The 273,043-nt window shown below is 43.6% G+C and overlaps 2 protein-coding genes across 9 annotated transcripts; both read left to right on the top strand.

Moving 5' to 3' along the window:
• Positions 1 to 15,674: 15,674 nt before the first annotated feature.
• On the top strand, positions 15,675 to 52,692 carry LEPR (leptin receptor). Its single transcript, XM_065842019.2, has 19 exons — positions 15,675 to 15,757; positions 21,055 to 21,113; positions 23,621 to 23,929; positions 25,495 to 25,612; positions 31,139 to 31,344; positions 32,805 to 32,950; positions 33,548 to 33,692; positions 35,182 to 35,478; positions 35,655 to 35,772; positions 38,653 to 38,852; positions 39,918 to 40,066; positions 40,305 to 40,464; positions 40,554 to 40,636; positions 42,191 to 42,407; positions 43,533 to 43,715; positions 44,215 to 44,310; positions 44,835 to 44,937; positions 45,594 to 45,669; positions 47,923 to 52,692. Exons 1-19 carry the CDS (start codon positions 15,744 to 15,746, stop codon positions 48,727 to 48,729), a joined length of 3,486 nt encoding a protein of 1,161 aa, XP_065698091.2. The 5' UTR covers positions 15,675 to 15,743; the 3' UTR covers positions 48,730 to 52,692.
• Positions 52,693 to 65,784: 13,092 nt separating this feature from the next.
• Positions 65,785 to 266,216, top strand: PDE4B (phosphodiesterase 4B). 8 transcript variants are annotated; one of them, XM_065841890.2, is made up of 17 exons: positions 65,785 to 65,953; positions 89,511 to 89,622; positions 91,850 to 92,085; positions 208,611 to 208,805; positions 210,484 to 210,520; positions 210,621 to 210,691; positions 214,411 to 214,460; positions 239,951 to 240,063; positions 254,858 to 254,951; positions 257,444 to 257,622; positions 258,155 to 258,253; positions 258,392 to 258,556; positions 258,946 to 259,045; positions 259,745 to 259,899; positions 259,996 to 260,118; positions 261,134 to 261,316; positions 264,117 to 266,216. In XM_065841890.2, exons 2-17 carry the CDS (start codon positions 89,581 to 89,583, stop codon positions 264,480 to 264,482), a joined length of 2,208 nt encoding a protein of 735 aa, XP_065697962.1. In that variant the 5' UTR covers positions 65,785 to 65,953; positions 89,511 to 89,580; the 3' UTR covers positions 264,483 to 266,216. The 8 variants fall into 8 exon arrangements, with proteins under 8 accessions (XP_065697962.1, XP_065697963.2, XP_071666166.1 ...); XM_065841891.2 differs by lacking the exons at positions 65,785 to 65,953; positions 89,511 to 89,622; positions 91,850 to 92,085 and adding an exon at positions 108,847 to 109,517; XM_065841892.2 differs by lacking the exons at positions 65,785 to 65,953; positions 89,511 to 89,622; positions 91,850 to 92,085 and adding an exon at positions 180,094 to 180,823.
• Positions 266,217 to 273,043: the final 6,827 nt, after the last annotated feature.

The raw sequence follows: 273,043 nt of genomic DNA, 5'->3' as shown, positions 1-273,043 counted from the left end.
CATCTTTTTCTCTGGAGATACATAGTGCTTGTGGTTCTTGGCCCTGCAGAGCCATTGGTACTTGGCTTCTTCGTCATCGGGAAGGTCGGTCAGTGCTGATGAGATCAGAACACGGGAATGAATTGCAGAAGCCCTGGCCTAACTGCAGTAGGTGGAATGACTGTTCTGTCATGCATTATTGTAGAGGTCATGTTCAGATACGCAAGGTGAGTTATCAGCACTTATCTCTTACGTATATGGTAAATCTGTGAGCTTTTTAAAGGTGTTCAGAAAAAGATGGCGTGGAAGATAATACTTGACCTCTTCCACCTTCCTTGCTTCAAAAGAGTCCAGAGTGAGACACGTCTGCTCTGTCAGCACTGATGGAGCTGGGATGCAGAAGGTCAGTACTCCTGTAGTTAAGTTGGTGAATATATTAAGCGGGTGACTTTGATCCCACCAGTGCTTGTGATAAATGAAGCCTGTTCAGTTATAATATTTTAATCCATTTGTGAAAGCACCCACCAGCAGAAGGCAGCTATAGCATCTGTGTTCCGAACAGCTGATGCTTTCTGTTTACAGCAATTATTTGAGCAACTAAGCTTTGGAGAAGGTGAGTATATTCGTGCTTTGAATCAGTTACCTCCTGGCTTTGTCCTGGTTTGCAAAATGAATGTTCAGGCCTGCTATTGTGTACTGTCCAGCCCAACTCGTGCTTTGCGTCTGGAGTAACTTCAGGCTCTAGGCTTGATTCCTGAGCTCCCTTATTTAACCCAGTTCTGGATTTGCTAGGATTATCTGTATGGTATAACTTCTATTTCCTATCCCTCCCACCCTTGTTCTTGTAGCTGCTTGTTTTTGTGGTTAACAGAGCTGTTTCCTGTCAACTTATACTTAGCTGAAAGAAAAAAAAATAAAATATGCATGAAGGGGTTAGGAGCAGGGGGCACTGGTCGCCGTCTTGCACTGGTTTTGTAGTCTGTCCAGTCCTTAGGAAAACTGGTGACCTTCCTAACTGGTTATGACCTCGGGTAACTTAAACTTAAAACACTTCAATCCTATAAAATGAATGTAAACGCATTAATACTCGGGAGTTAATAAAACAAACTTGTCCTAGTAAGCCACATGTAGATTTTTATTGTCAAACAGAAAATTATATAAAGCTCTAAAATGATCTCTATAACCCAAATCTCAATAGTTAACACAGCGTGACTTTTAAGGGACTGCATGATTTGCTCTGCGGGGATTGTTTCTGATCTGGGATAATGGATGAAAAGACTTTCATTAAGCTGCATGCACACCAGGTACTAATGACTAATTGATTTAAGTGGCCCCAGCAAATACATGACCAGTCTGTACTGGGGGCTTTACAAGGAAGTGTCTCTTGATAAAACATGTAAGGAAGCATTGACCGGTGAATTGTGATGAAAGATCAGCTGGACACCTGTGGGGAAACATTTCTTCCAATGGCCTGTTCCTATGTTTATCTCTTGTTTTATTGGTTTACTTTTGCTCTTTATGTTGAGGTTTATTTCAGCTGTGTCTCTGGGTTATTTTCAAAAATTGGTTACAGTTGTTTATGCCCCATGAAATACCCTCCTTCTGAAGTGCCAGTCACTTTTTTTTTTTTTTTTATTTGGAAGTGCAACTTGCCATAGACTAGTTCTAGATTTTTTTAACAAATATTCTTCTTTCTAGTGGCTCATTTTGAATGGACTGGTTGGTTGTTCTCTGCTTTCTCTCCTGTGAGGAAGGTGATTATCCCTTGTGTGCCTGTGCAGATGGTTTTCTTCCTGCTGGCACAGGGGTTATAAAAACATACTGTTGCCCCCGGAAAATCCTTAGATGACAGGAAGATGATGGTTTTCAAAATGAGACTAAACCTAGGGCTTTGTTTAATAAAGAAGTTTATGTATCATGAACATAATTGTGCAAAATTGCACGTAATATAGTCTTGCTTTGCATATAGGAAACATTTCTTCCTGTGAAATGTGCTTATAACATTGCTGTCTATTAAAATGGAGAATGCCAGGTAGGTATTGTAGCTGTACTAGTCCTCCCAGCTGTTGTGATCTGAAAACCTGAGATTTTCTTTGTTACCTGTTTGTTTACTGGCAGCTGAACTGGTGTTCTGTGGTGGAATTTGCTTGTGTTATATTTTATCTTTAATTGCATGTTTTCCTGGGGAATGCTTTTAAAATTAATTGTTTGCTTTTGTGGAGTTGAAAAGAAAGAAACCTCACACAAATAAACCCCCAAATCATATTCAAGTTGTATATCGCTCATTCAAACTCCTGAAGCGGAGAAGAGAGTGCTGAGGTTATCAAAGTCTGTGAATTTTGGTTTTATCACCTGCTTGAGCTTCATTTTCCAGTATACTGGCTAAGTTGCTTGAATTTTCTTGAATGAAATACATGACAGATGCTACTTGGATGTTTTTGTTTGCTTAAGGATTTGAGGAGAAGTTAAATGGTATTTATCATGCTTTACAAAGTGTATGCTCAGAATAAGAGGATTGATGGTGACATTTATATGTTTTGCTTACCTTTGTTGTGACTGTTTGATCTGGGCTTGTGATTTTTGTTATTCATTTAATTCCTGCCTAAGACTGGTGTTTCACAATATAATGGGAGCCTTTGTTACCAGTCTTCTGTCTTAAAAGAAAAAAAAAAATAAGGTGCCTTTACACAACATAAAAAACAAGCGCTGCAATAGTTGTAACTTCCAGGCTGCTGATCAAGTTCCCCCTTTTTGAAGCTGGTGGGAATCTGCTGTTGGTGTTGATGCTGTGGGGAAGGAGAAAGGAAAGAGATGGAATTCTATTAGATGCTGAATCCTGAACATCTGGGGCAATCTGAGCGTAACACACTGTCCGTCTGGTCCAAGGGTCTTGTTTCTTCTGGCTGCACTACCCAGGATATGGGGTGATATGTTGGCTACAAAAATCCATATGTCTGTATTTCAACAGAGAGCACTTTACTCCAGGAGAGGATTCAACAGCTTGTCCTTGTTTGTAGTGACATGGCTCAGTGTCACCTTGCATGGCCAATCTTGTGGTGGTATTCTGTGGTTTTCTAACTACATAATAAATGCTAATGATTGCAGTGAGAGGTGGGGATGTTCTAAAGCAACTCCACGATGATACAACAATTTCCCATAAAATAAGTCTTGACTGCTTTCAGTTAAATTTTAAAATATTAAAAAATGCAGAATATTTACCATGTGCATATATAAAGTAAACTTTACCTTTTGAATCAGATAATGAAAAATATACCTTAGTCTGTCCAGAGTGCTATCTCTTCATTCCTTCAGAGAAAATTGCATTGTTAACAAATATTTTGCTGTTTAATTAAAATCTACACCAGAAACACATTAGTTTACAAAGTTTTATTCATAGGTAGACAGGTACTCATTAGAAACAATTTCAAAATGCACAGTCTTTCTGGCAGTCTCATAAGCAACCCTCCCCCAGTGCTGGCAGCGCCAGGTTTTCCAGAATAAGTGAATTTTACACTCCCTCAGTTAGTAATTTGAACCTGTCCTGGCTTCCCTGCCCCGACGGGACTGAGCCTTTGTCAGCTCTGGGTGTCACAAGAACCTAAGCCAAAAGCAAGTCACACTTTCCAAACAACATACACTGATTGATGGATGGGAACAAGATGGAAAGAGGGGCAATTTGGAGCAATGTCATAAAATACTGATTGGCTCTGACTTCCAATTTCTAATTATTTAAAACTTGTGTTTGGCAGAAAGAGACTAAAAATACTCAGTGCTCTTGTGTAAGGACTGACTTTCCCAGATGCACCAGGAGCCCATTCTGAGATGACAGTTCCTTTAACCAGAGGGAAACAGCTTGGGCAAGTATAATTCCTCCTGTGGAGGGCTACTGTCTTCATTGTCCCTGCCTGATTTTCCCTCATTTGCCTTTTGGTGTCTTAAAAGCTTTGTTAATAATTTTTAAAGAGTTTTAAGAGAGGAACTTTTTTGCTAGCTCTGATTTGGCATATTTGGAATTTTTAATACAAATACAAATTCTTACTCATGTCCTAAGCTGCGTACAGAATGGCAGAATTCTTATTAAATATAAAAACCTAATGTCTGTTTTGTAATTCCTGAAGTGTATGCTGTGATGGTGTTTGACTTACTACGTTTCACTATGTGAAGTTTGCTCAAAAATGGTTTCTTAAACTGTGGGCTGTGAGGTATATTTAGAATCTATAACTCCTTGATTTAGTATGAAAAATGGCCCAATTAACTTAGTTTTAGCTTCATCTTCTGTTTATGAAGTTAATGCTTCTGACAAGTGATGGAAGTCATAGTTAATGACAGCACCAATAGCTATGCATACTCCTTGCTCTTTAGTGACAAGAATAATTACACTGATAGACAGAAATAAACATAAAGTCAATTTTGGTGGATCACTTACAAATAGATCCTGAATGTTCTCTTCCTTGTGTAAGTAAATCAAAAGGTAAAACCATTATTCCTCCATCTTTTTGTCTGACATTTAAGTGCCTGTTTTTATTGTGTACAACTCTTCTGAGTTGTGGTGTAAGGCATTAAAAGTTACTGAAGCTAATTGTATTCACTAAATCTCTTCTGTAATGTGCAGGTAATGAGGAGGTCTGCAGGTAAACTCGTTATGAGGATCAGTCAATACATGTTTTCCTGTAGCACTTTTAGTAATCACGTTAACTTGATAGCATTTCCCTGGCTGTCTGAAAACTTGGAAATTGCAGCAATAGACCATTTGTTATTACTGTATTTTTATTTGGAGACCAAGTGTGGGGGCAGGATTGAGGCTATTTTGTTTTCATTTAAACGTCAAACCTTCCTACCCTGAATGAAACCTTTTGAAGTTAGTTTCATTAATCATGCTCAATAGTCAATTTTCTCTCTCTTTAACCCATATACAAAGAAACTGGAGTGGTGGAAATGACAAGTGCCGAGGTGGAGGGAAAGGTAACCGTGCTTGGCTGGGGTTACCAGTGGGTGCTGCAGTATGAGCAGCCGTTCAGATGTCCTGCAGTCAGACACATGATGGGATAATGCTGCATTAAAAATGACCTTTCTGAAGGGAAAACCTGTCTGAACTGAATAATCCAATTGGATTTGTGTTTGACACATCAAGTGGAGACCTTTTGGCTAAAATACCTAATCAATAAGGGAGAATCTTGATGTTTGGAGACGCAGAGTACATCTAAATGTGCAAAACAAAGGATTTTAAAGAGGATGCAAGTGGAAGTTCAGAGTGTGTTCTGGATCTGAATCATCTTGTCTGCTCTAATATAGTCTTGTACAAACAGCCCTGGTCTGCAGATAGCACAGCATTTTGGTGTGTGAAAGGACTGAAATTCATGTCTGCTTTTCTTGTGATCTGGATTCCAAGGTTCACCAGTGCCTGGGTTTACTCCTTCCTGCACATTCTTCTTGTCTTCTCCAGCATGGGCCGTGGCTTCGCCTCTACCTCCTCATGCAGAAGCAAGAGCGCTTGGCAAAGGGAGGTAATGCTGTCTGAGGGAACATTTCTGACCTGGGGTACTTGTGGGAATGAAACATGCCCCACAGATCAACTGTCTTCACACATCAGCATGCTCTGAGCTTAGTCCACAAGGCACTGAAACTGAGGTGGTTACAGCAGGAACCAGCTGTCCCAGTCTGTGCTGGTTGGCTCGGTGCCCATGCTGGACTGCTCCAATTTTTGCTGCCAAGCATAGAGGGCAAAAATATCAAAATCCAGTGTCACGGAAGTGCTCTCAGCAGCCCCTAAATATGAGGACATAATGGAGCAGAGATGCTTCCTGCTGGCAGCACAAGCCCCTTTGCAGTGACTTCACCCCATGATTTTGTTGGGGCTGTGCCTTCCCACTGACCCTTTTCCCATGGTCTTCCCTTCAGTCGCACCTCTTCTGTGTCAGGGCTATCTCTACACATCATTTCCACCCCAATGGGGTTTATCTTTATGTTGTTCTTGCTGCTTTCCATATCTGGTCCTTCTTAGCCCATTTTTTTCCTGTCTTCCCAGCACGCAATCTTTCTCTGCCCTTGTTTTTTATTCACATGCTTTTTTTGCCGTGCTGTGCCTTCTTCTCACCTGTTATTACTTGTCTAGAAAACAAGTCATGCAGAATATCAACATAGTGTAGAAAGAGGTCCACCCATTTCCCACTTTTTTTTTTCCACTCCATTTTTCTGATCTCCTTCCAAAACTATTTGCCATGTACATTGGAATATTCCCTGATGTTTTGAAACGGTCAGATCTGGCTCTTGAAAGTTACTGAGACAGAAATGTCTTCACTGCTGCACATAATGTCTCAGCAACCTAGTACACCTGGTTTCGAGATGCATGTATGATGTGTTTTCCTAATAGGTTTTGGTCACGGTGCATCTTAATATGGATGAAAAACTGCCAGATTTTGGAGGATGAGGTCCAGGTCCTCAATGGTAGGTGCCAAACGCTCCCATTGAAAAAATAGTAGTTAGGCCTTTGCTGAATATTTAGGTAAGATAATCCGATTTTTAGATTTTTCTTCATTGTTGTAGCTACTTTGGGGCAAGCTCCACAATTCTCTAGAAGCTAGAAGAAAAGCATATTCTCTGTAGACATTGGATCGTGAAACACATCCAAACATGATACACTGAGGAACGTTCTAAGGCTGAGATAGGGTTTTTTGGCAGCAGCCCTTTGCTGAGCTGTGAAATTAATAGCTGCTCAACAAACCACTTAAAATAGCAATTGTTGCTGAACTGGAGCAGCAGACATGGGATAGTGCTTTTAAGATACCTGGTATCCTCAGCGAGCTGAATTCCTGTGGAAATGGAGCTGTACGCAACAATGGGAACACGGTATTTTGGGTGGCAGAATACATGCTGACTGGTGCCTTCAAGGTGAGTTCTTCCTACTCCAAAAATACATTCATCTTGGCTTTATAAAATGCTCTGCAGCTATTCCTAGGATTTTAACCACACTTCAGAGTTGGTTATGATAAGGAGGTATTACTGACGCATCATAAATGCATGCAGTGTTTTTACCAGTGGTTCATATATTGCAATGATCCCCATTTAGTTTTGCCCCTGACACTCAGCAGCAGTGCATCCATTCTTAATGGAGAGCAATGAAATATTTTCCATGTATCATGTTTTCTAGTCATGTAGGTAAACAAGCTTACAGTTTAATAATTTTGCATAATGCATTTACATGGTTTTGACTCAATATTGTACAAGTCACGTAAACCAGATGGATTCCACCTGGGGGAAACTCGGCTCCATTTACACTTGTTAAAGAACATTGTTGAGTTTGCCTCTTTTCTGGCTGCCTTTTCTGTCCTCCTGTAAAAAAGCCTCCTAAGCTATAGTGGATGGACATATAATCCTTTCCTTTTTGAAAGAAGAATAATGCACCTGAAAAGAGCTATGGCAGACATGTGATGTTCTCTCATTTAGAATTTTTTTCCCTTTTGGGATGGTGGGACAAGGTGGGTGAGGATACTTGTACCCACTCTCAAACTTTTCCTGCTTTCATGGAAAAATTAGGGCATTTTCGTTGATTGTGGGCATGAAGGAGATGAGGTTTCTATTTTGTGTTGGATGAAGCTCATCACTGATAGGTAAACATTTGAAGTAAAATCCTGTTTCCATAGCCAAAACCTCAAAAGTGCCCTCAGTTTGTATTATACCACCATTTCATTTGGCTTTTTTTTTTTTTTTTTACTCTGTATTATTGAGTGCATGAATGTCACACTGGGCAACAGGCTAAACTTCTGTTAGGTTTAGAAATATCTAAGTTGCTAAAATACTTAGACTTTTTTAAATGAAGGTATTTCTTCAAAATATCTTCTCATTTTCTAAACTACTTATCTCTCTTGCCAGCTATATTCTGTGAATTCGTATCCTCTGTGCTGGATGACACACTTGAGAAGCTCAGATTGGTGCCAGGTTTTATAAAGCGCTTCTGGAGATAAGATTTCCACCACCACCCCCTTAGGGAAAAGTAGTGTTTTTTCTTTTCACTGAAATGTAGTTGAGTAGTGTTCTCATCCTGGCAAGGATCATGGGCATCATAGACTAAACAATGCTTCTGAATGCAAATCGTAGGTTTTTTTCCATGCTTATGACATCAGTGAAGAGGAACTTGACATGACTGGCAGTTTTGGCTGTGATACAGTCCAGTTTTCACTGGTCTGAATTGAGTGTATATACATCAGGAAGAAAAACAGAAGGCAAAAACAAGTCAAACCATTGCAGAGGTGTCTGCTGGCTTAAGTTACCTTCGATCTTTCTGTTATCCTCTGCTCTCTGTATTTTCTAGCTGCCAGTTCCTGTTAGGCAAATGCATGATCAAGAAGTGTGTTTACTGGAATCAAGAACCCTGGCTAAAGCATCAATGATCTTTCACTCTGTCAAGCTGCATATTTTAAAATTCCTTTTTTTTTTTTTTTTGTGCACTCCCCTTCCCCAACATGTTTTGCTAGTGTTTAAGCACATTTTTACCCTAACCCTTTAAAGGTGTCTTCCAACCCAAACTATTCTATACAATTCAAGGCCAGGCTGGACAGGGCTCTGAGCAACCTGATTGGGTTGAAGACATCCCTGCTCATGGAAGGGGTTGGAGTAATGACCTTTAAATGGCCCTCCCAACCCAAACTATTCTAAAATTCCATGGAGGATCCCATTCTGCTGTTGTCAGTTGGAAACATTAAATTGCACACAGTCCATAAAGTGACTTGTAGGTAAATGCTGTAAGATGAAGAGTTCAGGGAGGGAAATCAACACCTAAGAACACACAGAGAGCTTGTTTCCATTTTCCCCACCATGGGGCCTCATGAGAGGAGACTTTCAATAGTTAGTTTTATTATAACTTGATTGTGCCTTTGGAATCTCAGTCGTTATTCCTACCCTTAATTATATGAACTATGGAAAGGCGCAGCTATAGTCCCTTGTTCTTTATGTCCTTGGTTCATTTCCTCCTCATCTCCCAAAGAGGGTCATGTTTTGCTATCTAAATATCTTGGTTTTGTAGAGTTATAACAGAGTTTAACCATGCCAGCTTGCAGCAGCAAGACCTCATGGTCAGCACAAGTCTTCCTAAGCTGGCTGAGCAACATTGTCTGTTCTGTTTTGTGATTACTATTAATAAAGTAAACTGATGCAGGGGTGAAAATATAGCAGATACAGAAGTGTTTGAAAGTGATAACAAATAAACTGATAAGAAACTGGGAAGATAGTGGAAAGGACAGTCAAGGCAGAGCTCAGAATGGGCCGTGCTGCTTGGCTGGTCTAACAGGCTCACATAAAAGCTACTGGGGAGAAGACTATTTGTCTAAAGAAATAATAATCTGTCATTTAACCATGATTCCTACAAGAGGAAACTAAATTACAGAAGGACTAGAAAAGCAAGATTTGTCTTGTTTCCCCATACTGAAGTTTTCTATCTTACATTCTCCTTGTTCTCCCTGGAACCAGGTTTTGAGTTCCCACACATGGGGCTTAGTCATTTAAAAGAAAATTAGATAAAAGGCATTTTAATTTATAATCTGAGAAATAAAATAAAGAAAAGGGCAATTTATCAGAAACCAGGTTTGCCGATTAAAATAGTGCAGAAGCGAAGTACAAAGGTTCACATACCAGATTGGTTTTCTGTATCTCAGAGGCAGCGCAAGTACAACCTGTGATGTAAATGTTACTATAGTAACTAGTGTTTTTATTTAAAAGCCCAGTAAATAGACATGTCAAACCCATATAACTTGTCAAAATGTAAGTTAAACTGCAGAGCATGTTAGTTGAAGGAACACTCTAACACTGGTATTTTTGCTGCTGCAATTTTTCCCAAATGGACTTAGTATTTTCTTCTGTCCAAATGGCCATTTGGCATTAGGGCTACACTAATGGTGGCAGCACTAATTACCTGGTACCTCTCATGCAGCCACGTGAAGGCTTAAAAAAGGTTGATGATTCCTTCTAAGTGAATTTTCTGTAATACGTTCCCTTCTGCCTCCCCTGAAAGCTTATTCCTCACAGCTAGAGCTATCTAACTATAAAAAGAATTAAGAATATGTTATGAAATATTATGTATTCCTCCCTCCTATTCCACTGATTCAACTGACATGTTTTTTTCCTGCAAAAACTGCCATTTGTAAGGATTTTTAGTATTGCTTGTATAGATGTTTCAGACAGACTTATTTGGTAAACTCTGTGATGGTTAATGGAAGTAACACGGATGCTTAAAAGCACAAGGAAACATAAAAATCTAGAAACCTGATGTGTCTATTGACTTGAATTATTAATGTGTGGAAAAAAAGCATGATGCGAAAGTGGGCAATTTGTTGCATATGAATCAAACTTTTTACACTTCTCTCATGAATAATTTTCCAAGTCTCTATTATCCACAGAGACTTATCAGCTTTGTGTAATTTCTATCTATATGACTCACTGAATTACTTCATCCTCTGTAATGATTTTCTTGCCTCACAAACATCCATTTAAGATGGCTATAGCAGTATATACCACAATCTACATATACTTAGGTTTCTCTCAATTTTTTTCTCTCTATATTAGGAATGGAATATTTGAATGTACACATTTCTGAGCATCTAGAATACTAGATTTGGTATGGACTGTCCCATCCATCTTAGGACAAAAATCCTTCAGCCCAGGTAGAAATACTCATGCTAGGGGGAATTATAGCTAAAAACCAAACAGTTCTAAATCAAAACTTTGTTCAATATTATCCTATTATTTCCTAAGGTTTTCATCTGTCTCTTGTTATGCTCCTGGCTTTTCCTGCATGCTTTTTGGGACACGGAGCATCCTCTTGCTCGAATTGGCACAATATCTAAAGCATGGAGTTCTTTGGAGAAAAGGTTTAATGTCAATACAATTCTGCAGTGAGGCAGGTTTTTCATTAATATTAAATTTAATCCCAAAGACAGACCCTGTTAACTATTTGTCAGTAATGTCACCTGGGTTTGTTTCTCACAGGAGAAGGACCTCTTGGGTACTTGTCCAGTATGTCAGGGAGAGAGACAGATTTTATTTTTTCAGAAGAAGCCAGGGATTTGGAATCTGTTTTTCCCTTGCTAGCAGGTTACCTGCTCTGCAGACAGGACAGCTCAGCTGTTCCACTTTTTACAGACAAACTGGCCTTATCCTGCCATTGTGAGAGACAAAGATATGAGTTTGTGGGTGTTTTTCTCTTTAAAAAAGATCTAGGCATACTACACTCATTCAAAAGTTTCTCTTGCTGATGACATAAACATCTGAGAGTGAGTCAACGTTTTAGGATCCCTATTTTGCTGTATCTCTGCTGTTACAGCTGTGATTCAGTCCTGTGTGCCTCCAAGGTGAATTGCTGCTGCTGAGGTTTAGACACCTAATAATGAATAATTCTGTCCTGGAAGGGAAATGTCTGTGCTCCCAGAGCTGCAATTTTCACTCTAGTCTAAAAGCAACACTTTTGTCCTGTAACCAAAAGAATCAACAGGGGACTTCTGAATAATAGAGAGGAATTATAATCCCATAGCATATTATCTGCAGTGATGTTTTTGATTTTTGCCTCATGTGACTTTCTCTGAAGCAAGCTAGGGAAGTCTAATCTATATTAAATGACTGGGCAGTCTTCAGTTGGATGGAAAGGAACTTTCTGGAAAAAAAAAAAAAAAACCAAAATGAGCAGTCGACAAGTCAGAGATTGGAAGACTGTATGTGGGGTAGTTGTTCCGGGGTGCACCCGAAGTCTAAAACTATTTGATATTTTTTGTTGAAAAGTGCATGTTATATGAAATCTTTGGATAACAGAATGTTAGCAACAGTTGCAAACACCTTAGAGAACAATCTTAGGATTCAAAGCAATCTTGACAAGTTGCTGAAGTGGTCTGAAATAAATAGGCTGTAATTCAATAAGTACAAGTGCAAGGTGCTTAACTGAGAAATAATCAAGTGCACAAACCAAAGTTCCACAGGAGGGACCTGAGGATTCTGGAGATGGGCAAAGCGATCCTGAGGCAATGCAGACACACCGTTGGGAGGAAAAAAAGCCAATGTCCTCAGGGGATGGGTCAACATTGTTGTGTGATGTGAAAAATGAGACATTTCTTCCCTCTAAATAGCCCTACCAAGGCCTCAGTTGGGGTACTTCAGGCATTGCTCTTCAGAAAAGAGAAGGAAAACGAGGAAAAAAGTCTGAATGAGATCAGTAAAACTTTGCAGGTCTCCAGAAAAGATGATCAATAAAGACTGGAAGAACTGGAGTTTTCGCTTACACAAAGGAGGACCAGTATGAGACAAAAATGTAACACGTGTCAGAGGATTTCTGAAAGGTGGTCTTGCCTGTCTTCTATCTTTCTGAAGTACATGAGAAAGTAAGAGGACTAAACTTCATGAAGGTTTAGTTTATATGTTAAATGAGAAAAAAAAAAACCCACAACTTTGAAAAGAAATAAATATGTACTGGTGTAGGTTACATAAGGGTGTGGTGGTGCGTTTTTTTTTAACTGGTTCACTAGACACCAGTGCTACATGGGGAAGTGAAAGCAAACTTACTCTGTCAAACATTTGTCTCAAGATGTTCTAACAGAAATAGAAAATGATTTTTCTAGTGGTCCCTCTGTATCTCACCCAGCAGGGACATGGCAGACGAGGCAGCTGCTCACAGCTTGTGCTTGTGCTGTGAAAGTCTGGGGTACAAAAACTTGAACAGCTTTGTTACGTCAGACACAGATCGTGTCAGATTTCCCCAAACTGTTGGATTATAGAATACAGAAATATTTTTAAAATAGAATTTATCAATTAGAGATGGTGGTTATTTTAATAAGGAGTGAAATGGGCTGATGCTACTTTGAGGAAATGGATCATGAATTACGGAAAGTCAATAAATAAATTAAAGCTAATCAGTAGGTTTGTTTATACAGCCACAGTAGAGCTATTTACACAACACAAAAGATGGTTATGATATCACCTTCAAGTCTGTTTATGGAGAAGAGCTTGCAGTAAGTAAACAAAAATATTTTTCTTCGTAACTTACCAAGCAGAGATACTGGGTTTTCATTTATTTTACAATAATATTGCTGAAAAGGAAAAGAACATTGTGGAAAAACCTCACTTGTGCATATTTGGGATTTATTAGTCTCCAGGACATTGGTTCTGAACTTTTGCTGCCTCCTCCAAGGAAAAGGAAGATTAAAGGTACATCTTTTCTAGCAGAGCTCAGTCCTCACTTTAAGTTCCTTGGCATAATTTCTGGGTTTTGTCTTTTAATTGGAAGTTACTGTTAAATATGTGGCATTCCTTTACACATGCTCTTTTCTCAAAGAGCTCGCTATTTATGAGAACAAACACCGAAGTGCAAAAAGGTCAAAATGTGATTTACTCCACCACTTGTGAAATAAAGCGTAGCTTTGTGTCAAGCAGCAGTGTCACAAAAAGTATATTCAAACAGAGAGCAAGACTGTCAGGTAATATAAGAATTTCAATCTGTGTATGTGGAAAGGGGAGTGATACCGGGTGGTCTGAAATGTGGTGAAATGAGTTGTAACTCAAGGAGCTCTCAGTGGTAGCAAAGAAACATGAGGCTGGGACACTGACTAGATTATTTTGTTAAGTTTTCTTTTCATTAGAGACACAAACCTGTATAATAGTTATTTTCACAAACTTATTAAACCTTCACTTGAACGATTTCTTTTTGTCCTGTTAATGCCATGAGAAGATTGTTCCAGAAATGAGTCTTTTGTTGGCCAAGACTCAGATTTTAGTAACAGGCCTAAATGTTTCTGTGGCAGGTTTAAACCCATCTGACTTAGTGCCAGTATTGTCCTTTGCTTTAGACAGTTCATAATTCCTTCTCCTTGGGGTTTACTCCCCAACTGTTCATGTTTAGAAATCAAATATGGTCCCACCCAGTTTTGTTTTTGTGGGTTTTGTTTTCTTAGCTCTTATTGTGTTACTGCTTAACAGATTTCATTAAAATACCAGTGCCTGGGTCGTGCAATTTCATCTAATTTTTCATAACTCTCTTTTAAGCTCCATGTTCTCCCTACTGTGGCTATAGTAATTTTAGTTTCCTTGCCCCCTTGTTATCCTTCCTACTGCTATGGTCAACATTGTTATCTTTATGGCAAACTGAGCAAATTCTGTATCTAATGTGGGGTTAAAGCAAATCTGTAATCTCTATTTTTGCTGTTTGTTTCAAGAGGTTATCTCTAATCTGTAACTTAATCTCTGTGTTTGCCATTTGGTTTATTTTTTCCAAGTCTCAGGTGCATAATGGACCCATAGCTATGGGTTAGGAGAAAGAACGAATGTACAAGAAAGTGGCATTTTTTAATCTTAGTAACTGGATTTTTGTCTTCTATGTGAAGGTAGCTTCTAAGATATGTATGGTGTAGGTTTTTGGAGAAGTACAGATCTCTCTGGTGTGCTTGTTTGTTCATTTTGGGACATTTTGGGCATTTTCGCTTGTCCAACTTCAGACCTGGTCTTCATGAATTCAATACTTGACAAACTCATTTGAACAATTCAAGGTCAGCATTTAAATTTAGTTCTAGTTATTAATTTTCACTGTCAATTTCTTTGGTATGGCTCCAGATTTTTAAGTGAAACAAAATCTTTGTGATAACAATCTATATATAGTTGGTATTAAAACACCATCGGCTGTAAGAGAGTAGTATAGTAGAGATGAAAATAGTCTCTCTGAACCCAGGTTGTTCACAGAAATGTGCAGTTTCTGAAATAATGCAAAATAATTGTCTGTGTCAACAAGGCGTCAAAACCAAATAGCATAGTGCTGCGTAATCTGCCATTTACAAGAAGCGTATCTGAATCAGGTTATTGTTTTTAAACTCTAATCTCTGTCCTTCTACTGACAAGTAGGCATGTTTGTGTTATGAGTAATAATTTACAACATTTGTTTATTATTCTGTGAAATTTCAGAGATTCTTGGGAAATTCAATGAATAGGTTTAATGGCCAGAAGGCATTTTCTTATACTTCTGGTCTATGTTGCCTTTTACATTAATAATTGTCTGTTTTGTACAGCCTTCACTCTGAAAACCACTAACCGCAGGTGAATATCAATTAAATTCTTAACAAATGTTTGCATGGATCCAAACAGCATTGAAGGTTCTGTTTAGGTAAAACACTCATTCTGCACTAAATAAAATAAAATAAAAATCTGTAATTCGATTTCCACAAGTGTTAAACTACTAGAAGAGGAAAACTTGGCATATTCACTCTCTGTTCTCCCTGGAGTTGCCCTGGACAAACTCCTGTATCACCCCACATGCAAAGCAGCAATGTCACCACAACTGGGCAGGAAACCAGCGCAATGTTTAACTTGGAAGGATGCGTGGAAATTTTTCTGTGAAAGCACTTTTATTTGTACACTTTACAGAAGAGAGAAGTGATGCCAGGTGGCTTAAGTTATGATACTTTTGGGGGCAAAGCCCTACAGCTTCACCGCGCTGCGGGGCTGCCCAGGGCCTGAGAGGACAAGAGGTGAGGGGGAGCGTGCACGGCCCGTGTTCCCGCCTCGCTCGGTATCAGTTCTTTGAAGGTTCAAATATGTTTTTCTTCAGCAACCTGCAGTTTGTAAGACATGAAAGTACGGAGGGTGAAACTCCATCGTGTTCCCCGGCATTTTGTGTGTGGGGAGCCCCCAGGGGAAGCGGCCTCTCCCCCTGAGGCGGGGCGGGTTGACGAGGCGGGGCCGCGGGCTGGGCCGGGGCCCGTCCTGCTCCCCGGCGGAGCAGCGGGCTGGCGGCTCACACCGCGGGAATGGAGAGAAGTAGGTGGGTGAATTTACTTTCTTTTTCTGCTTGCGTCTTTAATTTAGGTTTCTTGGGGCCGCTGCCCGCGGGGGTGAAGCCTCCTCCACCCGGCTCCCTCTCGTGGGGTGGCCGAGACGGGGGGGGGGCGACTCGGAAATGTTAAAAACCAGGTGTTTTTTGCCAAAATACACGTTTGGAACGGAGCTCGGTTGCCTGTTCCTTTAGAAAGCTGATGTGTGGGTGAGTGTTGGTCTTTTCCCTCACACATCAGCTCTCGAAAGGACCGCGCAACTTTGGGGGGTTGGCATGGTGAACCCAAATCAGGCTGGTTTTTTTCCTCCTTTTCCTCCGTTGCTTTTTTTCCTCTTCCTCGCCCTTTTTTTTCCTCCTTTTTTTTTTTTCCCTCCTTTTTTTTTTTTTTCCCCCTTTCTTTCTCTTTTTCTCTTGAAGTTTAGTGTCTTAGCAAAAGGGAAAAGGAAACGTCCATGAATGTGTCACTGATGCTGCAGAAGCCATTATGGTCCGCTCTGATAGTAAAGCCCTTTGAAAGTTTAATGCTAATTATTGACACTGCATTTCTAAAGAGAGTTTTAAATGAAAACGCTGAGAACCCTTAGTGTGGTTATAATATGAACCAGCTTTAAGTGCCGGGTAATGACCGGAGCTCTGCTTACAGCCGCAGGTAAGGAAAAAAAATGTATGTTCATCAGTGAAAAACAACGGGAGAGAATATTTATTAAAAACGCTTTATCACTGGCTTTAAATCAGGAATATTTATGAAACTTGTCTCAAATTGAGCGTGCACAAACTTCAGTACCGTGTTCCGTGCGGTGGTGGTGGAGAGAGATGCAGGAAAAATGAGGGGGTAGTTTCAGTGCCACCAAAATACACGGTACGATCTGGGGTGACTCTCCGGAGTGTGGGACGTTTTGCTGATGGGTTTCAGAAGAGGCTGTTTTTGTAGCTCTGCTGTGAGACCAGGGTAGTTCTGCTGCTGATATTACTGGACTCAGTGTATGGGGGGACATGGAAGATGGGTTGCCTTGCTTAAGGTCGTGGTGGGATTAGAAAGCAAAGTTATCTAAGGCAAGTCATTTGCACTGCAATTTTGTATGTTCCATTTACTCTGAACTCTTTATTAATAATGTTTACTAGTATAGTAAATGACAAACAAATGCAATGAAATTCTATGCCTGGGGGGCTGACTGGGAACCCCTGGTCTTGCCAAAACCCACAGGACTGGAAATCCTCCGGCACTCTTGAAGAGCTGGCCAGAAGGCACTCTACATAGGCATTATTGCTAAAGTATTTTTCTGCTTTACGGAGATCTTTTAAATATTTAAAAACAGCTGTAGCTTGCAAAAGTCAGGGACAGTCTGTGTGCTTGCAGTGTTATGTTCCTGTTTCCCATTAACTAGCAGCTGTTGTTTTTTGGGAGGGTGGGAATAAGAAAGAGAAAAGAGGAACTCTGAACTCTGTATACATAGGGGAAAAAAACAGGAGATCCTGGCAACTGGATTTCTGTCTGTAGGCTTTGAAATTGCTCATTGGAAGCCACTAATATGCAACATTTGCTCGTCTAGTCCCCGTGTCCCTGTTAAGTCGGTGAGAACTTTACAGTTGAGTTTCGTGGTATCAGGGTTGTGCTGTGTCCAGGACGGGTTGTAGAGACTCATCACTCTTAGTCACCAGTGCCACCCTCTGTTCACTGCTGTTCAAACCGGACAGGTAGAACTGCCTCGTGTTGCCATCCTCTTTTCATATTAACCCCCTTTTCTTTTGTAGTTCAGAAAGGAGACATACAGAAATGTTTTCAAAGCAAGAAACTGAAAAAAAAAGGCAGCTCCAGAGGGAAAAGCAAAAGTCTTTGTATGTTTTCCTTGCTCAGTGAGCAGGTGTTTGTGGATTACCAGCCGTGCTTGTTTCAGGCCGTGCCAAAAATGGTTCCCATGCTGATATGCCAGTGGATTGTACAACTTCTCAGCCAGCCTGTAAAGAAAAATGATCTTACTTTCATTGTTGTCCTCCCTGCTTATCCTATCCGCTGCTTTTTGTTTTAAATTGGGTGTTTTCATTACGAGAGGGACTGTCCTCAGTAAAGGTCTTTGTACACTGGTTAACATGGAGAGGAACATGCTATTTACATATGAAATTGGAGAATTTCTGGTAAACAGCAGCAGCAAAGTTGGTGGATCCAGAATGCAATATCTTAAGATAGATGCATTAAATTGGGCCCCAGTTCCTTCAATTTGTGTGGATACTTCCCCAGCCACACGTGAAACCATTTGTCCTTCCTGGGTTAACTCACTCTCTCTGGGATAGAGCTATAGTTACAAGTGTTAATAATTCTCCTGTATTTAACTTCACGTTCCTTGTAACTCTTGTAAAACTTATATTCTTTCTTACAATGAAGTTAGAAATTCTGGTAAGTTCAGTATTCTCACCAAAAAATATACTGGGTAGCCCTGTGTCTGGTCCAGTGGTACATTCATCTAGTTCTGTAGGTGTCTCTTTTACCCAATTCCTGTGCAAAGTTTACTGAAGTGATACTGAACTTTGAACAGAAAAGGAGCTAATGCTGGTGACATGCAACTTACATTGGTTTTTTATTATCTACAGCACTATTTTTTGTTTATGAATGTTGAACCAGGACTGAAAAATAAAACCTTTGTAAAAATCAGCCTAGGTCGATGCAATAGTTGTAGGAAGAGCAGATGTCTTGAGCCGGTCTGAGCTGTGTTTTTGCTTTCGGGTCCAAATATTGTTAATTATGGTTCAATTATTGCTGATAGCAGAATCTGATTGCTCTATCTGGTCATTTTTAGGGCATGAGGAAGTGAAAATGCCTTTATCCTCAGTGGACTATGTAATTCTAACTTTCCTTCTTTGAGGTGCGTGTGGTTCTGGGGATCTGTGGTTGCTTTTTTTTCCAGTCCACAGTAGGTATTACATGGCTGTAAATAACACAGCAGCTGCATTAACACAATTAACTATTTGTCTTCTTACTTACAGGAACAAATGAGGGTGTTTCATGTTATGCTTTGAAATAGTAAAATATGTGTAGTTACCAGAATAGTCATTCTTTCCTTCAAACATCTCGGAGCAAGAGGGCCAAGATACCTGGGTGACAGCTTTTGCTTCTTTCAGTGCCTATGATGGGAAAGCAAGTGATGGGCCATAGCTTTATGGATTATTTCTTGATGCTGGACATTTTTCTACCTGTTTTGAAAGAGAGAGCCTTAAAGCATTTGCAATGCTATCTGTGACATATTGGTAATTTATGAGCTTTTGAAATGCATCTTATTTTCTTGTACAACATATGAAAGTGATCTCTGCCAGTTTTTTACTGAGAAGTGGTCAGGCTATGAACAGAAAATTTTTGTCGTACCTTTAGAAAAGGAACATGGACTATTTTTCATTAAACCATACATTTAATAGTAGGAATAGAATACACTTATGTCAAGTAAATTATTTTAAAATATATTTTTTCTTTCAGTCAGAAACTTGGAAAAAAAAATAGATAACTTCTCTCTTTTGGAAATTACCCCAAATTATCTTTGTGAAATTACAGACTTAATAGAAGGTTGTAGCTGGGTAATTCCTCTGGCCTTCATGTGTCTCCTATTAGAAACAGACTAATGGCAGAGGTGCAGGTAGGCTCAGCCTGACAGCTGTGCTGAGAGGCACATTTTCCTCTGGAGTAGGAGTTGTGAAGCTCTGCCTTTGAAATGTTGAGCTTTCCTCTTCAATTGCTCAAGATGTAGCTTAAAATTTACTCTGATTATAACCTGGGCAAATGGAGAGGAAAGTGGATGGGACTGATTCATCTTGCAGACCAGAATAAAGATGGGCTGTGCTGAAGAAATTACTTGGCTCCCACTCCGGCCCCAGCTAAATCTGCGACAGCTTTTTTTGCGGGAGAGCTTGGAGGAAGACAAGAGCATGGAGGTATTTGAACTTCACTACTCAGTTGTCTGAGGTAGAGAGCTCTGCCTGTTGAATCACCTCTGCTTTAATCCATGGTCAAGGCTTAAAGCAATGTCAGGATCACTGGGTGAGGTCGAAGTCTGGTGAGGGCAAAGAGGAGGGATCACCATCCCTGGAGGGGTTTAAATGGCACATAGACAAGGTTCATAGGGACATGGGTTAGTGCCAGAGTTAGGTTATGGTTGGACTCGATGATCTTGAGGGTCTCTTCCAACTGAAATGATTGTGCGATGGACAGCTCTGAGCAGAGGCTGCCACTCCTTATCACAACCAAATTCTTTGGTTTTATCAGCAGCCTCCAGTTCCTCTGTGGGGCTGACACTCCATTCTGTGGGGGCTTGTTGAGGAGATGAGACAAAGGGCATGTACTCGGAGTGTGCACTGACAGTGGTGGCAAAAAATACAAAGAAAACACCCTTTTTCTTTTCTTTTGGTCTTTTCTGTCCATCTATACTTTCCTTCCAGGCTGCAGAGCCCGCTGCTATGTAGCCAGTATGGAGTAATCTATATGTATCACACAGTGTGTATGTATATAGATGTATATACTATTAATATATATTAATAGTACAGTACATGCACCCCCAAACTGAAAGGCCAGTGGATTACTGCATGTTGGCACCACTTCTTTTGGCACCACAGGTGTTGTCAAGGAAATTGTTCTCAGAAATATTCAAGGAATGAGAATACTTTGGAGGGACTCCCCAGATTTCTTGCCCCAGCATTCTCTGTCTGACTTGAGCTGTAAATTTTACTAAACTTTCGGTTCTGGTTAACTACAAAGGCAACCAAACTCTCTCTATTTTATTCTGATATCCACTACTGAGCTTTATTTAAAATACAAAAATGCTTATATTTGGATTTTAACAGAATTTGTGTAACTATGGGATGAAAATTAAAAAGAACAAAGTACCTGAAATCAAAGAACAGTATTGAAATATTACTGTAAGGTTTAGTGATATTTTCACTGTTAAAATGGGTGCCCAAGGGCTTTTGTGTATCCTGCACTTGGAAAATTGAATATCTCTTGAGTATTTTGATTGTTTGGATTTGTAGGGCCTTTCAGACGAGCAAACACAGAAGCTGAACGATGACGAGCAAAAGCCTGGATAAAGGAGGTGCTGTACAGCTCTAATGATAAGGAAGAGCTATGTTGACAATTAATTGATATTCTAAGCACTGGTTTTTTTTCTCAGATTACATTGGGTTTGTTCTTCCTTTCTGCATACAAAGGTGTGGGTATTAAATTAACTGACGTGCGCCAAAATGCAACCCAAATTAAATAATAGACAGATAATTATCAGCTCTCAGTTACTTTTCTATATGTTTTTCAGATCAGCTCTACAAAACAAGATGTATCAGCAAATCATTCTGGCCACGTTTGTCCTATTGGGTAAGTTACTACAAAAATAAGTCTGGTAATTATGTAGGATGGAGAGTAATCACCATTTCTGTTTTACAGTGGTGTTTCAAGTCGTGCTACTGGATTAGTGTTTTATCACAACATGCAACTAGAATATACAAAGGAGCTGATGTTACCACTGTGCAGAATTGAAATGTTGACACTCTCAGGGTTGTGCCCATGTGTCTTGTCCCAAAAAACAGCGCAACTCACTTTTAAGACCAGGAAACGCCAGTAGGAAGTATGTGGTGAGTCAAGACCCAATCAGATAAATGTCCCAGTCCAAATTTGGTAAGATAGGTCATGGACAATTTGTTTTGTTACCTTAATAGGGCCAAAAGTGGAAGACAAAATCTGGGTTCTGTCAGAACTGCAAAGTTTCTGTTAATTCAGTGTAACCATGGTGTGACTTTGAGTTTGAGCTCTGCTTTCTTAGGTAGTTGATGTTCCACTTTCATATGACAGTGTTGTCAATGGGTGCTCAATTACCTGCAAACATTGGGTATAATAAACTGGGTTTCTAATTGGAAAACATCTGTGGCAGTATTGGTGTATGCTGTTCAGGAACAGCTGGTATTTGCCTTTCATTTTTTTTTATTAAAATAAGAACTATTCAAAGACTTTTGGTGATGATGCTTAGGGAGAGAGCAGATACTGTAATCCGATTAAGTAGGTTTCAAAATTTGTGTTGTCTTGTGTCTTTACAATATTGTCTTGTTGACTTAAGCTAAACAAATTTCCTATGTTTCAGTTAGAAAACCTGGCTGCCCCAGGGAGTTTTCATTGGGCTTCAGAGCAGTTTGTCACTACCTTATGGCCCATAATGACCAGAAGTGTATCTGTTGAGTGGCCACCTTGGGCTGTTTCCAGATAAACTAAAAGCCATGGCTGGCATCTTGGTAGCCATGTTAGCCCAGACATGAGGGACAGAACTGTAAGTGCTGGCCTCCTGTGCATCTGTGTCATAGGCAAACAGAACATCTGTAGCAGGAAAATATTTTGAATGTATGCTGCAGTTTATTAATGGCTGTTTAAGAGCTATGGCAATCCTACACTAAATGTTCTGTATTGTAATGCATTCTCATTTTTTAACACTTCTGCAGAAGTGGTAAGTAGCTGCACACATTTTGATTGCATAGGATTTAACTAATCCTGTGAGATTATCTGATGTGTAAGAGGGGAGTCTGTTTTTTAGAAAAATAGATGTCTGGCAGGAACCACTTCCCACCCTGCAGTTGCCTCTGTGAATTGCTTGATATGTTAGTTACCTGTCCTGCTTCATAGACTGTCACATCGCTTACTAGTTTGTCCCTTTTTAATCCTGTATGATGGACTAAAAGTCTGTTTGGCCAACTGAATCCTCTTCATGGAGCCAGGAGGTGTAATGAAACTGGTATCTACAGAGGCACAGACTGTTAAATGAGAGAGGAGGAAAGAGCAGAACCCTTCAGAAGTCTGGCAGTGCAAAATCTGGGTAAAGAAAAACCAAAACACTTAAACGCACTGCAGAGGAACACAGCATCTGCTTTTTAAAAAGCTTTATTTTTGTGGTTTTATATTGTTTAGTCTATGCCTTTGTGCTATTAATCAAACAGTGCTAGAGAAATTATGTTTTTCTTATTTTGGCTATTGCAAGGGATAGAGCATGAATTAATTTCTGTCTAATGAACTGCTTAAAATATTTATGCCCTTACTGAGCAAAAAGCTAAATGCAAAGTGCACAAATGACCCACATGCCTTTCTGTAAGTAGAGCTTTAATCTTTGAAATTCGTGCAGTGTTTTACAGTAAGCTATTTCCAAAACCAACATGCTCATCATTCTCAACATCATTGTTAGCGTAATTCAAGCTATGGCTTACCAACAAGAACTACAGATGTGGTCAGAGTGATTTTATTTTGAAGAATCTAAGTCTGACGGAAAAGATTATTCTTTTCCTACATCTCATTTCCCAGATAATGCCCTGGGGTTGTGTTGTTACATCCAGTCATATATTCTTGTAATACTATTATTTGGTATTTAACAGTTTCAATGACTATGTGTTATATTTAGAATGGAATTATTTTTTCTACAGTAATGGAGCCTTGATAATAAGAGCTGGATTGCAAGCGTCCCAGCACTGCAGGGGGAGATGAGACTCATACCTGTATAGTGTGTGGACTTAGGTTTAGGATTCAGTGTGTTTTGAGTTAATGTAAGCCAGTTTACCCCAAAGAGATGCTTCCCCTACAGTATTGACCTATTTTAAGAGGTGGAGGAAACAAAAAGTTAGGTGGTGTAGCTTTGGGGGAGAAAACTTTGATATCTGTCAGTTGTGACACCGGTTCAGAGGGCATGCTGATAGTAATTCTATTTCCAACTCAGCGGAGAACAGCCCCTGGAAATAGTCTGATTTTTATGTAATGAATGAGTTTATGTAAAAAGTCAGCCACTCCCTTTTCATTGTCAAGTAAAAGAACTTTTTGTATTATTTCCAATATCTTTACCTTTATATTTGCAGACTTTCTTCAGGTGGCAGTTGCCCAGTGTATGGTCCATCAGATTCCTCCCAGGAACTTTACATTACCCTGTATGCTGCTGAATAAGACATTTTTGAGTCCTTTCTCTGCTGAAGTTGTAGAGAGCTGGTCTGGCTTGAGGAGAGAGCGTGGAGCTCCCGAAACCAAACCTCCTGTGCTAATGAACGAAGAAAGTTTTCTTTGTTGCCTTTGGAGTGATAACAACATTGATTGTTCTTTGTACAGAGCAAGCATGCAAGCAAGAAAATTTATTCCTTCAGAAATCAGTATTTCTGCTTCTCAGAAAATAGGTAGGTTTTCCATTCAAAGGCATAAGAAGTTGCTTCTGAAGAACATGGTCGGAGTGTTTTGTTGTTGGTGGGGTGGGTTGTATCAATGGGTATTCATTTTTATCCAGAGCATTAGTATGATAAAATCCCTCTTCATGGAATTCTTTACAGGAAGATGTGGGAAATTGTGTAGCACAGTTTCAAAGGGAAAACAGAAGTTGGGTGTTTTTCTGGAGGAGTTTTGAATAAAATATGTAGCACAGGATACGAGGACATAAGCCCAGATCTTCAAAGGTGTCTTGTTTCTATGAGAAATATTTTCAATCTTTTTGTGGATATGGGCTTTAAACTCCTTCAGGAGGTGGTGGCAGTGGAGAGCAAGTGCAGTCTTTTCTTCCTGGAGTTGTGATGCCTTAGTACATATTTGCACATGGATTAGATTGAATTCTTTTTTCCTAGGCTGTCTTTCTGCTCCTGTAAGCCCCCATCTCTGACCAGCGTACTGGCCTGTTGATGTGCTGCTAGCAGTGTTGGGAATCTCTTTGACCTCAGTAGAGTAGAATTTCATTTTACAAGAACTGTCCCGTGGGACAAATAAATCTCTGTTAAAGACTGCCGCGCTAAATTTGTTGCTATTGTGTGTGCATGCACGAAGTGTATACAGTTCAGCCTTATAGAGGCTGTACCAGTTAGCAGCAAAACCTTCAACCAGCAGCTTAATTTCTTTCTTCCTCTTGTGGCCTTGCCTGTAAAGCCAGGTAAAATATATTCCTGCTCTAATAATTAGCATGCAGCAGTATGATTTAACCCCAACTGGCAACTCAGCCCCATGCAACCACTCGCTGACTTCCCCACAGTGGGAGGAGGAAGAGAATCAGATGAGTAAAACTGAGAAAACTCGTGATTTGACATAAGGACAGTTTAAGAAGTAAAAAGCCATGCACACAAATGAAGTAAAGCGGAAGAAGGAATTCATTCGCTGCTTCCCATCGGCAGGTGGTTGTTCAACTGTCTCCAGAAAAGCCGGGCTCCATCACGTGTGATGGTGACTTGGGAAAACAAATGCCATCACTCTGAAAGTCCACCACTTCCTTCTTCTTCCCCCAAAATGTATGCTGAGTGTGGTGTCATGTGGTATGGAATATCCCTCTGGCCATTTTGGGTTGACTGTTCTGGCCATGCCCTCTCCCAGCTGCTTGTGTACCTGCAGCTCCTGGCTGAAAAGTCCTTGCTTGGTATAAACATGGCTTGGCAACAACCAAAACAGTGTGTTATCAACATTCTTCTCATACTAAATCCAAAACACAGTGCTGTACCAGCTACTAGAAAGAAAATTAACCCTATCCCAGCTGAAACCAGGCCTGCCACTTACGTTGTTAGTCTTTTAAATGTTTAAAGACATATACGGGTGCCCAATTCAGCAAGGATAATTCATAAACATTTGCACACTTGCAGTCCAGCCTCACCTTCGTGAATGTCTGTTATGTATCTTCTCTTTGTAAGTGGATTTTATCCTGGCTCTTCAGTTGTTTGGTTTATTCTTTAACATAATTTAGAAATGTTTCATCCCTTTCTATTTTTTGCAGATTCAAATTGGAACATTGAATGTTGGATTAAAGGCAAGCTAGACCTGCTAGTTTGTACTGTGCAATTTTTGGAGTCGTACTTGAGAGCTGACTTGAAGCTTAATCTTTTATATGCTGTGTAAGTACAGACTATTAAATTTGCCACTGTTAGCATTAGAAATCCAAAAGCATTTTCTAAAACATCAACATTGGCCTCTGCAGCTTGCAGCACAGTGGCAGGATTAGCTGTGCAAGCAGATGATGTGTTATGTGCCTTTGTCTTGTACAAGAGTAATCTTGGACAGTATGGAAGGTTTATTTTTCCGTCTTTGAGAAATGGGTGGAATGGGCAGTCCCTTCCCCCTGTTCTTTCTGTGTTTCTTAAAGCGGTTTAATGAAATAATTGTTGACTTGCTGAAATATCTTTGCTGTTAGAATTGCTTAATTTTAAAGCTGCAGTCTTGGTTATGCCTTTTTTATGCTTTTGACCATAATGTTCTCTCTCTTTTGAAGTAATTATGTTACTTAACACAGTACCAAATGCTGCTCTAATCACATAGATGCCTCTGGGAGACACCCCCTGTGCGCTTGTCACTGTGGTAAATATTCTGACTGGGGGGTGGGCAGATCTTATACACCAGCATCTGCCTGATTTGATCATAAAAACATCTCATGAATTCCACTCACGAAACCACACTGTTTTTCCTGAAGTACTGATATGTTGGAAGGAATTGCATGAACACACAAACTTAAATAGTTGAACTAGGTGAATTTACAGGTGATGACTTCTTAAAAAGCCAGATATGACTTGCCACAAATTATCCCTGCAGTTAGGGTAGCAAGCAAGTCTATTAACTAGTAGTAAATATGGTTGTTTAGTCGATATAATACTTCAAAGCTGAAATCAGATTTTGAGTGGGTTTGCGTTTCCAGTGTTCCTCATTACTTTGACTTCTGAAATACCATTACATGTGTGTTTGTGGGAGAAGTAGATGTGACTTTGCCTCTGTTTCATCCAGTCTCAACAGCAATAGGAAAAGCTTTGCCAGTAATCCCAGTATAGTAATCTCTATATTGATTTTTTTTTTTTTTTTTGTATGCCTGATGGCTGTGGAACAGCAGATTCGAGTCCCAGCTGGGATGAAGAGGTTCTTTGTATTATGAAGGGAATTCGGGAAGTGTCATGCAATTTATGAAAGCAGGCCCTATAGACTCACTGGAGTCCTTGCGGCATTTCTGTATTTGATTACTTTTTGCTGCAAGGGCGAGATGCAGTGTGCTCCCTTACGTTGGAGAACTTGTTTCACTACCCAGATTTCATATTAATATTTTTCTTTTAGGGTCCCTGTGTTCTTGGGGCACAGCTAGCAGAGCGTTTCAGATGTTGGTAAGGTGACAGCTTTCCCTGCTGGCTTGCTGATACCTTAGCATTTTATTCACATGAGCCAAAATACCTTGAAAACGTTCCCAGTTTTAAAAATATGCACGCCTGGCATGTGTTACTCCCTGGGAGTCTGGAGATCAAACCAGAATTCTCACATATAGGACAGGCAAGGTACAAAAATACTGACCTAGAAGAAAAAGCCTGGGTCCTCAAGAGCTTTTAATTGTTTCAGCATTAAAGAGATATCCTCTTATTGAAGGCATCCATAGTTCACCTGCTTCTAAATGGTACTGAGTTAGTTTGAATAGAAGATGTTCTGTTCTTCGCAGAGCAGAGCTCTGTCAGTGTTCTGCAAGGGGCTTAAGCAAGGGGAACGATGGGGCTTTTCCCTTCCCTGGCAGCATGTCTTTGGGTGGAAAAAGATTATTCTGAAACTTAATTAGACAAATTAGGTTAATTTTCTACCAAAAGTGAATGATCTTTGCAGCTGTATGTATTCTAGGAATGCTGTAAACCCTGATGGTTGATTACATTGACTGAAATCATGTAGCCTTAGGGATCCATTTGTGGTGACACAATTGAATGCTCCCAGTTTAATTTTGAGCACCGATTACAATTTGCCCTTTCAGCAGATGGCAATGTCCAGGGTGCACTCATGTTTCTGACCTGTTTGAAGTACCTGTGAGGCTCTCCTTTAGTTCTGGGCCTAGACTCCCATGTTTCTAAGGATAAATCTTGCAGTCTGCCTCAAGACTGGTGTCTTAGCTGAGTGCATCGATTATACCTTGAGCCTTCTTCAGCTGGACAACATTAACCTTTCATTAGAGAGTTGTCCTCTCATCAGCTGGGCAGCTATCAGATGTTCTGCAGTGTAAAGGAGCAGCTTGTTCAAGTAAATATTGTCCTAGAGCTACAATATATCAAATATATTGAGAGATAATGATTGAAAAGCCTTAGAACCCCAGACAGCCTTGCTCTGTGAGTAGAGCTTGCACAGACACATCATATAGAAATTTTGAAAGCAAAGTTACAATGGTGACCTTATTTCTTACATGCCTCAACTTGGCTACCTAAATAGTTCAGTGAACTCCTATGTTAGTAAAGACATCCTGTGGCTTCTAACTTAAAGTCTGAAAGCTCCACAGGGCCACAGATGAATTTAGCATGAGTAACAATACCTGCTGAAGTGTTGATTTTTGCACCAAAATACAAAACATTTAGGAGGTGTTAGTGTAAGGTGTTGACTAAAAGAACTGTCTGTGCACAACTGAAGAGTGTTTGGACTAGAGAAGAAAAACAAGCCTGGGACTTGTGCTGTTGTTGCAATGGTAATTACTCGTGTGGTTCAGGGCATGTGATATTTATTTTTTCCCCTCTTCTGCAGTGTCTTACACTTTAGTCCCATGTTTCCAGCTTAAAGTCACATTGTCTTTGCACATTCTCCCTCCTCCAACCAGTAAAACTTCAGTAAAGCTCACTAGTTTTCTGTCGAATCTCAGAGGTGGGCTCCGGGAATCTGTTCACAGAACATTGTCATGTTTAGTACCCAAGTGGACTTTGCTTGCTGCTCTGTGTTAAGGAAAATCTCTCCAATTCCAGCAGCCAGCACTATAAAACTGCCTGGGGATGTAGCATATACTCAGAGATTTTATAAGCCCTATGACTTTTCTTCTTCCCAGCACAATTTGGATCTGGCTTTGGTCTGATCACTGTTGCATGATATAAAGTGCTTGTTGGACCAGGATTTATAGTTTCTCTTGATAAGCTGCAGGTCCTATGGAAAACTCCAGTTTTTAGTAGCTCATTGCTTTAAGTGTACCCAAAATTTCTCTCTTATCCTACTGAATGAAGGCACTGACCTCTCCTGAACTTATGAGGGCTTTAAAAGCATAAGCTCCTCTAAAGTCAGTTTTTACAAAGCTCAGTTTGATGCTTAAAAATGGAAATAATTCTTTGGAGAGAAGAAGAGTCAGAGGAGAAAGATGGGGGAGTGGTGAGGTGGTAACTGCATTCCAGATAGATCAGATTAAAGAAATGGTTTGATGAAACTACATTCTTCTGGATTGAGTGTGGGTTTTTTGAGACTAATGAAATCTGAGAGCAATAGGAGAAGGCAGAGAACTTAAAAGAAAATTCTGTGAAATCTTTGAAAGGAAATTCAGGGGAAAGAAGTGGAACCACAAGTATAAAAACAAAAATATTCCAAGTAATTTAAAAACTATATGTCTGCCAAATACCATCAGCGTAAGGTTCCATAATTCTTGTGTCCTAAAGTCAACGAGTCCTGGTAAAAATAATTTTAGGAATGTCAGTATTGGCTGACTGTAGCACTAATAAATGTAAACTACACATTCATATAAACCTGCACAACTTACAGGGTCATCATGCCCATTTCCCCTGTGCTCTACAGTCGGTTAAATGTACTGGATACTGAATTGATATGGAAAAAAAAAAGACAGAAAATTTTGTCCTTTTTTCTCTTCCAGTGTAGAGTCCTCTGCCCTCCCTGAATTCAAGTGTTACAATGAGTCATGCCAACTATAAAACCATTTTAAACTTCTACAGAAAGGTTCTTAGTCTAGTAACTTCAATTTCTTTCTTTGAATTAGGGGAAAAAAAAAGAAAAAAGGCCTTGCTATACAGAAATAATTCCAAAATTACTTCAGAACAGTTCATAAGCTTTTTTGTATGGATGAAATGTCAAAAGCAGGAAGGAATCCAGGATGGTTTAACTTTTAGGATTTGTCTTGGCTTTGCTGCTGTAAGGAGTTCGGCCACAAAATGTTCACACTATTAAATTCAGTATTTTAAGGAGGCTCGTGCCACTGAATACTTGCAGCACACCATAAACGTGTGTCTGTGTCTGAATCAGTCTGAAGAGTATCTGTGGAATAAAAATGGGAATGAAGAATTCTTTGGGAACTGGCGGTTGCTCTCAGAACAGAAGCAGCTTTGTGCCCACTTGTGCAGTGTTTATTTCAGAAATCCAGAATAGTTTGACTGAAGCAAATGGCAATTGAAAACACGGTTGAAAGAGCAATCGCACACATGAGGATTGCTCTAAAACGTACTTGAAAAGCATCTGTGTGCTAACGTGTACATGGGAAACAGTTTGGGGTGTCTTTGTGCTGCTTCTTGGAGCTGACCCAAGAAAATTCTGTGTTTCAGAGACATTAACTAAATGTGGTGGCCATCGAGAGACACAATGCATTACTACCTGTATCAGTATGTGCTACTTTGTAGCTTGTTTCATTTAAAATGGATCGAAACCATATTACTAAAAAATCTGGTTAAACTGTTTATGAAACATATATTATGCCCATGCAGCTGTTAGTTACTTTAAACTTCAAAAGTGTATCTTTTTGCAGTGGATTATGTCATAAAAAAATGTGTATGTTAAATAAGAAAGGAGTGTTAATAGAAAAAAGGAAGAAAAAGGCAACCCCCCCTTGAAACTACATCTAAGCATTCAGTTAAAAATAGTCCCATGTGCTTTACTTTGAGAACCAATAAAACCAAAATGCAGTAAGTTAATTACTGAATACTTTCTGTGAGCCTGTCCAAGACAATAATAGGAATGTGTGTATATTGCATTGCATTGCATTGCATTCCTGGCAAACATCACACTATCGAATAGACTTCTCGAGGACACAGGAGTCTATTTCTTGTTTAAAAATAATAGAGAGTAACTGAAAATGAGTACTACAGTGTGTTCTGAATGGTGGAGTTCTTCAGCCTTTTGCTATTCCAAAACTTATTTTTCCCTCAAATACTTGTTTTTTATTATTATATTGCTTGTGATGCTTAATTGGAGCAGAAGCTGGAGGGAATATTAAGTTGTTTGGCTTTTATTTCACTGCCTCATGAATAGGAATTAGAACATAATCTCTATGGGGTGTCAGGGAGCAGACAATTAGTCCACTGTAAGGGAAACTCCATTTGTGTGCCTATGAATTATGTCCTAATATTTACCATCAGGAATCAGAAACGGCCCCAACTCAATACAGGTATCACCCAGTATTGTAAAACGCTTGTTTTGCAATCAAACCTTAGGAATACTTTTCGTGAAACTATTTTAACTACTTTACTTGGAAAACATTTAAAACGGGAGAAGCAGCAAAGTAAAAGCAATGGGTTACAGTTACTGCCTTTTAAACTTTTTTTCAATATTGTTTTTTTGTAAATGAACCTTATGCAGATGGACAAACGTCCTTTATTGAGATAGAATATAGAAAGAAATACTGGTTTGTTTTGGTTTAAGGTTTGTTTTTTCCCTTGCAGATCAGAGCTGTCACTGGGAGATGTGTCTACGAGCTCTCTCAAGGGGACTGTGGTGGCCGCTCAGTGTGACTGCAGTGCGTATGACAGGTGTGAGTGTCACCTGCCTTCCCTGGAACTCAACCACACGCTCATCATGTGGCTGAAGGCGACGGTTGGTGGGACACCTCTGTGGTCACCTGTGGCGTCAGTCAAGCCTATAGACATAGGTAAGGATGACCTGTACCTGAAACCTGAGAGGAGGTTGGAGCCGGGGGGGATGGGCTCTGCTCCCAAGGAGTAAGCACCAGGACCAGAGGAAATGGCCTCAAGTTGCGCCAGGGGAGGTTGAGGTTGGATGTTGGGAACAATTTCTTCCCCAAAGGGCTGTCGGGCATTGGAACAGGCTGCCGAGGGCAGTGGCGGAGTCACCATTCCCGGGGGGGCTGAACACATGGTAGATGAGGTTCTCAGGGACATGAGGTAGAGGTGGACTTGGCAGCATTGGGTTAATGGCTGGACTCAATGATCTTAAAGGTCTTTTCCAACCAAAACAATTCCATGATTCTCCTGGAAAACAGCAGCAGGATGTCTTTGCAGGAGAAGGAGGCACAGACAGGGCAGGAAAAGGCCTCCTGGTGCTGTCTCACTTGCCCAGGGAGGTGCTGAACGTGTTTTGTAGCCACCTAATCCCTGTCTGGGCTCTAGTACAAAAGGAGCCATGTAAAGGCCAGGATGTTAGAACTGAGCTTCCGGTTCTGATCAGGACCTTTCTGTGCCTGAGTCTGTGTCACTGAGGACTTAAATTAAAATTGAGGGGAAAAAAAAGCTGTTTCTAAAGTTATTTATGAAATAAAACTACCTCTTTTCTCAAGCAGCTCTGTTGTCCTGATGCTTTCTTCCTTACACATACAGTTCCAGCATTTTCCACGTTGGAAAACATTCCTCTGTGTTTAATCAAGTTAAAACTATACTGACATTATTAATTTGATACATGTTGCTATCCAGTATGCACAGTTCTTGCGGATTTTGGCAAATTTCACAAAGGCAGGGATTCTGTCAGCTGTGGGGAAAAAAGCAGAAGTTTTAGCAACTTCTTCCGAACTATATGTGCTTTGCAAACAGAATAAGTTAAAAGTCTCTGAGTGGGCTAGTTCTGAATAGGAGAGGTCACACATATCATCGTGCTACTTTTAAAATATGCTACAGGAAAAAACTAAAAATTCAGAGTTGCATCTGCCAGTGCTTAAGCAGAACAAACTAGTTATGTCATTTTAGTGCAGTATATTTTTAAAATGCATGATATTAGTATGTGTTCTGCCAAGCTCAGTTAAAAATTCTTTTGAAAGTAAAACTATGAATACTTGTGTAATGTGGAGTTATACTTGCTTATAGGGGATATCAGTAGAACAGGTGGCATCAGCAGAACAGACATCATTATCTGGGGTAGAAAATTCATGAAAATGTGATGCAAAAGTTACTGACTTGTGTTTAAAAGCTATGTCTATTGCCAAATCACTTATTCCTGGTGGTCTTCACTAGGATAATTGCTTTGAAATGGTATATAAGTAATAATAAGATCTGATTTACTGTAGCGCATTTACATGGGATCACTAAAAACAAACCCATTACTGCCAGCAGTCACAGGCAGTAGGGTTAGTGGTAAACTTGTCGATTAATTTGTCCTCAGTAAAGCCTGAACCTCCTTTGAACCTGCATCTAGACATGACAGAGGAAGGTCAAGTGAAGATCTGCTGGTCCGACCCCGAGCCGATGCCGTACCCACTGGAGTATGAGGTGAAGATCTCAGCAAGCTCAGGTCAAAGCAGTTGGCAGGTGAGTCTGCTCTGCTTGTGGTCTAACGATGGAGCAGGTCGGTGGGGCCTTTCCAGAGCCCAGGATTTCTGACCACAGTCCTTGTCCTCCGTGGCTCTGGTGGAGCTGGGCTTGACATGCTGGTTCTACTGGTGTGTCCAGTAGAGCCTGGTAAACATCAACAGTGTGGTGAGGCTGCCAAGATGGACTTGACATTACACAATGGTGAAAGACCTCTTGGGTCTTACAGACATGCTCCCATCTTTCTTTTGGGATGAAATGCTAGGTGCTGTGATGTCTGAAGGCAAAACTCTCTTCCAAATTCAATGAGACCTGCATATATGTTTAATATTTATAACTTTTATTAGTGAATTAGCTTTTTCTCTTGCTACCACACAGCTGGCTCTGGAATAAAAAGCAGCTGTTAATTAACATCCCATGTTTTTCCACAAAGGTATGCAACCTCTACCGTATTCAAATTTACAGTAAAGAAGAAAGGGTTTTTTTACCCACCTTACTGCCTGAAAAGTACTCTCTAAACTATTAGTTTTGATTCCCCCATCTCTTTCTTTTTGCTGTTGCTTTATACAACAATAATGACTTCTGGTAATCCAATAGATGGTTCACGTTGCTCAAGAAACCTCCCTGGCCGTAGACAATACGCTACTCGATTCTTCAGACTTGGTTCACGTGCGGTGCAGGAACCGCCATGGTCTGGGCTTCTGGAGTGACTGGAGCTCCCCGTATAATCTCAGCTGGGGAGGTAGGTCACGCGCAGTCACTCACATGCAGTATGTAATATTTTGGAAGAAAACAAATTTCCTAGTTTGTTTTGTGGAAAGAGTATTTGAGAGCGTGTGTTCTCCAGGGAGGAGCAGTATGTGTGAGTGGGGCTGAAAAGCTCAGTGTAAGTTCTTTCCCCTTCTGCTTCTCTTTCTGCATGGCTCTTCCCAAGATTCTGCTCTTTCCTCTGTTTGTGACTCGCACTCAAAGAGTTCTGGACTAATGGGTGTAGACTGGACACTCAGCTCCATGGCACCTGTATGCTTGCTCCCCAAACACCTCTTCAGCCCCAGAAGAAGCTCTCTCTCTAAGAGTTTTTCTATTTCAAAAGACAGCTGGCAGCATTTAACCTCCACTCAATACTCAAGTCTCTGACAATGTTGTAATTCTGCTCTGCTAGCTGAGAAGACCTGTATTTTGGAAAAACCCTAAAAATGTCTGGTGTGATTCCTCCACCAGGGAAAGCAAATCTGCCCTTTTAAGGATTTTCATGCTGGCTTGGGGCTGATCTTTGGCAAACCGTTCCCTTTCAGCAGGTGTGTAACACCTGTCGCTTGCGCCTGGGCTACTGCTTGTTTATGTGCTTTGCAAATTCTTTGTGTTTAGGTGCATCACTTACTGTATCACTGCTACTATTTGGTATTAACTACACTGCTGAGATTGTAAAATACGTTTTTTGAGACATTAATCTCCTGCTGGCTTTGATAGGAATGGGATTAATAACTACTGAAAAGCTTGATTATTATTTGTTAAAAAAATATATATTTTTTCAGTCCTCTCTTCCCCATTCCAAAGAGCAGTTCTCTGAAAATTGATGTTCCTCTATTACAGTAATGCTTCAGCTAACATGAGATTTCAACATCCCTGCATGGTTCAAAAGAGCAATTTTTTTTTTTTCAAACTGAAATGTCACTCTTCTTCGATTTGGATCTTCTCTCGCTTTTACCTGAGGACAAATTTATGATTTGAAAGTTTGTGGTGTGTGTGTTTGTGAGAGAAGTTACAGAAGCCAACCCTTGTGAGGTTGCAAGTACTTGTCACAATATTTAAGTAACCTAATGCCTTAAGCAAGTGGGCTGAGTAAAAAGCAGCACTGTTAATCTAGTTTCCAATATTTAGTTTACAGGAGCCTGTATGATTCCCTGTTTCCCTTGTGCTGCTGTGGATTGCTTTTACTGTACCCTCCTGTGATTTTCTGCTCATTTAATTCCTATTTGCCTGAGGATATTAAAGATTATTTTTAACAGAATTTACAAAAATCAGTTATGGAGGGAAACAGTCAAAGGCTCATCTCTGCCTCTCTCCCCTGTAGTTGTTAATAGTAATTAAGAAGTAGGAAATTTAGAAATACAACTGGATGATAATATTTTTTTTTCTATTGTTATATACTTTTATGATGTTCTTTTTTTTTTTTTTGTTCAAATTCTAATCTCAATGTGTTTCTTTTTTTTCCCCTTTTTTCTGTGCAGCTGAAGTCTTGTACTTCCCCCCTAAGATACTGACCAGTGTTGGTTCTAACGTTTCATTTCATTGCATCTATAAAAACAAAAGCAAGACTGTAGTGTCCAAGAAGATTGTTTGGTGGCTGAATTTAGCAGAAGAAATCCCAGAAAGTCAGTATACACTTGTGAACGATCGCGTAAGCAAAGTTACTCTTTTCAACTTGAAAGCAACAAAACCTAGAGGAAGTTTCTTCTATAACACATTATACTGTTGTCATCAAAATAGGGAATGTCATCATAGATACGCTGAATTATATGTAGTAGGTAAGACTCCAGATGATTTTAAATTATCATTTTGGTGCGTTTTAATAGTAAGGTCAGAATATTTCCATTTTAAACTCCAGTTAGCTTTTATTGAGCAGTTATGACTTGTAATGCTTTTTTTTTTTTGTCTAAACAGTGATATCTTTGTTGATAAACTTTCCATGTGTTTTAATTAGATGTGAATATTAATATCACATGTGAAACGGATGGGTACTTAACTCAAATGACTTGCACATGGTCTGCAGACCCAACCACGGTGCTCCTGGGGAGTTCCTTGCAGTTAAGATACTACAGGTACGTACAGCTTTGCTCTGGAAATACTATTACAGCAAAGAATTGGGAATAGATATGATTATAAAATGTGCCAGACTTTTTCCCAACTGGAACTCCAGAGGTATTAACTATGTGTTCAGAGAAGGGACCACACGTACCCAAGTATGTAATGTGGATTCTATTTGCAGGTTTTTTTCAGCATTTGTAAACCCCGTTGGTACAGTTTGGAAGGCAGTTGTCTTAAAAGTACATGTGTTTGCTTGTATCAGTTATAAAAATTATTCTTCTAGTTGCTTGTATATACAAATTATAAGGAAATAAGGGAAAAATATCTATTGCCAGTGAGGGTGACTGAGCAGTGGCCCAGAGAGGCTGTAGAATCTTTGTCCTTGGAGACTTTCAAATCTCGACCGGACAGGACCCTGGGAGTTTCATCTGACTTTGAATTTAACCCTTTTTAGTTGGAGGTTTGACTAGAGACCTCTGGAGATCTCCATTCAATCTTTGATTTTTCTGTAATTTCCTATCTTTTTTTTTTCTATATACAGACAGTAGATACAAATAGAGGGATGGAACTTAATTCATTCCAGATGGAAAAAGAAATCTTGCTTGTAGAGAGAGAATCGAGTCTTGATTCACAAAAGGAATTTTATGAAAGTAGCATCTTCGGTGGCCAGAGCACTTCTTGGTTTCCCTGGGTTTGGTCATGTGTTTTGGCCTAGATTGTTTTAAAATAGTTGTTTTAATTTTGTCTGTTTTGGACAGAGCAGGGACCTGGGGTGCGGTGTGAGGCAAACAATTATTGTTTATAAAATAGAAAACTGGTTATTAAATGAGTGGAATGATCATCCTTATCTTCATTTATGTGCACAAATGCTGCCTGGGGTAGTATTGTTTTCCCATGGAACTAAAAAATCCCTTTGAGTTACTAATATATTGAGCTCGGGAGTTTCCTAGAACCGTGTTAGTCTTTATATAAACAAGACAGACAGACAGACGAGCCTTTCTGAGAAAAATATCCCTAGTTTTACTGCACAGCTGGACTGGATATGCAAAGGTTTTGGCAAACAAGCTTCAATCAGCCCTGACGGCCTAATCCTTTGGAAGGCTGGACTGTCCTCTCTGGTGGAGGTGGGCTGAAGTTTTGGACTATCATAGTATCCAGGTGAATATTTCTCAGGGCTTTGTGGACTAAAGTAATAACTGGAATGCTCGAGATTTCAAGTGGAGACTTTTAGGGCAGGATTAGTGACCGACTGACTGCTGGAATAGGTTCTGTTTCAACTATCTTCACAAATATGAATATGAGTGTACTTCTGGGCAGGGAGCTTGAAATAAAAACTGTGCTGCTCTAGCCATAGTTTTTATTCTCACTTTTCACTGTTCAGGTTTAGCTAAAAATGTTGGTTTGTAGTAGGAGGTGATAATCCGTACATTTGTTAGAGCATTCCTGCTAGGTCCAACAGTGAACATTAACACAGACTAAAAGCACTTCCCAGATGCTAGTGTTTATTGTGATCTACCTTTTTGGTCTGTCTTTTTTGGTTTGTTAATAGGAAGTTCTGAAAGAGGAGAAATAAACAAACAAACAAACAAACAAAAATCCTTGGGGCCCACATGAATGTAGTGGCTACCAAACAGTTGAAGCATAAGGTGTTTGAAAATGTTTAGTTATGAAAACACCAGAATAACTTGCATAATGTTCTATTGCATATTAGGAACAAAACCACAAAAAGAACTGGAATGTTTATAAGCTTGGGACCAAGTGAAATCGTCAGGTTTTTTAATTGCCTGAGCTCGATTTTAGAAGGCACCATAAATATGTTTGAGCTGGTGGGTTTTGCTGAGACACAGACAAGTCCTCACAATGACCGTTGGAACTCGGACATGTTGCTTCAACATCAGACACGTCTGGTTTTCCAGAGCTTTTCTTCTGCGTTGCAGATGCAATTCTGTTTTACAGCTGAAACCTGTGCGGTGGGATGACTGCTGCTGGGGTTTTGTTGTGGTTGGGCTGTTGCTGCATCTTCCTCTGCAGTCGGTGCTGCCAACAGAAACAGCACAGAAATGCACATATTGGACAAACAGAGAATGCTCAGCTGAACCTTCAAAGCACGAGGCACCAGTTTGATCAGCATTGGCGATGTCGACAGGAAGAGGAGAGATTCAGCCAAGTGTAACTTTTGTGGTTCAGTTGAGGAACTAATACCCAATGCGGCTGCTCTCACCACAAGTCTGAGCTGTGCGCAAGCTTGGGAGAAATTAGGAGAAAACTGAAAACTTTCCATCACCGATAAGATGTCCCATGCTGTTTTATCCAGAGTGCAGCTCTCCTCTTTTCTGTTGCCAGATGCGATACTGACTGTCTGTGGGATTTTAATACCACCCTTCAGAATTGATATTTTTATGGGATTTCCGTCTCCTGGAGACTTTGCTGTACGTGTCTGGTGGATCCACGTGGCAGCTTTCCCCTGGATGCCAGTTGGGATTTTGAAAGTCATGTTCCCAGCTGGAGTGAATTCTTGGCTGGGATCTGCATTACTGTGCAGGTTGCCAACACCTACCACACCAGTAACCTGATTTATGAGTGTTTTGAGATACCTGTTCCTGTTGTACCTGTTTGTTCCTGTTGTGTCTTATCAAAATATTTTGCACTGGGGAGAGCCTTCATGTCCTGCTCTTTTCAGGCAAAGAGCCAAAGCTTTGGGGAGCAACACTGCAGTGTTATTTATCCATTTAGTGCAGATTCAAGTTCAAGATCTGTCCAAATAATCATCAAAAAACCCCAGATGGTGCCAGTGACACCATTTGTTTTAATTGCCTTCAGAGTTCTGTTTTACTGATGCCATGAGCAGCTTATAGTTGCAATTTGTTAACTAAATTTTTTTTTCCTCTTTCAAGGAGCACAATTTATTGTTCTGACGTTCCAAGTACTTCTCCAAAATCAGAGGTGAAAGAATGCCGTTTACAGAAGAATCATTCTTACGAGTGCACATTTCAGCCGATTTTTCTTTTATCTGGATATACCATGTGGATAGAATTTAAGCACTCGCTAGGAACACTTGAGTCCTCACCAACTTGTGTCGTTCCAGCAGATGTGGGTAGGTCAAGATTCGTGCTCGTTTTTCTTCACTTATGACCTGGGATCTCATTCCTTATATGATGTAGGTAAAGTACTTCTTCATAGCATTTTAAATAAATTAGGCTGTGGAAAGAACATGCAGACATAAGAGTTTTGATTTTGTCTTCTAGAAGACATTGGATTAGATGTTATTTCCATACATTTTGCTTGGCACAGGAGCAGGTTGCGACTGCAGCTCATCTCTTTAAAATGAAACACCCAGATCTCTTTAAAATGAAACACCCAGCTTTGCGTGTTTATCCTAGCGCGTGTTTTGCAAAGACAACTACAGAAAATGCAAGTATTATATTTAGGAAGGCAGTCTCGTTCTTAAGGTTCTTGGTTGTTTTTCTGAAGTCTTCAATTAGCTGTTGTTTATACTTTGATACAGTTCAGCACTATCTGTATTACTTAGTTATATATTCCTTTAAAATCCCAGGGACTATTCACCGTCTTGCATGCTTTTGCAAAGTTTTTTTTGTGACACATAGAGCATTTACCTAAATTTGTATAAAAGCAAGAGGCAGGAGCAGTGCTTGAGCGTTTTCAAACACTGCAAAATGTGCAAAGCACGTCTGATTATCTGGTCTGTGACTCAGAGCGTTCATTGGGCTGTGTATTTTTTGGACACAAATGTGAACTTACATAGAGAGGAAACATGGCAGCTAGGCCACAGAAGGGCTATATGAAGTAAAGCAGAATAATAAAATAGATCATTATGTGTTTATTCTGTAGGAAACTTTGATTTTGATTTTTCAACTTAATATTTTTTTAGTAATTTTAGTTTGTGTCCAAATTGGAATGAGTTTCCCATGAGACAGACATTGCCTTTTTTAGTCTGCAATGCTTTGATCTGGAGTGAGTCGGCCGGGCAGCCTGGATGGGGGAATTGCTTTGATTTGTGTTATAGTCCAGCTTTACCTGGAATAGCAGAGATGTGTTACCTGCCGCCCTCAGGACAGGAGAGAGTAAACCACGATGATTGGATTTAAAGAGAAATGTTAGTGCAGACATTATACTGTTTATTTTTCTTTCCATTTTCTAGTGAAACTGCTTCCTCCCTCCAATGTTAAAGCAGAAATCACCAGGAATGTTGGGGTGCTGAACGTGAGCTGGACAAACCCAATATTTGCAAATGATGATCTTACATTTCAGATTCGGTATGCTGTGAACAGGGAAGAAATTACATGGGAGGTACTGTCTTTTTTTAGTCTAGACTGGAGCACGAATTGTTGTGGTGCTGTCATTTAATGTCTTAACTGTTTTTTTGTGGAATTTGGGGCATGTGATGAATCACGGTTATTTGCATTATCTAGCACAGGAATATTACTGATTAGGGCACTTTCTCATTGGGTTCATTTTCAGGAGTTTTGTATCAGATGTCTAAACAGCCTTTTGTTCTTACTCTAAATATTTTGGCTTCTGTTTACAGCTTTATGAAGTTTCAAATGCACCAACAAGATCAGCTGTGATACAAGTTCAGAAACTTTGCGTTGAGTATGTTGTTCAGGTCCGGTGCAGAGAGCTGACTGGAGCAGGTTACTGGAGCAACTGGAGCGGATCAGCCCACACGCTTGTGAAAGACGTCAAAGGTACGTGTGCTCCAGAGCACGCTTGGGTGGCCCGACTGGCTTCAGACTGAGATCTGATGCTGTTCGTTCAAAACTCTGCAATCTTGCAGCTCCCTTACAGGGCCCTGAATTCTGGAGAATTATTATTGAAGATCCGGCAAGGAGGCAGAAAAATGTTACGCTCCTGTGGAAGGTGAGAGCAATGACCTTTCGGTTTTTCACTTTGATCCAAAAACCGCTGGTAGAATCACCCAAAAGGGAGAACGACAAGCACATGCTGCTCTGGGAGGCAAACTTGGGTGGTCACTGTTGATGGGACTTTGTATGCATTTGTCATATGACTTAACTTGTGCTACTGACACTTGTTTGGCTAATACTACAGCAGGTAGAGGTTGCAGGTGGTTATTGATTGTAATTCTGCAACACAAAGTGAGATGGTTCTGCTGCCCTGGCTCAGCCTGGCTTGTGCTTTACTCCCTCCTGGTTTTGTTACTTTTGTCCTTTCTGTTTTTATTCTCTGTAGCCTTTCCTGCAGATAGCTGGCACACCTTGCCCTGATTTTGAACCCTACTCATTACCAAGTTTATAGTAATGAGGTAGGACAGACACTTCTGTAGTGCTGTATGGTTGCTCTGGAGGGTTGAGAGGTCAGTGAGGCTCAGCAGAGACTTCACTGATAGCAGGTGTGTTTCCAGACTGAAAGAGCTGATTTTGGTAGAGTGGACCCATCTGAGGTGCAGCCATGGCAAACTATATGTGGGCCTGCAGCACAGCCATGGGGAACAGCCCATTATTCCTGAAGTCTTGCAGTCCTCGCTGCTTGAGAAGAGCCGTCAGACCTCTGGACAAGCTGCAAACTTCCTTGCCTTTGTGCAGAGACCAGGCCCGCTGTCTGACTTATAAAATTGTAGGTCTTCCCAGAGCTTCTCTTCTCCAGCTGAACACCCCAGCTCTCTCAGCCTGTCCTCCCAGCAGAGCTGTTGCAGCCTTGGATCATTTCGGTGGCTCCTCTGGCCCCTCTCCAGCAGGTCCAGGTCTGTCCTGTGCTGAGGACCTGTCCTAACGCAGCTAAAGTGTCGCTGCTGTATGACATGTTCCCATCAGTCTGCACTTTCAGTCTTAGTTATACAAATGCCATGAAACCGAGACTTAAAATGCAATTTGTTCTAATAGTCAGAAAAAATTTAGTAACATGGAATTGAAGACTGGAAGTTAGAATGAGATTCAGTTTTCAGTGGCCAAGTTCTGCTGCCCCAGATCCCTGAGAGGAACGTGCTGCTACCTCCCAACAGCTGCCCGTATAAACAGCACTGGGACTGCCTGCAAACTGTGCAAAGCTGCCGGGAAAGGTTAATGCCAGACAGAGAAAAAAAGTACATCATTGAGTGCCCACCCCTCTTTGCCTGTGTTTCATGTGCAAACAGTCACCTGTGCTGGGTTTTCCATCCTGAAAAATACTGACATAAAACAGTGAGTTACTAGAGGAGTCCAAAAGTTTGTGTTTCCTTGTCCCCCCTGCCCTCCTAGCACTGGAAATGCAGTGAGTGTGTCAGGTCCTGGAGGGAGAGACAAGAAATGAAGTCTTTAAATGGACTATAGTCCCCTTGCTAAAAGGACGGTAGCCAGTCTATAGGATATCCTTCTTGGGTCGTGTTTTCTTAAAATTGGACCAGCGGCTTCTGCCCAAATAACATTTGCTTTTGAAACGAAAGCCTGGGAGGTGAATTAACGCCAGTGTTTGCTGCAGCCACTGATGCAGAATCGCTCCTTGTGCAGCGTGAGCCGCTATGTTATAAAGCATCAGACGTCAGGAAACACCACGTGGTCAGAATATGTGGATAACGGCACTACCTGCTCATTTCCGTGGACTGAACACACACATGCTGTCACAGTTTTAGCCATGAATTCAATGGGAGTTTCTTCAATTAATTTTAATTTGACTCTGTCACAGCAAATGAGCACAGGTAAGAATACCAACTGTAACCATTTGGAGATGTGGAAAATGTTATGAATCCTTGGGATGTTTATGGGCAAAGTTTTCTGTGTAATAAAATGGCCTTTGTTAGAATAAAAAATGCTTTCTGATTAAATGTTCAGCTGTATATGGGAAACAGATTCTGTGTCTCACCAGCAGAGCTATTTGAAAAATGAAATTTCCGTTGCCTGAAAGTCTTAATGATCTTTGGGTTGGGAAAAGAGTTGTCTTTCACTGAGCTGTCTTCACTAATAGAATATAAAGTAATTAATAGAAGAAAAATAAAACAATAATGTAGAACTGATCTTTCATCTACTTCGTGTTGGGAACACCCAGCGTTCCTGCTGAGGAATGTTTTGTTGTTTCCAAAATGCAATACGGTCTCATTTCTCTGGCTGCTCACCTGACGGGCTGCCAGGGTACATACTTTGCAGAGGTTTGGCTTTACTTCCTCAGCAGCCTCCTCATTAATTCGGCTGCACTCTGCTGTATTACTAAAATAAAGGCTGTTGCTTTTGAATACTCCAGTTGTGTAACATTCATATGCAAATACTGTGCGAACATTAGTGCTGTTCTTGAAACTCACCTGCTGTAATGCAATTTTTCAAGCATTTTTATGAGTAAAATTCTTTCTGATACTGTGTGTGAGCATGTTCTGGGAACCCTGTGGTTGGAAGCAGGTGTCATGGGAAGTGTTTGTCCACCTGCACTGTGATCGCGGTGTGTGACTTAGAGATTTAATAGGATTTTGCTTACGGCCCCTCAGTTTGTGCTGTACTAGCTGAATGTTGGCAGTTCAGTTGTTGATAATTTTTTGGTTGAAGAGTGACAATTAAGGAGGTGCACATGAAAATCAGTATTTTTTTTTTTTGGTGTCTGCTAAGAAGCTTGATCTGTTCAATATTCAGGACTAGTTGGTGTAAACCAAGCTTTGCTGGCTTAAAGAGAAATACGTCTGCTGATGCGAACTGAAGATCAGGCTTTATTATATAGGAGATAAAAATTAAAGAAGCAAACGATAAAGTACTGAAGCCATAGCAGTAATTTGTGTGTGTGTAGTTTGTATTATACACATCTCCTCATGTCATTCACGGCTGTTTTCTCCTCCTGCCAGTGAGCGCGGTGGAGTCGCTCCACGCGTACCTGGTGAACAGCACCTGTGTGCTTCTCGTTTGGACACTTTCGCCTCAAATATACACGATAACATCTTTTGTTATTGAATGGAAGCACCTTAACAAAGAAGAGGAGCTGAAGTGGGTGCGAGTTCCTCCAAATATTAGTCAATATTATATTTATGGTGAGTGTGCATTTGAAAATATGTTCATTGTTATGGAACAGAAAGATGTAGCATTATTAAGCTCTCACATTCCCTTTTTCCCTCACTCCCTGATGGCTTTTATGGTGAGAACCAGTAGAGTAATTCTCAGGACTGAATGTTGCATTAATAATCAGGTTAACAAAGAATGAAGCCATTTTTAGCAATACAGTGAAATTCTGGATTATTGAGTCCAGCAGACAATTATCTACGTTAATATGTGCATTCCACTTGCCGTTCAGCTTTAATCTTAGAAATTTTTACATTAGCTCCATAAAGGTGTTCATTCTGTGACAGAATAATGCTAGATTATTCGGTACAGATCAATAGTTTTAATCTTCTGCTATTAAAGTCTGTATCTATAAAAGATTTCCCTCTCGGGGCCGATCTGAACTCTGATATGTGACCAGATCCTCTGTGAGATAATTGTTTAAAAGTAGGAGAACAGTTTTGATTCAAAAGGCCGATTTCCTCTTTCCAGATCACTTTATTCTGGTTGAGAAGTACCAGTTCAGCCTGTGCCCTGTGTTTGCTGGAGGAGTTGGCAAAGCCACAACGACAGATCATTTTACCAAAGGTGACTTACAGGATCTTTATGTGGTTTATGAAATAGCAGCTTGTAAAGGTAAACTTTAAATGTGGGAGAAGTCTGTATGTTATCAGAAAAAAAGGCAATAATAAAATAATTGCAATATAACTATAAGCAGTGATTTAATTGCTTTCATTTGCAAACTCAGTGGGATTATTTGAGCGAGGGACCTGCATTTCCACACACTAAACTAAGAGCTCATCCTGGGACCCTGAGATTCTTCCTTCTCTGGTCATTGACTCTTGTTTCAGGTGCTCCGATTCCATTTCTTAATAGCAAGGGAGCAGTGGGCACCTCCCACAGGGGCTGGGGGAGGCACTGCAAGATTTAAAATAATTCCTTTTAGTCTGTTAGTTGTCAAGGTAAAAGTTTGTTTTTCTGCAATAAAACTGTTTATCAAGGGTTTTTTGTGTTTAAGTAGTTGTTTCTACTGTTTATTTCCCTGTTGCAAACTGTTAGTTCACAGACCAATTATTTCACTGCATTATGAACTGAATTCCTTTGATTTCCAGGTGGATATGAGAATGAGAATAACACCAGCCTCTCTGTGGTTCTGCCCATAGTTATTTCAACGTCGGTTTTGTTGCTTGGAGCGCTGCTGGTTTCGCACCAGAGGTACGTAGTTTATTGTGTGAACATCACAGCAGAGCGTGATGCAGCTGAGATGCTGCTGCTCTGCTCAACTGAGTCTTTCTGGGGAAAGCCAGGAATTATTTTTATCGTCTATTTGATGGACTGTATGAAAGGCAGTGGAGCCTCTGGAGTACAGCACCGAGAATTAAAGTGGGCTTGTTACCCTGTGCAGGTCGGGTGCTGCCCTCTGGGGTTTGGTGTACCTTTGCACCGTGAAGTGTCACCTCAGCCTGTGTCACACACTCCATATTCCTGCAGCGTGATCTGTGGGCAAGGTCAGGACTGTCTTGTGCTTTGAGCACTCCGAGCTCCAGGTTTAATTGTCATTGCAAACTAAGGTCTGAAGCAAAAGCCAATTGAAGAAGATCCCTCCAGGTTTTGTGGAAGGTGGGTTGGGGTCATACTCAGCAAAGACTGCCCAAACCTTTTATATTTTGCAAAGCTGCCAGCTGGGATGTCACTTCTTTATTTCTTCTATTAAATTTTGGGTATCTATAATGTGTGAAATGCTTGTTTCATTGTCCCAGTGTTCTGGTAAATAAAATGGTGCAGATCCCTTGTCTGACCCAGCAAAAGTAAATGATGACAGCAGAGCAGATGAGAACAATACTAATTCCACAATTTACCTGATATTTCAGAATGAAGAAACTGTTTTGGGAAGATGTTCCAAACCCCAAGAATTGCTCCTGGGCGCAAGGAGTTAATTTTCAGAAGGTCTGTATTTGCCTGGCGATGCTTCATCCCCCATCCAGGCTCTGACTGCTGGGTGCTCAGTACTGAGCTCGACCTATCGCTTAGACTAGACCTGGCCTGAGTCACTGAATGAAGCAACTCACAGCCTCCGCAGTTCGTGATACAGCGGTTCTTGCAGCAGGAAAATGATAATATCTGAATATGGGCTGGGACGGGAGACCAGCACCTCTTTGGGATGTGTAGGGCGTGTTTAAATTTCAGAGCAATTAGTGAATGAGTTGCAGAATGGCAGAGGCGTGAGGCTCATGCACATCAGTGAGTGCCAGGTCTGGATCGAGGGCAGATTCTTCGCTGGGTGAGCTGTCTCCCCATTCGGCCTGTGAGTCAGGAGCTGGGATGTGACGAGCTGTGACAAATTAGAGCAGGTAATCACTGAGACAATAACCCAAATTCAGGCCTGTTATTGCTAAAAGAAACAGCATCTAATGGCAGAAGATTTTTCAGGTATTTAGTTTGCATTCCATGTGAAGGTTTCGTTTCTCATCTTTTATTTTATCTCATTTCATTTCAACAGAGAATGGACATTTTATGAAGTCTAATCATGGTCTTTGGCCAATGAACCACCAGGCTCTCAGGCTGCCTATACAGAATTGTTAGAAGATTTTTCTATTTATATTCAAAAGACAGGAAGCACAGATACGATACAATGCCGATTTATTTGAATATCATGAATCCTGGAAGTAGCTCTGTCGAAAGTCTAAAGTGCTCTTGCAAAAATGAGGCACAAGTGCCATATTACAGATGAAACATGTTTTGTTACTTGTGCAGACAGAAGCACTTTAGATTTGGTGGTTATAACTTTTATTTCCTGCCCTGGGGAAGCAGAGACATCAAACTGGGTTGGTATTTATCCCATCTGAGTGCAGAGATCTGCCCAGTTGTTGACTTCACTTGAAAGTGTGGTGCTTTTTTTTTTTCTAATTGAGTATTTGCTCTAATTACAAGCTAGCCTGGGAGTTTCCGCTCACACCAGGCACATCAAAGGGATCAAATCTCTTATTTCCACAAGCACTTGGTTGTCCCATTATGGTCCTTTGAACTTTTTACATATGGTTGGCTGCAGCAGCCACTCAGAGAATGCAGAAACTGGGCGTCTGTTGTGCATTACTGGTTTTATTTTTTGTTTGCTTGCTTGCTTTTTCCTGAAGATGCCAATGTGCACGCTATTTATATGATTTAATTTGTCATCATTTAAACATGCGGCCACATCAGTGCAGACGCCTGAATAATCTCTAACATTAGATTGTTAAATCCCAGCCTGGCGTGTCCATGTCCTGGGAAGGGCTGAGCTCTTCAAACAGCCGCTAATTGCAGGAAGTGCCATCAGTGGCTCTGCCAGGTGAGGGCCCAGGCCATACTAGTCTAGACTAAAGTTGTAGCCTAAGATATGCAAGTTAGTGCACGTTTTCTATAATTGGACACTAGTCTAAGTATTTTGACATGTTCCAAGTTTTATTGGCAGCTTTCTTGCTGTAAAATATGGTTTGTTAATATACACAAAATCTGTTTTTATCTATTTGTTTTGTCTTTATTTCATTAGGAAATTTATGTTTTTCAAGTGTTTTTTTTTCCTTTGCAGCCAGGAGTTCAGTTTTACTGTCACTTCACGCTATTGTATATTTTACATTGCACATACATTAGGTTGTAGTAGACCACACATTTCGCCCAAATCACTGTGTGTTTCTCGTCCTACAACTCAAGCACAGAGCTGGGAAGGCTCTAAAAATACTGTGGAAAGCTGAATTTGCCTCTAAATAATATAATCCTAGCAAGGAAAGTTACTTGAGTTGACATGTAAATGATGAAGTCTATTGTTTGTACAATCTAAATAAAAAGCCAAGGACGTCTAAGGGTATAAGACCTTTGTCTTGCAAAGTGCTTGTGTGTGTGTATAGCAATATGTGCATGTTAATTAATGCTGAAATGAACGGGATCATTCAGGTGCTTTGGTTTCACCTGAAATTCACAATTTCAGTCTGTTGGCTGAGTGCCGAGCACTTCACAGACCATCGCTTTGCAGCGCTTGGCGCACAACCAGCTTCTCGTTTTTTTGTCTTGTCCCTCAACCTTTACCTACAGACAGACATAAAGAGGATTTTCACCTCTATACCCCTACTTAGGGGGTTTTGTCTGTGATTCTTAAAATCAGTAGCTTCATATTGAATTAAATCTCTTAAATAACCAATGAGCATTAAAATATATCTTTTCTTCTAGCCTGAAACTTTTGAGCATCTTTTTATCAAGCACCCCGAAGCAATGTCGTTTGAGCCTCTTCTTCTGGAACCAGAAATTGTGCTGGAGGACATCAGCGTCACTAAAGCCTTGAAAAAAGAAGAGGCACAAGATTTTTTGGTAATTGATCCAATGTTTACAAAAATTCAAGACCCTGAGCACGACTCAGCTTGTTCCAGCAGCCACTTCAGTAGCAGCAGCTTCTCCGAGAGCTCCCAGGATCACCAAATCAGCGCGGAAACAACAAGGCAGTCCGATATTAAATACGCTGCCGTTATCAGTAACTCCCGATCAGGTGGGCTTTATGAACAGAAAATCAATTTACGAAGTTGCTTCATAGCTGAAGATTCCTCAGTTCCAGGCGCCTGCTTGGGCGGCTCCTGGGAGGTGGGAAACGGGACGTTCCTCGCGTTTCCCGACCCGCCTGGCAAGTCTCTGTCCCTTTCCATTATTTCTTCGGAGGGGTTTTCAGAGCCTTCAGATCACGATAACGCTTTCGCAGACGGAGACAGTCCTGAACGGAGCCTGTATTATCTGGGGGTAACATCCTTGGAAAACAGAGAAAATGACATTTTTTTAACAGAAAATTCCAGGGTGATGTGTCAGTTCCATCCAACCGATCTGCTCAAGGATGGGGGGTTTCTTCAGCATCCGCCACCTGATTTAAACACGTTTCTCCAGAGCAGCCTGAAGTACAAAGCCGGTGTGCCATACGTGCCGCAGTTCCAGATGGCGGCTGTCAAGGTGCAGGAGCCCACAGAGGAAAACTTGGAACTCATCACACCGTGATTTGATGCGCTTAATGTTTTTTTAGGTGTTGAGAAGTTCCCATTTTTCCTGACTTCTTTCAGGAGCATTCCTGGTTTGAAGCTGAGGTCTGTATTTGAGTGCCAGGATTTTAGTAGGAAGAAATTCCGCTTCTTGACCTAATTTTCAAATGTGAGTCCTTCCTCTGGAGATTTGATTGTATTCGAGTCAGCGTCTGGTGCCAAATTACCTCGTGTTGATGCTTGTTGGGTCTGAGCACCCCATGAAGAACCACACTTGAACTTGGTGTCAACCAGCCCCGTGTTATCCCCAGGGACCCACACGCACGTTTCTGCTGTTGAGGAGTAAAGAATCTCTTCAAATACGTCAACAAACTGTGCTGGAAGAGCTTGTTCTTAATTTAGGGTTTGTTTGCAGACCCCAAGGGCAAGATCGAAAGGAGTGACCTCGTGTGGATTGAAATATATACATCTGTGGTGTTTTTTGGGGGAAAAGCTGGAAGGTGTTATTTCACTGGGAATGTTTTGCGATATTGAGTTGACCTGGATGCGGTGCAGCCACTGGGTGTTCAGTCAACAGGTTATTGTACATCGATGGTAAATGGATGCACTGTACAAGCACAAGTTGTTAGGCTTTTTTTTCTCCAAAATCCTGATGTCCCCAGGGAACAGCAGCTGCAACACCAGATTTCAGGCATTAAAAGAGAGGCCCTGACCGGTGATGACAAACTTGCGGCTGCTGTTACGGGGCCTCTTCTAAAGTCAATTGAAAATATTAATCAGTAGCATTGAAGAGCTGTAAGAAAACGGGGAAGTCAGACGTGCTGAACATCTGTATCCACGGAGAAAACGCTCCCTGAAAAGTGACGGTTCCAATGTCTGGACGGTGCTGTGAGAATCAAAATTCTCATGGCTGCATTAATTGTGGGGTGTTATGTGGGTAAAACAATGTACTTGCAGGTAAAACATCCACATTTTTGTTGTGAAACATGAGATTCTAGTACAAATGGTACTGCCCTGAAACTGACCTCTCTTCCAAAGTGTTTTCTGGGATAAGCAGGTAAAGAAGATGACACTTAATTGCAAGCCAAATATATTTTTTCTACTTTATAGTTAGTAAATATTTTTGTCTACATGCCTTTTCAAAGAACTATTTTGAGGAGCCAAGAAAGATGAATATATTGTGTATTCCAAAGCTAAATTTATGTAAAACTTACATAGACAACTAAAAACAAAAGGGCAAAACCCAGCAACAATAGTAAATTAAAGGAGTGTGGAAACACTTCTATATTAGGGATAAATCCTATGTAGCAAAAGGGACCAAAGCAAATATTTATCTGCACTTTGATTTTAAAACAAGCTTTAAAAAACCCCCAAATATTCCGTTTTCTCAAACAAACTGCTAACTTGGATCTTGCTGGGGGGGTCTCTGTTTAAGAATGTTGAATATGACACTAATCTAATGTACTCGTTTCAAAAATATTATGGATGGCAGGGGGAATTAAAACATTTTATGTTCGTAACTTGGAAATGTGGTTGGAGGCTGCAGGGCCAACCCTGGAGGTTCCTGTAGGGTTCCAGGAGTAAAGCTGGGATTAGCACCTGGGTGAATCCTAAACCTGGAATTCATCTGAAAGCAGATGGTGGGTTCTGTCTCTTGTGGTGGTTTGTCCCCCGGATCCAACAGCCCCTGGACACCGTGGGGTGAGGACGTGGATCTGCTGCCCCACATCGATGCGTTCCATCTGAAGATCATCCTAAGAAAGGAAGAAGCTCATGTTGATTTTACTGTACCAAGTCTGCAGCCTGGACATGCTGTGACACAGGCAGCTGTGCTCGGGGGTTGCTGTGTTCAAAAAGCAGCGCAGAACATTGGCCTTTGCTGGAATTTGCTGAATATCCCAATATTGGCACCCCTGGGAGTCCAGCCTGTCCCCCTGTGTCCTCCCTGCTGTCCCAGCTGTGGATTTTTCCCAATGGCCAGAGCAAGTGGTGCTGCTTGGAAAAACAAATCGATGGGGTGTTTACAAAAACCCCTGCTGTGAATGTAAGAAATACTGCAAATGCTAGCTCATCTGCTTCAGCAAAAGATTTTAACTCCTGTAGAACCAAGCAGTTAAATCCGTAGTGTCGGTGTCCCTTTCCTGGAGCAGCCTGCACACTGGGTTTCCAGTCCCCAAGTTCTTGACAGTGCAGGTGAGCCCAGGTCCCGACTCATGGTGACAGGCGGGAAGCACATGTGCGAGTTTATTTGATAAATACTTCCTAAACCTGGCATTTCCAGCCATACCACATGGACATTCAGTCCCACCCATCACCTTCGCTCTTGTGTAAAGCCAAAACCTGCATATCCTGAGTCCTCTTGGCCCTGGAGAGAGGAAATTAGGAGCCAGGGTCAGTTACCAGGTGCTGTTCTCCCCATTATTTTTTCCCCTCAACTTCAGGTCAGTTTGTTAGTTTAACAAAGCTGAGCACATGAGCTAATGCTGTTTTACACGTGGTGACAGTGATGTCCTCCTCTCACAGGGAAGCCAATGCACTTTATGCAGGAATAAAATCTCATTTTCTTATTTCTGGCTGAGACTTGAGCCTCAATTCCCGCTTGATGTACCAAGGACACGCTCCACCTGCAGCCACAAGTTCTGCTGGAGCCAGTCTGAGTCTGAGCGTTGATTTTTCAGAGCAGATGCGTTATTATTGTTAAGTACACAGGTTCTGTTCGCTCCTGAAAGTGAAGCTGTTAATGCTTCCCCATAAATTACCTCTGCTACTAATGACTCAGTGTTAATTCCCAGTGAAGTCAGGCATTTTGCAGAGTGATGGGGTTTTTGCTATGGCCCCGTGCCCACCAGGAAAGGCCTTTGCAATTTGAACTGGACAAGCAATTAAGAGGAACTACGTGCAGCTTCTGAAGTACATATTAAGCCTTAATGTTAAGACCTTGCAAATTAATTTTGAGGAGCATTCAGAGGTATAGCTCATTTATCTAAGAAAATGAATCAATTGTGTCATTATTCCTTTTACACATCCCTTCCAGCCACAGTCCATGAAGACTGTCATTCTGTCATTGAGCCATTGGTCTGTGCAATTGGCCTTGGCTTTGACAGTTTGCAGTAAAACAGGCTTTGGGTTTTTCTTTTCCCCTTTCATAAACTGTGACATAATTTTTCTTTATGTGGCTTTCTCTTCTGGAGCATTTACGTAATTGCTTCCCACCAATGAGAGTGCAACCTGAAGCACCGCTTTGTAGCAGTGTCAGATTTGCAATTATTTTTGTGAATAAAATGTTTATTGGTGATGGTGCCATTGAACGGGTGTTTGTTTGGTGTAGCGAGCTCAGAGCCAGTCCTGTCCCCCAGGATTTCCCACTGATCCATCACTGACCTGGTGGTTTGGGTTTTTTTAATTGGGAAAATCTTTAGTTTCACTTCGCAGTTCACTGGAACTGGACCTTGAAGACAGCAGAGTTGCTGTGTAACATGGGGAGTTTCTGTGGGTTGGCTCTTGAAGTGCAACGTGTTGTCCTGCAGAGCTCGCAGGAGCCGGGGCAGGTGTCTGCGCCTTCCCTGGGATCATCTTCAGAATCTTTTCCAACTTAAATGAGTCTCTGGTTCTATGATCCGGCTCACGTCTTGTACACACACCCCTGCTCCTCTGTTTCTGCGCTGGTAGGCGCAGGACTAACTGATTTAAAGAGCAGATTTCTTACCCCTGTCCCTGCCCAAATCCCTCTGTCCGCGGGGCTGGCTCAGCACATGTCACCCGCTCGCTGTCTGCTCCAGCTGCTGGCATTTCCCTCCCTGCCTCCAGTGAAATACTCAACCCCAAGTGGTCTGTTATTCTGTTATTTCTGCAGTCTCAGAGTTCAGGTTGATTTGGGACAGAAAAGTTAAGAAGAAATTAAAACAATGTGCGTATTCATTTTTGGAGGATTCAATCCAATGTATTCAAAGGTTGTCTGTAATAAATACTACAGTGTGATGTACTTCTGGAGTGTGTTTTTATAGTTATTTGAATTTTTTGAGTAATAATATTCCACACAAATATTGCGGTTAGTTTTATTATCCTACTTTATTATGGCTTTACTGCGGTAAACCACCACTATCACTGATGTTATCCCTGTGACAAGCGCAGGGAGATGCCCGCGTGACGGGGCACGGCCGGAGCAGGTGGCTCTGGAGCCCGTGTCGCATTTCCCGGGGCACAAGCGCTGTCTCTGTAAATGCACCATCATCTTCTGCCTTTTGCAGTTTATATTTAGAAGCCCTGCAGGTGGAAGGTGCTGAAGCGGGTGACTGCTGCCCTCGGGCACGTTTCCGTCCCCTGGCAAGTCGGGCAAATCAGCCTGTGGGTACCCGTGGGGGCCAAGTTGCTGAGCGCAAGCAGCTCTTTCTGTACCTCCTTTCTGCACACAGTATGTACTTTGTTTCCTCGATTTCTCTTCGCTGGGATGTCATCCACCAAGCCTGCACATCCCCTCTCCCACTGCAGAGCACCCAGCCCATGGCACGCACAGGGGCTGCTGGCAGGGAGATGTGGTGTGAAGCGGAGGAGAAACGTTCCCTGTGTGCCTGCAGCCACGCTGCCCCAGCTGAGCCGCCGCTGTCACGCACCTGCTCTGTATTTTGTGGGTTGCTGACAGCTGGGGGCTATGGGGACCCCCCACACCTCGCCGAGCATCCCTCATCTCTCTGCGACACAGGAGCTGAGGTTCTGTTGCTGCTGCCAGCACGATCGGTTCTGTCTGGTGAGATCTCAGTGTGCTGACTCCGTGTTCTAGGATAATAACACAAAACTACTTTTATGTAATAAAATTGCTAGCCATATAGGACACTCCAGTACAGGACAGACATGGAGCTGCTGGAGAGGGGCCAGAGGAGCCACAGAAATGATCCGAGGCTGGAACAGCTCTGCTGGGAGGACAGGCTGAGAGAGCTGGGGTGTTCAGCTGGAGAAGAGAAGCTCCAGAGAGGCCTTATTGTGGCCTTTCCATACTCAAAAGGTTCCAATAAGAAAGATGGGAACAGACTTTTGAGCAGGGCCTGTTGCGGTAGGACAAGGGGTGATGGTTTCAAACTAAAGGAGGCAGATTCAGTCTGGACATGAGCTTCAAATAGTTACCCAGACTGTGATTTTGCTGTGGATATTCCAATTTATGTGATTCCTATTGCAGAAAAAGTAATTAAAATGCAAGCTTCTGGTGTGAAGTTCTGGAAGAGGTGGGATCCCATTCCTTCTGCTGGGAAAAGCAACAGGAGTTAATTTTGAATGAAATCCATCGGCCCCACGTGCATACAGATTTTTATCTGCCGTGCAACAACAAAGCACTGAGATTTCAGCCCCGACCCGCTGGCCAGATGCTGCGGGTCACAAGAGGCGGTGGCAGCGTGTGGCTGTGACAACGGAGCCGTGGCCGCTGGCACCCGGCCCCATCAACACCAACACCACCCCCAAAATAATTACCCATCAAAAAGAGCCAAACTGGAAACATGCAGCACGCTCGTGGATGGAAAACCGCTTGGTTTTGGCAGGTGTCGTTCTGCTCACTAATTATCCTAAACAAAAAAAAAAAAAAGGAATTGTCTGTGTGAGACTCTAATTAATTAGTCCCCATCAGGAGCTTCTGATGCAAGAGCTGTCACCAGCAAAGCAGGGACGGGCACAGAGAAACGCTCACCAGGAGATCTGAAAATCAGTCTTGATGGCTTATGAAATAACGCAGTGTCCTGCTGTTGGGGAACGGACGGAAAAACCAACAGTGGAGGGAGATGGAGGGAAGGGGAGCCTGGGGGGCTTTTAATGTCATTGAAAAGCTGTGGACAGGGAGGTGTCTGGGCTGTGAGGAGCCGTGTGAGAGAAAGGTCACGGCAAAGCCACCTCCGTCTGCGTTTCAGCTCTAATTAGAGGGTCTGGTCTTGCTTTTCATGCCACCAGCCATGGCAGCGCCTCTTTGCATAGACCTAGACGGCTCCTTTCTGGATGCAAATGAAGCATTTCCCTGAAAACCCCCTTCAAAACATCAGGTGATGTCTTTGAACCTGAGCACAGCGCTAAGGGCAGACACCAAACACAAAACTTTCCGGTGCTACTTCTACAAAGCTGAGAAACTCATTTAAATATTGAAACCAATGGCTTGTCAGCTGCGTCACCTCGTGAAGAAGAGTGGATGTGATGGGAAAGCCAAGGAACAGACTCACTCAATTCTCCCAAATTGAAGCTGGCAAGACAGTGTGGGGAGTCTCACCCAGAGGTGGGCAGGAGACACAGCACAGGCTGGAACTTGTGCTGGAAACAAACACTCAGAGACTGATTTCAAGCTCCAAATGATGATTAAAGATCTGGGCCAGAAGAGTCTGGCAGCAAAATCATTATTTAGTCTTCTGCCTGCCTGATGTCAAGCACGAGCTGCAGAGCCCTGGTCTGTTTTGCCGCACAGCTTGTCATCCCTCTGCTCCTGTTGTGTGGAAACAGCAGCTGAAGAGCCGCGCAGCTCCTCACCAAATGGGACCAACCCCATCCACAGCTCGGGGACCCGGGAGGGCTCTGGGGTCCCTCCCTGCCCCGTCCTGCACGCCCCGGGAAGTTCTGCTGGAGTAAGAGGAAAGGTTGATACAGACAGATTTCTTCCTACAGCTCTAGTATGAAGGATGCTTGCTGGCCTTTTGGTTTTGATCCACAGGATCTTGAAACGCGCTCTGAAAATACAGACATTTTATTTGCTTCTTGTCTTATAACTGTTGGTCCCTTTTGCTCTTTTCCCCACCAGTTGCATATGAAAACAGATGTCGAATGAGAAGCCCTGTCCTTATCACCCTACAATGACTGACATCCAGTTTCCTACCTGGGGATTGCTCTCTAAACCACGTGGTGCTGAAGCAGTGGCTTCTCTGTTATTGCGTTAGCGAGGTTAAAGCTGCATGAGATCTAAATTCAGCAGAGCTGAAGACACATTTCACTGCAAGTGCTGCTTTGTGACACCTTGGAGGTGCTGCCTGGAACACGACATGGTGACAGCACCCTGAACCACGAGCCAGGCCAGTGTCAGCCAAAAAGGGCCAAATGCCAGCCAAAACCGAGCTCTTTGCAGCCCACCTGGCTGTCATGGGCAAAGGAAGGGAAAATTCTGCTTTGATGATGATTCAGGTAGCGTGGGATTGGAAGAACAGATTTTTGCCCCACATTTTCTAAGGATGTTCAGCATCCTTCGCTAAAACCCTCCATCCTGCTCACTCCACCACGAGCATCCATAAACCAGCTGGCCCTGAATTTAGCACCCCACTTTATAAAAATATAGAATACAATTTGGGAAAATATAGGGCTGGTCTTTAGAGAGCAAGTATTTCCACTGCTGCCAGGGATGTTAGCAAAACGAATCATTAGAACTGAGTTTCCTACACAGCACTCAGATCACAACCTGGATCTTCTCTTGTCTGCCATTAAATGGTCAGAAATGGGCCGACACTCATCGCTCTCAACAGCTGCTGTTTATTTCATCTTATTTTCCTGGCTCAGTTATTGTCAGGCTAAAATATAGAAGGTTTTTCTCTTGTTTTAAAAATTTGCTCTGCTTTTTGTAGGTAGGATGTAGTATATGAGATACAGTGGAACTTTTCTGGCCAATCTGAGATCCTTTGTAACACTCCAAAAACTGCACAGGATCAGGGGCTAAAGTCTAAATGGCTACTGCTTTGGTATGTTTTTAGAGAGCTGATGGTAATTAGCTGAGCTTAGTAAATTAATTGTTTTGTAAAATGGGTTATGTTAGTGGAATTGTACTCTGACTGAATTAGACACACTTTATGGATGTGATTTTCTAAGTCTAGGGAAAATCCCAGATGCAAACAAGAAAGCTAAGTCAGGCCTTGTCTTTGTAGGCCTCCTTATGTGGAGAAAAATCACTTCCCCGCACATTTCCCAGATTAACCCCACAGATCGTGTAGCTGCTGCCTTTGGCCGGTGTACCCCATAGACCAGGAGCACTAGTTCGGGTTTGCTGGCTGTGCTGACGCAGAGCAGCCCCCAAGAGAAAATCAGGAACAATTTCTTCCCCAAAGGGCTGTTGGGCATTGGAACAGGCTGCCCAGGGCAGTGGTGGAGCCACCGTCCCTGGAGGGGTTGGACAGACGGAGATGAGGTTCTCAGGGACATGGGTCAGTGACAGGGGTGGGTAACGGTTGGACTGGGTGGTCTTGAGGGTCTTTTCCAACCGAAATGATTCTGTGATTCTAAGAAAAGCTGCCTGGGCTGCAAGAGCTGCCACCGCTGTGCAAACACCGCATGTCCCCACTGTCCCTGCGCTGCGGGTTATTGAGGACATGGGGTGCTTGTGTGTGAGGTGCAGCTCACCTGCTCTGCACCCTGGATTTGTGAGTTTGTGTGTGCACACAGGCAATGGTACTGAAACCTCGGACCGCAGACCCAGCCGGAGATGAGCTGCGGAAAAGGAGCGAGGAAAAACACCTTGTAAAGGTCGGATGATGTTAACGATATTAATAGCGATGGGCGCTGGCAGTCTGCATCCAGCCAGAGGACACAGGTTACAGCAGACGGCTCTGACCGTTCTGTGCCCTGTTTGTGAAGTATAATGGCCTGGAAAAGGAAAAGCAGGAGGTTGGCTCAACTCAACAAAAGATAACGATTCCTAGTGGGAACGATGCCATCAGTCAAGATGAACAACTGGAAAAAAGGACAAGAAGTGTGGGAGCGCTAAGAGCCGGGATACAGGGATGTGTTCATCCTGTTACTGAAATCAGCTCAGGAAAAACACCGCAATGCACACATGTAATTGTGGCCCGTAACACGCAGTTTGGAGCCACCATTCTTCAGGGCAGATCGAAACACCGAGAGCCGCAGGAAAGACGTGCAAAGTGCAGGGACTGTCATCCAGACACCTTACAGACTGTCACGACAAAGTGTCACAGGCCGCTTCACAGACATTTCTCTAGACCCAGACTTGCAGATCAAGCCCAGAAAGAGGAGGACAAAGTCTGTAGAAGTGCCTGTTTCATTACATGCAACAGTGTGAAAGGTGGGATGAGACTGAGTAACCCCGATGGGGCTCTTGTCGTTTCTCCTGGTAGCAAACAAGAGCAAATCCCTTTGCCCGGCACCTGGGAGAAGTGCTGACCAGCCTCACCTGGGGCCTGCACCCACACCCCCTGCCCTGGGGCTCTATTTAAGCTCAGTCCAGGGTCCTTGGTGCCAGCTCAGGCTGTTCTAGAGAGGCACTTGTCTGTGATTCTGCTGTAGCTGTTCAGGGCTGCTCTTGGTCCCAGCCTAGGGGCTGGCTTAACCTCAGGCCTATCTCATTGCTACAGACCTGCCCAACAAGCACTAGGAAGTGTCTTCCCCTGTTTCAGTCACTGGACCTGACCTGGCTGGTGCGCCCCTGCTCCCAGAACCTTGAGATGGAGGCCTGGAGATCTGCCTGGAGTGGTGAGACAGTTGGGTGCGTGTTAAAACAAAGCAGGGATGAATCTCACAAAATGTAATAGTTGGAGGGGTTTTTTTTTGATTGCTTAAAATGATTTTTCATAAGCAGCTGGAAGGAAATGGTATGCAAAATGCATGATTTGGATGAGTGTATACGCAGTTTGGGTTGGTGATTTGCAAATATCCTGCCAGAAAAACTACTGTGTGAACTGAATCATGAAATCCTGGAGGTGGGAAGGGACCTCTGGAGATTGTCTATTCCAACTCTGGCATAGCAGGGTCAGCCAGGGCAGGACTGTGGCCACTGGGGCTTTGACAATTGAACAAGTGTCATGGAGGCACCCTGAGATTAGTTTAAGGGACAACAGTGTCCAAAACAACTTTTATTAAACCGGTGAGAAACAGGGCTCTAGCACTCCAAAGGTGACTTAAATATAGGTTCGGATATCAGTTGAGGAAAATTATCAAGGGGCAGCAACTAATACAACAGGCGGTCCACAGTGTGCATGTACGTGGCTTCACCCAAAACAATGCCGAAACCAAGAGTCCCGTTTTTATAGGCTGATCAGACCTGACTGTAGGCATTCTAGAAGCTTCTCTGCACCCCCACACTGGCTGTGGGGCGCCCCTGAAGCCTCCAAACATCCTCCACACTGGCCGCAGGCACCCAGCGGCTCATTGGTTCCTCGGCAATCCCTTCTCCTAATGGCCCTGGCCAGGGTGCTCTGGGGCCAAACAAAAGAAGCTGTTAGCCTCAAGTGGCAGAGAGAGAGAGAGAGAGGGAGATGTGCCTACTCCTTCCATGCTGAAGGAGGGGGGATAGAGAGAGGGGTTTGCATTCTGCCACAACAAGCTTAAAGTATCATTTGCAAAAGCATCGTTTTCCTCTGTGGAGAATGGGTTGTGCAAGAATTGTCCCTTGGGATTTCCACAATTGATGTGGGAAGAGAAAAGCCCACCAAGAGAATGGGTTGAAACTGCACTGGAAGCTGTGATTGTAACTATCTGTTAAGGATAAATTATTTTAAAGCTGTTCTTCATAGCAGTATTGAACCTTTGCTATTTGTTTCAAAGTAAACCTATTTTCTTATTCCATGTAAAATGTTTAATTAGAGTAAGTGGCTGGATTACTGGCACTTTGTGAGATCAACCCCTTCCCAACAGATAAAGAATGACAGCTTTTCTGTTAGGGCCTAATTTCTTGTATCTGTTATATATATCACTTGTGATCAGATCAGTTTATTAGGTGGAATTTTAGCTGGTTCCTTCATATAATGCAAGGACCTTCTTGCCTTGGCTGTTATGCAAGACAAGAGCTGAAAATTATTGTCAGCGGCTATTTTTTCCACAGAATTCGTCAACATCCAGCCAACAGGCCAGCCCTCCCTCCTACAGTTTTATAAACCGGGCTGGATGCATCGACACTCGGGTTTTCGGCTGCCAGCCAGCGAGTCCTCACCGGCAGGAACAGAATGATTCCCCGGCAGGTTCCTGTGCGAGCGCCAGCTGTGACCCTGGGCACCGCGCTCCGCTCCCTGCCCCGCGGAGATTTAGATATTTAGATATTCCTAAAAGGCCGGGTCGGATGAATCAGCTCCGTGTCTGATGGTCTCATCACCTGCTCCCGGGTGGCGGAGGGGGATGAAAGCAGTGAAGGGCACGTACCAAGCTGTGTGTGCAGCCCGAGAGAAGCCACAGCAATGCCAGCCAAGCAACATAAGCCTCTTCCTTTTTTAAAATGCTTTGCCTGAAAGAAACAGTCTTGTCCTTCCTGCTAAAACTCCTTGTGCTTGTCAGAAAAGCTGCTGAACCTTGAACTGAATCGATGAGAACAACTCAGCTTTTCCAAAACGGCACACAAAATAACGCGCCTTCCTGCTGATATCTTGTTCTGCTCTGTTATGTACATTTTACAGGGCATCTGGTGCTTCCCAGGTAATGTTTGGGATGATGCCTCAGGGTTAAGAATTCCCCCAATGCCCAGTCTCCCCCTTAGAGTCCAGCTTATAGAGAAAAATGGAAATTCGAGCCATCTCAGCCTCACATCCTGCTGGAATGTTACTTCAGCACTGAAACACTGTCTTTAACCAAAATATTCTGGGTTTCAAACTTATTCCAGAAGGAGAAATGATCCACAGCATTACCCTCATGGATTTCGGGCTCTGACCAAACGTTTCATGCTGCCAGTGCTTCCCATCTCCCGACACCCTGACCGCGGCACCTGCACGCTGCTTTGTAAGTGAGAAATTCCTGTGGTTGAGTCCTGCCCTCGGCTTTGCTTTAGGGCTGCATGGAAGGAGGCTAAGTTTAAAAACTCCATTGCATTTTTAGAAGGCCTTTAAATTAATAAAATGAGTTTCAATGGCTTAGTAAGCTACTGCCCTTTTCCTAGGGGAAACCAGTCTGTGGGGTGGTGGGGCTGCCCGGATTGCCATGTTTATCTGCTTACATGCATGATTCGGGAATCAACAGCAATATCCTCATCCATTTGTGAGAGTGAAGAGACTGATTAACTGTCTCCCAAGTGAACCTTTGAAGGGGTGGGAAGTGCATCCTTTGCAGCACAAATAACTTGCATGCGTTTCTCACAAACAGGTTTCTAATAATACCACCAGGCAGCTAAGGGGGATGAAGTGCCTGCCCTGCACCTTGTCCCTCCTTGCTCTGTCTGTCTTCTCTTGGCTCTTGAAAGCAAAAGCAACAATTCTTCTACTTGTGGTATTAAATGTGGAGGGTAAATTTAATTGCCTGATCACAGGAGCACAGACAGAATCTGTTATACCCCATTTAATTCCCTTCTACTTGAGATATAGATGAGCTTCTTCAGTGATTTCAGCTGCAGTGGGAGGACAGAGATGGAAGCACAAACATTCATTAATTCTGCCCAATGAATTAATTCATTGATCTCTTACAGTATCCAGGGTGTTTCTTTCCTTCCTCCATTTCCATACTGTCCTAGCAGTCTTCAGCCTAGCAGCTTTCACCTGAATTCCTTTTTCTGGTACCAAGACCTCTATGGAAGAGGAGAGATGATTAAGCCATTTGGGTTTGAACTGAGGGCGCAGAGGAAAGAAGACAACTGGGGGAGGTACTGGCTGTCTTCTCTGCTTGGTGTCAGCAGGACCAAGAGATCTCCTCCTGGTCCTCTCTGAAAACAATAAACCCAGAAAATTGTGCAAAATACCACAAAATAGGAACCGTCTTTTCAGTGGAAGTTCTGGGCTCTGCAGCCTGTTGGGGATGTGGTGGAGGGTACAGGAATCACAAGAACCAAGAAACCTGACAGTGGGGTCCCTCACGGTGCAACCCCAACTAGCTAACCAGTGAAGAAGTGACTGGGGAGGGAGGTAATTTCATATTGCAGATGGAAAAATGTTCCTTTTTCTTTTGGCAGTGGAGTAAGGGCTGTGTTCCCTGTCGCTTCCCCTTATTTTTAGCATTGCTAATACCAGCTATCCTCATTTGAAACGCATTTGCCTTCACTCCCTTTCTATTTTAATAGGAAACATATCTTCTTTTCACTGTTTTGACAGTACCTCACTGAAGCCATTTATTCTATTCCATACAAGCTCTCCTACCACATTTATCGCCAAAGGTTCTGAGTGTATTAAGCAAAATGACTAACATTTGCCAGGTTTTTTTTTTTTTTTCCTCAGGAAAAAAATACAGATGCAATAGTGTCCTATTTTGGTAAGTGGGACTTTTCCAAATCCTCTCTTACACTGCTCTGTTTTTTTTTTTTGTAGCAGGGAAAGCAAAGCCCAAGATATGTACTCCTCATATGGAGCAATAATTGGTGACACATTTGTTAATGGTCTTTACTTCTTGGTTCATTCCATGTCCTGATACAGTTCTGCTTTTTGGTCGCAATGCTGTTCCATCCTCCCACCGACAGGCGAGTGATATAAAGCATTACTGAGACCAGTGAGAGCTCAGTGCCAACCATGCATCCAGAAATGCTGCATTGACCACTTGTGCCTCATCTCTATGCTGGTGGCACCTGAGTGTTTGTTGGGTGTCTGTCCACTGACTGCTATAGGACCTTGTCAGAGAAAGGTCTAGCTGTGGAGGAACGTGGTCCTGTTATCGTGTCCCCCTTCAGAAATCACTCTAACCCTCGCTGTGTATCATTCTGCCAGGTCCTGAACAGAATGCAGTGGGACCACAGGGTCAAAAGTTGAAGCATGAAGTGACTCTGGAGAACGAGGACAGATGCCTCCCTCCTACCTACTGTGAGGAGGAGACCAATTCATTGCTACTAGCAAAACTGCTTCATCTCTATGCCTTGGCCTAAGTTTGTGGGGAGCTGGGAGTGGTGGCTTCAGGGAGACATGCTTGGAGGTGGCCTTTGGGCAGCTTCTCTCACAGGAACAGGGAGGTTTGGCTGTCAGTACACATCTTGAAAGTTCTCACTTGTGGCACGTCAGGTTTTGCCCAGCTACTGTGTGTCTGAGAGTTAAACAGATGTCTGTGAAAGAGACAAAGGCATTGATCGCACAGTATTGGTCAGTGTAAGTCACTTACAACCTTTTCACAAAGCTGGCATGGTATTGGTCAGATTTATGGGTATTAAGTCCTTTAGGATGTTTAGAGCTTCTTGATAATGAAAAATTTGTGCTCATGCATGGTATTGGGTAAATACTAGTGCTGCAGTGTAAGAACAATGAGCTTTGCAGCTTTGAGTAGACAATTTTAGTGTGGATTCTGAGCACTCAAGGCTGGGGGAATATCTTAATGCCATTGATGATTTCTTGAAGTTCACTTGGCAGGTTCAGCAGAGGAAGATAAGAATAACACAGCCTGTGATATGATCACAGACGGAGCTCTAAGGAGCTTCTTAATTTCATCCCCCCTGTATCAGCCTTTTCTATCAGTATTTGAGTTTCCACTAGGACATCAGAAAGCCAGAGAGCTGTGAAGAGAGGAGGATGGTTTGAGTCTGCTGCTCCAGGCCAACACGCACCAGTAACGACCTGGTCCTGCTCCCATCGGGGGGGAATCGCTGCTGTCTGCTGGGCTTTGGAACTCCGTCAGGGTTACTGATATTTCTTGTTGCCAGGGAGTTACAAGATAGTATGTGCTGCCTGAAGGTTGTGGGGGACTAAAAGCAATATTTTAATTTTCTTGGCCTTATAGTCTAAAAGATAAGGATTTCTTTTAGCTGTTTGAGAATTTTGTGCCCTGCCATTACTTATATATGTTCCATGCCTACACTTAAAAGACAACCCTCCTAAATGCTCCATACCCAACAATGAAGGACTTGCCTGAACCTAAACCACAGAGATTAAATCTGGAACCTAGGGAAGAGCTGCTGAACCTGACCTCACTGGAGAGTTTCACAAAGTTTAACAACCTCGCACACCAGACTCTTGATCTGATTTCTTACACGCTAATCTCTGACCAAGGCAGAACACAGATGGGTGGGGGAAATCGCCTTGCTTATTACTCACTGCCCCCGTGTGCTGTTGAAACAATACAAATGGTTTTGCAGCCCAGTTTTTGTAATGGATGTGGACATGTTTCGAGAAGCCTACAAAAACATCGTAAAAATGTTTGAAGAAAATGCCATTTGTGATGAATTTGATGAGTTTGATCTACTTGGCTTATCAAAAAATGGATTAAGTGGTGACTTGATTAGTATGCAAGATACTCTAAGTTTTTGGTTTAGCAGGGAGGGTATAAGAACAACTGTTTGAAAGCTGATATTGGAGTGTTAAGTACATATTTTATTGTTGTCAGCAAGCAACCAGAGAAACACGCTGTTAAGTGGTGACTTCTCTGTCCTGTCTTCTGACCCAGGCTGGGTGACTTTGGGAGATCAAGCTCTAGCTGAATAATACTGAGTAAGAAATTGGTGACATGTAATGGCCTGTGAAGTACAGAAGGTCAGCCTAGATCTGGTGCTGCACCTTCAGACCTACAGTGCCATCCCAAGCAGGGCTTGCTTTTCAGTCGCTTTAAAAATTCTGGCACTACAGCATCAGATATTCATGGAGGTTGCCTTCCGTACCCTTGTTTACAATACAAAGTAATGAAGGAAACACAGTATACACCCCAAATCATCACTTGAATCAGCACTATTGCCAGTCTTACTTGTTTTTTACACTACATATACAGAAATAGATTTGCCATTATTTGCGGGAGGGAGGAAAACTGAACTTTTTTAATAATTAGGTTTATATTTTGTTAATGCTAAAAGGCAATATCTGTAAGTTACATCACTCTATCAAGCAGTTAACTCTTAGTTTTACTGCAATGTAAATGAATAGCTATACAGACAACCTTTTTTCTTCTTTATGATTATGTGGTACAAAACTTCCATTGAATACTGTTCTTTTACACTGTGCTGTATAAAGACGGGTTTATCAAAATCTAGTCTGGGTCTGTACTGTGAGCCTGTGGGATAATAGGCTATGGGATGGTACTTGAGCAATAATTGCAGCACAGCAGCCTTCTGTTCAGTTTTCAGAGACAGTAGTCATTAATTCCTGGAAAAAATCAAGGGTCTGTGTGTCATCCACAAATACAGAGTTTAACTATTAATTCAGAAGGTTTATAATGAACACATTTTATTTTTGTTTTCTGGATTCTGAGGTTTAGGAAGCTGGAATGGGTTCTTTAAGCCCTTTAAATACTGTTACTCAACCACAAAGACTAGAAACTTTCTCTTTTAAAATGTGAACCAAGTTCTTCACATTGTTACTCCAGAAACTCGGCCTTTGATAAAGACATCAAATGCCCAAAGATCTCGCATGACTGCTGGGATCAAACAGAACTTCCTGCCGTAAAGAAACCATATCAAATGAGTTATGCTCATCTTCCACATCATGGGTGGTGTGACCAGACAGCAGATCATGGAACGGTTTGGGTTGGAAGGGACCTTGGAGATCATCCAGTTCCAAACCTCAGCCATGGGCAGGGGCACCTTCCACTAGACCAGGTCACTCAGAGCCCAGTCCAACCTGGCCTTGAATACTTCCAGGGATGGATGTGTTTGAGGTCACACAGCACCTTTACCGTTAGCAACTGCTCTCACCAGCCTGGCCAAGCTCTGTTGGTGTGGCTTTCCATGTGTCACCTTCCAGGGGACCCGCGGTGCCTCTGCCATGGCTGTGCTGGGGGTCCTCTGCTCCACGCCTCGGGCTGCTGGCTGCAAATCCCCCAAGGGCCATGAGGTGCCTCCTCTCCTGCGGCAGGAGCTCCCCCGTGCCCAGCGGGGCTGTTGGCCGAACCCGCCGGCGAGGCCCGAACGCCGTCCGTTCGGTTCGGGGGGACCCGCTCCCGGCTTCCGCGGCGCTGGGCCCGAGCCCCCGCGCAGGGCAGGGCCGAAGGTTCCGCGGCCGCTGCGGGGCTGGGCGGCCTCAGCCCCCGCCCCCGGCTCGAGGCCGGCCCGCTGCCGCCGCTCACCCCTCAAGCCGCCCCCGGCGGGCGGGCGGGAAGCCGGGCGGGGAGGCGAGCCCGCCCCGCGCCCACAGGGAAGGCGCCGCTCCTGCCGGAGAGGGGAGCGCTGAGGGGAGGGGAGCGGAGCGGAGAGGGGCGCAGCCGAGCTCAGCCGAGCCGAGTCCAGCCGAGCCGAGTCCAGCCCAGCCCAGCCGAGCCGAGCCGCCGGCGCAGCCCTGGCAGGTGTTGGCCGCGGTAGCTCCGCCGCGCTTAAGCCGCCGCTCCGTATTCGCGCCCCGCTGCCATTGCCAGCGCCGGCTGGCGAGAGCGGCGGAGCCATGGAGCGCTGAGGAGCGGCGGCGAGCGGCGCTGACGGGGAACCTGCCGCCGCCGCGGGTAAAGCGGCACAACCCGCGAAGACGACGCAGGCGAAGGTAAGAGCTCCGCGGCCGCCCGGGCCGGGGCTGCAGCCGCGCTCCGCTGCTTGCGTCTCACCGCCGCTCGCCTGCCCCGGGCCGCGGCTCCACCAGCCCCCGGCGCTGGGGGACGCGGCGAGGGCCGCCGCTCTGCCCGCGGGGCCCGGAGGGTTCGGGGTCCCGGGGGGCTCGGCGGTCCCACGGGGCTGGGACCCGTGGGGTGCCCGAGGTGCGCGGCATCGCCACCTGCACGCAGCAGGTTGGATGGAGGAAAACATCTTAGTCACTAGTGGGTTGTTTCGGTGGTTTCGGTAAGTTTTGTCGTATTGAATCACATGGCGTTAAGAACCGATAGTTAAAAAAAAAAAAAGTTTTGATTTTCCAAAGAGGGTCGATTGTTGTATTAATTGTTATTTTAAAAAAAATATTTTCTTGCTTTTTTTCCAAGTTTGTGTTGGAATTACTCATTTTCTGTTGGACCTGTTAAGACTGTCTCGTCACAGCATTGCATTTCACTTAAACGTGTATCCAGGAGCCGTATTCTCCCTGCACGGTGCTGGGGATGCTGTACCCCCACCATCGCTGTACCCCAAACTCATCTGCAGCCCCATGTACTCGTCGCTTCTTGTGGGGTCAGCCCTCCCCGCGTTAATTTCTCTGTGACATTTTCTCTCCCAGGCGTTACTGCTATGCATCACGTTCGCTAACATGTGGTTTGAGTCAGTTTGTTTTTCCTGGTTCTCCTTTTCTCAGTTTGGTGCCTGGTGGGAGTTGTGACTTCAGGGAGGATCTGGAGGCTGAGCAGAGAGGGGGGGCTCCTTTTACCACCTTGGGTGAAGGCTGATAACTCCACTTTATGACACAAGAACCGGTTTGCTGTAGGTTTGTTGGGCTGGAATGGAGCCATGGAGGTACGGGGTTGTTCTGTGTGATGCTCAGCATCTGCTGCAAGTCACCTACACTGAAGAGAGAATTCCTGATAGAAATCTAAGTTATCTTAACAGCAGAATTTATACCACGCTTTTTATTCTTTTTCCTCTGAATTTCTCATGTCCAGAGGAAGCGGCAGTGAATAAGTGGAATAATTGCATTTGCATGTTTTAAATTCAAGGAAATGGATTAACTTTTTGTACCACTTTGAGAGAGACGCTTGTGTGCTGTGTCCCCCACTGTTGGCTCCAGAGATGGTGGCCAGATTGTAAACAAATCTCTGATTTATAAATAATCTAGACTCTAAAGCTCTTTAGTACAAAGGGTGCTCTTCTGCTACACTATTAAGTATACTGGCTGCATATAGCAGATTATTCACTGTAATAATCTGTTTCTCTTGTCATCTAATCTATTTTAATATAGAATCGTAGGTGCTCCTGGTACACCTGTGTCTTACTTTATTGTCACCTTTAGACATTTTAGATTCCATTAAACCGTTTGTAATGTAATGCATAAATGTCAACCTGAAGTACAATACAAGATTCAACCTTGTTGGCTGCTTCTTCCAAAAACATGCTCAGGGTGAATTTGCATCTGGGTGCAAAAATTCAAGGGAAGTCAACTCTCTGCCCAATTTTGGCAGCTTTTTGTCTCAAACCCTCCTGTTCTTCCCTGGCCACACCTGTACTTGCTTCCCAGCTCTTTCCAACTCACATGGAGGCTTCTACTTACTCAGCAATCAAATCCTGACTCAAGAGTCTGACTTACAACAGATTAGCTGACTAACGGTGTCTGTGAACAGTAGTCTTGTTCAAGAAGTCATTACAATCAATTATCTTGAATTTCCATATTCGAAACAGATAGATCTGTAAAATCCACCCTAAAATGTCAATTTTAAGTGCCGACAAATTGGGCCAGTTGGGATGATTTGTTTTACCCGAACAGTGGGTAAGCTGGAGAAATCCATGTAGGACAAGCTATCCCAGTGGTTCTTACCTATTGAGAAAATAGTGACAAAAAGGTGCATAGAGACACCTTTGTTTAAATTAAGTGCTTGTTATGCAGAAATTAAAGTATTTACACTAGTTCCATTAGTAAATTAAATTGTATAATTATGGGAGTAGGATAAATATAGCTTTAGCAGATGGGGAAAAAAAACTATTAGAAAGGCGTAGAACGAATGACGATGTGAAAGAACTCCCCTAAACTTGAAGGCTGCTGTGAATGAATGTGTGTCTACATACATTAAATATTGCTTCTCAAGCAAAAGGATATTAATCTTGTGTTATTACTCATGCTCTGTGGGTTTTTTTGCCTTGTATTTTTCTTAGTTTAGAGAATTAAAATAATTTGTCAGCCTCACTTTCAGATTCTTGCTGCTGCAATGTTTTGGTTTCAGGCAATGCAGAGCAATGGTTATTTAGCTGTTTTAGGTAAAACATACGAGCTGAGTTTCTTTAATTATGAAAATAGTTTTCAGCTTTAAAAATTTGTTTTTACAAAAAAAGAGCGAGTTGATAGTATCGCATTGATTGCTAAAACATGCATGAAAGGCCGTTCGGTTTGTCTGTAAGCCCTACATGCCATTCAGTCTCAAATAGTTTAAGAGTATATCCCTTATTTGGGTTAAAATATTAGAGAGAGAATGATGAATGGTATGCAGAAGGTAAGTTAAGAGCCTTTTTCCTGGTCATACAATATAAGAACAAATAGGATGCAGTGAAATTGAAAATTTCCAGACTGTTAATTTTTTTTTTTCATTAGATGTATAATTAGACTGAAAGACTATTTGGCAGAGTGTTCTTGAAGCACAGAACTTGGCTAGATCCAAAATAATTTCTGTAAATCACAGAAATATCCAGAAGTATGCAAAACTTCACACTACTGAAAAGACAATTTAGGGGAGCTGTAGGAAAAATTAGAAATGTTTATCCTTTATAGCTTAAGCCAGTCTCTGAGAAATAAAGCTTGGAGGAAACTTTCTAGGAGAGCAGATTATTCTGCAGCTGCCTGCAGTGGAATTTCTTGCACTTTCTGTTGAAGCATCTGGCGTTACTGTCGGTGATGAGAAAATAGATTAGTGGATGATGGTGGATTAGATCTGTGGCTATTCAGATGCTTAAAAAGCATAATTCTGTAAGTGCACATGTGTGCTCTGACTTGGGTGCTTTCTCATGTTCGTGCACGTAACCGTATTCTTCGTTTATTAATAAGTCAGGGGAAGAAGATTCAGAAAATTCCCCCGCAGTTGTCTTTGCTTCTCCCTTTTCTGTCTGTGTGGGTTTTTGTGTGTGTGGTTTGTGGGATTTCTCTCCTCCCCTCCATCCATCTCCCTTTCCTGTGTGTTCTCTCCTCTTTGGAAGCCGAGCAAAGGGCGTTACATATATTTTGGGGATGGGGAATGAGGAGACAAGTGGAACCAAAAGCTGTGTCATGGTCTGGATAGTTTTTGTGGTGGCATTTGGCCACCTCCTCCAACCTCTGCCGTGGCTTTCACCTTTGAGAGGTGGCCAGAATGCAGAGAAAGGAGGAAAGATGTCCCATCATGGAGGAAGATGTTACCAGGTGTGGGTAGGACACTGATAATACATTTCCATGGGCCAGCCGGAGTTCCTTGCTGTTGATAGAGGAGCCATGAAACCACGATGTGTGACCTGAAGGGCTCTTGCACAGATTCAGGGCCTGGAACGAATAAGGGCAATCTTGGTGGTACTGAAAATGTAGGGTGGGAGTTGGGACAGTGTATGCCAAAGATATCGTGTAGAGTGAATTATTTTATAAAGGAAAAATGGTAGCTTATTTGAAGTAGAATTGTAAAGCTTGGTACCTTATGGGCTGAACATCTTTACTGTTAAATCGTTAAAGAGTTGAGAGACGGATCCAAGTCGGTGGTAGCGCAAACAAATGGTTTATGATGGGCTGTGGGACAGTGAAATGAGGCTGGTTTGGATTTGCCATTTGGGCTCAGGGTGCTGTGGGTGGGTGATCTGGAGTTACTGTTTGTTTGGCTGAAGCTACAGTAGATTCTGGTGGGGTGGAAGTAGCTGAGAGTTTTGTGAAACATGGCTTAAAAAGCCTCTGGAAAAGGGATAAGATCTGTCATGTGTGTAGAAATGCTACATGTAGTAATGTGACTAAAATGATGGTTAGGGGTTGGCAAGCCATGGATTGTTGGCTGTTTCTTTCTGTAACACCAACAAGGGCTAATACTAACAGGGGGAAATGCCTTGAAGGATTTCAAGTCTTGATGGTTAAAGCCATAGATAGAGCCAGGGTTGAGCTTCTGAGCTTGGATTTGGAAATGGGAAGGTAGAGCCCAAGGAATGTCCTGTCTGGGCACTTACAGGAGAGATGAACTTGATGAAAAGGAGCTGCAAGCTTCACAAATTTTTATATTATTGAAGACTCTAAATCTTTATTATTACTCTTTGGAGCTATTTTCTCCCTCTCTTTGCATTCTGTTAGCTGAAAATGGAAGCACTGAGGTGACTGAGTTTCTTTTTTGTAAGTGCAACACCAGTTAATTCAGAGAACCTTTGCTACTCAGGTGGTTGAAAGCCTCTGTGATTTCACCAAGTTCTCTCTTCCTGTGGGCTCTACTTAATTTGATGAAATACCAGTATTTCAGTGTAGGATGTGCTTTATCCTATGTTAAATGAGTTTCTGATAACCGAGAAGCAGTAGAAACCAGAGAAGTTGAGGTGACTGATGTGCTCTTTGTTTTCTTTGTCATGAGTACCTAGAAGAGGATGGAAAACCTCAGCACTTCGGTGTTATGTTGAAGGTCCAGGCTACGTTTCAATGGGAGCATGAGCATGCAAACTATTAGGTGACATTTTTGAGAAATACTTTGAATGTCATTTCCCAAAATATGCACTTCATTTGCAAACAGCCGCCTGTTGAGAACATTAAACTGACCTGATGCAGCTGCTAAACAGTTAATATGTACTCATTTGCCCTCTAATTATTTGCAGCACAGCTGATAATACCCTACTTTTGACCTAATTATTTTGCAGGGAACAGCAGCTATTTGTGGTAGAATGTCTGCCTTCCGAGCACGAAGTGTTAGTGAGCAGCAGCACAACGAGAATGACTGAAGTTAATACATAACAGGTAGAAAAAAGGTTGTCTAAAAGGGTCACCAAGCAGCAGGTACTAATACCTTTTTTTTCATCAAATACTTTTCAACTTGCACAAACTAGGACAGGGATTGTTGGTGTGATGCTTGTGGTGAAAGAATTATTTTGCACAGGATATTCAAGGCGTATGTTGTAAAAGAAGGCACAGGGCAGAAGCTCTGTTCTGCAAATAAACAAGTGGGAAGAGAGAAAAGGGGAAAGAGAGGTCATGTAAAATAAATTCAAAGAAACAATCTGGTCTTGAAGACTCCAGAGAGCTGGGCAAGAGTGGGGAGCAGCTAACAAGCTGAGGCCAAATGGCTTTGTAAGTCCTGTCTGGAAGAGAAATCATCTCAGCTCAGCTAAACTCAGAAATAAACCCGACCTGTGGGCAACATTTGAGAGACAATATCCTACCGAGGTGGTTTTGTGCTTTTTACAGACAAAGATACCTCAGGGAGGCTGCAAAAGATGGCTAGAGAGAGCTGAATGCCAGGATTTTCTCCTCAGTATTCTTTTAGATGTTTTTCTTTTGTAACAGGGCTTCTAAACTTGTAAACAAGAAGTTGACCCTTTGCTTTGCTGGATAAATAACCATGATATTTTCATTTTTGTTTTTGCCTGGGGTCCTGAGTGAACTCAGGTGCCACTGACACACACAAGAAACAGTGTTTTTTTTTCTGGAAATGAATCCCAATAAAGTGACTGTCTGCAGCATACAAGAAGTCTGGGAGCTGTCGGAGCTGCAGTGTTCTCTCACTGACATGTAAGGATCGCTTTTGGGATCTAAACTATGAAATGTCAAGAAAAAAGAGGAGAAATTTCCCTTGATGGGGGAGAACCTTCTCTAACTTTCTTGTTGCTAACCAAAGCTTAACATCAGAGTCATGCAAATTGATGTGGATTTAGTGCTTTCTGCTTGCAAAAGATGGTCACCAAGTGAAAAACTACTTCAGAGCATTGGGTGAAGGAGCAGTACTATGCTCAGATTGAAAAATAAATTCTTGCGATTGATTTTTGTTTCATTCATGCTTTTGTAATCCAGTAATTGTTTGAGGAAGTGATAGGCTGCATACCACAAAGGAAAAAATCCTCCTGAAATTACCAGAGCACTTGTTAAATGTGAAGGATAAATCTGGAGCGGAGCTCCTTGCAACAGGGGCGCTCTCAAGAGTGCTTATAAATAGTGAAAGCAGGAACTTCAGGAAGAGAGGAAACCGCAATGATTAATCCTCGGCAGTTACCATTTCTGAAGCTGCAAGCCCAAATAAGATACAGAAAATGATCCAACCTCACAAGAGCTCTTGCGGAGAAAATAAGTACAAAGCATATGGAAACCTCCAGGGTGAAGCTGCTCCGTTTGATGGGGTTCTGCTCAAAGCAGATCGTGTTCTCGGGAATGCTAATCACACGTCTCCCAAACCTACCTCTGCTGCTTTGGTCCTTCCACTTGAAGGAAAGGTGTCTACGTGGAACATGTGCAATCACCGTAGGCATCAGCTTGGAGAATTGTCACTGAAATTGGGTGAGATTCTCCATTTTCCGACGGAGGACGGCTGGCAGTGTTTCGAGCTCATGGTAACAGTCGCCGTTCTCGGGCAGGAGGCAAAGAGCATTTAGGAGCAGGATGTTAAGGGTTGTTTTGAGAGCTTGGATTCTGCTCACCGCTTCTTCTAGAAGTGCTTCTCTTCCCATGGGCGAAAACTCTTTGGGATCCTCACAGGAGAGCAGGAGACCCATCCCAGCATTGTCATCCATCAAAGTGCTGGAAGCTTCTCTGGGGAGCTTGGGAAAAGCGAATATGCCTTTATTTTATTTTTTCCTCTCCTTTCTTTGTTTTCTCTGCTTCAATTTTGTGTTTCCTTTCTAGAATTCAACCAGAAATTTCTATTACCACCCCTCTTCTCGGCACTTACCTAATGCATTATGTATATATGTAACTTACAGACCTTTGGAAGAAAACCATTAACAAGAGAGAAATACTTGGGTAAGCTGGATGATTAGAACCCTGGCACTTTTACGAAGCTGCTGATCTTCTTTTTTTCTTTCCATTCTGAGCTTTTAATTTCCTTTCAGTATGTGCATAATGTTTTGCTACCCTGAAATCCCCTGCCTATATGGTTTGATGTGTTATTTGCCATGTGTCCATATTTTAATTGGGCCTGTGTGCTTTTTCTCGTTTTTCATTCATTTTTATTGATTTCTTTAATTTTTGGAGGAGCCACAGGACCATTTTTTTTTCCCCAAGCTGCGTGTGGGTGACTGATGAATCAATTCAAATATAAATTGAAGATTTTCAATGCCTTTTCTCCAAAAGGCAAGAATAAGGCAACGTTCAAATGAAGTCAGGCGTAAGAACTATAAAAATAAATACTTGTTTCCCTAATGCTTAGTTTTCTCCTGAAGCCTATTGGCATAATCACAGAAAAACATATATTTTTAGAAAAGGAAAAATAATCAGGCCACAGGCAACCAGTGAACTAGAAGGAAGTAGAAAGATACCTTCTTTAGCATCGTTCCTTGTTTCTATCCTTCCACTATCAGTGTAAAAAAATAGGTTGTACAAGTACTAGCCTGCAAGACTAGTTAATCTCTACAAGACTAGTACTGTTCTGGTGCAAGACTCCTGCCACGTGACATAATTGTAATGAAATTAATTCCTCAATTCAGTTATGTGTAGTAGAAGTTCGGAAGCACTTGGTAAGCAAAAGATAAGGTCCTTGTTTAGATTTGTGTAAAAACAGAGAAGCTTTATGATAAAAAAGAGCAACTTAGCCCTAAGCAAACTCCTGTTTGCTTTGTACACAGTGGAAATCTTTGGTGGGTTTTTCTTGGTTTTTCTTTGACCTGAGGTGTGGCCTTTGTGGAGTTTGCTTGTTGTTCTTATTACCAGGAGGAATTTATGCCAGCTGCTTTTGTTTGTTTGTTTTTGGTAAGCACCATTGTTTTATTTATAAGACAAAGAGCAAGCAGGAGACATCTTCCCGTGGAATCTTCTCCATGGCATGGTTTCTGTTCCCACATGCCTCGTCACCAGCACGTTCTCCTCTTCTGCTTCACCTTGTGGTAGTGGTACCGATGTTCCTCCTGTAGCACTCTGATATTTTAGGAAGCTCCTTTTCCATGCTGGGGTTGAATGCATTAGAGAAAGCGCTTGCAACTGGCCCCCAAGACAAAATACCCTTCTCCCTTCCCATGAATCGCTGTAGGATCAGACTGCAATACAGTGCAATCCCTGGAGTAGCTCTTGGCTTTTTCCATTTGACTCTGCAGACATATCTAATTGCTTCTTTATTTGGTAGGTCTTGTGACTGCCTAATGGATCAAAGACCTGCATGCTGGTGGGTGCCAGCACTTGCTTTCCAGTATAACAATGTAAAACCAGTAAGGAGACGGTGAACTGAAATGGAATTCCGTCCATCAGAGCTGCTGGGTCCGGGCACAGCATTTAAAGTTCACTCACATGGAGGAGGCTGGACAGTCACAGAGCACTGAATTTGTTTTTCACTGCTCTTTGTGGTTGTATAAAACAGATTTTCTTTAAGAAAGCTTATGCTTTTCGGGAAACCAAACCTATTTTGGTTTTCATTATTGATATTGTGTGTTTGGGAGCAAACAAGCTGCACCTGGATTAGTGCTGTGAAGTGCAGTCAAGTGAACGCCTGGCTCCATACTGGCTTTTACTTCAGGCATATACCTTCAGTATTTTTTAAGTATGGTTACAATGATAGAATTTAAAACTGTGCTTGTAGGTGTCTAACAAGTCTACTTTATAATCAGAGTAATTAAATTCATAGAAATTAGTTGTTTGAAATAGAAATAAATTTGCCAGCAGCATAAAATCGTTTCCTCTGTGTTCTCCTATTTATCACTGCATACTTGGTGACTAAAATGTAGTGCATGTTTTTACACTGTAAATGTAAACAACATTATTATAGCTTTCATTTTTTTTTAATATATAAAATATCTGGAGAAGATTATTTTTTTTCCCGTGTTGGAAGCCGGTGGGATCAGCTCATCTTTGCTTTTTCTGCAGAGGAGGGTGAAAGGCGCGTTCTCCATATGTCTGTGGGGTTAAAATTATCCTGAGCGCCGTGCGGCTCTGGTTCTGCAGCTGAACACGATTCCGCACTCTGCAGCTCAAATGGAAACATCTAAATGGAGAAGGCAGTGGGAACGCTTCAGTCCCAAGTCGTTTGGGCTGTCCAAGTTCAGGTTCTCCACTGCGCCCAGTTGTCCCTATACATATGGTTTGGCCTTCTGAAGTAGGGCTTCTTTTTCTTTGAGTAAGCAGTAGAGGTTTTTGCAAAATCAAGTGTGTAAGGTGATATTGTAATTTTCATTTGTTAACTGGGAATCTGCCAAAAGGTCTATCGCAGAGAACTGCAGTGATTTGTAAGGACACCCAGGCTGTCCCCATGGGTTCGCTCAGCCAGGAGGGATGCAATGTGGTGGGTCCCCTTGTTCCGGGCTGTGGAGGAAGGAAAAGAGCCAACAGCTAACATCTACCCAAGGATAAAAGCTTTATAAAAATATAAAGCGATATATACTGAACGCTAACATTCTGCAAGTGCCCCTTGACAGATCTCGATTCACTGATTTTACGTTTTTCCAGCCTGTCACCCTCCAGACGGCTGGCTGTCATCCTGTGGCATGTCGCGGTCCCACCGTCCTTCGGAAGCAGAAGGAATTTGGTGTTTGGAGCTTTTCTACGTTAATTAAATGCTGTGCAGGTCTGAAGTAGCAGGGGGTCGGTGCTGTTTGATCGTGAGTGGAGCAGGAACGTCTCCTCTGTCCCTGCTGGGCTGGGGACACTTGCCTGTCCTCCCAGCCCTCTGTGCTGCCAAGGGAAGCAAAGTCTTTGCTTTTATAGAATCACTTTGGTTGAAAGAGACCCTCAGGATCATTGAGTCCAACCATAACCTAACTCTGGCACTAAACCACATCCCTTTTTCTGTGTCATTGGGTAGAGGTGGCACTTGTGATCTCTGTGTCCGAAGCTGAGACAAGTGCAAAGGAAGGGGGCTGATCCTGCATGCTGCAACGCTGCTGGACCTTGGCATTTGCCTTGAGTTTCTTGCGTTTTTCTGCCGTTCCCGGCAGCAGAGCTCTGCCTGCTCCTACCCTGCGGCTGCGAAATGGAGACATAATAAATTAGATTCTGCCTGCTGCTGTGCTTGGGCTCTCAGTGGCTTTGCTTGCAAAGTGCTCAGTCTTTCTCTGCTGGGATGTATTAGAAATGCCAGTTTCAGCCGGGTTACAAGCTGTTCTGTACACCGTGTTTACCGTAGGAAACCAGCTGAGGGCACATCTTTTCACAGATTTATTTTGGGCACCTTATTTGATTTCAGGGAAAAACCATTTCCTTCTATTCTGAGTTCTCAAAGGAAGGAATACAAGCGTTTCCTTATCTCATGGAAGGAGGTTTATGGAGAGAGCACCTGAGTGTTGGAGCAACTTAGGGATGTAAAAGCCTTTTAAAAGGAGAAGAGGAGCTATCATACCGTGCCTACCCCCAAATCCTCTGTGAACAGATTAAACTGAATGTAATTAATAACATCAAGAAGAAATCCATTAAGTTGTTATAGTAACTGGGAAGCTCGGGTTTAAAATGTATGATGGGAGTGAGTCAGCTCTGGGGGAAGGGATCTGGAAGCCCACGGATGGAGAGCTGGTGGCAGCCGAGTCCCTGGTCCCTTCGTTGTCCCCAGTCCCTTCATCCCTGGTCTCCTCTTCTTTCCTGCCCCGACAGCTCCACCGTTGGCACGTTGTGTGGTTGAGGCTTTCCCCAAATCCTGAGCTTATTTGCCAGCAGGAAGGATGAGTTTATCCACCCTACCTGCTACTGTGGTTTTCCTGTTGTATATCTGTTTAATGATGGATGCTTGTCTCTGCAGGATGTTGGGGGTCCTTGAAGAAAGTTGGCACAAATAAGCGGTGGTGGTAGCAGTGCTGGGTCCTCCTGAGAGGCTCTTTCATAAGGGTAGTAAGGAATCTGTGGTTCCTGTGTCCTGCAGAGCAGCACCACCTCGTTTCTGGAGGCCGCTTGGAAGGATATCTACGGAGGTTTCAAGAAAGATAATTTATTTCCTATAACTTACTCAATATCTACTTATAGATGGAGGAGGACGTACGTTACTTTTCTTGACCTTGTTAAAAATACTCGTGTAGGCTGAATGTGGGAAAGGATTATTTTATTTGCGTATTTATGTGCTTTCATTGTTTGCACTCCATGTTTTCTTGGGATGCAGCTGATACCGAAACAGCACATAAACATTTACCTGTTAATGTCAGGTAATGGCATTGTTGCTTGAAGAATGGAATGCAGAAATCTGGGGTGCTGCTTCCAGCCTGCTGGGAAGGTGGGTTTTCTTTCACCTTGTAATCTGATCGGTTCTTAGCATGTAATTCTGCATCCAGAATTAATAAACCTTTGCAATAGCAAAGGCTTGCTATTTGTAGGGTAATTCTCATGGCTGTGTGTAGCTTCTGTCTCAGGAACAATTAAGTTTTTGTTGAGCAATTAGCTGCATAAAGGCAGCCTCTAAACCTAGAAGTAATTTGGTAGTGTAATGGTCTATGGTAATCATGAAACATTAGGTAATATATAGATATTTATTGCATCTTGTTCAGGTAAAAATGAATAGTAGAAAGGCTTGTCCTTTTATATAAGAATTTGGATTAATTAAAAAAAATAGATAAGAGGCTGACTGTGTTGGACATGCGTAGACTTCTTGGTGTGTGTGTGATTTATCAGCTGGCCTAGTGCTGCAGTTACTTGAGGTTTATGTGGAATTCATGTGCTGCAGGTAGACATTAATCTCTGATGAAATATAAGGGTATCCAAGTGTTTAATTTCTGATCCAAACTTAACATTTTGTCCATCAGCAATTAAAGTTAGAAGTAATTTAGCTCCATTTAGTTAACAGGAATGTTTATTATATTTGTAGACGGTAATTGCATGTATATTAAACTGCACAGAAATTGCAGGTGAGTATATGGCTGGACTAAAGGCTCCAAGAAAATACTCTGTTAATTGTGTAATGTGGGATCCTTTGATCTCTCTACTGGGGCCATGATAACAAGACAAAAAACTGATACTTTTTTTTTTTAATAGTTATATTTTCCAAACTGAAAGAAAGATGTTGATACATAGCTTTAAATTTTGCAGGGAGCGTAATCCCCGCTGTAAAATCCATCTAGGCATTTCATACTGCTGTTTTACTACAGGAATACAGGTGCCCTTTAGCTTTTCAACAATGTAATCCCGAAAAACAAGAGTTTTAGAACTCCTCTGTACTGTTTTTGCGTTGGGGACTCATGTAGCTAGGTGGTAATTTAATGATTGGGTAGGACCATAGTCAGTCATGTATCCTCTTAATGTGCGGTTCATCTTTGCAAATCCTTACCTTGACTTTCATACAGCAATTTGTAGAAATGAAAGCAGTAGCCCTAAGTCAGTTCTTTTCTTAACTGACTCAAAAGTCTGTTACCTGGGAGTGCTGCAAAGGCTCCATTTACCTGCTGGTGCTATGAGAAGTTGGTGGGTTTGCAGCTTTTCCCACACTGGAGAGGTGGGTCTCGAGGACACGTCCAGTGCAGGACATGTTGCCATGGACATCATGTCATCATGTGGCTGAAGTGGGACAGGAGCAGCTCTGGGATGATCCAAGAGCCTCTGCAAACCCTCTGGTGCTCAGCACACTAGTGGGAATTTAATTCTTGAGAGCAGCAGCAGCAGCAAGGTCAGGTCTCCAGTGTGTGATCTTGCTCGTGGGAGAAGAATATAGGACAGCAGGACATCTTTTGTCTTGAAAACTGACATTTCTTCTGCCCAGAAGAAAAACCTGCTTTGCTATCCAAAGGAACGAGCTCAGTTTTTGTCTGGAAGAAGCACATCACACCAACAAAGTGGGAAACCTTGCAGGAATGTTAGGCCGCTCTGGTGACTTATAATGTTTTGTAGGCTGATGTCTTGTGGCATAAAAAGGTCATTTTGAGTCTGCGCCATGCTGTTGTTTTGACTTTTTTTTTGCATTGGAACAAGCAAAAGCTTTATGTTGTGCCCTAACCTAAGGCTAGTTTGAAAGAATACTGTACTGATAATACCTAAATATTTAATTTCTGGGAAAAACGGTGCATGAGGTAGTATATCATCATCTATGGCTGATAGAATTATGTGTTTTAAAAAGAACTCAAGTATTTCAAATGCATTCTTTTGCTTCATTGCTGCAAAGGTGAGGAACTGTCTTATAGCACCAAATTTTCAAATCTTAATGAAGAGCAATATTGATTGAAGTTACCAACCTCCTCTTTAGCAGTAGTTGGATATCTCTTACTTTACAGGCCAGAGGCTATTGAAATGGTACCAGTTATTGCATTTATAGGTACAAATGTTGAGTTTTGACCTCAGGACTCCATTTTTGGTTGCTATAGTTTCCCAAAATCACCAGCTGCCTGCAGAGCAGGAACATATTCTTGCTGAGCCCAATTGCAACCAGGCTGGGATTCATCCGACCATCCTTTGAACAACCTGGGACCCTCGTACATCCCTATGGTTTGCAGTTTCCAGTTTTGCAGTTCCCTTTGTGCCTTCAGCGGTGAATAATTTGGACAGAAGAGCCAGGATTTTCCCAGTGCCGCAGACAAAAGCGGGTCCCTGTGGATGGGATGCTGCGGGCAGAGGTCACCCCACAGCGCGCTCCTGGGTAATTGCACTCTCTGAAGTGATTGAATTTGATAAAAACTTTATCTAAAATATGCAGCATGGGGCAGACACTGAGTGTTGGAAGTATCACCCCACATAATTAAAGGTTTGAAGAATTTTAAATAGCAAGGGGAAAAAATTACAATGAGAACTCTGAGGAAAATGGTGGCGTTACCACTTTCACCTAACATAATAGCACTTGATTTCTGAGGAAACTGCAGCGTGATCTGAAGTATTCTTTCATTATTTTTTTAAAAAACTTGCTGATCATTTCAGCCTGAAATACAGGATAATGCAAATATTTTCCCAACAAGCAAAATCTCAGATACTGAAGGAAACAAAATAGCAGTGGTATAAAGAAACATCTGCTTTGCCTAAAATAAAAATCATGGAATAAGAAAGCTTAAATGTTCTTCTAAGTCAGGCTTTTTCTAAATTTCTTGTTATACATTGGCTTTTCAGTATACAAAAATGTTGTCATAGATGCCTCTTAAAATACATGAAGTAAAATATTTAAATGGAAGTGGTCTTAGCTAGTGGTTGACAGAAAACGTATGTGCATTTGAAGAATACCAAAGGCTTTTCCTTTAGTCCTATTTTTTTGTTTCTAATTTATTGTATGGACAGACAGAAGCTTCTAGTATGGAAAAAACTCCTGAGATAAATCAGGTTTGTAGTTGACCATGCTGAGCTAATGCAGTCATGTCCTCTTTGGTTCTCTGAATGCCACACTTCACCTTTGCAGATGAGGTGTGGAATTCACTTTTTAGTTACTCTCTGTTTCTGTATGAAAAGCGGACTTTTTGGAAAGCGAAGCCATTTGATGAACCGCTTATCCTCCGAAGGGTGAGAGTTGTGATAGATGCTTTTAGGCATGAATTCTGGAATGGGCTTGAGTTCTGACAAGCCTCAAATCTGACATTTAAAGAATTTCCCAAGTTCTAATTGAACAATTATGTTATTTTTGAACTCTCAGAACGTAACTGTTTTGTGACAAATAGTAAACAGGGGAGTTAAATGATGAGCATGACTTAAAAATACATTTTCTAATCTCTGCACATATGGCTTGTGTACTCCTTCCTAACTGTAGCTGGTTCTCCATCTGATTTCTGGCTCTGCTTTGACTGATAAGTGATTTTTTGAGCCCATCACCTATTTTTCTCAGCGGATTTGTGTCCATACTGTAAGGTTGAGCACACTTATCAAATGCTTTGGGGTCTGCAGGTGAGAAGTGTTGTTAAAATACTCAAAACCTAGATAGGAGATGCTCAGACAACACTTAGCTTTACTGTTGAGAAATGGCAGTTTTTCTTCTGATGTGCACATTCCAGTATATTTTATAAAGTTTTTTAGACAGTAGCAGAGAATGGTTATTCCTGTACTTAAAAACAGAGTGATAGCAGCTACTGCTACACAAAATCTGTGATCTAAAAAATAAATCCTTCGTGTTTCACTAACAAAAATGAAGCTGCAGACAGGCAGAGCTGTTAGAAGCAATATCTTGTGCGTGGCTAGATGCTGTTACCCTAGAAGTAACCTCATTTTGTACTCATTTAACAGCACGGAGAGATCTCTCCCAGCCTCTTCTTTCTCCTTTCTTGGACTCCTTATAGGATTGTCTTTTATGAGACATTTAGGATGCACAATTTATGAAAATGCAATTTATCAGCTGCAGAATCCTTCCTGGTGAAGAGAGGACATGGGGGCAGGAGACAAAGAGCAGCAGCTGTTTACCTTGGCACCGAGCAGCCTTTTGCCTTTTGATTGAGTTTTTGTGTCTGTTTGCGGTCAGAACAACTCATTACCTGTTATCACTACGGAATCATTTACTCTAATTGGCCATGGAATAGGTTTTGCCTCAGGCAATTAAATGGTTTTATTAGGTGGTGTTTCGTGGCCCAAAGGGTTGTGTTTGTGACTCTGGGCTGTGAGGTGAGCAGGACCTGCCTGAGCGTGACTGTCTGGTACCAAAACCCACTGTCCTGCATCATGGAGAGCTCTGTCCCAAACTGTTGAGTCGTGTTCTCTTTGAAGATCAGAGAATCACAGGATGGTTTGTGTCGAAGGGTCCTTCCCAGCTCCCCCAGTGCCACCCCTGCCATGAGCAGGGACATCTTCACCAGCTCAGGTTGCTCAGAGCCCCGTCCAGCCTGGCCTGGGATGTCTCCAGGGATGGTTCATCCACCACCTCTCTGGCCAACCTGGGACAGGCTCTTACCACCCTCAGGGCAACAATTTCTTCCTCATGTCCAGCCTGAATCTCCCTCCTTTAGTTTAAAACCACCACCCCTTGTCCGATCACAACAGGCCCTGTCCCCATCTTTCTTCTGGGCCCCTTTTAAGTACATAAAGGCTGCAATAAAGTCTCCTTTGAGCCTTCTCCAGGCTGAACACCCCAACTCTCTCAGCCTGTCCTTCCAGCAGAGCTGTTCCAGCCTCTGATCATTTCTGTGGCTCCTCTGCCCCCTCTCCAACAGCTCCATGTTTGTCCTGTATGATGCTGCTGGGTATCTGATCATTTTTACTTGCCTAAACAGTACAAGAAATAAAGAAGAAGGGGCTGCTTGCCTGGCTGGGGAGGAACCGAGGTGGTTCTCCTTGCAGGGTGGGAAAAGACTTCTGGAGCAGTGTGGAAATGGCATTTCTAGCAAGGTTCTCCAGAAGGAGCCCACCTTGGCTGCAGTGTTGTACTGCGACTTCTCCCCTGTATGCCCTGGGCTGCAGGTGCAAGGCACGGATGCAGCGGTGATAAAAGGGAGCAGCTAAGCCTGACTCTCTTATACCACACAGAATTTGAGGGGTTTGCTCTTTGCACAGGTGTTGGTGTTGCTTGTAGGTGCTTCGGGCCTTCTCCAGCCTCCTGCTGTGAAGCCACTTAGAGTTTTCTTCTTTCTTTTGTAGGTCCCCTTCTTCGCACTTCTTGACTAGCTGGATTTTGGTTTTTTAGGAACATCCTGCTGTTATATTTTTTTTCCCCCCTTTCTATCTGCACTATTCTTTAGCAATTTTTAGAAAGGGAAAAACGGCAAGGTTAGGAACATTCCTCTGTTAAAAGAGTTCTGGAGGATGTCTTCTTCTGAGGATGCTTTTTATTTGTAGGCTTGATTGTGCACTTCAGATCATTGTGTTGGTTGCTGAATGGCTCAAGTATTAGAAAAAGATTAAGAAATGCTTCTTGCAGGCTCTTTGAACTCGGTTTTTCCCTTAAAAACTACAGAGGAAAGAGGAATCTGAGGATTTTAGAACTTTTCCTCTTTGACTAGAGCGATGTCTGGGTGAGATTAGGAAGGAAATAAATAAATTGGTGGCATGGGACAAGTGCCACTTTAGCTGGTGGTGACACGGAAAGGTTCTCCTCGCTGTTCACCAGCACATGGTGTAATCCAACCCGATCCGCAGCCTCCCCGATATCTGTGCAGACCAGCAAGGCTTAGCGCATTCCTCTCCTTTCCTCACAAAAACACATGGGAAACATCACATCTATTTTTTTTTACCGAACTAAAGGGGGAAAATTTGCGTTGCCTAAATTTTCTGTCACACTGTTTCTTGTTTTATTTTTAAACTGCCATGTTTTTCTTTAAAAACATAATAAATAAACCTTCTCTGAGTGCTGTTCGGCTCCACTCAGAGGAGTGGGAGGCTCTGCTAGTCACTTACACATGGAATAAGAAAGGTAGAAATTGTGTCTTTTAATAGTATGCTTCGCTTTCCTAAATAATTATCTTCAAAATCCTATATGTGCTGGTAGGTAGCACTATTAAACTGTATCCTTTGTTGCTGTCAAAACTGATTTTTAAATTTATTGCATTTGACTGCTATAGCAGATAAACTGTTTTAGAAAGGTAAGATTTAAAAATCATTAACTTATTAAGGAAAATAGTGTTTTCCACAGTTCTTTCTTCTGCCCAGGCTATTAATGTTTGCCTGGAAGTTTCCTGAAAAAAATGTGGTCCTATTATCTCTGCAGTAATAGCAAAAAAAAATACCAAAAATACTGTTTGTATGTTATGGGAGTTGGGCAGAGCACGTGAGGCCTACTGACAGTAAGCAGCGTTATGATATGTTCAAATTAGTATTGATTTTTCCCATCATAACTGAAATAAATGAAGAGCAATGGCAACCTGATTGTAACCTCTGTGGAAATCACAGAGTTACTGCAATTTCTGGAATAGACTGACTTGGTTATTCTCAGCTTTAATGATTAGATTGCCAGAGAAAAGATGAGTCTTCGCAATCCTCTTAGCCTTGGCGATATCTCAGTAAGAAACCTCCTAATGACAGTTAAGACACTGTTTTAATAAGGATAATGTACCCAGTGGTAACATGGGAGGAGAGGTGCTTTTCTTTTTGTGTGTGTTTTTGTTGGTGGTGGTTTTGTTTTTAAAGTTTTTTATTTGGGCCTGCACAACTTTGACAGAACTTTCTCCAATACGTACAGAGCATCCTGCGTATGGCATTTAGTTTTTGTAATATGACAAATTACCAACTTTGTTACATCACACAGATGCCCAACAACTTAAAACCAGCAAACTGATTTAGGGTTGGTTTGCGTACTCAGCGTTTAATTCACAGGTTGGCAGTTACGAGAAGCTTAAAGCAGCCCTGGAAGACGAAAAAACTGAAGTCATTGCTTCTCAAGTTGGATGATATTGGAACTTCTGTAGCAAAATTAGTTTATGTGAGAACTCCAGTGATAAGAAATAAAACTATTTTTACCTCTCAGGGCAAATCCTTCTTTGCCGAGTCTGTTTTCATAAGTTACAAGCACTTGTCCTAATAGATGCTCTTCCTTTTATTTTGTGTTGCACTCTGAAATATTCTCAGTATTTTGTGAAAATTATAAAGGATGGACTTTTCTGAGAAGTGGGTTTCTTGGAGCTGCCGTAAGCTCTGCAGACCAGTCTAGCTGATATTTAAATGATGCTATAATGAGCAAAGTTTACTTTGGGTTAAGTGCTTCCACAAAATTTGGCAATAATCACTAGATGCTCCATAAACTGTCTGTGGTTTGCATTTTGGGATAGATTTTGTTCTACAGTTGAAGGTTTATTACTGCTAGATATCTCATCTGTTATTAGTCTAATATTAACTTTCTAGTAGGCCTCATGGCCAGGTCCATTGGCCTATCCAGCAACAACAACAAATGGGAAAAGACTACTGAAAAAACAACCTTTTGCTTCCCAAATAGATAGTAAAAAGACCTGTTTGGGAAGTTCTTATGTATGCATTTCTGGGAGGTGATGTCCAAGTCACTGGATGTAATAGTGGCAGTCACAGATCTAAATGTTTACGACTCAATACTGGAAGAAAATTAGCCTAGCACCTAAATTGGTGAAAGAGAAAAGGTACAGTTAATTCTTCCGTGGCTCAAGAATTTTGTGTATGCCTGGTGCAAAAGAAAATAAAATGGTAAACTTCCTGGAACTAATTTTTCAGGGGAATGTAATTTCTGCAGAAACATTTGACAGGTATTTCTTTGAATTTTTATTTATTGTGTGTTCAGCTTGTAAACGCGCTGCGTGTTTGCTCCTGCTGGGCAGCCCCGACCTCCCTTTCCTATTTTATAAACAAATCGATGTTCTTTGCAATCCCCAGGAAAAGAATTGCTCTCACATTTGGAAGCTGCTGGTTTTGTTTAAGATAAAATACAAACCCCATCAGTCTTCAAGTGCCGATTGCTATTTATACCTCAACTTGCTTTTGAGCAACGTTAGATCCATGTAGGGTTTATTTTTCTTACAGGGAGCTGTGTGTGATTTCCAAGCCTGAAGTAAGAACCTGTGTGTTTTGTCTGGGAGAGCGAGAACCGATATTATCGTTATGTTTTTCTTTTTTTTTTTTTGGTGACTGTCACCCTGTCTGTGTCCTTTACCCCCATGAAGTTTTGATGATCTTTAGGGATGATTGAATCCCAGCTCACAAATGATGTAATTCTCTGTTGTGATCAGATAATCTCCTCCATCCCAGCCCTTTCCTTAGCAAAGCTTCTCCATTAATTCACCATTCAGCTTGCTGGTTTTTATCTCTGATCATCTTCAGGTTCTGCTGAACCCGTGAGGATCATAATTTTGTTGCTGGGGAAAAATACAGCCCCAGAAATGTGTGTCATGTACTGGGCAGCACGGCTGGCAGCTGGGGGGAAACACTGATGGGGCTGCAGGATGTGCTGGCTTATCCTGGTTTTAGTGCGTTCTGTTATGTGTGTGTGTGTTTTTAAAATTTATTTTATAATTTATTTTTATTTTTGTTTGTTTGCATGTGTGTTGTTTTGTTTCTCTCTCAATCTTTGTGTCTTGCCTTCTTGCAAAATGGGAGCAAATTAATTTAGAGTACGCAAGCAGCCAGATAAACAGCTCTGCTTGCCAAACCCTGGTGTTAATCCCAAGAACCAGCACCACACGAGCAGCACATGTGTAATCCTGCCCTGACGGGGTCTGATCGAGGAAGGGGAGCAGCTTTCGGGGTTAATCTGGTTCTCACATAACCCCGCCGGCTGCAGCGTGTGGGGAAACTGCATCACGGTGAAATATGTATCTTGTATTTCAAACCACAGCAGAACTTGGAAATTAAGATGCATTTTAGGAATCTCTTTAAATAGTGGATTTCACACTGGGTGAGTTGAATAGCTATTTTTAAAGAAGCATGTAGGAGAAGCAGGATTGATCACATGCATCCATGTAGTTTTTTTCCTTGCCGCTGCTGGTTTTGAACCCTGTTAATTCATACCTTTGCTTTATTGCTCTGAAATTGCTGGGGCATTTACTGACATTTTGGAAAAACATGGTCACTGAGCACAAAAAAAGTTCAGGTGGAAGAAGTAGGTCAGCTTGGTGTAAAGAGAAATCTCATACCCAGCCCAGGATGCGTTCCAGGAAAGTGGATTAGATCCAACTCCAGCACTGAAACAGTATGGGTGTTTTTTTTTGATAGTCTAATATCAAATGCAAAACCTTGCTGCTTTAGGCATTCCCTGCTACCCACACTTAACCAGCCTGCTGGCATATGGTTTATTTTTGGAGAATTTGGGTAGTGGAGAGAAACTCTTTGCTTGCAACAAAAGATTTCGTGAATTAGAACATTTGCATGGGAGAAATTTTCCTGTAAGCCTCTTTGGGGTGGTTTATTTATTTATTTATTTCCTAGATGTTCATCCCAGTTGTGAAATCTTTTCTGTAAAGACGTGAGAAAAGAATGACTCAGATTTTAACAGTAATTTAGTCATGACTAACGGAAGTCTTCAGAAATGCAATCCACATTGAATAAAATATGTTGTTTATGATTACTCATATTCTGGTCAAACGTACTTTGACAAATTGATAAATATTTATAAAGGAAAGGAAATTGTGCTGTAAGAGGACTTCAGCTTCTCTGCACGTCTTGTTTCTTAATGTTGGTTCAGATCCTGAAGTTAGCAAAATTTAGGAGATGCTCTTAGGCTCTTTCACATTTTTTTCCCAAGATGTTTTCCTGGACACTTATTTCTGTGTTTACTTATTTACTGTATTATGTATTTATCTATTTATTTGTGTCAGGTTGGGGACCAATGTATATTCAGGAGGGAGGTGCAGTTGTTGGTCCCACGGTGGGACGTGCTGCGGTGTGAGCTGCTGTGCATTGACCATCACAAACATCTCAACCTTCTACTTTATTAAGCACAAATTGGTACTTTATTAAACACAAATCTTTAGGCTGCTTATTTCTGATGCTTATGCAACTGATTCCTTATTTTGTTCTTCCTATTAACTTTGTCTACGTATTACAGCGGAATATGTGTTTATTTCTGGCAGCAAATAGTCATGTCATATTATTCCTAGTCTGTGCACACCTGCCACTGTTATTGTCTTCTTCACCTCCATGGTATCTGGGACAGTATCATCTAATTTGCTCTCTGCTGTCCATTTTGGATTATTTTCATAACAGGGCATTTTAGTTTCTTCCAATTGTTGAAGACTGAGAAAACTTATTCTAGAATTTTATTCTGATACTGCAGTATGACTTTTATGCTGCTAATAGGGTTATGACTTCTCTCACTTCCAGCCTACTCATCTAATGGTATATGGATCAAAAGGTATAAAATAAGGTTCTCAGAGATAAGTGATGTTGGCACACAGCCCTGCTACTAAGGGCCAGGGTTTTTTTTTAATCCGCATTCTGCTGCTGCAATGTATAAACCTGCCCTGGTTGCTGTGCAGGTGCTTGCAGGTGGCCTCTTGTCATAAGAGGGTTCTCGATCAGGCCATAAATTTGTTTTTCTCGGCTCGGTGACAGCGAGTGGTGGATGCTGGGAGGGAAGTGAGCCTGGGGAAAGCTCTGCAGGCCTCGCTGGCGTTTGCTGCTGGACGGTCCTGTCCATCCTTTGCAAGCGGGAAGCCGGTGAGAAGACAAATCCCTCCGCTGTTCTCCAGTTGTGCCTTGCACAGGCTGCAGCGAACAGCCCCGTGTGCCGGCGCTGGTGCTGAGCCGGCAGCGAGTTGTGGCTGGTGCGGGACTGAGCGCTCCTGTACCTCGGCTGCCGATGGGGGGACGTGTGTGCGCTGAGTGTGTGAACCGGAGGAGGTGACAACCGGAGGTGCCTGTGCCACAGTCAGAACCGCGGCCAGACTCGGCTACGCTTGTGTGTCGGTGTTTCCTTTCAGTTTGTTTTGCCCTTTCTCCCTTTTTTTCCCCCCAGTGAGTTGGTTTAGAGGGAAGCAAGTTCATTGTTGCACTTCTCTTGTGCATGGAAGAGCAGGTGAGCAGTTGGCTCCTGGACACTGTGGTGTCCTCAGACCTCTGTGACCAGGGCGATGCTCTATATTCAGGTGCTGTGCTCGAGAGTTAGTGTATTTCTTTTTTTCTTCAAGCTTCTTCAATTCAAATAGAAGTGCAAGCTAAATAGAGTTTAACCTGTGCACGATGGTGTTAAACTGCATCCAGACCCTCTGTGGCATGATTGTGTGGTGGCTGCAAACTGAGCTGAGCTGAGCCGAGCTGCTGCGTTCGGGCTCCTGAATCCATTGTGGGGTGGGAAGCAAAGAAACAGGTCTGTAAAACCAGCAATTGCTTTTTCAGTACCTGCTGCCAGGGCTGTGAACCTCGCAGTGAAACTGAGGGGTGTCTTCTGGGACCCCGGCTGCTGGTGGTGGCGGGCAAGAGGATTCGGTGCCTAATTTTGATCCAAATACAGTTCAAAATCCCTGATTTCTCAGAGCAAACATCATGTCAGAAGTCAAAATCACCAAGCCTGAAGCCGTCACACAGCTTTTTGTGGTACCCTCAGTGCTGAATTTTATGAGCAGTGGCCCTTAAGAAATCTTGTACCTCAAAAATAATCCTTCCAAGCAGGGGAAAAAATTTGTCAGCACATAAAAAAGTATCAGTCCAGCTCTGCCTGTTCTGCGGGGAAAGAAAAAACCCACAACCCACAGTGTTCTCTCTATATAATAGTGAATGGAAAAATGAAAAGCCGCTCTTGGAGACCTTCTGTACTGTACTGTACCCCTGGACTTCTATACTGTACCTCTGAAAAGGGCTCATTCAAAGAAAAAATATCTGTAATTATTAATAGAATTTGTTAGCATTGATTCTGTATTACTGGAGGTGATGCAGGGCTTGCTTATATAGCAGAGCCTTGTGAATTCTGGTTACTTTTAACATGTTCCTATTTAATGTTGAATTATGCTTTCACTATTAGAGAGATACACTTGCGTCGCATCTGCTGCCAAGTCTTTTACGAAAGTGGACAGTCAGTTATAAATCAGCTTTTGTGCTAGTAGTTAGCTCCATAGTTTATTATCAAATCAGTTTGTTATTTAAAAATACTTTTTTTTTTCTCTTTCAGGTTGCCCATCTGAAGAAATTGAATTAAACAACACAAGTTTTTTATAACAAGGTGCACTTTAATTTCAATAATGAAGAAAAGCAGAAGTGTCATGACAGTAACTGCAGATGAAGTAAGTTTCTTCTAAACACGTTTTACTTTTCCCAGTACTTAATGACAGGGAGATTAAAAGTTTGTTTTGTCTTATTTTCTAAGTATCTGGTTTTGCTTTGGTTACTCATTGGTTTCCTTAGAGTTGTTTACAGCTCATATAAGAAGAAGAAAATAAACCCTGCACATTTAAAACCAAACCAGCCCCACACCAGGAGAAGTTTTATCCTTCACTGTTGGTACTTATGTATGTGTTTCAACATCTCTCCCCACTGTAGTTTCTGAACACCTAATGCGATGATGCACATGTTATTCCATTACTACATTTGCTAATCATCATCGTAATCCCCTATTAATTAAACTCCTGTTCCCATTCTCTGGAGAAATGTATCAGTTTGTAACGATGATGTGATAACTGCAGCCTTAATTGTCTTGTTTGTCACGGCTGGGACTCACCAAAAGATGGAAAGTCACGTGGAATGTATATGAAAATACAGTGAAGGAGTGGAACCTGATAATTAGTGTATCCTATAATGCTCCTTCCACAAAAACATGTTTCTTTTACACTCTTTGACCGCACATTGCACAGCTGCATGGTCAGTTTGACTGAGCGTAACACTGAGTCTGCTCAGTCCTGGCTCATTTGAATGAAGGCAGGTGTCTGAAATCGAAAGGGAAGCGAGAAAACTCTGCTCTACACTTAAATAATAACAAAAAAATATAAACAATCTTACAAAGATTATTACTAAAGACAGGATATGGCAGATCCTCATACAGAAGGCAAAGGAGTATTTTTGACCTGATTTTTTTCTGTGAAAGGGCTGGGTGTGGATTACTGAAGATTTCTACCATATTTTTGGAAGCGTAGCATGCCAAATATTTTAAACTTCTATCTTGGCCATTATGATGTTGATGCCTCAGTAAGTTCAAGGATCTGCACCAACATGCCTTATAGCACTTCAAGCAGTAAAATAGCTGTGGATTGTGTTGTTTCCTCTTTGGATGCTTCACATGGTTGTGGGATGGGTGAGCAAGGAGGAAAAGTTGAGAAAACTGGTAGTTTGCCATTGTCTTACCAGTCTTGTATTTCCCTCCCCTGTTCATACATAGAGTTGTAGAATCATTTTGGTTGGAAGAGACACTTGAGATCATCAAGTCCAACCATAGGGCAGAGATCAAAATTCTAGAGCAGGTAAAGAAGAGGAAAACCATAGAGGGATTGCTGTAGATATGTACACCTGTTCCGATGACCCTCCAGCTTCTACTGGTAGCTCATCACAAGCAATAAAGAAATATTCTCATTTTTATTGGACAATTCTGTTTGACTAGCTAAATTGTCTTAAGACAGATCAAAGCTGTTCTGCTGTGGGACAACTTCAGGTTTGGGTTTGTGAAAACTGAGAGCCAGTTCTGAGATCAGGGTGATGTTTTTAAACAAAAATCAGCAGAAACTAGAAGAGGAAAAAACTTCTCCAGTTGATCAAACCCTTTTCTTTCAGACTATTTCTATTAGGAATGCCAGATGTAGGGCAGCATAGCCCAACTGGGAGTTCTTCTCACTGAATAGCTCTTGGATAATTCAAGGTGTGCCTAAATTTGGTATTCTTGGTGCCTCTATCTGCCTGGCGATTCATCCAAAAAAAAAAAAAAAGAGGCAAACCTCCAAGTATTCACACATTGGAATTGCAACAGCAGATTTTAGTGGCAAAATAAGGTTGGGTGTCCAGCTTGCTGTATGAATTTTGAAACGGCGTTGCAATGCAACCTTAAAACCTGTACTCTCAACTTCGGATTTCAAGGGTTCTCGTTTTTAAATGCTCCGCTCTCAGTTTCGTTTACTGTCTGCAAGACACGTTCACATCATTATTTCCAAGTCTGAACCTGGTTTTAGCTTCTGTTTGTGCTGCAGAGAGGAATGAGACTTAAGATGGGTGTTGAGGGGAATGTTCTCTGAAGAAGTGCAAAATTTCAGAAGTTTAACATATCACCAAAGCAATCAGGATTATTGAAGTGTTCAGCTAGATTAGAATTAGGTGTTGAATTTAGGTTAGACAAGTTATGCTTAAATTTTCAGGTTCCTTTGTAACTTGATAAACTAATGATGCAGCACAGTCAGACTCTCTCAAGATCCCATCATATGGTTGCTTTTTGTGAGTATCTGTGACTTTAGAACAAAAAATAAATGTGTCTTATTCTGGTGGAGGAAAAATATTGTTTGCAGAACTTCAGTGGCTTTTCTGTGTTTGCAGAATGCTCTGGATTACCTGGAGTGCGGGCTCAGCAAGTCCTACAGCACTTCCAGCCACACGTTGGGCATCGACCTCTGGAGGGGCCGCAGGTGCTGCTCTGGGAACCTCCAGCTACCGCCGCTATCCCAGAGACAGACGGAAAAAGCGAGGACACCGGACAGGGACTTTGTCTGCAGACCAACCACTCTGCCCTTGCTGACGCCTCCCAGTATCGCCATCACCACCTACCAAGACTGGTATGTTATTTCCATTTGTTATGAATCTCACGTAGTTGTGGGATTGGTTGTTTTTTGTTTGTTTGTTTGTTTGTTTAATTTTTTTCTTGTTTTCTGTTTTCATGTTGTATATTTTTTTCTTTTTTTAAAATTTTTTTGAAAGGCATTAGATAATTGTATTAATGAGTATTGTTGATATCTATCAATTGGTGCATCGTATATGTAAGTTTACAAAGCGATTGCCTTTTTTTTTTTTTAATTCTACTTCTGTTACTTCTGTTAAAACCTCTTCTGCTCACTTTTTAATGCATCCTGATGAAACTTGTTTCATAAATTCCAATCTTGGCCAGAGGATTTGTGTTGCTGGCTTTCCACCCGCAGGAGGGTTCGGGGTGGTAGGTGCTTCTACGACAGATTGAGGATAAAGGCTTTAGCTCTCTGGCTGTTTCTTGTCCAAGTGTTAGAAGAAAGGCTTGGAAAAGCGTTTGAATCTGATGTTAAGATCAAGAAGAGTCCTAAAGAAACTATCAGAGAGCTGGTTAAAAAGGGGATCAACAGGAGGTGAGTTCCAAACCAGAAGCTGAATGTGAAGTTTGCAACTAAGGAAATTCTTCTCAAGGGAGGAGAGGAAGACAAAACCCTGAGCGTTCACACGTTGGAATTGCAACGGCAGATTTTAGTGGCAAAATAAGGTTGGATGTCTAGCTCGGTGTATGAATTTTGAAAAGGTGTCGCAGTGCAACCTTAAAACCTGTGCTCTCAACTTCAGATTTCAAGGATACTTTAGGTTCTCATTTTTAAATGCTCCGCTCTCAATTTCGTTTGCTGTCTGCAAGACGTGTTCACATTGTTACTTCCAAGTCTGAACCTGGTTTTAGCTTCTGTTAAGCTCCGCACCCTTCAGAACTGGCATTTCAGTTTGCGTTTGAGCATTTATAGAGAATATCCTAAATTCACTCATTAGAGGCCTTTAAAAACAGTTTTCTATTGAAAATAGGATTTTTAAACTATGCGCTTGAGTAAATGAGCTACATTGTTCAAATAGGAAATAGCTGGGGCTTTTGTTCATTTTTTGCATTTAATTGCTGTGGATGAGTTTAACACAACAAGTTGTTTCAGATGGTGGTTGTGAATGTTGACAATAGAAGGGTTGCTTTACCTTTAGGAGCATTTTATGAGTGTTCCCTTTTGAGTATCTGCCGCAATTTGAAATCTCAGCTGCAGGACAAGTGAACCTATTTGTGAGGTGTGCTTTGAAGAACGAATTAATTCTGCTCTTCGAATACACGATTTAAGAAAGTGCAAGGAATTACGATGGATTTATTTCCCTTGTAACACAAGAGGGCATTGCTGCTCCTCTCTGCCATTCCAGCTCAGTCAACGTGTGTGGATTGTGTCGCACATCTATTTTTCTTGAATGTATTCCAGTCAAAGAGAAAACGCTTATAACTGACACAGAGGTTATTTCTTTATTTCTGTTGGTCTCTTAGAAGTGAGCAGATAGCTTTTGAGTTTTCTGTTTTGTTGGAAGTTACTGGGACTGTTGCAACACGTCGTTATTGTACATGGGCATCATCGCATCCCCTTGCCCTCCGGACTCGGGCAGCGAGTAGATTGACCGCTCTGAGAGCTGACCAGAAAACTGGTTTCATCTTATCATTTTCTCCTGAGGTTCTGGTCACCAGGGGCTTTTGCCTGGGTTAGCACTGTTCTCTACCCCACGCCAGGCAATTCACAGTCGTGATGGGAGATTTTTTTGTGTAGGAGCAATGCAGGCAGGATCTGGTCCCCAAGCTCTTTGGTCTTCTGTTTTGTGGTTCAGTTCTGCGTGAATCGTACCCCAGAGGCACGTTTTATTTGTGTAAGTGCACGGTGTGCCATTGCGTTGAAATTATTTTGGAATAATGCAAGCACTGAGACTCGGTGGGCAATAAAGGTCCCTAATGTGATGTCTCTGTGCTGTGGAAATTGTTCACTAAATGTGAACAATTAGCTTCAGGATGCAGAGAGGTCAGATTTCCCGACCTCTCTTTATCTTCCCAAAGGCAGGCGCTACAGCTTCTACCAGATCAAGTTCACTGATGCTGTTGCAGCAGTGGAATTAGTGAATGGTGCAACAGGAAATTTCAATGTAAATGGCCTTGGTCTAAAACATTTGGGGTCCACACAACTAAAATGCATAAACAATGTAAGGTCCAGATTTAGGTTTTATATAAAGGTAAATCATCATAACTCTTATGATTCCAATACAAATTGTTTAACATTGCCTTAGTGTGTTTTGTTTTGTTTTCCCCTGAGGGTTCATAGAGTTGTAGCTTGGAAACACTTTCTCCAGGAGATAATGGGACTCATTCAGAAGCGTGTAGGTTTACCCGAGCTTTCTGTAATCTATTTCTGTGCATATGAAACCCCAAAGACAGATGTGAAACACCTCAGTATTATGACATGAAACATGATTCCTAGAAATAATGTCTTTATTTTGCTTGTCTGCTGTGCATAGTAGCTATCGTCTTTTTTTGTGACGATGGTAAGATTGTGAAGGAGCTTCCCAGCGATAATCACGATGACAAATAACTTTTCATGCTGATATACAATTTCCTCATTACGCTGTTATATTTAGTGTATCTTGAGAAACACATACAAAACTTCTGTAAGGGACGTTGTCTCTTTTCCTGGGGCAGGTATGGTGGAAGTGAGGATTTCCACGGGCATTTCATCCTGAGCAAAGGAGTCACTTCAGTTTGTGGTTTTGTTTCCTATTTGTGCAAGTCTGTAGAAATTTGTCAACCAGAAAGATAATAATGAAGTTTCTGGAGAGGTGCGATAAATCGAAACCCGATCAGAGGATTGCTCTGAACTGGAAGGTGCAAAAGCCCTGTCTCTGTTGTGGTTATTTCTCTTTTCTCCTGTTAATTTGATGAAATCCCTGGGGAAACTCTTGCTGTGTGTTGGGTTGTGCATTCTGCTCAGCTCTTCTTCCAGTTCTTCTGTTGTCTGTTGGCACAAAATCTCCGCTGTGTGCTCGTTTTTAAACTTCTTATTGTTCCTGTGCTGGGAAACTGTTTTTCTTATGGATGGTTTTGTTGAGGCTCACGCTGATCTCCAGAGTGCCAAAGCTTTTCACTGGTTGTGCTCTGTATTGAGCAAAATGCCAAATATCTCTGTTATTGAATGAGATTTCCAAACTGAAATCTTTCAAGTGTTAATGTATAATAATCTGTCTGTGCTTCTTCCTGGAGGAATTTAGGAGGATGTGATAGATGTGAAATGCAAGGCTTCCCACTAACTGGTGGAGGGGTTTTATCTGTATATTTTAATTTTAGGGAGGATCATGAACAGGCTGAGATGACTCTGAAGGAAATAATTGCACCAAGGTGTTCTGGTGACATCTGAATGTGTGAAAATAAAACTGCAGCTAAGCAGAGGTGTGTGGGGGAAATCTATCTGTATATAGATAAAAAACCCCAAAAAATTATCAGTTAATTTCTCGCAGCATTTCCTGGAGTAAGGTTACAACTAAATAATAGTGCTACCTGTTGACGGTAGGATACCAACAGATCAAGTAGCATTAATTGTGATTCTGGTGACGCTTCGTGCGTCCTGCACAGCTCTGTATGTTACCAAGCTCTTCACAAACCTTCCCCATGAGTGGAGAACAAACCAGATTATATTACAGCGGCTCCAGTACTTTGTTTCCTTTTACAAATGTTGTTTGTTATTGGTTCAGTGTAGTTTGATTCTATCATCACTGAAATGCTTCGGAATCTGACCTGCAACATCAGTGCTGTGCTAAAGACTGTGCTAAGAATGCACTGATTGCGGAAATCTAGCTATTCTGGGACTGCAGGAACTGGGACTTGAAGAAGAGAATAGGAGTTCGAATATTTGCAAAGGGCAGAGGAAAATAAGGCTATTCCTTCTGTAAGTACTTTTTCTGCCATGCTGGAGTTTACCAGGGGTAATGCGAAAGTAAGAACCATGAGAGGATGAGCCTTGACTTACATAAATATTTTAACTTAAGGTACATGGAAACCTAAAAAACTAAGCTGCTCCTGAGGTTTGTTGTTTTTCTTTTTTTTTTTCCAAAATTACTATTATTATTATATTTTCTTGAGGCCAGTGCTGTTCTGACAATATCTGTAACCAGCAAAGAAATAACAGGCAGGCTGCCTCCAAAGCAGTAATTCTAAGCCTGCTGTACTAATATTTTGTGTGGAAATGGGCAAGCAGTACAAATTCAAAATAGCTTTCATGAATCACGCAAGGGAAGAGGTAGAAACGATATAGATCTTCAAGTGGCAGACAAGTCTTAGAAGCTCCTTTTGCACAAATTTTGTGCATATTTTCATAAAAGTGGTTAAAATGTTTTCCACAAGACTGCTCCATATTTTATAACTAAAGCTTTGTGCTGATAAACCCAGGCAAGCGGGAAGAATGAGGGTGTGAAGAATATATTTGGAGCTACACTTGGGGCATCCAAAATAGTTCCCTTAGGCTATTTTTTGATACTTCACAGCTCCTGGGTTGAGTTTAACAGTGTACTTCTGATTTACACCATTTCTGCAGGTTTTACTCAGGTCTGATGGTTCTGCATCATGTTTCTATGTTGAAACAAAAATAATTTCTGTGATGAGTCCCAAAGTGTAAGGAAATAGACCTTAAGAATGATATTAAGAGTTGATATGGTTCATATAAAATACAGTAAGGAGCGCACTTTCCTTAGTTAAATATTTGGACTATGGTATTAAATACCATTTTGATACTTAGGCTGTATTTAGAGCATTTAGGCTGTGTTGAAATGTGTGTGGTGTTAATTTTCTAATGCAAAAGCCACCTTACTCTTCTGCAAGAGCTACAGGAGAACTCACTTGTCTGCTAACATGGTTGCTATTTGAGTCACATTCTTGCCACTTAATAAAAAAATTAACCATTAATCTGTCTTTAGTTTTCAGGGCTAATTTTATTGTATTTTTTTTCCCCAGCATTCATAATTAACCAGCATACTCTAGTGTTTTGTGAGCTTGCTGAATTATTGCTAGTGGTTTGTGAGCGACCAGGTCTCCAGCTTGTTCTCTTCTGAGAGAATTTTATTGTACAGGTTGACGGTCAGAATCTAAAAAGGAAATAGTAAGGGATTGATTCTACTTTCCATGTCTGTCTGAAAATCTTCCTGAAGTTGGGGTATGTAGAACCTGGGCTTGCAGTACTGCATGTCATTCTCCAGATGGTGATCGTGGGCAGCAAATCAGATGCAACATTAAACCAAACGAAAAATTCAGTAGAATTTTGGGCAACTGAACCCGAGAACAAAGCTTGAGCAGAAATGCTGAGTTCAGCTGTGTCCGACTTGTAGCTGTCGTGAAGCTCGTTAACCTGGCGGTAATTAATCAAGGGATGGATATGGAAAGTTAGAACGATAAAGGGGGTGGATATTTGCATGGAGGATTAAAAAGAATAATGAAACTGTTGGCAGGCGAGTAAACTAAGCAGAAGGTGATATACCCAGTCGCTCCTTTACGTACTTGAAATCCGTACACCCTGTGGAATGAAAGGAAGTATTTAGGGTAAGAGGAAACTTGGGTAGGAGCAGTGGGATGAACACCAGAAGTTGGGAAGGAGTAATGCTGTTTTGGACAAGTGTGGGGCTTTTTTTTTGTTTTAATGTTGTTTTACCTGGGGAATAATCCCCTCTGAAAATAGCTGAAGTTTTATTCCTTAACATTATTTCAAATTCAACGATATAAGAATTGAAGATTAGGATAAAAAAAAAAAAGATGAGCTGTCTTCCCATATGATACGAAAAATAAAAACTTAGGAGGAAAAAAAAAAAGCCCTTAGAAACATGGTTTTTATTTTTCTACCTATATCTAAAAGTATTTAAATCACAGGATGGTGAAGCTGGAAGGGATCTCTGGACATCATCTAGTGCAAAGTGTTTATTATTTATATATAAATCACATCAGTTTTGATTGTAATAAAGCAAGACCAATTATTCTGATTGAGCTTCCCTCCTGGATTTCAAAAGCCTGTACCGCGTTTCTGTGGGGCATTTACTTACCTTGAAAAAGGAGGTCAACTGTATTCATCATAACATCTCGTATATTCTGTGGGGAAAACAGTTTTTAATTACGGTGTGCTGTTTCTGGAGAACGTATGTGATAGCTTGGTTTTGAAACTTACTATGATTTGTTCTAATTTTTTTAACAATGTGAAAGATGTAGAGGGTATTGAAGAGCGTTACATCTGGAAACAGTCCCAAAGGATTTTGTCTGCTCAGTGATTTTATTTTTTATTCCTCAGTAGGTAGAAATATGATCAGTACATGTAGGGATGGCTCATTCCTGGTGCTGAGCACTGGAGCTGGTAGGAGTTTGGAGCACTGGGGACTCCTCAGGATAGTCTCTGAAAAGCTGAAAATGTTCCACTGTGAGATAGTTCTGATGTTCTCTACGGGCAGATCATAAAAATTACACGGAGAAGTTCACTAAGACTTAAATCTGTTTGGGTTCCCCGAGGTGGGAGGTATGGTTAGAGGAAGATTCCTTGATTTTGTTGTCACCGTTGCCTCTCCCAGCTTCAGTTTAACACCTCACAAGAACGCAGAGGAGGAAATGTGGATAGTGAGATAATTTAGAGAAATGTCTTCTCTAAAATTTTGCTGCTTTGTCTATTAGTAAGATGTTTCCACCGGAGAACATCCCGCTGCTGACTTGGGTGAGGTTCTTCCTGACCAGGAACTATGTAGAGAACCAGTCAAAGAAACAAAACTAAACCATCAAAGAAATGAAACTAAAGCATCAAAAACCCCAAACTAAATGGTGATTCTATGTCGGCACTCGCTGACCCTGCTCTGAGAAGGTTTGATGGGGGTCACTGGTGGCCTCATCCCCATCTGACATTACTCAGCATGTCCTGGACATCTGTTCATAAAAGTAAATCACAAGAATCCTTCATAATAGGAAAAAATATTGGGTTACGCAAATATCTAGGGGTCACCGCTTGCGCGTTTTATATATAGTCAGTACAAATGTAAACCTGTCTAAAAAGAAATGGCTGCAAAAATAATTTGCGCTCTCTCTGAGCTATCACCAAAGTTATTTCTCAGCTAAAAATACACAGATAAGTGTTTTGGCTGCCTATATTTAGGCATTGTCTGTTGCTGTCAGTTTTTGAAGCTCTTGGATCTTCTCAGTTGGAATATTATTTTTATTTTTATGTTTTCTAGAAGGCCTAAATAGAACAACTATGATCTATGTGTGGTGTTGTTGGTATAGAGGAATTTTAAGATTAAACATAATGTTGGATTAGTCATAGGTTTTGAATTAAAAATGTCGTTATTTTGTAAATGTCTTTTTGTACGCAATTTATATTTTGCCATTGCAAAATAATATTTTTCTTAGTTTGCATTTATTTGATTAGTTGAATTTTAGTCTGCTTATGCGCTCAAAACGATAGCATCCCCTTTTTGTATGAATTGTAAAGTGAGCCCAGTAATTTTATTGAAGATGATGCTGAAGTTTGGTGCTTGCAAGGTTTGCCTGGAGATTCTAGTTGTTCAGAACGGAGGTAGCTGTAGGCACACAAAAAAAGCTTTTAATGATTCAATTATAATTATATACCTCGATCCAGAATGAAATAAGACAGCTTGAAATGTATCTAGAGTGGAAAGAAATGAGTCACTGTTAATTAGCAAAAGACAATGAAGCTTCTGAAATATTATGCTCAAACTTCGTCCTCCCAAGAATATAAAATAAATGGAGATTATGGAAATACAGTTGATACAAAAGCTGAATCAGACAAGAATTTGACACAACCCTCTTTTATCTTTAAAATTCTGACTAATGATGACTTCATCTGAAAGGGAAGATCAAGCCCAGTTTGCTTTGTTACCTGGAGAACCAGCTCCTGCTGCTCAGCTGATCGCCGGCGCTCGGCGTGGTTTTGCTCAGCCGCTCTGTTTTGTGCTGCTGTGCAAGCAAAGTTGCTTGAAATTTTGCTGTGAAGGTGCACGTACCTCTAAAATCCACCGAAGGATTAAGATGAATGTTACGTATGTCAAAACGGTGCACGTTTTCCCGCCCCTGCACGCTGCTGGTGTCCCTGCGGCCTGGTGACTGTTGCTGTGTGTGACACATGCCTGACCTTATGCTTGACCAGGGATGAGGGAGCAGGACAGATGAGTGGATATAGGTTGCCCTGGGGCTGGGAAGCAACTCCACATCCTGGCATCGTGCCACGGATGTGGAACAGACCTTGACAGAGGTTCTGCGCCCCCCATCCTGGGGGTTGTGTGTCTGGGGAGCTGAAATCTTTGAGTTGGATTCCACACGCTGGGCACTCAACTCCCAGGCAAAACTCAACAAAGTCCACTTACAAGTCACATTTCTAAATACCTGCAACCAAGCTACTAAATTAGTTTACTAACAATTGTCGATCAATTATTATTTCAGTACTTAAAAGTGGCCCATAAGGAAGATGGAGACAGACTTTTGAGCAGGGCCTGTTGTGATAGAACAAGGGGTGATGGTTTTAAACTAAAGGAGGGAGATTCAGGCTGGACATGAGGAAGAAATTGTTGCCCTGAGGGTGGTGAGAGCCTGGCCCAGGTTGGCCAGAGAGGTGGTGGATGAACCATCCCTGGAGACATCCCAGGCCAGGCTGGACGGGGCTCTGAGCAACCTGAGCTGGTGAAGATGTCCCTGCTCATGGCAGGGGTGGCACTGGGGGAACTGGGAAGGTGCCTTCAACCCAAACTGTTCTATGATCTCTGACCTGCTGTGACTGCTTACTCTAGTTGGCAAGTTACCCTTGAGACAGGAGAGCTTCTGCTGTCAGGACAGGACAAACCTGTGCCCTCTGCATGTGTTAACTACTTGTGATCCATATCCACCTGGCACTGGTGGGGGTCAAATACCTTTGCACCTCCTCTTATGTGTTTGCAGTAGCTGTGTCGTGACCTCCTGCAATCTTTAAACTTATTTTTTGTGTCAGTTCCTTCCTGGGTCCATCCTACCATTGGGAGCATGGTTGGAATGACTTGGAGGACCAAGAACGCAGCGTTGTCCACTGCTTCTGGGCTCGGTCACATTCTGCAGATTCTCAGTCAACATGCTGCTCTGGGAGACTCGTTACCCATCACTGGATGCTCTTCCATTCAGAAAACCATGAGACTTCTTTTATACGTGGACAGGCCACAGCCACCTCCTCTCTTTAACCCTGTTTTTATTGGCACTGGCAGTGCAATGCTCTCTGGGGTTTTGGCTGTTAATTTATCCCTTGAATTAAGCTATAATGGACAAAGCGGTAATAGACAGAGCGGTATGGGAACTTGGACAGTTGTGCACAATGAATTCTCTGTTGTTTCCCAGCACCAAACATGAGGTGCTTGGCAAAGCTGGAGGTTACAACCGTGCTGTTGAACATTAAATGTAGTGAGCTTTACCTGTCTGTGTTGTGGGTTTTTTTTAGGGAAAAATAACTATAAATAAACGGATGTTATAAACATGATGCTGTTTAATTTGAGAGAGGTGATAAGGTGTAGATGATCTGAAACACAAAGTAATTAAAACAACTTGCATGCAAACTGGAATGATGTTTTGTCAGTCACCTGCTGCAGAACTAAGAACGTGGAAGAGCAAGAATAAAATACAAAAGCTGAGCAGACTCGGATTAATGGTGAAGTTTTCTGTTCCTGTTCAGATATCACAGGTGAGACCAGTAACAGAGAAATACATTTGCTCACGAAGATGATTTAAATCCTTTCTTTCAAAGGAGGAGGCGGGTTGTCCAAGGCCAAGCATTCATTTTTGTGTCCTTCCCACTGCCCGTGTGAGTGGAGATGTTGCCAACCAAACCAAACTGGAGTTTTGCAGGGCAATGTGTGACAGGATCACAATTGACCCGACCATGTGGGCACCTGAATTGGCCACACAGGATTATGTTATCAGTGAGAACGTTGCTCTCGCAGACCAATATTGAAATTTTTTTTTTGTACTTGTCATTGTATTATGTCCTTTCCGTATCTTTTGAGAGATTCCTTCATGCTGCATCTCTGTAGTAGCATCCAGCCTTTTCTCATCACATCAGATGTAAAGGATGTGTGAAACTGTAAATTTTTTTTTGCACTGGCTTCTCTTTTCTCTGGAGTGACCCCAGAGGTCTCTGCCTCTGAAGAATAAGTTGGCTTATTGAATTCATCTGTAAAATATGGCTCTGAAATAAGAAAATAATCGCAAGCGATACAGATTGGTCTAACATATGTGATTACTCACTATGGATAATATAGGAGGTATTTATATGTTCTCTGAGAAATACTCTAAATCCAGCACAATCAAAGTTGCTAAGGAAAATTACCATTGCGAATAAGGTATCTTACATCATGCCTGAAGGGCTCATAGTATATAAATTTATTTCCTCATACGTATCTGCGAGGAGATAACAACAAATACCTGTGGGGAAAAAAATGCCATTGTGGCATGATGAGAAATAGTACTTTTTTCTTTAAATATTAAAAAGTGCAAGGAACTCGGATAAACTGTGTCTCTGTCTTTCAGTGGTGAGGTTTAATGTGGGAAAAAAACTGTACCCAATCCAGTTTCAGGACCAAATGGCAGGTGAAAGGCATCAGGCTGAATTCTTCATCTCTGTTCTGAATGCAAATACCTTTTCTGTGGCAGAGGACGCCCTGTGGTGCTCTGCTCAAATGGCACAATGACCTGGCTGACGTGGGTGAGTAATTCAGTGTGAACAGACAAGCATCCAAGCCTCTCAGAACTCTCCAGGTATCTTCCTTAGAGACGAAGCTCATTTATTTGTGACTCATCTGAAAAGTATTCTGAATTTTCTGACCTTGCTGGAGTTACTGGATGTTTTAAGACCTAAAAACTTGTGAAACTGTATATAGAGCTGCTTATTGAATGAGAAGGAGGCTGTCTGAAAGCATCTGGATGCTGATGAAATTGAGAGAGCCCAAAAGGTCCCCGTTTGTATCGGGTGGGTTGTGTTCAGCCTTTGCAAAGCTCACAGATGTGAGTGATTGCTCTGCACCGCTGTCGTGACTCTCTAAAATAAATAAGGATGGACTTTTCCAATTGCTTCTTTCTTTTGTGGTTGGCTCAGCATTTGCACTGCAAAACGAAGGGTTGCTGGGTGCCGCCGTTCGGTCTTCTCTGACCTTGTATAGTGCTCCACAATATCGCTTCAAAGGCCTGGACAAGAATTACTTGTGTCTGCCCCACAGAAAATTTCAGAGGCCCCTAAATCTGTGGGAATGGAGATACAGACTGTATAATTTTGACCTATTAAACATAGAAAACCCTTATCTGCCAGCGGTGCTATAAATTGCAGAGAATTGTTGTTGGGTTTTTCTTTTCGCTGCTTAAATGTGGGAAATCTGTCATGCAAACCGGTAATTAGTGATGTGTTCTGCCTCTGTCGTTCAGCATCTCTGTTCTGCAAACTTTCAGGAAAGTACAAGAAAACCCCTCAAACGTGTCATTTAAAGTTTTCCATCTTGGAGCCATCTTTTAGAAGCGCTAGCTTGTGACACAGCAGACATTGGAGCTGGCCAAAGGCAGGTGTGTATATATATATGTGTGTGTGTGTGTGTATATATGTATATATTTTTTTTTTACTTGAAAATATACGAAACTGAGAGCAAAAAGCCTCACACTTCTGGGCTGAAGAGACTTTCCTGCACTGGGCTTCGCTCATCCTCTTATTAAAGCAGATATTATTAAGGGAGGGCTGAAGGAGTTTAATACATCAGCATCTCTTCACAGCTTCCAGATAATATTTATTTGCTGTTACATTTATATTATTGTTAAGCATGACGTTTGTACTGCGTGCTTTGGAAGTTTGATCCTGTTGCTGTGTTTTGGCTTTACTGCATTGTAGGGAGATGCGCCTGATCCAACGCATCTCAAATGAGAAGGGTGAATTCTTATTATGCAGGCTAAAAGTATTTTAAAGCATCAGAATTTGGTGTGGTGGTTTAAAAATGACAATCATAGGCTATCATCAGATTTCCTGCTACTTTGATTTGATGCTAAAAGTAAAATTGGGACTAGGATGGGGTAGAATTGGCTAACACTGATTCTGCCTCTAGTGTAACCAGCAGCTCTCGCTGATGGAATGGACGTGGTGGGGCCTCTTGGTCATGATAGGAAGTAAATACAGAAGACATGAGATACCTATTTTATCATTTCCTCTCATGTTAGACTCGTCAGCTTATACTCTTCACCTTTCTTTTCACTTTTTCTCTGCTTTTGTTGTGTCTGGAGAATGAATTCCATCACTGGAAGCATTGAAGTTCTTCCCCGCAAACACATCCCTGTGTGTAACGCTGGCTGTACTGATTTTTTTTTTTAATTTTCTTGGAATCTTTTCCAGGTTTTAGCAGTGCTGCATCCAACTCTTCTTTTCACATCGCTGCTGCCTTTCCAGCTCTTTCTCACCAGCCGTCGCCCATCGTTTCCATCCACAGCGACTTCCATTTTCACGTTGAAGCACAATTCCTTGGCACCTCTTTTCCTGGCTGCTCACCCTTCTACAGCTTCTAGTCTATTGATACATTTTTTGTCTTGCTCTAAGCTTCCTCCTAGACATTTCTCTTCTGTTGGATTCATTTCCCTCCTCTCGCATCTTCTCCTGTCTCCCATTGCCTGGGCTGCTCTTATTATTCCCAGCGCTGGCTCATCTCAGCAATTACATCTTCTGCCTTAGGCTTCCAGCTGCAGATCACATCCATGTTACTCCTGTGACATTTCCAACGCAAATTTATTCCCAACTCTACCTACAGTGTTTTTAGCTGAGTTCTTTTCCAGTGCAAGTGACTATTCGCGTATTCGCAGCTCTCTCTTCTACCTTCTCATTGCCTCTGCTTCTCTCTGCTCACATGTCTTCATTGGTTTAGTCCAAGAGAAAGTTGTCATTTTCTAGTTTTTGGGTTTTTTCTCCCTTACTTTGGTTTACTTTACCCCTTTTCCTCAAAATCTTGTTCTGCCCTTTCACAAACACAGATGCTTCTCAACTGCTCTGTTCCTCTAAACTCATCACTTGCTTCCATGACCCAGTTCCAGTTTCTAGTCTCTTGCATGATCACTCCTACTCTCATCAATCCTTTTCTTTTATAATGGAATATGATTTAGCTGACCTATTAGCCTCCTACTCAGGACCATGTTGCCCTTTCATCTCGCTGAGCTAATGAAGCTAATTGGCTTCTGGAGTTTCTCTCCTGAAGTCCATCATAGATGCTCTCTCAACCCATCTCCCACCCAGTAGGTTTGGCAGAAATCCAGATGTTAAGTAGCAATAGTGCTGTGAGATTCCATTCTGCTGCTGGCTCAATAGTTTTTTTTTATATCAAATGTGTTCAAATTATAGTCTAAAATAAGGATACTGGCTTCTAAGAGTCAAGCTAAATCCTTCCCTTGTGCATCAACAACTATTAATAAAGGTTCTAGAGGTTTCTGTCTTGCTCGAGTGACCTTTACAATCCCATGTTTGCGCAGATGCGCGGCTTGAACCAGGCAAACACTGAACAGAACCAGCAAAGTCCTGCCAGGACTAACACACACAGAGGAACAGACTCTTTATTGCTTCAGGAGCACATGTTACCTGTGTGCCTTCAGAGGGCAGATTGTCCGAACAACAATTGAAATATACAGGGGTGATTTGGGGTTTGTATTTTATGATTGGCACACATGACAGTCTGAATTTTCAAATTGTCTGAAAGCTTGAAAGATATGTTTATTTATGCTTCTGAAGGCAGAATACTAAAAGCTAGGATTTCGGGAAAGGATTGTACTTGATTCAAAATGTTTTCCCTAGGTTTCCTTCCTTTAAATAGAAGTAAAAGTAGTGCCAGCAAACTGCAATCCCTTGAAAGAGTTGTTCTAATTAATTTGCTGTCAGGTTGGCATTATCTTTTTGGGATACCTTGCTAACGTGTGTGGATGGAACAATGACCCAAGCCTCAGAGGGGACCTTCCTCCCTGTTTTTATATAAATGTGCTTCTGGAGAGTCTGCTGTATGGCAGAATTATCGAATTCCTCTGCCACTGACTGCAAAGGCAACTATCCACTCGTCCTTTCCTACTGAACCTTGCAGGACACTTCATAGTTGCCTCTTCCCTGGTGTTTTATTTTATCCTGGCAATTATTACTTAGAGACAAGTAAATAATAGTGCTCCTGTAAAGAAAAAGTAAGTATTCTTGTTGCTTAGCAATTGCTCTCAACACCATAAAGATCAACCTTTGATGAGGAATTGCACACTTGAAAATATTGTTTTCCACCTATATCAGTGATTCTAATAAAATATATTGAAATATATTAAAACCTTCCACAGTCCTGGATGCTTTGGTAAGCTAGGACACTTGTACGAAAACTCACACAACTATACTTAAACTTTAAAAAATTTCCTTAATTGTCCTTGTTCTTCCAAGCAGTTTCATTTTCCTGCCAGCTCTACCAGGCCCTTTTCTTTTAATCGTCTTTTTCCCCCCCTCAACTCTTCCTTCGTATTATTCACCTCTTTTCTGATGAGCTGAAACTACTTGTTACTCTGGAACTCCTGATCCTATTGCACACGGTAATCTGTAACGATGGCCAAATTATTGCATTAGACTCTGTGTTGCTGGGACATTGCAGGAGTTCAGAAAATAGTGAGATGTCTGTTGACAGTTTTTGTTTGTATATTAGGGGAATTTCAGTGAACTGGTCCTTATACCCAGTAATTTCTCCTGGTTTTTGGTACCCCAGGGGTTGTCTGCCCTTGCCTCCTGTTCCTGACAGTATCCTCAGCAACTGTAGCAAAATTAATTTTTAAGAATTATTGCCAAATTTATTCTGATACCAACCTTTCATATCAGTTCGCTCAAGTCTCTTGAGATGTTCTTGTTCTCACCTCTTCCTGGCCTATCCCGGAGTGAAGCAGCATGTCTCGATGGAATTCCGACACTGCAAATCAGTGGAGACACACAGACATGGGCTACCGCGTCCTGCGCGGGCGACATCAGGAGCTGGCAGCATAAGGGATGGTCGCTGGAACAGAAAGAGAGCTGTTCTACAGCCTTTTTCAGGTAACCTCCAAGATCTGGGAGATATTTAGCTGAAGAAATACCCTTTGCTAATGGTCACCCTTCGAAATACCCTGAGGCTGTGCGCCAAGCAACTGGTGTCCTGGACGTCAGCTTGGACACACACCTGCGTGCTGGATATCCAGAGCAGTGGGTGACACTTGGGCTTTTTTTTCCACTTTATTAGCTCATTCGTTCTTGCATTTCTTTGCTCTGTCACCAGCCTTTGCGTGTCTTACCCCAGTACTTTCTACAGGATGTGGGGCGGACATCTCATTGCTAATTGATGAATGGCCAAATAACGAGGAACGCTCCCTTAATGGACACTGCTTCTGCAACGTCTCAGGGTTCAGATAAGCAAAGTGCATCCTCCGTATGAGGAACATGCCATTGTACAGAGTGTCTTCTAGCAGAGCACTTTTAGAAAATGGGTTTCCCTTTCTTCTCCTTGCCTTTTTTATAGTTTAATAAAAGTACTGTTCAGGTAATATCAGATGTATTTTCCACAGAGCCATCCAGTATGCCATTTTGATTCCCTGGTGAGTTAGAAAGTTCTTTTTTCTTTTTTGGAATTCCAGATTTTAAGCGTCTGTGTGGATTTTGTTTATCATTCAGCATAGCTCTCAAGCCTCCCTTTGTCTTTTGCTGGCTGTCAGTGCAGTCGAGATGTAGAATAACAGATCACAGATGTCATAATTCTTAAAGCATTAAACGTTCCTGTTCTGCTACTGCGGGAACCTCTCAGTACCAGATAACACTGCAGTTTCCTTAGGTTAGGCTTAGGCAGGCCTTTCTACTTAAAAAATAATAATAAATGCCAGTGGTGAAGAGCATAGCAGCAGGTTAGGTAGAATGTCTGGTAACTTCTTTTCTGGCTATATTCTCTCCTTTCTCCTCCTTTAAAAGAATCATTGTATTTACATTTAAGGCCACCTACTTTTGACCTGTTAGAAAGATGCTCTGCTGCTCCCTGTAGTATTTAGCACGTTCTCACTATTAGCATCAAATCTTGTCTTTAACTTCCTTGCCTGAATTTTTTTTGTTTCAGCCATACAGATGTAGTAGTTGGTTTCATAGTGTTCATGTCCGGAAAGAACTCTTGGGTTTTGTGTTTCTAAATACATCTATTGCTTAAATTAATTGGAATTAATTTCCATTCTCTCTGCAGGGAGGTGCCAGGACCCCCATCTTTGATGTTTCCCTGTGTTTTCTTTCCCTGGGCTGGTTTCTCCAGCGCCAGTTGCTGGGTCAGGGCTGTGCAGTGATTTTGCCCTTTGACATCTGTAGATCCCAGGACAGTGAAGCTTTGGCTGTGGAACATGCATTCTTGCCTGCTTTGCTCTTGAAGAATATTATTCCTTGCTTTTTGTGTGGTGTGGTTTTTGTTGTGTGTTGTGTTTTGTTTTCTACCAGACCTTTTCTCTATCAAAGCCAGTGCTGCTGCCATCCCGGGGGTCCCTCCGGCTGCACCCGGGGTGATGCCCAGGAGCAAAGTCACGGTGTTAGACGACTTGTTAAAATTTCATGACGGTCTGACATGCTCATAACACACGGCAGGGCTGTACAGAGTCCAGTTGTCAAAATAATACCGAGCCAATAAGCATGTCATGGGTGGAGCTACTGCAGCACGGGTAAAACTAATTCTGAATGAAGACGTTTTTATTAAACATACCGGGCCTGAATGAATTGGGTTACTTGGCTTGAGACAGGCTAGGGAATTCCTTGATTTTAGTAGTGCACGCAGAAAAATCCAGTGTGTTTTTTCTGTTTGGTACATGAAGCCAAAATGCTATAGGAAAGGGATTGATCGGGAGCCGGCTGTGATGAATTTTTCATGAGCTGGTGCGTGGGGCTGAATGGCTCGGTGTGGAGCTGCCAGGCAAGCGCATCGCACAAACACTCGGGCGCATTTTCAGAGGGAGAGCTGGGCTGATAAAGGGTTTTCTGACAGCCCCGGCTTATCGTCCTTCGATTTATGCTGCCGTCGCTTCAGGCAGCGTTTCCATTTGGAGCCCAGCCCTTGTGAATGAGCGGGGTAAGCTCTGCCGATTTATCAGCGTTTCTAATCTGCAGCGGTGCCTGCGTGATGTGTTTTTGCGAGGTTTTCTGAATGGTGAGAGCTCGCAGAACGGCTGAACTATGACAGCAAAAGATTCTTCTAGGGAACTTGCTACTCCCGAGTCAGAGATTTACATAAGGACTTTCAAAGAACAAATGCATTTAGAGCTCGAGCTTCCCAAGCTGCCTGGGAATAGACCTACGTCTCCAAAAATTTCTCCTCGCAGCTCACCCAGGAACTCTCCGTGCTTTTTCAGAAAGTTGCTCGTGAATAAAAGCATCCGCCAGCGTCGTCGCTTTACGGTGGCACATACATGGTAAGATCTGCTGGGTATCGGCGCGGGTTTGCGAAACAGTGCATGGAGCTGTGCTTTTAGCAGGGGAAAAACGAGCAGAGATTCATTCACGGTACTCCCGGCAAGTGTTAAATGAGCAGAGCAGGAGGCAGCCCAAGTATGTATAATGCAGTGCCGTGACAATTGTCATTCAGCTTCTGTTCGCCGGAATAAATCCAGCCCATTATTTGTGTGTGCCGTGGTTAATCTCTGCCGAACAAAGACAGCAGCCGGTAACTTTCCCAGGCGTTACGTTGCTGTAGCCAGAGCACGTGAATTCATTTCAGAACCTGCAGGACGTGTTTTTTGCTTTGCCCCCATCAGCTCCGACTGCAGATGACACCACAGAGCAGAGCGGGTGATTTGGGCCGGGTGCTCTTGGAGTTAAATGCTGGAAAAGGCTTGAACTTCACTGGCCAGAGGCTTTGAAACACTTTCTTTGCTGGCTACAAATAGCCTTTCAGCCATTTTTTTTCAAAGAAACTCCAGCTAAGAGTCTACTTTTCCCTCCCTTCAAATTGCTAACCCCAAATAGCCAATTTGCTGCTATCGCAGCTGATTGTGAGAGGCTCTGACTGTCACTTAACCTGGTTAAGCCATGCCATAAGCACTAGTCAACATATAGAATTCAGGAAAACCTAGGAGAGTCTCGTTGGTTCATTTTCTAAGTTTACTCTGTATGGTTCTCATATGATTCACCTTGTAAATTCCAAAAGTCTCTATAAATATGCACTAGTTGACTGTGGGGATTAAATCAGAAAACTTTCAGTAATGGGAATGTTTTTAAACCCTGCTCACCTGTATCCATACCCATATCCATACCCTTTACCTTCCTATTCCATAGGTTGGACCAGAGGAGAAGGGATGCGACTGTCCCATTTGTAGCCCTATGAGCCAGATGTTTTGGGGTACCTGAAATACCCATCCTTTTCTGCTGCTCTTTAAACAGCACATTGTTTCAAAATGGTTTGGTTGAGTCATGCTGAAATATTTCAGAGCTGTATTTACTTCTGAAGTGAATTAACTAATTACTTGCTTAGAGTGGCTTAATAGCTCTTAACAGTTTGTTCTGTGCTGTTAAATACAAGGAAAAACTGCAAACTTTGCTACTGATAGAACTGGGGTAACTGACTTTTAAATTTTTTTATACACAGTCTGAAACGCATTTGGGGTGTAGCAGCATTCAATTCAAATTCTAGAATCATGCAGGCTTTCTGCCTTTTTTTTTTTTTTTTCCTTAATCCAAGCAGTAATAACAGCCACCCAAATGAGTTACATGCTGTAAGGGTTTCAGTGTGTTCTTCAGCTTCCTCCAGCATTTCAATTGGTTGTAGTCGGTCGCATTTAGGTTTATAGACATTAATTCCCTTGAACATCTGTCGTACCTCTCAGCATTGATACAATGGGGGCTTCTCACCTCACCCCCACCAGCAGGTTTGGAGAAATGTGTGTTATGGAAAGACAGTGCTGCTGGGCATTAGTTGAGTAAAATGTGGTCAGACTCAAAGCAGGGTATCTGTATTGTGGTAAATATATATACATATATATATGCACACATATACATATTTATGGGTGTAACTCTACTTGGATCGATTTGTAAAGGAGGTTGGATTATTCCAGGTTCATTTTTAATGAAACAATGGAAGGTTCTTATCTTCGTTTTAAAAGTTTTTAATATCAGTTGGTTAAGACCTGTGCCTAAGTGTTTTCACCTTAGATGAGAGGTAAACTATTGCAGAAACGAAAAAAATCACACTTAGAAGGAAAAGGTCTCAGGAATGTTTGCGTGTGAGTACGTGTTTAATGCAGTCAAAACACCGAGCAAATCCAGACATATTTTCAATTTGCTTTAGCATGTTATAAAACAGGAGGGAATTTAAACTATTTTAAGTGTGACACAACATTTCATTAGAGTGCTTGGGCAACCGTGGTGCATATGTGTTGGACTTTCAGTTATGTAACTGGATTTGCTTAGTACTTGTAAATTTGTTGTGCAGTGCAGGAAAAGCTCATCACCTGTGCTAAGGAAAAATGCCACTTATGTAAGATGCTCTTTTGTGTTGAGCTGGGGAGGAGTGTCTGAGTAGCAAAGGAATGACCTCAGGTGTAAATATTCAAGAAATCTCAACTGCACAGTAAAACTAGGCAAGGAAATTAATTCATGCTGTTGGATATAATATAATGTATAACTTTTATGGCCTCAAACAGTAAACTTCCTCAGTTTGGGGGGGAGCAGTATGATAAATCATCATCTTTCATCACTGTTATCATCATTGCTAGTGTTGTTACTTGATGAATCTTCTGGTCACTCTTCTGTGCCCCTTTTCAGTTTTCTCTCTTTCCTTGTTCCTCTCCCTTTCATTTTTAATTAATTGCCTTTTCTAGGAATTTTCCTTCTTTTATAAGTGAATACAGTTCAACTTCTTTCTCCTGATCATACTACTGAAATCTCTGTTCTCACCAGTCTTCTCCAATGTACACTCATCAGATCTTATTCAAAAAGACAAAGGAGAAAAAAAAAAGGAGCAGATTTTTTTAAAAAATAAGACCATGACTCAAATGCTTCTGTGCTCTGAATCTTTATTTTCCCTTGGTTCCAGTTCTCACGGCAGCTCATGACCGACACGTCAACTCAGTTGCCTTCAAACATCTGTCAAGCTGATGCCTCCTGCTCCAAACCCCTCAAACATTTTACCACGGCTGCTGTTGCTGTGTCCAGTCTTCAAATGCCTCATTCATACAAAATAACAGCTCCAAAACTCTTAAGCCTTCGATCTTTTTTCTCCACCAGAATCCACAAGTCTCCTTCTTTTCTTGCCTCCAGCATTTTGTCCTGGAGATCTTGAAAGCTCATCTTCTGTTTCTTCCTTTCTCATAGATCCCCTCGTCTCACTTGCATTTTGCACCCTTAGCCCGAGGACTTTCAACGCAACAGTTTTAAAAATGACTTTTATTTTCTACAGCTCTGCCATCTTCTTTTGGACAGGTAATTCTGTACTCAAAGCAAGGTCCTTCTTGGAAATGTCTTGGAAGATCCTCAATGTCTTCTAAAAGAAAACAGATATTTTCTAAGTGCACTCTGCTGCTTCTAATGGAATTGTATGTATCTTGCAATATGTATCTTCAAGGTTATAAATAGTTCTTCAATAATGATTATACAACCTTAATCACTTAGTTTCTTAAAGTTTAGACAGTCATAGGCTATGCTGTGTGATGAGCAGTAGCTTCCTAATGATGTGATTTCTACAATATATTTGTTGTCTTAACTAAGACTTTTGTATTTGTTGTGATTTTTTTTTTTTCAGATTTATTCACATTTAGCTCTCACATTTTAGTGGTTTTAAGCCATTTTTTTCTTTATACCTGGTATCTAGCTTACAAGGAAAATACACGACAGAACAAAATGGTGTACAAGGAAATTTTGCTCTGGTTTTTATTTTGATTATCCTTCAATGCAATTGAAACACAGACACACATTTGCTTTTTAAAATGTAATGTAAAATATACATCATATGCTGGCCTTAATCTTTTGAAAACAAGATTTGTTTTCATTACACAATAATCTTCAGTGGTGGAATTTAGTAAGCTAAATAGTATGGCACAATCCAGTCAGCGGGGTGGCATTTGAGTTTTTTCCAAGCCTGGTGAATAACAACTGATCATTTTAATTACTGGAAGCTGCACAATGTACTGTAGGCATATCCAAGCTATCAAAAGATGTCACGTTTTGTTTTGCTTTCTGATCATTGGGCTTCTAGAACCAAATAAGAAAGACTTACCTACTGGCAACCCACACTTGGAATAGTGTTTCAGAAAATTCAGTTTTTGGAGACTGTCTACTTGACATTGCTGAAGATAACAGAAGTTTATAGGATCTGCGAATTTTTCCCATTGTTTGGTATCATAGAATCATTTTGGTTGGAAAAGACCCTCAAGGGCATCGAGTACAACCATTAACCTCACATGTCACTACCCCATGTCCCTGAGAACCTCATCTCCGTCTGTCCAACCCCTCCAGGGATGGTGACTCCACCACTGCCCTGGGCAGCCTGTTCCAATGCCCGACAGCCCTTGGGGGAAGAAATTGTTCCCAACATCCAACCTCAGCCTCCCCTGGCACAACTTGAGGCCATTTCCTCTGGTCCTGGTGCTTGTTCCTTGGGAGCAGAGCCTGACCCCACCCTGGCTCCAAGCTCCTCTCAGTCAGTTCAGAGATCAGAAGGTCTCGCGTCAGCTCTTGTTCTCCAGAATAACCCCCGCCCAGATCCGTCAGCCTCTCCCATCACACTTGTGCTCCAGCCCCTCACCAGCTCCGTTCCCTTCTCTCAACTTGCTCCAGCACCTCAAGGGCTTTCTTGGCATGAGGGACCCAAAACTGACCCCAGGATTCGAGGTTGGGCCTCCCCAGTGCCCAACACAGAAGGACGGTCACTGCCCTGGGCCTGCTGGCCACACCAGTGCTGGTACAAGCCAGGATGCTGGTGGCCACCTGGGCACGTGCTGGCTCATATTCAGCTGTCGACCAACACCCCCAGGTCCTTTCCATGTTCTGGTGGTGTGTACAAGTTACAGGACAGAACACGCTCGGTGGACCAGTCCCTGTTGGAGTCCCTGTCTGCACTGAGCCCTACTATGTTCAGGGTGATGGGGTGACCTCTGCTTTCTGCTGACATCCCGGGCACCAAAGCCCCTGATCGGAGATCTCCTGGCCAGCCTCATCCAGTACTTGATCTAGAGGAGCTGACTTTTGCTTTGGAGCAAACAGTGGTGTCTCTCACCACGGCTGGTGTCCCTCAGAGGACTATGTGACACGATTTGGACCCGTTTCGACTTCGCTATAGATAGAGCGGGATGAATCTCCGTAGTCCCAATGTTGAGTAACACACTTGTCTTGACTTTGGTGAGCTGATCTGTTTGTGTTTCTCACTGTTGATGTGATTTCAAGCTTTTTTTTTTCCTTTTTTTTCCACTTTAGAGAAATAGGGTGATTCTTTTGCTTTCTGAGGTTTCTCTTTCGAACGGAGGCTGGTATTGGACACACTGTGTTGCTCAGTTATCTACTGCAAGTCCCAGGAGAAACAAACTGAAGCGAGTAGGGAAGAGGATGGAGAAAAACGAGCAGGTCCCTCTCTTTATTTCTCTGTTGAATATGTCCTCCCATGTGTCCTGAGGAGAGCTCCTGAGCGCTTGCAGGAAGGATTCCAAAGGCCGTGAAGGTGAGGACTGAATTGCTATTCAGAAATCAGGACACACAACCAGCACAGAACCAGCTGTGAAACCTTCACCTCTGTCCTGGCTGCACATCTGGCCTCTCAACCCTGTCTACAGACCAGAAGGGAGAAACTTTCTTCATCGGCCAGACACAGACGTGGGAAAACAGGCTGTGAAAGTGCTCACCAGGTATTAAAGATTCAAGCAAAGTACAACGGATTATTACATTAGTGGTAATTTGATTTTGATAGATTTAACCATTTCTCTGAGAGCGGGAGAGAGAGAAAGTGGTTCCCTTCTCAGAGAAATAAACACTGTTTCTAGAATTTGTAATACCTCTAAGTAAGTTTTTAATGTTTACAGTATACTAATCTAGGAGGAACATAGATTCAGAGTTTGGTTGACTTACTGTGAAGGCTGAGACCTGTCTGGAGTATCCACGTCCTCCAACTCTCATACACAAGCTAAACTATAAAGTTAATGTTTTCTGTGCCAAAATGGTTTCCGAAGGAAGCCTTCCTGTTGAATTTAGTTTTATTGAAAGCTGTGTTGATGCGTGAATCGCGCATTGCGACAGCATCTCCAGATCTGGGCTGCAGGTTTCCAGGAGGCACAGTTTGCCTCTGGCGGGCTGCTTGCCAGGACAGACAGACATACCACAAATGTGTCTGCCACATGATTTATGTGATGTACATTAGCCTTACTGCAGATCTATACATTCACTGATAGCCACAGCTTGCTCTCCTTAATGCTCTCCATGTTTTTTGTGTATCGCTTTATGAGAGCATCGCATGGGTTCCACAATGACAACATGTTCACCTGTCGCATGGTGTCAGTTTGGGGCGTAGTTTGAGAAGTCGAGTTTGTAGGTTTTTCTGTAATTATCATAGTCTGGGCATTGTGCATTAGCCAAAATGTCGTTCAGGTTAAAGCACGACCGATGTTCTCAGCAGAGGCGAGTTAAAGCAGTGCCACAGAAAACGCTCGACTGATTCTGCGATGGGCAGATTCACAGAGATTTGGAGAGGTAGAAATAACAGAGCAGATCTGGAAAGTTAGGGCATGAAAATTACGGTTCTCGATTTCCTCTGGGATGACCTGAATGGGTGTGATATACAAGATGTAAAGAACACACTTGAGCTCTGCTTGTAGGGTGCTGCAGCTTTTGCCAGGTTTTGGAGGTGTTGCCTTGGACAAAAGTGTTTGGATCCATGTTTTTCATTAGACCTTATAGTTCACTTCTTCCCTTTTATACTATACTGTCTGGTCTAACAGAAAATATGGTGCTTTATGAATCAATAGACAGCATTGCCAGACTTGTGAGTTCCTGTCTCAGCACAGTGTGAGGCTATAACTGATAATAAATAATACATATTTGTGAAATGGATGAAATAGTGACACACAAGCATAATGCTGAAGTAAAATGAGAAGGCTGGTGCAACAGCAGCTGATAATGTCTTGGGGTAAAATATTTCCATAGTCAACCATAGAAAAAAATATTGAAACGAAATACGGTTTTATTTTCCAATAAATACGTGCAGATTCAGTCTCTTCAGATAAACCTCTACCACTGGGAAGCACCAGAAGAAAACTTAATATTAAGTTTTTAAGTTTCTCAAATTCTTTTGTTCTCTCAACATTACAAATAGATATTGCTGAGGGGCAGAGCAGATATTAAATAATATAAGAATAAGACTGTGGAGAAAATGCAATATATTAGCTGATTTATTTGCTTTTTATTGTAAAAAAGCCCAACAAACCTTTTTTTTTTTTTTGAATTAGACAAAACACTGGATTGATCTGTTTCCTCCTGATAAACACAGACTTTCCTTGTGCTGTGGGGCGCTATAATACACTCACATTTTCCTTGTCGCTGGGATGGTGCCCTTAAAGAGGAATCAGGTTTGACACAGGTTGCTTTGAGTTTTGATTCTTTCCAATAAAACCGATTGGTGAAAATGTGAGAGGAGCTTGGATGAGAAGTCTGCCAGCTGGCATGGGCAGGGAAAGTGCTGGGGACGTGGATATTTTATTATTTTCTTTGTTGTTGCCATAATAATCTGCTCCATTAGGACACTGCCTACTTTGCTGCTGTCTAGAACTAGTTTGCACCAGAAAAGGAGAGTTTTCTGGATAGAATTAGGCTACCTGTGCTCACTAGAGATGAATTTAACTTTATATGTTCAATGTAATGTAGTTTAAAATCCTTTTGCCTTTTTTTTTTTCTTCCTAAGCCAGCAAGTTGCGTTTTATCATGACAGAGCAATTTATTGCAGCGTTCTCCGCAACAGATGTAAATACTACGGAGGCAAAACATCTGCCCGGCAGTTAATGGAATTAAATGGGAAGCATTTTATCAATTTACCCTGAGTCAATCCGGACTCATCTGGTGAAGGAGCTTTTGTTGTAATTCCAGTAGCTCCATGTGTCCGGCGTTCTGTAGTTGGGTTATTGCTGCGATGATTTGTCACTGTGCAGTTGTGTACAGTGTGTGATGCATCGTGGTGCAGACCTCGGGAAAGGAGCCTTTATTCTCAGTAAAAAAAATGCACTGCAGGTAGATTCCTACATATGCATAGGCTGAATAATTTCCATTCCGTTGCACATTTGCCTTGGTACAGTAACTTGTTGGATCCTGGTTTATTGATTTCTGACGTAGGGAGCTGTCTAGACGTTGGCATGGAAAATCGAGGATGTCAAACCATCTGAGGGGAAACATAAGGAGACATTAATCTCATTTTATCAGTGAAAGAAAGAGAGAAATTGATTTTTCTCTCAGCTCAGGCACAGCTTTTACACTGATACAGGTCGACAAAATGCAAGTACAAGAAAAATGTTTAAGAAATTACCTCCTTTTATACTTTTCCCATAGTATTTAATTTATGTTCTTGAAATCCGCAGAATACAGTTTGTAAATGAACAGTTACTTGCTGCCTTTTCGGTATATAAAGAGCTACCTGAAAATTAGAAGCATTTTGTGCTGCTGCTTCCTTTCAAAAAGCTTTAATGAACCCTACTGACGTCGTACATATGCAGGTAATAATTGCATAATGATGGACAACTTCATTACGTTAGAGGGAAAGTTTTCTTTCATGGCAATAATGCAAAATTAGCTCTTCCGTTTTATTTGCTTCATTATTACCAAGATAATTGGAGGGTCTGAGCCTATATGAAGCCCGGTGAATTCTGGAGGTCGTGGCACAGAAATGAGGTCTGAGGGACGTCAGCACCGTTCAGTCCTTGGAGGTTCAAGGGGATTTTCAGATCTCTGTTCCTTAGAACAGAGTAAAATCATGTGTTACTGTTTAAAATTAATTTTTATCATAGCCCTAATAATCCAGTTACGACTGAAGTCCTGTTGCTACGTACTGCAGCATTTCTCTTTTGCAAGCAGAGAAGACAAAATAGGGTAAAAAGGGTTACCAAAATATACAAATTAAAACCATCCTGTTCTATATTGCTTAGATAAGGAATCCTCTTGCTTATGTGTGGATTATTTTATTTTGTATTTTTTCTGAGGGTGATGGGGAAAGAATGAAAAACAATTGAATATGACACGTGGAAACTCAAGAAGAGGTTGAGAAAGAGGACAGAGCCAAGGCAGAGGAGAGGGTGGGAGAGGAGGAAGGTCTGGGCATGACACAATTTGAGGATGATTCTGCGTCGATTCTAATTGACGCAGTCACTGTTTGTCACGAGCATGTCAGACCGTCCTTAGGCAGTTGCAGTTGCTGGAATTGCTGGAAAAGACAAGGCTTTGAAGACACGACCCCAAGTTCTTTCAGCCCTCCAAATCTGACCATCACCTCTGGAACTCCCTTTGCATTCAGGCTTTGGAGGCAGTTTTATCTGTTTCTCTCAAGACCTCGGTTAGTAACCTACACACTTATTACCTCCAGGGTCTTTGCGTCTGCAAGCGGTTGTGAACACCTGATGAATGCACTACCAGCCTCAAGGGGGCTTCTGATACCACCATCTACTTCTTATTTAGACTTGAGTGCCAGCCTTCAAATCTTGGTTAAACCAGCCTTAAGAGATTGGAATGTGTGTTTCCCGAAGACTTGTAAACATATATGCAGGCTATTACTGTTCAAATGTTGCAGAAAACAATGTGGGGACTAATTTACCTAACTAAGGAAGGAAAATTAAGTAAATCCAGATCCTGATGCTATTCATGCAACACAGTTGAACTTCTGGGAAAATAAGCAATGCTCAGAGCATGAGACACTTTTGTTCCTTATTTTCAAGAACTAGAATTTTATCCTAAAAAAAAATCAAGTTCCCATGAATTTTCATAGCAATAGCATTTGCTTTTAAGAGCCTGAGGCTGTGTGATCTGGCTGAAGTATTTGCTGGAGACATATGGGTCCATGTTGTTGAAAAGCTGCAGAGCCCTTTTCTGGTATTGTAGATGTTTTTCATAATGACAGTGTTTTCCTGTGAATATTCTAAAAGCACAACATGGGTAATATAATTTTTGACTTAGGTATCTCTGCTTATTTAAAAGGTTCTCAGCCTGTTTTCCTTATTCTATCCTCTCTCAAGCAAGTTAGATGGGTCAGAAATCGGAATATTTGTATAATACCCAGATGAGGCAGGTAATCCTAGGGAGGCTCATTTTCTGTAAGTATTCAGTTATTCCAATCAGGAGCACTTTGAAATCACTGGATTCCCTGTGGGCTGTCACCACCATAGAGCTCCAGCATCCTCACTCAGCATCCCTTACGGTGTGCGGCTGGTTTGCTTGTGATCATCAGAGTGAAGAATATTCTGCATTTAGGTATTTCTTTGTGGTTGGCTTAAGCAGGCAAGTTTTCAAAGCAGGTAGTAATTATACACTTCTTACACAATCATTATGTTCGCAAGGCACAGCCACCCTTCACTTTCAAGAGTTGGGCAGGGAAAAAATTAATTAAATGTAACAAGGAAAAGTGTAGAGTCTTGAATCTGGGCAGGAACAAGCCCAGGTTCCGGTGTAAGTTGGGGAACGACCTGTTGGAGAGCAGTGTAGGGGAAAGGGACCTGGGGGTCCTGGTGGACAGCAGGATGACCATGAGCCAGCACTGTGCCCTTGTGGCCAGGAAGGCCAATGGTTCCTGGGGTGTGTTAGAAGGGAGGTGGTCAGTAGGTCGAGAGAGGTTCTCCTTCTCCACTACTCTGGCCTGGTGAGACCACATCTGGAATATGGTGTCCAGTTCTGGGCCTCTCAGTTCCAGATGGACAGGGAACTGCTGGAGAGTCCAGCACAGGGCAACGAAGATGATGGAGTGGAGCATCTCCCGTGTGAGGAAAGGCTGAGGGAGCAGGGTCTCTTTAGCATGGAAAAGAGGAGACTGAGAGGTGACCTCATTAATGTGTATAAATATACAAAGGGTGAGTGTCATGAGGATGGAGCCAGGCTCTTCTCGATGACAACCAATGGTAAGACAAGGGGCAATGGATATAAACCAGAACAAAGGAGGTTCCACTTTAATTTGAGAAGAGACTTCATCACAGTGAGGGTGACAGATCCTGGACCAGGCTGCCCAGGGGGGTTGTGGAGACATTCAAACCCACCTGGACACCTTCCTGTGTAACCTCATCTGGGTGTTCCTGCTCCGGTAGGGGGATTGGACCGGATAATCTTTTAAGGTCCCTCCCAATCCCTGACATTCTGTGATTCTGTGATCTGAGTACCAGTCTGTTTTCCACAGCTCTCTTCCCCCATAGGCAACGTGTCATTTTACATTTAGGTCTGTGTTGTCAGGCTGGATCCCCTTAACAAACTGTTTGATTGAGCTGCTGGAGGTCAGAGGTGGGACATGAAAACAAACGGCTCTTGCGTTGTCCCCCCAGTGTCTGTAGACCGGGCGACCTCCAGTCCCCGTTGGCCGTGCCGCTCGCTTTGCCAGTGGTTTGCTGTTGGATTGAAGCGATGTGTGTGTTCAGTAAACATACTCATCAAGAGGTCATGGTGTATCCATAAATTATGACAAGGCAACCTTTTTTATTTGATACTGAGCTCCTTCAGTTCCAGAGAAAATTGATGGAAGCTGCGAATGCTGCGTATTTCTGAATCGGAGCCACTGAGACATGATGTATTTATTTTTCTCTCAAAGACAGCTGGTAACAAATGATAAATCATGTCCTTGCCACAAAAACCCCCACACCTCAAACCCCAAAAAACCATGAAAGAACTCCATTGTCATTTAATTCATATTTGCAAGATAAATACGCTTAAATGTTGAGAGGAATGTATGAGGAACAATCCCCAAGAGATCTCCTCCCATCATGTCGGTAAGGAGATGCAGGTGGTTACATTGGCATAGTGGCAAAGAAGGAACAAAAGAGAGAAGATGGTCCAGGATGGGGAAGGTGACACTAGAAGATGCACATTGAAAGAGAAGCTGGGGTGGTGGGAAGCTCACGCTTTGTAGAAACATGGTCTTGAAATGAGATTCAGTATCTTGGAGTCTCTGTAAGTCTGGGATCTCTAGTTGGCTGCTGCCTTTTCTTACAGCTTACAGTGTTAATTTATCATCTCCGTAGACGCAGGATGTTTTCTCCCACTCTCTGCCTACAACAAAATCACCTTCCTAAGTCACCGAGACCTAAGGCTTTACCTTATTGATGAAAATCTGCACTACTGTACTTGAAACCTGCCTCCATAAGGAAAAAAAATAATCTTTAAATGTCAGGCTTTGCTGTTTTTACAGCACATCCCAGCAAGAAGCTCTTGCATTGCATTCACAATTGTGATATGCTGCATTCTCTACCACAGACAATTATTAGCATTTGTCTTCTACTTGTCAGTTGTTATTTTACAAGGAAAAAACATTTTGTAATAAGTTGTAAATGCTTTCGGTTGGTCAGCCTGTTGTGAACTGAATGTGAATCTTCTCCAGCCGTGCTTGGAAAGCCTTGGAGGTGTTTTTTGAGAGTAGTCTTGGTACTTTGGGTTGGAATTTCATTTACTCACATTCTGTAAACTGGGATTCCACAGACGGCTGAATAAAAAATGTCAGGACTCTGCTCTGTAGGACAGAAATATTTTCCGATAGGTTGTTTTATGCTATTCAAAGCTTATCTGTATTGTTTAGGATTCATAGAATATTAACCACTAACAATATTTGACAGCGTACTCCCTTTGTAGTGTACTCGCTCAAAATAGCCTCAAGGTGGACTGGGGAAATGCTTTTGGTTTTAGTGGTTGGTTAAAATAATTTAGAATTCATTAAAAAGACTTAAATTGGTGTTAATTCATGAAGTGAAATTTGAAATACATTTTGAATTAAGATCATGGATCTGTTCTGTAATAATAGATGGAGAAATTACAATTTCTCCCCATGGCCTTGAGGTGACAGTTGTATTTCTATATCGGAATATTCCTGTCAATCCTGATCTAGATCACTTGCTCACGATCACCTCTATCCCTGGGCCCCCAAATATCAGGCCTGGCTTTTTACTCAGTCTTTCTATTAGTTGAATAGCCTTGCTCTTTAGGTAAATCTCAAAAGAACAAGAAAGTTGAGAAACCGTCATTTTGTTTGTGTGTTGGAGGGATAAGAGATGAAGGAAGAGAACACGGCGGGGACAGTCAGGCACAGTATTGAGATTTGTATTAGTAACTCCAAATAAAGAGCATGGAAACAAACTCCAAAAGAGATATAGGGCTGATGTTTGAAAAACTCATTTAAAGTTGTGCGTGTGGCAAGATAAAGCAAATGTTCCCAGATCTCTGAGTGATGTGATATGTCAGGCTTAGCAGGCAGAAGTTACAAAACCAGGAGCATGGTGTTAAGTTTGGAAGTTGTCTTGAGATAAGGTGACTAGATGTTCAGAAATGCTGTCAACAGGAGAACGACTTGTCCCCCCGACTGGTGACAACTGGTGCCATCGACCTGCAGGTTTATGTTCCAAGTAACTAGTGTTATTTTCTTCTTAAAAAAAAAAAAAAAATTAGTGATTATCATCCAAACACACACTGTATTTCCTTGCTAAAAATCTAATTTCTGAGTTGTTAAGGGTAAAATTGCTCTCAGAAGAAAGATCTTGGCTAATTTCTGATTTCTCTTGTTAGTATGTTAAAAAGGTAAAAGGAGAAAAAATTCAAATTATTTCAGTTCTTTAGGGAATCTGTTTCCCATGTAATAAACACCACAGGTTTGTTCATTCAAATGTGCTGGGGTGGAAACAGATTATTTGGTGAAAGAGCAATTGCTCATTGTGAACAAGCAGCAGCCATTGTCAAATCCCGATTTTGTTCTTTGTAAACTGAATGGTCCTGGCCGGTAGTGATACAAACCCGAAATGGCATTGCCTGAGGCAAATCATACCCTGTCTAATGTATTTGATTTTGCAAAGATAACAAGCTGAGTTACATTTCTGCTTTCACTTTTATTAATGGTTCAAGGAAAACGAAGGCAAGAAACTGAAGCACATTATTAAATCTGCCTTTTATTGTGGTATCACTTAAGGTAAAAGGTAGTGATGCCTTAAGGAATCTTTTGGAAAAAATATGTAGAATTTAGTGCTATATAGAGAAAAATAGAATATATAATGTATTTTTTTTTTTAGGTTTACAGCACTGGGGGGTTTTGGTAGAGCATTGGGTTAAATTTCTAATGAATAATTCAGGGTCACTAATTTATGAACGCTGTCATATAGACTAAAAGCCAACTTCCAGGGCCTTGGACCAAAGAGAATAAATACAAAGAATTAGTTAAACAATGCGCAGACTGGGAGGTTGATGTGTTGGGAGGGGATGCTGCCATCAGCCCATGGACCTTCGAAGGGCATCAGCTCTTGGCCACCAGGCAGAATGAGTTAATTCTGATAGATTTTTAAATAGCCAATATTAAAATCACCAGAAGCATTATGAATATGAATAAAGCACCAAGTTATATGAGCAGAAGCATTTTGATAGAAGCACACAGGTGGACGTTGGGACCTTCGTGACTGTAATTCTGTGAAATGGTTTTACTGACCCAAGTGTCCAACGTGGTTTTGATGCCGCACTGATGCCCCACGATACAGAACCGGGAAACAAAAGGGAGGATGTTCCCCTGATGAGCACGCAGTCTTAATTAACGAGCCTGAACAAAAACAATTAGCACACATAAAGGCTGAAAAGAGATAGGAGAGAAAAAAGTGAAGCTCAAACAGGAACAAAGATTAAAGCAGAGATGTTAGTTTTCAGTAACATTTTGCCTCCACTGAGAAGCTCACACATTATTCCAAATGCTTTTCAGAGCTGCAAGTGCCCTGTTTTCATCCTGGATCTCTTTATCTGCATTTTCAGAAATTTAAATTTTGGATCTCAAAGCCAAATAAGGCATTTCAGAGACAAAACAGTGCATTGTAACCTACGCCACCTTCCCAAGCAGACACGTTTTGAAGGCATTTTGTGTTTAGAGTAATCGAGAAATCTCTAAACCCAGCAGTGTGTTGCAATTGGAAATAACTATTTATTTTTCATTTCAGTTTGACCCTAGTGTGGGCAATGATCTGATATTCCCCATTTGACATAAAGACCCTGGGTTGGAAATCTCGTCTTGTAACAAATGAGTAGATGTGCTACTGGAAGGGAGAACCGTTCACAAAAATTACAGGTAATTTAATCTGAGTGAAAGGAAATAGTAACGATCACTTAAAATTTCAGAGCTGTTCTGTACCCTTCAGTTGGCCTTTTTTTTGTGGCAGACATCTTCAGGTAACTTTTTTTTTTTAATATTGTTGGTACAATTGTGGGTTTGGGGCTCAATTTTATTTATTTGTTCATTTTTAAGCAGCAGTAGAGATTTTTTTTGGTGGTGCTCTGGGCTTTCCTGGTGCTTACTGAGTCTCTTAGGATCTAGGAACCAGGAAAGTGTAATGGTGAGAATTTTGTGGTGTTGAAAAATTGATCTCTGCGGCTTCTTGCAGCTGAAGCGAGTTTGGCTCCGTGCACTGAAGTTAAATTGATGTGATAACTGTGACTGGTTTTGTCACCAAAAATTCTTGCCTTGAGCAGGATATTAAAACAGGCAAATGAATTAAAACCAGAACTGCTACTGACTATGCATTTTTATTTGACTTTCTTAATCTCTCTCAACAATTAATTTAGCATTATTTAGGTAGATTGGTATTGTGCTGTTGTTTAAATTAAGCCATTGTGATATTACTTAGCATGCAGAAAACATCCTTCCAAATTTTGAAAAGGTCACTTCTGTTAATCGTTTCAGGAAGACAATAAAATGTTCTAGTAATGACTCAACTGAAAGGAATAACCAAGATTAAAAACTTCTTAGTGCTTAATAAGTGTGATATAAGGGGCCCTTGCTGCAGCGGTCGATGGAAGACTCAAGTGTGTGCGGCTCTTTGGTAGTTTTGATTAACTTATGTCGTCAACCCTCGTGACAAAGGTATTCAACTAACCATGTTGTACAGCTGAAGAGTGTCATTTAGAGAGGGGTTATTTGGTACATTTTTTAATTAAAAAAGGAGATTCATCCTGGGTGAGGTGTTAGATTCCTCAAATCTCAGGTGTTTACTATGGTAGGAGTTTGTGGTTGAGTTTGAGCTCTCAGGGACTTCGCTTTGAGTAAAGAGAGAAATTCTGTGTATTGCAAGCCTTCTCATTTTCCAGCTGGGTACCCCAAACTGGAGTCAAACTTGATGTATTTGTAAGGCTTTCATCAATAACATTGGTATGTCTTTTGTGCCACTGGAAATGGCATTCCCTTTGGGAAGGAGGAGTCGGTATACACCAAAAGAAGGTTTGAGCACCTATGATTAATAGGTACCTAATGTAACCATTACTGTTCAGGAATTATTACAAATATATTTTCCATGAGATAATTTATTTATTGAAAAATTGTCACAGGTCTCATAGGAATAAGATCCTATTTTTACTTTAAGACATTTTAATAATTTTTAGTCATCCTTTCAGGATCGCAAAATTATTGTTGAAAATAATCCACTAACCTTCTCCAAAGTTTGGTATTTGTGTTAAATAGGACATATAGATATAGTACAAAGAACTGGCAAACTATGAAGTAACTCAAAGTTATCTGGCCATGCCACTAATTAGGTCTTTCTCTCACCCCCGAATTCTATGAATCCAAGCTAATGAGGAGTTTTTTAGCTTACGGAAAAACTGACAGAATAAATATAGAAGGATTTAGCATAACATGCGTTTACTGAATTTTTGGATGTCTAGCCCATGTTTAATTGTATTTTTATATACCAAATAATTGTATTTTCTATATACCAAATGATCCTCTCTGTGCTTGTTGAGCATTCTCTTCTGCACAAGCTTAATGATACTCCGTGGGTGCACTGGGGATACTTTGAGGATGCACCAGGGATACTCTGTGCTTGCAGTCAATGGGGTGAGAGAAGCTCCTTGTCCAGCACAGATGCTGCCCGAAAGGTGCCCGGATTCCTGTTTCAGGTATAAAATAACTTGTCCTTAGTGTCAGAGCTTCAACTACTCGATGGGCTTATTCATATTTAGTATATATTGTGGTACAGAAGCTTATTCTAATAGCGTACACTTCTGTTCTGCATTTCATTCCAATACTCCTGGCAATGCTTTTGTGTTTTACCACTCTAATATGTTTTTTTCCCTTCTTGTATTAATACCTAGAAACAAATATTGATAATCAGCATAACTATATTAGCTATAGCATGCCTAAAAGATGACTGTTTTCTTATTTTAATCTTTTTTTATACTAATCCCATGGGACCTTTTATGGTTGTTTTCTGTTGCTTTTCAAACCTATCTGGTTTCTCCGTAGCACAGACTGTCATTTCAGGTGTCAGCCCGTCTTTGTTTTTCTATGCCTGGAGTATTCCTATCGTACTAATTTTTACTGAAAAACAAGGAAATTTCTAGCGTTTAGACATACGATCTAAGGAATCCAATTCCATTTGAGTGTCCAGCTGTTCTTGTGTTTCTCAGGCTAATGCATTTTCCTGTAGATAGTTTGTTTATCTGAGGTTTTAATCAGCTGTAGCGTCTATTTTTTCTTCCTGCTTTTACCAGTTTGTACTTTCTAGAGAGTGTATGGATCAACATTCCAGCTGAGGTGGAATATATTGACTTTACATTTCTAGTCTTGCATTTAATTTTTAGAAACATGGGGGACGTCTTCATACCTTTAAATATTTTAAAGATATTGGCTACCTTATTTAGCTTTTAAAACAATATTTTTTCATTCCACTGCGATAATCCTTTCCTGAACCAGTTGGGCTAAGCCGTTTTGATTGGTGTGACATGTGTGGGCCTCCTACTGCTACACTTGGATTTATGTGATGTGCACAAGATTAATCTCCAGGTCATCAAGTTTAAGTTTTCTGAGGACAGATTGAGAGGGATTTTTCTGGGATGAATGTTTCTGAGTTGGTGTTTGTACAGAAAGTGCCTTATCAGCATCGAGGTGGTGGTTCTTCTTCCTCCTCACCTGTGTCTTTTGAGTTGCAGCAGTCCTGGTGTGTGGCCGCCAGCCTGCTCGGGGCACAGCCATGTTGATTTGTCCCCAGTGTCCCTGTGGGAACTGGTGACATTGGTCTGAACGGCTGATGGAGAGTGGCAGGAGTGGAAGTGGCTCTTCGCTCCTGTGAGGCTTCATCTCGCAGCGTTGGTGAACATCATGGTTGAGTCTGAGGAGCAGAGTTATCACTTGGGTTCATGCTTTGATCATAGAATCACAGAATCATTTTGGTTGGAAGAGACCCCAAGATCATGGAGTCCAGCCATTAACCCACCCCTGGCACTACCCCATGTCCCTGAGAACCTCGTCTCCGTCTGCTCAACCCCCCCAGGGGTGGTGACTCCACCACTGCCCTGGGCAACCTGTTCCAATGCCAACAGCCCTTGGGGGAAGAAATTGTTCCCCATATCTTTGGGGGCTTGGATAATTTCAGGGCTTTGGGGACTGGAAGCAAGACCTTTGGTCAGTCTGGATGCTCGTGGAGCAGATGAGCTCTGCGTCCAGAGGGGTGTGGGTGGAGGAGACAGGCCAATGGCAGGAGGAAAGAGCCAAGAGAAGTTACATACATGTGTCACGTTGACTTCTTAAATTTGGAAGCAGCATGCTTCTGCTTCTCTAGCCTGCTGCAACCTCATTTTTAAGGTTTTGGGATTTAAAATACAAATTTTCCTGTAGCTGGGGTGAGTCCTGGAATGCGAGAGGCAGTGTTGCTCTGGGACATGTGCATCTGCAGGAGCTCGTGTTTTGACAACTCCCATATGTTGCCACCTACACAAGGAAATGTAATTCCTGCCTAATCAGCCTTGATGCTTCCTCAGTGAGAACACCCGTGTTTCACAAGGCACTTTACTGTTGACCAGTTTTCCACCACTTCGTACATCGTCGTTCCAGAGCTGTCATGTCATTTCTAGGGTCTGCAACAGCAGAAAGGGTTTTTTTAAAAATAATTATTTTATTTCTTTCTGTTTTATTGGCAGAGCGGTATTGCAGGGCACCGTGCTATGATTGAAGCATGAGTGGACCAAATCCAGTAGCTACACCAACTGCTGCTTCGGCTCATCTACTGTTTTTAATTGGTCTTAATAAGCTTTCTATTGTCCTGTGGATCATGCTGTTAAGTAGTGCAGTGTGTATTCTTCGTTTCTCCATTCTCAAAGTATCTGTGTATAAATCAGCCACGGTTTAAACCGCAGTCCCTGACAGAGCACCGCTGGATTTTGGGGAGCTCAATTTAATGAGTTTTGGAAAACAATGTGCTTTTCAGTATAAGCAGTTAATGCATTAACTTTTAAGGGCTGAAGATATCGATGGAGTCCAAGTGAAAATGGTTTCAGTTTTCTTGTTTAAGTAAAAATTGGAAATTTGGCCAGTCCGAAATCTGAGTTGCTGTGCGACTGTGGGCACTTGATGATTGGTGGTAAAAATGAGGCTGAAAACCAGAAGGTTGCACCATAAATCACAGGTCTTTGTTCTGCTCCCAACACAAATTAGCCGAACTGCTGCCTTGTTTTGCTGAGGCTGGTTTTGGTGCCTATTGCTTATGCTTTTAACACAACACAGCATGAGAGGTAACATGCTGTTTCTGTGATGTATTTAATTTGTATGTTTTTGAAGGTTTATAATCATCCCATAAATTATTTTCTGATTTTAGTTGTTTTTCACTAATGGAATTAATACATATTGCAAATTCAGATTGTTCATACATGGATGATATGTTTTTGTGAATATTGCGGTCAAAGTTTAGGGGCATCGACTGTACCTGGTTTGTTGACCACCAGTTGAAACCATGGAAAAAAAGACTTGGTAGATGCTCACTTTCACATAACCACAATGAGCAATTTACACCTGGCTCCAGTGTAACTGTACACGATGAGAAAAGAGAGGGAATGAGTGCAGAATATTGGAGAATTCTGCCTCATCTTGGCTGCGGACACCCAGCGTATCCCAGCGATCCTCAGCTCCTTGGTGGAGCGATGGCGAGGGTTTATGTTGCAGGGTGACAATAAAACCGTGGCAAACGTATTGTTAACCTCTTCTTCCTCCCTCTCCCCCCTTCCCACTAAGGACAGGCGATTGGGGGGAAAAGAAGGACAGAGAGAAGAGAGATGGGAAAATTAAAAATGTTTTACTAATGCTGCTAATAAGAATAGAGAAAATAATACAAAATATACAAAACCAATCTTGAAAGTCCCAGCAACTGCAGAGCCAGCACCCAAAGTCCTGGATTGGACTCTGCAGCCAACCGGAGCTGGATTCAGTCTCTCACTGGGCCTCAGTTCGCAGGGACGACTTGCAAGGTCCTCTCCTAATGTCGGCCATAAGCAAAAGGGACGAAAAGGGTAAAGAAAAGGGTCGAGATCCTCGTGATCTCCCACTTTTATATGAAGTATTCATGTGAATGGAATGTTATACACAGTTGGTCAGTTTCTTGGTCACCTGTTTCTCGTTGTCCCTCTTGTGAGATGTCCATCCGTGGTTATCAATAACTTTGCAATCCATTGCTATGTTTACCAAAACATGTATCTAGTTCTCCAGGAAAGTGCAGCTAATATGAAGGCTTTAGCTGACAGGCAAATTCACTAAAAGAGAAACTTGTTTTTTAACAAAACCAGGACAAGCGACCACCTTGCTGTTGGTTCTCCTGACCACCTTGGGTTTGCAGGGACCTGCCAGGTGAGGAAGGACTTGTCTTGGTGCAGCTTCTACCTGTGGGTGAAGCTGGTTGTGTGGGACACCCAGTGTCACCCTTCGCCTCCTCTGGCCAAGGCAGAAGGAGAAACTCTGCTGAACCCTGACGAGCCTCCATTGCCCACCCCAAAGCAGTGGGGCGTGCTGGAAGCAGAGAGTCATGAGAACTGTATTTTTTATTTTGTTTAAGCGTATTCATGGCTGATTTTTCCCTTTGAGAAGCGTGACTATTCAGATGATTCACAGTTACTTGCTTGTAGGAATTTCAGCGCCCCAGAATAAGCAATCACAATAGCACGTTCTCGTGTTGCGGCTTGTTTACTTGAGAAAATATTCATAACGCAAATTGTAACTCATTAATCCGTATGCATCTGCTCAGCTATAATTGTTAAATTAATTTTGGAATATTTTTAGCCAATTTCATGGTTACGATCTGTGTGTAGACATCGCACTTGAAGAATGCTTGCACCAAAAAGCCTGTACTTGTGCTGAAAAGCTGAGCTGCTTTAATATTGAATTATTGATATTAGACCAACAGAGTGGATTAGATACGTTTGCCTAGAGCACTAGAAGCACATTGTTTTGTGCATTGTAATCTGTTACAATAAAAATTTTCTTGTTCTTGCAATATGTATCTTTATTTGGCTGCCTTAGCAATATTTTTGCTTGTAACCTGTGTCCAGAAAGGCAAATACAACATTGGAGAAGCCCGAGGAAACATCCTCAGAGCAAATTGCTTATATTTCCACATGTTACTTTTATGAGATGTTACAGGATTTTCCTGTGAAAAATACGCAGCAGACAGAAAGAAACATGGTAAGATATTCATCAGAAAGGCATTGGCTTTTGTGGCTGTTTTTAGTCTATATATAGAACAACAACAAAGCAAAACATTGCATTTCTAGTTGTCATCCTAATGGTCTGGAGATGGCTAAATGCAATACGATCAGGCTGAAGTCAAGTGATAACTGATGCTTTTTTGAGGTTTTGACCACAGTGCTTGATATTATTGTTCTGAGAAAATGTGGGTGTTTTGAGATAGTTTTCACTACTGCGAGTGGTGACATTAGAGCTGCAGAACTGTGTCCAGTTCAGGGACCTCACTGCGAGAAGAATAATTGGAGAGAATCTGAAAAAATAAATGGCAGAAATAACAAACATTGCCTATCAGGAAAGATTAAAATAATTGGTATTATTCACTCTTGAGGCAATTAGTTACATAAAAAGTTTCAGGAGAAGGAAACTTCTTTCTACATCTGCTGCAGATAGGGCAAGAAGTAATTAGCAAGTCCTGCTGCAGAGGAGGTGATGAGACTGTCGAGATCCGGAAAAGCTTCGGTGGGATGAAGGATGACGAGAACTGAACTCCGTTGCCTGGCCAGGCTGTAAGGTCTTCAGCTGGAATAATTTTTTGAATAAGGCTGGAAAGTTTTGCATTGAGCTGAACCTGCTTTGCACTGTTGGAAGAGACCAGACGATGTGTTGAAATTGCTCACGGGGATTTCTGCTCATACAAGAGGTATGGTCAGTATTCAGGGGAACTGCTGTGACAGCACTGAAAAATCTGTGACAACACAACATGTACAGTAAAATAGCAGGAGTGAGTGAACAGAAAAGAACATTTATCTCAAGCAACGTTACTCATTTATCTACTTAAAGTCCCTTTTTTATGCAGGCATTTGAGTACAAATCGCATTCTACTACACAAAAACAAGAGAAACGAGACATCTGGTAACGCTACTGCTGAGTAACGATGTTCTCTATGTTGTTGTACTAAACCTCCCACCTTTGGTCCATTTGGTGTGTGTTGGTACAAGTGACTGTGAGGTATCAAGGCTGTATCTGCACTGAAAAGAAGCTGGGGAGGGTATATAGTGCAGTGAAAATGGAGGATTCCAGCTTCCACATTACTGATTTTATGGAAGTTCTTTTCCTTAAAAATCTCTTTGTTTGCGTTTCTGGTTTTGCAGTTACCCTGTGCAAAGTCCAGCGGGTGATTGCGATTAAAGTCAATCCCTCCGTACTCACTGCGAAGGCGTAAGGCACCTTACGTGTGTGTCTGTTGTTCCCAACTGTAGGTCAGAGTGGAAAATAATTGCTGGAAAGATTGATGGTTGCAGTTTCGCAGGTCGCGGATCCTGTTTTGGTCGCCCTGACGGTCACGCTGTGGGGGTGTGAAACGTGTCAAGATGTCACTAGGACAAACCTCCCTATCCACAGGGTGACTATCCTGGGACAGACTGATGGAGCTCCAGGGCACACTGCAAATCTCAGATCCTCCAGGTCTCTTCAGTGGCTCATTTGATTTGTTAGGTTTTCTTTTCCCTTTTGACTCAGAGGTGCAGCTGTGATCTATCCCTTCTCCAAATATTTATCATCTGTGTTGTTGGGAAAGCTCAATTCCATTAGCAGTACCTCCGTGGTGTGCATCCCCTCTCCCTGATGACACCAAAGTTCTCTCTCCAGTGGAAGGAGATAATCTGTGAAATTTTCTCTTTTTAACTGTAGATCCTTAATTAGAGGAGAAAAAAAAGCGCCATACTTGAAGGAGACAGCACAACATCTGCTGTGGACTGACAGTAGTGAAACTGTTATTGGCTTCTTAGGTTTTCCATGAGAAAAAATGCTGTTCTACTGCAAGGTTCTTGAAGTTCTGCAAGGTTCTTCTACTGTTCTTCAGGCTTAGTTTGGTCTTGAAGGTCTGCCACCTTGATGACTATAGGAAAAGCTATTATAGATCATTTTGGTTGGAAGAGACCCTCAAGATCGAGTCCAGCCATAACCCACCCCTGTCACTACCCCATGACCCTGAGAACCTCATCTTTGTCTGTTCAGCCCCTCCAGGGATGGTGACTCCACCACTGCCCTGGGCAGCCTGTTCCAATGCTTCACAACCCGTTCTGGGAAGAAATGTTTCCTAATTCCTAATGTTCCTAATATCTTAGTTTACATGTTAGCAAATAATGGTAATAGGAGGCTCAGTAAGAGCAAATCTGGAGAGGAGAACAGTGATGAGGAACCAGTGTTCACAGACGTTCATCCTCAGGTTTTTACTTGGGGCTGGTTCCATAACCTGAGAGCCAGGTGGGGACTGGAGGGCCCTGGGTGCAGCTGGGAGCCCCTTCCAGTTGGGTGTCCCCTGAGAAGCTCCAGGAATATGGGACATGAACCTGGTGACGCTGATTGTTGGACCTGGATCGTGGTCCCTTCCAGGAGCAGATACATGAGTCTTCTGCTTCAAACAGAAGGTAGAAACCACGGCGACTGTTTCTCCAAGTATTTTTGTCCCTTTCATGGCAGCATCTGTCACCCGTATTTCTTCTCTTTTGCTTACAATTAAGTTGAAGTTTTTTTGCATGATACAGAATGTGGCAACTGGTGTCGTGAGTTGCCTTTAGACTGTCACCTCAAGAATATTAACTGAAATAAAAAGATGAGGTGGCCGGCTACAAACCTGCTACTACCTGGTTACTATGGCAGTTAATGAGGGGACCATGGAAACGATAGAGTCTGTATTTCGTAGCTGCCACCTTTAAATTGGGTCAGCAAGGAGGGGCAGAGTCTGGTGGGAGCCTCTGTGCTATACATTGAAATGCGTTGGATATATGCGTATGGAGAGGAGGAAAAGCCCCAGTGTGGTGAGGCATGAAGGGGATGCTGGTTTTAATGTAGGGCATGGCCTGTTAATAAAACAAACAAAAAAGCAACCAAACAAAAATCCCACAACACAAAAAAACGCAAGACAAAACACACAAAAAACCCCCTAAAAACAAACCACAAACCCCAAAACTAAACTAAACAAAACCACAAAAAAACCACCACCACTACAAACCAACCAACCAACCAAAAATACCAAAAAAACCCAAACAACAAGCAAAAAAGATCTCCCAAAGAGGAAATCTCCCTAATGGTCTCGTGCCCCCTCAATTGTATCCAGGTTGTTTACGTAGAAGGGGTGATTGTTTTTGTTTTTAAATCTATTGTAGCTGCATCTTGTGTAGCACTTCAGTGCGAATGAAATTCCTTCATTCCAGTTATTTAAGTAGTGTCCTGTGAAATGCTGATAATTGTTAATGAAATACCCATTTTTTGATTGGGTTGAGAAGCTGGTGAGGGGCACAGCTCTCCCATGGGGATTTTCACCTGTTTGCATTATTGGTGAATTATTTCAGTTATCGCCTGTGTCCCCAGATCTCATCCGCATCTGGCTGTAGAGATGAAAATACTGTTATGAGTACAGCAACTGTTTCTGTGTAATCTCATTGAGAAGTTCAATAATACACATTTATATTCTGTTTACCATCCATGCCAGAAGATATATTTATTTATTTATTTTCCCCCTGTTGTTTCAGAGAACGTGCAGTTGGTCAGGGACGTATGTAGGGCTGAAAGTCCAGCCCTCTGATGTCAAAACCACCAAGATTTTCACAGGCAAGATTTCATTTCATAATTGTGTTTCTGCCTAAAGTATCAATCTTTGTCTTGTTAATCTAATTCTTGGGCCTCCTCTTGTCTTACAGACTAGAATAAATGGCATCTCTTTGTGATAGCCAGAAACACTTTATACAAGGTTCATTATAATTTTGGGGATAATCCCTCAATTTGATGCCAGCTGCTCTGGACAGAGTTGAACATACACCTACCCAGGGTTTGAAATACAGCAATGTTACATCCTTAATAAGTTTTATTTTGCTAATAATGCATCTTGCAAGGCAACTGGCAGCCTGAATGAATGTAATCACTTAGGTACCAGCCTCAGTCGTGTATTTCTTGATTGGTTTATTTTTAATTTAATAGAACTTGTGCTGTGAACCCCAGCCAAGCCATCCTTCTTTTCTATTAGTAACACTCATGTTCTAAGTATTTTATTATGAACATTATTTTCTGTCACTCTCAAGTTTATGGCTGCTTTGCTTCATGCGACATGTTATATGTCCCCTCACCTAGGAGTTGATTCAGTAAAACAGTCATGCAGTTTCCACTAAGAAATTATATTTTTTTTAAATTAATTACGTATGTCATGGAAGTTACCTGCTATTTTCAAGGATAAAAACAAAGATTATTTCTCTTAGCTGTCACCAAGATGTCTTACAAGCTTCTAAATGTCATTTATATTATGGAGAGTTGCAAGGGTATTGCATCAGGATAGGATAGGATAGGATAGGATAGGATAGGATAGGATAGGATAGGATAGGATAGGATAGGATAGGATAGTTCTCTCCCTGCTGTGCTCTGGCATCTTTACTGGTTGTGAATGGAGATCCTGATTTTTAAACAAATTCTGTCGTTTTCAGATGGGCAGGATCCTGTTGCCTGCATGTGTAGTAACGTTTAATGCAGACAAATCAAGAACAGTAGCAAATGATTGCGTATTGCTCTGGGTTAGCAATAACGAGAAGTTATTCTGGGCATTTATTCGTTTTGGAGAATGAATTCTGATTTGTTCCTTTTCATTGGAGTGGATTCTCTACAGGGAGCAATTTCAGAACGTCCCGTTCTTCATTAAGCAATAATTCTTACCAGGGACAATGTTGAAGACGACACCTAAAACCACATACACACACAAAAGGACTTTTAGTGTTATTTGTAGTGCTTTAGAAGAGATAACATTGGAAGTTTTGACCTTTAAATATGTAAGGTTTGTGTCCTTTTGATATTGAAATTTGTTGAGCATTTTGATTGTGGGGTGACAATAAAACCGTGGCAGGTGTATTGTTAACCTCCCCTTCCCTCTTTTGCCCTGCCCTCTCCCCCCTTCCCACTAAGGACAGGCGATTGGGAGGAAAAGAAGGACAGAGAGAAGAGAGTTGGAAAAACTAAATATGTTTTACTGATGCTACTAATAAGAATAGAGAAAATAATACAAAATATACAAAACCAATCTTGAAAGTCTCAGCAACTGCAGAGCCAGCACCCAAAGTCCTGGATTGGACTCTGCAGCCAACCGGAGCTGGATTCAGTCTCTCACTGGGCCTCAGTTCGCAGGGACGACTTGCAAGGTCCTCTCCTAATGTCGACCATAAGCAAAAGGGGCGAAAAGGGAAAAGAAAAGGGTCGAGATCCTCGTGATCTCCCACTTTTATATGACGTATTCACGTGAATGGAATGTTATACACAGTTGGTCAGTTTCTTGGTCACCTGTTTCTCGTTGTCCCTCTTGTGAGATGTCCATCCGTGCTTATCAATAACTTCGCATTCCATTGCTATGTTTACCAAACATGTATCTAGTTCTCCAGGAAAATGCAGTTAATATGAAGGCTTTAGCTGACAGGCAAATTCACTAAAAGAGAAACTTGTTTTTTAACAAAACCAGGACAAAATTGAAAGAGACATAGAAATGAAAACTTGAATTGCTTTTAAATTTTACATATCCTGAAAAAGAAATGTAGGCTACCGGTGTTAATTGTTAAACCATGATGACAGAGTCGGGCAGTGCTGTACTCTGTGGCTGCAAAGAAACCAAAGAAATCCAGAGTACTTTGGGACAGGGAACGTTTAATGAGTAATTACAAGGGAAAAGTACCAAAGCTTGGCTAAAATAAGGAAGAGGGTGGCATGGGATTAAAGAAGCAGTGAGGGGCATGCTAAAAATTTGGATTCCCGTGTCTTTCCGGTGTTCCGTGGCTGTACAGACACTAAATGAGGTGCCAGCACCCAGGTACTGTAATAATAAATGCCTAGCAATAAAATAATTATTATGGGGTTATTTTAAAGTATTTATTCAGGTGTAAATTTCCATTCTGTCTTGCAGTTTGGTGTGTTTATGTGCTCGGACTTTCAAGTCGCTTTGCGAAATGCCAGGAGTTGTTCCTCTTTAATCACCAGAAATCAGTAGATTTTACCTGGTGGTAAGACCTAAAGTGTAACAGCATTGCTTTCCGGCAGGTGTTTTCCTTGTGTAGGGTCTGATTCTGACAGAATCTTGTGAAGGTTGAGAGTGAGTGATGTGGGTGTCGTTAGGATGTTTTGTCTTTAATGAATTTGACTTTTCTTGGCTTTATTTCAGTAGACAGTCTTGCTTTCCTCAATGCACGCACTGATTTACTGATAAAGAAAACATGAGAGGAAATCAAGATGGGAAAAAAAAGTATTGAAAAATCCTGGAAAACTTACATGTCATGTAAATATCCCCATGTATTTCATTAAATTCCTATTTGGAGGTAGGAGCAAAGCCCAGTAGTACGGACCAGTCTTGGTCTTAGTGGAACCTACTCCCTCTCTTGCACCCTGAATTCAGGATCTCAAAGGATCTCATGGTGTTCTTCAAATATGCCAAGTTCTGCTGATTGTCTGAAACTTAGATTTTAACAGAAATTGAGGTTGGTTTTTTTCTTTGGGTTGTTTTCCTTTGGGTGATTGTGCCAAAGAATGAGCATCTTTGAGCACTTGGATTAAAAAACAAATAAAAGGGGGGAAAGGGCAAAAACCAGCAGAAAACAACCTGGCGTGGGTTTTGCCCTTTTCAAACTTATTTGAAAACCAATTGGTTTTTTACTCTGCTACTGTGTCGGGGGGGGGTGGCCAGACTTTCTCTGCATTTCACTAGTCATTTGCCATCGATCTGCCAGTTTTCTGCGCTGACATTTAATGGCTGTCAGGTGCTCGTCATTGCAAGAATAGTGATGGAGGGAAAAATGGGAGTCTGAGAATGGGAAAGCAGCCGTCGTGTCAAGAGAAGGCTTGAAATTCTGCAGTTTAATTATTGCCTTCTACCGTGAAAGACACAGGTGGGAGTCATTACCTCAAAAATAAGCCCCAAAAAACAACCCACCCCAAAGCAACCTCTTCTTCAATTCCGATTTGAAAACAGGTAATAGTGAAATTACAGTACTATTGGGTAATGTGAAAAATGAGAAAATTGCATGATAAGAAAAAGGTTGACCAGAGCAATCTTCTCAGGAAGCGCCAACAGGTGACAGAAAAGGGGATGTCTTTTGGAATGCAAATGAAGATATACAGTTGCTTACAAGAATTGAGATATATGCAAATATTGACAGGAAAAAAATACCGTGAAACTCCACTGATGAGATTTCTGCATGAATAAGGTTTACTTATCTGTACTCAAAATCTGTTGTTTTGTTATTAAGCTCAGTAATGTTTTGGGCAGATGAAAAATCAGTTGTTTTGTATTTGTAAATGGGGGAAAACAGTACGTAGAACAGGCTTGGATTACACATTTCAGGGAAAAAAGGTTCAAAGACCTTTGGTAGAGTTTACAGAGATTACTGAGTGTCCATACAGCCGGGAATATTGCTGGCTTGTTCTTTACTGCACGAAATGGGGACTTTGAAAAATGACAGACTAATAAGCACAGCTTGGAGTCAGCTAAGGAGCCTTCACAAGTGCTGACTAACTTTTTTAATAAACAAAGCCCATTAAATTATGATGAGAGCTGTGTACCAGCACATCCTGTTGTTAAATACCACTGTACTGAGCAACAGCGCTTGGTGCAAATTTCCCTGAGATTCCTGCCTAATACCATTAAATTAATGAGGGGCTGCAGATCCCTTGTAACATCCCCTGGGATGCGGGGTCCCCTCCAGGATGCAGGGTCAGCCCCAGGATGTGGGGTCCCAATGGGATGCAGGTTCCCCCAAGGATACGGGGTCCCCCTTAGGCTGGGGGTCAGCCCCAGGATGCGGGGTCTCCCCAGGGTGCAGGGTCCCCCCGAGATGCAGGGTCCCCCGGGCTGGCGCAGCGGGGGGAAGGGAGGCTATGGCAGTGAGCTCTTCCATCCTTGGGGAGCGGCGAGCGCGATGCTTTCTGCAGCGTTGCCGTAACCATGACACTACGGACGTCATCCCGTGAAAATAGCAGTCGGAACATTTGCGGAACAAAGCTGGAGCGGCTCCGTGTTGCCGTGTGAGGGTCCTCGGCAGAGCCGCACCATATGCATCCCCTTCATTTCCATATAGATTAACCAGCCCCTCTCAGCTACTTTCTGCCTTTTTAAAAACATGCTAAGGATTAAGATTGGAATTGCAAACAGGCTTGAGGAATCATTTTATTTTTCAGAAAGGGGATTGTTTCCCTTTACGAATAATATTGTGCATTCCAGGCATGAGCGGCTCCGCCGGGTGCTGCCCGGTGGTTGCAGGTGGGACGGGACTGGCCCAGTTTCTCCTCCTTTGAGTAACAACTCTGCTGATGCAACAGCCTTATGCTCAGTTGGTCCTACCCTGAATAAAACTGATGAAAGCCAGAGCTGGCTGTGCTGTAATGGAGAAGCATTAGCTTCTCCAATGCTATTAAAGTGATTTTTATGGCCGTGCTGAACCCAGAGCGAACCTGTAGATAAAAACACCGGGGAAGGGAGGGCAGCAGATGTGAAAACAGCCTAGAGGTAAAAGAAAAGGGTGAAGTGATGCCAGCGAAGAGGGAAACGTGTGGAGGGGAAGGACAAAAGGGCTGAAGGAGGAGTGAGGAGGGAGGGAGACAAAGCGGGGCAGGGGGTCATGGACTGACGTCAGCTCAGGCGCTGTGGCCTGACGTCTGATGATTTGTGCTGCAGCAGGTTTTCTGTACCGTTTGGTGTCTAAAGCTGGGAAGGGAGTCGAAACATGAAAGTGAGGAAGAGTATCTGAAGGCACCGTCCTCTCCGAGTTCTGCCGTGCAAAAGAGACGCGTGTGAAATCTCTCTGCTCGTGGGGCGTCACTTTGTGGGTGCTGTGTCGCCTTCCCCGGCCCCCTCCCTGCTGTGGTTGTGGCATTTTCCACCTGGGAGAATCTGACAGAGAGTGCAGAGATGGCACCCGAGGCTTTCATATGTTAACCTTGAATCCTTGGTTGAGTTTTGGGCCCCTCAGGGCAAGGAAGCCCTTGAGGTGCTGGAGCGAGTTGAGAGGAGGGAACGGAACTGGTTGAGGGGCTGGAGCACAAGTGTGATGGGAGCGGTTGAGGGACCTGGGGGGTTCATCCTGGAAAACAGGAGCTGAGGGGAGACCTTCTGATCTCTCAACTGCCTGAAAGGAACCTGGAGCCAGGAGGGGTCGGAACAAGTGCCAGGACGAGAGGAAACGACCTCAAGTTGCACCAGGGGAGGTTGAGGTTGGATGTTGGGGACAGTTTCTTCCCCAAAGGGCTGTTGGGCATTGGAACAGGCTGCCCAGGGCAGTGATGGAGTCACCGTCTCTGGAGGGGTTGAACAGACGGAGATGAGGTTCTCAGGGACGTGGAGTAGTGACAGGGGTGGAGTAATGGCTGGACTTGATGATCCTGAGGGTCTTTTCCAATCAAAGTGATTCCATGATTCTCTGTTAGTGTACTGGTGTATTAGTTTGTCACAAGAACACTTACAATTGAATCCTTCAGTTTTGTTTTGCTGGGGTTTTTTTTGTTGTTTATACCAAGAGCTGTCAGTTCTGATTGAGTTTCCCCTGGAGTGGTATGAAAAAAAAAAAAGAATGAGATTATAAGGGAATCATCACATTGGTATTACTAGAAAACTAAACCCTTCTTTTCTTTAATGGGGTTGACAGGAGGGCGTATGCAACAAGTCATGAGAAAGAAAGGTAAATGATTACAGAAGAGTCCCAGGCGTGTGTCCTGGCCGAAGTTACCTCCCTGCAGATGTGCAGCATCTGCTGCCCTCTTGCAAGGAATTTTCTTTTTCCCTGAAAACTGAAAGTTTAGTGACGATTAACCAAATCAGTGAACAGGAAGATTAATCGCTATGTTGGAAATTTGACCTCCTTCTTGAAAAGAATAACTTATTTATGTTCATAGATAAATATTAGTAATTGAGCTTGTTCTTGCTTTAAGTAAATTGTCAGATAGTGAAGTTGATGTTAAGCGTGTTTGTCTCTAGTATGCAGTGAGAGAAAAATGAACTACAAGTTTTGATTAATTCTCAGACTTTTTTGTACTGTTGAGAGAAATTGAGGAAAATTTTACTTGCCTTCAGGGAATAAATCCAGCAGAAATGCTGAAGAAATTAAGTCTTTTAACTCCTGTGGGCTTTTCAAGTCTAGAAACTGGATATCGCTTAAATATTTGGGGTTGTGTAAGGATTTGCATGCTTCCTTTTAAGCTAAAAGTGCATTTTCTTTTATTGAATTGAGAAAATCCAGTAAGTCCTTGAAGGAGTTCTATACAGTGTTCCATGAGGCTGCTTCCAGTGTGATTCCTCCAGCTGCAAGAAGCATTTGGGTAAGTTTTTCCCGGTGCACTTGAGGGCTCCTATGTCAATCCTTATAGTTCAAAGTCCCTCTCGCTGCCTCTTCGTCGAGTGATGGGTCTGACTCATCTTCATCTTCCGCTTACTCATACTTAATATTGAAACCGTCTTCAAAGGAAGGAGATGTAGAAAAAGTTTTCACTCCTGGCAACACCCACAACAAAGACTTGAGTCAATATGTTCAACACAAAATAATTGACATAAAAGGGATCAAAATTTTATTTGGCAAAAGGCGTTTCAAGCCAAGAAGAAAGGTAAATCCCTTCACTAACTGCATAACCAAGGCAGAGTTGCCAAAAACAATCGATCGCGTGGATCAAAGGCAACTGCTCTCGTTCTGTGTCCTGAGATCAAAGTTGCCTGTATCCATAAATTAACTTCAGTAGAGATCGTTGATGAGTTTTCCATCAACTCCCTCGCACTCTGCAGAATCCTGAAGGTGATGTTTGGAGTGCATGGTGGGGAGGAGGGAGGAGGAGGAGACGGGAGGAATGAGCTCACCGAGTAATGTTTGGAAGAGCAAAATAAGTGACTGTTGCATTGATTCTGTTCTGTGGGTCTGCCTAATGCACCTTGGAGTTCATATTCTGTATTATTGCCAAAGGCAATGCCCTCCAGTCCTCTTGCAACCCAGCAGGAAACTGCTGGGGTGAGGAACATCCTCGGTGCAACTCAAATATGTGTGAGGTCCTCATGGTGAGCAGCAGGATGCAAGATGGCAGAAGTGCCTTGGTGATTTCTTGGTCGTCAGCTTGGGAAGCAAGGGCAAACCCAAAGAGTGTTCTGAGCTGTCAACATTGGCTGTATCTAGATTATATACAGTATTTGATAAAGATAATGGCTCTTTATATTTAGCTTTTCAATAGACGTCTTGGGTTGGAAGTCTTTTTGATTAACATCTTGGGTTGGAAGTCTCTCTTCTTTTCTACCGTTGTTGTAAAGCAAAGTCACCAATCTTCACCTTGCTCTACACAACTCACTATTACGCTCTCCGGTGTCATCCATTTTAACACAAAGGCTGATTTTCTGGTGGGATAAGAAAAGTATTTATTACTTTTATATAAGCATATACAGCCACATGCTGTTTGTCATCAGTTCTTGAATTACGTCTTCACTGCTGCTTCACTGTCAGTACGGCACAGGTACTCAGATGTATTTCTCCTCACATTTCTGCTATCTGCAGCTTTAAAAATGAGCTATATTTATTCAAATGATTTCTCAAGGATATTTTGAAGTGCGATTTGTACTACTCCATCTGCTACCTGAGGAGGAGGAAGAAAAATGCCCTTCAATAATGAGAACTTCAAGAGGACAAGCATATGTAGTTCAGAGTTTGGTTGGTGGGGGGTTTTTTTAATAGATTTGGCCTATCAAAGTGGGGCTGAAAGCATTATAATTCTCAGGAAAAATGCACAGGGAACATCTTTCTAATGGAACTTGAACGAGATAATGTTAATATAAACCACGGCACACTGAAGTAGCTTGCCAGGGAAGATTCTCCATCATTGAAGTGGAGTTTTACAGGAGTTCTTCCCTCTTAAATCAACAATTTAAGATAAAAACCCATCGAATTTCTTGGCTGGCTTTTAAAATGTAACATGATTGTATACATTTGTAAAAATGGAACAACTGGGAGCTTCCAGCGCTGTTATAAAACCATTGTGCTGTGCTATTTCTGTGGCATTTTGGAGTGGAGTGAAGCGTAGAGCTATACCCAGGATACTTCTTGTTACGGAACAGACCCACTGGGTATTTTTATTTGCTGTTCGTAGCTGTTGTTTTTCCCTTTGGATGGCGGGTTCTCCTCTCCTGCTGGAGCAGGGTCCTGAGTCAAAGAAATTTTCCACCTCAACGTTTCCAGGTTTTTGCTGCCCTTTGCTGGATTTCATGCAGAAACTTGTGAGTTTCTTTACAAACAAGCTTTTCATTCAAAATAGATAACACAGAAGCATTCGTTTTAATTTAGATTTTAAGAATTCTGAACTAAAGAATTTAATTTTAGAATGAAATAATACCAGCAAAGGAAACCTGCATATTTGTTGAGCCTTATAGCACAGAGGGGTTTATTAAACATTTAAGGGACAGTTTTGCTGTCACTGCAGTCAATGACAAAAGTCCCTTTGACATTGGTGGGAGCAGGATGAGGCCTTTAACAGGGCAAATTATCATTCCTTTAGTGCACTATATAGAATATATATATATATTTACAAATATAGGGAATACCATAGTGGAATTGCCACAGTAGTTAATGGTGCTTTTTATATATTTAACCTGTTCAAACCTTTATTTTTAAGGATTCATGTGCACTCTGTGTTCTGACCCATTGACACTGAAAGAACCAAACTCCAATGTTTTATTCTACTTCTTAGAGTATTTAAATGACTTTTGAAAACAGCTTTGCCATAAAGAGTTTAAGTATGACATTAGAATATACTTGGTTAAATACAGATTTTGTGTTTTCGTAGTATATGCGGAATATGTATTTTCATAGTTTTTATATATTTAGCATTTTTACAGGCTCCCTACATCTATGGAGAAGTTTCTAATTGCCAGACATGGGGCTTGGTAGTTTCCTTCTTTATGCCTGTGTGATGAAAAATTCCTTCCCAAAGAAACCAGTAGAGTTAGAGGCTGGTAAGCAGGTAGGAACTTTAAAAATAGAAGTATAGAGATATATATGCATATAAAAATAATTATGTATATACATATAAATATGTGTGTGTATATATAACATATGAAATAGCGAACTGCCAGACAATTCAGATATATCCACCCGGGTTGCAACTGTTTCAGCAAAGGGCTCTCAATCACCCAAGCAACTGAGAAACCCAAATTCTGCGCCAATTTTAGTCTCTTGTCTCAAGAGAAGGGCTCATAAAATGTGCATGAAGTTACAAAAACAGCTTCACAGTTTTCCTCCTGCCCACACTTTCTCATTTTTTGGGCCCGACGTTGCGTTGTGTGCAGCGGGCAGAGCTCCACGGGGTCGGCCCCGACACGCTCCGCGGCACCGGGTGACGAATTGGACTCGGCAGCTCTGTGTCTTCAGGGCTTTGGTGGCAACTTCAGCGCCGCAGCAGGTGACCTACTGCTGAAGCGGAATCGGCCTTTTCTGTGCCCGCAGGATTTCCCCAAACCCCCCCAAAGTTTCCGTCGTGCTTTTACAGTTTAGCTGTTGATTTAAAAGATTCATCGTCATTTTAAAGGGATGGCAAACGCAAAGCATCTGGCTCCATGCTTGATCAAACAGATCTCTGGACCTTCCTCCCAACACTTGGAGAGGTGGCACCAAAGGCTCATTTAGCTCATGCGGGCGTGTTATTGACTTTCTTCTAACGTAGCTTAGTCAGTGATGACCAGGCTGTGATTTATGTGAATTCTGTGGTTCAGAGGGGCCATGACAGCTGTTTGTGTGCTCCCTCCTGGCCCTCTGTGCTCTGGCCAACAACCGTGAGCTGCTGATGCCACTGATGATGCCACCATGTAATCCCTGACTCAAGCTTAGGTTAAGGTAGGGTTTAAACCTCTGAGCGAGTTGGAAGAATTTTGTGTCATGTAGAATGTTACATAAACAATTCGATCCTTTCTACTCTTCTCCCTGCCAAGCATGCTTTCTTTTTTCTTTTTCTTTTTTCCATGATTAACAAAAATATTAAAATACAGTTTTTAGGCTCAGGTTTAGGTGCCATCCTTCCCTAAGAGCGACAAGCTGAGCTCTTTTCAGAGCCGTGAATACGGATGAGCCCACACACACTCACAAACGTAAACTCGGGCAGGTACCAGTTTTATATTCCATTTTCACTTGTTTAAATACAGCACAGCTAAAGCAGCCAGCTCAGCCGAGTGCCACATCTCCCATTTTTCTAGGTGTTTTAACCGGAAAATAAATGTGCCGGGTTTCTTTGTCGGGAAGGACCCAGCCAACCTGGAGTTTCCGAACTGCTGAATTTTTCTGGCCAAGGTTTGTGCCACGAGCGCTGACACAGGTCACGCTGCCATGGGAACAGCGCTTGTATAATGCGCTGTAATCAAGTACATAATCAACATAATTAATTTCCATACTGTTGCTCTCCTTGGTTCACATGGAAAGCTATCAGAAATTGCTAAATTGGTCCTAATTCGGGGGGAGTATTTTCCTTAAGTATTGTCGGTAATTTCCTTTTTAGCTAGCTGCTAATTGCTGATCTCTATATTGATGAAATTTGTGTTACCTGATGTTACCTTTGCCCCGCTGCTTGGAGATTTAACCCTTTGGAGAGTGACGTCTCTTTCTTTGAAAAAGGCAGTAAAATTCGTAGCTCCCTTTTTTTAATGATCAGAACAGTAAGTTGAGGCTAGGACAAAAAATTAAAAACCAAAAGATAATTTTACTGAAGATGTAACTTTTTGTGGCTGTGGTGGAGGGTCCTCAAATTCCCTGTGAGACTTCACCTAAGCTGTGAACTCCAGCTGTGTTAATTAAGCACAAAGTTGTAAATTCTTTTAATCAAGACAAAGGAGCGTGTTCTGCTGTTGCTGTCACAGACACGGTCTGCGTTTCCCAAGTTGTTTTGTTTTTGCTTTTATACTGAAAAGGGGGATTATTATAGTTGCAATTACCATGGAAACAATTACCATAAAGTATTGATTGACAGAGATTAGTAAGCACAAAAGGATAGAGGTTGTCTCTATGGAAACATGGACATTTAGAGCTATTTGTTTTTTCCTTAAGAAAATAACTATTGTTTTTTTTTCCCCTTGAATAAGTTTCTAGTCTAGTTTAAAGTAACTTTGTATTATAGTTTTAATTAAGATCGCTTATGTAATCAACACTGTGTTTTAATATTAATTTTCTTTTTATCTCAAGAAAATATCTGAAATAGACCTTTTTAAAAAAAAAAAAACAAACCAACAAAAAGAGGACATGCATCGTTTACACAGATTTTTTTCATATTAAAAAGTATTTGAAACGTATCATTAATTGTTGATTAAAAGAAGGTCAACAGAATAGGCCATTTGGTTGTGAAAGTTAGTGTTCGGTAGGGTTTTGTGTTAATGGATTGACAAAGGAATAACTAAGCTGTGATTATTCTGGGAGTTCTGTGGTTCTTCACAGCCTGAGCTGTTGGTGGTTGCAGCTCCTGCTCTCAGGTCTGGGTGAGCAGCTGCATCCAGTTCACATAGAAACCAGAATTTAAATCCTGTATCACCCAGAAGCTCGACCTCCCCTTTTTCTGGAGGTTGATCGCATTCCTCCCGACGGCTGCAGTGACTTGAATTCCTCGTGGTCTGGGTTTGGCACCAAAGTGAGTCTGAATGTTTTTGCCACGTGGTCACTCCTGTGAAATTGTGTCTTGTTTAATGAGAGCTGAAGTCGGAATCACCCTTCTAATTTAAAATATGTAGTTACTCATCTTGAGAATAAGCAACACTTAAGTAGCTGAAGATTCTTTTTTTAGTCACTTCTTAAATTCCTCTGCTCGAATGATATGAGGACAGGGCCCTTCGTAGATTCGTAATTGGTCTTGATGCTCAAATCTCTATTGGCAATATTTATTTCCTTAAGCAAAGAGCAGGTTCATTAAGCTGTATTCTGTGTATCTGTAACTACTTCTATTTTCTTTCTAAATTTTATTATGAATCAGTTTGGTTAGTGCTGGAACTCTCTGGCACTTTCTGTTGGGAAGCGGTCGCTCTCGTGCACATTGACCTTTCCCATGCTGTGGGTACAGGTGTGGGACTGGTAGCACCTTGTCCCATTTGGTTTACATATGCCTCCTCTCCTAATCCAGAGTTTAATTTATGGAAGTAAGTCCTTGCAATGTGGAGATGGGACTTAAATAGGTGGCAAAGGAAGACAAAGATAAGAACTTGAAGGGTGATCTGATAAACAAGCAAATTATGTGATTTTATTCAGTGTTGCTTCCTTCTCTAAGTGTTAAGAAAATGTTGTTTTTCTTTCCCCTGCCATCCCTGGAGGGGTTGAACAGATGCGGAGATGAGGTTCTTGAGGACATGGGTTAGAGGTGGACTTGGTGGTGTTGGGTTAATGGTTGGACTCAATGGCCTTAAAGGTCTTTTCCAACGAAATGATTGTACAATTCTATGAAAACAGCCCTGAATGAGGAGATCAGTATTGCTTTTACTAAACTTGTTGTTACAATAGTCGTAGTCTCTACTCTTTAATAAATGGAATATAAAGCGTATTGTTTGCCCACGTTCTCCATTTGTTGTAGCACATAATGCTCAGTGCAATGGGAGAGGTGCCCAACACCATCCACAGCCCCTCGCTCCAGCTCTTCGCTAAGTGAACTGGAGAGGACTGTTGGGATTTAATGGCCCTATTTTGACTCGAGGAAGCATAAAACATTCAAGGAGTAAATCTGTTATTACGGGATGTCAATTACCTGGTCCATTGAAAGGGCTGGAGAAGTGTCATTGTGACTGGAGATGCGTCAGCACCCTCTGAGGGATGTGGGTTTCCCTGGGCACAAGGGGAATGTGGTTCCACCGTGCAGAGTTACATGGTCAGGACTTTTTGTCTCAAGCGCGATGAACGTGATATGAAGCTGGAACCTCATGGGGTCGTTAATTGATAGCTAAGTGCAAACAGCGTGCTATGCAATCATCGTCCTCCCTAAGCGCTCGCTCAAGTTTCAGTGGGCAGATGATGAGATTTAATGGAAACTGTGTGGTAAAGAGATAAAATATGGAAATCTTTATTACTGTAATATCCTGCAGGTTTCCCGTTCCCAACTGCAAACCTGTTTTGGTCGAACTGTCCCAGATAAGGGGGATGCAGAAGAGGCCGATGGGCCATAAAGGTGGGCAGGGGCAGGTCTCAGCGCTGCGAAGCTGGTTGGGCTGGAGTTGCACCTTCTCTTACCACTAATTAGCACTAATTTCTCAGGGCAGGGATTTTCTTTACTGGGAAGTTTGTACCGCACCAGAAAACAGCGACAGCTTGTTCCACAGATTGAACAAAACGTGTCGTATTTGGGTGTGTTAGCAAAATCCTGCAAAGGGTGCAGGGCTTGTGGTTTGTCTCTTCCACTGTACTGCCTTCTCATAAGTACTAAATTCATTCATAAAATATAAGAAAAAGGGGTAATATGTAAAGATAGTAATCCAGTATAACCGTATTTTCTGTGTACTGATAGCTGTAATTTAAAAAATAATGTCATCTTGTGCTTATAAATAGCTGAGCCTTCATTACAAATGATGTAATTAAAGGCATAAGATGCTTAGTTCTGTGTCAGATTTTTTACAAATAGCTGGTTTCAGTAGCACAAGTGCTTTGTGAAGTTTCTTGTCATAAACTATTGCTTTAATTTATTTTTCCAATTGTTTGTGTAGGTTTACAAATTCCACAGCCATACGTGATATTTATGTCCTTTCAGGGGAAGTGAAGATTTTAAGCTTTATAATAGGAATGTAAATATAGCATTTTTCTTCATGAGAAATTCTGTGTGTCATCTAGATGTGAATTACTGGAATTTCATGGCAATCTAAGAATATTTAGCATAAAACACAGAGAAAGGGCAAATGTAAGGGAAAAAAAAAGAAAGAGAAATAACCAGAGTTCTGCTGGATAACGAGGTTCTGTGGGGTAAGAAACGCTGCGTGTGAGAAATACGAGAGGATAAAGTCTCATTATATTTGAAAAATACAGGGCTACATTTTACTTTGAGATGTTCACCCGACTTCTCTCAAAATAAGGAGATTTTCGCTTTGTCTTGGGTTTTTTGAATTGCCTCTCTGAGACTTTTGAAAACTTTAATTTGAGACTTAAAATCCAAAATTAAAAAATCCAGACATGTTAAAGCCTCTTCTTGTTTATGGAACATGGTTTTTTGCATATACAATGATTGTCAAAATCACTTTGATAAGTTACTGTAATGTGGGCATTATGCTGTTGACACAAACACGCTTAAGATTTTGAAGAATTATGACTGTATGCTAATTAGGTTTTGATGAAATTAATTCTGTGGACAATGCTTTCTGTTTCCTGGGGGAAAATGTGCAGTGCTGATACCAGCACCACCAAATGTTTAAAAGTTTCTTTCTTTTGTAAAATGTACTTTACATGCAAATTGTATGATAAATAATCAGACTGCATTTTGAGAATTTCTTTCATGGAAATACATGAAATTATGAGGCAGTGTTACTTACTGGAAGTGCAGGCCTGGATGTAGGAGCCAGGGAAAAGCAGAATTAAATCGTTTGTTGCCCTTCGATAGGCCTATTGGATTAACGTCGCAATATTTAGTCTCCTTTCCTATTTTTAAAATATTAAAACCAAAAGGGCTCATTTTTCTAACTCAAATACGTATTCTAGCAGTTGGCATTATTTGTCAGAAGATAAATTATGTATTTTATAAAGTCTTCGCTGTCAAAAACTTGTAAGGCTACCAAACACCAAGGTATGTCATCCACATAAACTAAATTCAAGAAGTCTGTAATCCAGGTCTGTTGATATAAACAAGCTTCATCATTACTAGAATATTTCTTTTTGCCTCTAACCTGTGAGGGCACTGATGTATTTAAGAGAGTTATTTCAAGAAAGGTAAATTCAAGAGTTGGGCTTTGCATTTTGTTATGGATGAGCTGTGGGTGGAATTGTGCTCTTCCTCCTCCTTTTCTTCCTCCTCCTTTTCTTCCTCCTCCTTTTCTTCCTCCTCCTTTTCTTCCTCCTCCTTTTCTTCCTCCTCCTTTTCTTCCTCCTCCTTTTCTTCCTCCTCTGTTCTCGTGACTCCATGAAGTTTTGTCATTAAGTTATTGTAAGGCAAGAGGTGAAATCTAAGGAGTCACCTGGTAAAATGCAGATTTTTGAAAAACAAAACCCAAATAACGGATCGCAAGAATGCTTCTCCTCTCCTAGAGGGAATGTAAGAAGGGATGGATCGCCAAAGAAAACCACAGTTTGTGCAAACAAACTTGTAGCTTTAGAGTAAACACTGAGAAAAAGGGCTCTGAGTTAGAAAATAGCAAGGGGGATGTAAATAACTACAAAGATGTTTGTCAGACAAAAAGAGGAAGGCTGGGCTCTGTGCAATGAGCAGGACTTAAAACACTGACGCAGGTACAGGTCCAAAGCCAGAAAAGCAACTTTATTTAATCCAACAGACAAGAATAAATTATTAAGACCTGACAACATAAGCTGAAAACCAGGAGGATTTAGTTGAGTTTAAATCACACGGACAGGTGGATGGAGTTGTGTGTGCTGGCCGGGCCTTGGGTCCCTTGGCCTTGAGCAAGGTCTGAACCTTTCCTCTGTCTACAGGGGGCTCAAAAAACCAGAATGTGGAAGACAAAACCAGTTTGTCCAAGTTTTAGCAGAGAGACTAGAAGGAAGATGGGGTTTGGGGGTTCTTCTGTTTTGTGGTGTCTGCTTCAGCATCGGCACATGTTCGTTTATATACTGGGGTCAATTTTGGGCCCCTCGTGCCAAGAAGCCCTTGAGGTACTGGAGAGAGTTGAGAGAAGGGAACGGAGCTGGTGAGGGGCTGGAGCACAAGTGTGATGGGAGCGGCTGAGGGACCTGGGGGGTTCAGCCTGGAGAACAGGAGCTGAGGGGAGACCTTCTGATCTCTGAACTGACTGAGAGGAGCTTGGAGCCAGGGGGGTCGGGCTCTGCTCCCAAGAAACAAGCACCAGGACCAGAGGAAACGGCCTCAAGTTGCGCCAGGAGAGGTTGAGGTTGGATGTTGGGAACAATTTCTTCCCCAAAGGGCTGTCGGGCATTGGAACAGGCTGCCCAGGGCAGTGGTGGAGTCACCATCCCTGGAGGGGTTGAACAGACAGAGATGAGGTTCTCAGGGATGTGCGGCAGTGCCAGGGTGGGTTAATGGTTGGACTTGATGATTTTGAAGGTCTCTTCCAAGCAAAATGATTCTATGTTTGGAAAGGGCTCAGTTGGCATCTGGTGGTGACCCATTGGTCAATGGAAGAGAAGTTGGTAACAGGGTTGCCCAAGCGTGGGGATGGAGGGAAGGTCCCACCTGGCCTGATGAAGCTGGTGTTGCTCCTCACCACCCGCTGGGTTGCCAAACCAAACTTCATACACATCCTGGGATGGGGTTGGCTGCCAAATAATCCTGACATGGCTTTGGACATGCCGTGGCGACCAGTTTCTAGTCCAGAAGCTGGGGCCCAGTAGTCTCCTTTGGGGGAATTTACCTCCTCCAGATTTTGATTTCCAAGAGGGGTTTCTGTGGGGTGAAGAAGGACCAAGCCGGGCAGGATGACACTTGCTGTGGTCCAGGTCTCAGGCGTGGACCCACATCCTGACTCTGCTCTCACCCCTGAGCTCTCGGGAGTGGTGGGTCCCCAGGCAGAGGCAGCAGGTGCCATCTAGTAAAAACCCATAGAAAACCTGTAGTAAACCCATAGAAAACCTCATTTTTCCTCCCAAATTACTTGCAACCACCATCACTCCGGCCTCCCCGCATCCATATTTTCAACTAATTGTTTTAGAAGCTTCTCTCATTCATCACTTCAGTTCGTGGCTTTCAACTTATGGTGCTTGATACAGATGCATCCTTGTAATGTAACAGTGCTCACCTCTGATTAAATGAGTGCCTCTTAATTGTAAAACCAGAGATTCACCCTGAAAATATTGCAGAGAAATAGATTTTTGTATTTAGCTAAATATTCCTAAAAGGTTATTTTTTCTTTTATGCAATTTTTCAAACTTTGGAATATACTGATTCCTTCATACCTCCTTTTTAAAAATCCAACTTAATATAGTCCAGAGCTGACCTTACTGACAGATGCTGTTTCCCGTTCTGCTCTGCATTGTTCGTTATGTTTATATCTCAATTATTTCTAGCAGTGTGCACACAAATACAATCTTATTCCTGTTTGCGCTGTCATAGAAAAACATTTGCTTTCTGTACTGTGTCTTTTTGTGGTCTGGTTCCCTTCATTAGCGCAGGAGATGTTAAATATTTAGTGTTATATAAATAAGTACCTTGGTAGTATGTTAAACATCTCATCAGTTAAATTTCATACTAATTGAAGAAAATTGCAAAAAAATGTCAGTCTGAAGGAAAATAAGTCCATTAAGGTAGGAAAAGTGGCATTTAAGAAAGAAAGCAATGCCCTTGTCAGCTACAGAACAATTACAGGATTCCAGGTTGTGTGTAATTATTTTCCACTCTTTTTAATCTCATCTCTGTGCAAAGTGAGGGTGATGAACTTGCTGAGGATGCCCCTGCCAGGGTCCAGAAACAGGAATGTGCGAAACTCATTTGCGTCATGAAACAATCAGGATGTTGAGATAAAATAAGGGTGTTATATATCACTATATAAAAAAATATATTTTTTTTTCATCCATCCCAGAGTGATTTCATGACGACTCTGGCATCATGAAATGTCATTTTTTGTAACTTGGGGTCATTTTTCTTAACTAATTTCTACTTGGACGAGAATTTGTGTAGCCAGTCCCTGCTTTAGACTTGTTCTCGCAGGTGAGCATCACAGTTTTTTGCCATCCAGCAGCTGCAACCATCACTCTATACATGTTGGTCCAGATGTTATTCTCGCATCTCTTGGGGAAATTGTGCTTAATATTAAGCTTCATTCTGCAAACCTCCTCCCAGGAGACAGATGCCAGGAACAAACTACCTGTCTTTGACGTGGGGACAAGAAATACCATCTGGTGACAGCTGGGTGGCATTTTAACAGTGTGTTAAATGGTGGTGGAGGCTTCAGAGGGGAAACCACCATAAATTTGCTGTTGTCCTTAACTCTTGTGGTATGAAAACTGATTCTGATGTGTCTATTATTATTAATATTAATCAGTATTGTTAATAAATGTACATATGAAGTTGCTACTAATGTATTTACATAATACTCAGCACCAGTTGTCAGAATATAACCGATAATATTCTGGCTGTGCACTTAATTTTGGAAATTAGGAAAGCAAGTGGAAATTATGCAGCAGAGTGATCTGATAGAGCGAGAGGGAGCAATGGTATGATCCAGGTAAATGCTGAATATATGATAACAGCTGGAAGCCAAACGGGGTATGCAGTGAGCACAGGAGAAGACAGAAGATCTGTTGAGTGTGGGCTGCCTGTATATTAGTAGGAGACACAACAGTGTCGTCTGGGGCAGGGGTGGCAGGATGACAAGGCAGGTATTGAAAGCTGAAAGGTGAGACTCGTGTAGAGATTTTCTTTCCAGAGTCTTGTTTTAGCATAGTGTTGGTATCAAGACAAAGAGCTGCTGATGTGAAGCTGAAAGCAGAGCTTGGCACTGGAGGAAAAACCAGAAAGTTTGTGATGGGGACAGAGAACACGAAGTGCAGGACTTGGAGGTGGCCAGAGAAAACAGTGAGTCCAACAATATGGTTTCATATTCCTCTTTCTAGAATAGAATCACAGAACAGTTTGGGTTGGAAGGACCTTCAAAGCTCATCCAGTCCAACCCCTGCCATGAGCAGGGACATCTTCACCCACATCAGGTAGAACGAAGTCTATAAATCATTGATGGGAATGACCCAGAAGATTTTCTGGATTGCTTTGGGCTGATGAGTTAATTCGTGTTGAGTCAGCGAAGGCATCAGCCTTAGAAAGCAAAATGTTCCCGCTGCTCATTTGTGCTGCAGATAACGAGCTCAGCCCACGCTGGCACCTACGGGCTCCATATTAATGTGTTTGTTTCCTTCTGGTATCAAAACAAGGACAAGAACTGAACCTCTGCCCACTACAAGAGATGGAGAGAATAGTAAGAGAGTCCTCAGTAGGGTCACAGAAAAATTAGGTCCTAAAATAATCAACCCCTTGAAAGTGAAAGGAACATAAAGAACTGTAATAATAATATTTGTGCTGTATTTGCCTGTTCAGTGCCGTTGGTTGTACCCCTGATGATGAGTGGTCAACCCTCCCACTCTGTATTTAAGTTTTAACAAATCGATGTTTTCTGCTTAATGTTTTCTGATGTTTTTAATGTAATTCTTGGTGACCTTGGGAAGTATCTTCTCTGCCTCCTGTCTGGAAGTTGGTGCATGTGGTTCCTCCCCATCCGCTGACCCTTCTTCCTGCGGTTGCGATGTCTCTCCTGAACAAGTGACGGTGGCACCGTGGCCACACGTTCTGCTTCTTGTCCCGGTGATGTATTCGATTGCTGTCTGAATTACCTTTCTACTTTTTAATGTCGAGAAGGTGATTTGTGGGGGCGATTATTCCACAGAATCTATAGCCATCCAGGTCCTCTGCTGTTCTTTATTGTCCTTTCTTGGAACTTGTGCTGGAGCTGCAGGAACTGCTGTACAATTTTGGATTCAGGTATGAATTGTTTGTTCTGTTGGTCAAGATGTTAGTGTTTTTAGCTAGGACAATACCCATGCAGATGATTTGGTCTCCTTTTAATTTTTTTATTTTTAAATCTTTGGCCCTTTTGCTGCTTTGCCTGTGGGGCCTGGGTCCTCTTTTGGCTGTTGCCGCCAAGAAGAGCCTCCACCTCTCACAGGAGCCTCAGAGGACCTGGGCGGTAGTTGCCGGGTCAGTAGACATGGTGTTCGCTGAGGTCTAATTGCTGTTGCTGTAATTAATCATTCCATGCCTGGAACCGTGCCAGTTGGACCATCTCCCACTGTGAGAGAAACTCAGGGATGTGTGGAGCTGCTAGGCCATGGGAGCAAGTCAGTGCCTTGCAGCTGAGTTGTCATTTCTGGGGTTTCTCTGTGTTACAAACACAATTTTGATGCCATCTAAGTCGAAAGAGGGCACAGCAGAAGCATATTTCTCATGGTGGTGGCTGCATTGCCTCTTTAAATCAGTTTTTGTACAATATTCATGTTGTCTGTTGTGAAAAACGTCTGGGTTGAATATTGCAATATACAGAGAAGTAATGCATTTTCTATTTAAGAATGAAATTTCTCTGTTATCGGGTTTAGCAGAATCATGTGATCAGAAACATTAGGTAGAAAAGATACTTTTTTTTTTCTTTCCCAATTGAGACCTTCAGTGAATTTTTTAATCTCTAGCTGAAACGCTTTCATCTCTTACAAATAAGCTGTTTATAGATATCCCTGCCAGCTGCAGAGCGAACCTCAGACTTGACATCTCTGCTTGTCTCCACACCAGCCGTCAGGTCAAGATGCTTCAGTTCCAGCCCCCTCCGCATAAGAAGCCCATGTGGAGCTTTTATTTTTAAATTCAAAGCAAAACCTTTCATAGATAAGTGCATCAATTCCTACTTCCACTTCAGTGGAAGCTGAGGGGTTATTTTTGTGTTGCTTCAGAAAGAATATTTTTCAAAATTCCAGGATGCTATTCATCTACGACAGTAAATTGAGGAAGCCCAGGCAATACAGGATAATACTGTACAGCATATACAGATTATTTATAAAATCTTGTGTGTTTACCCATATTACATTCACCTCTGAAATTCAAAAAGAAAAAGCACATCGTAACTGACAGCCTGGGAATCTTTTCAAGATTTTCAGTTGATGGTCTAAGTATTGTTACCAATGGATAGTTTGCATGAGTTTTTAAATTCATTTTATAAATCTGATAGAATAAATGCCCTGTAGGGAACTGTTGGTACATACACGTCCCCAATGGGCCGTGTCAACACAAGGGATGGGTATGACGTGGGTGACACGACAAAAACATTAATAATGCTCCTCGGGGACTAGTTTTGAGTCACTTTTCCACTTTATCATCTGAAATGTTCCACAGATTCGGGAAAAACCTGTTTATGAAGAAATTTGTCATCTTTTCTCTACTGTGTTCTGATAGTCTGGTCAGAAACCAAGTGGTGTTGATAGAGGGGGCAGATTTGTGGGTCAGAAATACCAGGAACAAGGGATAAGTTATGGAGCTGTTACGTGTAGGGGAGAAACCATATGGACAAGGGTTTGTGCTCGATATTTGTTGTTGTGTGAATCAAGGACCTGTTCCAATAAAACCTGCTTTGAAGGTTTTATATTCTCCTGGCCTCTTTAGTCCAGTTCTAAAATTGTGTTCACTTTGAATTATAAAAGTATTATTCTAATTTAGTATTCCAAGCAAAATACCTCTTTCCTGAATATATCTTTTTAGAAATAATATTAGAGATCTGAATTTCAGGTTTTAATTTGTTGTAGCATAACTATAGGGAATCAATTTCATAAACTGAATGTTTACTCCTGTGAAATACTTTTATCCATCTTTTTCAGCTGCGGTTCAAAAGCATTGAGTTCTTTAAAGCATCTAAATAAATTCGTCCCCTCGAAAGTATATTACTTTTGTATAATGTTGCTAAATTTCTATGTCTGTTTTATTAGTTAGTAGGTATATCAGGGGCATTCCTGGTTTTGCATGTTTGTTCATCACCTCTGGAGGCATCATGATAAACTTCACTAATTCTGTTCCCTTAGCAGCACTCATTGCTTGTACCACTGAACAGATTATATTTCCCTGACGTAGGCATTTGCACTCACAAATGAAGGCAGATTTGCTGGATTCTGAGTCTTCCAGTCCCTCCAGCTGCCCCAGCTGAACTTCTTGAAGTGAGATGGAAGGAAAAGCATCTCCTGGAACAAAGCGTTTGCCAGATTTTCTTTATTTTTAACAAATACCGGAGTAAATGCAAAAAGAGATATGTGAGAGAGAAGAGGTATTTCTAGACAACCACTAGTTGTTCTCTGTTTTTTAAAATATAAATTCTTGTTTTTCTTCTTCCTTGCATTTTGTTCTGAGTAGGAGCAAGACAAGTTGAGGAGAACGTGGCCAGGCCATGAAGTCACCGACATGTTCTATAGCCCCAAGTTTGAGATGCAGCCACTGTCCCCTTTGGTCCCACAGCTCTTACCACCCTTTTTTGCAGTTGTCTGTGTGTCTGTCCATGCTCTCCATCCACAGAGTGAAAAAGGGTCATCGAGCAGTAGATTTTATAAAAAGAATTGTTGCGGATCTTCACTTTCCAGAAAGAAGGAAAAATTCTGCATAGTGTGAAATAAGTAGGATTTTATCCCCGCACAGCAGGTCAGTGGTGGGAGCCGACCTGAGTTCCCCACGTTCGGGGTAATTAATAATTCATGCTGAAACAAACAGAGATCTAACTGGAGTGCATTGCTGGTACATACAGAGGGAACACAGGCCTCCTGTTTTCTTTTTTTATACATATGTGGTGTTTATCTGCACCACAAAGGATTCCCCAGGCTTTACAAGAGTCAGGTTCACAAATGACTTTTGCCCAAATCTGACATTACTGACCCGGGGTCACGGCGCAAATTGTGTGCATTGAGACACATTCGTTCGCTAGAATTTGCCAAATCAGGGTCTCGTCTGATGATCAGGTATCAAAGTGAGTGGACAAATATGGAAGGTGTGAAGCTGAGAGCAGCTCCTGCAACCCACGCGTAGGGGTTTCTCGTAGAGCGTATGGCTCCGTCTGTGACACCATAAGTGACGTGTCCCGTGCTAAATAATGGTGTAGGTCACCCTGATTTTTTGCTGTATTCAAAGGGCAAATAACCTTGACACTTGCTACATTATTTATACATCCTTCTTGGAAATACCCGGTGGCAGTACTAGATGAGTCAACTATGTTTTTCAAACTAAAATCCTCCTCTTGTGTTTTTGAAGGGTGTGTATTTTTTATAACTAATGTGGATGGTCACTAAGCCATTAGTATTTTTTAAAGTCAGTTATTTTTCAAGACACATACTTTCCTCATGAAAAATGCATGTGTTTTGGTAACATAAATTATCCCTATGCTTCAGTTCAAATTAAAATCAATTCTGATGATACGGTAAATATTTTAAAAGTCTGTTGTTTGTTCATAAAGAGCTGATGGGAATGGTGAGTGTACTTTTAAAAACAACAACAATTTCTGGAACAAAAACCAAATTCCAAGCAAAGGCAAAACAGCATATATTTAATAAACAACTAGAAGAAGAAAATAATTAAAGATATTTAGGCTAACAAATGTAGGAATGTAATAATGCTGACAGCCACATCAATTTGCCCCATACGAGGGTCCCAGCTGGAGGCTGAGTGGGTAGAAAGTAGCTTAGCAGAGCAGGGTTAGAATCACAGGATGGTTTGGGTTGGAGGGACCTTCCCCACTCCCCCAGTGCCACCCCTGCCATGAGCAGGGACATCTTCACCAGCTCAGGTTGCTCAGAGCCCCGTCCAGCCTGGCCTGGGATGTCTCCAGGGGTGGTTCATCCACCACCTCTCTGGCCAACCTGGGCCAGTATTTTACCACTCTCGTTGTAAAAAATTTCTTCCTCATGTCTTGGCCTGAATCTCCCTCCTTTAGTTTAAAACCATCACCCCTTGTCCTGTTGCAACAGGCCCCACTCAAAAGTCTGTCCCCATTTTTTGTATGGGCCCCTTTTAGGTCCAGAATGTGGGATCACCAGCCTTGGAGATGCTCTGAATTTGACATGGCAAGGCCCTGAGCAACCTGGTCTAGTTGGACCTGCTTTCAGCCAGGTTTGGATAAGGCTCTTCCAGAGCTCCCTTCTGACCTGAACTGTTCTGTGGGTCTGTGGTTTCTGTGGTCCAGATGGATTAGAGACCTTTCTTGTATATTGGCCAGCTCAGGTAGCTCAGGAGAACATGTAGATATCTTGCAGCTGTGGAATAACCTGATTTCTTACTCAAGACCAGCTGTAAAATTTGCAAGTTTCTGCATATTGCCTCTAGGAAAAATCTTCTTACAAAGACAACTATGAAAAGAGGAGGAGAAAAGGAAAAACTATGACAGTGCAGCAGAAAGCAGATTAAGTGGGGTACAAGTCTGCCATGAATATTTGGTGCCTCAGCTGGAACCAACGTTATTCTCTGCTGCCAACATTTTGGTTGGGTGTGTGTCAAATGCACGATTTTCGGCAGGCAGTGAAGGAGCAAGTCTTGGTAAAAATGAGTCAAAAAGTTGATTGATTTCTTCCATCCGAGGTGTTCCATGGTGTCCTGGGCTACGGGACAGCACATCCCCCTCTCACTTCCACCTTAAATCTGGGAGCAAAGCACAAGAAGTCCCAACAGTTTTAACTTACGCGTTAAAAGCAAGATGAATAATATATTCCTATTGTTACATATGAAGCTGAATTTTATCTTAAAATTACCATCTAATGTAAGAATACATAATTATTTAGAGGATCTTTCAGAATTAAAAATGCTATCAAAGAGGTCTTTATTCAGGAGGTAACTGATACCTTATTGGAAAAATATGGAAAAATCTCATCCACTTGAATAATTTGTGTTATTTTAATTTCTTTGTGTTCTTTGTGAGAAGGCTGGTTTCAGAGAAACTTTACAATTTAATTTGCTGACTCCCACACACAGCACAATGCTATTGCCTCACACATGCAGCAGGTTAATGTGTAACCTGCAGCAAATCAGACTGTAATAAAAAAAATGAAACATTTCGTTTTGCTTGAAACCTAATGCTGTTATCTGAGTTGCCAGTGAGGGCATCAGAATGTCTTTCCCTGTCTTTTTACTTTTGTATTAGATTTGCCTCTAGTAAGGGGATATAAATAAATTTTATATGTTGGTTCCTAGAAATTAATATCTTTTTAAAAGCCTTCTTTCTGCCACTTGGGCTGCAGCCTATGTGAAAATAACCTCTGTAGCTCATGGCAACAGCATTTTAGTGGTTTTTAGCCTGTAGTTTGCCCGACAACTTTTAATTCCTCTCAATTAGTGTGTGTGGCAATCAGGTTGCTGGGAGTGACTCAGTGGTTTTTGTGCATCCTCCAGGGACCAAAAGCTGGAGCTGCATCATGTCCTCTTCTTTCAGGGCAGGTTGTTTTCCTTCTCACATTGGCCACGGTCATGAAGAGCACAGCAGGAATCCCATGCTAGCCAAGAAGCCTCTCTCATGTAGTCTTGGTCAGCAGGACTTGAGTCATCGCATTTAGTCCTTTGCAAAGGTATTTCAAAAGTGCCCCCACGCCACCGCTGCCTTTTCCAGTACCGTTTAATAAACTTAAAACATGCTGTAAAGGACAGAGGCTCCATCTGGACTTTGCTCCAGGAAGAAAGGAGATGACACTAAGCATGTCATTGGTGTCCTCTTGGCAGTCGCAGAACACTTGTCCCTGTAACTTCCGGGTGATCCCATGGTTGGTCACAGTACAGAAGAACTTTCTTCAGGGAAAGAGCTGTTGGGCATTGGAACAGGCTGCCCAGGACAGTGGTGGAGTCACCATCACTGGAGGGGTTGAACAGATGGTAGATGAGGTTCTCAGGGACATGGGGTGGAGGTGGATTTGGCAGTGTTGGGTTAATGGTTGGACTTGATGATCTTAAAGGTCTTTTCCAACCAAAACGATTCTATGATTCTAACTCCCTTCTCCATTATGCTTCTTATGGTTGGACCTGATGATCCTGAGGGTCTCTTCCAACTGGAATGATTTTGATTCTTGCCGGGCTGAGCTGGCAGGAGAATTTCTCCCATTGACTCCCAGTAAGGCGGGCTTACCAGATCCTACAAATGTCATGGTCCTGAGTGCAACTACACTAGTGACAAAATCATAGAATAATTTTGGAGACCCTCAAGATCATTGAGTCCAACCATTAACTAAATGCTTTTCTTTGCTCCCCCCAGAGCATTCTCTTCCTTCCCCATGCAGACCTAAATAAGCTTAATAGATACTTCCGTGGAAAACTACCGTCGTTGGCCTCGCCATACTTACACATTGCCAAATCTTGCTGGATTTGGACCATTAATATAAAATTTTGGAAACCACCTCAAAGGAAAAAGACACTTCCATAGCTGCATTGCTTGTTATGCATGGTTTTAAAATGAGATGTAAGAACTGGGAATTTTTTAGTGTAAGCATTATCATGTATTGGGGGAGAAAAAGCCCTGAATACATTTAATTCTTGTTTTTGAAAATTTGCAGTCAAGTGGAAAAATAAAATCCTAGAGGGGGTATTAAATGACTGCTGTCAGATACTGCTGCATACAAAAAATGCGATGGTATTGCTGTGGAAATGTGTCATCACCTTGCTATTTGAAAAAGCAGCCGATCATTTTAATAGAAGTTCCAGCTCTGACAGTGACCAGAGTCATTTCAGCCTAGTCAGAGGCTTCGTTTGCACCTCTGCCCCTAGAAGAAGGGCTGCTGTGAGAATGTTTTAACCTTTTAAAGTGTCACAAGTCTGACAGCGGTGTTGTTCCTTGGAGAATAAAGCAATGGACAGAGTGTTCTGAGTCTGTTTTCACAGCTGTGGACTGTAGATGGTGGTAGATCATGTAGATGATGGTAGATCATGTGGATGCTGGTATGGGTTCGTTCTCGTGATAAGCTAGGCTGAGTACTCTCCAGAAGGCATAGTCACACATTCCCAGTGCTGCCTCATGCTCAACCACACCATATCTGATCCAACAGAAAATTAACTTGCAAAGAAGAAAACGTGCAGATTTGGTGAAGGTGTGCAAATGTAGCACAGGAGGGAACCCCGACAATCGTAGCTTTGACTGTACAGCAAAATCTAGAGGAGATGCAAGAATCTGCCTGACCTGGAGGCACTGCCACGGCTGAAAGGAAACGTTCTGTGCAGTGCCCGAGTTCCACGGTGAGAAGTTCCTCCAAGCTCAGCTCTAGATCAGACCAGGGACTTGTCTTCTTCCTCCTTAGTCTCTATTTCCTTTATATCAATTGAAAATTAGTAGAATTACTTTTTCTTAAACGTTTCATCCCCAGTATTTTATGGGTTACATTTCTCCCTTCCTGAGTTGAATTTAGCATTAAGATGTGGAAAGTGAAGTTTCTTTTTTTTCTTCATGTTTTGTTTTAATTCGAGTTTTGATAGTGCATAATGAGCTTTAGACTAGCAGAAAGATTTATGACTGTATCTGCATTGTACTGAGAACCATGATTGTCTCTGTACTGTATAATGCAATGCCATGGACAGTATAGGAATTGCATGGAAAATTAACTACAGCACCTACATAGAGAAATGGAGGCGTGTTCTGCCATCTCTTCTGGAAGCTCCTTGATGTGCCTCGAGGCTGGAACCCTCATTTTTGGCAGCTGAATTTCTTGTGCTTTTATCACTGTAGGATTAATTCCAACACATGCCAGTTGCTTATTGTGTCTTGCATTTCTTTTGATTTGAATAAGGTGAAGCCCAACATCGGCTCTGAAGGATTTCTTAAAAAAACAAGCCCCCAAACCCAATTCAGATTTTCCCTGGAGACTCCTGGATGAATCAAGCCAACGCGGTTGCTCGATGGTGCATTTTTATCCGAGAGCTCTGTCTGTGCAGGTACCTATGGGGGGCCAGCTCTGTCATATGGGTTAGATGGTTTCCTGCTGGAATCCCACCGAATCTCACCAGCCGCTTCCCGTCAGCAAATTCCCCGTTCCTCAGTCTCCGTCGTAGGCATTTGGAGAGATCTTTTGAACGCGTTTTATTTACCAAGCGTATGAAAACACCCACGCAGATGTCACTGTGGGTTTCTTGGTGAACACTGTATTTAAAATGTTTAGACTGTGTGTTACTTGACTGATGGGGTGCAAATGGCTCATTTTCAGCAATTGTTCCCGCTGGTTAGATTTTACCCGTCACTTTAAAAAAAAAAAAAAAAAAACAACTTTAGAGGCAGTAAACAAAGATGCAAAGATTCTGTGGCATGGTTTTCATAGGCTGGATCTCACTGCTCAGTGGCTGCATTAGGGGTTGCGGTGGACACACAAGCCAATCATCTTCCCACTGACTGTTAAATGTACTGAATGAAATGGGATTGGTGTTGGGCTGTAACGATGAATAATTTTGAATCTGTTTTAAATTACAGTAATCGATGGAATAACATTTCATTTGAAAGGGGATGTTGAACTCACCCACAGGCTGGATTTCCTCAGCAAACCCCTCCTCCTAACGCATCTTTATGGGCTTGGGGCTGGTCATTTCAAATACCTTATGCCAAGAAAAAGAAGGAGAAAGCTGTGGGTGTTCACCAGGAGCTTCCCTGCAGCTTTTTCTCTCTCTCTCTCCAAGTTTTAACTATTTGTGGTGCATCTGCAGAATGGCATCTCCCCTCCCTATTGCCTGGTCCAGCATCATTGCTCCTGCTGTGTCTCCTTTGGGCTTAGGGGTTCATGATTTGCAGTTCTTCGGATTTGAACGTCTCTCCTTAGAAAACGAACTGCTGGTTCTCCTGGTGATTGGGAGGTGGAGATTTTCCATCAACAGCTTCACCTGATGCTTGTCCCCCATGCCGCTGCTGTTCCCTTTAGATGGACATCTCTGGGACAACTGCTTGTGTCCCCCATGCACTTCCCAACATCACCCTTGGGTTTATCTCTGCTGAAGACCGAGTTGAAGACCAGCACTGTTTCTTTTTTTTCCAAACCACCGCTAGATGTTACTTAAAGTTATTAGCAGTACTAGTATCTTTAAAAATAAAACTTCTAAGGACATTGATCCTTGTTCCTTTGTGAAGAGCAGTGGAGTATATCAATAACAGTGTGATTTCTTCTTGACTAGTGGTGTCTGGCCACCAACCTGGCCTTACGATCCTTAACAATATTTTCTACTCTTTTATATTTGTTGTAGTAACAGGGATGAAAAGTATATGCTCTTGCAGAGAAAACCCTGCTTTTGTAAAATCCCATAGTGTTCCGACCTCAGAATTTACTGATTAGGTGTCAAATACAGGAGTCAAAGCCAGAAGAAATTGTTTTAGGGGTCTGTAAGCCTTAATTTAATTCCCTTTTGAATTGGCTCAATGTACTAAATCTTTGCTCAAGTCAACTCTACTCGTTCTTCTTGTATGATCTGTGTGTGCTCATGAAAAATAAAGATGAACAGTAAAAGAGCTCTGAATTTTTGTAAGTATCTTTCTCAGGATGATAATGCAGAGCCGTGAATGCAAGAACAGCAGGGACATTTGGGGAGGTTTTGGAATGTTGATGCTTATTACTTAAACATGCAAGAGGATGCTGAGAATTATTGTTAATTTCCACCAAAGTAGGATGCATTTGTGGTTTTCTAGAAAATCAAGCATCTAAATGGAGCTCGAGTCCATCTGCCGGCTGTGGGGCTCGACAGGGAGAGGAAAAGACAAGCTCCCTTCATTTAGAAAAGTACTTTTTACATTTCTGAATATCGTGACTCTGATGTCTGAACTCTGGTCAAGGCTAAACCGAGGTTGGGCACGTTTGGGAAGGCTGAGGTCCCAGAAGGAATGCGGAATAGCTGGTGCCCCGTCCGCATGAAGACCGCTTCTTTTGGTGGGGCCAGGTCAAGTGAATGCCCACCGCTTCTTTTTTCAGCTCTCCTATAACTGAACTCTTATCTCTTACTTAGCTGTTAGTAAATAAGCCATAAGTCCTGGCTGCGTTTCTCCAAGGATACTCAGTAGATTTTGTACGCAGCACACGTGAGGATGGTTAATTTTTCTTCTGATAAAGCAGTTCTACAGTTACATCAACTGACATCCTTGTGCAGTTCCAGATGTTCTGTCGGTTAAATCTCTGCTTGCATGTAACGGATAAAGTTTATTGAAAGTATGAAAGTGGTGTTTAATTCTTATTTTATCTCACATCTTCCAGTTCACGTTAAATTACTAGTTTGCATATTGCTTCGCTGCAATGGAAAAGAACTCTACTTCATTATAAAGAGTAGAGTCTAATTTTACAGAGTTATATATTTGCTGCTGCTGTCATTTTGATGCTTTCCTAGTGTGTGATTTTCATATTTTCACATTACTCATGTTTGAAATAATGAATGCTAATGCCAATAAGTTGTCACAAACAAAAAACAGAAAAGGTTACAGTTTATTATTGAGATTGTTTGACTCTGTTTTTTTTTTTTTTTCAAGATTTAACTTAAAATACCTTTTGGTATTGTTAAAGTGTGGCTGTAGCAAATTTGCTGTAGAGTTTTCAAGGCTGATTGGGATGTAAGGAGCTGATCCCTGGTGTGAAACCAACGTTGTGCTTGGCCAAGTTGGTCCCTGTTCCGTGGGGCGATTTGTGGATCCCAATGGGTTGGGGTAGGAACTGGATACAGTGGTAAATAAGGCTCTGGACTCTTAGCAAAAATAGAATATTAGGCACATGAATAAACTTCCTGGTGAAGGAGAAGTTGGATATTGGCAGATTTGTGTGGATCATTTTCTTGGAGTTGATTCTTCTGAATTTACATGCTTTTTTGGATTATCCTTAGTATTTTTTTTTCATTTCCTTATTACATTTAAGTACTAAAGGACTACAGTTTGGCAACATTTCATTTATACTGAATTTTTAGCTTTGTGAGATTCATAATGAATCGTGAAGAACTTAATAATGAGCTACACGGACAATTAGTTAAACCAGGGCTTTAAAATGATTAGTGTATGTACTGTATAGCAAGACATATTTCATGTGAGTGCTGATGAAGTTGGGCTTGTTAAGTGAAATTTTCAAAAATAAACTGGGATTTTATTAACAGATTTTATCATTGCTTTCGTGTGCCCCACTTATAGTGATTGGTGTGTTGGAGACAGGTAACTGGTCATGTTTGATTATTTGTTAGCAAAATATGAGTTTATCATAGCTGTTACCTTCAGCCAGATCTCCCAGCTGTTGCTGCTGGATCAGTCTCTAATATTTTTTGTCTTTCTGGGACATATTTCCCGGTATTTTAACAAGATTTAGTTGAAGTCAAAGGCAATTAGACATAACGGCTTTCCTCAGATAAAGAAAGAGTTAAAAACTATTGTGCCGTGAGAAGAATGTAGCTGAAAGCACAATAAATTACTCTTTTCAGTTTTGAAAGCAATGAGCGCAGGGAGGAGAAAATTCATAATGAAAAATTCTGAATAAAATACATATTAAGCTGTTTTTTCTCAACAAGCTGAATTATTCATGGGAAGCTGGAATCCCACGGAGGGGCTACTGCGAGATTAATAACCCGCTCAGCCTCGTTATTGTCACTTGGAGCCCCCTCGGTAGAATTACTGTCATGTACAATTAGACGAACATTAATCTATCTGTTACTGTTTTCTTTAGCGGAAATTACATTGAACTTGTTTGTTTCCGATTCTGTTAACTGGATACAATTTTCAGCTAATATCAGACATAACAACTTTCAGTTGCTCTGCAAATAAAAAAGAAGATAGACATGCACTGGCCTAGAAACCATTTTGTCCAGTTTTTATGTTTAACCACCCAAATATTGGGGGCTGATATCTTCCACATGTGCTTCTCACATGGGGGCTTTGAGAAAAAAATGTTTAGTCCAGGTTTCCATTCTCCGAAGTTCAGGAGCAAATATGTCTCGCAACTGAGTCTGCTCACCACTGGGAATGGGAAGCCTCATGGGTTTTCAGATGTTCATACTTGAGATGTTGGTGGGGCTTTTGATTCACCACAGAAGAATTGCCCAGTGCCCATATGCACTAAGATGCAAGAACAGAGGGAACTGTAGTTGCTTCATCTTCTTGACACAGACTGGTCTTGCTGGTTGTGCTCCCAGTGAGGGATGGGTCTGTGGTCCCTATGTGGCCTCAAGCTGAACAAGGGGATGTTGAGGTTGGATGTTGGGGACAATTTCTTCCCCCAAGGGCTGTCGGGCATTGGAATGGGCTGCCCAGGGCAGTGGTGGAGTCACCGTTCTTGGAGGGGGTGGACAGACAGAGATGAGGTTCTCAGGGACATGGGGTAGTGCCAGCGGTGAGTTAATGGTTGGACTTGATCTTGAGGGGCTCTTCCAACCAAAATGATTCCATGATTCTGCATTGCCCTCCACTACATTTACACCTATTGGTGACTTTATTTGACCTACAACATGACTTACCACTTTTGCCATCCAGAACGTTAAGTCATCTCTTGCAGAACAGAGTCGAATATACCCTAGAGACTGGAGGAATGAAAAAATTAAGCGGCTCAGCTTCCCATCATTTCAAAACAAGATAGGTTTCACACCAGCTGCCTCCAGCTATATGTATTTTCAGTGACAACTGGGGCAATTTTCTGTCTCAGCAGGTATTGTCTTTTTGCGGTATGTAGAGCTGTACACAGCCCTTGTTTAGGAGGAGCTGAGGAGATGGAGGAATGATGTTCGGGTGCGATGCAACTCTGAGTAAGTGGATATTTTCTCTCTGCACCGTGGGGGTTGAGCTGCACTTCTAATGAAGCATTTCTTAGGCAGACAGAGAAGTGTCATCTATCAGCCGTGAATTGCCTCATTTAGTAGACTAGATCCATCTCTGAATTCTCTGCTGTTGTGTCACTTGCTTTCAGAATAGGGAATTTAATATCTAACCTGGCTCTTTGGGGAAATGTAGCAATATATTGCATACCATGGCAATAATTTGTATTTCAGCTGGCCAGCCTACCTATGGTTGGGAGCGTGGGGTGTACGTGTAACACCCAAGCGCTCCCACCTTGACATTTGAAAAGGTCATCGCTTTTGAGTTAACTACCACTTCTTGCTTCGAGCAGCGAGGTCCCGACACACTTGATATACAAGAGTATTGTAACGTGAATGGAGAAGGATGTTTCATCAACGCCTGTTTGTGATGATTGCAGACTGCGCTACCTCGGTGTAGCTTTGTTGCAATTCAGGGTTGTATATTTGCTGTCAGTCGTGAAAACGCCGATAACAGTTGTGCAGTGATATGTTATTCTTCAGTTCCTGTATGAATAATAGAGAAGCAGCAAAAATACAGAAGACGATGGGTTGCCTGTGGTCTCTGTTGGAGTCCTTCAGCCCATTCTTCCAAAGGAAGGCACAAAGCCCAACTGAAAAAGGGAGAGGGTGTGTTCTTCTCAAACCAACTCAAATAGAAAGGCAAGTAATGCTTATCTTGCTGGCAGTCACTCCACAAGAGCGAAAACCTTGCTCAGCCTGGCCCTACCTATTATATTTGTAGTGTCAATGTAACTCTAAATCCTGGACTTTCATAGGACAAGCTTCTGTGGAAGTAGGAGAAGATGGGCTCCCAGCTTTCCACCAGAAAGATGAGCAGATGTCTTCCACGGCTGTCCGTGGTAACTTGTGTATTATGGTAGTTTTAGTCATCTGAACCAGTTTCCGACTTACAGAATCAGCAGACTCAGTAACTTTTCCAAGGAGACTGCTGTAGGATCTTCAATTAGTTCGTTGTCTTCTTTTCCCCATATTGATGTTTTCTGCTCAAAAGGAGGCTGTTTATATATTGTCCTGAATATATGACAGAAGTAATTCCTGGTTAACAGAAATACCAGATTTACTGCTGCTTGTGATAATATGTGGGGGTCACCCGTGGAAACACACAGACCTCCAAAATCCAAAACACGACAGTGTAATCATACTGACTCAGCAGCATCTACATATACACATCTTTTTGTTTGTGATAACATAAAGCGAAATTTAACCCCAAGTCTCTCATCATTCTCTTGCCTTCCCTGCCTCCCATTACTTCATAATCTCTTTCCCCGCCCTGTATTTCCCTGTAAATGACCTTACTGCAGGTTGCCCACTCCAGTCTAGCAGACTTTCTGCTTCTTACTTTGTGTGAATAATTTAAGGGCATATGTTCCAGTTACAGCTCATTAATTTCCTTTTAAAGTATAGTCTAGACACAAAAGAAAATGTAGTATTTCAGTGCAGAGCTTTGCATTTTCTAATGGTGATTTGAGATTTGTTGACTCTTCTCAGTAGCGGTGGTTCTTCTCGGGGCACTGATTTGGTCATGAAGAGATTAAAACTCTCCTTCAGCAAGAAACTTAAGCACATATTCAACATCAAGCACAGTAATTTTTATCCACGAAAGCGTTCAAATTCCCTTCTGTGTGATTTACCTCTGTTTGTTCAACTGATCCAACTCACGGGTGTCATGACAATTCCTTTTATTGAAAATTCCTCTATTTATTGCGGAAAGAACCCTGGCAGTGTAATGATTAATCAAAAAGATGTGATGGTCAGAGAATAAATCTTTCTCATTTTAAAACATTTATACAAGGAAAAAGGAAATCTATCAGAAGCAAGCCAGAGAATCTCCAGAGAATGGCAAATACAAGTTAAGGGCTGTGAAACAGTTTCAATCCCAGGTTCGGTTTTGCTGTATGAAACATGAAGGTATAATTTTGTAAATCTTGTTTTTAATGATCCATTTTCCCAGGTAGGCTAGTAGTAGAATTTAACAGGAGTAATGTTTTGATACTCTGTTCAGTGCATAGCAAAAGCACCCTATAATTTAGAAAAGTATAAAAATTAACAATAGAATTAGAGAATGATATAAAATTGCAGATTTATAGAATAAATAATTCTGTAATTCTTTAAAACTTCTTCTTAGGAAAAAAATATCAACTTTGCTGTAGAAAATTTAATAGAGATTTATTTTATATTTATCTTTTCAGTTAATTTTTTCTAGAATTCATTTGGCATCGTTTAAATTGAAATGATACAGAGATTTTCTACAGTAAAAACACCAAGGAATCATAAGCAGAATAGAATTGACCAATATATTTTGAACGAAAGTATCCAGTTCCTTTTAACTAGGTTCCTCGGGCCATATTTGTGTTTTTAGTGAGAGAAAGCAGGTTTGATTCTTGAACCATTTACGAGTTGTGGGTGTATTCATTGGGAATGTAGCCCTGAGACTGCAGGAACAAAACACAAGTGTTTGCTGTTGGTTCTGCTGGTGAAAATCCAGAGCAGATCCTTCCTTGGGCCATTCTGCATCCCAAGTCCTGATCAGTTATATCATAGGATAGAATCGTTTTGGTTGGAAAAGCCCTTTAAGTTCATCAAGTCCAACCATTAACCCAACACTGCCATGTCTATATCTACCTGAGAACCTCATCTCTCGTCTGTTCAACCCCTCCAGGGATGGTGACTCCACCACTGCCCTGGGCAGCCTGTTCCAATGCCCGACAGCCCTTTGGGGAAGAAATTGTTCCCCAGATCCAACCTCAATATCCCCTGGTGCAACTTGAGGCTGTTTCTGTATATTTATGAATATAAATATTTGGAAAGTAGATGTTGGGAAGACCAGGTGTAAGTGGATCTCCAGGTATCCAGCATCTTCCTGTGGTGTGAGAAAGGACTTAGCTCCTGACTATGAAAGCTCTTTAGGTAGGGCCATCAATCAAACAATATTACCTTGAGTTTTATCCAATAGTTTATTGTAGAGCAGACTAAAAGTTGGTGCTATTGATAGCACTTTGTGCTAGAGCCCGAGGAAAATACAGACAAGGTACATAAGGGTGGTGGGACTTCGTGGTGTTCCAGCCTTTGTGGCCAAATGTTGTTTTCAACGGGCACTAACAGCACCACATTGATGGTTATTCAAGGTCTTAAGGTCTCCTAAGTGAATAAATGCTATCTCCGGATTGTTTCAGTTTTGTTTGTCATTTAAAGGTTTTCTTTTACTCCCGGTGCAGAGTGCAGCTAAATCCCAATCCACCACATTCTTTTAAGTGGGCAAGCGGTTATATTTCTTAGCATAATTCAATGGGTTTATTGTTTTGGTTGACATGAAGACTAACTACTCTAATAATTGAGATAAGTGCATTTTCATTGCGCTCTTTGTGTATTTTTATTGCTAATAAAATAGTTGCAATTTAACATCTTGCTGGCTCAAAATAGCTAGACCTTGGGCCTAATTACCGAGTTTTCTCTTGCTTAGGATTGTGTGCGGTGGAGGTTGAAAGGGTTTGTTTCCAAGGAAACAAATGCACCGGCACTTGCCTCGCATCAAATGTTTCCTGTAAGAAAATGCCATCACCAGGCTCCCAGGAGAGAAAAGTGTCGGGAGGCCCCGGTGGCCCGTGAGGAGCCTTTTGCTAAAAACATCTGGGTTCGTGCTTTCCTGAAAGCAGGAGTGTGATTTCTCAAGCGGCTGTTTGGGTGTGTGAGAAAAGGCGATGTGGTGTCAGCATCCTAATTCTGGCGTCCCGGGCTTTGTCGCCCCGGCTCAGCGGGGTTTCTTTGGGGGTCAGAACTGCCCTTGAAAGAATATGCAGTGCTATAGGAACATATTTGATGGATAAAATAATACACCCACAGTTTTATATTGCAGCTTTTATTTTTCATATTAGATAAAGAAAGTCAGCATATTTTGAGTAGACATATTTTTGTTGATTTAATGTGTCGCTACTGTCAGGTCTATGAAACCTCTGTGCTTTGGGCTGAGGAGTGCAGAGAGGAGATGCTTCCCCATTTCTTGCGCTTTTCTCTGAAATTTGGGTTTGTCAATGAAGTGGGAACAATAAAAAATTGTTTGAAAATTGTAGTAGAGGGCAAACAAATTGAGAAGAGTCCAGATGCAACAGTTCAAAAGCTTTTTATATGTGTGGTTGTTTTTTTCCCCTCAAAGTTGGAAACATTTAGGACGCAGGTGCCTTTTCCCTGTTCCTGAGATAGTGATATTTAGAGGGTAGGGAACGTAAGTGATACGGTGTAACAGTTAAATATATACACTCACAAGGCTGGGCTGCGATGTGGACTATTCTGAGGCACATGAGTAAGTCTCTTGAAGGACTTAAACTTCTTCATGAAATCTCTTCCTGGAGTAGTTTTTTTTTCATCATATCCCAGCCAGAGAAAGAATCACTGAAGCCAACGGGAAGAACCCTTCTAAGGACATCTCGCTGCTGAGAGACTGCAGTCCTTCTTACCAGGTCCTGGACTAGATAGGACTGAATTACCTCATTTTAGCTCTGGCATCTGTAGAAAATTTGATGCTTTTCAAGTGCTGGTGATAATGGCAGGAAAAGGAGCATTATCTGGGTGAATACTTTCTATAATGCTACGTGATATGAACCCCTCCTGTGCACATCTATTAATAAATGGCAGATGGGTACGTGTGTTCACTTGAAGCCGATCCTTGTGACGCCGTCCTTGAAAGGGCTCTGCCTGGAACTAAACTAAATATTCCCTCAAGTTCTGTGTGGATAGACCTGTTCTATGACGAGGTTTAACCCAGACAATAAACATAGCAAAGAAATAATGACTTTAGGAAGCCCTTTCCCTCTCTGTTTCTTTACACCCGTCAGTTCTGGTTTGCAAAGCTGATTTCCCACCAGGGAAGGTGAGGGAGGTGGATCCCTGAAGTACGTACCTTGAGAATAAGGGTTCTGTGTGTTCAGTGAGAACAAAAATAGAATAATCACCTAAGTGGCCAGATATGTTGCTAAACACATGGGAAGAGCAGGTATGCAAAGAACTCCTGGTTTTTATTAATTCCCATTTCAGCTCACCTGTGTCGAGCTCTCTTTGCAGGGTGATCCCAATGGAAAGTGTTTGGATGGATGTTTAAATATCCTTCAATCTCACACGTACATTAGCATAACAGACACAGGATAGCACGAGTATTTGTAAAACTGGATTATATAAAACCAGTATGTGTTGTGGCCATTAAGCTGTTATCTCCTTGATATGGCTTCCAAGTGTGTTTCTTCATGTTCACTAACCTTTTTTGTTAAACTACGGTTAATATTCTCTTGTTTTCACCTTCCTTGGCCACTGAAGGATTTGAGTGGGGTTCCCCGTGCTCCTGTATTTGGGGGTTTGCAGTTTTACAGGATCAGAGACTATAGCTCAGCAATATCTAAAAGAAAAAACAAGGAAAAAATATCCTGTGCTCAACAAACTGCCACCGCTTCTTTCATCCCCCCAAGTAAAGGAGATTTAAACTCACATACCAGCAGTGCCAGGAGCACAGAGAGGAGCCTTGGAGCTCACCCACCTGGGACCTGGCTGGGGGCAAATGATTACCACATGCTGTATGTATTTCACAGGCATTTAATGGCAGAGCATGACTTTGTGTAGCTAACGCTGGGATGATGATGGCACATTCAGTGTTTTCAAATTATTTAAAAATTATTACTGTTGTGATTTTTCATAGTTTTGGCATGCCAAAATCTCCTGGCGCAGATGAATGCATAGACATGCGTATTATTTTCCTGCTGGAAGTTAAAATGAGAGTGATTTCAATATGAAAAAATAACTATTTTCAATATAAGTTACTTCTTTGTTACAGAAAAATAGTATATCATTGAGAGGGAAGCTTCAATATGCCAAGGAAATGATGTATTAAAAACAGTCATAACATTGGTAAGTTTTGCAATATTGTCTTAGCTTTTTTAGTGTTCAGGAGTCTGAGAAAACTGGAGATTCCTTATTGCTCAGGGTTCAAGATGTTGAGTTATCTCCTTTAGAGGAAATCAGGGATTTTAGTGTTTGTTAAAGGTAGATGAAGAGCCCTGTTTCTAAAGCTGTAGGTAGGAGCCTTCTCTCCATCCTGCCCCAATGGTTACACTCTGGTTCCCCAAGGCACATGGTCCTCCTGGTCTTGCTTTCTATTGAACTGCGGTAAGGATCATAGAATCATTTTGGTTGGAAGAGACCCTCAAGATCATCGAGTCCAGCCGTTAAGGTTGGAGCTGCGGGTGACCATTTCATGGCTAAACAAGAGCTAAGTGGTCTGTTTGCAAAGATTTGCAAGTTTTTCCTCATGGGGTTCACTTGGGATCACCGTGGCTGGTGATAGATGTGAAATACTCACCTGCGAGCGAGGGAGTGTATGGAGAATCGGATTAAATTCTCCTGTCTGTTCCAGGGCTTCCTCCCTGTCATGAAATCAGATGTAATGGAAAATATTTTCAAATATTTTCATGCAGATGGATTTGTACTCAGAGGAAATTGAGAGCATGATGGGAGTTAACATTATGGGAGAGAGCAGAAAGGAGCAATCTGAGGAAACTGCTGCTTTCCCTGTCTCCTGTCAGGAAATAGCTCCTTAAGTACCGCACTCCCAAATTGTCATCTGCTCCTTTTAACACAAAATGCCATCATGTAAAAATACCCCTTCTTCAGTCAAGGAGATAGGAAAGCTAATGCTCTCGAAAACTGTGTCTTAAAGGGCTGAGGACACAAAAGAAAGTGTTGAGGTTTATAAGTCGTCATATTATGACCTATGTTAAAGAGGCAATTATGTTTTTTCATGTATAAATCTGTGCTGTAGATGAGGTCTAGGGAAGCCAGCAAAACTCGTTGCCGCTGAGCGTCTTCCCACCCATCCTCATGCTCCATCACATCTAGAAATCCGTTCTTGAACTTGAGCCCGGCTTTAGATGCCGGAGTCTGAAAACACCAGGGCCACATCAGAGCCCAGGGCCATGTTTATGGGGCTTTATTGCTCATCCAGGGAAGATGGAAAAGGCGTCGGCGTCGGGCATTCCTTCGGCATCTGCTTTTCCAGATGGCTCCGCCGATGGAGAGAGACCCGGAGTCATGGCTTGGAAAGCTTGGGAGGCCTCATGATGCTTCATACGTTTCCATCTAACTGCTGTGAGACGCCTCATCTCTAATTATTAGTCTGCTTACAGGTGATGATGTTCCAGTATGCCAGGAATTGCAGCACTTTTTCTCTGTTACTTCATTTAATTTCCTCCAGAAAGCAGCCATCGGTGTTTCTTCCCTAATTGAGGTAATACAGCAACTGAGTCTCCAAAGAAATGGAGCATCGAGAGCAAATAAATTTCATCGTAGGCATAAAGCTCTTTTTGAAAAATTGGTGGTGGTTTCTGTTTCCCGCAGATAAACGGTGCTGGGGTTTGGTTCAGTCACCTCGCGCGCTGCAGTGGGAACTCGCGTCCCCTCCGGCATCTCTCCCACAAATTGGTTTGTGAAAGCTTTTGAGGTTGGAAGTAACCGAAGTGGAACATAAAATTAAAACTCCCTAAAGATGCAATAAAATTGTAAACCAAAATGCAATCCAGATGGAGACTTGTGCCGCGCATGTACACAGCGCATTCTGTATGCATCGTTCCCAGCTTTGAGATTTTGGTGTGCTCCCACCAAAAAAGTGCATTCTAAAGATGTCTTCATATATGCTGTTGACATAAAATAGATAAAAACTCTCCCACTAATTAATTGCAAGCCATGTCAGTGCTAGGACCCCTTGGAGATGGTTATGCAGAACGTGGCACTTGGTATTCACAAACCAGCTGCCGTTGTTGATTCATTATGTTGTTTTCTGTTGGAAACTTCTCAGAAACATTTGCTGGGAGGTTGCAGAGTGGATCGAGTATCACTGAGCTGATTTTCCTTTTTTAAAAAAAATTTTCTAGTATCCTCTATTTCTTGTATGGGCTCTTTCTGACGGCCTTTCTGGACTTAAAAAGGGCCAATAAGAAAGATGGGGACAGACTTTTGGGCAGGGTCTGTTGTGACAGATCAAGATGTGATGGTTTTAAACTAAAGGAAGGGAGATTCAGGCCAAGACATGAGGGAGAAATTGTTGCCCCTGAGGGTGGTGAGAGCCTGTCCCAGGTTGGCCAGAGAGGTGGTGGATGAACCATCCCTGGAGACATCCCAGGCCAGGCTGGACGGGGCTCTGAGCAACCTGAGCTGGTGAAGATGTCCCTGCTCATAGCAGGGGTGGCACTGGGGGAGCTGGGAAGGGCCCTTCAACACAAACCATTCTGTGATTCTGTGATTGTTGGTGGCTCACTGGGCTGTGACTCCTCCTCTTCCACATTAAGTGGCTTGGTTTGTAGTTTGCCCATTGGAAAATACAGTTTTATTTATGGGAAACAGGGAAGAAAGGTGTTAGCAGGAAAGATGGAGGTGATGTGTCTTTGGAAAAGATTAATTGTCCTGGGGGGCACTTTGTTTTTATATTAGTGGAGGAGAGATTCAGGGTACATTGATAGCATCACTCCAGAAGCCTTTTAGTGATACCACTTTTGGAAAACATCAAAGTGCTCGTGCTGTCTCCCACCTGTATTTCTCCAGAGCTCTGTGGATCGAGCGCATTGCTCAACTCCAGTACTTCAGAAACGCCCATTGTGCAGGTGTGGGGTTGGAGCAAAACCTCAACACTTGAGTTGGCTATTAAACAGAGTCATCTGCATTGGCAAGAGCTTCCAGTGAGCCCGTCCCTGATGAATACACACCTCTAATTATGCCTGCTATTTTCTGCAATCCAACACTCGGCTTATTTTAGCCTCATATTCCTGCGAGGTGTTGGGCATGTGTGTCTTGCAGAAGAGTCTGTGTGAGATCCAGGTCGGGTTTGGGAGCCAATAATTTCCCAGCACACCAAATTACCTGTGGGTTTCAGGTCAGCTTACAGCAGGAATAGCTTATTATTTGGTGAATAGAATTTCAAAATTCAAGAAAAATAGATTATCTTAAAATTACGTTTGAGCTACTCATTTTGAATGGGTACATGTTTTATGATTGCATTTCTTAAATAAGTGTATTTTTCAGTATTACATAAAGAATGCTTTTATTTAAGAGCTGATAAGGTAACATTCCTACAGCTCTTAGGTCAGTCCTTGGGCAGAGGACTATTTTAGAGAAGAAGAAAAAGGAAATTAGAATTGCAAAGCAGGATTTCATCATTATGAATCAGTGTGGCCAGAAAGAAAGAATTAATGAAAAGCTTCTGCGCGTCTGAGCAGTTGGTTTGGTGCACAAGCGATCGCATCCTTTCCCAATCAATAGATGGCTTTGTGCTTCGCAAAGCCGTCCGCGCCAGCGGCACGTGGCAAAAAACCCAACAATATAAACATTTGCAAAAAGGTCGATACCGCTCTGCAAAACAGCTCATAAGATACCGGGGAGCAGCGTTAGAGCAAAAGTTCATTTCTGAGCAGTTTTCATGCTTTTTCATTATAAGGGAAGGAGGTTTGCATGTTGTCCTGATTATTCCACTGTTAGCAACTAGGAGGAAGAGAAAATATTCCTCTAAACATATTCAGTATTTTATTTATTTGTCTGGGGTGAAAGCCCCAATGTATTTTGCATTAGTTCTTTAATCTGGAAATTAAGCGTGCGTATTTTTCCAAACGTGCTGCACTTCTGGTTTGTCTCAAGATACCCAGAGTATCAGCTGATTTTTGTCAGGCTGCTGTATCTGCGTCTTTCGAGGACGGGGAACATTCCGGAGCCTTCGCAGGAACCTGCTGTTGATTGATGGAATAAAGGTAACGAAGCGCCGAAGGGCCTGGAGTGTTTCAAGCCAGCACGATAACGGGCCAGCTGCGCAATAGCCGCGTCAGGTAATTTTTCTGAAAGACGTGGAAAAATGTTACGTGCCGGTTTTCTAGCAAATGTGGTTTTGAAGAGTCTGTGCGATTTTTCACGAAGCGCTCGATGTTTCCCTGGTGGAGTGTCAGTCTTGGGGCTGCCGGGATGGAGCGATGGGACTAGCAGGCATCATTAGTGGGGCTTGCAAAGGCATTTTATCCTCTAATTAATAAACATAATGCATAAATAGATGCGGCACCCGATGGATAAAGATCAAAATGAACAATTTGCTGATTTTTTTTGGAGTGTGTAGGAGTAGGAGGCAGGGCACTCAGTGCTTAGACCCACAAGTGAAGCAGAAGTGGGTTCTGATCGTAGCCCTGAGAATTATATTCATTTATAGCGTGTTGATACCACAATTGCTAGTCTTTCATTTGGGTCTTTAGTGGAGGGTAATTATTCAACTGTCTGAGAAGCTATAGGAGAAAAAAACAGGAGAATGACTTATTATCCTTCCCACCCAGCCACCGGTTGATTACTGCCATGTCCCCTGCAATTATCCACATCAACTCAGGATGCTCGACGGAGGGAAAGGTTGGGAACGTGAAGGGAGAGACCATAAAAACAGGAGCAGGGAGAGAAAATGCAGAATCTCAGTGCAGCAGGATAGCAAAGAAGGAATAGTGCATGGAAACGCCTGTTACCAAATTAGCAGGGAATTAATTTTGTTGTTTTTCACCAAGGAGAATGAGAATAATGTTGAAGGCCAAGGTGGCAGAGTTTCCATTTGTTTTTTTTTTTCCCAGGCATGGGGTGAAGGGCACAGTTTAAACCTGATTTTAATGTACCAGCTGGGGAAAAGCTGAAAGGCAGAACCACCTTGGGCAAGAGAGGGACATTAAAAAGGAATTTATTTGAGTCCATGAAATTGCTTGAGTTATCAGCTCGTTGGGCGCAGACTGGGTGAGAAGCCAGCGGGGTGATGGGGACAGATTTTTGGGGGGTGACAGCGGTTTGTCCCTCCCCAAGCCCACAGTCCTGGCACGTCCATTGGGTACGTCCCGGGGGCTCAGGTTAAACTCATTATATGGGCTGAATTTCTTCTGATTTGAGAGCAAATTACATTTCAGCCTGCTCCATGGGGGGAGCGCTTAATTTAACTCTCACGCAGTGTGTTTTTCATTTGTGAGAACCGCGTGAGGTGGATGGGGGTTGGCGGTGCTGGGTTTTGCTGGGCTGGCTCTGAGCGCCAGGCACTGGTAGAACCAGCCGGTGATTCTGGGCAGCAAGAGAAACGGAGGGCACAGGGATCTAGAAATTCCCCCACCATTAAGAAATGCCCGAAATATCTTCTGAGCTGAAATGCATGCAAACCCACATGCATTTCCAGCATAGCAAACATCACTTTTGAAAAGGTAAATTCCCATTTTGAAGCTGGTATCAGCAAAATTGATGTCTCTGCTGGCTGCGTGTGAAAGTGGCCATTTGTACAACTACCTGTTGTACCTGTAGCACAATCTGCAGGCTGGGGTTGGAGATGTGCTTGCATCTGCGTATCTGTATATTTATCTCCATCCATGTATGCTTGTGGGCCTTTTCATAGATAAGATGCATAATTCTGGGGTCTGCTCTGATCTGAAAGTGAAATTATTCGCCACCATGTGCAAAACTGGCTCCTTTCAAAACAAATTGATGAGAGGGAGGTGCAGCAAAGCGAATGAGAGGTGCAGACTGTTTGTGTATTGATTATCCGTGCTCCATCTTTGCAGGCACGCTCACTTTATTGTGTTTTTAAGTTGCCTCTGCATTTCTGTAAAATGTTTTTTGATGTCAATAGAATAGAATATGGTTTAATGTTTCATCTAACAGGTAGGGAAGAGAAGCAGTTCTTCCAGTCTGGGTTTTTCCTCAGTTTTGACCGTGTCAGTGCAAACTCTTGTGGCTGTGATGCCATTGCCAGCCTACCCCTCCCTGTGCATTTTGCAATTGGATTTCAGGTCTTAATTAATAAAACAGTCACTCATTCCCCTTTCCAGGTGGGTTTTAACTATGGGGTGGGCTGGTGTGGCCGGTTTCGGGTCTTGGTTTATGGACAGACCCCTCGCGCCGTGGGATGCCATCCCCCTGCCCTGTCCCCTCTTGCTGCTCTGGGTTCCCCCACTCTGTGAGCAGCGGATGTTCTGCATCACTCTGATGAAATGTAAAAGCCATTTATACATCACCTATAGAAAGCCCATTTATACATGTTTACTTATGCATTTGATTTCCGCTGATGATAAAATCCCTTCCTTCTGGTTGTCAAGGTGAAATGTCTTGAGACTTCACCGGGAGGAAAAAAGAAATCCAGCAAAGGAAAAATTTGCTCATCCGTGCTGAGCATTTCTTGACACTGAACTTTTTGTCTCCCGGACAGAAGGGAGCTCAGCATCCCTCCAGCCTCATCAGCGTCACCCCCTCCTTGCCCCCGCGTTCGGGCGAACGGAGGTGCCGCGGGGGCAGATTCCCTGTTCCGCATTCCCAAACCATCGCCCCGCTGCAGCGGGAAGCGCTTCGCATTTTCTGCTATTCAGCCAACCCTCCCTTTGTCCCCAGGTCCCCTCCCTGGCTCCGTGTCCCCAGCACCGACCCCAGCGGAGCTGCAGCCTCTCCGAGCTCTGAGCGGGTCCGTGACAGGGGCTGGTGGCCAAGGAGCAGGTCTGTGACAGGGGCTGGTGACCAAGAAGTGGGTCCGTGCCGGGGGTCCGAGCCCAGGGCTGCGCTGCTGCGGAACGCACGGATTTTATATTTGGTATTTCAGGAGCTGCTCCCCGCGCAGCTCTGTGGCTGCCGCCTTCCCACCACCCACCCCCTGACGTCTCGATGCACCAGGGAGCTGTGCCGGGTTTGATGTTCAGCGGCGGGATTTAGATGTAAATCTTGTAAAATTCCATTTTATGCAGAGCCACACAAATCTGCTCCTTGCTGGGAGGCTCCGGGGTGAAGCTGCAGCTGCGGCCGGACCTGCCGGGAGGATTTTCCTGCGGTCAGAGCAGCTCTGCAGAGGGAGGGCTGGGGGGGCAGCTGGGGATCCTGGCCAAAAACAGCCCCGTCCCCGAGTGACTGGAATGACTTTGTGCAGAGTGACCCCTTGGAGGGAGCTCACAGCCCTCCAGAAGCTTTGCTGGTCTGGTGGGATGGATAAGCCAGGCCTTTTGCTGTAGAGACGAGCTCCATCCTGCCTGTAAACCCCAACGTGGGGTCCCCCCATCGCTGCTGCACCCCTGTCACCCGTGTCACCCCAGGAGCTGCATCCTCAGTGCGGAGCGGGTTACGCAGGAGGGACCCGGGAACGGAGTTTCTGCAGCGTCAGAAAACTTCGATTCATCTGTCAAGGTGGTGAATGAACGAGGGATATGACCTGGAAAGGATAAACAGGAAAATGGGGATGTTGCTCCAGTTTGGAAAAGGTTTGCTTTATTTTTTTCACCTGTCTCAGGATCACTGGAAGGGATTATACAAATGAGAGCAGGAAACTGCAGTCAGGGCTTTAGGGCTTTGCCAGAAATAGATATTTTTTTTTTTTCTTCTGATATAAATGAAGAAATATAGGAGTCCGTAGAAGTTGTTCCACAGGCACCCTCACATTTGATTACCAAGTCATTTGCATTCGTATATAAAGTGACATCCACCCTGCAATGGGAGTTGACATGTAATCACAAAGAATAAAAACTCCTGGAAACATCTACGTGCCACTGATGCAACTTCAGAAAGACAGAAGTTTGGAATAAGTGGGAAATGTACTGAATATTTTCGGACGAGTAGAAGAGAAGTATCATCCTGGAAGATGTTGAATGTCAATTTTGTACCTAATCGCCGCCATTCGTGGATTTGGTAAGTATTACTTGGTTTTGTCCGGATCAGAACAGTACTGGTGGGCAAAAGAGCTTGAAAGCGGCGATTTTACATGAGCAGAAGGCAGTAGCTCACGAGAAGCTCTGCTGAGGATACAGGTGTTCCTCGGGCTGTAAAACAGTCGCGATGCTTGCTGAATATTTTCTTTTCCTCTGGCTTTCCTGATCAGATCTTGATCTCTCAGCGCACCCTCATGACATCTAGTCATTTGGGAAGGGAGGGGTGAAAAGCATGGAAGATTTTGTATTGCCGAGTTATTTTTCTCATAAGGTGTGTATGAACAGAAAATTTCATTTAAAATGAAATTCAGACCGCGCTGAAACGGCTTTCCTTTCTATAGGTAAAAGTCTGCTGGCTGAGTTCAGGTATGAAATCATTGGACAGTGTGGTATATATGTTCTTATAGTTGCAGATATTCTATGTAGTCTCTGTATCACCTTGTAAGATTATAAAATACAGAGAGAATTTGGTATTCTAGATATTAAAATACTGTATTCTGTAGTCTTATCTATACATATATATTCTGGTCTTACATAGAACTTATTCTATACAATCTTATTATTGCTTATAATCATTTAACTGTGGCTCCCTCTGCATTAGGCTCTGAGGTGAACCTATAGCTCAGTATTTGTGTATATCAATGAAAATATTGAGGCTCTGAGTCTTTAAAGGGCGCTGTGAAGAGGCACGGTTGACTTTCCTTCTCCAGAGCAGAGTCTGCTCATCACCAGGAGCCACGTGTGGCGTTTCAGGGACAGGAGAACGGAAAGGTAAATATTTAGAGAAAAGGAAAAGCACATTATTGTATTATCAGAAGGCCTCTGGTGAAAGGAAACGTTAAGAAAGGAAGAAATGGGGCCCCTATAAACAAGGAGGGGAAGAACGAAGGGTCCCAGTGGTTGCTGGAGTACTCTGTGCAGGTGCCATGTGTCCTCCCTGCCCGAGGACAGTGTTGCATACAATTGCCATGCAACACGTTGCACAGTTGCGTCGTTTCAGACCGTTACCAGCATGTACCAAAATACTCGAGCTTTCCTTTCTCCGTCCATGCCCGCTGGTCTGCAGCGTAGAGGAGAGCCCAGATGTGACACCCTAATGAAGATCCCAGCAGGATCTTCACAAGCAGTGCTCACGAGAGGGTCAAAATCTGTATAAAATTGCCCTTGCAAAGCTGTTTTTGTGTGTGAATGAGCTCCAAAGGCCATGGGGGACACGGTCCGGCGCCGGCAGGTCATGAAGGAACATGTGTCCTCCTGCCAGCGCCCGTGACGTGCCAGGTCTGAAGGACAGAGATAAGCAAGGAGTCATGTGGCTGTGGTGCCAGATGGTGCTGAGGGTTTGCAGAGCCCGTATTAGACATATTTTGGAGTTATTACCATGGCTTCCCCTTGACATTTTGGCAGAGCGAGGTGTCGGCTGGATTTAGGGAGTTCCTCTTGAGGAGGAACCGTAGTTGTTTAAGACAGAGGAATACCAGATCAGGAGGAAAGGGGTGGGAAGCATTAAATGATTTGCCAGAATTACATGCGCAAGGAAGAGAAGAGACCACGTGCATGAGTTACAGATGGTGCTGACACTGGTGTGGAGCATAGGGTGTCATGGAAATAAATATAAATAGTGTGGTCACAAGCACCGAAATCCTAAGAAGGGGGGTTGTCAGAGGTGGGTCCTAGAGGCAAGTGGGGCCATCGGAGCCGATCTGATCAATCGGGGAAGTTTCAGGTAGTTGGAACTGTACAGCTCAAAGGGAGCCCTGTTGGTACACTGATTTACAAAGGAGAGGATGGGGGCTTAAGGCGAGAGGAAATGGCCTCAAGTTGCGCCAGGGGAGGTTGAGGTTGGATCTTGGAACAATTTCTTCCCCAAAGGGCTGTCGGGCGTTGGAACGGGCTGCCCAGGGCAGTGGTGGAGTCACCATCGCTGGTCTAGTTATAGTTCCAGCCTGAGTCTTGCTAATCACGACCTCTGTAACTGCCTGCTTTTTTGGCTCAGAACACGCATCTTTCCTCAGATTCATTAATTACTGTTAGCCATTTGCACTGTTTCTTCAGGCATTTTGTTCCACTTTAATAAGTTTTTTGGTCCTCTTCTGAGCTTCTCTTACCTCTGACCCATCATGCACAAGCAAACTCTTTAACTGAACTTTAAAATAGAAGTATTGTAGACTTCGGTGGAAGCGTAACAGTTGGCTAATCTGAACTATCCGAAATGTATTGATTAAATTAAACAAATCAACCCAGTAACTAACTGTTCCCTGCTAGGTGGGTAGGCAGGGGAGCAAGCAACTGGAAATGGGTCATTAAAACCAGATGCTAACAATGCATTTCAGAGGTGAACCCACCTGGAGTGCTGCAGTTTTGCCCCTGAGGGTGGTGAGAGCCTGTCCCAGGTTGGCCAGAGAGGTGGTGGATGAACCATCCCTGGAGACATCCCAGGCCAGGCTGGACGGGGCTCTGAGCAACCTGAGCTGGTGAAGATGTCCCTGCTCATGGCAGGGGTGGCACTGGGGGAGCTGGGAAGCTCCCTTCAACACAAACTATTCCATGATATTTTGTAATGTACTGTATATACTGACTCTGATTTTCAGATTGTTTTTTGAAGTATTGAACTATTCTCCTTGGAGAAGAAGAGTTGGGTACAGTCTGGGAGTCAACCTTCTCCAATGTCATAGGGAAAAATCTGCTCTACCTTCAATTATCTTGTTTTTGTGGGGCTTAACTGTAACTTTAGACGTGCTTTAAACATTTTGATTGTCTTCGTGTATAAATTCCATAGCTGTCTATAAATAGACAGTGTCTTCAATAAAGACATGATTTATATGCAGAGGGTAGGTTTGAGAGACGTAACTCAGAAATCTGTAGGCACAATTTAGGAAGAAAAAGCCAAATATTTCTCTTGTGCTCACAAATGGCTGTAGGAAGCACAAAGAGTACGCTGTTTAAACGTGTCTGCAGCGAAGACAATGCCTGGCTGAAAAGGGATTTTTAACCATAAAACAACGGGGATTTAATTGGCTGAGCAATGCAGTGTTTGCTTTCACTACTTGAAAAGCTGCTACGGGGGGATTCTGGTGGAGGAATGGTGCTGATATTTAGTGACCTTTCCCTGCTCTTCATGCTGTATCTTCTCAAGTTCTTTCTGGCTGTGTTTTCCCGCTGGCCTTGCAAGGCAGGAGATAAGAGATAGAGCATCGGAGGCTGCTCTCGTCCTATTTACATCATCATATTTACATCAATTGTCTTACCTTCCAGTGAAATAACCTATGTAACTTTGTTTAGATGGGAAACTCTCTTTAGCCAAGTTCATGTGTATCTAGTATCTGTCATGCACAGTAAGTTATTTTTGAGTCTTTTCCTCCTCCTCCTCATTGACTTGTCTAAGATGCAGAGGTCTAAGTCCTTCCTTGGTACAAACACCCCGTGCAGTGTTGGTCCCATCAGCAGATCGGGGTGATCCTGGGTGGAGGAGCTGCCTGGCTTGAGTGCGTCTCCAGTGATTCTTACAGATTCGTAGAATAGTTTTGGTTGGAAAAGACCTGTAAGAACATCGAGCCTGACCATTAACCTGGCACTGCCAAGTCTACCTCTAACCCATGTCCCTAAACCATGTCTCAAATGAGTTCAGGTTCTCCTTGGATGCTTTCAGGGAGGAAGGCAGTGGTTGCCTTCGTGTTGAAGAGGATGCCGTTGGGTGCTCCACTGGCTTGCAAGTTTCTGATGATGGGCTTCCCTGTTTCTCAGCATCTGAGCATGCAAGAGACAGTGGCCTCAAGTTGTGCTGGAGAGGTTTAGACTGGAAAATAGGAATGGTTTCTTATGGAAAGGGCTGTCGGGCATTGGAACAGGCTGCCCAAGGCAGTGGTGGAATCACCATCCCTGGAGGGGTTGAACGAATGGTAGATGAGGTTCTCAGGGACATGGGGTAGAGGTGGACTTGGCAGCATTGGGTTAATGGTTGGACTCAGTGATCTTGAGGGTCTTTTCCAACCAAAATGATTCTGTGATTCTGCATCTCTGATTTTTATACTTCCCTCAGCACCAGTTCATGTAAGCTTGAGAGATTATTTTTAATAGAGCTACAGAGAGTTAGGATGATGTTATGTCTTCCTGCCTCATCCCCTCCACTTTTACTGTGGCCTGAGACCTCATCCTGGTCACCACCATGTTTTCCCCAGTGACACCGGTTCCTCCCAGCGTCTCTCCGTGGTGGTTCAGGAGATGCTGCTCTATGCCACACCACAGGCTGGAGGAACAGGGACAATTCCTTGATGGTCCGGAGGTGCTGTGAGGTGAGTCCCTGTGGCCTCACCACAGGAATTCACCGGGTCCAGCAGCATTGTGGGTCGATTCTTACTGAGCTTCTTTTCATGTTTAACACATTGGTAGAATTAACACATTTTCATATGCTTTCATTTAAAAAAAAAGATAAACTGCTATCAAAGGCTTGCAGTCAGTTTGTTTTCTGGAATTTCTAGTGAGAGCTACATTAAAAAGCAACAGAACCATGCAAGTAATCTGAGGGGAGAGGCCAGGGTGTGGGATATATCCTGCAGAATGATTATTAAATCCCTTTATAAGCCAAGCAACAATTTTTTTACTTTGAAATTTTATTTTCCAGAATTTAGCAAAGAGCTTTAGCGTTTTAATACGTTTACCATCTGTGGTTTTTAATAACATTTCCATTGTTAATTGCACATTGTAAATTACATTCTGTGAGTGATGGGGAGCGTTGGCCGTCGCTGGTCGGGTGCGGGATCGCTGGGTCTGTGTGCAGAGCCGCCGAGCCGGGGGCCGTGCCGCTGCCTGCCACAAATCTCATTTCTCCGGCCCATTGACGTCACCGGGAGGTTTCAAACCAGCCCAGCACATCGAGTAAACTCGCACATCAATGAAATAATGAAACGCCAGAAAGGCCGATTCCCAGCGCGGGCGGATCAGGCTGCTGGGTTTGCTTTGAGCATCAGGAATCCTTCTCCTTTTAACAATTTTTTTTTTTTAACATTTTTATACCTAAATGTAAAGAAACGCTTTTAAGAAAGCAGTAGCATCATTAGGAAGCGACTGTGAAGATGTAAACAAGGGCTTTGTGGTAAAAGAGCCGCGTTTCCGAGGAGCCCATGCCTGCCGTGGTGTGGCCGTGGGAGCGCGCAGCCCACGACAATATTGATTCACGGGGTGTAACACTCAGGGCTAATTCACAAGAATAAAAAGGAGGCTTTTCCTCTCGGAAAACCTTTCCTATCTGATTCTATTTTCACATCCTTTAGTTGGTTAGTATTTAAATAAATAGAATCATAGACTAGAATCGTAGAGTAAAGCTGCGGTTATAATAAGCATCGGGGATCATCTGTGATAAACTGAAAAGAGACTAAAAACACTGAGAAGGTGAGGCGGGGGGGGCTGCAGGAGAAAACCCGCTGTTGTTTACCTGCCGCACACAGCTGGGCCTGCCCGAAACTGCTTATTAGGAATGGTGCCACCGTGCAGCTTTTTGCCAGTTTAGCCGGGTGTGTGCACGGAGCAGCTGCGGTTCTGCGGGGTCTGCGATGCTCCCGCTGTGCCAGGCGGAGCTGCCCGAGCGAAACGCGGCTCCTTCCAACATCACCTTGCGGAGAAATTCCGGCAGCTCCAGAGGTAATCCAGCAGCTTTTTCTACTGCAGTTCAGACACACTAGAATGTAATTTTACAACACTCATAAAAAAATAAACATGCTGTCGGCATGATGATGTTATGTGGAATGGTGTCTTTTTGTGTTCTGCATTATAAGCTTCGGTATCTTTCTTTTCTGCGTGGTTGTCCTCAAAATGCTGAAGGAGAGGTGACTCACTGGGGACCAGAGGGTGACCCGTGGGTGGTCCAAGGTGGCTTCTCTCTTGTGGCAGACACCAACATAAATCTGCCATAATCCAGAGTTTCCTGGGACAGAATCAGTGGAAGGATGAGTTGGATAATGATTATTGTTTTGCTTTTGAAATGTGGGGAGAAAGATTTTTAATGACATCTCATTTCCTTTAGAAAGTCCCAAGGAATTGCATCTAGATGAGGATCAAATGCCGTGGCAAGAGTTCCAAACCTGTGCTCCCCGGTGCTGCCCAGGATGCGAGCAATGACAGGGCTGCATGTGAGATAATGCCTCATTTAGTCCTCAGGATTAAACTCAGGCTGAGCTTTGGAGCTGGGGAGCAAGGGACAGTGCCCAGTGTCTGTCCTGCTCTGGGCACCAAGGGTGAGCACAGGGTGAGCCTGGCTTTATTCTCAGCAGCAGCAACCTGAGCAGCAGTAACTCGAGGGGAATGTCGCTCGGCCCCTGGAACAGCTTTTTCATTTTTCCCATCAGCAAAGGGGATAAATTTTCAGGTTCACTGATGATGCGGAGTTATTCTCAGGATGGCAGAACTGTAAATCACAAGCTATGGAGGGTGTGTTTAAAAAAAGCATCACTTGGCTTCTAGAATTTATGTATATAACAAAACCCAGGTCAGTAAGAACCCAAAATTTCACTTATTTCTTCTGCAGGATCCAGATTTGAAACCCGTTTTTCATTGTTCGCTGTAACAGCCAGCTACCCGGAGATTGCCTGATGTGCCAGTTTGTAGCTAAAATAAATCTTTATCCCAGTTATTAACTCAGGAAAAGAGTTTTATGAAGGAAATCCCAGTAAAACTTTAGAAACAAGAATCTGCATTCCTAAGCCTGCTGAGATACACGAGTCAACAGCTCCAGAACCTCTTAGAAACGCTGAGACCCACGTTTGCATCCCCAGTGCTGTGGCCTGTCCAGCATCCTTGCAGCAACATTCCTGCGGCAAGAGCCCAAACCTGCCTGGGTCAAGGTCAAGACCATGTGCATGTGCTGTAACAGTCCCTGGTTTTGTTGCCACCTGTTTTTTACCCCAGTTTCTCAGTTCATTTGCTTTTCAACAGACCCAGCGCAGCAACCGGGTCCTGTGAGCAGGAGCCGCCCGGTTCCCACCGGGACTCCAGTGCCTTTGGGACCCCTAAAAAAGTCTCAAATTAGCGCACGTGTGGTAAGATTTGCTTGCAAAAGACTGTCAGGGAGTGAACTGTGAGTGTTTGTATCAGGGAAAGGCAGATCCCTGACTAACACTGGCCAGGCGCTTTTGCCAAGTTTAAAATTAAACCTTTAAAGCAATAGCCTGAAACAGAAAAGAGAAAAAAAAACCCCAAACCCAGCCACCTCCAGCCAGCTCCTGACAGACCATTTGTTATTGCGGGCAGAACATGTTTTCCATAATTTTGTTCTTGAAAACAGCTCAGTAGTTTTTGCAGGAACTTTCCAGGCAGATTTGATCCCAAGCAAGTGGAGCTCGCACGACTGCAGCGTCCTGCCCAACATGGCTTTTTGCAGTGGGAAGTCTGAAGCAATTTTTGCTGTAGGTCTCCCTCTGGGGTGTTAATACCTACTGTGTGTGTAAGTATCAACTCCAAATAAATTTTAATAACTAATGTAAACAGTAACAAAAAAAAAGTGTGATTCTATAGCGGTTAACATAATTCTTAAACTTTATAAACACCCTCATAATTCCTCTTTTATGATGGAAGACCTCTCATGTTTCCCTTTTCTTTCTGTTTATGTGTTTGCCTGGGTTATATATCAACATGAAACTTGTGTTTGCAATACAAGTGACAGATGTGGACTCCAGTATTAAGAAGTTTCCCTTCGGCCTCCCCCTTTGCTTTGCAGGAGCTGCTGGACCAGGCGCAGCATCTGCAGGGGATAATGGGGGTGCTTCTATTAAATGCCACATTCTGTGCCCCCAGATTTACTAATGGATGTGAAAGAATAATGATGATCCGTTTTTCTCTAGGAGTGAGTCCTGACAGCTCGAGGATGTGTGAACCAGCCTCCTATTTGTGTTTTCTCAGATGAAGGCAATAGGTGCGGTGAAATGACAGGGAACTGAATTAATCCAAAGGGCCTGATTCCATTATAAAATATTTTTAGAAGTCATGGATAAAACATGATGGGTCGATAATATCAACTGCTGGAATGAGTGAATGATTTAAGTAACACAGTTTTGGGGATAGGAATATAGAAAAAGCAGAGGACTGGAAAAAGCAAATGTATGTCTTTAAAATACACAGGTAGTCATTTAGACAAATGCTTCCACAGAATTAAGATCTGTCATTGTTAAAAGCCTATTAAAAGCCAATTTGCCACATTTAGAAAAGCATATATTGTATTGCCTACCCTGGCTCAGGAGCTCTTTTGATTCCGATGGCTTGGCCCCCTGTCAAAAGCACAAGCATGAGCAGAACACAGCATATGTGATCGGTGGGTTTGTTTATAGGAGTAAGAGAATTAGGAGAGGAACAGAATTTGATAGACAGTATATATTTAGCTTTTCAGAGAGCATGAAATACAGCTTTGAGTATTCAAGCTGACTCTCGGAAGGGCAGAGCTATAATGCGTGTGAAAAACTGGCTGTTGGGTGAGGATGTGAGCAGGTGGTCCAGGGAGCATCGGGGGATCCTGCGGGAGATGGAGGGATTCATCTCTGCAGAGAAACGGGTAGAGCTCTGGCTGTCTAAAGGCTGAAAAAGTGACAAATATTAATTAAGAGAAAGGGAGAAGAGAGGGAGCGGGGAAGGGTGGATGGCAGTGCAGTGGTGCTTTGGGTGGGGAGGCTGCAAAGACAAAACGGGGATGAAGATGCTGAGAATAACGTGAGGAATGAGCTGGTGGCCGCTGTGCAGTCTGGAAAAGCCCATTCGGCGTCGCGGACTCGGTATCTAGGGCAGCAGCTGACGTATTTCTGAGCAAGTTGGTGCGCTTACCAGGACCTCAGGGATTAGAGCAGCAAACGAGGCCAATGCGGTGGGGTGGGTGGTAGGGGGACCCCAGGAGCTGCGGGGACAAGGTGCTGTTGTCGCTGTCAACCCACTTGTTCAGCTCAGGGAACCTTGAACCCAGCTTGAAATACCCACATGTGTAATTTCAATGGTTATTTGTGTTTTCCACCCGAGGAAACTGCTTCACCTGTTAGGTTTTTGGGAAGGAGGTTGTGCTGTGGGGGAGATGAGCAAGAGATGCAGGACATGGGGGGACACGTCCCCTCCAGGGAGGGACCCCCAGATTTAACTGGGCACCCACTTAAAGGTACATATTATGCATCTAGATGCTGCTTTGGTTCACTTGCTGCAAAGGCAAAGTTTTCTGTAGTTTTGTGTGTGCGTTTGGAGGATAGAATAGGAGTTCTTGTGAGAAACCAACAAGAAATAAAAATAGCTAATGATCTGGGAAAAGGCCTGAAGAATTAGCTGCTGGCAAAATCCGAAGGTGCAGTCCGTGTCAAAAAGATAGAAGCAGGTACCTCGAGGTGGGAGCACGTTGATAATGTTTTATTTTATGCTAAGTACTCGACATTGCTTGGAAATTGAAAAAAACTTGTTTTCGCTTGTGATACGTACTATATCATTTTATAATGCACGAGAGAAGGTTTTATTCAGCCCAGAAGTAAACTTTGGGTGTTCCTAATGTGCTTTCTGGTGAATGTGTTGTGAAGGTAAAGGATGCAAAGACACTTAGAGATGTGCAAAAATACCAGAAGATGAAAGAGCAAACCATGCTTGGAATTGAAGTTGTGAAGTCAGGTGGGGGAAATAATTTCTGAGTCCTGTTGGACTGACAGTCCCTTCCATGGCCAGCATGAGGACCAGACCTGCGGTTCCCAAATACTTTTGATATCACTGGAAATCACAAATAAACCAAAACCACACTTAGGTGTTGCACATAAGCACAGGCATGATCAATATTAAATGGTTAAGTATGTATTAGAGGAAACTTGGTGTTTCTAGCAGGTTTCTTGGAGGCTAATAGAGCAGCCCAATAGCAGGATATTTCTCATGTTTCATTCTAGTTTGTTGTGCATTTTGAATTAAGCTCTATCAAAATGATACAGCATTGGGCTTCAGCTGATAAGGCAGATGTATTTTAATTGGATGATCTCTTTGATAAAGTGACAGATACCTGTCCTTGTTCTCTTATGTTTCTATAAAACTGAGTGTATTTTTCTCTCAGAAGGCACATTTCAGCTGATGTTCTGTGCTGGCAGAACCAGAAGGGACTGGGATGGAATTGTGACCTGAAAACCCCTCAGGTCAGTGATGCAAATGCTCATTCTGTCCGATGGAGAGCAGACACCTGCAGGTTTGGTGTCTCAAATTCATGGCCTTCAAGTAAAATACTTAACAGCTTTTGTTCTTACAATATGACCGCATGAATCCTAAAGCCCCAAATGTGTTTCATTTAATAGTAAGTCCCTCATGGCTAATTTTGTATGCAGTGCGCAGGGTAGCAGGACTATTCTGGGATCTGATCCCAGGGACGGCGGTGACTCATCAGCCGCAGCAACAGTCATGATATGAGGAGCTATTTATTACTGCTCTTCTGAGCTGCGAGTTCTTCTAAGCAGTCAGTTCATCTAGAAATTATGTAATTATTCCTCCTGGATGATTCTTCTTGTTGGTTTGTAATTACAAAATATTCTCAGAACACTTCTATGTTTTAAAATTAAGTCATCAGAATGGCTTAATATGAGAAGAACTAAGAGATTAAGTCTTACCTTGTTTATATTAATTTTGACTGTATCAATAATACAGCTTTCTAGATGCTGTTGCACAAACTTCACCTTTGTTTTTGTTTTGTTTTGTTTTTTCCCTGAAACTGTTTAGCGCATCGTTCACTGGTTTGTAAGTTCATAGACAAGTATTTGGGGTAGAGTTATCTCGGAAGCTGGTAGGAGGGGAAGCTCCACGGAGGAGTCCATGGCTCGTTGTTTCTTGGATGGTAGGAGGGCTGGACCTGTAAGTGCTGGATTTGTCCTCGTCGCCGCTGGCTCTCCCCCAGACGGGTCAGGAGATCCACGAGCTCTTCGGGAGCATCTGCTGCCACCCGAGTCCTCCCCCAGCTCATGCTTGTTCCTTCATTGCCAAGCACTGGTCCGTGCGGGTTTATTGTAGAATCATCAGATCCCAGGTTGGAAGGGACCACAAGAATCATCTGGTCCAACCTTTCTTGGCAAAGGCTGGGGCGGGATCCCAGGCAGCGTTCCCAGCCCGCTGTCCCCCTTCCAACAGCGTGTGAGGACTGCTTCAGCTTGCTGTCCTACACCAGCGTGCACCCTGCTTCTGCAGTTCCTTTGTAGATAAATACAGCATATATTACATGTATCTGTGCAATATGGGCTCACCCAGACCCCTGCAAAGACATGACTCAGCAGTGCCTCAGATGTCGTGATTTACACCAGCAGGGGAAATCATTAAGAAAAATATATTAAGAATGAAAACTTTTCTCAGGATCAGAATTTCAGGTGATTTCTTCAGACTAATCATTCTCCACTAGCTGTGGGCCTGCTGTGCTCATCTCAGCGTGCGCCACCTCACCCGGTGGCTTCTGCTGCTGCCACTGGAGAAGCTCCAGAGACACTTCATGGTGCTCCCCAGCTCCCCAGTGACTCTGAAATCCTTCCCTGGTGACACTCCTTGGAACACCTCTGGCATCTTTTACAAACATGGACAGAACAGAGGAAACCAGGACACCAGAATTCACTTGGGTAAAGTTTTGATTCCCTGCCGTGTTTCTAGAATATGCATAGATGAGATTCTTGGGCACGTGAGGTAGACTTGGCAGTGTCAGGTTAACGGTTGGACTTGATGATCTTAAAGGTCTTTTCCAATCAAAATGATTTTATGGTTCTATAATCCTTGTGCTTCAGTTGTGGCTCTTGATCACCAGGGAAATTCTCTCAATGTTGTCACACATGGATGTGTAGGGAACAGTGTCAGAGACAGAAGATCTTGATCCCTGTGCTGTTTGTCATGTTCCTGCCCACCTGCAATGCTGAGGTTCACATCTGTATTTGTAGGTAGGTGACAAGTTTGTCCATGGAAAGTTGCCATAGCATTGAGATGATTTTTTGTGTGTGTTTGCCTAGGGCTGAAAAGAGGAAAAAAAAAAAGCCTTGCGATAGACTTCAAAGCCGCCCATGTTCTTGTTGGTACCGCTGGGAACAGCAGATGCTGTCGTGTTTGTCCCCAGTTGAAATCCCTTTGCGGGCTGAGCCATGGCAGAGGCACGAAGTACATTTGGGTGTGTAGACAGGGACCTTCCTAACCGAAGTGTTACTGGCACTTGTGTCACCCGCAGGAACAGATGTGAGGCTTTTTGGCATAATCGGACCTAAGACAAGATGGAGCATGAAGCAGTTGCCCTGTAGAGTTGGTGTATTTGGTACTGATATATTTTGCAGTGATTCAAAGGCTGTAGATTAAGAAAACAAGGACATAAACCTGTTGTGTCTTGCCACAGGTGCTGTGGGGAGCGGAGTCAGAGGCAGCGGCTCTGCCGATGCCAACGGGGCACCGAGTCAATGAATCTGCAAAATTCCACCCCAAAATTCCCCTTTCACAGCACAGAGAAAGGAGCCTTGATGCAACTCTCTGTTAATTAGAGAAGCCTCCTATCTCTTCTCGCGTTTCCCAGATGTTTGCAATGTTTATATAAACATATAATACAATAATTAACGTTGGAGAAGTGAGGCTGCGGCTCTCAGTGTGTGCCTGGGGAAGTCACTGGTGCAGTTATGTCCTTCTACTAATAATCTATTCCTTAGAACTGATCCATAAACTTGACACAACCTGAGAATTTAAAAACTTACACAAAGGGCAAGCTAGCAAGAGTTTTGAAAAGCTCTAAATGACATTTTTGTGTTCAGTTTACACTGATCATATATAATTTTGTTTTAATCTTTATTATATGCTGTATTTTGACATTTCTGTTCAATTCTTTACACTTTCTTAGCATAGGAGTAGACATTTAAAGATGGTTTAGCAATTAGTTTCGAAGGAGAGGTTAATTAAAAATATGAAGGCAGTGGTGAAATGGGTCTCTCGGGTGCAGCATTCCCAGTTCTAATGGGTGTTTCTAATTAGACAGCTTTTTTTTTTCCCAGATCAAGTAAATGCAGTAGATTTCTGTCTTAAAGCATTCCATGTGGTGCCGTACATGACATGGTGAGGCATAAGCTGCAGGTGTGGATTAAACCAAAGCTGTGAGGTGGATGAGGAACGAGCTGCAGGGTATTTGCACTGAAGTTGGGGTACAGCAAGAAGAGCTCGTGGGCTGGAGGAGGTTAGAAATGGGGTTTCTCAGGGGTAAATCCTGCGTCTGATCTTCTGAAATGTTTTAATTTGTGTTGATTCCATCTTTTGATCTTCTGCACACCCACTGTGGCACGTTGTGGGACAGCAATGGAAGGATCACCTGGCCTTGATGAAGTTCAGCAATACGGAGTTAAGATCACATATGTGGGGATTAGTGAGAAAAGCTTCAGCTCTATGCTGGAAGCTCACGATCTGAGAAGAGCTGAGGAGCAGAGCAGTGCGGTGACTGCAGCAGATTGTGAGCTGCGAGCCCATGGGGCTCTACAGGGGTGGGAGTGTCCCCGGTGAGCGTTTGTGGTCCAGCTGAGGTAGAAACGTGGAATCGTTTTGGTTGGAAAAAACCTTTACAATTATCTCTTGCAAGATAGGATGCCCCGCAGGTCCAGGGAGCGTTGTGCTTGGCCTAGGCGTTCCTGCTCCAGCAGGGGGATTGGACTAGATGATCTTTTGAGGTCCCTTCCAATCCCAAACATACTGTGATACTGTGATACTGTGATCTCACATCACCAAGTCGCTCTTGCACATACCTGTCCACCTCCTATAGGGCCACCTGGCTCCAGAGCTCCCATGTCCAGCCCAGAGGAGAAAGGCAGCATTAGGAACTTCTTCATTACACGTTTTCTGCTCCTGGAGATACAGACCTCTTGAGCTCAATGTGCTTCTTGATGCAGTTGCAATGAGAATCCTGATTCTGCTTTGAGTCCTGGTGTCAGGCCAAGGTGTCAAGTACCTCACGACCACCTTGGTGGGGCCATTAAGCTCCCAGTGTTGTCGGACACCGTAACTCTGGGGTGAGCGAGGCCGCCTGGTCACAGCTTTATTTCCTGGACTTGCGGTTAGGGACGCTTCTGAGAACAGAGAGGGTGGCGGGGGAGGAGATGCCATATCTGCATCTGGCTGTGTCGAGTGCTGTCTTGAAAATCTGAGGAATAAATATCAGCTGGAGGAGCAGGCATCTGTGAGCGAAGTTTAGAAGTGGGTATATACCAAGTGTGCTTGTTTCCCTCAAATCACAAAAGGCTGTCTGCATTTTTTTCCATCTAAGATAGTAAATTGTTTGAAGTGGAGTCTGGAAGAGCAAGCCAACCCCCTTTTGCTTTATTGCAATAAAATTATACAGTGTTTTAAAAACTACTTTATTAAGCTCTACATTTAGTGCTGCTTTCCCAGACTAGCTTTAGCTTCAGTAAAGCAAGCCCAGCTAATGACTGATGCAATATTATAGATTTATTTCAGATTAAATGTGTTAAGAAGCAGATTCTGACAAAAAAATCCATTCTTGGGAGGAAACATGGAAAATTGCCAAAGCTTTAGCAAAAGTCTTGCTTTCGATCAGGCCTGACGTGTTAGTACAACGTATGGAAATATGAATAGTGTGCTGGGAACGTACGTTAGTGGTGCTTAGTGCATGGTTGGGAGGTGCTGGGGTGATGTACACGCCGAGGAGGAACATTTATAGAATAAGGGACAGAGTTTCTTATTATCCACCAACCCCCTCACACAGCCCTTTGCTTTCCTTGTCAGCACTCCCATAAATAAACTCTGCAATTAATTCCTCTTCTTCAGAAGGGGATAATTCCGCATCCTCAGGGCTGTGGCGCTGGATCCAAGCGCCCCCCGGTGCACCGAGCCAAGGGACCCGGCGCAGCCGAGGCCTCCAGCCCAAACTCTCCATCTCTTCGCTTCTCGGAGTTTTCAGTCTTGAACTTCCCAGTCACGCATTTTTATGCAATTCAATATCTTTTACGTGGTTGCATTTTCCCTTCTGTTATTAAAAAAGGAAAAGCTCTCCTGGGCGTGAATGAGGATTTATATAATAGGTTGCAATGGCTCCATCAAAGCCATTGTGCTTTAGCTTGTGAATATCTATTTAATCAGTGTTTTTTAAAAGAGACTTTATTTGTGCTAAGTGATTTTTCTTTCTTAGACTGCAGAAAGAATTTCCTGCTCTTGTGAAGCCACAGTGCAGCAAGTCCAGCTCCTCTAGGCTTGAATGCTGCTATTGAACGCCTTTGTGACGGAAAGAGGTTCAAGCACTAAAGACGCTCTTCAGATTATTACGGAGCTGCTGCGAGATCTAGGGAGGAGCGTTGCTAGGATGTTACTTCTGTGACGAAGTACTGGGATTTATTAACTAATCGATTAAATTCAACTCAGTAAGCCGCTCAGTTCTACTCACTCACATTTTCTCCATCACAGATTTGCTTGAGAAGCCACATCCTTCCATGGGCCACCATGACCGTTTAGAAGTTAGTTCAACTTTCGATGTACTCTAGGTGAACCTGCTTTAGCAGGTGGGTTGGACTGGGTGATCTCCAGAGGTCCCTTCCAATCCCAAACATCCTGTGGTGTCTTGAAGGCACCCAGAAGGTTTCGGCTCCTGCTCCCAGAGAGAGCTTTGTGCCACCAGCAAGAGTTGTCCTCACTGCGCAGGTTAGAGCTCCGTGGTGCCACCAAGGCACCAGGCCAGCGTGCCGAAGGGTCATGTCAGGGATGAGATTCACCAAGGTGCCCGTGGTTATTTTCTCAGGCTGTCTCAGCAGTCAGTGGCTTTTTGCTTCCACCTCACCCAAGGAAATGAGAAGGGATGGGTGTTAATTCTGGCTCTGCTTACTGAGGCTGGTGGAGCCTGCAAGTATAAATTTAGGCAGAATTTGGTTTCTGTGAGTGGCTGGTTAACAGCGTGCACAAAAAGGATTGTGTTGTTGGATTAAGTCACGGAGAATGTTTCTTACAATAGTAAAGTAAAAAACCATGATGATTAAGATGCGTTCCTGCCAGTGATGAATCCTGGCACTTAAGCAGGGTGACTTCTACGTGGCATCTCAGCCCAGCACATGCCATTTCCCTCTCCGCTCTGTTGTTGACCATGCTGAACGTTCTCCCTTGCCCAATTAAAGCAGCACCTTGGCAGAACGCAGAAAGTCACAAACCATTTAGGGCTGACTCCACTAAGCACAAAAGGGCTTGACATTAGAGTTTTGTTCCCCGGTTGCATCTCATGCCACCCAGCTATCTCATTTGCTCTTCACATGACTTGCCATCCAGCCCTCGGTATCTGCGTGGCATTTGATGTCCCCCTCGGTCAGATGTTCTGCTGGGTGACGCCAGGTTATTAATACCGCGTGTCACATTTTCTTCTGGCCGGGTGGTATGAAGGGAATACCCGTTGTTTGTCCCTCACCCTGGGTCTGTAATCTTGATCTTTTCCAGACGCTCTCAGTCCCGCTCACCCCAGGACTGATTGGTTTCTTGGCCATCGGCCAGTTCCAAGTGCATCAACACATTTGCAGAAAAGGTTTCCTAACCTGAAAGCACAGAGCTTGAAATAAGGAAGGGGTCGGATTTCTGCTGGAGTTCAGCAAAAGCAGAGGGAGGAAGGGGAAAAGTTTCAGAAACTGCATCTCAGATAGGGCTGGAGAGGACAGATGCCTGAGCTGGGGTGAGAAGGTGTGGGCCGGTGCTAAACCTCCTTCCAGTCTCCTGCTAGGATTTAATCTGAGCTTGAACAGGCTAATTTTAATCCATCTTTCCAATGTAAACGATATGGATAACAGCGATCTAGCACATGCAGCTTTTCCACGAGCACATAAAGGATGAACACCCCCGTTCGGTGCTGAGCCGCAGGAAGAACATTCGCGTCCACATTTATAGAATTATTGATTGGAAAACGGGCATGGAACACGTACCGCGGGGCTCAGCCCTGGCAGGAGGTGTCGGTGTGCACCGGGGTGTTTGCTCAGCATCCCGGCATCACCGGGATGAGGTTTTCACATGTTTGCTCCATTTGTTTTTAAATGGGCCTATTTGGTGACCTCTGTCCTGCCTGTTACCTCAGCACAAACCTTTGTCAATTCAACAAAACACTCGGGATGTCTAAATTCTGTTAGCTCAAGAATGCAGCTTTTGCTCTGATGACGTGAATCTTAAACTGCAATCAGATATAATGATTTTGTGCCATGCCTACACATTTATGCTTATTCACACTGAAAACTTAGCCTTTTGCATTATTAAATGGTAATCAATTGTAGCAAGTACTCTGCTAATATTTCTTCTTGATCTCCAGGTGTTTGTGGCTGATTTGCTGCCTCGTTTGCTGGTACTGGACTTGATGACTTATAGCTGCATTTAATATATTCATAGTTTGGGGCTGTGGTGTATTTTGCTCGGTGTTCCCACATCTCTCTTTCTTTTGAACAGCACAGCTTTATGATGGTAGTAAGTGACTCCAAAATAGTCACCAGCAAGTGATTTTCCACATGAAACGGGGCTTCTAAGGGACCACTAATTACGGAAGATCAAAATGAGCCCTGAAGCAGGTTTTGGGAAGTTTTGCAGGTCTAGAGAAAATAAGAGTGTTATTAAATGATATTTTGGGTGCCAGCAGTGCACTGTCTGCCTTTACACCAGAGAAATGGTTCCTTCCCAAGAGGTTTACAGAGAGGCAGCACAGAGGGGTTGACGGAGATGCCGTGTGTCTAATGCCGTGGTGTGAGGAGGCTGGTAGGACCTTTTCCAAAGGGCTTTGTGGCAGGATGATGTGCTGGGGAAGGACTTAAGCAAGGAGATAATTTGGCAATAAGACAACGCAGAGTGTTACAAGCACAAACTTGCTGCAGGGGAGTCACAAGATGCTTCTGAAACTGCCTGTAAAGGATGTGGCGAGCTGGGAATTTCAGGCTGGCGATGGGAGCCGGGGACAGAGCGGAGGTTCCTGCACAATCTGGGTGGGAGCAGGAGGGCTGGGATAAGAACTGCCCATGTCAGGGCAGCAAAGGCACCCGCAGAGGTGGGACACGGCACGCTGGGGTTTAGAAGACTTCTTTGGATGGACAAGCAAGCTGTAAGGAGGCTAGAAAGGTTAAAGGAAAAAAATATATATATAAGATATCATATGTATTGGGTAATAATGTTTGCATCCTTCTTGGAGCGTTCTGCGATCAATAGCTGGCTGGTCTGCAAGAACCGACATCCTGAACTCCACCGCACTTGGAAAATCTGGGGCCCTGTTTTGACTGTGTGAGCTCAGCAGTTGGCACAAACTACATGAAATCTGCTGCAAAATCTCTGCCATGCCTGGCTTTTAGGACCCATAGTCGCTCCTCTAGAAGATTTTGCTCTTGCTGCCCACCATTTCTGTTTTCTGTCCATGTTGTAGAAGGTTTTCCTTCTGCTAGGTCTGTTTTACTGTCCAGAATTATTAAAGCTCAACTCAGACCCTGTGATTTAATAGCAGAAACTAGAAATCTGTGGTTTAAATTCACCCTCTTTTTCTCCCTTTTGTTTTCAAACAGCCTGAGGAGGAAGGGAGGGAGCGCGGGCAGGCACAGTGTCACTGCTTGGGTGTCCCTTCCAGCTCACTATCATCAGTAAAAATGCAATGTATGGAAATTCTGTAATGTGCATGCCGGCAGATGGAACGCTTTGTATTTACAGCCTGTGCCTGCTCACATGCCAAGGTGTGGGGCTTACCTAGAGCTACGGTAATGGCGGTGGTGGCAGAGGCTCCGCCGAGGGTGCTCATTTGGGACGGTGCAACCTGCTCTTGACACCAGCCCATTGCTTGAGTCTTGCTTGCGTCTCCCCATGCCGCCTGCCCGCTCCACTTGGGCTCCATGAAGGAGAGAAGGGGCTTAGGGGTCAGCTTTCTGCCTTCTCTGTGCGCCGTTGGGGACATGGGAAGGGGACGAGGAAGCCCCAAACCTGCCAAGTGTCTCCCTGTGAAACCCCCCAAATGAAGGTGCTTCTAGAGAGCAGGTGGATCTTCGGTGGGACACGGCTCATTGCTGGTGACTCACAGACACCAATGGGGAAACGTCGGCACCACAGGAATTGGCTCCCAGCAAGTGAGCCAGGATGGGGGTCCCTTCCGTGTCCCTCGGGGCAAAGCCCAAGTGCCGGCTGGGAGATGAGGCTCCGTCCCGCGGTGTTGGAGTCAGTTCTGCTATTAATCCCAGCAGGAATAACATCAAGTTGGTGTTTACCCCCATCACTCCTACAGGAAAGCTGTTCAGTGATCTGTCTGCTCTCGAGGCAAGAGATTTTCCTCTGATTTGCAGCCTTAATTAATTCCTGTCATTTTATACCCACTTGTTCTGGTGCCAGTGTTGCCCTTTAGCTTGAAGATCTCATCTCCTCTCCCAACCTTTCCCCTGGTACACATAGGGAAGCAGGAGAAGCATCATCCCTCAGTGGGAGTTTGAGGAGCATGAACGACCTGAGCCCCTCTGGCCTCTCCATCAAGATCCTGATGTGTTAATGACAATAAAACAGATGAGCAGCGAGAAGAACGGTGATTGCGGCTGGGATTGACCAGAGCGGGTGAGGAGCTGCAATTTAAATCCAAACCCACGAGCCTTTTCCCTGCCTTTGCTGAGCTGTGGTGATGATGGAAATACCACGGCTGGCAGTGAAGTAGTTACAGCAAATATTTAATTGTGGTTGTATTAACCACGAGGTGTTGGTACCATTCATTATTGCAGGACCCTGGGATGTGCCAAACCAAACAGGCAGAGTAAACACGCAGCTTTCTGCCAAAGGGCCAGATTTTTCCATCCTTAATGTTTTGTCCTTAAATACCAGTTGGCAGATGCTCGTGCTTTGGATGAGGCTACTTTTGCACTAAGCTTCTGCTGGGCCTGAAATGATCAATAAGAGCTATAAAAACTATTGCCCTTGAAATCACATCAGGATCCTTTACCATTTGCTATGTACAGTGTCTTTTCCTGTTGATTTAAAAGATGAACAGTACAGACATTTGAAAGATGTGAAGCCAGTATAATTCTACTGAAATGTACCCAACCAGAATAATTATTTTGGGGAGGGCCAAGTCTCCAAAGGATTTAATAGTCCGAATACCATCTTAGGACGTTTTACTGTCCTTTTGCTGGCAGGGAGCACGGATACCAATTATGGAGATCAATCCAAAAGCAGGTCAAATAATTATTTTATGAATCAAGTGAAAAGACTTGGTGCATTTCTCAGTGCAGCAGCTTTCCACACCCCCTGTTGGACTTTGGATGTTGTCGAGTGGCTGAGGGCAGTTTAAAACATTAGTGCAGGAAATCTGTGATCTGTTTTGTAAGGTCAGGACAAAATAAACCACAGCTCTGGCCAGAACCCTCCTGGTGCTCCTGTTCTGTACAGATACAGGAACACTTTCCTCTGTACTGGAAGGAGAGCTTGTTTGCTGGATGGCTTGTGTTTGCAATTGACACACTATATGCTTTGGGGAGAGCGTTAAGAGCGGATTACACTTAAAAAGTATGTGAGATACGCTAGGATTCATTGATAAAAGATACAGTATATACTGTAATTCCCCTTTTATTACTAGTAATGCCCTGATCGGGAAAATGTGAGGCCGGACCCTGAGTACACACTTGCTGGGTGGAATTGCCCACCTCAGGCTCCTGCTGGGGAGGGAGCGGGGCTCACAGAATAGAATTATTCCAGTTGCAAGAGATGTTCCAGATCATCAAGTCCAACCATAATCCATTGTCAGAGATGCTGTAGGGTATCCCAGAGCCCACAGAAAGCACTGGGCTCGGGTGCAGCCCTGCACGGGGGTCCCCATCCCCTGACACACCACAAACAGCCTCCTCCCCAGGAGGTGACATCTGTGTCTCGCCTATTGGGAAAGAGTCTATAAAATGTTACAGTGCTGAGCTGCAGCTGTAAAAGCTGAACTGACACTGCACAGAGATTAACAGCCGGGCCAGGCTGGGATAAATACTGTCCCGTCACTTGAATGTAAACAGAACAGCACCGCTTCACCGAGCAGGTGATGCCAAAATCCACGGAGTGTCTGCCAAGGAGCATCGCGCTGGCCCCACGTGACCGCTTGTCCAGCACCTTTCCTGCGGGGAAGAGGTGGTCATTGTCCCTCCAACGAAAAACGGTAACTGTCCCTCCACTTAAAGAAGGTAATTGTCCCTCAATGAGAGGCAGCTGGGTCCTGCAGCACAGCACAATCATGTGAAGCAAACCTGGTGCTGCTGAGCTGTGAGGGGCTTGGAGGGTGCTGGGCAGAAACCCCCGCAGGGTGAGAACGGCTGTGTAAATGCTGCCCAGGGGGGAGTGCATCGTTAGTACCTCGGCTTGGACCACAGTGACAGGGAAGACAGCAGCTACTCTGTTAGTTGCCAACTAGAATATTTTCAGGAGGAAATAGACAAAAAGCTCTTAGGAAGTGGCCTTGCTGCCTGTGCTGAGAGTGGTCACACTAAGTCCCGTCTGCATTTACAAGCTCTGGAGATGAAAACAGGGAGGGTGTCTGCTGTGTTTGACTGCACCTTGCATTTTCCAGACATTAATGGCAGTGAACCATAGTAAGATGATAAAGTAGCCCAGGATGTGCATTTGGAAAAATAACAACTGGTTTATAGAATTCAGGATTTATTCTCTGGGGGAACTTAAACAACCACATGATGTTAGCTTGTTACAGGATAACGTCAAGCTACTTATCTGTAGTAAACATGAAAAGGATTAGGTTTCTTGGAACACTCCGTGCTAGAAGAAAATCCAAACTAATTTTTGCTGTTCTCCTGTACTTTTCTGACCATCTCCTGGTGACCGTTGGGGCAATTGCAAGGCTGCAGAGGGCTTGACCCAGTGTGGTGTGCCATCCTTGGGTGTGCATGTGCATGGTAGTTCCACATCTTGGTGGCCAGTGAGTTGGTGACAGTGGGGAAAACTAACAGCTCAAGGACCTGACGTACAAGATGCTGAGAATTTCAGGCAGTGGTTGCTACAGATGCTGGACAAGCAGGTAGCACAATGGCATCTTTGTAGTGAACAGGGCTTTAAAAAAACTAAACGAGTGCTTTGTGACAACCCTGAAAACCCAACCGAGCTTGTGGCGAGCTGGTGGCTGAACCAGTGTTTGCTGCTGTGCAAACCGTGAGCCTTGCCAGGGTACTGCCAGCGAGATGCTCGAGAGATGCAGGAGCTGTGGCTGCGTGTATTCATTTCTGTCTTTGTGCTATGCTGAAGAGGGACCTGGGCTGCTAAGGGAGCACCACCAGGTTTACCTCTGACTCCAGGTGTTGGAATCAGGGCTGTGGTTCAAAGCAGCCTGCCAGGACAAGGCAGGTTCATTCCTGGTCCCGTCCCATGCAGTGGCAGAGGTGCCGTGGGCGTTGTTCTTCCTCCCTTGGACCCTCTGAACAAGATTGCTGCTAGGAAGGGTGAACTTCTATATTCAGAGATAACAAATTCAAGCAAACATTTGGTTTTTTGCTTTGTGATACACATGGAGGCTTAATAACACGTTCAGGAGCAGATGACAGTTTACATTACAAACACTTAAGCAAGTGCTGCTGGGTTTTCCCTGCTAGACAGCTGTGACGCACGGTGCTGGTTGGGGACTGCAGGGACCTTGGTGGCCGCATCTCAGGGGGCAACGGGTGTTCAGGCTCTGAAGATAAAAAAGAGTGAGGATCCAAGCCTGGCAGAGGGGTTTGAACACTTTTGGGTGGCCCCTGAGCACTATAACGTGTTCCCCTCGGTGGGAGAAGGTTGGGAGGGGAAAAGAAGCACAAATACCTGGGGTGCCAGGAGCACTCGGCCCCGGGGAGCCTTGTGCCGTGGCATCTGCAGCAGAGGTCGGCATGTCCGATCCTGTTCTGTTAGGTGCTGATGGTTTCAAACACAGGGTTTTCCACCTAAAAGATGGTTTAGAAAAAAAAAAAAAAACACAACGACAAAAAAAAAAAAAAAAAACAAACAAACAGCAAGGTGCTCTGATAATGGGAAACAGGTGCACAAAATTAGATAGCAGTGAGAAGCAGTCATGCCTGTGCAAATCCAAAGACGTAAGAAACAGCATTTTTCGTTGCTAATGGTGTTAAAATTGCAGCTGAATGTCTTGGTGAGAAACAGGGCTCTAATGATTGCGAGAGGATCTTTATAATGAGCAGAGTCTGCTCAAACTTCTTGAAATACTGTATTTTGGAAACATATTTGATACTGAAGATGAGGGGTGATGCCCTGAGGAATGAGCCTGGGAAGGCAGAGCAGATGGTGAGGCCTTTCAGAGAGTCAGCGCTGTCATCCTCAGGAAGAGTGTAAATTCATACCATAAACAAAAAATACATAAGCCGGCCTGGTTTGATAGACTTAAATGTGTCTGTCTTTCGTGTTACAGATCTGGAAACAAACCGTGGGGCTGCATTGCTCTCATGGTAACCATTTGACATGTGGTGACTATTCAAATGATTCTGAATTACATAAAAAATAGTGGCGCAATCTTATTTTTCAGTTTTTATGCCAAATCTTGCCACATTCCAAGGCTGCTGGCAGGCGACACTAATCCAGGGACAGCACCTTCCCAATGCTGTCTCTTCCTTATCGCTACTCCACCAAAAAGTTGTATGCCAAGAGCCCCTTGCCGAGGTGGAGCAAAGAACTGGGAAGCTGAATTGGTGGATAAGTTGGAGGCAGCATCTCTGGTCAGGACACCTGGGCAGTGTCTGTGTTTTCATGCGAGGGTGGTGTGGTGCTGTGGGAAGGAGCAGGGCTGGTTTGGGACTGGTTTAGGACTGGTTTAGGACTGGTTTGATGGGAACGGGTCCTCACACACACTGCGAGGAGGTGGTCCCATCGCTGGGTAGGGGTGAAGGCAGCTGGAGGGCGATCAGGATGCTGCCTGCGCTGGCTCGGTTGGACTTTCCCCCTGTGATAAAGCACTGCAGTAGCTTTTAATGTAGAGAAATTGTAGTCATGACTGTAAAAATCTACAGAATTTGGACAGTTGGGGTTTGCTTTTCTTTATTTCGCAGAATGACACCTGGAAGCTCGTTGTGTTTTGCAGTTGAGCGTGATTTCTCCTGCTTTGCCATTGCATGTTTCCTCCATTCGTTACCGTGTTAGTCACACCTTCCCTTATGTCCAAAGAAAACGTCCCCATGGCTGCGTGTTGAGCGAGCCGCAGCTAACTCCTGCCACCTGCTGTCCCCTTCTTTGCTCGACGCTTTATTAAAATCCTGGGTTTTGTTCCCTGATTTTTTACTGCTGGAGGTGCTGCCACTTCTTGGGTGCTCCTGTGCCAATGTCGTTTCACAAATGGGCTCTCTTGACGTTGAGAGCTGTTGCCTGAAGATAAACTGCAAAGTAAATTTTAGCTTTTTTTTTTTTTCTCTAGGCTGTTGTGCGGGTGCTTTGTGCTGTGCCATCCTTATTTTTAACTAGACAAATACGGCTTTATTTTCCTCTGTGGGGTTCTGCAAGCTTTGGAGAGGACTGCGGACTATTCTGAACATGATACCACACTGATGATTAAGTTTTTCCAGCAGATCTCATCAGTTAACTTCTAGTGAATAAAAGTAATGGAAAATTCAGCTTTGAGAGTGTAGCTTTGCAATCTAGTTGTGATTCTTAGCAATTTCATAATTTGTTGGGAGGGTTTTGTTTGCATCAGGATGTAATTCCAGATAGGCTGTTGTACAAACCAAGAACAATCGGTGAACTTAGTGTGCAGCAGAGATTGAAAATCACAAGGTTAAACCCTTGTTCTTTGTATCTCAGGCCACATTCTCTTAATGTTGGGTCATCTGGAGGAAATAGTTTCCCATATTGCAATTATTGTAACTAAAAACCACCACAGCAGAGACTTACACCTGGATTTTGGCCATGCTGGTGAACACCCTGCCTACCCAGCCGTACTACTGGCCATCGCTATTCACGAGCACAATTTTGTTAGAAGTAACTACAGACTCACGGTTAACCTTCAGTTTTGGGGGAGGAATTTTGTGTTGGCCAAACGCTGGATCAGGCCCAAGGAAGGCGAGCCAGATGAGGGGACTGGCATGGCTGAGAGCTAAACTTGTGGAAAGAAATAAAAATGCTTTTCCAGCTGGATTAACAGCGCGATCCGTGCTGCGGCATCCAGAATGTCTCTGGCTCATCCCAGCATGAGCTGTGAGTGCTGTAGAAGTTGGGAAAACTCACAGAGTTCAGGCAAACTGTTCCCTCCACCAAGGGTTAACCCGCACCTTTCCCTGTCCTGTCCTCCAAAGGTGTTGAAAGTCTCCAGGATTAGGTGGGAATTCCTGCAGGAGTGACTCAGAAAGTCCGAGGCTGGCAGAGAACTTTTATTTTATGTTGAAAGAGGGAAAGGGTGTGTTAACTTTTCTTCCAAACCCATTGCTGGTGCCTACCAGGCAGCAGTACCAAGCAGCCAGAAGCAGCTCTGCTCAGCTAAATGCTCAGATTTAGCTCAGTGCTGTATTTCCACTCATGTCAGTAAACTAAATGTTCTCAACTGAAGGTTTTGCAATCCAGTATTTTGAGTAATCAGAGTTAATTTTCTGAACAGGCATGGATTAATTATCAGCTGGCAGTTGTTTGTAGCCAGAGATGAGTTCCTTTGGTTGATTATTCTGTGGCTACAAATAAAGTGTACTCAAGCTGTCATTGGTGAAAGAGCAGATAATAAAGAGTAAAGGAAAAGAATATTTATTGAGCCATTACAAGTTTCAAGATGTACTTAAGCAGTTGAGTAAGTAAATGCTGCAGTGAGGCATGGTAGACATAGGAATCCTCTTCAGTGCGTGCTGTGTTGTACTGGTACACTGCCTTGGGCTTTGCACTGGTGCTTATGCATTTTTTAATTGCATTAATTAAATGCGTGTTCTTGTGCATTTTTTAATCCTTGAGGAGCAGAACATAGGACCAAATTGCTTGAGACCTGTTACCCTCAATCTGCAGCCATGAGGAACAGAATAAACTTCCAGGAGACTTTGTCTTTTATTGCTCCACCCCAGTAAGTAGTTTCTGGAGACATCAAAAATAACTGTCTGAGCACCCAAGCACATACACAACTGTAAATAAATATTTACGTTATAAATATGACTGCTCGAGCCAAGTATGCAACCTCTCACACGCAATGTATTATTGCTGATGTTTGATAAATTGTTCTGTAGTTCACCAGTCGTTCTTTACATGAAGTAGCTGGCGTTTGAAGTTAAAAGCTCTGGGAAGCAGCTCGGTGGCCCATGTTTCAGTGTCACTGCTGCTCCCAGGGCAGCTCCTGCGTCCCCTCCTGCATGGCTGGGCACAATTTGGTGTCCCACCACAGCTCGGTGGATTTTAATCAGATTTGCTGATCAGGAGGTGGAAGGTGTTAATGCTCTGAGGTGTCGGGTCACTGTCTTAGCGGGGAGAGTCTGCCTTGGTTCTGAGCCTGCTTGGATTTTTGTTCTCCGTGGCCTCATGTCTAAGTAGCGCAGATCAAGTTCAGCGATGGCACCTTCATGTTCATGGTTTTCTCTGAGACTTTGTCTACCTGTGATTTCCTTCCTTAGCATTTGGTGTTTGTTTTCCTCTTCCCATTTATCCCTCAGTCGACCTGTATGGAATCCCTGTGTGTATGGATGGACTCACAGTAGAGGAGACTAAGCCAAGATACATTTGCAACTGGACACAGACTGCTTTCTTTTTTTTTCATGATGATGTGTGTTACCTACTGTCAGATCTGCTAGAGGTTTTGCTGGGTTGTTTTTGGTTTTGTTTTTTGCCTGGACACTTTATCTGCCTCCTCCTGCAGCAGTGAAAAGCTCAGTGCTGTGGCCGCGGTCTGGGTGCTGCCCAACTGGGTGCTGCGGTTTGGGGCGGTCACCAGGCACAATAAATTGGGAGAATATCGACAACGGGGAGAAGCACATGCCCTGGTAGGAGCAAGAGCTCAGCTCCTGCTGCAAGATGAAGCCTCAGGCTTCCAGAGACAAGGAAATTCATACTGAACGCACCCGTGTTTCACTTGGCTCAGCTGGAACATGGTCACACATGTGGTATTTCTATCAGATCCAAACGCACAAGGAAAGGAGGCCAACCTGCTTATTTTCAAGGTTTATGAGGGGTGTCACTTGCTAAAGTCTCCAGGGTGACTTCAGCCACAAGTTGCGGCAGCCAAGTTATGAGACCATAAGAAAGTGGGTGTATAATGGAAATGGTGACAGAAAGTTTGGGGCTTTAAAAAAAAAAAATTAAAGCAGTCCTCCAGTTTGCAGGCCAACTGTTTGACGTTCACTGAATGAGTATCTTGAATGGCTGAGATGTGAACTATGACTGAAAAGAGATATTGGGCATCCGGCTTGTAGAACTGCAAAGTCTTCACCAGTCTCACAGGATTTCAAAAGTTTGGATGGGGACAGGGCTTGGCTGGAGGACAGTGCCATTTCAGAGCTTCTTTAGTCCCCGTTGCACCTCTAAGGCTTGGAGTGAGGTTTGGCAAAACGAACTTGTACAAACACGACGGCCATGGGGATGGCATGGGGAGAGCTGCGGAGCTTGGGGACGGCATTTGGCTGCTCTGTGTTCATGCTGAGAGCGACAGGAACTGTGCCGAGCTTAGAGAAACGCAGGCTGAAGGGAGACAGAGCAGATGTAGTCAGGAAAGAAGCCTCAGGGGTAAATGTTTTATTGTAACGTGGAGTCAAGAAGCTCCGGTAAATGTAGCCCTGCATCTCCTGCACTGAGCAAATGACACGGTGTGGGCAATGCAGAGGTGACACACACACTGAAAAAACATCTTTTGGCGGATTTGTGTGACACGCAGCGTGTGTTTTGTTTTGTTTTGTTCGCAGCTTCGATGTGGAGAATGGCCCGTCGCCGGGGCGCAGCCCTCTGGACCCGCAGGCCGGCTCCTCGGCGGGACTCGTGCTGCACACCACGTTCCCGGGCCACAGCCAGCGCAGGGAGTCCTTCCTCTACAGGTCCGACAGCGACTACGACTTGTCGCCGAAGACCATGTCCAGGAACTCTTCTCTCCCAAGTGAACAGTAAGCATCAGCTCATGTCTTATTTTACGGTAACTAAGAGCTTCACATGCCCCCCCAGAGCTCTGTGAAGAGGTGCTTGTGCGTGGTACCCACATTTCATAGCCTGACTGCCCAAAACAGTTGCTTTTATGGTCTGCCAAGGCATGACTTCCCTCTCCCTGTCCCATCCTTGAAATATTCCCTCTTTCTCCATAATTTAGCAGAGGAGCTTTCAAATCTGTACCCTGAAATAACAGAGATTTTTTTGCATTTTGCCTTTCTTTGCTACTGGTTCTTGACATGGCAATTTGTGTTTGGGGTGTGAAGTGCTTGCAGCTACTCACAGGGTAAAGCTACTCTCAGGGTAAAGCTACTCACAGGGTAAAGCGGGGACTGCGCTCAAGGCAGAGACGCCCGTGTCCCCACCAGGGCTGCGGGCAGGAAAGCCCTGTCACTCTAGCATGTGCCTTGCCTGGCGATTTTTTGCGCTCTCTTTTCTCCATTAGACTCTCACTGTGTATTCTCAGGGCCTGGTTAACATCACCTCTGCTTTTTCTTAAGTAGCTAACGCTGCATTAGCCTGGACAACAGAAATATGACTGTACTTATATGTGCAGTATTACTCTTCTCTATCCTGTTTTCTGTCATGGGTTGTTCGCCAGAACTGAGCAGAAAATTCAGCAGAGAGCTGAGACAGATGATGGAGCTTGAGAGGATCAATACAACACAGAGTGTGGAGCTTAAATGAGTGTCCTGGATTTGCAGCCCTTCATTTTAAAAGGCACAGTTTAAAGTTTTAAAGCGACCATTAAGCTATTAAAAAAAAAAAGTTTAGCTGTCATGAAAGCCCTACAAGTTTTGTCATGAAATAGAAATCTAAATATTAGTGAGATCCATGAGGAGAATTCTCCTGGAGGAGAACATCCCTCCCTGTTAGGTTAACATTTAGTAAATATTTACCAGGGACAAAGTCACCACTCCAGACTTTGAAAATACCCTGTTTTGTGTAAACGGGGGATTTTAACAATTGAACTGTGTGTGATGGGACGGGGGTAGCTGTGCCCACCACCCTCATTTCTCCAGCTTCAGAGCTGCCTCTAGTTAGAGGTGGTTATTTACTGTAGGTATCAAGGCTCCTGTGGCCCTTGGAGGAGCCGGCATCGTCCCATACTAGTGTTATATATGATATCACCAAAAGAACCCAACTCATATTGACGGTGGTGATCACAGAATGACGATTTTTCTCAGAACTTTTGCTCAAACCTTCCATGATGAAAACAGCCGGACAAAACCCAGAGTCTGAATAGCTTTAGAGACTGTGAGAGAGATCAATAAAAGCCAGGAAATTCAAAGGTGACCTTTCCCTGGGCTGTTATGGTTTTATTTTTTTCCACCATGGTCTGAGCGTGCTGCCTTAACTTTTGAATTTCCTGGCTTTTATTGCCTGATGTTACCGATCTGAATGGTCACTCCAGCCGAGTTGTTTTTGGATATACACTGTGAGACTTTTCCATTAGGAGTGTGATTTTATGTAGTGTTAAATAAAAGCATCATGAGTTAATGTTTTTTGTTTGTTTTGTTTATTTGGTGTGTGTGTGGGGGGGTATTGGTGTTTTTTTTTGTCACGGGTGACATTTCTCTGTGGTGAATGAGTCCCTGTTTGAGGTGAATTCACACATTTTCCTCCATTTCTCCCTAGGCATGGCGACGACCTGATCGTCACACCTTTTGCCCAGGTATGTTGTGAGCCTGTTGGCCTCTCCTATAAAAAAAAAATAAAAATAAAAATAGAAAAAGGTGGAGAAGATGACTTCTCCGGTTTTGCCTCCCTCATAGGTGCTGGCGAGTCTACGGAGCGTGAGGAACAACTTCACGCTCCTCACCAATTTGCACGGCACCTCCAACAAGTAAGTGTGCTATTTTTTCATTCACGACTAGTAGGGGCCGGAGGGGTCCCGGGAGGGTCGGCGGGGGCCGGGGAACCGCGGTATCGCGGTTCCCCGGCCCCCGCCGACCCTCCCGGGACCCCTCCGGCCCCGGGCTCCGGCTGCGCTGACCGAGACCTGCTCGGTGTCTTGCGCGGGCCGCCAGGGGGTGTTAGAGCGCAGCATGGCGAGCCTGAGGAGGGAATGATGTGTTTGTGTTTGGAAATTGTGTGCGATGTAGAGTCATAGAATCATTTCAGTTGGAGGAGAATCTCAGGATCATCGAGTTCAACCATAACCTAACTCTAGCACTAGACCAGGTCCTTAAGAACCTTATCTAAACACCTTTTAAACACCTCCAGAGATGGGGACTCCACCACTCCTCCAATGCCTGACAACCCTTTCTGTGAAGAATATTTTCCTAATATCGAATCTAAATCTCCCCTGGTGCAACCTGAGGCTGTTGCCTCTTGTCTTATCACTTGCCAGTTGGGAGAAGAGACCAACAACCTCCATGCTACAACCTCCTTTCAGATAGTTGTAGAGAGCGAGAACGTCTCCCCTCAGCCTCCTGTTCTCAAGGCTAAACAACCAAATGTGTGTTGGTTGGCTGTGTATCTTCCTCACTTTGCCACCTTGGCTGTCCCAGGTATTCCTTAGGTGCCCAGCTTGGAGTGTGGTTGTCCTCAGTGTTGGGTCAAGCTGTGGTGCTGCCCCATGTTACCACCCTTGTTTCACAAGAGAGGCAGACACGGGCAATGGGGAGAATGCCATGAAGGGAAACCCCAAGCAGGAGGCTGTGGGAATGGGGAGGATTTCCCCAGCAGGGCAGGCAGCAGGGTCCGAGGGGCTGGTTGCAAGCCAGGGATCCTATGTCACTTCATTTGACATTGTCATTGCAGTGAATGGGGAGGTGATGCACTGAACTGGAGAGGTAGATGTTTTTTATACCTGCTGAACAGGAGACACCCAACAAACTCCTTTTTACGCCTTTTTCCGGAACCACCGTTTCCCCTTAGCTATTTATAATGAGCCAGCCATCGTCATTTTCTGGCCTGTCTTGGCCCAGGAGAGCTGTTTTGTGCAAAACCAGCGTCACTCATTCCTGGCGACATCGGCTCCGCACCCACGCGGGTTGCGCAGGCGCTGCTCATTCTGTGTCCCACTGGCTCTGGAGCCAAGGACAAGGTACAAAAGCACATCCCAGTGAGACAGCATGGGCTTGTTCCACTGCCACACACGTGAGTGGCACTGCCAGGGTGCCCACCATGGGCTCTACTTTCTGCCTTCCAGTGCAATCTTGTATTTGACATAAAGCCCAGCGTTCAATCCAGGCGTGAGGTTTTCCTCCCATTGATTTCTGCTCGCAAATTTTGATGGGAAGGAACCACCACATTCCAAGATGGAGGTTAATGGAAAAACAGATGGCTGAAATAGATTCTTTTTTTTTTTTTAAGCTTTGCTTTTTTGAACGGCTCAAGCATTTCAGCAGTTCCTGATGAGGAATCTGAAATTGGACGGGGCCGGAAGGAAGCGAGGGCGTAACCTGCAAGACACACAGGCATCTTGCAGTGTCCTTTTGAAAACATTCCCAGATTCGATTGAGGTATAAAGTCATGTGGCCAGCCAAAGTAAAAGTCATTAAGTGTTTAAACCATTATATACCCCATGTCCAAGTCTGTGGCAGAATGTGCTTCCAGGCGCTGCGGAGCTTCGCGCACAGTTTCCAAACAGCTCTGCTGGGTTACGGCTGTGCTGCCAGCTCATGAGTTTATCATATGTCTCATGATATGTGGTATTTTACTTAAACTTCTGCTCTGGGGATCATGAGAATCTCAGCTTTTCTTTAGCTCTTCCTCTCCCCTCTTTTTTCCTCTTCTCCACCCCCTTTCTCAAGAACGAAAAAGAGGACATTCTCCCACATATTTACAGAAATGCTGGAAAATGTGAATGCTAAGGGGTGGAGGGAAAAAAAACAACAAAAAAAAACACCCCAAAAAAAAGCCAACGAGAAGTCATCTTTTTTGGACTGTAATGTCAGTGTTTCCTGATTGGAAAAGAGGAGAATATGATTAATGGTTTCGAAGTGCCTGAGTTTGGCAGATGCAGCCCAGGACACGGTCAGAAAGCGCCCAGCGCCTTCTCTTCTTAACGCCCACCAGCAAGAGAGAAGGAGCGGGAATGGGGAGCTGTGTACACTTGAACGTAATGGTGTCTAAGAAGGAACCGTGCTGTTGAAACCCAGATCTCTGGGTCCCTGGCTGCCGCAGAAACCAGGACGGGCACAGCCAGGATGTAATTCCTGGACGCCGGGAGCGGTACCGTTCCCTTTGCCGGGGAATACCCTGCTGAATACTAGTTCATCCCTTCCCGCCCCCCCAAGGCATGTCTGTGCAGCTCAGGGTTTGGAGATACCTGGAGAATGTCTCCCCTGATACTGGAAGCGCTGCAGCCATGGCCTGATGTCCCTATTGGGGAGTTTCTGTTTTTTTAGAGATTTCAAGATCTGGCTTTTCAAAGGCTCGGCAGAGGCAGGTCGGGGCAGATTTTCTGAGAAGTAGGCATCCAGCGTGTGCGGCCTGCGCTGAACCCTTCGAAGAATCTGGGTCCTGCAGCTCCCTCCAAAAAGCTGAGGGTTTGAAGTCACAGCTGGGAGCGGGTGCTGCACCCCAGGGTGCTGGCTGCTTCCAAGTGGGTTTGCATCCCCACTGAGGGCCCAGGGCTTGGACCACGACTGGAGCTTCGTTACTCTTACCTGGTTAACGAAACTGTCCTGAAGCGCTTCCGAAGAACCCCCTGGAGCTACAATTGCAGCAGAATTGAGCCACTCGCTCGCTTTGATTTGAGCTTCAAAGGCGAGCTGGCAAATAATGGATGTTTCAGTTCAGGGGCTGACTCAAAAAACTGGGGGTTAGGAGGTTGGCTAAGAGAGAGTGTGGGGAAATCTGGCTTCAGTTAAAATATAGCAGAAGCTTCTTAGGGAAGCAGAAGCCCAAAGTTTCAGTTTTGGTCAGCCTGAAATGCTGCATTCAAGTGAAAATGAAATATCTTGCTTTTGTTGTCAACTCTTTTTAACTTATTAAAAAAAAAGTCTCTTTTCCCCCAAGTAAACTATGGTTTCAACTTGAAAAATTAAGTTTTATTTGGCAAATCTCACAATTAAATATTATGACCTTCGGAGAAATACTGCACCCTTTTTCCAGTCAGACACCCTGTTTGCTTGACTTGAATCAGTTCTTCAAATAGCCTTTGGTCCTTCTGAAATCCAGTGTTTTCTGATGAAATCATTGCTCCTAGTCAAAAAAGGTCCTTCAGCCATTTCAGAGCTTAACTGGTGACCACAACATCTTCTTACTTGCTTCCAGGTACAATTCAGTCTGTGAACTGTGGGTTTTAAAGCCATTGCCTTGCAACCTACACACTGCTGTAGCAGTTGACATTTTTCAGCGTGAGATGGTGGCACATCTTGCCTGGTCCACCTTCTTTTCAGCGTGTGTGTGCTTAGCAAAGGGTCATAACATCTTTGGGTTTTCCTCACAGATATATTGATATTGCTCATTAAGTGCCAAATCATTTTAAAGTGTTTTGGGGCTTCTTTTTAAGTATGAAAAAGGATTTTTAACTATGGCAGTTTGAACTGCTGGTAGGGTTTGAAAAGGTAAAATAATACTTATTTATGGAGTATTCTTTCTCCCTCTTAGGAGATCTCCGGCAATGAGTCAGCCACCTGTCTCCAGAGTTAACCTGCAAGGTACGTGTGTGACTTTGATGATCACCTGCAAGGTCAGATGTAGAGGAAGGCTCATTGTACATCATTTACTGACAGCTGCTTCTCTGCCCCCTCCCCCTGGTGCCATTCAGGGCTCATAGAGCTTCTGGGTTACTTGTGCAAGACCAATACAAGAGAACCATCAGGCCCAAAATGTTGTTATTTTAATGGTTTGGGGTTTGGGTTTATCCTTGTATGTTTGCATGAAAGGCAAACACGATTTTGGTTTGATAGGCATGGCCACAGTGACTGCTGTTCTTCTGAGTCCCTGTGCTGCACAGGCCTGGACAAGCCCCAGCCTACCAGCCTTGAACAGGCTCAGACACAGCTCTATTTTTTTTAAAATTCTGTTTATTTCAGTTTGTTTCTATGTCATCTGTGTAAATGCAATCTCAAAAACCTTTCTCAGGTGAAACTTCCTCTGCTTTTATTAGGCTGCCCTGAAACAGCTTTTTTTGGTGCATGTTTCTTTCATCTTCTTTCCTGTTCCCCCCTGAACACGGTGTCCCTTGGTCACCCTGTCCTTACCCCCATGTTGGGCCAACAGCGGTAGTGGTGGGAGCAAGGGGTGCTCAGGAGGGGTGAGGTGCTGAGGATGGGAAGCAGAGGCCACCTGCTCATGACAAGTTTCTTTATTTGTACACCTGGGTTTAGCCCTGCAGTGCTGGGTGCTCGTGGGAGCCCTCTCAGGAACAGAGCTGGCCCTACTTGCATTAATTTCAAGGTTACTCCCACAGAGAAGGAGATAAGATTTGGAGGAGTGCCCGTTTGTAAGGTTTAATCTCAGCCTTTCCATTAATTACGTGCTTGGAGGGACTAATAAAGTTTAATTTTTACAGTGTGTGAAACCTGGATAACTATCATTTCCTTTCATGCTGTGTCTTATTTACTGTCTGGGGACATGTATAGTCCTGGAGGATTCCAGATTAGGTTCTTCAAAACTTGTTAATGGAATGTGGAAACCTCTGATCCAGAAAGAAAACTGGACATCGTGATCTTAAATGCCGCCTTCACTACCTCTCAGTGCACAGTGTCAAGTCAGGGCTAGCAGGAATGCAACTCATCACCTTCTTTAAAAATCTGTTCTAGCAAGACTTTGATTTTTGTGGCCTGTGTGAAGAAAATAATGGAAAATTTCATAAGCTTTCCATAGATCTGTTTATATAGGTTACAGAATCTAATAACGAAGAGAGAATTCCTTTCCAGGAAATTTTAGATTAATTTTCTTAACACTCTCTGTGGAAACAATTGCTTTCAACTTTTTAACACCTTGTTGGTATTTTCCTACAATATTGCCAGCATGAGCAGTAGGGTACTTGTTACTTTTTAGCTAAAAATTCAAGCTTCTAATGCTGGGAGTACATGAAAATTTCGGCTTCCTTTTTGATTGAAGGCTCTGACACACGTAATTGTTGTACAGCAGTTTTGTGCTACCCTGCAAAGCTCAAAAAGAGAAAGCAGCTGAGAAGAATCCAACTTTTAGCATTTTGAACCGTGTGATCCTGACTCATGGTTTTTAATGTTTCAGTGCTATGTAATTATATGTGGATAGGTGGATATAGCTAAAATAAATTACATTAACATCTTACCTGAGATGTGACAAAGGGAAATGTCCAGATGTGGAAATGAGTTATTTTCAGTGTGTAGGTTTGTATTTGGTAACACAAGGACTGTGGAAGAAAACTGCAGCTCAACACCTTGTGGAATTTGTAAAAAGTAAAAACCTGTAAAAAGGACTGGATTCGTGGCCCCTCAAGTATATGAGTTCTTAACCATGTCACTGAACTGACTTCAGGTGAAGTCTTCATATGAAACAAGAAATGTGAGTTGCATCATTACCATCTAAGTGAATTGAGACAGTTTGTAGGCAAGAATGAGAAATACTTTTGAGATTGGTAGGAAATGGTGTTATTTCCTAAACGAAAGAAGCCAATATTGAAGAACATTATTAGTGAAAACACCTGGGGTTCACAATCAAATTCAGTTTCACATTATTTTGGTTGATTAATTTTACCAGCTCTCACAGGTTCTAGTCTCCCAGCTGAAGCCATCAATCTGTCCAGCAGTTCCCTTGATTGATTTGGTGGCCGTGGTCATTCTGTCCAGTGGTTTCCTTGATCCATTTGGTGGCCCATAGTCATTCTGTCCAGCCATTGTTTTGATGACCACCTTCCTTTACCTATTTACAGCCATCGTTACAAATTGCTACTCATTTTGGTTGAGCAGAAAACAATGATGGCCATTTACTTTCTAAGGAAGTTTCCATTTAAATGCAGCAAGAACAATGATTGTTAGGGGATTTTTTTTTTTTCCAGTGTTTGCAGCTTTTAAATTTTTTTTTTCCTAGATGGCTTCTGATTTGGAAATTATGAAAGGAAGGAGAGATTTTCCTATCAGGGCACTTCCAGTTATGTGTCAATGGCTCCTGTGTCTGAAAGGACACAGGGTGTTTTTCCTGAAAGTTTTTGAGAAGGAAGCAGCAATGTTTTGATTGGGACTGGGCTGCGTTACATCCCTCTAGATAAAAGAATGTGTTTTGAAATGAACTGTGTTTATATTCTCTAGACGGGTTAGTCGGCAAAGCTTGGAATTTTATTTTAGCTTTCCCATGTCACACATTGATTCATAGATTTACCACAATCAATTGACATCAGTATGAACACCTCATATATGTCTCCTTCTATTTGTCATTAGGGGAGTGATTTATATCCTGTTATGAAAAGTACAGAACTTGGGGTTTAAAGCAAACTAGCATACATTAATAAAATTACCCTGGAGGGAGACAAATTGCATTCAGCATTTGCACTGGAAGTAACACATGCCAGCTGTTTACCCCAGCTAGAATATTACAGGATTTGTCAGTTGTTTGAAAGCGAGAGGAGCCAAATCTGGTGCTGGTGTATTCCCAAGGACTTGCATCACCGAGGACTCAGGCCCACGGCGAAATCAGGGAGCTGGGTCAAAATTAGGATTTTTTTTTTCTTGCTTGCTTTGATTTTCTTGAAAGCATGAAAAATTCTGGCCAGGTTTTTCATGGGACAAAGCGCTTTCAAAGCCGATACTGATGTCACTGTAAATTTCAGAGCTTTCTTAACCTTATAACCACAGCCATAAAAGGAAGAGGAATATGTATTGAACATCCTGTGTTTTGTCCTTGATATCAGCTTAAGTAAATCTGGCAGATTTTTCCTGTTATTTTGTTATAATCGCGCATCACAGGAACGAAGAAAATTGCTTTTATGAATTAACTGAGAAACTGTACCGTGGCAATAAGCAGCTGTAGCAAAAAGTTCATCAGTCCTTAATGAGGTCCTGTATGTCCTGGCTGGGAGGACAATGTAGATCCCCCAGTCCATGGGCTCCTATGGTGTGAGGCATCGCACACTCCTCTGGGGTGACAGAAACAGTGATGGAAGGACTGTTACACAAGGGTCTGTGTCATTTCTTTCTCCTATTCTCTTTTTTTTTTTCAATGTGGTCTCTGCCACAGTTACTTTCATTGACCTTTGTGCTACCTTGGGCTCAGTGAATCCATCAGCTCCTTCTCAATTCAGCTCTTCTTTCCCCAGGTGTCAGTGAAAGGTCTTTAGATCCCACCCAATTGATTCAACTGATTAAGTCCTTAACCAGTAACAAGCCTGGTGGTTCCCACTTAGTTTTGTTCCTTCCTCCATATTTATTTACTTCACTGGGCTCTGAATTTAATCATCTTTCCCTGGCCGCCACATTCAGTCTAAGTCTCTTGTTCTTCCACCCACTTTGGTACAATATTTTCTCCACCTGTTTTGTTTCCTTTGTATTTTCCCCAGGACTTTTCCATATTGTCCTGTTTCCCCATGTTCTCGCAGCTCAGTGCAGGACGGGTGCTGTTTGCTCAGATTCCCAATATCAAGGCCTCTGCCTCACTGCACAACCATGGTCATGTACCTTTCTCAAGAGCAGGCGACCTACTGCCCCTTGGATACTTTCAACACTGAATAATTATAGTATGTCCTCACAATTAATTATACACCTAGCAATATAATCTAGCTAATTTGCTTTGCCACCGGAGGCTTTGCGGGGTGTAGCGCTTTGGGATATGTCACACACGGGCTTTTCAGGGCTTATGGGATTAAAGCTTTGTTCAAATTCCTCTCTGGGGATGGGAGTGAGAGATTGGTATTTTTCTTCCTTGTGCCTTTAGCCTCCGCTTTCCTGCACATCTGCACGTTTCTCCGCACTTCTCACATGCCTTTACACGAACTCAAAACTTGCACTCTCTCATTTTTTATGTGGGTGTAAGATGTACACGGACTCGTGCGCGCACATTTGTATGAAGCATAAGCAAAAGACTGGATAACGCTGGTGCTTGTGCTAATGAGGGTCCCAACTTTTTGTAGGAGTTAACAAACCCTGTGCGTCGAAGTCAGCTCTTGGTTACGAATATCTGTAAATCCCAAGTAATTAGTGTGGAGCGAATGCTCTTGCACCATGCTTCCTCCGCTTGGCGTGCGGAGAATGGCTCTGGGCATATGTGAAATAGAGGATGCGTTTCGAAATTCTGCTGGTCTGCTGCAAGTTTGGCTGGAGATCTGACCCTTTTGATTTTGAAACAGATTGTACAAGTCAAGTAGATGTGGTGGTTTAGGCTTTTATAGCAAGTGTGCGAGAGGAGCCAAATAGCTGAGCTAAAAAATAACTGTGCACAGTAAATTCAGTGGTGCTGTAGACTTATTTATTACCTGCAAATATTATTTTTAAAGGATGCAGTATAATCATGCAGATTATTTAGAAACTAAGCTAAACTGTAAAATAGATCAGATATCAGCTTAATGATGTGACTGAGTAAAATTAATCCTGTTGAATTGTGAAGTGATTCTTACTGCTTGAGGAATTGAAAGTGCGTCTCAAACTGAACTTCAAAAGCTACCTGCAGAAAAAGCAAGTGTTGCTGACCAAGCCCCACAGCGCATTTGGGGCAGTTTCTGGCTGTTTGGGGTTAGTTCATTCCCGCAGAGAGTCCGTTTCGCGTGTTGCGCCTGCCTGCGAACACACACCCCCTGAAAGTTGGACTCATGCATCTTAGTAAGTATTTCAGTTATGCTATTGACGTCAATGCAGTCATTAAATAGATTGCCGGCCCTCCCATCAGTAAACCTGTGCCAAAGACCTAGAGGCAGACACATTTTAAAAGAAGAACATCAGGTTTTCTTTTAGCATTTGGAGAGAATAAGGGAAAAGTTTCTTCTGAAGTCACTGTGCTTCTCAATAAGGGAGGTTTTTTCTTTTTGCTTAATTTTCTAAGACTCATTTTCTGCAAAGATAATTGCTGTGTTTTATTTAACACGCTTTTATTTTGTTATTGTGTGCATGAACAACTCCAAATGAGACTAAAGAGTAATTTTTTGACATCAGCTTCGGCTGAAAAGTGACACTCATTTTAGGTCTCCCGGCTAGATTTATTTGTGTATCGAGTAACAGAAGGTATTCAGGCAAACCTGTTTAGCCTTTGACTCCAGAAATTCTGCAAGGATTGATTTCATGACATCTATATAAGAAAATAGCCTCCGTTTCTCCTCGGCAGGCTCTGAAGACACACAAGCTAATCATGACTCCATAGCAACGGACAAAAACTGTTTTCCCCTCTGCCCCACCTGTGGATGTCACATGAAGATGCTCCACGTGCTGCTGCCATCAGGAGCCTGTCACTCCCAGGGCCACAGCTGCCATCTGCGGCCGCTGTGCCAGCGAGTCCTCCCCACGGTGCTCGTACCATGCCGCTGTATTTTTGAGCCGAGCTGGGTTCCCCTGGCAGGTCCTGGGCTCCCCTGGAGCTCCCCTGACTGCAGGCGGCTCCGCATCGCACGGTTCTCCTCGCGCACTGTGGGGAATGGCTCTGGCCGTCAGCTCCAAAGGGGCTGCGAGCTGAAAACCTTAGGAGATGTATAGATGGCATCCTCACCCAGGTGGAGGGAGAACCTTTCCTTTGACAAGATAAGCAGGTATGTTGTAATCATCACCAGCATTGCGTTTTTGAAGAACACTTGAGGAGCCAAACCACTGGTTTTTATTTTTTTCTTAATTGTGGTTGTCATTTCACTGATGATATCACGCTCTGCTGCGTAGGATAAAACCATAAAAAGAGTCATAGGTTGTTAAAAGGGCTTCTCCCTGATGGATGGTTTCTGAGTAATCCAGGCAACTGTGAACCCGAGGTGGCAATGAAGAGATCTTCCTGGTGGCGTGTTGTCGTTGTGTCCCTGTGTTTTCATGATGTCCCCATGTTCTCATTGTGTCCCCATAGTCACTCTGCTCTTTAAGCGCAGGTCAAGCCCCGAAAGCCCCGGATCGCTTTACTCAGCTCCCGTTCCTCTCGGATTGCTTAAGGCCTCTGTGAAGACAATAGGACTTTGCCATTGCTAATATCAGAGCTGATAAAATCTGTGTTTCTTTTGTTTTCTGCGCAGAGTGATAATAGTTGCTGTGGGTGAGATTTTGACATCGCAATTTTCCGTGTACTGAATCAGTTCCATATGAGTTTAAGAAATGTGTATTTGATCTGAGAAAAAAAAAAAATACCCGAAACCAAACAAAACCACCCAAACTTGTGTCGGTCCAAGTTATTTTATTTTTTTTAGCTTGTGGGGCATGGTTTGTGCATGCCTTAGTGATGATAAGGGTTCTTCATTGTCCCACTTGTTTGAGCCCCCCCAGCTTCATGTCATCAGCATTTTTCAGCCGGTGGGAGCTGACCCGGCCTCCTGCGCACCCATTGCTCGCCCCCGCAGCAGCTATATATAAGTTTTCCTTCCTCCCCCGAGGCCGAGCTCCCCACTGCAGCTTCGTGGCCCGGACACAGCTGGGCCATGGGAGCGTGAGCGGCCACGTCCCAGCATCCGCACGGAGACATTCCCAGGGTGATGCACCCCACAAGTCCCAGAGCCACCAGCCTGCCCTGGGACAGTCCCCATGGTGCACACTTTGTCCCTCCTGCAGGATCTGATCCCAAGTGTAAGTTGCTTTAGTGTTGTCTTTTGAAAAGTATTTCTGACTTTTGTTTTTTTCGTCATCAGTGCCCACATCGTTTAGTCCATAGTTGGGTGGAACTCCCGCTGTTCTGTATTTATCGGGTTTGTGTTTGATTCTAGTCTGGAGGGGCGTATACAGGAGGGGAAAGCACTGGCCTCGAGGAACAGAATTTTAATTCCATTTTCCTCTGTGGGGTAGACAGCTTGCCCACCAAAGTTAACTACACTTATAGGGTAATAATTATAAAAATTAAAACTTTGAGAACTTTTAAAACCAATGTATAATCCAGACAGAATTAAAAGCAGGAGTAAAGGATTGTTAACACACTTTTCCCCCTATTCAGTTATGGAATTGCATCCATTCTGAGATACAGTTTAGACTCACCAATTTCCAACCGGTGATACTGAACAATGAATACTATCGACTGTTCTCTGTGTTCAAATCACCCAGAAATGCTCTGGCTTTACTATCAGTATATTTTCACCTCCTGGCTGACTAAAAAAGATTTATATAGTTAAGCATGGTGTGCTTATAGTGTATGCATAATGTCATTGTGCAACTGGTGAAGAATGTTATGCTAATAGTTAATGAAACTTTTTATTGGTATATTGTTTGTTCTGTAAGAAGTGTCTGCAAATGACAGCCTTAAGTATTGTATAATTGCAATACTTTTTTGACAGAAAGGAAACAACTTAATTATTTATGGTTATTAATAAAACATACCAGGTTCTTAAGTTAATTCAGTTCACTGGAAAAATATGTATGCCTACAAATATTTTTTTTAGGCGGCAGACTTTAAAAACATCTAAATACGTCCGTCCCTGTGAAATATATTTTCATGTCTAAAGGTACCATTGATTGACTTTGTTGTGTGTTCAGGCACTTAATCATTTTAGGAATTCAGAATGTAAAAAAGAAAACAAAACCAAACCTTCCAGAATCTAGCAGGGTGTTGATTTGACAATTAATGTATTTTGGTTTTATATTCAGCTCTGTGCCTGTTGAAGGCCGGTGTTGAACAGCCTTTCATCAACCAGTACAGGAGGAGGATCTGACCCAGGCTTAGACACTGTGTTTGGTTGTTTACCAGGAGCCCTAATCAGTACCCATTATTTAGTGCTAAATACTTGCATAGTCGGATTTAGTTTTAAAAGAGCCACACTTTTTAATGTAGATATTCTAGTATAAATATCCTGCTGTCATAAATATACCTTTCCAAGAGGAAATTAAACAGCTACGCGTATGAAAACCCTTCTACCACACCTCCACACTCTTCAAAAAAATTCTTAAACAAACATTTTTATGTTTTACCTAAAAACCTCCAGGTTCCAGGCGTTGAGAGCAAAGTTTTGGACCCAGCGTACCAGGGCCCTCAGAGCATATTCCAGACACCCCGGTGTTTTAATTTGAAATGGGCTGAATCCTGTTAGGCCTTTCCTGCTGCAAACAAGCATTCAGGGAGGGTTTACAAGCTTAGCACTTAATACCAAAACGATTCTAAAATGTCACATTTTACAAGCAATGTATTTTCCTTTAAACACCATCCATTAGCTTGTCAAAAGCAGGACACAGTTGTAGCAATCGTTGAGTTCTCTGAAAAGCCAGCATAGTCTTCTGAGAAGTGGAAAAGCCAGCCTGCCTCCTGCTCCCCTTCCCTCGCTGAGTTTTATGAGAAATGACCCGAAATCATGGCCCTGCTGTTCCCGAGTCAAACGTGGGACGTTTGGATCCGCACTTTGGATGTGCTCTGTGGGGACTGTCATCCGACGAGCTGAGCGTGGCGTGGGGCCCGTCCTGCTGGGAAAAACTCAAACACTCAGGAGTTGGCAATGCATTAGCAAACACAAGTGTGGGGGTTATCGATAATAGATCTCACTAGCATTTGGCAGCTGTGAAATATTTTCTTCCCAAAGATACTTCTTGAAGAAGAGGAATCCAGACACAAATCTCCAGTCTAACTGGTGTATTTTCTGTTTTAGCAGTAATACTTTATGGGACATGGTCCACATCCAGATCCTAGTCAAATCCTGGGCCTTCATCTTAATTCAAGTTCTTTGGGCAGGGTATTTCCCGAAATTCCAGTTACTGCAGTGTCACAGACTGTTAGCAGCTTCCTGGGTTTCAACTAAATTGTGTGAAACTTTTAAATATTTCCATCCACTTACAGTGGGAACCTGCTATCCAGGTAGAAGCCAGAAAATCTGTTACTCACACTTTATAGATCAGGAACGAAAAATGAAACACAGGGAGAGATGATGCTCACACCACATTTTTCAGCAGCAGCTGCTCATTTGGAGCCTCCCTTTGTAACACATCCAAATGTGGTCAGTCCAGCATGCTGCTAGAACCTCTCTTATTGCAAATTGCCTTAGATGGAAAGTCATGTGCAGCTTAAAATCAGATTTTTCACAGAAATTGTATGAGTTTCACAGAGCTTATTTGGCAGAATTAATTACTTGAGGGGAGTGGTGTGAATGCTCTTGGCCAAAGCTAACACAAGGTGCTTCCATTATGCTCCCAAATATAAGAAATTCTGAAAGGTGCCACAGAGCATAAAACTTAAAGCATAAAAAATGACCTATGGAATAATCTGCAGTAGACCAGACCATATTTAACGTTCAGTGGGGAACATTTCCATTTCCATGTCCACTTAGTCTGATATTTTAACTGGAATTGTTAATAAGGGCGCCTTTAGCGTAGCTGACATTTTGATTTCTTTGAGCTCGGTTTGAGGTGCTTAAATATATATATTATGAGGGCCTTAACTGAATATGTTTTGGGAGTGAAAGGCTGTTCTTGCCTGTGCTGGCTGCAGGGGTTGGACAAGCTCTTACGCTTCCAAGTCAGCTTGTCATTGCTGGGTTGGAGTTTATCTTGCACTTGCTCCTTCAGGACAGCTCCCCGGTTACTGGGCTGTAGCATAACAACCCCATTCGGGTCAGGACTGAGACCCCAGATTTGAGAAAAGTAGTCAGACCTCCGGGTTTAATCGCCTTCTGGCTAAAATGATCCTGATATGAGAAACAAAACCCACAAGTAAACGATTATCTGGTGTTCTATATTCTCTGTTTTTTATCGGGGATAACCATGTAATGAATCTGATGCAGTGTCTGGGAAAATATGGTCCAGTTCTGACCCGCGTCCCAAACGTGTATTTTAAAAAACTGGTGACCAGGGTGTGATGGGCCTCAGTTTGGAGGTGACACGGCGGAGATCAGCACATGAAAGGGGTAATATGGAATATGAAAAGCTGTCAAAACAGATGATGCTGGTTTGTAGAATACTGACATCTCCCTCTTCCTCCCCACCCTTGTACCCGTGGGACTTAACTCGGTGATTTTGAACAGATTATTCTAAAAGGCTGTACGTGCAGTTTAGTAAACATACAGCACACTGAGTCACAGCTACGAACAGCTGAAGTTGGTCGCTAGGGTAGATTAATACAGATGATTAGCCCAGTGAATATTTTAGCTCTGTTGTCAGCTACTGCAGGTCTGGAGGTTTTTAGTTTTGTGACTTGAGGCTCACTCTGAATGTTCAGAGTCACAGTGTGTGGACGTGCACAAAACGGATCCGTTTGTCCGGAGAGCTGTCTGGAGGACGCTTGCTCAGAACTTAAAACATTCTGTGTTCTCAAAAGCTGGAGGATCTCTGGTTAAGAAACAATTTTTAAAATTGCGTGTGCTTTCTAATTATTCAAGCTATTTCTGCTGGTTCTGCTCTGTGAGCGGCCCAGGCTCTGCAGTGAGCAATACTCTGACTTCCCACCGTGTCATTTGGTGCAATCGCAGATCAGTCGATAGGGCTTACTCAGAGTATCACTTGAAAACCTAATATGTCAAAACGGGTCATTTTTTGCAATATGCCATGTACTTGAGCAGCTCTGCTCATTGCGGAGGAGCAGTATCTGTGGGTTTCAGCTGTACGATGACAGTTGTATTCATTTATTTTGAAAGACTAAGTAAGGGCAGAAAGTTCAAATAAGGTAAGTCAGCGAGGTTGACTTTATTACCCTTTGGGTATGTAAAATATCTATTGTAGGAAAACAGATTAAAATTCCAAACTAAATCATTTTTTTAAGCTTCCATCCTAAAGGATAATGCTTTCAAGATATTACTTTTAGCCATGAAAAAAAACACAATTATATTTTATAATTCATATCATTTAAATGGTGGCTCAGAACTGACTGTATGCCCAGTCTTGCCAAGGCTGAGAGCAGGATATACGGACATGAAAGTTGATATGCATCTTAAGGAATTCCTAGGAACTATGGTTGGGATGCCTCTAGAAGCCACATTCTAAACTTTCATATTGCAAACCTTAAGGAAATTAAATTGAAAGGAAATGGAGGACAATTTTGTGTTAAATTATAACCTTTACAGGAGCCAAGGAAAAGGATGTAAACAGGTCTAACATTTTCCCAGCAGCCTGTTCTACATTGCTGTCATGACATGAGTAGCCTTATTCTGACCCTCATTTAAAATTTCTGAATAATTCGCCTCATGAATAGCCAAGGATTATTAACAAACTTTGTCTTTACATCTAACACCAGTAGCCAAGTGGAGCTTTGTAGGTGGATTGGCACTGTGCTTTGTGCTTCCAGGATTCCTTCCTGAGGTTCCTCTTCCATTTCCTACTCCAGTGTCTGCTTCACTAAGTTTTATTATCTCTAGGTTAAACTGGTTCAAAACCTGAATTGATGAGTATGTGGATGAAAGCAACATCTGGATTCTGTGGCAGATCCAAATGCAGACCTTTTTGTTTGTGCTTTGCAAAATTCTTTGGACACAGTGAAACAGAATACGGTTAGTCCCTTGCATCTTTCATGCTTATTTTTTTTCCCCTTTGTTGAATTAAAATCATTGCTGTTGTCTGCCTAGAAAGTTCCATCGCACCCATGGTCAGTCCGTGGCACCAGGTAGCGAAGCGCCGACGTCCTCAGACAGGCTGTGGCTGAGCCAGAGCCGGAAACCGTCTCGCCACAACAGCGCGGGATGGTGCCCCACCTAATTAAGCCTGTTGAAAGGCAGGGCTAATTAGTTTAGGTGGAGCGTCTTGTTAGCACAACGATGTTGCTTCCAGGATCCAAGTTGGTTTCCCTGCACGTGTAATCTCACCAGCCCTCTCCCAGCCAACCCACATGTATCAAATGAGATAATACAGTGCACGGCACAGGTCAATCCGAAGTGCGTAGCTAGGTAGTTTCATAATTGTATCCTGATTTTTCCATCTCTTTCTCATACTCCTGCATTCATGTGCATGCCATGTGCTCAGGAAGAAAACGTTTCTGCTCACACAGTGAAATGTTCATCTCATTGTGATCTGACCCTTCCTTGTTTAGCTGGAGAAACAAAACCACAGTCTGGACAGCCCATGATTTACAGGGAGCTGGGACTGGGGTTTCAGTCCCCCGGCTCAGCTCTCGGTCTGGGCTGGAACCTTCCTCCTGTGGCCCATCAAGACCCAGAGTCAGCTCCTTCTCCAGCCTGCAGCTCTTTGGGCTGTTTTCTCTGCACTTTGAGGAGTGTGTTGAGTAAAGGTGTGATGGGGATTGACTTAATTTAAAAATTCTTAATGGCTTTGGTGATTGTGATCTGTCTTCAGAAATGTGTTTGAGGTGGGTGCTTATTTCCTTACGAAATGTCATCTGAAAAATCTTTTTCAGCGTTCTCCTTGTGGATGTCTCCTTTAAGTGCACTGTCAGCTTTTTGCATTTGTTTGTTAGACCCTGCGTGGGAGAGGTGCTCTCCTGCATCGTCATTTTCCTCCTGTCTTGTGATTAAGGCAGGAATCCTACAGGGCAACAAGGAATCGAGCCGGGTCAGTAAAACGATAATGTGTCAAACTGTGTGTTTGCTCCCCGAGATAAAGTTGGAACTGAGCGATCTTTCCCCTTCATTCGACAGGCCAAGATTAGATTCTGCCCCTCTTGCCATTTCTGCTTCTCCCTTTCCCTGGACTGAGGAATTCCTACTATGCAGGCAAATCCCGTTCCCAGATTCCCCCGTGATATCGATGCTAAGTGACATCTGACAAGATGCTTCCTGCATTTTGTTACTTCCATTTGGCACCATAAAAGCACTGTCACTTACCCTTCTGATTTGTGGCAGCAGGGCTGTATTGTTCCCTCCTGGACACTGTGGAATCAGGGACTGCTGTGGGGGACAACACTCCATCCACCCTACCATCAGGAGGTATCTCCAATCTAAATCCTTCTTCAGAACAGTCTCCAGTTTTCCTCACTCATTAGCATTTCAGATTAAACCTTTAGGCTTATCTTCAAATTAAACCTTTAGGCTTATCTTCAGATCAGAAGTTGCCTCTCTGGGAAGCTTCATAGGATTCTATTATCCACCTCAAGGTGCTGTTAGTGTTTTCACCTCATTTTTGCACCTCATTGTCATGCAAAAGGTGCAGTGTTAACTTTGCTTTGGGAATCTTGATCTTTAATCTTTATACTATAGCATTTTTAAAGTTGAGGTTTGCTCAGCTGTTTTACTGACACATGTAAAGACAAAATAAACGTAAGAGCACTTTTTGAGTTTAATTCAGGACCGTAGTTTTTTGTTGGCTAGTCCTTTCCAAGTCATTTCCAATGCTCCACCTCAACTTGAAGAGAGATGTTAGTATTATTTATTCTGCAGGAATGAAGATTCACGAGGTGAAATCTACACTCTGCTGCAGTGCCCACTGAAGCTCTAGTCCTTCTCTCCAAGTCGCATTTTGTAAATCCAGTTCTTTGCAAGGCAATACTGGAGTAGCGATCCTCTCCCCATTTTCTTCCTGCTTTTTCAGCCTGTTTCTAAGGTGTCTCCAGGGATATAATGGGCTTTCCCATCAGCAATCCATGGAAAACTGCAGCTGTATCCCTCAACCGACTCCAGCTTCAGCTTCTTGTGCTCAGCCAGATGGCACACACAGGCTGAACTGCTGGGATTATCCAGGTGGGTGTCTCGGCCGTTGGTTGCCTCTTCCACGTCATCATCTTGTCCTAGAAGGAGCAATGCTTTCGGTACCGCACGGCCCAGCCCGGGGGACCCTGGACGCTGACAGGAGAGGATGAACTCAGACAAGAAGCGCTGCTTGTGGGCACCCGTGGTTATTGCCACAAAGCCTGGCAAAGCTGAGTGACTTCTCCAGTGCCTACGATAATAAACCGCAATCACCCTGCTCTTGACTAATTGGTAAGCAATTGTTTAGTTACTACTAACAGGCAGTGGTCTGATCAATGGGTTGCTGACCCATTTGGGTCCTTGGTGACCTGATTCTCATGACCTGGCTGCTGATCCACCCTGACCAGCCTGCCCACCAGGATTGGTGGGTATAACCAGGACTTTTACAGGTTTGTCCGGTTCTGCCTTAACTGGCTTCATCAGGGCTTGACTGTTGCTCTAGGCTGACCTCTTGGTCTGAGTTTCCTTCAAATGTTTCATTTTTGCCTCAAAACTGTGGCTGGGCCCCTGTGACTGATCTCCAGCTGCTCACCTTGGGATGAGTTGTGGGAATCGGGATCAAAGCAAGACTGAGGGGGCCGTGCTGCCCAACACTAGGCTCTGCAAAAGTTTTTCTGTTTGCTGCTGAGGGCCTCCATTTACTACTTGGTCCCAAGACTCTGTCATTGTCATAAGATTCATTTCACCTAACAATTACAGACCAATCTTAACTAGTGGCTGGGTTTTGAAGAAAACGTATTGCGAGCTCGGGAGCAAACCATCCTGTTGTGCAGGAAGATCAGGAATTTCAGCAGAAGCCAACTCGGCAAAGCAAGGAGCTTCTTAGCAAGCCAAAGCGCAAAAAAGAGAGCAGGCAAAGGGTGAAAAGGACTGGTAACAAGGGAGGGATGTGAAAGTGCAGTTTGAGTGTGGAGGGTGAAGCTTGGGCAGACCAAACACTGGCAGAACTGTGGCTAGTGAATGGACCCAAATGTGTAAATGAAGTAGGGAAAGAAAGTTCAGAGAAAATGTTAATCTGTGCAGGAAACAGGTTAGTGACAGCTGGTACATGAAAGGCTAAGTACTTGATGCCTTTTTTGTCTCAGTCTTTGCAGACAGAGCCTTGTACCGCATGCCCACCAGCCTGCTTGGGAAGGAGAGTGATGGAAAGCAATGGGGGAGCAGCGGGTTAGGGGCGACCTAGAGGAGGTGCATGTGTTCAAGTCCATGGCCTTGGGCAGGATTCAGGCTGGAAAAGCTGGATGATGTGACTATAAGGTCACTGTGTGCCATTCATGGAAAACTGTGGTGCTTGGGAAGGTCTGTGACAGCAGAAAAAGGTCAATTTTTGAGAAAGGTGAAGGGGATTTGGAGAACTGTGGACTGGTCTGACTCTTCTTGGTCACTGGAAAGGTCACAGAGGGCATCCAGTGGAGTCTGTTTCCAAACATGTGAAGGACAAGAAAGTGCATTGGGAACGGTAAATACAGATTTGCCAAGGGCAGATTGTGCTTGAAAACCCTGACCTGCTTCTGCAAGGGCTACGGGTCGCCTTGCTGTGGGGTCATGTGGGCTGTGGGTGGCTGTACCTGCTGCGATAGGTACCTTGGCACCATGTCCCACAGCATTCCCATCTGGAAGCTGAGGTGACGCGGACCCAACAAATGGACTGTTAACGGGGTTGGATGTTGCTGGAGCACCAGGCTCTAAGGCTGGTGACGAAGGCTGCGTGTCCAGTCGGTGGCTGATGACTGGAAGGATGTGGGGTGTCTATCAGTGCCCTACAGCTCCTTGAGGATGTGGTAGAGTCCCAGCAGCATCAGGCTGATGTTGGTGAGGACCTGGGGGCAGCCCAGCTCAGATGGCCTCGCGAGATCCCCTCCAGGCAATTTGTGTGACTCTGCGGTGGAGAGGTGCCTTCTGCAGCTCACAGAGAAGGACAGGCACCTCTGGAGGGTGATTCAGCCCCTCGCAGCAGTCGTGCTCAGAATAGACCAGGATCACCCCTTGGAGGTCCCGGCCACTTTCCACTGACTGTGCGAGGAACTTAGGTGATTAACTTTTAGACAGCTAAAGATAGCGCAGATGAGCCCCTCCCCACCCCGGTGACATTTCTCCTGGCTTATATTACTGCGGATCGGCGTTGCTCAGATTACATCGCAGCTGGCTCGGTGCTGGGGTGGTGAGTGCCTTGGCTGTTCACTCGGAAACAACGCTGCTACTATGGCAGTGGAGTGACCATTGGGCATCTCCTGCGCTGCACGGAGAGCCCGAGTCACGCCGCAGGCATTCCTCCCATCACCGTCAGCCTCCTCCGTGGTGCTTACGTGAGCTGTGGCCTCTGCCTTCTTGGGATGGCTGCAGTGTGGGGATGTGAAGCCGTTTGGTTTTGTGCTCTTCCCAACAGGCAGGAGGTTTTTTCTTTCTCCCTTCCATGTTGCTTTCTGTGGTCCCCCTGCCTTCGCCTGGCGAGACGTCTCTGCTTGCTCCCCAGAGTCTTCCAGTTTGAACCTGGATGTGTCCTTGACAATCTTGTGTTTTAATCACTGCCTTGGCATCTTCAGCAGTTTTGGAGCTGTTTTTCTAGGGGCTGAATTTTCCCAGCAGAACTTTCAGGGCAGCTGAAGTGGTGTGTCCAGAAAAGACCTGTCTTTAACTAGGGAACTTAGAATGCCAGGCTCCTCAGCAGTGTAACAGAAAAGTTTATTTCTTCTGCTGCTTGTTGCTTGGCCTTATTTTGCCAGAGATTGTAGCGCATGTCAAACACTTTCATGAACAATTACAGTATCACAAACGTTATTCCTGGCAGCAGCATCTCACTCATTTCCTGTCATTTTTCGCCATTAGCGGTAGAAAGCTTTCACTTCATTTTTTTTGTCTCTATCTTCGTCTGTCATCTCTGAATACAGACTCCATTGTCTCTGCTGTGTTTGAGCCCCTGTTAAGGTTTTGCCTGCGTTCCCTCACAGCTGGATCTCCTCCAGTGCCACCTCTCCAGCCTACCTCTAGCAGCAGCTTTGCCAGTCGATCCCATCTCATCCCATCCTCTCTTTGCAGGGATTTCTCCACTTTGGCCTCTCTTACTACATCTCATCTATTAACGCTGGGTAACAGAAAATTTCTAAAGCATTCTAAGCGTTTCTATAATCACTTTTTTTGCTAAAAGTGTTCCTTGCTCTCTGTTTGTTGGCATGCCATGCCCATGCTGTAGCAGCCTGCTCGTCTCCTGCCAAACTTGAGCACCCGCTACCCTGCTCCCAGTCTCTATCCGGTGCCCAGCACCGTGTCAGGGAGCAAACAACTAGCCCTTCGCTCTTATTCCCACCTCCCTTGTGCACTGCAAATGTGAGAAACATGAGAGGGGACAGCTAGAGTTACTGGTCAAACTGGAGTCCCAAAAATACAGTCGGGAGTGGGGAGAAGGGCAGGATCATCCATTTGTTCAGGGAGTTGCTCAAGAATGTACTGGCTCCACCTGTTCCACAGGTGCTGGGGCTTTGTGCCTTTCCTAGTACATCTGCACTTATCTTTGCAAAAGATATAATTAGCGTCGTTGCACACAATGAAGTGTTGGGGGGGTGGGAGGTGCATCTCGGTCCGCTGTCGTTCCCATGATTTTAGATGACTCTGTAATTCCAGCCCCACGGTCCAGCACGAGTGTCTGTGGGCTACAAGAGGGAACACGTTCATGTGACATTGGGTAGTACTGCTGGATACATCTTGCTCTTGAATAATACCTTCTTTTAGGTACATTTCTAGCTTTTGTGCTTGAGAAGAAGTTAAAAATCTGGTCCGTAGACTCCCTGGGTATTGAAAAACGTGTGGCATCTGTAAAATAAACCTGTAATTACAGGATACAGGGTTTTTTCAGTGCTTGCAATTTGTAAGACAATGCTGTCAGACTGGGACGTTTTCATTGCAGATTTTAAGTGAATCACTGCAGTTGTGCTCTGTACCTTTGATTTTGTTTCCTGTGAATTTTCAAACCAAGCTACAAAACAGTTTTCCCAAATATATTTGCTGGATCTGTTAGAACAATGGCTTTAATTCGAGGAAATAGCTCTCTGCTCATGGGTAGTCAGGAGTGCACTAACAGGATACATTAAACAAATAAATTATTTGGTGTCAGTTATTCACTCCGCATTGTCAAGGGTAAATATGTAAACATGTCCGCACAATCTGTAAGCAACCACAGATACATTAGGCAAGGCAAAGGGTAAATGGCTGACAGCTGCACAAGTCCCTGTTCCGTCAAGTTTTGGCATGTCCTTTGTTGATAAACCTGTTTGACTGAACACACTCCTGGGTTTTAGAGTGATGCTAGACACTGGCTAGTAATTATTGCAGGGTATATAACGAATCTCGCTTTCTGAAGTAAAAGTAGCCATGTTCTTTTGCTGGAGGGAGCAGCTTTGGTGATCTGGATCTACATGACTTTTGTTTAAGCCAGGACCACATGAGTGCCTTGTTGAACCATACAGGCAACTCTCCCTTTTTTTTTTTTCCTTCTCCTCCTCCTTTCTTTTTCTCTCCTCCAACCTGCATCAGGACTTAAAATCAAACAGGTCTCAGTTGAAGCACTGATGAGTTCAGCTGGTGGATCAGCCTTTTGTGGATCAGACTGTACATGAGGATCCCACCAAGAGAGTTCTGCCAGCTTGCTTGGATAGGAGCTTTTAGTCACTAGGAGTCAAGGGCTGAGAAATGTAAAAGAAGCCTTCAGGAAACATTAATGCTATCGATACTGCTAACAAAATAATAACCTGTCATCCACATGATTAACTAAAGGATCTCCCTTCTCTCCTTAATCTTATTATGTCATCTATAATAATGACAACAGTTACAATACCCTATAATATAGTATGTTATATAACTAAAAAAATGGGTTGTCTTCAAGTCCTTTGAATTCTAAGCGATAAAGACTCCTAATGTATATTGTTATGATTTTTAAGACATTTCCACATCTGAATGCGCTTTTATTTTTTTATGTTGTAAATTATTTTAAATATCTGTAAATAAGCAAAAGAATGTGGCCAGACCTATGGGCCAGGGGTTGTGTCCTTTGGATTCACACTGAGAAGTACGTACATTTTGATATCGCACCCTTCATGTTACTTTCAAGCACTTCTAGGAGTCGGGAGCCTAGGAGTGTGCGTTCAGACATTTCCTAAAGCAGAGTTTTCGGTGCTTGCAGGCGGTTTCATGCCCCAGGATAAACATTTACATGTTCCCATAGAAGGACACGAGGACTTCAGAAGCCCCAGCTCACCTAAGAGCCGAGTTCACCCAACCCACTGATTATTGCCCGTTTGTTTTCCTGTCACTAGTGGGAATTAGAAAGCATTTTCTTCTCTAATATTTGTACTTTAATCTTCTGTTTCTTATGAGTGTTTGGCTGCTTTGGGTTGTGTTGAATTTTATCAGCTTGTTAAACGTTCAGGGAACATTTCAGTGCCCGTTGCCACGCTGTACATATTGGATTTGGGAACAGATCCAGTAAAGCCTTTCTAAGGCAAAAGTGAGCAACTGCTCTTATTAATATTACTTTTAAATGAACAGATTTGATCCCGAGTCTGAATTGTTGTTGAGGTAAGGTTTAAGACAGAGTGATAATATTTTTTAATTAAATCAACTGGAATCACTGGAAAATGGGCACTTTGGTGACCTCAGCACCATCCTTTCAGATGAATTCCTGCTCTGAAGGCTGGGAAGGACAGCCCCAAACCTTCAAGATGTTTATAATTATAAAGTAGCTCCAATTTATTGCAGCCAGGATGCAATTAAAAGTAAATAACCCAGAAGATGTCTTACTGGCACTGTAAACAAGTGGCTTTGCATGTGGAATGGGATAGATGGTGGTAAAGTTGGGCAGACGGCCGTAAGCTGCAGCGCTGTGGTTTTTACTATTCATTGTAAAAGTTTCTCTTTGAATTTTTTGGCACAGAAAGCAGCACTTGCTGATGTAGACTATAAAGGGTGTTTTGAATCTTCAACTCTACATGCCTAAGGTTTATGTACGAAGTTACAATCCATCAGAAGTGACTATTTATTTTCTTAGTGGAATTAGGAATTAAGTGTTTATCAGTACGGTCAGTCCATAATCTGATCTTTTAAGAGCTGAGGAGAGCTGAGTTTGTAAAAATGTCTGCAAATATTTGCATTCAACATTTCTCGTCTGCCAGATTGGTCAATCCGTTCACAAGATAGAAACCCATTATAATATTAGCCTGCTAGATCATGGAAAGCTTAATTATTTGGCACCTGCAATATGCTTCTGAGCGAAGGGGAGAACTGCAACTCCTCTCCAACTTTTTTAACTGATCTGGTATTTTGGCCACTCTTAAAACTTTTTAGCCTTTACACTTTGTGCCAGAAGCAGGACATGCTATGTCTGAACGTATTTGTTTAAAGGAAACTGGGGTGACAAGAGAATTGAGGGAATTGGGCGAGAGAAAAACTCACTTGGAATTTTGACCTTTGGATCTAGTTTTAAGCGTTTCCTGACTTGTTTTATCTCGTGTATAAGCCAAGGGCAAAACCACCGTCCGCTCCTGCAGCTTGGGGACAAGTCTCTGCTCGCTGCCTCGCTGCGTTTGGGGATGGGATGGGGGACACAGAGTGTGTGGGTGACCAGAGGAACTGGGCTGCAGCGGCAGATAACGTTGTCCTCGTGCTCGGAGATAGCCCAGCTGGCGGCGAGGGGTACTTTTCAAGTATTTGAGATGAAAAAAAAAAAAACCTCAAGTTCATATTCATTAGCAGCTCTCTCCGTGAGCAAATGATAGCATGGTCAAGTCAGCAAACTGGAAAAATCTTCTAAAATGGGCTAAGTCACTTCTCTAGTAGAGATACTGTGTGTTTCATCACCCTACAGAGATGAAAAAGAAACAGGTGGCAAAAAATACCAGAAATGCAGTTGTTACAAAATACTGGCGCATAAATGAGTTGCATTTAAGTACGCTGGAGTGTTCCAAGTGCCAGCGGAAAAATATCGAACAGTTTGGTGCCTCTGAAGGCTCGGCCAGGCTGTCCTTGGAGGGACTGGCAGCAAGTCAGGTCCAGTGACGAAATGTCACCTCAGTTCCTGCTAAATTGCCGTCAGGATTGAAAAGTCGTGCACAAACACCATGTAATATTTGCAAAACTGAAACAAACTCCTTTTGTTAATTAGTCCTTTATTCTGTCTTGGAAATTATTTCATGTAGGGCACTAGAAAAAAAAAAATGACGGAAATGCCAGTTATAATTTTACGGGTAAGGGCTCGGTTATGCAACATCCAAATATAAACTGAAACATGATCCAGTTGAAGACACGTCATGCAGTATTCCAGGAGCCTTATCCAGAAACTGTGGGACTGCTTCCGTAAGTGACCACGCGCGTCAGCTCTGCTGGGAAGGTTATCGAAGCCTGTGAGTGGAGAAGGTTTCGGGGTGTTTCTGGCAGAGGGTGTTGCGCTCCTGAAGTCAGTGGGACTCTCACCGTGCCTTGAGGGAACGAACACGTCATGGAACGTCTCAGCTTCTGTTTACTGTTTATTCCAATCCCTGTAGGGACACTAGACACCGCTCAGCAAGAGAACCCCAATGCACTTCATCTGACGCTGCATCTTCTTCTCCCCCTGCTGTTTTTTAGGGTTCCTCTGTTCTCCCACTTGCATTTTAACCCCACCATCCCTTCCAGTCCCAACACAGCCACCTCTGCAGAGGCAAATGCTGCTGTTGGAGGCAGTGCTGGCACCGTAGTGTCACGACATCGTACTTTCATGTATCGTGCGATGTTGAACACGGCACTGGCTGTGCCCTCTGCGGGGGCTGATGCTGCAGGGCTGCTGAGCGAGGTGTGAGTTGCCACGTCAGGAAGGTGTTGGGTTCTGCTATGAAGTCCGTTTTCCCTTATCGGTACCAAAATGTTCATTTTAAAATATTCAAATGTGATTAATGTGGTGTATATGTATCTATGAATATTAACTGTTAAGAAAGTTAGAAAATCTGCGTTATTTGCTTTTAAGATCATTCCCACAGAAAGCTATTACTTTCGTAGAAAAGCAACTTCTAAATGTCTTTAAATCTGTTACTTGTGGATAGCTGTGAACTTAGAACATTGCATCAGGGACTAGGAATATGTATTTTAATTTTACATGCTGTTTTTCAAAAACACCTGGTGCAAATTTAGCCTCATCCGTGGAATCATAGCCTTCACAATTTATTTGTAAATAGTTACAAGTTAACAAACAGGGCGTTAGCAGAGTCGCATGTACCCAGGGAGGGCTGGTTTCATCCAAACTGGGGTTTCCAGGTTGGTTGGTCTCAGATTGGGTCACTTAGGAAGTGCCTTAGGAGAGAGTTACCAAGTTTCTAAGAAGGCTTTTCCTTCTGTTGAGGACGATAAGTGTGTTTTCTTCGACTTGACTGTCTAATTTCTTGAAACTCGTAGGAAGATGGTGTCTTTGACGTAGTTACTGGCTGAGCAGTGGGTTCAGAGATGACTGAGGAAGGAGGGGAGGGCAGGAAGGGGGGAGAAGATGAAGGACATGGGACACCTGGAGGGATGCACCATCAGAGCCCCAGTTCACAAGACTCATTTCCTTAAGAAAATGAGTGAAGAAAAGAACAGATTAGTCAAAACGAAAAGGTACTTCAGAATTTAAGAAGAGCAGCCCAAGGATGCAGGTGATTTATCTTTCCCTGGAGCTGTGGGCAGGCCAGTGGAAATCGGTAGAAAAAACAAGTTCTGAAAGAAACTTAACAGTGCTTTTTTATGGAAACACACTTCTAGACTGGGTGGTAAACAGCTTTTGAACAGCAGCAGATCTCACCTTTCTTTTTCCTTAAGATGACACTTAGCAATAACTGTTTACTATCACTTCATCTTTGCCATTGAAATTACTACAGATATTTTAAGTGGCAGTTTTCAAAAAATCTGCATTTAAATCGCTAATCTATTGTCCTCTAAATGTTTTTGTTGAAGAGGCCTAAGGAAGTGATAACAGTCATATTTTTACATGGGTAAAACAGCCTTCAGCGGGAAGGGGTCCCTCTGTTCACAGGCATCCTTCAGGTAGCCCCACTGAAACCAAGCAGAAGACACCAGTGGGACGGCTTATTTTGCACAACTGGCCAGATTTGCCATGCTAAAAGTGCTAAAAAAACCCCATTTAGAATGTATAAAACATTCATTGTATTTTTATCTCATCCTCTAATAACAAAAATTTAAATAATTCAGAGCTGTCAGTAGCCTAGTACCAACCCATTCACTCTGTACTTAAGCCCTGAAGTTTCCTCTTTTCATAATTCACATTGTTCTCTGTAACAGCTAATATCTTTCCTTGATGGTCTGGGGTTTTTTTCCCCCCTTTTATTACACAAAACTCAGATTACAAAGTAAGGGAATAGCCCGAACTCCTTCTAAGATCTGGGGAAAGTAAGTCCTTCCATATCAAGTGTAGATGAGTCCTGGTCTTGTGTTGCCATGATGGTTCTGTTGGAGGTGAAGAAGTGAAGGGACAGGGACAGCAGGTCCTGCAACCCTGATGCTGGGCAAGGCTGGAAGTCCCCAAATAGCTGAAATTAGGATCTGGTGCCCTAGTGAGCCAGTTCCTTCTCCTGCTACAGGAATGCACACACAACTCCTGCCATGGTTGCACGTTGTGGTTGCACAGTGTGGTTACACGCACAACTCTGTTTCCTGCAAAACAGGAGAACATCGTAGAATAACGCAGTACAGTTCATTATTTAAACATATGGTCAGCTCCTCTTTAGTTTGTCTGAGATTATTTTTTTCGTGTCCCTAAAATCATGACTTAGCCTGTGGGAGTTTTATCAATGCAAACATTTTTTTTTTTGTTACAAGGAATTTGAGCCCTTCTAGGTCAGCTAATTTACATGATAAAGTAGTTGATAGAGAACATGCATGTTATTAGGGAAAATACGCCCAAGTTCTGTGTGTTTTGGCTATTTCCACCTGCTTTTTGATATATGTATCACAGAAGTATGCAAGAATGAGACTACTTGCCATGTTTGGAGCTCTGTGAGTACAGAAGAAAAGAAAACATTCACTTTCAATGACACAAAGATTCAGATTTACTGAATCTTTAAAACGTGTCTGTGCCCCGAGCTCCCTGCGAGTTCATTTCTGAGTTACTCTTTGGCAGTGTTTATTTTCTGCCAGGTAGTCTCAAACATTGAACATATGGTCTCTATACAATACTTACTGATGGAGTTCATTGCTTTATGGGTATGGTGGATGGCGTGAAGTGCGGTCCCCTCCCTGGGCACATGGGGGGTGACAGTGGAGGGTGACAGCCCTGCTGGGAGCACACCCAGAGCTGTTCCAGCGGGCATTCCATAGGGAGGGCAGTGGCACACACGTATATGGGGCATATGTGTGTACAGCCTCTGTGCTATACAGCAGATACTTTGCTGAGTGTATATCATAGCAATCCTGACCTCTGATGTCACTGTTACCTGCTCAGCCAGTGCCATTAGAAATGCTGAATCCATTAACTTTGACGGATTTATGGGGTAAGCATATGTCACTGGTATTATGAGAAGCAGTTACATTCATGGGGAGATTTTATGATTCACTGTATCCGCTTATGTAAACCTTAACTTTTACGCTGAGAGCCGCTCGGGAGCACGTTGTCCTGCTGGCAGGGTCAAGGAGCAGAGTTCGGTGGGAACAGGGGCCAGTGGGGTTGGGGGGCAGAGCTGGCAAGGCTGGGGTGCAGGGCCTGTTGGGGAGCACAGGCAGGTGGCACTGGGGAGCAGGACTGGTGGAGCTGATGGCCAAGGCTGGTGGGGAGCCAGGGCTGGGGAGCAGAGCTGGTGGGGTTGGGGAACAGGGCCAGGTGAAGTTGTGGAGGAGGACTAGGGGGGGCTGGGAAGGAGGGCTGGTGTGGCTGGGAACAGGATGAGGCATGGTCGGGGAGTGGGACCAGGCACGGTTGAGGAGCAGGGCTGGTGAGGCTGGGGAACAGGGGCTGTTAGGGATCAGGACCAGGCAGGCTGGGGAACAAGGCTGGTGGGGTTGGGGAGCAGGGCTGTTGGAGATCAGGACCAGGCAGGGCTGGTGGGGAGCAGGGCTGGTGGGGCTGGGGAACCGGCCCGGGTATCCCCGGGTCGGGGAGCGGTGCTGGCTCAGAACCAGCATCGCGGGCAGCGGCGGGGGCGGCTCCGTTCTCCCCCGGTGCCCTCGGATCCTCTCCGGATACCCCCCAGGAGCTGCGCGGGGGCCGGCGCTCCCGGAGCCGCAGCCCGACCCTTCCCTGCCCTGCCCGGGGGGCGCCCGGTTCCCCGTCCCGCAGGGGCGGGGCGGGTCGGGGCGGGCCGGGGCGGGCGGCGGGGGACGGGGCTGGACCGGGTGCCAGCGGCGGGCGGGGATTTGCTCGCCGGCGGCGAGGGGAGCGCAGCATCGGCCGCATGATGAGGGAGCGGTGCTGCACCTCCGGCGGGGCTGGCGGCGGCTCGGGCGGCCCCGGCATGGAGAGGCGGCCGTCGCGCCAGCCCGACTACATGTCCGTCTGCCTCTTCGCAGAGGAGCCCTACCAGAAGCTGGCCATGGAGACGCTGGAGGAGCTCGACTGGTGCCTGGATCAGCTGGAGACCATCCAGACCTACCGCTCCGTCAGCGAGATGGCATCCAACAAGGTGAGCCGAGCGGCGGGGGGCATGCGGAGCGATGCGGAGCCGGGGGGGGGATGCGGAGCCGGGGTGGATGAGGAGCGGTGCACGGCAGCCTGATACCCGGTCCGTCTGCGCGTCTGTACCGGGGAGAGACTCCCAACTTACTCGCGGGGAAAGAGCTGCGGGTTTCCCCCGCAGAGGTACGGCCAGAAAAAAAAAACTGGGGGTGGGACGGCGTGGGGAGAGCAATCCGTACCGCTGGGCTCATTTCTGAGAAGTTAAAAGAGGTTTCAATTAGCGCCGGTCCCTTCGGAACCGATATTAGCAGAAACATTGAAAATGCCCGCGTTTAACAAATTATCACTTCAAAAGTTAATTATCTTCATTGTTGTCCGTCCGTAATGATGGAAACATTGTGGTACGTTATTTTATTGCTGTTTTGTCTTTCTGTAAGCGTTTAATTTTGTTTTTAATGTGGTGGGCTGGCTCGGCACCGCCTGCCGGCACATGCTGAGGGTGCGAAGTCGGAGATTGTGCACGGGGAATGAGCGTCGAGAGGGGCTGCCCGGGACTTTTATTTTAGTTTTTAATGCGCCGTTAACGAAAGGAGAGTTTTGAGCTTTTCTGCGATGAATTAGGCGCTAAAATAAAGTAAGAAAAGTACAGCGTGCTAAAAGTCAGAGGAGCAGGAGGGAGAGGATACTGAGAAGCAGTAGAGAGGAGAGCGAGCGAAACCCGAGTGCTGCACACCCGTCTCTGGGCGACTTTTGGGAGCTGATGTTCCTTGCCCCCAGCCCCTCCCGGTGCTGCAGATGGACTCCCCAGCCCCGTCCTGGTCCTGGTCAGCCACAGCATCGCAGCTGAATTTTGTTTCAGCATCTCCCCCAGTCAGCCCTTCCTTCGCCTGGGTGGTTGGTGCTGGTGGAGCCGCTCCCTGCCCCGGGGCCGGAGCCGCCTCCCCGCCGCGATCGCAGCCGCTGCCCGGGGCAGCGCTTGGCTGCCAGCGGAGCCTTCACACCTCCGGGACGGGCTGCCTGCTCCCCATCCCCAGGCCTGCTTTTGTTTTTTGCGTTTGTTTTTATTCCAAATGGCACTTTCTGCCCCATGCAGTGCTGCTTGCTGATGCAGCAGGTCCCGCAGCCCCAGGCTGGGCTCACTGGGCTGTGCCCTTGGTCACTTGCCACGGTTAAACCCAGTCCTGAGTCGTACCGCAAGAACCTGATGCTCTCATGTATATATTTATTTTTCCTAATTGGAAATTAATGAAATTAGAAACGCTGAATCACAAAATTGATTTTATGGAAAAGTTGAGCAAAGAAATCCCATGTTATTTCAGCTTCCTCCTCTGTTAGTGATTACCACGACATGCAGGGGCAAAGGAAGCAATAAAAGTTTTGTAGATCGAGCTTTCAAGAAAGGAATATTATGATTTTTTGTGTTGGGGGAAGCCAAGGTGAAAGTTTAAGAAGGTTTAAGCTGCAGAGGAGGCTGCAGCTCCAACATGGATGCTGATGCCCTTCATTTGAGGTTATTATTTTTTTGCTGAGTGCCAAATCTGGACTTGTGAAGGTAAAAGACTAACTAAATTGCTTAATGTAGTAATTAAAAGTTGTGGTCCCTCTGTGTGCAAATGGCTTACAGCTGAGTTGAGCAAAAGGTTCCCGAAACTTTGTTCTCTCATAACCAGTTTCTGAAATGCCTGCGTTTTTTTGGTCAACTTCCAGTATCGTTTTCATCTGTGAAAGAAAAGCAGAAAATGGCCTCACACTTTGCTTCCCTTTCCTCGTCGTCGGCAAACACTGACACAAATGAGTTCAGAGGTTTGTGGGTTTTGGGTTTCGGTGGCAGGGCTGCGATCTGCAGAGGGATCTTGCAGCGCGAGAAGCCGTTGGGCTGGACACGTGCATCTTCAGGAGGCGGCTGCAACCAACGGCCCTTACTTGGTCAGGTTTTCCCTTCGCCCAGGATCCCACTCGGCTCTCCGCCCCGGTCAAAGGCATTTAGATCTGTCACCGGTAAATAGCGAAACAGTCAGATGTTTTGAAAACAGGATGCTTGGGCTCCATGTTATTAAAGAAAAAACGGAAAGAGAAGCAATGTAGATAGGAAGAAAGCAAATAGACTCAGCATGCTCCCAAGTGCAAGAGCAGTATAAACAGTGACCTATCTTCCTGACCTCCGCGCTCGCCAAGTTCCTGGCCCCGCGCCACCCAAGCCAAACTACGTCATTTGAGACTGATAGTAGGCATGGCACAGCTGTTGCAAGTGTGACTCGAATTTCCTGTCTCCTTCCTGACAGACGTAGTTTAGAAAACCCAGGGTTGCAACAACAGCAGGCAGAGAGGGGAGGATCTCAGCATACGTGTTCGCAGGGGGATTCTCAGAAGTCCCGCAAGCAAAAAGGAATCGCTGGGGGGAAGCGCCATGCAGGACGGCATCCTGGCTGTAAGCTGATGGTTTTCGGAAAACAGCAGTTAAAACATGTGCGTATACTTTTTTAAGACATGAGTTAATTGCAGGAGAAGTGAGGAAATGAGCAGCTAATCTTATTGTGAGCTAACGAGCCTGATTGCACTGACATCAGTGTGAGCAGTGCTGCTCGCACAGTGGGACCCTGAAGCCCTGTGAGCGGGGATTGGACATAAAACTGGCAAAGAGGGAACGGCATTCCCCGGGTGAGCTGTCGTCGACGTCCATGAGTCCTGATGCGTTGCCAGAGCAGCGTCCGACCCGCAAACCAGCCTGGTTCCCATGCTGTTCCAGCCGCAAGCTTCTGCTAAAGAACAACTGACCATGCACAGTGCTCTTAACTCCCTAAATTAGAGGGAAAAAACCACTTGGAATTTATTTTCCTAACATTATACTAATGTTTTGGCATGAGCAGAGTATGGCACTGCAGCTTTGCAATGGAACAAAATTACCTGTAAAGTTCTGTAGGCACTCAGTGCTGCCTGCAGAAGCAAACCACACATATTTATATTCCTGTAACATATAGAATCTATTTTTTTCTGCGTTTATCACCCTGTCCAGCTTCCAGCTCAGGCAGCTGCTGTGTCTCAGAAGGATTTGTGAGTCATGGGCCAGCTGATAAAGAGGGGATATTTTCTCTCTCTTGGTGGCCACCCTGTAACGTTGCATTTGGCATTAGGCATCTGTCTGCAGCCTCGCTTGTCCTGCAGACAGAAACACAGGCCCCCTCAGCTCTATTACCTAATACAGCATGTGGGATTTGGGGGAGGACATGCTTAGTGCATCTCCCAAATAATTAAAAGGGCCAAGTGTTTTTCCCAGCTGAAGTGCTGGTCTTGCTAGCTCCCAAGTCTTTATGGGGCTGCGATCTCAGAGAAATGAGGGACAGAGAAAATGTGTTATTTCTCAAGAGCTACCTACCTGTCCTTGCAGGATACAGCCCAGATCACAGCTAAAATGGATGTATCTGAATGGACCTAAGCAGCACCTTTCCCTCTCCTTAAGTTAGACCAATCTTATTAGAGCTTTTTGCAGTCCATTGAGTAAGTAAACGGACAGGTAATGCGATTTGTGGTCTGTGGGGGTATTCCCATTTTGAGTAAACAAAAGTGATGTCATCAGGGTGCCTGCTTTATGCTCTCACAACTTCCAAAACGCGCTTCTCTCCCCAGACTGTTCCCTGGGGGACCCTTCCCTGCCAGCACTGCCCACGGAGCTACAAACACTGCCGAATAAATCCTTAAACTCTCTTATTTCAGCTCTTAAAGACATCTGCATTACTCCCAAGTGCTGAATAACACAACTCAACTCTTGCCACCCAAGGCCGTTTCCAGCCGGTGGCTCAGGGCAGCAGCAGACAGGGCTCTGCACCCCTATCTTGGCTGCTTGTGAGCCAGAACCCGCTAAGATAAACAGAACTGATTTCATTTTGCTTGTGTTTCAAAGGGCATTTCGGTCAGAAAAGAGGAGCAAGGCCGCACCTAGCTTTCAGGAGACAGTGGCTAAATAAACATCTGGACACTAATGTAAACTCCCGAGGTCCGCGGTGGAGGTCGAGTGCAGCGCGGGGCCAAGTGCCAGCAGCGTATGTGCCGGGCTGCACGACCTCCGCGCTCGCTTGCCCGTCCGCTGCCCGTCCATCAGCCCCGAACCTCATCCTCTTCGTACGTGATGTTTCGCTTAAGTGGTGCCGAGCTGTTTAGTCTTTCGCTTGCCTTTGCTGTAACTTCCTTTGTTTAATATGCTTTAAAATAGCCGAGCACCACACAAAGAGAGTCTTGTTCGCCTGTGCAGCAGGCAGCAAAACAAAGAGACGTCCACGTCTCCTGTTTTTACAAGCCGGGATGAATCACTGAGCTCCGCACACTGGTATTCCCCTCGCCTGGGGACTTGCGTTACGGAAACGGGGATCTGCGACTGGGAGAGCTCTCTGGAGCGCAGTGGCCGGTCGGAGCAGCCCTGGCATTGCTCTGCAGCATCGGTCCCTGCAGAGGTGCCCGTGTCGGGTTTGACGTCGGCATGTGGTGGTTAACTGTTTCTTAGACAATACAGCTGCTGTCTGCAGAGCAGGATGCTCGGTGCTCGATGAGAACTGCGGTAGGAGCTGTTTATACCTGAGGTTGTGAATATTCGCTTGATCTTTTATCTGATGGTGCTTGATTTGTTTTGAGGATCCTTGTTCTAGAGGACAGGGCACTGTATTTCTTAAGGCAAAGCTACGTGTGGTGCAGGAGCCGGGTTTTTTAACAGGGACACTTGGGAGCGGTGGACATGAGGTTCTAGTGAAGTTGCTGCTTGAGGAGGAGCTGGTGCTGGGTGGTGGCTCTGCCCAGACTGGGAAACCCCTCAAAGCTCCTCATGGATGTTCAAGACATGGGGAGTTGGATCTGAGTCATCTCCTGTGTATGACTTCTCATTGCTATCATAAATGGACTTTTAGGGTTGCTGTCTCTAGTCAGGCTAGGCATGAGGAAGAAATCTTTTACAACAAGGGTGGTAGAACACTGGCCCAGGTTGGCCAGAGAGGTGGTGGATGCCCCATCCCTGGAGACATTCCAGGCCAGGCTGGACGGGGCTCTGAGCAACCTGAGCCGGTGAAGATGTCCCGGCAGGAGTGGCACTGGGGGAGCTGGGAAGGTCCCTTCAACACAAACTATTCTCTGATTCCATGTCTCTGTGTCCCTCCTATTCCTCCCCTCTTGCTCTTTGCCAACTTAAATAAATCATTCTGATAATATCAAATATATCATAAGGGTGGAGTGGAATAGTGGGACCACACATGGGCTTATTTAACAATCTTAACAGCTTGGTCTTACAAGCCCTCTGGGCTGGCAGTTTCTGGATATCTTGGTTAAGATGGTTCAAATATTTAATAGGTGAAGCACTGGAAAGCTGCACCATTGTCTGTAAAGAGCCAGTGCAGCGTCAGGAGCCAGTGCCACTGGTGGGGACCCTCCTGGAGCGAAGTGACCTTGAGTGGCAGATGCTCTCCCATCCCCTGGGACCGGTGGGTAAAGGGATGGGAAGAGCGGATCTCATGGCCACACACTGTCTGTGCTGCTGGCGCACACTGAGAGGGCCACAGCAGAGATGAAGACTTCGGGGTTCGAATTTTGCTTCGAATCCATCTTCCTAGGAGCCTTTCTGGAGATCTGCCATCCTCCAGGACGCAGCGGAGCCCAGGACCTTCTAGCATGGCCTTGAAACATTTCTGCTTGTACTTGGATGCAATGGGTTTTAAAGTTCTGCATTCTCAGACTTCTACGTTATAACACATTAGGGTGGGGCTTAAATAAATAATAGCTCAAAGGCAGGTTCGAAGTGAATCATGATTTGAGGGCAGGACTAGTGAATGACTAACTGTTCAGAGTAGTGACCTCTCTGGAAGTGAAGTGGGGATATTGGGGATACGGGAGATCTCAGAGGAGAAGCATCACTTAAAATGGGAGCAGGCTGTGAAGGATTCCAAAGCAGGATTTAATCCTCAGAGCAGTCCTAATCCTGACCCTGATTTCGTGAACCGGGCCGATTTCCAGAGCCTGACTCCAAACTCCTCGGTTTTTACCCAGGTGTAGAGCAACAGGTTTTGGTGGGGCAGCCGGTGATCTAAATATTTGCGCTAAGTGAAACTTAATTGAAAGATATCGTGTTATCAAAGGCAGAACGTGTTGTGGAGATGTATTGGTTTGAAAGCCCTTAATGGGAGAGATGCCTTTGATTAAAGCCTTTGCTGTGTGTTTAAAGCAAACAAATGAGAAGTGCCTCACCTTGCTGCTGGTTTAGCGCAGCTGGGCAAATGCTACATAAAAATTATTCTGCAAATCATTTGCCTATCTCTATGTGAGAAGGATTTTTCATTTAAATATATTTACATTAATTATTACCTTCTGTTTGGTTTTGGTGCTTGCATTAGGCTCAGTTTCATTTTGGCAGGACCTGTGTTTTTTTGCGGGGGGATGCTGTATTGTAGAGCTACACTGACTTGTTAAGCAGGACTCACACTTTGTCCTGTGTTTTCTGAAGCAGACAGACTTCTCTTCTGTCGATAAAAAGTCACCAGAGTTTTTCTCATTATGGGCATCTTGGAAGAATCGTCTCAGGGCACAAAGTATTTGAATTTTCCAAAGCCTGTTCTCCTACTCAGGTAAAACCCCAGCTGGATTTGCCTAAATGATGACTGCAGAGCCCGACTCGAATTTAAATTAACTTGAAGTTGCTGCTTCATACGTTTTAAAAGATCCCATGTTTAATTGCATTGCACTCTTGTTAAATGACAAATGCTCTTCCCTCTCAATTATTTTTATTTGTTATTTTGTGGGGGTTTGTTTGTTTGTTTGTTTGTTCCTGAAGACTGAAAATATAATCTGGGCATATTTCATTCGAATGTCCAGCATCTCCTGGCGGTGCCTGCGGCGGGGGAGGCTCTGGTTTGCGGGCTCTCTCTTTACGTCGTCGTTCGGCTTCCTTTGGCACCGTCACTGTGGTTTGCATGGGTGTGACTGACAGAAGATTTTGGTCTGAGATCTGCAGGCTCCTGGAGCACTATCTGCTCCGGAGGCCACAGATGTTGTCAGCTGCTCAGGTCTTTCTTTAATCAACTTTTATGTCAACAAACAAGCTGCTGTAGGTTTTAATTTTGCCGTTGCTTCCTAGCCTGCAGCACGGGCTGGTGCTCATCAGCTCTTCTTCCTGATTTTCCTTTTGCAGTTAACACGACAAACCTTTTCTCACCCGGTAAAACTCTAGAAAACTGATTTTGCAGAACAAGTGGTTTTGCTCATTTCTGCTTTTACTCACTCACCTCTCACTCGAGTGAAGAATAAAAGTGGCGCTGAGATGAAAACGTGGTGGGGATGCTCACCAGACTGCGCTCAGCTGCTCCGAGAGACGTGGAGTTTCCCCTGGCCTGTAGCTTGCAGTTTATGTGGTCCTCCCTCCTTACTGTGCAGTTTGGTTTATGTTACAAAATGCACCTTTTGGGGATGGAGAAAGAGCAGGTCCAAGGGGAGTTGCTGTCTGATGAAGAGCTCCTGCCATGCACAGTTTTACCAGGTGAAGGGTTTTGCTGTCAGGCCTTTTTTGCTGCTTACTGGTAAGGAAATTAAACCAAAATATCATAATCTGACCTGTAGGCGCCAGATATAGTTGCATGTATCAATTGGCTAGAAGAGACTTATTCTTAAATACAAGAAGAGTATTTTGGATGAGGCAGAAACTGACCTGAGCCTCTTGCAAAGGAACCCAAAGTTTCAATCCAAGCTGCAGATGGGGCCATACAAGGAAACACACAGCGTGTCCTTTGTCACACCACCCAGCCTGAAATCTTAAACTCTCTATGTCCTGATATTTTATGTCAATCCAAACAAATGTAAATCTGAACCAAGGGCTGTTGGGTACCAAGGAGAATATTGGATACACCAGGACTTGAATCTGTGGGCCAGAGACGCTGTGCGAGTGCCCGACAGAGGAGGACGTGAGCAGGTTTGGCCCCACGGGCGTTTTCTCCGTGTCCCAACAAAAACCCAGGCGGGCACACCTGATAAATACATGACACATTCATTTTCAGGAAAGTAAAGGAGTTGGTTTCTCCACAATCTTACCGATTCCCCAGCACCGGCTGGAGGGGGTTTTTCTTCTGCCTCACCAGTTCCCAGCAAGTGAGTAACGTGCCCCAAGCTTGCTTTTAAATAAGGAAAGTCGGTATCGTTTCTGGGCAGGGCTAATTCACAGGGCTTTCCTTGGGCAGGATCCTATAGGGAGTTTTTCCTTCCTGGTATTTTTCTGCAATTTGCATATTGGGAATCTCATTTCTCTGGAAATTAGATGGAAATGTACCTGTGATAACGCTCCTGCTTCAGGTTCCCCTTCATTGCTTTTTAAGCTTCGTGTTGCGTAAATCCGTCCCACCCAAGGGAGGTTCTGCTGCTTTCAGAAATGCTAAACTTCACGGGTAAAATCTGAATATTGTTCTGTCTACATCAGATACATATTATTGCTTTCATGAGCAGCCACATGCTGATTTACGGCAACGTGCTATTTGTTTATCAACATTTACATTGTGGATTTTTAAATTATTCTAATAACATAAGGCCAACAAGTTGGTCATGATGTTACTCCTTTCAAGTCCTCCTTTGAACATATATATAAATCAACTCTCCTTTGATGTGAAATTGGAGATTTCATAACCGTGTGTTTACTTTTTGGTTTAAAAATAAGCTGAAGGGAAAACAAAAAAAACCCTGAAAAAAAACAAATAGTACTTTGTATCTCATTAAAAATAGTTTCTAGGGCATTAAAAACTATATTGTTTTAGGAAACAAGGACTAGAAAGAGTTGCAAAAGCATTTGATTTTTTAATGACTGATAGTTGACTGCAACCATTCCACTTTTCTCCAGGCACTGAAATGTCTGAAAACTTTCTCCTTCAGTACAGATTAGTATGAAATGGGGTCATTTTTCGTAAAACATCTACATGCACCTTCCCATCATGCTTCATGTGAGTGCTTAAAAAGGAAAATCAATAGAAATTGTGAAGTAACAGGCACAGCTGCAAATTTGTTCGACACGGACCTTTCTGTAAGTGATGTAACATCAGGAAAGCACAGATAAACAGTCAGGTTACCGCTCTTAGAAATCAAAGAATTTTAACTCTTCGGACTTGCAGACTTTTTAAGAAAACAGCAAATGGAATTTGGGGTTGCAACCTGTGAACTTTGCTCTACCTCTGCTCAGGCAAAACCCCAAATCCGTGAGTTTTGTCTGCTTAAGGGTTTCAGTGTCTCTGTGCTGTACAGGAGCGAGGTGTCCGTGTTGGATGAAGAGGGCTTGGGATTCACAAACCTTTCCTCCAGCTTCTCACAGGCAACGGGACCAATCTCATCTTTTTAAAAACCCGCAGTTGCGCCTGAGTGTCACATCCATTCCCTTCGAGCGCCTGCAGCTCCAGACAAAAGCATTACACATTTGCTGTTTGACCTGGTTGCCGTATACACGGATGAGTAATTTCCCTCCTGTGTGTAAATAATTTCCGGCTGGACTCTCATCCCTGCTCCGTCACACGGCCAGGTGAGTGTCGGCCCCGGGAGACGAGCTGTTGAAACGAATGGAGTTACACCGAAGTTTAATCGCGCTTCTGGATCTGCAGTGATTTACTCAGTGCAATTAAGCTGAGAAGGAATAAGCCCAGCTGCCTTTGCGTGGAAATCAAAGGCGAAAGGAACCCTCGGATCACAAATCCTTTTGTTCTGAGGATTTCTAGGAGCGGTGGAAGAGCCAGGGATGTAACGTTTGCGTCAGAAGGGTGGGTCGCTGGGAACAGAGTTTATAAACATTTTTACACATTGGAGATCTGCACCGAGATTCCTCCATCAAAGTGCAGGGTGGGACCCCACTCTCCCCAGTTACTCCCGGCCTGAGCCCTGCAGCATCTCAGCAGCTCTTTTATCTCCAAATTGCCCTCAGCTCCTGCAAATGACTAAAACTTTTTTTAAGCAGCCTCTTTGCATAAGGACTCTTGGCCTCCGGGAACCTCAGCTGGTATAAATTGACTTCAAAGGATTTACATCAGCAGCAGATACATCCTCCTGTCTTTATTCTCCTTCTGAAACACCAGGATCACCTCTGATGCTGCACTCCAAAGGGGAATAGGAACAGGAATAACTACAGGACTATCGCTGGAGCTGGTGTGGGACTGGAAAGACCAAGAAATGTCTGTGGCTCCTGCCTGGGAAAGGAGGAGAATCGTTTCTGCCATAAAGACCCAAAAAGGTGGGCTTTTCCACACTGAAGCATGGGGGAGACGTCCCATGTGTGGCTGAATGCTGCCCTGGACTCCACCTCATGTCACACATGGTGGCCCCAGAGCCAGCAGGTTCCCAGCATGTTTGGGCTCTTAAACCTGGCAAATCCTGTCATAAATTAGGCCAGATTGTCTTCCTTTGCACAAAAAAAAAAAGACAAGCGAGCTTCACCTGCAGTGTTTGGTTAGGCTGGGGAGAAGGAGCTGCCATGCATTTGATGCCGATGCTGCCACGTGCCTGCAGAAATCCCCGTGGTTGTGTCCCCTTGCAGAGCCGTGTGCCGGTGCCAGCGTTCAGCCCCACGCTGCAGCCGAAAGGATGAAACAAGCAAATAAAGCAACTGCTGGTGCAGAGAACGTGAACAGCCAAGAGGGGAACTGTGAGTGAACTTTCCCAACAGTAATCAAGGAAATTACCGCACGCACGCCTGGAAAGAAACTGTGATTCCCTTTACCAGAGAATACACAAAAAAAAAAAAAAAGGGTCACTGCTGGTAATCAAAGAATGATTCGATTTCTGGGAGACTTAATTTGGTTCAGATGACTTTTGCAGTTCCTTCAGAGCATGCAAAACAGGAAGACTCCAGGCGATGTGATGGCTTTTTCTCACACAACCCTCCAGATGGTTTTAGACCTCTGCGCTGTGCTGGGAAGGTCAGCTGCACAGCCATGTGTATCTGCTTATTCATAATTTCAGTTTGGGGCTTCATCTTATTTATGTTATCTGCACTCTTTTCATCAGTTGAATGTGTTAATTGTGTGGTCCTGTGATCAGAGTTTGGGGTAGAGAGAAGGGAGCCCCAAGCCCGTTTCCCGATTTTTGCTTCTTTTTAAGGCAAAACCTGCTCGAATCGGGGTGGGCATTCCCTCCCGTGCGCATCCTTGCGTGTGCGCACGCGTATGGTTGCATGTGCCTCAGTTCCCATCTTGTATGGTGAGGTTATCAGTGCTTATTTCCTTCGTTAAAGGCACCAAGATGATTATTAATTATGAAAATAACAGCACACGTCCCCTTGTTGCTGATAGGCATTATTGTAATTGCCGAGCCAAGGGCCGCGCTGCGCTCACGCACGAGCTCTTTGAAGCCGCACCGCGTCTGTTTGCTTAATGGCAGAGCAGTTGGTATTTTCTCATTGCTAGCGTGCAATCTGTTTGTTTTACCCTTCGCTGTCAGATCGATTTAACGAAGGGATCGTTACAGAGGTTTGCACATGACATCAGGCATTGATCTGTGCACAGGAGCAGCAACGTGCCTTCTTCCCACAGGCAAATGGCAAAGCAGCTCGGATGTCACTCCAGAGCATCCTCACATCAAGGGAAGCTCCGGAAAAATCCCAGATAGCCTCCAGGAGCAGTGAAGATACTGCGATAACTGAGCGCACCGTCAGCATGCTGAACTGCGGTGTTTTTAAAAAGGGTATTGTGTTATTAAATAAACCCTGCTTAGGTGCCAGCATCATTCAGATGGTAAATTGCAATAAATTTTTGCAAAGCATGTGGGTGTTCTCACAGCACCATGGGTGTCTCGGCTGGGTTGGGCGCCGATGCTCCTTTCAGCAGAGCTGTAATCCTGCTGTCTGCGTTTATAAAAGGTTACTGATGAAAAGTCTGGAAAAGGGAGCAAGATTAAGGCTTTTGGAGGAGATGAAGGGGACAGAGTTCTGGTTAAAGATCAGATATGAGGATCCCAAGGTCTTTTATCTGTCCGCATCTCTGCTGCAGATGGCTTGGGTGACCTTGTGGAGGCCATTTAATTGCTCTGTGCCTCTGTGAAAAGGCAGCAACTCCCCTTTGTGTACTGTCTGAAACCAGTTGTGAGGTAAAGGCATTTTTTTCAAATGTTTGTCCACCACTTGGGGTTATTTGTCTGAAAGGGGTGATTGTGTAGGAAACCCCACTGATTCAACGTCGCCGTTTGTGTGATCATCTGATTATGGTGTTTTTCCTTGGAAAGATAAAGGCCTCGATCCAGGGAAATGTTTCAGCACATGCTTCGCTGGCAGTCTGTGGGAGTGCTCACGTGTCTGGTGCTTGTGACCGGGGAAAATACGTCACCGTGAGGAACGATAAGGGGCAGAGCTCTCTTCCCACGGGCTTTCTCTTGCTTGGTTTTCACTCTTGCTGCTGCTTGCTCTCCATCACTAAGGTTTCTCTTCGGAGTTTCAAAAAGCCTTTTGGTTGGCACAGAGTTTAGTGGAGACCCTGTGAGCCCCTGCCCATGACCCAGCACTGTGGGATGCCCTCCTGGGCATCCAGCATCCTTCACATCCCTCTCTTGCTGGTATCCCTTGAGATGGCATCCTTCACATCCCATTTCTGCCTGTAGCCCACGAGACACCACCATTCGCATCCCATTTCTGCCTGTATCCCACGAGACTACACCCTTCACGTCCCATTTCTGCCTGTATCCCATGAGACAACACCCTTCACGTCCCATTTCTGCCTGTATCCCACGAGACGACACCCTTCACGTCCCATTTCTGCCTGTATCCCCCGAGATGGCATCTTTCACCTCCCATTTCTGCCTGTATCCCCCGAGACGGCATCCTTCACATCCCATTAATGCCTGTATCCCACAAGACTACATCCTTCATATCCCTCTCTCGCCTGTATCCCACAGGGACACACATGACATCACAGCCTCATGACATCATGCCAGGAGAGCCCAATAAATAGCGTTTAACCAAGGCAGTCAGAGAAAGGAAATAATTTTAGAGCCAAGATTGCACTTTTCGTGTCACAACCGGCGCCCACCAAGGACGTCCTGGAGTGGTGGCAGCGGCACCGCCGCGGTGACTCCTGGCTGGGATCTGTATCGCACGCACAGCGCGATGGGCTTTGCTTTTGATTCTGTGCTAAAGGGACAGCTATAGCTTCCTAATAAAGTGATTGCATTTCAGTTTAAAGTAAAAAATAATGACTGAATCTCAAAATTTAGATTGTCAATATAATCTTGCAAGAAAGGATTTATTAAAATCTTACGCTGTGATTGTGGGCTGACATTACAGTTCTAAGGGTATCACTGGTTTATGCCTTTTACTGGAAAGGTAAAAGGTACCAGTTTGTAAAGGTGTATTTTGCTACGTTGCCTCATTTTGCCTTTAGGGGAAGAAATTTATGTTCACACTGAAAATGGAAAAAATTATGCTTTTAAAAGCATGAATACCTGATTTGAAAATCCTCAGTCTCTGTAATGAAGATGATTAAAAAAAAAAAAAAGCAGAAATGGAGTAAGAGACTACTGCCTACTTTTGGCTTATTTAAATATGCACAGAGTTTCCTCCATTTTAATCTTCCTTATAAAAAGATGGCTGTGTTACTCAAGCTGGCAACCCCTCAGAAACCAGCATCATTTTTTTGTCGTGCGGCTCAGCTGAGCGAGGCTGATGCGGAGCGGGGACCCCCCTCAGCCACCCCGGCAACCAGGACGATTCATAATTCATAAGCGCTTCCAGCTGAATCCCCTCGGATTAGTTCTCCTTTCTTCGTGCAAGCCCTGATTTCATTATTCTCTCCTGCGAGCAAATACACCCACGTTCAGCCCTCTGCAAGGATGCTGTGCCAGGCTGGGCTTTGTCTGGGATTAGCGAACACCGGGTTTTTGGGGGATCGCCGCCTTTGAACGCTGGTTTTTTTTGTTGTTGGCGGGGAAGGGGGGTGCCCGTGTGCCCGAGGAGCTGCTCTCCTGCCTGACCGGCGGTTTCTCCGGGAGGATTTGTGGACGGTGCCGTGGAGTTTTCCAAAATGCCTGAGGCAAACTATTTGTTATCTGTGTCTTGGGGTTACATTAAGGTGGGTTTAAAATCTTAAGGTTTATAAATGACTGGGTTTTGTGCTGTGTTGCTTGGATTAAACCTCTGTAAGGAAAACGCGCTTTTTAAATGGTTATTTATGTGTACTGTATGGCAAGAGATAAACATATCTCTGTAGCATGCATGCAACATATATGTATGTAAATTTTTTTTATCCTTTGAGAATTCACTGTTACGGGATAAAATGATGCAGCAATGAAAATGTGTGATTAGAAAATGAGGAGGATCATTGCATTTATATCTGGGTTAGGAAATGCTTGAATCCCACATTTTACTGTAATGATCCGAGCAGATCTTCAGCTTTATGGCATATTTCTCCTTGGTTCTGGTCTGAACATATACTATTGTCTTTTACTTGCATAATTCAAAATGGAGCGAACTTAGAAAATTCAAGAACAGGAGAAGGTTATAGGCTGTGAAATTTAAAACCAAGACAAGAATTTGATCTTTCAAGGAGATTGCCTGAAATGTTATCTCTCATTTGTTACAGTAAAAACTAATATGCATTTTTAAAGGATATCAATTTTGTAGTTTAGTGTACTGAAAAGAAATATCTAGGCATGATGACACTGAACAGTGTCTGAATGAAACCATATGTCGCTGACTCTGTTCCAAATACCTCCTTAATTTTCATTTTAGCATCCTCTTTGTGGACTTGCTTGTGCTACAGTTGGAGCTGGGTGAAGTGGGAAAAGCAGTCAGAAAAATGCCATCTTTGTGTGTTCTCTTCCCCTCGCAGTTCAAGAGGATGCTGAACCGGGAGCTGACACACCTCTCCGAGATGAGCCGCTCTGGCAACCAGGTGTCCGAGTACATCTCCAACACTTTCCTGGGTAAGGTGACTCAAAAATAACAATTAATAGCAGCCACTGGTCGATGCTTGTGCCCAGTTCTCCTTCGGGGCAGAGCATTATTTAAATGTTTTGATTTTTCACTTTCAAAATGGATATGAGGAGGGAAATAATGCAGTGTTTGAATAAGTCTACCCACAGAAGAATTCCTTCTTCAAATCAAAAGATTTTTCTGTTCGCATCGAATTGACTTATCGGGACCTGCATTATGCAATATTTGACTTTTTGATTTTTGTGTTGACCTTACGTAAAGGACAAAGTCACACAAACCCGGCTGCACACTCTCATCTTTGCAACTGCTGCCTCTCCCAGCTGCATCTTCACCCTTCAGGTTCAGCCCAGGGATTTTATATATTACTTTGTGTGTCTTGGTTCATTTTGCACTGGAAGTCAGAATGAAGAGTAAAGAGAATATTTTGCATTTCATTAGTTTTGTTGGAACTCATAGGACTACTGCCATGAATTCATCCCCTCTGTTTACAAAATATATTTGCTATGCAAAATACAATTTTCTGAGTTTTTAAGCAGCTTAGAATTTGTGAGCATTTGCATATAAAACAAAGCTTAGCAGAGGACCTTCACACATGTATCTCTTGAGTCCAACAGCTTCAAATGCTGAGCGTCCATGGGGTGCCGGAGCTCGTGGGGAACTTGTGCCCTGCGGTTAAGGTGGCCCAGAATGCACTCATGGTTATGACACACCATTATTTCCATTAAGGGATTTAAAAGTGATTTCAATAGCCAGTTGCAACTGGAACTACCGCGTGTATTTAGGACACATCACATCATTAATAAACCGTGGAAGTCTGGAGTTGCTTTGTGGGAATCCGCTTGCCCTGTCTTATCGCTCAGCTTCATCGTGACATCCAGGACATGAATTAATGTGGACCAAAGATAACACTAATAAACCACACATACACTCGAGTTAGTGGAGCCTGGATACAGACAGTCTTGTTCATTCCTGTTCTGCTGCTTCTCCGTGTTCTGTGATGGTGACGTCCTCGCCATTTTGGGGCACTTTGAGGGACACTCAACCACTTCAGGCCATGTTAATCCTGTGTAGTTCAGGCTCTCCAGATCAGGCCAGATTGCAACTTGATTGCTCAGATTAGAAAGAAATGAGTAAAGCTTTTAAAAGGATCTTAAAGCTTTTTTTTAGAAAGTCATGCTGTTGCATTTTTATGAATTAGGTTTTTTGCCCCTAAAATTTGGTTTAAAAATCAAAAGAACATGCAAGATAACTGGAGTTTACAACTGAAGTTGAAACAAAGAAAAAAAAGAACTGTGTGGATAGAACAAAATGGATCATTTATCTCCAAAGAGTGATTGCAAGATTGGGGTAACTTACAGATATTAAACCCAGATAATGTTGCTTCATTCGGTCTCTTGACTTTTTTAACTGAGTTGAGGAAGACACCAAGGAATGGGGCCAGTCCTGCGGTCACCGTTTGGTCACTGAGCACAAGGACACCGGTTTCCAGCAAAAACCCACGAGGGAAACACCCACTGATGTCAGCTTGGCTGTTGCTGTGAATAATGGCTTCCTTCTTAATTGCCGTGCGGCAGCCACACTGGTCGTTCTTATTTTGAGATTTTTAATTAAGTCAATGCAAAAGTAACTAATGCCTGAATGCCTCGTCCCTCCAGAGGTCCTCAGAGGTACAAAGGTGCAAAGATATTATAGTTGCCTTTTCTAACAGTTCATGACACTTAGTAGGAAAGTAATGAGCCACTGTATCTCCATTTTACTGCAGCAAGTAAATCAGTTGTAGAGGCAGTAAGTAGCATATGTAGACAGATTTATTTATTAAACACATCTCCACAGCCAAGTTTTGCCCCATTAGGTCCCTACTTGTTGTGCCCCAAGATTGTTGCTATCTCTGAGCATGACAACAGAAACACGGCCCGTGTGTTGTATGTTATTCTATATTTGTAAAGGGCAAACCTTTAATAAATTAAATCAGTGACATCAATTTGTTATTGGGTTGGTGTTTTAAAAGCAGGGGGTGTGGAGGTGGGTTTTGCCCTAGTAAGTATCAGTCGAGTGAATGTGAAAATATATGCTTATATACTTTATTGAGGAAAAATGTGTTGTTTGAATATATATTTTATTTTCCTGAAAATAAGTAATAAAAATTGAGATCTGGCCGTAAGCAGAACCTGGAGTTCCTGGGCATGAGCCGCTTCCCCAGGCGATGCAGCTTGGAACTGGCTGCAATGGGAGCAGCCTGGTCCTCGTGTCCCAGCAGCGCTCAGTGGGAAGGTTCCATCTTGGTTGTGTGACCTTTTTTGTTTTGATTTTGGTTCAGTTTGGTCCCAAAATTAGACAAGGCTCCTGGCAGAAACACTTGGGTTTGAACTGGTGTGCAGAACCACTTAATCAGCAAAGCTATGAGTTGATCTGAGTGGGGGGAGATGTGATGGGTGCTCGCAGTGCAAATGATGTTGACTCATTTCACCCTTATTTGTTATAGACAAGCAGAATGATGTGGAGATTCCTTCTCCCACCCAGAAGGACAGAGAGAAGAAGAAAAAACAGCAGCTCATGACACAGATCAGTGGAGTGAAAAAATTAATGCATAGCTCGAGCTTAAACAACACCAGCATCTCACGGTTTGGTGTGAAAACAGAAAAGGAAGACCATCTGGCCAAGGTATGACAGATTCTTGCAGTTCTGGGAGAATCAGTGTTATCTGGAAGCGGGGGATGGACTGGTGGGATGTGGCCATTACAAATGCTGTAATTGGCGGTTCCAGACGCTGACAGAATATTCTTGTGTCCATAAATTCATTGAAAATATCCCTAAAATGATGCAAAACTGAAACGAAGGCTGAGGAGACTAATTCTCAACACGGTCTAACAGTGCTACATCCAGCAAACTGGCTGTGGGGCCTTTGTCCCTGATAGGGGTGTTTTTTCTTGCTACCTGGGAACACGCATCACAAATAATTCCCCTGCCACACAGAGAAGTGTCGTCTCCTTGTGCAGGTGGTTTGACATCAGCCCTTCACAGTTACTCGGTGTTCATGTACTTTATTAAGTCTGTGTGTTCGTGCACTTACATAATGAAGATTGAATTTGCATCTTTTTAAGCTTTTAGAGAATGCAAAAGACACGGTGTGAGTGATAAATGCAGAATCGTCTTGAAAAGTGTTGTAACTGTACTCTTTTTGTCCTTTCAAAAGGAACTGGAAGATCTGAACAAGTGGGGTCTCAACATATTTAACGTTGCAAGGTATTCCCACAACAGGCCTCTCACCTGCATTATGTATGCTATATTTCAGGTTAGTGATTTGCTGATGAAATTTGCTCTTCTTTTACACCACTATTTTAGTTTCTAATTACTTTCTGTTTTGTTGCCTTCTACCATATGACATCCTTATTTAATGTATGCATGTGTGCTTGTACCGTTTATTATACAGGAGCGAGATCTGCTGAAAACATTCAAGATCTCATCAGACACTTTTGTCACGTACATGATGACGCTGGAAGATCACTACCACTCGGATGTCGCCTACCACAACAGCCTCCATGCCGCCGACGTTGCCCAGTCCACACATGTTCTGCTCTCGACCCCTGCGCTGGATGTGAGTTCCCTAGTTTGAGCTCAGTGTTTTGCGTTTTAATGTGGGATGACGGCTTAAAAACATCACACTGCCTATGTGAACGTTGATAAAAAAGCCCCTAAGCTGATTCAGTAACCCTCAGACTTGCAAAAAGCAGCTGCCTGCTCTTCCAAGGGCTCAGTTTTCTGCCAGGGAAATCACCATGAAGAAATTTCAGCAGCGGCTTTGCCCGGAATCTCTGGTTCATCTTAAAGAGCACATGCTGCTTGTAGACCTTTCTTCTGAGTAAATGTCTTGTCCTCAGAAAACTAATTTTAAAAGCACAATTTGTTTCTCTGAATCAGCCTTTTGAACCGTTGAGAGATATAACATAGGGACTTTTCTGACAAATTCCTTGTTTTCCTTGCTAGGCTGTCTTCACTGATTTGGAAATCCTTGCTGCGATTTTTGCAGCTGCAATTCATGATGTGGATCACCCCGGGGTCTCCAATCAATTTCTTATTAATACAAGTGAGTTTTGTTTCAAATACAATAATAATTCCATCTGCAAACTTGGAAACTAATGGAAATACATTACAGTGAGGTCAGAAATTATGACTTTCAGATTGAATTGCTTTCTCAAAATATTGTGCAGTAAACTAGGCATTTTGAAATAAAGCAGTAATTAAAATGAAATTCCTATCAGAGAAAGCTATTGTACAATTTGCAAAACGCCCTTGAATCTTGTGAATATTACAACTTGTTAGCGCATAATAATTCTTCCAGTCCTGAGTGCAAATATTTTCATTCATGTAAGATAAATAATGCTATTGCTATTGACAACGATAAAGCTAAATATTGTGGTTCATATTGTGTTCTGCAACAGGCTAAGTATGTATCTTGGTTCCAAAATATGGGTATTGTTCTTTTTTGGAAAGTGCGTTTGCAGGATTCATGCTTTCTGTCGTCAGTGATTCTGAAGCCCGTCACTAAGTCAACCAAGTGCTATTTTGTTCGTTATAACCGAGCAGAGGGCTGTTTATATTACATACATATGTGCTCAGATTAGAAAACCACACGCTCTTGGCACACATGAAACAAAAAAATACATTTTTTTCCCAATTTATTGCATACATTTATTGCAAACGTTTCAGTACCCAGGACAAGCGTTTGCTTTTTGAAATCACACATTTCCCACACTGGAGTCACATCTTGGTGTTGTTTTGCTAGATTCCGAACTAGCCCTGATGTACAATGATGAATCCGTCTTGGAGAACCACCACCTGGCCGTGGGTTTCAAACTGCTCCAAGAGGAGCACTGCGACATCTTCCAGAACCTGACCAAGAAACAGCGGCAGACGCTCAGGAAGATGGTGATCGACATGGTATGGGCTGTGCACACACCACTCCTGTTCTGAGACACAAAACTGGTTTCTTTGTGTGGTTGCCTGTACTGAGATCCTATTTTCACTTCTCTAAAGGTATTGGCGACAGATATGTCCAAGCACATGAGTCTGTTAGCGGATCTGAAGACTATGGTGGAAACCAAGAAGGTGACCAGTTCGGGAGTCCTCCTTCTGGACAACTACACGGACAGAATACAGGTACATCAGCCACATGTCCTGGATTTGGGGTATTTTGATCAGGATTGAAGAAACCACGCTCTTGTTTTTGCTGTGGCTTTTAAGTGGGCCATGTATGGAAGCTACTGACGTAAATTTTCAGCAACTGTTTTCTTCTGTTCTGCACCATAAAGAGGTACAAGGTGGTCCCATACATTTTAGATGAAGGGGATTATGTTTTTAACACTTAGAGCATGGAACTGCAAACACGCACATTCTTCTGAAGTTAATCTCTAAGGCTGAGTTTTGGAGGGCTCCCGAATTTCCTCGCTACTTTCTCCCATTTGTTTCTCATGTCAAAAAAGTCTTGCGAGACTGCAAGAATTTAATTTGTAACTCCACACCCAAAACAACTCTCTCACCGAGCTGAAATTAGTGATGTGCAGTCTGTTCCCTATATAATCTAATCCTTGATTTATAGAAATGACAGAGCCATCCTGGAACAGGAATACGGAGTTGGTAGGACAAGAGATATCCTGATCTTCTCTCCACTTTGATGGCCAACTTCTTAGGAACAGTCTCATGGGAAGGCTCTCCTTACATTTTTATTTAAGATATTAAAACAGGTCTCTCTGTTGCTGCCGAAATCCTTGTGGCCACAGTTAGTCAGGCGCGTTTTTTGTGTGTGTAGAAGGGATATTACTCATTTAATAAAGCAGGAGCATTTAACCATCTGAGAGCATATGGAAGTAAATTATGAATGGTGGGAAGCACCTGCATTCAAAAACAAACCTATATGATGTAATTAACATTGCCACAACTGCACCCCATGTAAATAATGAGTTGTCTGAAAAACATACAGCACGTTTTACTTTTGAAGCAGACCATAGCAGCTCGTCTCATATACGGAGATGTTCTGATGTTAATATTTTTATAGGCTGTTGCATAATCAAAGAGTCTTGTGGTTAAATGTTCTGAATTAAGCAAGCAGATACAGCTTGAAACCATCCTCTTTTTCCATTTGATTTTATGAGTTTTCTGATTAATGTAATTGCAGGTTCTCCGAAATATGGTACATTGTGCGGACTTGAGTAATCCCACAAAGTCTCTGGAGCTGTACCGGCAGTGGACGGACAGGATCATGGAGGAGTTCTTCCAGCAGGGAGACAAAGAGCGAGAAAGAGGGATGGAAATCAGCCCGATGTGCGACAAACACACGGCGTCAGTGGAAAAATCACAGGTAATTGGCTGCGAGCTGCATTTTTGTACTGCCTGAGCTTATGTTTTTAAAGCGGAGACAAAATGCATCTGCTTTCTCTAGCGCAATTAGGCAAGCAGCCAGCTGTTCAGAGGGTTGGTTCTGATTGCCCCTGACATCCAGCTGTGCCTGGAGCTCACATACACTACCGAGGCTGTTCTGACTCTGTTATGTGCCCCTCGGCGTCTCCTCATTTCCAAACGCGTGTTCATCTTGCCCTGTTTGTGTCCCAGTTTCCAGAGCGAGTTGCTTTCCTTTTATTCACCGGGCTTGAAAAATGCAGTTCTGATCTCCCCTTCCTCCTGCCAGGTCTCCTGCCTCCTCACCCCCCAGCCTCCTCAGTTAGCACCTCCAGCCCCTCCTGACATAATAACCCCATGTTAAGCACATACAGCAACATCAGCCCCATCATACTGTGGGGTTCGGAGCTTCTCCCACTTCAGGACACTGGAAAAATTTGGATGTCAGTCGTTTTTTGGCCTCATGCAGCATGGTTTTACAGTGCACGGTGTGGCCGGTTACATTAGAGGTCTGATGGAGCTGTTGGCTGCTGGGTGAGGTCAAAGAAACATTTATTTATGTCAATACAAACCTTAAAAGGAGCTGGATATGTGGGTTTTGGTGGGTTTTCTTTTTGAGATTAACTGGCTCCTCACTAGTTCTGAGTCATAGATTAAATGGTTTCAAGGTCAGATTTTGTTCTGACCTGTGTAGCACAGGCCATAAAATTTCACCGGGTTAGTCTGTAATGAAGCCGGTAATTTATGTTTGCCTAAACATATTCCAATCTTTATATAATGGTGTCTTAGTTGTTGTTTTTAAATGACTCGAGCAAGTCATCATCGAGGTTTTTCAGCTTGAATAAGTAACAAAATTGATGATAATTATTTCCAAATGTCCTCTTGGGCTAAGCCAAGTGGTTTCAAAATTATTCACTCAACCGCATGGTGATTTTGTTGGAAAAATCTGTCTTATTTGTTAACCTAACAAGAAATGAATCCTTCAGCCAGGCTTGGCTATAAAATGCCCATGCTCCGCATGTGAGCTCCAATTAATTTTTTGTTTCAAATGCACACTTCACAGAGGTTTCAAAATGGCTTTTTTGCTAAGCAAAAGGAACAGGAATGACACAAAATGGCCACCACTGAAATCCCACCTAATGGCAGGGGACAAAGGGAGGTGACATGGCCAGTCTGGAGTGACACAGAGACCTGATGGGAAAATGGTGTGCATGTTATCTCAGAGCTCCACATGTTAACTCTTTACATCAAAATATTTTTAAGATCAGTGCTGAGCTACCTGGCCAGAGATTTGGGGTTACTGTTTAAAGAAAAAATGACTTTGTAACGAAGTGACCAATCTCTGGCTGGTGGTGCTGTACAGCCCTTGAGCGATTTGGGTGGCGGTGAAGCCATCAGCCATAACCATACAGAATTCCTTTTTTTCACTTTAAAAATGCTCTGGAACATGTGCTGCAGGAAATTTTCATCACCTTTTTGTTCGGGCTGCCTCACCAGTACATTACAATTGAATGTTAATGGTTCTATTGACATCCTGTTGTGTCTGAAGGAGGCATGTGTGACTTCCAAAGCAAACATCTGCACGTTGGGTCTGGCCCCTTGGAGAGCCATTTTCCTGCTGCACAGAAATGTTGTCCAGCGGAGTGAGGAGAGCAGTGACACATTCTGCCAAGACGGAAGAATTTCAATCCTCTTTATGGCCATTCAGTTTTCTCCATCCTGGACGTACGTCCTCTTAGTCAGACAATTGAAAAATGATTTAGCTCAGAGCTTACACGCCAGCCGGCGGAAGGACTGACGGACTTGGCCGCAACCCTCACTCTTTCCACCGCTGGCACGTCACTACGTGGATGGAGTTGGGCAGCACTGGGAGCGCTGGTGCTTCCACATCAGTACTCTGGGATAACGGCAGAGCTGCCATAAATCACAGAATCACAGGATGGTTTGTGTTGAAGGGACCTTCCCAGCTCCCCCAGTGCCACCCCTGCCATGAGCAGGGACATCTTCACCAGCTCACGTTGCTCAGAGCCCCGTCCAGCCTGGCCTGGGATGTCTACAGGGATGGGGCATCCACCACCTCTCTGGGAACCTGGGACAGGCTCTCACCACCCTCAGCATAAAAAATTTCTTCCTCATGTCCAGCCTGAATCTCTCTTCCTTTACTTTAAAACCATCACCCCTTGTCCTATCAATAATAATAAATTGTATATAATTTATAAATAAATAAATAATAACAAATAAATAGTAATAAATGCAGCAGCCCTGTTCACAGTCACCAGGAATCCTGTCTGAGAGACAGCAAAGGTTCTCAGTGCTTTGGGCAGAGGCTGCAATCCTCTGAAACATCTCTGTACACTAGCGCTGGTAGGAGCCACCCCTCGGTGTGACGGTCTGTCTGAAGAGCGATGGCGTTAGCCCTCCTTCTGCAGGGCAGGGCTTGGTCCACTGGTCAGGAGGGGACATCCACAGGGATATTTAAATCACCCTTGCAGCCAGGGATGGGATCGGCAGCTCCATTGCTGAGTTTCCAGGCGGCTTCTGCTTTTGGTTGAACTTCATCCAATGTTTGATTTTGGACAAGATGACAACCTAGTCCAATGTTGTAGGTGCAGCTTTGGATATCTGATGGTTACACCTGCAATTAGGCTGTGCTGCTGTGGGTATTTTACTTATAAAAATCACATATTAACAAAATTTGAGCTTTTTAGACACCTGTCTGCTCCTGGCCATTCCCTAAACACGCCTGTTCCTCTGTTCCTCAGGTGGGATTCATTGACTACATCGTCCACCCGCTCTGGGAGACATGGGCGGACCTGGTGCAGCCTGACGCCCAGGACATCCTGGACACGCTGGAGGACAACAGGAACTGGTACCAGAGCATGATCCCTCAGAGCCCGTCCCCTCCGCTGGAGGAGCGCGGCCGGGACTGCCAAGGCCTGATGGAGAAGTTCCAGTTCGAACTGACGCTGGAGGAGGAGGATTCGGACGGGCCGGAAAAGGACAGCGAGAGCATCGGCTACTTCAGCAATACAAAGACACTCTGTGTGGCCGAGCCGGGGGAAGAGGATTTGCAGAGGGAGGCCAACATCGAAATTGTGACAGAAGATACGTCTCCTGTGGACACATAATGTCCTGCTACCCGTGTGAGTGGATTTTCGACGCTTGACGAGCATGCAAGCAGCCTGACGGACCTGCCTGCAGCCGGGGCTGCGGCCTGTGCCCAACATTGGCCGAAAGATCTTCCCAGCTACTTGAGAGTGGAATCGGGGTGAGAGATCGTGTGCTGAATGATTGATTGCTCAGGAAATTAACAGGTGATTTACATTGTGGTTTAATTGAGCCTTGTCAGCTAAGCGCATGGTGGTGTCCTGGAGCTGGCATGGGTCATGACTGAAGAGAAAGCGACACACAACTGAGAGATTTTATACTGTTAGTTTTGGAATTTATACCAGTTATTCTGATAGAAACTACTGATTAATAACTCTCCATGTAAAACCTGTCCACCTGACCACCTGTCTGCAGACCTGTGTGCCTTCTTTGTAAACACTTTCATGTCTTTTCCAGAGTCTCTTAATTCAATACACGGGGTTTAGTATAAAAAGCAACACAAAGTATTTCAAAATTGACAGAAACTTTTTTGATTCTTCCTGTTACAAGAAGCAGTCTTCCTTTTTTTCATGGGCAATACCTGTCACTTTATTGCAGTTAATCACTTTTACAGACTAAACAGAAGGGAAACCCTCTGTTTTGTATCACCGCACCTTTAACCATCTCCTTAATACCCCGGGTGACCCGTTTAAAGTCACTTCATGCACCATCTCTGTTCGCTTGCCATAGGAATAACAGTATTTTTTCCTCCACGGGGTTTGATTTTTGTCGTGCGCAGGCTGGAGGGTAGCTGGTTTCCGTGGCACAGCGCAGTACGTACATCTATGGGTCAGCAGGACGTACATCTATAGGTCAGCAGTACGTACATCTATAGGTAAGCGTGATCAGGCAGCGTGAGGCGCGTTCCCCCTCGGTGGAAGTTGCACGCTTGGATATTTGTGGTTTTTTCTCGCCTGTTGTTCACGTTTCCTACATTTCGGTCCACCGTCCTCCTCCTGCACTGCCTCGAGCTCTAACACCTCCATTACTGTTTATAACAGTGTATTTATTACATAATGTATATACTGTAATGTTTTGTAAGTTATTAATTTATATGAATTAACATTACCTGTCGGCGGTGATGTTAATTGTGTAGAAAACTCGGAATAAGAGTTGCCTTTTTTTCTTGTAACCTTTTGTATTGCATAAAATACGAGAACCTGAACATAGCTGAAGAGACAGACGCAACCCAGGACGGGCATTGGGGTGGCAGCTGCTGGGGGGTTCGTCTTCATGGAGAAGCGGGGGGGACGAGACCCCAGGGCAGCGGGCGAGCGGTTGGAAGTGCTGAAAACATAGAGGGGGGGAACAAAAAGAATATAAACCCTCGTGAATGGGCCAGCTTTTAAATGTCACGTTCCAATTTCTGAACAACCCAATGTGAATTTCTATAACCAAAATGTGAACTGATGTAATAATTGTGCTGTGAAACTTCTTCTGACAAAGCTTGTCCGGCATCGTGAGCGGTGTCAATCTCAGTTTGTAAAATATGTTTCAAGCTTTTGGTCCAACTTGTGACTAACTAGTTAATGAAAATAGCACAGTTGTGCATGATCAGTGGGTTTGTATGTCTGTTGAACACTGCATTGTTCCAGGTGGTTATTTTATTGTTTCCAAAAAGTTTCACACAATGTATGTTATAGTATTATATATTGTGTTCAGATGCATTCTTAAGAGATTTTTATATGAAGTGAATAAACGAAAGCATGACCCTGCCCGCCGCTCTTCGTGATGCTGCTTTTAACAGGCCGGTGTGTGCTGTGTCTGGGGCGATGGTGGCAGTGCTTGGCTGAATATCCCGTGGCCAAAACCCACCGGGCACGTGGATCCCACCGGCACGTGTTCCGAAGGGGAGGAGAAGGGCGAGTGTGGGCGCAGGGCACGGCCGCCCGGCCAGCGAGACCTTCGCCTTCCTGCGCGGGGCCGGGGCCGGTGGCAGCGGCGACAGGAAGGCGACGCAGACAGGAAGGCGATGGCCGCGGCCTCTGCTTTCATGTCCCGGCCTGACCCAAAACAACTGGTTTTCCAGTAAAAAAACATCCTGCCAACATGCAGTGTGGGGACAGCCCCATGCCCACCATCCACAACGCCTCCCGGGGTGTGCCGCGCAGCACCTCGCCAGGGTTTGAACCGCTGGTGAAAATTCTTTGGTGGTGCTAATAAGGATTTATCTTTCTCAGTGAATTCACCCCAAAGCATCGTTTCCACGCGCCTTTGCTGTGGCGGCTGTGCCCAGGCTGTGCCCGTGGCTCTGGGGATGTGCCCAGATGGGAAACAGGTTATCGGGAAAAACAATCGTGGTTCTGGGTGGAGAAAGAGGCCGATTGGGACAGAGCAGAGAGCTGAAGTTGCAGGTGAACCAGCAGCCCCCCGGGGATGTTGTGCCTGAGTGTGGGGCTGATGTGGGCATGGGGGGCTCTGCCCAGACCCTTCCACCAGCTCTCGCTTGCTGTTTCTTTTTCTTCCCATGACCTAGTTCTGCCAGGCAGCTCCATCGCGGGTACATGCAAGCGCGGTGATGTTGCTCTAGCGCCGAAATAACAACCTCCTTTCACTTCCCTTTCTCAGCAGCAGCAGAGAAACGCTCCGATGGCAGCCACACTGCAAAACCAACCCAAATCCCTTCTGTTTTCCTGCCATTTTGAGGGTGGGAAGTCCCAGTTCAGGTGCTGGCTCAGTTTTTCTCCTTTCCTCAAGGGACGAGGACACATCTTGGCTCAGCTTTACCGTCCTCACACCCAAAACTCCTGCTGGCCCCGAGCACCCCGTGGAGTTTGCATGGCTTCCTTCGGCATCGGAAGCGCGTCCGCATGCAGGCGGCAACACGGTGCTTCCTCCTGCTCATTAGCGGCCAGGATGGACGGTGCTGATGGGTGCCGGCTCCTGCTCCCCCTCCCCGGTGGTCCCCCCGCAGGTCCTACTTCCAGCAACCGCCCAGTAGGTCCCGGCTACACCCAGGGGGGCTGGGAATTGCCACTGCTCAGCTACCAGGGAAAAAACAGGTTGAGAGAGGAAACCTGCAGCAAAACGGGGTGCAGAAACTGTGAGTTTTGGGAGAGTGGGTGACTCCCAGCTCTGCAACTGGGGCGTGCAACCAGGTGTGCAACTGCAGTGTGCAACTGTGGTGTGCAGCCAGGTGTGAAACCAGAGCATGCATGTAAAAGAGCTGAGAGTCAGGCTGGACACGAGGAAGAAATTGTTGCCCTAAGGGTGGTGAGAGCCTGTCCCAGGTTGGCCAGAGAAGTGATGGATGAAGCGTCCCTGGAGACATCCCAGGCCAGGCTGGACGGGGCTCTGAGCAACCTGAGCTGGTGAAGATGTCCCTGCTCATGGCAGGGGTGGCACTGGGGGAGCTGGGAAGGTCCCTTCAACCCAAACCATCCTGTGATTCTATGATGCAGTTGTTGGAGCTGGGCTTTGCTAGGCTGGCTCACTGGGGCTGAGTCCAGGAGGGGCTGATGCGTGTGCAGATTCTACCATGTCCCTCCTTACTGCCGGTGCCACTGCTGGGTGTCACCATCAGCCCCAACTTCAGCAGTGGCCAGTCACAGCCATCCTCCAGGACATCGTTTGCATTGAGGCCGCAGCGCTGGTTTTTGGGGGGATTTCCACCAACTGTGAACCCGCTCGCGGGCGTCAATCCTGGGGACGAGCCGACACTTGCTCTGTGCCGGGAGCAGAGCCGGTGCTTCCCGGCAGCGCAGGGAAAAGGGTCCCACGGAGCCCCCGCTGCTGCCAGGAAACTTCTGACCTGAAGGTCGGCGTTGTTAATAGAAACCGTGATGCAAAGAAATAAAATAATAAACCAGCCCTGTTGCTTTTTCCCATGCCGCACAGGCGCTGCGCCTGCTCTCCTGGCTCTGGGGCTGGTTTTCCATGTTTTTTTCCCCTCCTGGTCCATAGGATTAGGGGACAAGTGCGGGTGTCCCCACCTGGTGTTGGATGAATGCCAGTGGCTGCAAACTGGTGCTGGTCCCTGCCATGGCCCAAGACTCTTGAGGCGTTCTCCACCAGCCAAAAAGAGTTGGAGAAATCTTGGTTTTCTTCCAAGGAAGTGCTTCAAGAATGCGGGTTTCTCCTCTGAATAACAACACCTTCAGAAATGTGCTTTTATTGCAACAGCTGCTCAATGCCTGGAAGCTGATGCTTCTGCTCGTGTTTTCCCCTCACCAAGGTTTACTTCGTGTCTGTTACGTTCACACGGGGGATGTCCAGTATCCCTGAGCACCCCATGGTCCCTGGCCCTGTGTCCCTCTCTGTGCCAACCAGAGGGACGGAGCATTTCCCAGGTTACAATCGAACCGTAAGGATGTGCGAAACGCGGGAGAAGTTTTGCTGTCTCTGGAGATTTAGGCACCACTGGCTTAAAGTTCACCTAAAAGTCCAACAGGTGAAAAAAAAAGAGAAATGAAAATCTGAAGCGCTGACAGTTTCGTAGTTGAAAACAGGAAGAAGCCGTGGGTTGGCGCAAAAAACACAGATTTTATCGAACCTGCGGCGCTGGAATGGAGCCCAAGGGCTCACGGCACTGGTGGCCTCCATGGAAGGGGAGGTCAGTGTCCCAGCCTGGCAGCGGGGACATGGGCTGGGATCCTCCCTGGGAAGGACAGGGCAGGCGGCTCAGCTGATGCAATTTGAAATGCATTTAGGCATTTTAGCTCTCCCAAACAACTCTTTTGGGGTGACACAAGAAGCCTGTCCCCAAGGGCTCCCCGTCCCATTCCCAAGGGTTCCCTATCCCTGAGGATTCCCCATCTCTCAGGGCTCTCATCCCCAAGGCTGTCACAGCCCCTGCTCTCACTGCCTGGTTTCTGGGCTGTCAGAGGGTTTTTCTGCCGTACTGGTCAAATGTTGTCACCATTTCTGTCATCACAGCGCTGCACAGCTGCGCAGTCCCTATCCTGCCTGCACAGCTGCACAGCTCCCATCCTGCATGCACATCTGCAGGCACAGCTGCACAGCCCCTGTCTTGTCCGCACATCTGTATGCACAGCTGCACAGCTCCATCTGCCGAGGCCCCGGCCCACTGCACAGCCGGGATGTCACTGTGAGGGACACAGCGGGGACAGACACAGTGGTGGCACAGGCACCAGGGATTTGCACAGCTGGGATGTCCACAGCAGAGACACACGCTTGGGGGCCAGCACAGCTGGAGTTATGCACAGCTGGAAGTCCCAGGCAGCTGGAGCAGTTCATGGCAGGGCCCCAAACAACTGGAGACATCCCCAGATGTGTTCCCACATAGGCTGGGCTGTGCACAGCTGGGATGGTGTACTTCTGGAGAGGTGCATGGCTGTCCCCCAGCACATCTGGAGCAGGCTGGAGCCCCACAGAGCTGGAGACTCAGCACAGCTGGTGTCTGAGCAGAGTCGGAACCATGCACAGCTGGATCCATACACAGTTGGGACTGTGCACGGCTGGAGCCACACGCAGCTGGATTGTTGTACAACAGGATCCACACACAGCTGGAACCCTGCACAGCAGGTGGCAGTGGCCTCGGCCCCACCTTGGGGGTGTCTCTTCCAGATTGCTGGTGTTTCTTCCAGGCTGTCTTGTTGGCAGCTGGAGGATGCAATCACGTGAAAGGCATTTATGGCCAAACATGACAATGCCACCACATCAAAGGCGGGGAGTCGCAAGGCTGCAGGTCACACACCACAACCGCAATTTGACTCCCATTTGCCTTGAACTGGCTGCTCATCATCTCCCCACAACGCTGGAAACACCCTGGAAGGGTGAAGGAGACACCAGGAAAGTCTGGACACCCAGAGCTGGAGGAGCAGAGGAGGGTTTCGCAGCAGAACGGTGGTAAGACTATTTTCAGCACTAAAACTATTATTTTTTTTTCATAACTTCATTCTGACCTGAGCTATCTCTGACCCACTTGTGCAGCAATTTTGGCTCCCACCTGCCCTGGGTCCTGCTGGACCCGTGTGGGTTCTGTTGGTTCAGCTCCTGTGAGGATACACGGAGCTTCCAGGGAGGTGGGTTTGCTCTTGTGAGGCCCATGTTCTTGGGGTTTTGAAACTGTTTAATACCGGGGGTGTGACAAGCCCCCCAAACTGGTGTCAGAGGGGAAACCAGGGCCCAAGCGGTGCCTCTGGCTCATTTTATTTTGTTTTGCTGTGGATTATCAGTAATCATAGAACAGCTTTAGTCGGAAAAGATCCTGAAGATCATCGAGTCCACCCATTAACCCAACGCTGCCAAGTCCACTGCTACCCCATGTCCCCGAGAACCTCATCTATCGCCGTTCAACCCCTCCAGGGGTGGTGACTCCACCACTTCCCCAGTCTTGTTCTTTGAGTTTTCTCCCCCGCCTTGCTAATTGATACTCTAATTAAGCTGAGCTTAAACTACAGGGAAGAGGGGAACAGCTCAGCCGCTAGGAGCCTGCTTTTATTTTTTCCCCTGTCTTATGAGAGAACAGCGTCCAAACACACAAAGTTTATTTGAAATACTCACAGTGACGCTGTTCCTATAGAATTTATTTTATATTTGAAAGCCAATGCCTACTTCACCCCCCGCCCCTGCTGCTGAACCCCCCTCCACAGCTTTGGGGTACTGTGTTTCTAGTGAAATTTGTGCCTTTTTGGGTGGAATTAGATGAAATGGTGTTTTGGAGGCTCCTGGAGACACGTATGGGTCATCCTATCACTGCAATGGGGACACCAGCCACAATGCAGGGCAATGGTGTGAGCCCCTGCCCGGGTTTGGGGGCACATGGGGGGGACCCAACCCCATCCAGGAGCGTGGTCAGGGCTGAGCCCTCAGTGAGCAAACCCAAAATGGGCTTAATATTTATCTAAAATTGAGGACCATGCGTGTGGTTTGAACTGGGGCTGCAAAACCCCGTTGCCATGGGGCACACGGGGAATTTTTCAGTGCTCCCGAATGCCTTCTTTCTAGAAAAGAAAAAAAAACAAAATCAACACAAACCCGAAAAAAACCGACAATACTCCCTCTGCTGTCTCTTTTCTGAACACTCGGGCGGTTTGTCCCTTTCAGGCTCAGAACTGGTGACAACCCGTGTGTGCGTGTGATGCTGCAGAGCCAGGGCTGGATTTGGAGCTCAGAGCAGCAGCTGCGCCCCATCCCCATCAGGGTGTGGTGCCGGGGTGCTTGGCAGGTGATCAAGCTGATTAGCCCTTGATTAGCAGAGGGGGGAGCTCCTAGTCCTGGGGAGGTTGTTGGGAGGAAGAAGAGGGAGCAGGTGAAGGTGGGTTTTCGTTGCTGCTCACCAGCAATGCTGGGAAATGGGGATTTCTGCGCTCAGCGCTGATTTGCAGTGACTTGGAGCAGGAATCCCGGCAGGAGCAGCTCTCGGGGCGTGCACGGGGCTCCCGCCTGACCTCACACCCCAGGGCGTAGCCGAATTCCCTCTGCTTACACCATCGCTATTAAATCTGGCAGCGTTGGCTCTGGCAGCGTTAAATCGCTCCCAAACGTGCATGTTGTGCCTTGGCCCTGCCAGCACCTCTGGGCACCCGGCTGCTGCCAGGAAAAATGTGAGTTTTTGGGGGCACGGAGCTGCTGGTTCCCGCATGTGGGTCCCTGGCACCCCCATGCCCCACTGGTGCTGGAGGCAGTGGGTGACACGAGGCACCATGTTTGGTTTTGGGGAACACTCCCTGTTTCCAACCCTGCGGTGACTCGTGCTGTGGTTGTGACTAAGGCGGGGTTGGCTCACACCGAGGGTGGCTTGGGTTCCTGTGAGTGCTGCTGGGCTGGGTGCTGTGGGGGTGCTTGGTGGGGTGCAGAGCAGTTTGCAGGGTGCTCCTCGGGGCTGTCTGTGGCTTTGTGTCCCCTGGGGATGTTTTTTCCTTGCTGGGGAGAGCAGGCGGCAGCACGTGGAGCAGCGTGGGCAGAGGGGACTGGCAGAGCCGGAGGGTCCCGGTCACAGCGTGTCCGTGCTCTGTGCCCAGTGCATTCCAGTGAGCCCCCTGTGCCAGGGGTTTGCTGCTCTCCCTGTCCCGAGGCGAGCTGAGGTCGTCAAATTTCTTTAAATGCATGATAAACACATTTTCCCTAGTGCTGCTGTGAAACTCTCGAGTTGAGAGAAACGAACAGAGCTGGTGAGGGGCTGGAGCACAAGTGTGATGGGAGCAGCTGAGGGACCTGTGGGTTCAGCTGGAGAACAGGAGCTGAGGGGACACCTTCTGATCTCTCAACTGCCTGAAAGGAGCTTGGAGCCAGGGGGGTTGGGCTCTGCTCCCAAGGAACAAGCGCCAGGACCAGAGGAAACGGCCTCAAGTTGCACCAGGGGAGGTTGAGTTTGAATGTTGGGAACAATTTCTTCCCCAAAGGGCTGTCGGGCATTGGAACAGGCTGCCCAGGGCAGTGGTGGAGTCACCGTCCCTGGAGGGGTTGAACAGGCAGAGATGAGGTTCTCAGGGACATGGGGTAGTGACGTGTGAGGTTAATGGTTCAAATTGATGATCTTGAGTGTGTTTTCCAAGCAAAACAATTCTATAATTCTCTGAAAGGAGGTTTCCATCTGCCCCCCCTGTCTGTCTGAGGACGCTTGCCCAAAGTGAGGGCT

The sequence above is a fragment of the Patagioenas fasciata genome, chromosome 6, assembly GCF_037038585.1.
Source record: "Patagioenas fasciata isolate bPatFas1 chromosome 6, bPatFas1.hap1, whole genome shotgun sequence".
Taxonomy (NCBI): Eukaryota; Metazoa; Chordata; class Aves; order Columbiformes; family Columbidae; genus Patagioenas; species Patagioenas fasciata.
Note: the sequence above shows the minus strand (reverse complement) of the source record. Positions and strands in the feature narration are given on the sequence as shown.

Bases quoted from the DNA above. Each gene is read 5' to 3' on its own strand.
- LEPR (XM_065842019.2), top strand. The intron at 23,930-25,494 runs GTAGGTTTTCCA...TATTTTTTGCAG, and splicing joins TTCTGCTTCTCAGAAAATAG to ATTCAAATTGGAACATTGAA. The intron at 43,716-44,214 runs GTGAGTGTGCAT...TCCTCTTTCCAG, and splicing joins TAGTCAATATTATATTTATG to ATCACTTTATTCTGGTTGAG.
- PDE4B (XM_065841890.2), top strand. From the start codon at position 89,581: ATGAAGAAAAGCAGAAGTGTCATGACAGTAACTGCAGATGAA. The intron at 258,254-258,391 runs GTTAGTGATTTG...TTTATTATACAG, and splicing joins TTATGTATGCTATATTTCAG to GAGCGAGATCTGCTGAAAAC. The intron at 261,317-264,116 runs GTAATTGGCTGC...TCTGTTCCTCAG, and splicing joins CGTCAGTGGAAAAATCACAG to GTGGGATTCATTGACTACAT.